Source organism: Liolophura sinensis, unplaced genomic scaffold (assembly GCF_032854445.1).
Source record: "Liolophura sinensis isolate JHLJ2023 unplaced genomic scaffold, CUHK_Ljap_v2 scaffold_18, whole genome shotgun sequence".
Classification (NCBI taxonomy): domain Eukaryota; kingdom Metazoa; phylum Mollusca; class Polyplacophora; order Chitonida; family Chitonidae; genus Liolophura; species Liolophura sinensis.
In genome coordinates, this window is record NW_027017957.1 from 288,863 (window position 1) to 577,220 (window position 288,358).

At 40.1% G+C, this 288,358-nt stretch overlaps 3 protein-coding genes and 2 long non-coding RNA genes across 10 annotated transcripts; 1 reads left to right on the forward strand and 4 right to left on the reverse strand.

The window, feature by feature from the left end:
- Positions 1–13,038: 13,038 nt before the first annotated feature.
- On the reverse strand, positions 13,039–14,066 carry LOC135481310 (uncharacterized). Its single transcript, XR_010445991.1, has 3 exons — positions 13,943–14,066; positions 13,373–13,397; positions 13,039–13,142 (listed from the first exon to the last, which is right to left on the reverse strand). It is a non-coding gene; the product is annotated as an uncharacterized LOC135481310 (long non-coding RNA).
- A 1,349-nt stretch (positions 14,067–15,415) lies between these two features.
- LOC135481311 (synaptogenesis protein syg-2-like) lies at positions 15,416–31,585 on the reverse strand. The gene is made up of 7 exons (XM_064761153.1): positions 31,131–31,585; positions 29,731–30,027; positions 27,572–27,907; positions 21,470–21,739; positions 19,527–19,805; positions 16,224–16,577; positions 15,416–15,741 (listed from the first exon to the last, which is right to left on the reverse strand). Exons 1-7 carry the CDS (start codon positions 31,438–31,440, stop codon positions 15,416–15,418), a joined length of 2,172 nt encoding a protein of 723 aa, XP_064617223.1. The 5' UTR covers positions 31,441–31,585.
- Positions 31,586–57,069: 25,484 nt separating this feature from the next.
- Positions 57,070–177,468, forward strand: LOC135481312 (uncharacterized). Of its 6 annotated transcripts, none has more exons than XR_010445993.1 (8): positions 57,073–57,283; positions 57,467–57,567; positions 58,011–58,307; positions 167,972–168,152; positions 170,470–170,511; positions 172,624–172,638; positions 173,022–173,264; positions 175,109–177,468. XR_010445993.1 is itself a non-coding variant. In XM_064761154.1 (5 exons), exons 2-5 carry the CDS (start codon positions 57,483–57,485, stop codon positions 65,188–65,190), a joined length of 747 nt encoding a protein of 248 aa, XP_064617224.1. In that variant the 5' UTR covers positions 57,070–57,283; positions 57,467–57,482; the 3' UTR covers positions 65,191–65,459. The 6 variants fall into 6 exon arrangements, 1 of the variants encoding a protein (XP_064617224.1); XR_010445992.1 differs by having other exon boundaries at positions 173,199–173,264; XR_010445995.1 differs by lacking the exon at positions 170,470–170,511 and having other exon boundaries at positions 57,072–57,283.
- LOC135481316 (synaptogenesis protein syg-2-like) lies at positions 133,075–143,870 on the reverse strand. The gene is made up of 8 exons (XM_064761158.1): positions 143,381–143,870; positions 141,180–141,458; positions 137,156–137,509; positions 135,881–136,171; positions 134,417–134,542; positions 133,857–133,881; positions 133,567–133,628; positions 133,075–133,103 (listed from the first exon to the last, which is right to left on the reverse strand). Exons 1-8 carry the CDS (start codon positions 143,481–143,483, stop codon positions 133,075–133,077), a joined length of 1,269 nt encoding a protein of 422 aa, XP_064617228.1. The 5' UTR covers positions 143,484–143,870.
- Positions 177,469–211,969: 34,501 nt separating the features above from the next.
- On the reverse strand, positions 211,970–220,798 carry LOC135481309 (uncharacterized). The gene is made up of 3 exons (XR_010445990.1): positions 220,690–220,798; positions 213,332–213,394; positions 211,970–212,030 (listed from the first exon to the last, which is right to left on the reverse strand). It is a non-coding gene; the product is annotated as an uncharacterized LOC135481309 (long non-coding RNA).
- Positions 220,799–288,358: the final 67,560 nt, after the last annotated feature.

Genomic DNA, 288,358 nt, shown 5'->3' on the forward strand with positions numbered 1-288,358 from the left:
GCATTGCTTATGGATTTACAACTTCTTGGTTTATTGTCAGGACGTGTCACTAAAACAAGTCACATATTTTATTGACGACATTTGTTGGTCTGTGTCAAACGTTATTTTGTGAATTGGTATTGCGATTATTAACGCGGTACGTACATACTGGTTAACGGCAGGTATAGTGATATCCATTTTGGACGCATATATTCATGTGGGTGCCATAGAGCTGACGTGTTGCTGAGGTATCAGAAACCGTCTAAATTATGTGAGGCTTTTCGTTGATAAAAAATTGCAAGAATGAGAATTACATATATTTTGCATTAGCATACGCTGTAATAAACGCAGCGGGAGAGCTATATCCTCTTCTAACGGGGTATACTTACCTGAGTTGGGCATGAGATCCACCTTTTCATAGACTCCAATTTTTCTAATAAAAGATGGAAACGTATTGACGATAAACAGCTTGATGAAATAAGCATCTTGTTCAACTGAATCTTAAGCGACGTGGTAACATCAAATCTGCAATACACTACATAAATGTATGATTACCCTTACTAAATGTTTTAACCTGACAAAAACTGGTCTTTCACAAAATGTAAAATATTATCCGAACAGGTGAAAGAAAGGTTAACTATGAGTCTAGTTATGAACATACATAAAACATGGAACCGGTTATTTTATTTTCTGTAACACATAGAGGCGGACTCTTAGTTAATGATATACATGTACATGGTATAATGCTATACAACCTCATTTCGTTGCATCCCAGATAAATGTGCCCCTGTGTTCCTGTCACGTTCATACTTTGCATATAGCCGTAGAGTACTTTTGTCTTGTATAATCAGATGTTATTCTACGTGCGTCTGAATTACAAACGCAAGAAGACAGCAAACATTTACCTGGTTAGGTCTGCGGTTTCCAAGCGGCCACCGTATCCGGAGTTATAATACGTCACTTCATCCCTAGCAAAAGCTGCATTACCAAACGTGTGCACAGAAATTTGGCCTGTGTAAAGACACAGACATACATAAACGCGTGAACTACCTTTACGAAACTGTTTATCTCATATATATATATATATATATATATATATATATATATATATATATATATATATATATATATATATAGTCAGCAATTTACTGTTCAAGAAGATCGTGTGAATGGCTGTAAACTTTCAACTGTTCGCTTACATTGAAATATCATTTTAACATGATTCTAAACTTACATTGCTTGCTTATCCATCAGACAACTGTCTCAAACGTTGTTTCATGTGAGACACATGTATAACACCGTACATTACACTGGACAAAATTTGAAAATGAACCACACAGCGTGCGGTCCTTGATGGCAATAAGCCATCAACGACATTCATGTGGCCGTTGCGTAGTCAAGTATTTGTTGCATACGTTTGTGTCCGTCTCCAATATGGTGTGCATGTCTGAACATTGTATGTGGGAAAGATGTCAGTAACTTGCCATAATATCAGTGTTTTATGCCGAGCATTTCCGTCCCTCCATATGGAGGACAAAATTAACATTAATCAAAAATTATCGATTTCGAAAAATACATTATCGATATTAATAAATCTTTATCGATAAATATCGCTAATTCATTTATCGATATGGCTAATTCATTTATCGATATGGCTAATTCAGTTATTAATGTCTACAATTCTCGATTAATTTAGCCACTCATACCTCCACGCATAAAACAGATCATTGTCGTATGGGTGAAAACTGGAGTTAAACAAAAAGAAAATAAATAGGAAAAATGTGACACATGGTGGAAAAAATTGTGCTAGCTACCTCTTTAGGGAATATAGAAGATTTCATGTGAATAAATCGGATATGGATAAAGGACCCAGTGTGAATTTCGACATCCGTATATCAGTCGCAGACTACGAGACGTTCCTAAGTCGATAACCGCAAGATCCATTCTCAAACCGAAACGTCATTTCCCAAGGAAGCCATATGCAGAAAGCTGATCAGAGCAAACATAAAGCGTTAGAAATGGCAGGACGTCGCGTTGCTCGGTTTGGCTTCATATAGATTGTTTCATGGGCCATTCATGGTGTGCATTTTTTGCACAACTGGTATATCCAGCTTGAGTGGGGAAATGTAACGAGATTACAGTGTTCATGAAAATCCATTATTGCACTTAGTCCTATATGGGGGTAAATCTAAAAACAATTGCCCAATTGCCATTAGTTTTAAACACGCACAAGTTGAGATGATAGGCAAGATGTATGGTAAGTTTCATAAAAATCGGCGCAGTTGTTTTGGGGAAGAGATGCATGGACAAAATCATATCTACAGACGGACGTACGAACAGACAGGATTATATATTACAGTAAGCCTCCTAACGCCTTCGAGCGTAGGGGATGGCGGGGGCGGGGTGGGGTGTATAGTAATGATATATACTTATATACATTAATCATACAAAATCTTCAACTCTAAAAATTCGATTTTTTCAGGGTTTTTTTTACTTCAGTTTGTGCAATTTTGCCTAGTGTAATATGAAAAAGAATATCAGACATGTTTATCCTCACTATTTAATACTTCATATATATTATTGACATTATATCTAGTTATATGTTAGTTTCAGACAAGTAGAGAGGTCATTTTTAGAAAGTGGATTAAGTAACAAGTATTATCGTTAAAAGGTATTACACTTTCTGAATATAGCACAGATCCTAGTGCTGAAATTTAGTTGAAACAACTGCGGGTTTCGAACCAGCGACCTCAGAGCCAGGCACCAAATCACCAGCAATACATGTCAACCACCTAGATCACTCGACCAATAAGTCTTCCACTAAAAAAAAAGGTAGTTGACCGGTAGAGTTTACAGCGAACATGCATTACCCCTCTGATGATCACAAATGACACAATTCCCTTAGACGAATATATTAGACAAGTACAGATGTGGTTCGAACCCGCAGTGGTCTCAGCCAAATTTCAGCACTAGAATCTGTGCTATATTCAGGAAGTGTAATCCCTATTAACGATAATACTGTTAATTAATCCACTTTTCGTTTCCCTGGCTCTGGGGTGAAACCACCCTTAGCTTTACCGACGGCACAATGTAAAAAAGACAAAAATGAAATACAACCTGATTCACAATTCATTAATGTATTGTATAAGAACAAATCAGGTGATAAAAAGAACTACAACCCACAGAGTACATCCAGAGCAGCGACCAGCGTTGTTCCATGAAATGTAAATCTTGCCAATGTACGTCAGTATTACTTTAACTGTTTATGTAGATACTTAAATAGAGGCAAGCCGTAAGCCCCTATGACCAGAGTCTAAGCAAAATTAGATTTAAAAATTCCAGTGATGTCAATTGTGATTTGATAGACGTCTCCGGTCTAAAATTACTTAAAATGCTGTGGTATAATCACATATAACAAATATTTTTTACGTGAAGCCATTGTATACCAATCAGACCTCGGTGGTGCTTAGTCCACCAGAATGTTGGTTTATGCAAAATGCATGTACAATATAAAACAATACATATAGAGTAAGACCAGAATCCTGAAGGAAAACGGTCACATGAAGCCAGTGAAATCCGGTCTGTCGTCAATTTGTACCAGGGTTTTACTCTAACAATTCATTAAATAGGAGCAACTCACGCATCCCCTACCGTCGCGGACTTACAACTGATGCAGTGCTGTCTGAAGTAAGGAATTTAGTACTGTTCTGTCCCCAGCTAAACGGCTAATGATAAATAATGCTGCAGACACGAATCCTTCTCTAACTCTAGTGTGGCCTTGTTTGTCAGATACATGCCGTTGAGCGGTGGTCTCCACATGGCATTGGCACTCTGGTTTCCTCAACTCATAAGCCTGAACGCCTTATACAAGTGATACGTTCTTGTGCACGGCAAGAAACACCAGTCAATTAAAGAAATACCACAAATCCCATTAAAATTATATCTAACTGGTGAACAAACTTCTATTCTTCTAATTCCATTGCTTAATGAATGGATGAAGTCCTCTTGGAATAATAATAAACGCTTGGCAGAAATAATATGTCAACTATGTGTCGTGTAAAGAAATTAAGCCTGTTTTCTTACTGGCTTCAGTTTTGTTGACTTCATCATACACTGGACCATCTGGAGCTGAAAATTATTTGTAATAAAACATTTTTCATGTTGTTCTTGTTATTTTCCATTTCCCATGGCAGGTAAACGAATTTTCTTTCACAACGTATTGCAACATACAATAATCTACTCATGACAAATTTGAAATGTTTAATATGAAAGGAACGTTATACTTTGGCTGTTAAAGCCTTGGAAAATTTCCCCTTTTTGTGAGATTGAAAAAAACAAAACAAAAACACTAATGAGAAAACATAAAGGTTTGCTAGCAGCTATAAAACTGACCTTTTGCAGTTTTGCTGGTTTTCTTTGCTGTATTTAATTCTGCATAGACCCGTGCTGCTTCTTCTGAAATTAAAGATGATACACTGTAATGTTTATGAATAAATATATGGAATTTCACCACAGACGCGAATAAACTGTCCACTAAAATTTCTTTGAATACAGGTGCTTATTTGTACCTCGTTTCACTGACCACTAAGCAGTATTGAAGACAAAATCCACGAATGCTTTATAAATAAGAAACACCAGTAAATTGTATTTGCGGTATACTGGACATATATGAGCATCGAGGGCAACACTGGAGACGAGAACTTGCTGTAACATATTTCGGAGTCTATAAACCATAAGAGCGTTGTTCACCACTTTATTACAAAGTGAAGTGAATCTTGTTGCCCATTAAAGTAGTGGTCTCTGCCGTTTTGAATTACACTATAAGCTATGGCTATTTAAGATCACTTGCAGTGCTAGTCAAATGATTTATAATTTTTATTGGCCTCCGTGGCTCTGTCGGTTAGCGCGCTAGCGCATCCTAATGACCCAGGAGCCTCTCACCAATGCGGTTGCTGTGAGTTCAAGTCCAACTCATGATGGCTTCCTCTCCGACCGTAAGTGGGAAGGTCTGCCAGCAACCTGCGGATGGTCGTGAGTTTCCCCTGGGCTTTGCCCGGTTTCCACCCACCATAATGCTGGCCGCCATCGTATAAGCGAAATATTCTTGAGAACGGCGTAAAACACCAATTAAATAAATAAATATAATTTTTATTAAAATAGGGAAAGGCCCCAACTCTGCGATACAGTAAGGGAGATTGGCTCCATCTTGTTGAGGACCAGTGAGCCTCATTAGATATTTGTTACCTACTTCCTGTATCTTCTAAAGTTCTCACCAACAAAGGTAAGAATTTCACCAATTTCTGATGAAAACTTTACATACGTATTCTCGGAACGGTAAATTCGCTTTGATGACATTTTTAAAGGTTATGTCAAAATTTATCCTAAAAACTGGAGTACCAGACAGGCAATAACATCAAGGTAAAATTTATAGGACATTGGATTTTGTATCGATAGTTGTAAATCCAAAACATCAGCTAAACAGGTTTATGCGTACAGCAAGAGGATTACTCATTATCCACATCATTCGATTTATTCTCGTTTAAATCTAGCTTAACTGCTTACCTCTATTAATCCAACTGATGTATCAGAACCTGTATCTGTCAAATGTTTAGTTACAGCACAATTATCCGCGTCGTACCCGGATATCGTCTGTCCCTAGCAAACGTTTTGTCTTGTTTATCGAAGTTAAAAAAATGACTCGTCTGGAATATTACCCCGGAAAGCATTATAGCATTATACGAAATTCATGGTTTCTGATTTGAAACATGGTCTCCGACTGGAAACATGTTTTCCAACTTGAAACACGGTCTTCTACTGGAAACAGGATATTGCTACATGTCTCGCCTTGAGGCGTTTGGTATATTCTATGTGTTTTGTGACTCTCTTATTCAACGTCACAATTCATTAGTGTAAGAAACTCGTAGGACAAGGTTATTTTATCGAGGGCCTTCACTCTGTTTTTAAACTTTTAGAATGAGTACAATTTTCTCTGGCACTTTGCTTCATAAATGTGTCCTATTTAACGCTGGATATGTAAACTGTTGAAGCCAAAATGCTGCGGAGATACATATTTTATTATCTATTTTTTTTGTGGCTTGTGTGAAACGTCATTTTTGGAATTGGTAATGTGATTATTGACCTGGTACATACATACTGGTAAAACGCTGATATAGGGATGTCCATTTTGACGCATGTGAGTGTCGTTGAACTGACGCGTTGCTGAGATATCAGAGACCGTCTAAATTATGTCAGCTTTTTCGTTTATAAACAAATTTCAAGAATAAGCAGACGCTGTTCTAAACGCAGACGGAGAGCTGTAACCTTTTCTAACGAGGTATACTTACCTGAGTTGGGCATGGGATCCACCTTTTCATAGACTCCAATTTTTCTAGTAAAAAATGGGAATGTATTGACGATAAACATTTTGATGAAATAAGCATCTTGTTCAATGGAATCTTAAGCATTCAATAACTACAACAATACACTACACGAAGTGGATGATTACCGCTGAGTGTAAAAGTTACTAAATGTTTCAACGCGAAAGAAAATATTGCTTTAACATGTGAAAACATGTTAACTTTGAGTCTAGTTATGAACAGATATAATACATGAAACCGGTATTTATATTTTTTGTAACAAATTGTTTTTGCAATTAAACTAAGATTTACGAAAATGTTCATTCTTGGGTTTATTTTGTTCTGTGATTGTTGAAAAATGACCTCTCTTAGATATCCAACGTAAATTTAATGTCAACACTTAAACAAGGATCGGCTCAATGCTAGCAAACTAACTTTGATCGACAGATTTCTGACAAAAGAATTGAGGATCGAAAATTTTGTCGCAGGGAATATCACAAGCGACCAAAGTCATGGGAGTAAAATATTTTGATCAAAGAAAAAAAAATAGTCAGTGGAAAAAATATGGTCAGCAAAAAAACAAAGATTTGGTCGAATCCTCAGAATTTTCCCCCTAATTATGGTAAAGTCTGAAACTGGTACCATTTGGTGTTCTCCACACCAGAGTGATGAAATATTGCCCATTGTTCACATACAGAAGTCTTGAATACTGCGTGAGCTTTGACATTAAGAGACATGACTTTTTTCTGTTGTTTTACCACAACTAATGGGGCGAACAAACACTGAAAGGTCGAAATGACTAGATATGTTTGGACATGAAATCTTGAGCAATATTCAATTTTCTAACACATAAAACAATGACGCCTTTGCAAATCCACACAGTTCATGACATGTCCAGGCAGAATCCCCAGTGATACTGATAGTATTTAGTAGAGGTTTGTAAGTATGTATAAGAAAAAGATCCCTTCTTTAGTCCCGTGCCATTATAATAGTTTTAAAACAAATTTGGTAAAGATTTGTCCTTTTTAATAGTTCTGAAAATGAAGACTTTCTTTGGTCGCCAGAACCGGGTTAAACTGAGCATTAAAAGATTTGTCAAAACATCCACAACCATTATGATTGCATTTTAATGGTTGTCAGTATAGGGCAAAGGTAGCCAGTACTATTGGTCGAAGCAACTCCAAATAAAATTCCCACTGTTTGAGCGGGGCGAATTAAAAGACAAAAAGATATCTTCATGGCACAGAGTAATCAAGTAAGGGAGAAGTTGCGTGTGACCTCATGGGGTGGGGAAAGCTTGGAGTAAAGGTGTGGCACGAGGTTTTTGTGCCGTGTTCTTAGCTTTTGGAAACGCTTTTCTTCGCCGATAGGCATATAAATAGATACACATAATAGAAATGAAGTGTTCAAACCATTTCACAATTGTGCAGTGCGAGGAGTTCGACACTACACGGTACAGCGTATGTCACTCCGGGCCAATCAGGTGATAGTATGCCATGTGGCTTTGTTTTCTCCTTGTTTCCGAAACGTGTTACGGAATCAACGTCAGTAGCTTTCACCTGAATGATTGATACTTTATGGAAAGAAACGACTGCTGCGCATTCTCTTTATTTAAGTGATGGATTTATCAGTGGACGAACCGGACCGTTTTTATCAGATAAACAGGCTACGATTATAAAAGGTAATGACAGTTGTAACTGGTATTGTCGTGAGCAGAAATAAAGACAGAAAACAGCTTCTGTCCATAAGTGAATACATCGTCTTCAAATATTTGTTAGACTGGGAAATGAAGTTGTATACTAAGGACAGTTAAGTAACTGCTTAAGAATCTTCTGGTCAGTTGTAAACAGGTAAAGTTTGAGTTGATATATTGGTCACGTGACAGGGGACTCGTCGTCAGCAGAGTCATTGAAAGAATCTGCTTTTTCCCAGTAACTTTGCCCTTATCCATGTAGAAAAACTACTTCACTGGTATTCAACTCAAATAAATAAGCCTTGATCATCATTCTTTGTTAAATTAACTTTCTTTTTCTTGCATTCTATTACACAAAATGTTCTGTAAATTATGTAAAAGGTTGTTTTCAATACACAGAAGTAAACATTAAGGTGAAGTTAAAGTTGGTTATAAACACATGCATTTTTCTTTTATTTTTTAAACTTAGGGTGGCACAGAAACTGACCTTATATACTGGACATGACAAAATGTCTGCCACATAAATTTGTTGACCTTTTAGAGGCTTAACTTGATTAGCATGAGAAACTGAATGAATGAATGAAAGAATGAATGATTATGGCTCAATGTCACGTCGGCAATATTTTAGCCATATTGTGGCGGGAACAAGGTTACACCATGAGACTGTGAATGGCCTTCGACTTGATGGAGACATTCAAAATAAAATAGAAAAGAATAACATGGTTAAAAGCAGTTAAAAACAACCAAACCTCGACGAGAAATTGAGGTAGGTTAGCTGAAGACAGCGTGACAAGGTCAAAGTAACGATTTTGTTGTATTGGGACACAGAGTGATTGGTGTTACAAGACTGAGTGAAGGACCCATCTTCAATTTTTGTCATTATAACCCGTTGTCATGGATATGAAAAGGATAATAGCAGGAAGATAAAAACAATGGCTAACATCTGGCTCAAATGGAGTTTGAAAGTCAGCTCAATCCACGCATAAATTTCTCATATTTAACGAATCAACTGATTCTTTATCATTGGTTTTTAATGCAATAACAGCTTCGAATAATGTCAGATCATTTTCCAATACCACAAGGATATAAAAAAAAAATTCAGATGTACATAGTTTCTTTTCACTTTTTATTATTATTTGTTGTATCTGTTGTACGATAGCTGAGAAAGTGACAAAAACCATACCTTGTGGGTATCTTTCCATCTGGAACAACATTTCAGGACATAAAAAGGGCGATCTTAGTTATGGCATTTCGACTGGCTTAAGAAAGGCGAAAGGTAACATTGTTTTTAGACAGAACACCAGTCACCTGTTTTTCCTCAATGGGAATGCTTTTTATACAATGATAGTGGTGTGTTTTGTACTGCAGACTTACGGCCAGCGCCCAGGGTTTCGTCCTTCCCATGAAGATATTTCATCCAATAGTTTGCGACTAAGCTGCAGATCTGCATACAGACATTTGACATGGACTAGGGTGAGATGTAGGATTTCTGACTCTTGTCCTTTGATAAAGTGAAGCCGGCAGGCCTATGGAATAATGTCTTTCATTTGATTTCCCGAATTTTTCAAAAACTTATTTTATTTGTTTGTTCAAATTCTTTGTTTTGATAATTGCAAGACAGGCACATTGTATGTGAGGGCGCCTATTATATCCCAGCTTATTTGGGACTAAAAACTACAAAGTCATTACTTGAGTCAACTGTATTTTGTCAATAGGATGTTTTCCTTTTAGTAAGTCAGTTACAAAGACCTGTACCAACTTCATTATTATCTTGTTCGCAATGTTTTTGACATGCTTGAGGATACAGTGATGAGCTTTATGCATTACCCTAAATCCTATGACCACAAGCATTGATATCCATCACTTCCGTGTCTATAATTAGATGGTATATGTTACTAGCTATAAGACACCATTATTCGAGGTATAAAAACAACCAGTATGATTTTGGTAATAATGACACTGCTATGGTGAACAAAGAAAATGCAACCACATTTGCATTGGTTGCTTCGATGCTATTCTGGTAGCCACTTAAATGTAACCATAATGGTTATGGCCGTTTTGACCAGTCTTATATAATGGTAACTTGGAACCTATTTTGGCGGTCATTTGAATGTAATCATAGTGGTTATGGTGGTTTTGGCCATTCTTATATAATGGTAACTTGGAACCTATTCTGGCGGTCATTTGATTGTAATCATAGTGGTTTTGGCCGTTTTGGCCATTCTTATATAATGGTAACTTGGAACCTATTCTGGCGGTCATTTAAATGTAACCACAATGGTTATGGTCGTTTTGGCCATTCTTATATAATGGTTACTTGGACCATATTTTGACGGTTATATAAATGTAACTATAATGGTTATGGTCGGTTTGACCAATCTTATATAATGTTTACTTGAACCCTGTTCTGGCGACCAAAGGAATACTGACTCTAAAATATGTGGTCGTTTAGACATTTTTAAGTACGTACCCAAATTCGTTTGGTCGTGGGCAACCAATTTTTTTGGGGTACAATCCACCAGATCCTTTTAACAGTATATTGTTAATTGTTACGACCAATATATAGCACGCAATATGCCAGTTTCAACTGTTCCTCTAAGGATACAGTGTGTAAAACGTGAGTGACGACTGGTCTCTGAGTGTCTTTAAGCATCTTACTTACTGTTCGTCTGCGCAAAACCCTAAACCTGTGGGGGGAAAAGAGAAAAAAAATCTTCAATTGTTACTTTTTTAAATTAAATATAAGCCTGTCCGTCTATAGTGTTGTCAGAGATTGCGGAAACGTAAGTTCCACTGTACTCTCCGATATCAGCTTGTGTATGTAAGTTCAAGTCCAGCTCATGCTGGCTTCCTCTCCGGCAGTACGTGGGAAGGTCCTTCAGCAACTTGCGGATGGTCGTGGGGTTCCCCCGGGCTCTGCCCGGTTTCCGCCCACCACAATGCTGGCCTCCGTCGTATAAGTGAAATATTCTTGGGTACGGCGTAAAACACCAATGAAATAAATAAAATAAAGTATGTATGTAAGTATAGATTAAGTAAGGTAAAAGGGGTAAGCTCGTATGTAAAAGGTTTTATACTGAGACAAAATAAGTTAAATTGTGTTTTTCTCTCGAACAAAAATTAGACAGACCCCAGAACACGAGGTATCAATGTTCAGTCAGATAACATAGTGTACCAAACGTTCTTGGTTCACGCCAGGCACCCGGTTTCCTCAACCCACAAATCTGAACGCCATTCTTGAACAACAGTCAAATATATAAATAAATAAGTACACAAATATAAATAGTAAATATATCCCAAACCATCGCGTCTGCCGCATAGTCCTCACTTCTCACCTGGAAGGTTTTCGTAATGTCTGGTTGATTGCACACCATTTGATACGTCATCCGGTCTCATCTGCCTGTCAGAAGAAATAATATTCTCAACTTATTATAATAAAATATTTAATATTAAGTATTATCAATTTCAGCTAATAGTTTGCGACCTATCTGCAAATCTGCATACAGTCATTTGACACGGAGTAGGGTGAGATGTAAGATTTCTGACTCTTGTCTTTTGATAAAGTGAAGCTGGAAGGTCTATGGAATAATATTTTCTTATTTGATTTCTTGAATTTTTTAAACACTTATTTTATTTGGTTGTTCTTATTTCCTTTTAAGAAAAAATTGCATGAAGAGTATATTGTATGTAAACGTGCCTATTATATCCCGGCTTATTGGGGAATAAAGAAATCAAAGTCATTACTTGAGTCAACTGTAGTTTGTCAATATGATGTTTTTCTTTAAGCTAGTCAAGTACAAAGATCTGTACCAACTTTATTATTATCTTTTTCGGAATGTTTTTGACATACTTTATTTATTTATTTATTTATTTTTTTTTTTTTAATCGGCGTTTTATGCCGTACTAAAGAATAGTTCACTTATACTACGGCGGTCAGTATTATGTTGGGAGGAAACCGGGCAGAACCCCGGGGAAACCCACGACCATCCGCAGGTTGCTGTCAGACATGCTTGAGGACACAGTGGTGTGGTTTATGCATTACCCTAAATCCCATGACCACAAGCATTGATGTCCATCACTACAGTGTCTATAATTAGATGGTATATATGTTACTAACTATGAGATACCATTATTTGAGATCTCAAAACAAGCAATATAATTTTGGTTATAATGACACTGTTACGGTGAACATAGAAAATGCGACCACATTTGTATTGGCTGCTTCGACCATATTCTGGTGGCTATTTAAATGTAACCATAATGTTATGGTCGTTTTGACCAATCTGATATAATGGTTACTTGGACCCTGTTCTGGGTACCAAAGAAATTCTGACTCTTAGATATGTGGTTGTTTTGACCCTTTGAAGTCTGTACAAAACTTTGTTTTGTTGTAGGCGATCCCATTTTTTTTTGTCCAATCGACCAGATCATTTTAACAGTGAAGTGTTGATTGTTACGGCCCAAATGTTAAAAGAAATATACCAGTCTCAACTGTCGCCCAAATGCCATTGTATGTAAAACGCAAATTACAATTGGTCCCGGAGTGTCTTTATGTATCTTACTTACTGTTCGTTCTCCAAAAACCCAATACCTATGAAAAATAAGAGAAAAAATAAGTTAGTTTCAATATTTACTTTGTTTTTAATTAATTATATGCCGGCCCGTCCGAAGTATTGTGAGAGATTTCGAAAAAGTACGCCCAATGTACTCTCCGATAACAGCTTGTGTATGTATGTATAGATAACAGACGTAAGGTTAAAGAGGGCAAACCCGTATGCAAAAGGATTTTTCTGAGACAAAATGAATCAAATTATGTTTATCGTTTGAACACACTGAACACAATGTTCAGTCAAGTAACATAGCGTACCAAATGTTCTTGATAGACGCCGGGCACTCCGGTTTCCTCAACTCATCAATCTGAACGTCAGTGTTTGAGTGAAAATACTTGTGTACTGCGCTAAACAACAAACACATATATAAACAATAACTGTATAAATAAATACTAAATACATCCCAAACCATCATGTCTTCCGCATAGTGCTCACTTCTCACCTGGAAGGTTTTCATAATGTCTGGTTGATTGCACACCATTTGTGTCATCCGGTCTCATCTGCCTGTCAGAACAAATAAGATTCGCCACTAATTAAACTAAATTATTAACCTGCATAACCTACTCTGGTATGTTGTGATCATACACTTGTTTACCTAAAGCCATGTTTAACTAAAAAATGTCTATTATTAATATAAATATTATTATATTTTGACACCTGCGTGGACAGGTCAGTTTTACTTACATTAAGTCGATATATGTCACACAAATAATTCATATGATGGTCAAACTTACTCTGTTTCTCCTGAAGACCGGCTACCTGAAAGAGTACGCACACAAGCGTTACATTTCTTGACATCCAAGATGTGTATTGATAGTGTATGTATGCTTACTTAAATAGTTTATGTACTTCTTTGTTACCTGTACTCATGTTTCCAAGAAACATGAACGGTACATTACAAAATGCTACAAATGAAAGATTGACATTATTTTGCATTGATGTTTTCAAAATTTTATCAAAAAGATTTAGAACTGGCTTTTAAAACACCAATGCTTATACCTCAATCCCACTGTTGTTCCAACCATACGTTTTAAGTTATACATAAAGAGAACTGATTCGGAAAAAAAACCCGAAGATTCAATTGAAATGCAATAAATTGGGAGTCAGGAAATATATATGTACATGGTAAGAAGAATATGGCTAAAAAGAGATCAGTTAATAAACAAAAAAGAGACAAAATCAACGGTTTCAAATAGATCGTACAGTTTACTGCGGACTTTGCACTACCGTTTGCCCCTCTACGGCTTATATGCCCTTGGCTGTTTAAATTAACAAGGTTTTTTTTTTACAACGTACGTCATTACCTTGCTTTCGCCTACGGAAGATGACCACAACTAGAAGCGCAACTCCTATTAAGACGATAGCTCCAGAGATGCCGCCTGCTAGGGGGCCGGCTAAGGCACTGGTGGTACCGGCAGGTACTTCAGAAACTGTAAAAACGGGTTTATAGTCCTAAAAACCCAGGGGGTAATATATATACACACATATATAGTTCTTTTATTTGAAAGAGCTCTAAATTTTACATGTATATACACTTATATGAACACTTAAATAAAAGAAATGGTAAATGTTGTTCAAAATAAATTTTAAGGCAAGGTAATTCATACATGTTTACCACAATTTTATGTTGTTTTTTTACATCTATAATTTGATTTATTGTTGAGTGTGCAATACCTGTTGTACGGCTAAACGGTTGAGTATATTAGGCTGTGATCAAGGAAAATCACTCGACTGAGTAAGCCGGAATGAAAACAAGGGGCATTACTCATTTGTCTCTAACCACAACTCATGCTCCTTGCGGCGCATGTACCACATCCCAAGTTCGCTTTTCATCAGTATGACCAGTAGAAAGTTATGTACAGAAACATTAAACAACGCCAACGTCATCAAGGACTCGGTGATAAGACACGAAGTGATGTCAGAAAACACAAAATCTCTCTCAACACGTGTTTCTAATAATACCTTATAGACACGCATTCTCTTTGTTTGACGGTCGATGTGATGTCAAGTCCAACTCATGCTGGCTTCCTCTCCGGCCATTCGTGGGAAGGTATGCCAACAACATGCGAATGATCGTGGGTTTCCCCCGGGCACTTCCCGGTTTCCTCCTACCATAATGCTGGCCACCGTGGAATAAGTGAATTATTCTTGAGTACGGCGTAAAACACCAATAAAAGAAATACATAAATACATCTTTATGTGAAGTATGCACAATACCATTCCAGCGAACATCTGAAATCATTTTATAGATAAATGCGGATGAAGTAGTTCCGCACAAGGACACCAGTGATTAGACTAAGCCTAAAAAAGCCAAGGTGTGCTAAAGGTCTAGCTTGTCTCGTGGTGGCAGTGATGTAAAGCGAGCGTAGAGAGCGGCGCATGTGCAGTTATGAGTATACATTTAATACGCTGCTGGTAGATTTCAAGAAAAGCACCACATGCATGATTGTGAGAGCTTGGATGAGGTCACATTTCGACAAAAATGTGGAAATTAGCGAATTTTTTTGTTCTTCCGTTAGAAAGGAGCTATTCTTTACTCTCTTATTTATACCTGTAGCACTAATGTTCCTTGCTTGCTATAACATAATGTTTGTTTTTCAAAACATACTTTTGGAACCAGTTTGTAGAATAAAACTAAAATGTCCACCATTTTCACATATACGTGTACATGTACTTTTAGTCGTCCACGTTCTCTGAAAAATGTGACCGTTGTTTTTACCTGGGTCGGTAACGATTGCAACACGTCGATATGAAGGGTGTAAATTTCTTTTTCTTTTTTATTGTTTGCGTGCCACATGACCTTCACATTTACCTGTAACTGTACAACTCTTCTCTACCATTTCACTTTTATTCCACCTGTTCACACCGTAAACCCCGAAGATGTATTCTCCCCTCTCCTCGAGACCCTCCACCACCTCGCTCACAGCCTTATCCTCTCCCGGGTCTGTTATGTTACCAGGTAATTCAACCCAATCGCCACCCTTCTTTTTGTACTGTAGTTTAAACGTCTGAGTAGAACCGCCATCGAAACAGGAAATCCACGTCACATTGGCCATACGGTTTTCACAAAATGTGGTTGTTAAAGTAGGTGGACAAGGACGATCTGGAACATTAGACAACGAATGAAGATTCTATGTAGAGTCCAACTTTTCTTATGTGGATCAATTCCTTGCCGCAAGTTAATACTTGAAGCTGAAGTTGCCTTATATGATTTTTAAACTACAATTAATAATTGGTCTACATATTGTTTTCAAAAATTCCAAAAAAATTTCCAAAATTTTGTCTGTGATGCTTTTGAATTTCCATTTGGTATGATAAAATAGATCGTTGACGTACAAAATTCCAGTACCGGTATCAGGGGCGCTAAGAGGGACTTATCAGGGTTAACAACACATTCACGATGAATATATATAGATATAGAGAAATGTATATTATTTATTTATTTGGTTATCTACCCATTTATTCATTTATTTGATTGGTTTTTCACGCCATACTCAAGCATATTCACGTGGATGAAAGAAGTGATCAGTCATATAAGCTGGGTAACCCTCAATTTTTACCCGGGCAGCAGGAACAATACATTACCTATTAAGTTAAAAGACATGATGGTCTCAGAAGATCCCACGTCATTTTCAGCAACAAATTTGTATTTCCCGAAATCATCATGTTTAACGTCAGAGATTTCAAGTTCCGCCACGTGACCGGAAAGCAGGACTTTGGTGTCGTAAAAGATAAACTCGTGGTGAGCATCCGTCACGTGACTTCGGTATTTACTCCCGGATGAGTTAGAGACGGTTAGTTTTTCAGCTGTACCATTGATAAGTTTGTACCACTTGAGGTTCACATAGGCTGGATAAGATACAAACTTAAACATCAGTTTGATATTTTCACCAAGGGCTGCTGCTTGTTGGTTGGTCTGTCTGACAAACTGTGGCCGGGCTGGGAAAGAAAATGGAGAAGTATATTATTATTACATTAGTATATTATTACACTGGATCCGTGTCCTAAACGGGTATTTACAGATAAGACGACCGAGTTAGTAAAACAAACGTTGTTGCTGAATACTTCCGGGAGTGTATAAAATTAATTCTGGAGAAAACATTAAAGCCTGTAAAGTGATTAATTAAAACAACAAGTGAAATGGCTTGTCTAAGTTGCAGCATTTTCTCCAATGTCTTCTTTGCTGGCTCCGTTATAGTACAGTATAGGGTGACTGAAAGTAGATTTAAAACAGATAATTTCATTCTGTACAAGAAGGCGACGTTAGGACGTTAGAATGCACTGGTTGCGTGATTTATAAATCAATTTATTGCTTGTCCACAGAAAGTGAGTCGGCCAGAGCTTAAACTGCAACGAATAGCTCGTGATTTTTTATTTCCACGAAAAGCATGCTTCACTGTGAATGGAAACCATTTTAACCACACTATGTGTAAGACAGGTCAGGATCTCCGTGCATACTGCCTATTCCATAAACACAATTCCTGATAAAGCAGTCTCGGGGAAAATAATTACCGCCAGCTAGTGAAATGTTACGAAATTTGAAAATGAGTGAATAAGTGCTTAGGGTTTAACGTCGTACGTGACAATTTTTTAGTCATATGACCACGAAGGAGTGCTCAGAGTGCAAGCAGTGTGCCTCCTTGTAGGGCGGATTCCCACAGCTCTTTGTCTAGTACTGCTTCACTGGGACGACTTACCGAATGCAAGTAAGCTGCCTCACCCAAGCCATTATACTGATTCCGGTCAACCAGACGTTGCACTATTCCCTTAATGCTGAACCGCCAAGCAAGGAAGCTACAGCTTCCTTCTTTAAGGTCTTAGGTGTGGCCTGATCCAAAATTGACCCTGGATCTAACTCCCCAAGCGGACGCTCTACCGTCAGGGCCACTTAATTTGAAAATGAAAACTAAAAGTCACAGAGGTTTGAGGTACGTGTAGTTGCCTAGTACCCTTAAAGCAAACACATCGTTAGAAATTAGGATTTCGAATTCTAAACGTTTCCAACACACAACTAGAAATTACAATTCATTACAGGAAGTCAATGTAGAATATTCCTGAAAAATGATTTGTTTCACAGTTAATTGTGCAGATGGAAAACCTCCCACTCATCAAGGTATTTATATATATGAATGTTACTTATCTCTTTTATCACACCTGCAAATGGGTTGAAAGCGGTTCATGGGTGAGTGGACAAGATGCTGGTCGGTCAATCGCTATGATACACAACATGGGGATTCAAGCTCACCTTGGTTACAATATCAGGTAGCGAAGCTCAGCTGACCATATGTCCAGTCCAATGTTTGTTAAAGATCACTTGTCTTCGGCCAGTATAGTGTGCACGTGTGTACTTCATACGAGAAAATCAGTTTGTGTACTCAGTGATTTGTCAAAGTTCAGTTGTTTGCAACGGGGAATCCTTCTTCCAGCATCTCTATATATAGAGAGACTTAGCTGTCTCTAAGGGCTCTGATGTGATATTCCCGCAATTTTGTGGACACTGATCATTGTGTGGCAACTGTTTAACATGATCCTTACCACAAACATGTATAATATATCTATGTTATTCATGTATGTTATCAGGCCATTTCCCCAGTTTAAGGTTTGTTAAATGTCACTTGTCTTCTGTCAATGTGAAATGAATATATCATCTACCTAAAGTTGTTTCTAAGTCCCGCGCGAGAAGACGAGTGATAAGGCCTAACGTCAAAGAAACCTAGGTGCGCCGCACCGGCCCAAAAGTCAAGCTTGTCTGGTGGTGGCAGTTCATTAGAATACGGTTGTATACACTTTAGATAAAGAGAGTGCATGTGAGTGTTATTAGAAGGAAAGTTTTATGCAGGATTATTGTGTTTTCTGACATTACTTTCTGCCTCATCACCATCACCTGTGTGATATCGGCGTTGTTCAAAATTTCTTAAATGTGTCTAATGCCCAATGACTTTAGCAAGTTATTTTTGATAGATACTTCATCTTACACGTTACGAACTATTGAAGACCTATTGCTAGCTTTAGGTTAAGTTGATTTGACACTAATGTTGACGATGTACAAAGAGATCAGCAACTTTCCATTTAAAAAAGAAACCATTAAACTTTGGCCGTCTGCCTGTCATGACGTGAAAACCTGCCCGTGTTATAAACTGCAAACGCCCTGCAAAGCACTCACAGATCCATGCACCACTCATGGTTTTCCAGAAGCCATGGTATGACTTAATTTATAAGTACCCTTACGTGTACTCATTTTAGCACCTTCAGCAGCCTAAATTTAGCACAGTTTTGCATGGGATTCTTGAAAAGTGTGTACAGATTAGCGACTGGGCGATATGATAACCGCTTTTAGCTCACATAACAACACGAATTGATTCTCCATAGAATGACTGAAGTGCCGTGGAGAATTTGGCACTGTAACGCAGGGTACAGAATATAATTTTTACAGCCCAATCGAGCGACACCGGGTGCAACGGGAGGAATCATGTAGTCGGACCAGCGGATTATGAGTGACACTGACGAGAATAGACTGTCGCTTAACACCGGTATTGGTATCTATCTACAGTTTTGCAGGAACCGGACTGGCGATCTGCGTTAACCGATATTTGTTCTTTTAAGTTGTAGATGAGTTTCTCAAAGAAATAGATTTTTCCTCCCTGTAACGTGAAATAAAAATGCGAAAATATGTAAACAAAGAAACTGTTGACACATCATCTTGCAGAAGAGTATTTGACAGCCAAATTTGGCTATCACAGATGCACACAATAAATTACTCCTGAGATGTCATAGAAACCCGTGAAAAATACAATAAGGTGACATCACGAAATTCGTTAACAAAAGATATAAAACTGGTCACCCGAACATCCATTAGTCTAATAGCCATTGATATTGTCAGCGCCTTACCGCGAACCTTGACCTCCAGTTGTCCCCACTGAACGCCTCCAAACCCGTTACTGGCTCCACACCGGTATACACCCTGATCTCTGAACGTCACCTGACTGATGGACAGGGATTTCCCAGGTCTGTTGTTTATAAGTGGTACAATAAGGTTTCCAATGGTACGATTCCAGACAGAGTAGGTGTAGTTTTGAGGAACAGCTTCAGCACGACACTCCAGCTGTAGAGGGCTTCCTTCCGTGACATCTTCTTCTGACAACAGAACCACAGATATATCCGGGGGATCTTGAAAAATACGAGAAAAACGTTTCAAAATTCTGCTGGCAGAGACGTACAGTGATCATCACAGTATTTGTACAAGAGTATTATTATAAAACTATACAAAAAAGTTTGATGACGTAGGTTAAAGTCCCAGTCCAGCGAAATTATATGTCATCAAAAGGTAAAGGTTTAGTATATGGTTTTTAAAATAAGTAGGTTAAAAGTGTGAGTTTTAAATATTTTATTGTTTTTGGTGGGGTTTTTTGGTCAACTTTATGATTTGCCCCCAAAAAAGGTTTGCCCTCTGTAGCCTTCGTTGCCACAGCCCTTTATAATGCCACAAATCGACATATGAGTCCGTTAGCCACATAGTCAACGCTGGAAAGGTGATAGACGTCGTTCCCGCTCCACCCCCCACCCCGTCCCCCACCACCACCACCCCGCTAGAAAAACACAAAAAGAAAAAGCCTTTAAGAAGCCTTTATTTGAGCCATAGTGTAAATCATATACCAGCCAGCCGGTTGATCGAGTTTTCGTGAGCGCATAAGTCTCTTTCAAACGGCCTGAGGTAACCCAGTGGTGAGAATTAAATTTCTAAAATTATAGTTTCGTAAAAAAAGTTTCAGGTCAAATGTTTTATCTGTTTGTTAGCATTTAAGGACGTACACCATATTGGTTAACGGCTGGTATACAAATGTTTGTTTCGACGCATAGATTCAAGACGGTTTCCCTAACTAGACTTCGTTCAGGTTTGTGTGTGTCCGAAGACCAACATAATCTCCCATTTACGTGGTGAACACCCTGGCATAAACGCACAACATAGCAGCAATAGCTGGAGTTGACGCTGTGACATATTCAATCACATTTGAACCTTTCATCGGCACTGGTCAGCTGTGGAATGATTAATGGGACCACGTGGATAAATGTGTACGTACTTCTCGAACTTACATAATGCTAACGAGATTACGGCATCACTTCAAATTTACCCAGAGAAATGTGGCTGTATTCCTATATCAAGTACAGTGTGTAACACTTAGTGTGACTTGTGACTTTTTGTCGTCTCGGAGATTTTTGACCGTTGATTATTCGTTCAAAAATTCAGGAATTTTAAAATGCCTAAAACATGTTAATTCTCTTCACCGCAGTTGCGTTGTCTAAATGGCCTGTTTTTATTACATACAATGAAATGCCCTGAATGTGGACATTTTAATCGCTTTGTTAAGAAATTTTAAGTTTTGAGAAGCAGTGATGTTATTTTGAGAAGTCACCTGATACGTAACATCAAATGGTCCGCAAGAAGTGATTTACCAAAGATACAATTTCATCATGTGATATTAAAATAACTGGGGCCTCCGTGGCTCAGTTGGTTAGCGCGCTAGCGCAGCGTAATGACCCAAGAGTCTCTCACCAATGCGGTCGCTGTGAGTTTAAGTCCAGCCCATGCTGTCTTCTTCTCAGGCCGTACGTGGGAAGGTCTGCTAGCAACCTGCAGTTGGTCGTGGGTGTCCCCCGGGCTGTGCCCGGTCTCCTCCCACCATAATGCTGGCCGCCGTCGTATAAGTGAAATATTCTTGAGTACGGCATAAAACACCAATCAAATAAATAAATAAATAAATAATAAAATAACTTAAAACAATTGGAAAAGCCAAATCTACGATACTCATCATAAATTAACCAAGTAGACTCACAGTACACAGTGATATTGACTGTCCTCTCTAATAATCTCCCCACGCCATTACTAGCTGTCACAGTGTACACTCCAGAGTCAGTCCTCCTGATCTTGTTGAACATGGCCACAGACGTATAATTATTATTTGTCCCACTCACGCCACTCGTCTGAGCTCCGCGAGTCCAGTTTATCGTTGGCTGAGGCTTAGCCCAGGTTGTACAAGAGAGCTCAGCTGTGGCATTTTCCACGAAAATGTACTTTGATTTACAGCTGGTAAACAACGGCCCGTCTGAAATCAGAACAAATGTACAATAAGTGCTTTGTCGATAAAAAGTTAAGTATGAAAACGAGCATGGAGTTATCTGCAGCGTGTTTCTGTGTTGTAAGTTAAACAATGTAATTATTTTGTTTCACTTTGTCAAAACTGCATCAACATCCGACAAACGCGCAAAAAATGTTAACGCAAATGTGTGTTTTGTCTGCTATACTGTTAAAAAGAACAAAAAAGGAGAATGTCATCCTGTCTTCTGTGGAATACACTAAATAGAGAAAACGGGCGGTTCTTCCGTGGTAACGGCGTCCGTTACATTGTGATGTATAATTAAAGCAGTTGGCCCACGTATCATACTGCTGTTTGTTTTTATGTGGTGCGTGTGCTTGTCGCAATTTCGTTTCTTGTCTTAAAAAAATATACCGCTTGTCGGACAGAATGTTGTCGTTTGTTTGACGACCGTAAGTAAAAATAGAAGACGAACAACGATGGTAGACTTACATATCAGAGAAAGAGAAAGAGAAAGCGGAAATGAAGACAGAAAAGGGCTATTACTCTTCACAACAAATCTTGGAACCTATTAAATAAAATGCCTTACATACCAGATGGAAAGCATTACAAAAGCCAAATGTACAAATATTAGGTTCATAGAAGTAACAAACGATCTGCAGTGCACATATATGTCCAATTCTAAAAACAGTGACAAAATTATGAACAATAACATTTTTAAAAAGCTCGATTGATGTATCGCGAGTAAACTGCTAGTACATGTATACGTAGAAAAAATGAAAACGTATGCTCTGTTCAGATGTTTAGTCAAAATGGACGTAAAATACACCGTACAGGTATGTTACATTTCCACATTTTACACTAAACATTGTCAACATCATGCGAATGCAAACCGGGTTCTTCCTGCTGCTGAACACAAATTGAATGTCGTGCATGTATATAGGCAAAATTGTTCGCTGCGTTTAAGCTGATACTCCTATAAACGTGAAGATAATTTTTTTCTTTGCTAAGTAAAGTAATCAGTAAAATCTCACGTCAGTGTGCAATGGCGACATCATGTGGTTTCCTATTGAAAATAGTCAGATCCCTTAAAATATGACAAACACAAAAATTGTTGTGCCACGCATCATATTTATCCTAAGAAACAGTCTCCAGTGACTATAACCTGTCAATAAGCATGCCATGTGTTCCTGTACAATGACAAAATGGGAAAAAGAACAAAGCGATCATGCGTCTTGGTACTTTGGGAATTCCCTTACGTCCTGTATGATCCAGCAGAAGATTCAGCGTATATGTTGAAGCGCCTCGGGCGAAAATTTCTGATCTCCCACATTTACTCTACTCAAATGAATATCAAAGACCATTGAGAATTGATGAAAATCATCAATTCTTAATCAAACAGATTAAGTACCTACATATATGATTTTTGTTTATCCATACTTGCGTCTGATTAAACACACAATATTTAATAACCATACAATTTAGAACTAATTTATCTTTGGTTTTTACCATAATGTAAAGAAAAATGTATTCAAAATCAAAACAATACTTTTGAAATTCTTTATCTTCTGTCTCTTGACGCCAAAGACGCTTATCTGTTCATGTGATATAAAAGTCGAGATCCGACCCGCTTGGAATCAGGGTACAGGCTTTTAATCTTATAAATGTTTGTCGATTTTACGGCTCTGTATTCTCAACAATGAGGACACCAGACAACTTTGAAATGCTGAAATTTGGTCTATACGAAAAACTAAGGCACGGAGCTTCCAGGGCCTATTCAAGCGTCCCCTGGACGCTTGCCTAAAGGGGATGGGCTAGACTTATAAAACGCCTTTTTTTTATTAAAACTGCAACATTGCAAGTTAGCAGAGCTTCCAAGACATACACCTTCCCTGGACTCTCCCTTTTCATAGAGATTATCAGTACACTGTGCGCATCGGTCTCGTTTTCTGCAGTTGCTTTGCCGTATCGACAGCCGAGGCAGAGGCAGGGTGAGGCAACGCAACCGCGGAGAACGAGAGCTACACGACGATGTAGATCAGTACAGTGTACAGATAATCCATTTATTATACGCCTCCAGGCATTTATCTCTGTTGCTTTGGGTAGTATATGGTAGCGGCAAAGTTGTGTAGAACGATGAAAATATAATTTATAAACATCCTGTACGTGTAACCGTGCTTTTAAAAATATTTTCCTTTTAACATACGGTCAGTTTTTGAAAAACAGAATAGTTGAGCTTTATCTGGATTGGAACTGACCAGTGGCGACAAGTGGTACACCTTGGAACAAAAAAACTGACCTACTGTATAAGTGAACGTGTGACTTCAATAATTTTCAAAAGTAGTGAGTAGCACGCCAGTGTGGATGACAGAAAGTGTTTCAAAACTACTGAAGTTTCTGCATAGGAAAGTTTGTTATCAAAGTTAATGGGTATCGGAACTTTGGTGAAATTCAAGTGGAATGTGCAGTTTGAGAAGGATGCACCCTGGAATACCCTTATGGTTGTACTTGGGCAAGTGTCATGGTTCTAATTGCGTGTGAAATAATGTGAAAAAATAAACATTGTTCTGCAGTGGGGAAGTAGACACATGAGTCCATTTCTTTGGATGTACTGGATTGGCAGGATATGGCTGCGCTTGAAGTTGAAGGCTATTCGATTGGTGCATTTCAAATGCTATGGCTCATTTTTTCCTGCATGCTGTGAGAAACGACAGCGTAATTATTGATGCTTGAAACATTTTTGTGACCAGTTTGTAGAAATGTGGTGGCGACTACAACCAGCACGAAGGTGTACACGTAGTTTTACGAGCGCTGTGGTTTATTAAGGTAAGTTAAGACTTTTTGCAATAGTCTTCATTATGGATTTCAGAGAGTGTTTTCTCATTGGCAGACATTTATACCACACACTACTGGAAGATTTTCTGCGCTAGTTGATGCCGAGGTAAAATGAAAATAGCACTTAATGTGCAGATGGTTTTAAATGAAAATCTGGCCTGAATTGACAGCTGTATGCGCCATGGAATGGAATCTGGTCATATAAAAAAATCGCAAAGCAAACGACACAAGAAGACAACGCAAATAATTACATATATAATTACAATGCAGGGAAAAGACTTTTCCCGAGGTTTTAAAGACAGTAAATCAAATGTTCTTATAAGGAAGTCAGCATTGCATAGAAATTCCCGTTTAGAGGGACCTACGTCAGAGGCCCAGTGCAAAAAGTAGTTCGGCTTGTGCGAATGTTCAGAGTATGGTGATACTTCGCCATGACACACCTTGAACGCGTCTCAGTTGTCGACAGCAAGGTGACGTCACGTTCACTCTAGCTCTTTAACATTGAAGGTATTTCCTGTATAATAGTCTAAGCTGTAGCCCATGGCAGATTAAAGTTAGACTTTGATAATGAAGGGTCAAGTGACAAATAGCTTCCTCGGGAACTGCACATACTGGAAGGATATTTCCTCCTCTCCTTGAAATGTTCATACATTAGGCCTATCATATCAATGACACAGTTTATCGGTACCCTGTAGATGTACGGCCGGGGTATTCCTGGTTCAGGTCGTGGCCTCCAGAGGAGTTGTTCTTGTACCGGTAATTCGGACCACATGTAAATGTTTACAAAATTACAGTATGATTGTTGTACAGCTGGATTCATTCTCAGTTCTGACACAAATGGAAATAAATGTAAACACCAATGAGGCTAATCTAGGCATTCAACTGTAGCTGGATTTTATGCTTCAATTTTGTAGTGGTGGCTTCTAAGATGAGAGCAATGCTGACCTAGTTGTCACAGACGTCAAAGAAAGCAACTCGGCTTAAACACGAATAATCTTACTGTATTTTTGAAAAAGAAAACAGAAAAAACCCATCCTTTGTATTCGAGAAAAACAAAAGGCAAAATTTAAATTCTTCGGTTCTAATAAATTGAGAGAAAAACTTAGATGATAAGATTTAATTAATTTTAAGCATTGTTCGATGGGATGTCTTCTCAGTTCCATAAACTTTCGGCATCCCTACTGAATTTTGCACCGACTGTGATATTTGTTTAATAGCAACTGCATGCTGACTACACACTAACACGAACGTCAAAAATGCATCTGTACAATTTGAACAGCGTGTCTAAGTAGGCCTAAGATGAATGCGGTTTAGGCCGTGACGGTGTGATGCTTTCTGGCAAAATTTGGGATACCGTCGTCCTATATTATATGGTTTGTAAATCAACCGGTTTTACGTCTGTGATGGTCCGTACATAGACCTTCCTCACCCCAGTGTGTGTAATGGCCTTACGTAAATGGCCCCACCGCTATTAAACTAACTAAATCATTGTAAACGACCTCAAAATGTGAGTTCAAGTCCAGCTCATGTACGTGGGAAGGTCTTCCAGCGACCTGCGGATGGTTGTGGGTCTCCCTCGGGCGCTGCATGGTTTCTACACACCATAATGCTGGTCGTCGTCGTATTAGTGAAATATTCTTGAGTTCGGCCAAACAAATAAATAAATAAATGTCACTTCATGGAGTTAATGGGTAAAGGCTACATCACAGCTCTGGTCGCGCAATCTGATAGCAACATGTTTGATTGGATAAAATTCTCAAGATGGCTACCTCGATTCACACCAGACATTTTTGCAGCATTACCATTTTGCTCAACATATTCTTCGGTAAAATATCATTATAATAATAAAGTATAATACTTTTAGAAAGTTTGCTTTCGACTGAAATATGTTTTCGCCAACTGCTGCCTTGTTCTTTAAATGATCACGAATTAGTTCTGTTATGTCTATGCACTATATTTTGCGTTTCACTTGACCCCCCGACAAAATTTGCACCGCAAAAAAAATCGTGCATTGTACATGTACATTATGTTTTTACATTCACCGAATAATTGTGGAATCTGTGAAAACTCAATATGTGTAATGTCATGATTATGGGCGCATTAGTAACCATGTCGAGAACTAGATCGTTTATGGATAATTTTTTTATTCCGAAAGAACAAACAAGGTACTGTGTCGAACAACGCGGAATTTCTTAAAGGTTTGATGAGTTTATGTGTGAATGTATGTTGTCGTATCCTACGTGGATGATGGTAGGATTCTACGCCCATCATACGCGGATGGTACACACACCTTGTCTGTACGATCGGGGTTTGGTGTGAACATCTTGCAGTCATATTACACCCTTTCTACGCGTATGTTCCGACCCACATCTGTGACACATAAATCGTTAGGATCAAGCAATACTGTATCTATCAAGTTTATATCGTTTCCAAATTAAGAACAAATTATCAGCAGGTGTATATTTATAGATTTCTAAAAATCTTTTTGGTTTGCATGTATGTTTATCTTTTTTTATTGATTTATTTGATTTGTGTTTTACGCTGTACTCATTCATTTCTTTCATAAATAAGCATATGTTTTATCTCATTTGGGTCTACTAAGTTGATATATAAAAAGTACTGTAACTATGAAGTGCTGTGAAATATATTTTATGCCATTACATGACAAATGAGCACAAAGTTAATATCACGTCGTATGCGCCACATTTTGTTTCTAGATCAATAGTATAAAATATTCTGAATATTTTTCTCAATTTTTAAAAACACGTCGCTCTCGACTGGGGAGAGAAGCTTTCATCTCTATGTTACATGTACATATATATATAGATGTACCTTGTCATTGGATACTATTTATTTTAATCCAGCCCGATTTCGTCGAACTAGGTCGACGTAATAATGCATATATTTGAAGTGAGCCAACAGAAATAAAAATACGTAGACATGATCACTAAATAAATTTTGAAGAATTTTACCTGAAAGCTGTAAGTGCAATGAAAAGAAACTTACATGTGACATCTAGTGTGAGGTTTGGTGATACACGTTTACTGCCTCCATTACCAGGCCTCTGAGCCTCACATCTGACGACGTCACCATCGTGATATCGATCAACCCTCACTGTATAGTTCCGTGTGGTCAGGTACCCGTGATTTGGCCCTCTCTCTGAGCTTACTTCTGATAGCTCTGCTGCTGCTACAGGACTGCCACTGTTGGACCAGGAATGGACTGCAGCAGGATTGGACTCATTAGCGTTACATGTAAATTTCACGGTGCTGTTTTCTTTGACGTTAACTTTGTTTCCCGATTGTCCGGAATCTGCTCGTAGCTGCACGCTGTCAGGCCCAACTGTATACATAAACAAGCGTGACGTAGGTTACATGTACCTTAAATACAAATACAATACAAATGGCTAACAGCATAGTATTAAAGAATGTTTCACCTATATTACGGTGGTCAGGCTTGTGGTTGGAGGAAACCTCAATGTCCGTAGTAAACGTCAGTCCCGGGAGTAAACCTCAAGGCCCGGGGTAAACCTCAGTGCTTGGAGTAAACCCCAGTGTCCGGAGAAAACCTCAGTGTCCGGAGTAAACCTCAGTGCGCGGAGTAAACCTCAGATCCCGGAGTAAACCTGAGAGCCCGGAGTAAACATCAGTGTTCGGAGTAAACTTCAGTGTCCGGAGTAAACCTCAGTGGGCAGAGTAAACCTCAGTGCACGGAGTAACCCTCACTGCCTGGAGTAAGTCAAAGTGCCGGGAGTAAACCTCAGTAAGCGGAGTAAAGTTCAGTGCCCGGAGTAAACCTCTGTGTCTGGTGTAAACCACAGTGCCCGGAGTGAATCTCTACCCAGAATAAAAAGCACAGTGCCTGGAGTAAACCTCAGTGCCCGGAGTAAACCACCACTTTTCGCCAGGTACCGACTGAGCTAAAGCTGAGGCCGAAACACACACGTATTACAGTCATTAATATCACAAAATATAGTGGCATGGTTATTATGGCAGACGGGATAAATCTCCTTTCTTGACCTGAAATATTGTGGATCACAAATACATGGTTTATTCTTTACTGTAAATTTGCTAACTTGTACTGACATAAAGCCGAATAAAAACATAACCTGTAATTAAACGTGAATTATTAGCTACAAATATTCATACTAAGCTTGGTACGTGCATAGGCAGTCGGCAGAAGCATGTACGGTATTCAATTTTGTTATTACAGATATTCAAGGGGAGGCTGAATAGCTGAAAAGCTCTCGGTCTGAGGTGCTTAAAGTATACATGAAAAGGTACTATCGAACGAAGAGTATGGTTTTAACGAAAACGAGAAAAGATATGCAAAACATTTTTTTTTCACTTTTGTGGCACGTTTGATAGTTCTTCATAATTTTATGCATTTTTCCGTCAATGTCGGGTATACACATATTGACATCATCACAATGGCTACTTAATTTCCAGACTGACCTCTGGAGCCTGAGAAAAATCGTAGTGGAAAGCCATTTTCACGACCCAAGAAGAAAGCTGAGAGGCAATGTTGAATTGGTATATATTTGGTCACATCATATTCTGCATATAGATAAATAAATTCAAAACATTTTATGTGTCCTTTAAAGAAGATTTGTCACACATGGGTTTTTTTTTGTTCAGTTCGGCATACGTGTGCGCTTAAGAACCAACAAAAAATACTGCTGTGTTGTGAGGTTCTACCCAAGTCGATACCTGACGGTCAACTTTACATGTAAAATTGTATGGCCACCAGTTTTCGTGTATACCGAGTTTGTGACGGTATTACTAAATTGTAACTTGCCTTATGTATTGATATGGATGTACTCAAGCAGTAACCTCTTCTCCGGCCATGAGAGGATCGGCCAGCCAGCAACCTGCAGTTGGTCGTGGCTGTGCCCGGTCTCCTCCCACCATAATGCTGGGCCGCCGTCGTATAAGTGAAATATTCTTGAGTACGGCGTAAAACACAATCAAATAAATAAATAAATCAAGAAGTAACCTACATAATGAGCAGGTCGAGAACTTTTCAACTTCCCCTCGTCCAGCGTCTGTGTATTTGACTTTTATCTACCTTAAACTACCCCATTTACATAACTGATAGATATCCATTAAAACTGCCGTGGCAATGTCTGAAAACTAAGGATTATTATACTTAATCAAAACTCTTACACTCTACATTAAATGTTCTGCTCTTCTGCTCCGTCCATCTGGACAACGACCCGTTCTGCCTCCCCTTACACACACACGTCTTCTGGTTCAGGGACGGATTGACGGGTATACCGATACTGATCTGCTGACTTCCAATGTTACGAGGAACTGGGCTTGTCTGACCACACCCCGATGACCAGCTGAGTGCTGGTGGGGGGTTCCCCTTTCCCACTTGACAGGTCAAGGTCAGTGTTTTCCCCGACTCCACGGCTGTGTTGTTAACATAACCTGATAGGAGGACGCCACTCTTTGGGTGATCTGTGTGAGGAACGTTTACTACTGTTTAATGTACAAAAACATGAATATATCTTCTTTTTCAAGTACGCGCAGCTGATAGTCCTATACAAACAATAGGGAAAATTAATATCAGCTTACATCGTCCAAACAATGACGCAATAGAATCGACTGCTAATTTATATTAATCTGTAAGTATCATTTAGTTTTAGTACACCGACGGAGTGTAGCTTGTGCCAAACATTAGTAAACAAAAGCACAAAGCACAGTATTATCCCAGTGAGTACAATGTGTTTACTTATTCACTTCACAAGAATATTTCCCTGAAGCAGCAGCGGCCAGCCTTATGGCGGAAAGAAACCGGGGAATCCATCTGTATGTAGCTGACAGACCTTCCATGTGTGGTCGGAGAGGAAGCCAGCATGACCAGGATTTGAACTCATAGCGACCACATTGACGAAAGGCTCTTGGGACATCGCACCGCAGTGGTACTCTTACACCTCGGGTACGGAAGCCGCAATACATCGTATGTACACTAATAACATTGTACCACAGTCCATTAAAGATTAAGCCTTGATATGTAGATCTCAATGTGTTGATCATTGTCCAGAGCTTGTATTATACGCACAGGGGCAGTTAAATCTCTACATTGTCATGGTTAACCATGGATTTCTTCTAAAATAAGTCTACATGTATATACGACTGGAACAGAACATGGGTATTATTCTTGAGAAAATACTCTTTTCGGAGATACAACACAACGTGTCAAGGGTTGAAATAATTTGTACCTTTTACATATGAGACTACAATTAAGTTTTCGTTAGTGTTCGTTACAATGGTGATAATCACCCATAGATTGGTGATTATATATGACTACATTGTACATACAAACAGGTGTACAGATATCAGCGGGGTTTATACGAACGTAATCAACATCGTTGATGACCAGTAAATTAAAAAAACTCGTCATAAAGTGTAAAGCAAATTCTATATATGAGAGCACGATTTGTCGAGTAAACTACCATTATTTGATACATCTAATTACGATAACCTTTCAGCGCTGGGTTGGCTAGTTTTCTTTATTCTGTGATCTCAATGATGTACGGTATAACAACATGTATACATACATTCCACACTGAGTGTGTAGACTTGTGATTGTACAGGAGGATCCGTCACACTGTTGGAGGCGTTACAGTACAGCTCAGCTTCGTTCTCCTCGGCACTAGCTGTAAACGTCAGTGTCCGGGTTGTGGCTTCTATCGTATTGGAGTTCTGGATACAGTCACCCGCGTCTAGTTCCCAAGTTTTGCTGGAATTCCGTACGTGCACTCTTACACAAGACCGTGGTTTGCTGGCAGAGGTCACACAGGTAATATTGATGGAGTCACCGGCTAACACTGAATGTGGAGGGTTTCTCAGTGTTACCTGAGTGACCATAACTGTAGACAAAAAACACAGAACGTATATTTAAACTAAGCTATAAGGTGTTAAAATGTTCTTGATTAACCCACTCGAGTATTCTTTATGCAAAATGTACCCTTTAACAGTCTTGTCAAAGAGCAAACAATATACTATTCCTAGCAACCAACAACCACAGGGAACCAATTGCTATTAAAATAAACACCTGACAGCAATATGTGCAGCTAATTCCACAAATATTTCATTTGCAACTAACTTAATTTAATGAACGTTTATTGCATTCCGCGTTTGCATTTTGGTTTCGGCAGTCGTGTATTGTAAAAATTGAAAAGATTGCAAACTAAAGCTTTCCCTGTTCACGTGGGCTTTAAATGTATACTCTCCCAACGACCCTTCAACTGTGACCTTTATTACGACAGTAGCAGTTATAGTTATTATCAGGAATAGGCCTTTATAGATCACACATTTCTAACTTTTTCATTGCAATTTTATGTTTGATTACACTGATCTAGCATAACTCATAGTGAAGAACTTGTTGTCATATATAACATGCAGAGACATGATTGTCAGCTTTTTAAGAGCGATTTTTTTGAGAATTTGGCAATGGGATGGGAATGTCACAAATTTTCTTTGCAAGGTCAATGTTGTTTGGATTTATTGGGGAGCTCGTAAAACATAAATGTCGTAACGCCAATATTTTATACATGTTAATATGTAATTACCAGCACCTTACTGTGTTTATTCGGGCATATATATATATATATATATATATATATTCGGGCATATATATATATATATATATATATATATATATATATATATATATATATATATATATATATATATATTATATATATATATATATATATATATATATATATATATATATAATTGTGCCATAAATGCTGTAGATTTTCGGAAGAATTTCACAAAGTGAAACTTCCGTGTCAGAGCCAAACGTTAACGTTATTACCTGATACTAGTATAGTAGTACTAGCACACCCTCAGAAAAATAAACCGCTTTAATGTTTAAATTCCAAGCGCCCTCCACGGGGGAATCTTCTGAACTAACATTGAAATTTGGCTCGGAATAACCCTAACAGCAGCATTAAATGGTGAAAAATCCCTCTTCACAGCTTGGAGGAAATAGTGGATAACGTCAATCTATACTAAAATATGTCAGATTTAGGGTATGGGACATTAACCGCTGTTCACCACTACCCTGGCATTATTGAACCTCAACCGAGTGATCTCTGTAATACACTAACCTATTCTGAGGTGCACCAATCTAAAAAGGTCCATGGCAATCACACTTGTTTAAGAAAACTAAACACATTTTGCGAGCTTATATCATAGCAGTTCGCGAGCTCGTAGCCAGTAGTATTGGGAAGGAGGGTTCTGGCACACCCTCCCCTTGGTAAATAGAGGCTCCCAGCCCCCATTCCCGGCGAGGTCCAGACGTTCTGGCGCACGCCCCCCTTGGGGCCCTCCCCAGAACAAATAGAGGCCCCCCCAGCCCACCAGCGGAGGGTCTGGTGGCTATTGAAATTTCTTATTAGAGAGACACCGCCACTAGGCATACGGTATTATTGCACAACGGCGCGTACAATGACCAATCACCAAAAAAAAAAAGCACCAGCACTACGGGAGGAGTATGAGGCGCTCTTAGGCGTGCGGCCTAGGTACCCACGGTCACGCATTGCCTTGGAAGAATTGCAGGGGTTCCTCGACAGGTATAAAACGGCAGGGAAGTAAGACAACATGCCAAAGAGTCTCAATAATAGCCGGTGGCTTCTCATCGGCTCTACGGAGCTCTGTGGTAAGAGTTGTCTGGTGGAGTACTGCGGCTTCCACCTATACTGTCTGCGGAAGGGTCCTGGCACCCAGCCATGTATTCGCTGTGGTCTGGGCGTTAAAAACCGATTTCAGCTTTGCATGGCCTGCGGATATAATAATGTCCAGACGCGTGAAATGCAGCGGGGGCAAAGGCTTTCTTGGACGAGTTAAAACAGCTGGCGGCTATCGAAATTTCATATTAGAGAGACACCACCACCAGACATGTGATGATATTGCACAACGACGAGTAAAAACGGCTGGCGGCTATTGAAATTTCATATTGGTTACTATATGCACTATGCATACGGCGCATACAATGAGGCACCATCAAAAAGCGCGAGCACTACGGGGGGGGGGGGGTTGAGACGCTCCTAGGCGTGCTGCCCAAGTACCCACAGTCCCACAATGCCTTGAAAGAATTGCAGGGGATCCTCGACAGGTATAAAACGGCTGTGGCTGAGTTGAAGCGGCTGCAAGACAGCAAGAACTCCCGAAGTAACGAGGTGTTGAAGCAAGATGTCAAGAATCCCCTCAGTAACGGGGAGTTGAAGCAAGACGTCAAGAACCTCCTCAGTAACGAGGAGTTGGATAAATTGCTAGGTGAAAAGAAACTAGAATTCATTAACACCGGCCGGGCTATAAGGAATCTCCTCCGGGTCTGGCAGATGGGCGTACCCGAATGCGTTTGCACGGACCCAGTAGCCTTCTTAGAAGAAATTCGAGCCATTATTCGCCAGAAGCTAGAGGAAGAGATCCTAGCACTTAACGGGGTTAAATTCCAACTAGGCCTCAGGGTTAAGTTGCGAAAGGCCCACGCCGATGGCAGTGAAGAGTATACCATCCAAGTACTCCACAACAAACAGGAGGACCTCTTAGAGGCCGGTGACATTGACGGGGCTCTAGATAAAGCCTTCCCCACAATCCAGGAGGTGCTAGAAAAATGGACACAGCGAGGGTCAGGGTGGGTTGTCAACAGCGTGCAAACACTCTGGATTGACATTGCAAGGTATCAGCCACTGAGAGGCGGGTCCTACATTTCCCTACCTGCAGCTGTGAGTGATAAGAAAGCAGTCATCAATGTGAAGAACAAAGACGACGACTGACTCCGATGGGCCCCCACGCCCATCTCTCAGATCCGTAAAGTGGAGGAAAAGAACGACCTCGCCACCAACGTGTTCGGGTGGGACAAGGGTGTGATCGTGCACCGCCTGAGCAAGAAGCCCGGCGACACGCCACGAATCCACCTGCTGCTGACTGAGAAGGCAGGCAAATTCCATTATACGTGGATAAAGGATCTCGATCGTCTCCTGTTCCAAGAAAGTAAGAAACGAAATCGCAAACACCTCTGCGAGCGGTGTCTACAAGGTTACACATGGGAGGATCTGCTCGAGGCGCATAAGCCGGAAAGCCGTGGGATTGGTCAGACGGCGGTGAGGGTGGAGATGCCCAAGGAAAGGGAAAACAAGTTCACCTTTCAGAACCACCACAAACACCTACCGGCTCCGTTCATCATATATGCCGACTTTCAGGCTCTGACCAAAAAGGTTGAAGACCCGCCGCCCAGCCCCACAGAGAGCAGCACTCAAAAAGGACTCAGCACCACGAGCCCTACAGTTACTGCTATGTTGTGGTGCGTTGCGAAGGCCGCACAACCCCCCCCCCCCCCCCCCCACCCACCCCGTGGAATACAGAGGCTCTGACGCGACGGAACACTTCCACAGAGCTCTCCGGCAGAAGGAGCGGGAAATCCAAAATGTTCCTAGCTGACGCTATAGCCATGGGGATGACTCCCCAGGACTGGCAGGCCCACAACAACGCCACAACCTGTCACATGTGTGAGAAGCCCCTGGGCGCCGATTCTGTGCGCGATCACTGCATATAACCGGCAAGTACAGAGGCGCGGCCCATAACGCATGCAACCTAAAGTTGCGGCTGGGTCCCAAGACAGCCATTACGGCAGTAGTCTTCCACAACCTACGGGGCTACGACGGGCACCTCCTGATGGAAGCGGTTAAGTAAGGTGGAGGGCCGCATCTCCTGCATCCCCCAACAACACGGGAAAGTACATCTCCTTCTCCCTGGAGTAGCTCCGCTTCATCGACAGCATTCAATTCTTACCGACTTCCCTTGACAATCTGGTTGAGGCCAACAAACCTAAGGCTTTCCACATCACAGCCCGGTATGAGCCCGCCGAAGAAAAACGAAAGCTACTCATGCGCAAGGGTGTCTACCCCTATGAGAATATGGACTCCTGGGAGCGCTTTGACGAGTCCAGCCTCCCACCCAAAAAGGCTTTCTACACTAAGCCCAAAGTCGGAAGCATTAGCAATGAGGACTACATCCACGCTCAACAGGTATAGAAGGCATTTGACTGCACCAATCTGGGAGACTACACAGACCTTTACTGCCGCACAGACGTGCTCCTGTTGGCCGATGTGTTTGAGGTCTTCCGGAAGGACTTGTTTACGGCAGTATGGGTTGGACCCCTGCTCACTACTTTACGAGGCCCAGGTCTCTCGTGGGATGCACTGCTCAAGAAGACCGGGGGTAGAACTGGAGCTGTTAACGGACTATGACCAACATTTCTTCATTGAGAAGGGGTTGTGAGGAGGAATCTTCATGGTAAGTAAGTGACACGCCAAAGCTAAAAATCCGCAGGTGGAGGGATACAACCCCGAAAGACCAAACAGCTACATCCAATACTTAGGCACCAGTAATCTATATGGCTGGGTTATGAGTCAGTTTCTTCCAACGAGCGGCTTTCAGTGGGTAGGTAACGTGCAGTGTCTCAATGAAACGATTGCTACCAACCCCCACGACAGTCCTTCCGGTTACATCCTCGAGGTCGACCTAGAGTATCCGGCCGGCCTACATAACGCACATAAACGGCTACCCATTAGCCCGGAGCGTCCTGGTGGTCCAGAAGGAGTGGATGTCAGACTATCACCATGGCCTTCTAGGCAAGAAAGCGAATACCGAGGCCGAAAAGCTGGTTCCCAACCTCCGCAACAAGGAACGGTTACGTCTGCACTACCGGAAACCTACAGCTGTATCTATCTCTGGGAATGCGCCTGACAAAGGTTCACCGGGCCCTGAAATTAGCCCACAGCCCTTGAATGGAACCCTATATCAGGATGAACACCGAGCTCCGAAAAACGGCCGCGAGTATATTCGAGAAGGACCTGTACAGCTAATGAACAACTCGGTCTTCGGAAAAACCATGGAGAACCTTCGGAAGCGTGTTGGGACGTCAAGCTGGTACGCTCTGGAGAAGATGACAGTCCTAAACCGATCTATCTACGTGGGCATGAGCATTCTAGATCTCCACAAGCACCTGATGTACGACTTCTACTACAACCACATGAAGGCCCAGTACGGAGAGCGCTGCCAGCTCCTCTACACTGACACGGATAATCTGCTACTCGAGGATTCAGACTGAGGATGTTTATAGGTATATGGCTGAGAATGCAAACCTGTACGACACCTCAGATTACCCACAAGACCACCCCCTGTACAGCGTAGCAAATATGAAAGTCTTGGGGAAAATGAAGGACGAGTGCGCGGGGCGGCCGATCGCCGAATACATTGGTATGCGCCCAAGATGTACTCCATTCTGGAGGCAGGTGGAACCAACATTTAGATGGCCAAGGGCGTGAAAAAGGGAGTTGTGAAAAGTGCATCCGCCATAAGCAGTACAAAAAGGCCCCCTTCGAGAAGAAGATCTTCCGACACGGTATGGGGCGTGCTGCAATCAGAGCGCCACCATATCTATGGGCAGCACCTGAATAAGGTCTCACTGTCCCCCTTCGATAGTAAGCGCTGGATCGCCGAAGATGGTGTCCACACCTTGGCTTACGGCCATAGAGATGCCGCACTCGCAGGATGATGGTCTGGGATGGACACCCTCTTCGAGGAACTACTAGCACCGTAGAACCCCATCCGGGGGAAGCTGAGTATCGGGAGGCACTATAAGCAACTCCTCACGAACGAATCCCCGTCGCGGGCCATCTGACGTATCGTCTAGATAGTACAGCACGGGTTCATTAGGCTTTGTGACGGAGAGCCCAAGCCGATATATCTCTAGAGACCAGACAGGATCAGTCGCGCGACTTCGGCCGCCCTCCAGCTCTCCAGGCTGATGGCAAACGCCAACACTCTCGGGGATCTTCCTCTCATTAAGTCCCAACGGGACGACCTGGAACCGTCGAGGAAGGCTTATGGGGCACCCCCTTTGCCTTGATGGCGTCTTTCGGCTTTTTACCGATCAGTCCTCGTTGTCTTGTTATTCAGAGCGGCCACAACAGAGAGCAGCCGAGCCACCCCCTTCAGTAGACCGGTGTTCGGGAGGGAGGGGCATCTCCTGGGCGTACTGATGTCCAAAGAGCCGCTCAGCCAGAGTACGGTTGAAACGCTCCACTATGCCTTGGTCTCGGTGGATATCCACGCTGCCTCGGCGGACTGTGACATCGTGTTTGGCCAGCAGTTGACTCACTGCACCCATAAACCCGCGCCCAGGGTCAGCTTGGAGAAGCTTCGGCCATCTCAGGGGTCCCCGCTTCTAAATGCGAGAGAGAGCATCAGCGACTTCTTTGGAATCTTTAGTAGCCAGAGGTTCCGCCTCCTTGTAGCGAGAAGCGACATCAACAACAGTCAGCGCGTACTTATACAGCTTCCGGCCTCGCCGATCATGTGGTAGAAACAGAAGATCAGTTTGGTGGATGTCATTCGACGTGGAAACATCGAAAATAGGCCTCGGTATTTTTCGTGGACGAGGCAGGTATATCTGCCAGATAGCCTGCTTTTTCAGGAAGGCCAGGACCACATCTTCGCAGACTTTAGCCGCAGTGGCAAGTTTCTGGATGGCCGCGTGGCCCTTCCAGTACCCCACAAGGGCTGTAGTAGATATTTGCCAGGCGAACAGACACCTTACTAGCCATATCATCAAGGTATTCTAGCAGCCCACTAACAGATTTCCGACGAAAAAGATGTAATCGTCGCGGCGTATTTGCGCGCGCAGAACCACCTCACTACTAAGATCGTGCCAGGAGAGAAGCTCGATAGCGAGTCCGGCACAGTCAGTTCGGATTACTTGGTGAGTTTTGCGATTCCGTAACTTACACCCCCAACTACACACATCCCCAGGATAACGAAGGTCATGTCGCAGTGTTTTTGATCTTCACTAGGCACATAGAAATCGGAGAGCTGTGGCTCTGAGCCCAGCAGCGCCTCGCGTGCATCGCGTGTAAGAGTTTTGCCCGTGACCCTAGAATACACGCCGATTTCAGCGTCGACATCCCGGATCGTTTGGACAGCGTGGCCTTGGCGGCGGAGTTCATCGTCGATCCAGTCCAAGCGCTCAGTGCACATTCGGGCCCATTTACCCTGGGCGGCTCGGAGCTGCTCTACAGCGTGATCATGGCCCTCCGCTCTTCGTCGACACCGGAACTCTTCAGCATCGAAAACATATAGCTGCTCCCGCTGAAGGCCAAAGCGTTTACGAGGGCGCCACCCATCATCATTGCGATGGAGACCATTACTACTGGATTATATTGGGAGGAAGGAGCCCTTGTTTAATTAGCAGGTCCTTCGAAAACATGGCCAGGCCTACATCTGCAATGACCATGACGACGTCACGGGGTGTTAAGTCCAGCTTCGGGAGGGCTCCTTTCAGGAACATCTGGTCGAGACGAGCGTACCCAGTAGCAAGGAGAGAGACCACAGCGGCGTGGTAGGCCGCGTTGACCAGCACTTTTCCGTCACTGGATGGAGTGGACATGCTGCTCTATATAAAAAGGGTCGCAACGTGTATTCAAATGGAGATTCTTTTCTTACGGCGTGATATCTGCATGCGGCGTAATATCTGCACCTCGTGCTGTATAGCGGCTGCGCCACACGCGTAGCAACACTAGCACTGCAAGGCTGCCAGCGCCTAATAACACCAGGGGCGCCCTCCAGTGGGTTATTTGGTGTTCACCCACCGCAAGTGTTGCCAGCCTATCCTGAGCTACCGTGCATCATCTTGTTGGCTAGGGTCGGGCTGTTGGCTGGGGCTGGCCTGTCGGGCTGCGCCCGGGCTCCTTCTCTGCGCCCAGAATCTCGTCTATAAGCTTGTCGGTATCCATGCTTCATGCGTAGGGGCGCCTACGTCTAATATATAAGTTTACATGTGGCGGGCGTGTCGGTCATTAGCAGGAGCTTAGGATGCGGATTGTTCTTGAGCTTCTGTCGAACCTTTGCCTTTTCGGTCTCGGCCTCGATGATGTGGTTCTCCTCCAGGCATTCGTTGAACAAGTGCCGATCTTTGCAGTGGAATAAAGCCAACAACCTTGTCTGCTCGCGAAAATCTTTGAGGACGGTGTTGTATTTCTGAGTGAGGACCCAGACGCTTTGCTTTGCATGACGGCCCGAGAAAGCCATGAATGACAGCATTTTTTGTTTCTTCTTCATGGCCTCCAACGCGCTAAAATAATCGATGATGTATATGGTGGGCTCCCCTACGAACAATCTGTAGAAAGCTCTCAGACAGTCGTTGAGCCGTTCGCCGGGGTCAAAACAATAGTCCTCAGGGTCAGACAGTATCCATCGCCGCCGTACGCCTCACAGGATCACATTGTGATGAAAAAACCGCGGAAAGGGCCCTCAAGCAGGTCCAGCACGAGGACTGCCGCAGTTCGTCTGCCCACAGATAATCGCGCAGTGGGCGTCATCAATAAAGCGCGCTAACGAATCTACCCTTCTGGATGTGCAGCTTTGCGTCCATGATCACAAACAGATATACGTTCAACACGCCGGGATCTTCCTTATCTTTTGTCACCTGTATCCTAATCCCCTCGCTGGGGTTCAGAACGCGCCTCCCACTGCCATGCAGCTCGTCATCGTCGCTTGGCCGAAGGTCAAGCCAGAAGGCGTGCTTGTGCGTCAAGAACTCTTCCAGGGAGTCGTCTCCCAGGCCTATGTCTTCAACGACCCTGGCCACCTCAGGGTCCCGCTTCCGTAGGGGTGAGCTGGCGAAGAACCTCTGGACCTCGCCCCACTGCTGGTACGCCCGCATGCCATGGCTGTACAGCTGATTGGGGACCCCTTCTATTGTGACTTCTACTTTGGTGATCTTCGGGTTGTAGAAGGATTCCGAACTGGGTTCCAATGGGTTTGGAACAGCATGAGGATGCCCTTCATTGCTCTCGCGGGCGTGTTCAGGTTTATGTTCCAGAGAGTATCAGGCTTGTCCCTTCACAAACTTTCGGTGGCGGAGGACGCGATCATACAGAATGGAGACGTCCCTGGCAAACTGGGTGCGGATCTGTCTAGCGAGCTCCTCTTCGGTGGACCATATCGAACTCCAGGCTGATGTTGTCGATGGTGTAAGTCGCGTCGGCATCGTCTGTTGCCTGGATGACCCGGCCATAATCGTTGAACGTCAGTTCGTACTCCAGTCGGTCGGCCAAGGCACTCTGGTAGAATGGCATATGGCTATCTAGAAGCTCAAAGTCTAGCGCGATGTGGAACCGGCTGCCAAAGGCGCGAGCGATGGTCTTTTCTCCAGCATCGTCGTCAATTGCGTCCTCCGCTTCGACTTGGAGTTTAAGCATGTTTTCGCTGCCGATGCCTTGGTAGGCCGCATTCCGCCGTTCGTTTTCGGTCAGCCATAAGTCGCCGTAGCAATGAAACATGTCAGAGTTCTCGATGGACATTTCCTCATTCCTGCTAATTCTGATCGTGGTTTTCTTGACTACTGCGCGTCCGAGATTCCCGACCACTGTGGCGTTCGGGTCGGATGAATTGATCGTGATCGAGAAGGCCAAGTGCACGGTACCGGGCACAATGACGTCACTTGCGCCGAGGTTAGGGAAGCGGGACCAAGAGTTGTTGATTCTGGTCGATCGTCCTCGGGTTGTTGGTGACCACCAAGGAATGCCGTACACCTTGTACCCCCCGAGGCTTACGGAGTGTTCTGAAAGGGTTTAGCTTGCGTCCGTATGCATCCATTGTGTGTGTTGAAGGTATACCTTGCAATGTTCAATACGAGGATTATGGCAGACTTTGACTTTGATAATCCGGCGTTCGACAACGCCGAAGAGGACTACAACATCGACGACGGGCAGACCACTCTCAGTGCAGGTGATGATGTTCCCCGAGAAACAAAGCCGGGGTGCGGCTGCCAAAACCCATTAACAAGAGCTGACGCAGGCCGCCAGGAATGATTATTACGACGCCTTGGCGGGGGCGGATCCCAGCCTTACCCCCCTTTTTTTGCGATTTCACGAAGTTTAAGGTTGTCCAAGGGCCTCTGCGACTTGTGGCCCACCCCAAACTGGACATCATCAACAAACGAACAGGTGAACCGCTAGCCCTCTCAACAGTCGCCAATAAAGGAAGGGTTAATGTTGTTAGGGGGGAAGTGGGGGCTGGGTTTATAGACTGAAAAAGAAGAGAGCAGACATTGTTGCATCCGGCAGCAGTCGTAGCCCTGGAGACAGCGAGTTCAGAACTCGGTGCAGCGGCGGCGGGGCAGATACCATGGAGCTGGAGGATTTAAGCCAACCAGCAAAAAAGGCCGCTGATGCTGTCCACACACTGGAAACAAGCTTGACGGGCGGACTCTTGAAACGATAAACGACCCTCCTCTTCCCATGCGGGAACTTCTGGAGCTTGACAAGGCACTGCAGACCTCGGAAGGCGAACACGGGAATAACCTCGCCAAGCTGTCAAGTCTCGATAAGGACACCGCAAAACAAAAACAGAAGTTGGAGGAGGCCACTGATGAATTCTCCCGGCGCCGGATGGCAGACCGGATAAGGAATCTCGAGGACGAGAGGGTGGCCCGGCTCGAAGCAGCCACTTTAACGGCCGAAGCCCTGCGAACGCAAATACGCCGCATCAAGCAAACGACCGATTGCATCCTACACAAGGATACCACTCTGGCCGAGCTCGTCCGCACCCTCTTCCGGGAGCAGGGAATAACTGTGGTCTCCATTCTCACGGCAATTGGGATGGCGATCTCGACACTGGGGCTAGCGATAAAGTTGGCGCTGACTGGCGGGTCCGGCTGGGGCATCCAGCCAACACCACCTCCATCCGACGGGCGTGGTCTTAAAAAAGGGTGGAAAAGCATCTCCAGTCCGTGGCGCGCGCCCATGGCAAGCCGCTGCGATTCCGGGTATTATTGGCAATATGGTGTCTTGGCTACTGAACCTTGTCGGGAAAGCGGCTGGGTGGCTGGCCGATAATGCCTGGGCTCTAGTCGTCGCAGTAGATGGCCTATTGCTCGTGGCTGTTCGCAAGTATTTAACGCATAGTCCACAGCAGCAGTAAGCCGATACCAACCCCAGCTACGCCGATAGCTGTCTTCTCTGCATCGTGAATCTTTTGCTTTGGAAATAGGGGTTCTTGTTTGCCTCCGGCGGCAGCAACATGCTGAACGCGCGCAGTGGGCGGTGGGACGCTTTCTTGTGGCTCAACGATCCCGTGGTTAGGTGCGCGCTTGTGCAAAGTGGGCGGCACTTTAGCGTTCACACCCTCATTGGCGCCTAGCTTCTGGTCCTCAGTGGCCACGACGATTTTTTTGTTGTAGTTCGCCACATGGCCCATCTGCAGAAGCAAGTCGCTGGGGGCCATATATAGGCCTATGCCATACACAAAGTCTACAGCGCTCCCTGCATACTGTAGTCCTGGTAGCGTTTGATAGCAGACGGAGGGTCGATCGGAGAGGAAATAGCGTCTTCAACGCTCGCGGCAAACTGTTTTTGCGCGTCGAAGGCTGTGCCCGTGCCTAGAATACGCATCCTTGTTTGCGCTTGGGCGCCAAGACTAGCCCACACGTATGTTCGGATGGAATCGTTTAGGCGCTCTATGCCCGGCTGCGTGAATCCTTGGGATGTGTTGACATTGAATGCCGCCCAAGCCTCCTCGGCGTCCTGCTCGATGTAGTCGACGTGGAGCGCTGTAGGCTTTCTAGAGAACGACATCCTGCTCGGATCGAATGTCCTATCGCCAATGGGGATGTAGCCCGTTCTCGTGACATAGTAATATTCCAGTCCGAGGCCGTGATTCACCCCACTGCGCCTCCAGTCTGTGTGCGTATTTACGTGGAACTCCCTACAAATCTTCTCATAGGCCCTCTTGTCGTAGGGGGTTTTCGAATGTCGCCCACACTCTGTCTTGCAGCGGGGGGGGGGGGGGGGGGGGCTGGATCTCTTCCGACCCGCCTAACTTGGTAATACACATGGAACGTGTACAGGGCCCTTATTCGTTGGTCGGGGGCGAGAAGATGGTCTTTTGCAGAGACGCCACAGCCCGTGGTTGCGCACCAGACCGCGAAGTTCACTTGGTTCTGCCAGAATTGCATAGGACTGATGTTCCAGGCCCGAACAATGTCATTGCTGGTTATCTTTGGCAGCCGGTACTTGGCCAACACATCTGTGAACTGGACTGGAAAGGCCTTCTTTTCATCGATGTAGATCTCAAATCGCGTGAGCTGCTCTGCTCTGGATACTATGAAATGCCCCGGCCTTGTACGTGGCCTCTCTATTGAACCTGTAAGCCTCGCTGTTCATTGTGGCTAAGATGTTCATTACATTGACTGACATTCTAAATGGGGCACAGCACACGCTGCCTCATGCCCTTAACAACCTCGTCGGCCGCCTTAAAACCGCCTTTCGCGAGATAACATTTCTACCCGACCCTGGCCGAATATCCCCACCGGAGTGGGCTTCTTGCTTGAGGGCAAACGTGTTGAAGTGCCGACGGGCTACTACAATGTCTGTACGCTGGACAAGGACATGTTCTACCCGCATGGGGTTTCTCTGGGAGTGAATAAAACCACGGGCCGCTTAGTCGTTACCCTCCCTAGAAATGCCTTCATAATACTCCAAGAGGCGTGCCCCCATCTTAGGGTTCTCCGACGGGGTGGCGCTAATAGGGGGGACTATGGAGGGTGAAAAGCTACCTAACTTGGTCTCACACAAAGAAATGTTCGTGCATTTAGATGAACTGAGCAGCTCAGAAAACGTGAGAATAACCTCAGATTTCGGTGGCGGTTCCACACTACTTAAAGCCATCGCCGTGACTGATCAAGGGATAAACTGCGAGAAGACGGTTTCATTTCCCAACCCACAGTACAAAGCCTTGCGTGCCGACTATATAACGCACTTGACCGTGGCACGTTTAGACAAAAACGGCAAGTATATGAATGTAGGCTATCTCAGTGCTACCCTAGGAATACAATGAGTATGGTGGACGCAGCCGGTCCCAGGTCTGCGTGCCTGTCTTTAAGCGACTTGGCTGATGTGTCGAAGTTCGAACTTCAAGGCCAGGAAGGTAAAACCTAGGCCTTCGAGTTTCAAAATGGCAAGCACATCCGCAAAAATATTGCGGGGGGGGGGGGGGGGGGAAGGGCAAGCCACGTTTGCTTCATTTCAAGATGTCTCATGCTCTGTAGAGCAAGAGCGCAGGTCGCCGTCTGAGGTGATTAAAGAACAGAAACTCTCTTTAATTCGCTTTGAAGACCGCTTTGTTCTTACCAGAGCTCGCGATCCCGATTGGTTTGTAGATGTGAAGGTGTTCCCGATGACGGTCCAGACCACCGGGGCCCGGGTGAAAAAAGTTTTCAACTCCGGAGCCTCTTTCGTGTCGTGGGTACCAACCAGAGAAATAGCTTTGGGTGGAAGAGGTTACTTTACACTATCTGCGGCACCGGGTGTAGAGGCCGTGCGTCTTAGCGCGAAATCCATATCTATGGCCATGCTACGAATAAACCCTGGATCTATACTTATCTTCAACATCATATTTGGCGTGGCCTCTCAGCACCGTTCCTCCTTGATTACTGGGGTGAGACTAAAGTGGCCTGCAGAGCACGATGGAAAGGACCTCAGACTTATAATCAAATTACAGGCCCAGGGCGACCCGGTCATCCGGAGCTCTCTCGAGGATATACGGGTCTTTGCAGGGGGCGATGTCAGTCTCAGTGACATCTATTTATAGTCCGGTATAAGACTTCGCAGCTTTCGTGTTAGTATTCCCGATGACGATTTAGAGTTTACCGACGTTGTTGATTCGTAGGACGACAATATGGGACGACTGTATCCAGCGATCAGGGATGAGGACCCGACAATTACTGATGACCACCCCCCTAGCCCCAACAGCGCCGGACGATTTTGGTTGAAAACCCCCCGGAGGGCATGGCGCACGCCATCGCCTGCAGTATATCAGCGAAATACAGAGGCAGCTTGAATCTGAGCGAGATCCTCCGCCGGGCCTTGTACAAAAAGTACCGAGGCCCTTGATTCGGCCATGCTCACGGCCGGTTTTGGGACTAGGGGTTGCAAGCGTGGGACTACTCACAACAATAATTGCAGCCCCTGCTGTCTTGGCCATGGAAGCCATGGAAGGCCCTAGCTTGCGGTGTCTTAAATGTCGCCGGAAAATTCGTTAGCCGCTAACTTCACGCAAAAGCCAAGAAACATAACGATATACGGCTGTTGGCTGAGGCCAAACTTAACAGCATCCGTGCGCATGTATCTACGGCATTATCTCAAGGTGTTATTTCAGACATAGAGTTCAAGCAAATTGTTCAGGAGCTCAAAAACTACTCTGATCTGAAGCAGGAGATACGCGCCAGGTCTAGTAAGGTATTCAACGCCGTAGAGATTGATGAAAGCACGAAAAAACAGCTTATAGATCGCGGTCGAAAACTAGCTCGGCAAGAGCTGAAAAACGCTCTTTCCGAATGATGTTCAGGGGAGGTGCCCAGTGTGGGGCTCGAACCCTGGTCCAAAAACGCCTAGCTCAACCTGTTACCAATTAATCACCATCCTAACCGCGGGCTCCGCTAGCAACCTCCCTTGGTGATACTGCAGCTATCTGCGGTGTCGCCGTCGTCGAGCTCGAAGACGCCGTGGACCGTGATACTGTGGCTGGCGGGCGGCTCCACGATGACCACCTCCATCTCTGAGGAAATGGAGAGACCCATGTTCGAGGCGAGAACGGCGTTCATATTGACGATGCCGCTGAAGACCGAGTGGGAGCGGATCAGGTGGACATTGTGCGTCAAACGTGGTGGTCAAACGTTAAAGGCTCATAGGTGGTCGTCAAACATTAAAGGCTCATAGGTGCGCTTGCCGGTCTTGGCGTCGCGGTGGGCCTTCGTGTAGTCGAAGAATGTGGCCTTTTTGGGGAGGCCCGTGTCCTTGTCGAACTTCATGTTCGTGCGGCAGATCGGATTCGCCAGCTCAGTACCGGGATCCGTCTTTGCCTCCATCGACACGTGGGTCTGGAAGAGCGGGACGATCGTGGTGCTGGGCACGACGACCACGCCGGGTGGGTAGTCCTTACGGCGACCTTGGAGCCGCCTTGGTCGTCTGTCTCGACGCGGTCCTTCCATAGCTGCACTTTGAGGGTGGGGTGGCGTTCGCGGTGGGCTTTCCTGTATTCCAGGGGTGGGATTTGGCCGACGTGCTTCTCCTTGAGAACTCGCACTACCAGCCGCCCCTTCTTGCCTGGGTTGGCGGCGTAGGGCCCCATGTGTACTTCGTACCGTTGGGGCCCGGGCGGGCAGAAGGTTTCAATCGAGAAGACCGTCGAAAGCGGCTTGCCGGAGGCCTTGGCCGCCTCGCAAGCGGCGATGCAGCTCAGCGCAGTCGAAGATGACATTAGAACGCCATGTCTGTTTTGTCGTTCTGGTTGGTGTTCTGGTACGTGTTTCGGCGGGGGATAGACTGAAAGACCGTTGTGTCTTACTGCGACACGAGGAGGGGTTGGGGGCCTCTATTTGTTCTGGGGAGGGCCCCGGGAGTAGGGTTGTTGCCTCATTAGCTCGGGCACCGGATGGGCTCGGGGTGCTCCACCGAAGCGCACACGTCGTTGGTGAAGAGCTTTAGCACGAGCAGCCAGCCCACGTGGACACGGCCGTCTTCAAACATGCTGTGGGTGACTTCTTTGTAGCCTTACATGTCTTGGCACCGTGCTGACTAACTTTGCCCAAAAAGGCCGGCCGTCCGCGGACGGTGGGTTGGTCGTTTCCAGCGCCTGCGCCGCCTGAGTGGGAGATACCATGATGATGATGATTCATTGTATGCGCTGTATACCTAATAAGAAATTTCGATAGCCGCCAGCTGTTTGAACTCGTCCAAAAAATCCTTTTGCCTCCGCTGCATTTCACGCGTCTGGACATTATTATATCCGCAGGCCATGCTAAGCTGAAATCGGTTTTTAACGCCCCGGCCACAGCGAATACATGGCTGGGTGCCAGGACCTTTCGCAGATGGTATAGGTGGAAGCCGCAGTAATCCACCAGACAACTCTTACCACAGAGCTTCCGTAGAGCCGATGAGAAGCCACCGGCAATTATTGAGACTCTTTGGCATTTGTTTTCTTGCTTCCCTGCCGTTTTATACTTGTCGAGGAACCCCGGCAATTCTTCCAAGGCAATGCGTGACCGTGGGTACCTAGGCCGCACGCCTAAGGAGCGCCTCATACTCCTCCCGTAGTGCTGGTGCTTTTTTTTTTTGGTGATTGGTCATTGTACTCGCCGTTGTGCAACATTTACCGTAATGCCTAGTGGTGGTGTTTCTCTAATAAGAAATTTCAATAGCCACCAGACCCTCCGCTGGGGGGCTGGGGGGGGGGGGGGGCTCTATTGTTCTGGGGAGGGCCCCAAGGGGGGCGTGCTCCAAGAACTTCTGGACCTCGCCGGGAATGGGGGCTGGGAGCTTCTATTTACCAAGGGGAGGGTGTGCCAGAAACCCTCCTTCCCTATACTACTTAGCCTTAGCGCTCCTTTAGTGTATTTGGGCTTCAGGTGGCGACCTTTGTCAGCCTAAATTCAAGCAGATGATTCTAGAAATTATCACCGTTGAATGACATTTTAAGTGTCCACATCGATCACGTATTTAAGGCAACCCTATGGATCAAGATGGCGGCCGAAGTTGGATAGGCATTGAATATGTCTTTTGAGTCAATTTGTGGGGTTGTCATGGAGTTTGTATAGGCCTGCCTGAGAACAGGGTAGTTAATTTGTAGGAACATTTGTTTCACGTGGACCAATACTGGTGAAGTTTTAATGCTCGTCTGAACATTCGAACATTGTACATTCGACACATTTTGTGTGCTCTCCCTGTCTTAAACAAGTCACTGACAATATTCATGCTACTACTCAAACGATAGAAGGAGTAAACATTTGACATATTGTCCTATTTCTTGATGTGAACAGGCGTCACGGTAGAACATAATATGGCATTTGCATCGCAAATGTAGTGGTTTGTATGGGTGTCTTATGCAAAGTCGGGATGGTGCAGTGAGACACAGCTTTACAAGATCCAGGCCAAATAATACTGTGCATTATTTCACCATGTAATGCTGATTTTGCGGCCTCTGTACATCAAGTACTCCATCATACTGTAATTTCCAGAACACGAATGTGCACTATATGAAGATTCGTTAAAGAGAAATAACACGGTCACCTCATAACTATCGTTTAGTAATGGTTAAACGACGTGTGAAGGGTAATATCTCAATAAATGTGCACACCGCAAGGCTGTTTCTGTCAACATCATGCATATTATGGCTGCATAAAAGATCTGATTTTAAACTTCCGGACGTTGAAACTTTGCTCCCTTTACCCACCTCAGTGCGTAAACGTTTTGTTAAAATGACCACCGTGTACTAGTTTCAGTTAGTGGGTATATATTAGTTTAAGTAGTTTGTATTTGAAACTAACGGAATAGAAATAAAAAAAAGCATAATCACATTCGAGCTGAATAGACTGTGTTCATTTATGGAAGACCCTTATAGATTTTGCAAGCGCAGATTCGCTGGTTGTGGTACCGACTGACGAGAGGCATTTTGCGTTTAGACCAACTATGTTATTATGGTTGAGTGTTGTGTTCAGTTCTCGTTGATTCAGTCTCACTCTTCGTGGCCGAAAGCAAACAACGCGAGTTGATACACCAACGAGGTTCACACAATGTTATAACAGGTTAAGCTCAATATACCTCCTTTAATGGAATTGAAGAACTACGTGTATGCCTGTTTGCGATGTTTATATCACTATGTAGTTTATTGTGAAACTCATTCCCGTCGCTTAGGTTACCTATTTCAAAATCATGAATTTGTCCTGCCTTTATTTATCTACAAGCGTGGCCGCTTTTCCTCTGTCAAAAGGAAATATCACAAGTTTGGTGTGAAAAAGTATTAAATGCAATTATCTACACATCTTTAAGCATTTTACACGAACAGCCATAGAATAAAATGACAAGAGCTACGCGTCACCATTTGCCAATAATCACACATCCGTCGCTGCTCTGTTTTTACCCTTCATACTTTAACCTTTGGTTTCGTTGTAAATGTAAATTCGTCGGCCGTTGTACAGCCTCTCTTTCAACAACTTAAAAGTCACTTCAAAAATTTCTTCGAATCTTAATCTGTGCAGTATAGTGCACTGCTCATTGTTTTAATTTTGTCCTTTTGAAGTAAAGCATCAGATAGTTTAAACACCATTTTCTCGTCAGGACACTACTTTCTTACAAAATCTTACAAAGTGTACATGTTATCTAAACTACCTGAAGGTACATCTGTCTAATCACAGTTATTTCAACAGGTGGGGTAATCACATTAGTTGATCTTTTCATACTACCATGTAAAACCTTACGGCATTGTTTGCGGACGGGGGAATTGGCCACTGAATGAAATCAGCCCGCACTGTTTCCAGTCTTTATCAAAACATGCGTTTAAGGTGCATCAATATCAGTACAGTAATCAAGCCTTTGGTGACTACATTTTGGTGCGCAATAATTTTACAGTTCAGCGTTAGCTGTATTTGATGTTGGAATGCGGCCTTCTGATGTGTACGAATTATTCGAGAATATTACTAGCCAAGAACCTCTTAACTTGACTTTACTTACAAGTTAATGGTCATCCATTTTTCTTGTTTTGTAGTCATTCCACTATAAATTTGTCCCAAGCTGACCTAACTGTCTCACTCGATGTCTGTCTTGTAGCAGGTTTCTGTCATTTGTTACCTGTTTTTGTTTTTTATTAGGGTCATGAATTTAAAATATAAAAATGGTTTAATGTCGGATTTCCGGCTTAGTTTCTTATCCTTCTCGATTTTAAAAATCAGGTTAGGATTTGGAGGCGCCAAAATTTATTGACATGGCTTGTCTGCTGTACTTATTACCATGGTTAAAACAGATTATTATTCTAAAACATTGTAATATGACTTTTCACTTGTTAATTGTTAAGGAAGGTAATTGCGTTAAACTGATACTTTTCCACGCTGGAGTTCTTCAGGATGCACATCCAGCCATTTGTTTGCTTTATTGCTCTCCCTGATTTTCATGAAAATGACACTTGCCTAAAATTACTAAATATACTCATTAGGGCATGCCGCATATCAACATTTGTCTCTTTATGCAACCATGACAATGATACTTTCAAAATGTATAATAATTTGTTGAGACAAGATTATCACGTATAGAATGCAAAATGTGTGCCACAACATGTCAAACAACAATCGGGGCCAAATGGCCGACGGTAAAATACAAACATTTGGTCCAAAATTAATCACTCTGCAACACCTGAATTTCATCGCGTTTCAAGGTCACACATAAGTTTATGGTGTAAACAACCAATTTTGTTCCTAGTGTTGTAATATGTTATTTAAACATTTTGAAGTGTTAAGTTTTGTAATGTGTATATTAGTTCTAATTACTATTTCCCGAGCAGTTTCGAAGGCCTTAGAGTTTTACTTTGTAATTAAAATTCTTTACAGTGGTGTTTATGTAAAAGTGGCTTAGAGCTGATGTGATTGATTGGTACGAAACAGGCATTTATACGTTTACTGAATAAGATCTTGAAATAGAAATGGATTTCTTAAAACACACACACAAGCGCGCGCACACACGTACGCACATATACACGCACGGGATCAGGAGGAAAGTAACAGTGTCGAAAAAAGAGTGCAAGAGTGCTTGACGTTTAACGTCGTACTTATCAAAAAAAGACCAAAACTTTTAAAGGTAAATATCTCTTTCTTTCTGGGGTAATAGTTGGGATATATATTGCAGCTAGATTTTCAATACCCTGCATTCAGGCAATAACATCAACATACAGGCGTCGATATATGCTCTACATATCATTCTCAAAGCGTAGAAAGTCTCCAGCTGTCTTTAACGATAGAAAAGTAATCGGTTCTGAAATATTCGTCGGTCTATTTTAGATGACGTCAACGAATCAAAAGGAAAGAAAATATACAAATCCAAATTGTCCAGGCCCCGATTTTTAGGATTGTCACCAACATGACGTTAAACGTTTTTCCTTAAGGTTAAACAAAGCAGAACTCACGATGTATTTAGGTGATGTGATAACTGCAGCCTCTATTGCCACTATAACAATCGCCACCGTTAGTTTTCTTGTTGTGGTCTTGGTTATGTTAGTCTTCATGGGCTTCATACTATTCCAGTGGAGTTTGTGATGGGCGTAAGCTGGCACACACTGAGACGTCAGTGACGTTGTTAGTCCCAATTAGTGAGGCTCTTGAGATCAACCATCAACGTATCATTAAGGAACGAGCAAAAGTATCCCCACACCCTATCAGTGCCAACACAACAAGATGGGACACACAATGTCTCTAAACAGGTCTTGGTTTCATCGCACTAAGTACATTTTCAACATATTGGTCAAATATGGGCCCCATAAAATCTAAATTACATGGGTATTTATTCGGTTTAACCATGTGAGTCCAAAAATGGGTGAATGTGGGAAGATATCTTCCTTTTACCCAATTTTGCCAATAAGGAACCCATATGGGACGTTAATGAAAAAAATAACTGGAATTTTCTCGTATTCTACTCATGTGGGCCTCATACCGGATATACTCGAACAAGCCCATGCCCAGATGCCCAGATCACGCCCATATGGAACCCATTTAGGAGTACAATCTGGGACTGGGACAATGTATGTCCATAAAGACTAACATAGCCAACACCATAACAGGAAAACCAGTGGAAGCGATTGTATTCCGGGAGACCAAACCAGGGAACATCAGAGACCAGGGCTTTGTAATCCCCAAAGCTTACGACGACATAATTCTTGATGTACCCCGTTAATCCGTCAAATCTATCCTGTAATAACATTGTGTTTTCCATTTTGTTTGAGATCATACAAGTTTCTTTGTTTGCTTGTTTGTGAAGTTATAATATCAATAACCATACACTAGAGGCATATAGGTTAGGATTTTGATTGTATCTTAACGTGCTTGACTACGATGTTAGTATGTAAATCAACCTTGCAAAGAAATACATCAGAAGTCGTTATCCATATGGACACACGATGATGCCAGTTGCATTTTGCAGGTAATCGCGGATCTGTATTTACAATTTCTCGTCGCGATTTCTTTGTCCAAGAAACTAGTTTATTCTTAACTTTTGTACCTAACGTTGACAAACTGGTATTTAAAACATGACAAATAAGATTCCCAAATGTTTGATGCAACAGGCGGGTACAATGCAATTAATTTTACCTCTGCCTAAGTCGCAACAGCTCTATATGTTTTTCATTCCCCGTTATACTAAAGGACTTAGTTTTGATTTCTGGTTAGTCTTTCCCTCATGTTGCACACCTACATGTAGCATATTCCCTATTAGTATTGTGTGCATGTAAGAAAAACGAGCCCAAAATAGTCAAAGAACAGTACAAATGTAATGCAACTATTCGGAGATCCATTATAACATGATATGAAATTATCCACTCAAAATTATTTTCAAAATATCAGGTTGGGTGGCGACAGATGTATTTCGGTTGTCGGCCTTGAATGATAAAAAAAACATACATGAAAAGATGCGAGAAAGAAGATATTTTAACTGTCTCCATAACCTCTCATCGGTGGTATAAATGCTATTAAACCCTGTACCTTGACCCAAACCTTTACCAGGCTGAAGTAAGTTATTTATCCCCTATTCCGGATCGACTAACTCCCTTGTGCCAAGATAAGCTACAAGTAACACACTATGTACACTAAATCAACTCCTCAAACTCGTTCAATCATTTATATCTACATTGTTGTGGGTTTCCAGGGGTCAATACGCCCCAAACAGGCAATAACGAAATTAGTGAACTAATAAGTTTTACATTTATTTATTGTTTATGTCCCGTTCCACAGTCGTATGACTGGTTCAATCAATTCTTAAGTTAAAGCCATAAGAATATAAATTAATAGGGGGCTTGCGTCACTAAAAACTTTTAAGTGAGTGTGGCTATATTCCTTCTCTATCGCCATATAACCAGGTAAAATTGACTCTGAGATAACTCTTTGTTGAAACACAGCCCTAGGAATTACTGGCTATTCCCATTCCGTCACCAATTCAATCGCCTCTTGGATACGTTTTCGGGTTTGTAGTAGTCACTAGGCCCCAATCATGATAAAATATTTCCTGAACCAGTACGTTTTGAGATGAATTACCCAATCTACCACCATCTACCGTCATCAGTCATAACATACTAGATTAGTCGGGGTCATCAAGGTGCACGAGGCCCCAGAATATCACATATTACATAAAATATAATATACTGAACCATCAGGCTTTAACGGCAATTTATCGATGTACTCTCATCATGACAGCATACAACTAGTAACCAATCAACTCTTTCACTCTTCTTCATACCAAAACATCCGTAAGAAGTTAGTGGGAGCTATACAGTTCTTATCACTCCTGGCTTCAAACAAGTTCACATACCGGTCAGACATGATTTCCGTGCTTTCCGATAAGTAGCACCAAAAAGAAATACCACAGCTAGCGGCAGGGAGAGCTTAAATTATTTGTGTCTTCCACATAACCACAAACATTATTCCTTCTTTACAGAAGAGACAAGCATTTTATAGCATATATTTCGGCGCTTCCCAATGTCACATATCTAAACATTCGTAATCTACCATATCTCCTTGAAAACTCAAAATAATTCTTATGAAAACAACATATACACAAACCACCGAGTATTTAGGATTCAATTATTATGTCCTGAGAAATACAATGGACAACCGTTTCAAATTTCTGTCTATTTCTGATATGCTTAAATTATCAGGTGGCCATCTAGGCCACAACATATGAAGTCTTTGAAAACATCACTGACCTATAAAACATGCCACTGACACGAAAAATAATTAACTGATTTGACAATGACCTTTGTCCGAAAATTCCAAAATGTTCGTCCTGGGATACAAAAGGCTGGGGTTTTCTTTCATAGCCATGGTCGTCAGGTTGATAATTAAATAAATTTCTGAATGTTTTAGCTAATGTCATTATATTACACGGCAATATGTTAGAATTTGTAAGGGTTAAATTAGTTTATAGTATTGCTGCTGTTCTGTTCTGTACATCTCCAGGACATTCAGGTTCATTTTAATGAGTAGGTGGTTGTTGTGTGTAAAATAGGTACAAAGACAGAGCGAAATTTGCACATTTTATGACAAATGTCATATGTGGATAGTCATAATCATAACCTCACTTGTCAACGTTTTGTCAACGTGTTGTCATCGGATTTTACTCGTACTTCTAGTCGACATGAACAATTTCAATTTATATAGACTGAATAAAAGTTTTGAATCTGGTGCCGCGTTACATGCATCCTTACTGTACATGTCTGACGAAGCCAAGCTGCCTTCTGCTAAATAACCGTTCTATTAAAGAAATCGAAAAGAAATGTCTGATGCCTATGTATGTTCTATGAACTGTCCCTCGAAACTGAACAGTGCGCGAAATAAAGACCTCAATATCGTCATTATGTAGAAATTTATTTTCATTCGCTTTAGGTGTTTGACATCGGTTACACACCTGGTAAGCTGTAACATAATAGACCCGAGGGCTAAATCCCCACCCCCCACCCCCGACTGTTGTATAACCGATTACCATGGGTAAAACCGGGACCAAAACACCTCAAGCTTAGGTGATGATCCTTACTTATAGAATAAAAAAAATTGTCCTGGTTTGTAGTGATCGGGAATTAACTCTCATGCCGTTTGCCTTGCATGGTTGTGAAATAGTGATTTATTTATTTATTTGATTGATGTTTTACGCCGTACTCAAGAATATTTCACTCATACGACGGCGGCCAGCATTATGGTGGACGGAAACCGGAAGAAAACCCACGACCATCCGTAGGTTGCAGACAGACCTTCTCACTTACGGCCGTGAAATAGTGAATTGTCAGCCTTGATTTTAGAACGTTAGTGTTGAGATATGCATCTATAAGTATAAATATACACTACACTGGGCCGTTGTTATTTGAGTGCAATGTGTACTATTCTGAACATAATACACATTCATGTTGGCCTACTTTTAGGTACAAACTTATCCCGGCGATGAGGCGAAGGATTAATATTTTTAGTTTACTTCCCAACAACAGAACAACATGTAATATCAGTCAACATTTCAGCATAATGAAGCTTGGCATTAAATAATTATTCAAATATTGAAGATTTTCACACGCATTCATGTAATTATAGTGAATGTACGAGACTCACGTATAACTGATAAACTGATACGACAACTGTACAAGCTTGTAAACATAAACGGTCGATAAAACCTACCTTTAACATCCAGAGTAACGCTGTCTGTCCTGTTTCCATATTGACAAAACCATCTGTACCTGCTCGTGTCTTCTGTGACGTTCTCTATCGTCACTGTGTAAACCTCTTCACCGTTGACGTGTTCACAACCCCCGGATAACCCGGCTGGTGGTGGCTGTAGCGGTACTGAGTCACACTGAACGGAGGTGTATATACGGGATGTTTTCTGACCATCCAAACGTTTCCAGCTGAGAAAAGATGTATCAGTTCTTTGTCTGGTTACCTTACACTCCAGGGTAAATGGACGACCGGCCACGACATCACCTGGTGCTGTGATTAACTGTACTGAGTCAGCTGGCTCAAATCAGAATATAAGAATTTCTCTCATTGAAAGAAAACAAACCATAATAACCCTTACAGAAGAAACTAAACTGAATATCAGATAGGCATAGACGAATAGGCATTTTGCACAGGCTTTGTGTCTTTTCTTGTCTACAATACCTACTTAATTCATAAGACACCTCGTTCCAGTAAACAACGACGGCGAATGATGAGCACTAGCACTGTATGGAATCATGTCAGAACGTTTAATTTAGCACAAGCATTCCAACCTTTAATGTGCAACCTGGGCAGAATGTATTATTTTCATACGACTACAACGTACATATAACGTGTGGTATTAAAACAAATATCGGTGATGTGTATATGCTGGGCTATTAGATATGTAGACTAGAAACACTGGTGATCATTTTGCTAACAATAAGAAATTCAAACTTTCTCCATAGAATATAGCAGTGTGAAGTTGAAGCAATACCATAATTATCAACAAATATACCTGCAAGTATGTATGAAGTGATAAACACGGTCACCACGAATTCTCTGAGCATCTCGTCACAAAGTCGTGTATGTCTCCACTAAATCCTCCAGAAAAGATCCTGTCATACTATGCCTTCAGGGAAAAAGTGTCAGTCCTTCTTAAGGGAAGTAACTCCTGTAACCGTTTACAATTTTCCGAGAATACGTAAATCTTTCATACAAATATATTCCGTAGAGAAGCTTGTATATAAACTCATATCTAAAATTATGACTAGTTGATGTGTTTTACACAACAATAATAACTGTAAACGCTGAATCCCTTTACATAACGAAACATAACATAACTAGTCTCGTCGTCATATGACTGAAAAGTCGTTAAACTCACTAACTCATAACTTGTCTTTGTCCTGGGTTCTACGATTAATCGGAAGTCGAAGTAGAGCGCGCATGCCCTCTCCATCTATTTTCTAGCACACTTGACTGGTTATCATTTCAAAGTTGATTGACTGAACAGACGAGTTTCTCGTGAGAACATAAGGATTGTTTTGTATGAGACAATGGTGACCACTGCTGTGGGTATTACTAAACTTGAAACTGGGCTGAAATGAGGCGGCTGTAAGAGTGAGAACGAAGGCCTATAGCTGTATGACACAGGTATGATATCCACTTATCTGTACACTTGCTGCTTTTTTGCCAGTGTTTATTTCCATTGTGAAGAAGTATCAGACGGACTGTAGATATACTCTCGATGTATTGCATAAAAATCGATAAAACCTTCATTTTACGACCAGCTGGTTGCTTTGTAAAAGAATGATTTGTCTGTGTTTATTGTTCAAGGTATCTAAGACCCGATATGTCTATCCCGAGATCATGGACGAGGTTTCTGTCAGTTTTTCTGACTGAGTTTCTGCTTCTCCTGGTGAAAATAGATGCTCAGTGTAAGTCTCCTATTTTGATTTTCTGGATAAACACTAAATGTATATTGTTAAAGCTTGCTATTCGAACAGACTCTTTATTGGAGAATGTTTTGTTTTAGTCACGAAGGAAGCCTATCCCAGATTACGACGGCAGAGGAAGCCAACATGAGCTAAGTATTGATGAGAAGCCCCTCGGGCGCCATGATCTGTGAATGTTTCTCTTCGCTCATGTGCATTGCTCAGATAATTAACCCAACTGGCCTGTCCCAGATTTAAAGTCATCATTGTTTTTGAGAGAGAGCTGTCAACACCTGTAAAACTCATTAGTATTGATAAGAAACATTTGGCCATGGAGCTCAGATAGGCACTTCATTTTTTTTCTTTTGGATTTTTGACATGAATTTCAGGAAAACAATTCATATCTTTCTGTTGTTTTTTTTTGTTTTAATTTCCATGAATTACAGCCCTTGAAGTAAGGACAGGAGAATGTAGCAGATTTATTGGAAGTCAAATAGAGATGACTGGCAAGTACAATTCACTTCCTGGAGATCCCACGGAATGGCAAAGGCCGGATATTACTGGCATCGGGACATGTCAACCGAATGTTTCCTGTACACCATTTCTGCCAGGATATAAAATATATTACAACAACTCTGGTCTAGACTACACGTTATTAATAACAGCTGCATCTCCTATTGATGAAGGACTGTGGGAACTAATAGATGGGGTAACTCCACTCTCCACTTCCCTCACCTTTACAGGTAAGTAACATGGACACTTGCTGATCTAAGAAAAACAAATCAAATTACTGCCATTGTCAAAATGTTAATTAAGTGATCAGTGCTGTAATCCTGTGCAAACTATTGGTTAAAAATGAGATTGTTCAAAACAATGAATTTTCGACAAAGATAAAGCACAAATTTCTCTCTGCTCTCCGGGGTCAACAAAAGAATTTTACCCGGCATGGATTATGTGGAACTAGATTGGTATATAAGTTTTCTTATGTTTGGTCAGAGCATGACGTTAATAAACAGATACCGTGGCTACTAAAAAGAAATCGATCGTTTATGAGGTAAAGTGGCAGGTGGTACATGTACATGTCCCTACGTAGTGAGTAATTTTCGATTGCCACTGGCCGATCAGACGGGTTAAAATGTTAACATACACTTATGACAGCTGCAGGACACACCCACAAAGGGTATGTGAATCACACTGGGAGGTGGGGGGGGGGGGGGGGTGGTCATATACCCTGCGCAATAAAATTACCGCGCAGGATTATAATAGAAAGGATAACTCAGTTGCCTATTGTCGCCTGCAGGAGCTGTCTGTCGCTAAAAATAGAGGATAACGTCCAAGTGTCTCAAGGCGGCAAGAAGCGATTTGCATCTCATACCAGTGAAGAATTGTTGAAAAAAAAAATGCCAAACTTATTCCATAGTCGATTAAATTGTGTAATTCAACCGCAGCGAGAATATTTCGCGAATACCTCCTCCCCCCCCCCCGCCCCACCCCAAAAAACAAATTGTGGATTTTGAGGCATACGACCCCGTGAGTGTTAATGAGGCTTTACCGCACTGTTACACTCACTGTAGCAAAGAAGGCGGTCTTCACTACGTACAAATTCCCTAAAATGTTTCCGGTGTGGATTAAATCGCTATCTAAAAGCTTCGCCCCATTGTAAGAAATTTGACATCATCAGGGATTTCATTTCAAACATATGTCAGTAAACTGCATCCCGATCTGGACAGGCTCTGGCATCATTTCTAGATGAAGAAAATGTCTGATTTACCAGGAGACCACTTGAAAAGTGCACTATATCACCCTTCATGTCCAAACTAAATGAACATTGCAACCTGTCCCAAATAAATACCAATCACACCATCCGTGCCACAGGGGCCACAATACTTTCAACGGTTCAACTTCAGCTCGTCACAAATTATGGTGGTCACGGGTCACAAAAGTATGTGGAGCCTTGCTGTGTATCAGTGTGTATCCAAAAATGAAACATTAGTAAGTGGGAAGCCATGACTGCTGGTATGTTATCAACAAAACCTAGTGTGCCTATCTCTGGAATTCAACCTCCTTTAAACTTCCCGCTACGGTGACTGCCAGTTTATCATCAACAAAGCCTACACCATCTAGCTCTGTCATGTAACCTCCAGTCATACTTCCCGCTACTGTAACTACCAGTTCATCAATTCATCGATTCATGATTCTTTGGCGCATCATTGTTACGTAATTGAGCCTGAAGAGTTGAACTAAAGTCATTTTTGTTTGTGACGCTGCATTTCATGGCGCGTCATTGTCACGTCACGTCACCATGCAGCGCCGTCTGTATGCGGTATGACTTGAATGATATTTCTTAGCTCAGCTTTACCTATACTCAAGAATGGCTTTCTGTTTGATAAATACTGTATCGTTATCCACGTGTTTAGAAGTGTATATGGGGATTTAAACCCTAGGTGTGAATTTTTAACCCTTCTCCGCCGCATAACTTATAATGTACTATAGACTTTATGGGTAACTTCTTTATAAGAGATTAGGTTTGACAAATTTATCAGTTGAAATTAGATCCACGGTTCAGTTTATTGGCCGCTCTAAACGACGTTTGGTGAAAATGAAGATTTGTTTGAGTCCTATCGGGGCATTTCTGAGGTGGTGAAAATTTCCACCGGTTTACCAAAATAGTTCCAGTTTTAGAGTGTACTGCCGCAGTATGTTTTTGCTTTCTATTTTGGTATGTAAACGCCCAAGGCATCGTTGTTGTGAAGCACAGTGTATAGTTCATAAATTACTGGCCAACTTAGGTTATTTAAATATATAATTGTGAACTGCATTTGTTTCTCTGGCGTAACATTATTGGGTTGTAGCTGAACAGATATCAATAAACAGTTGTTCCTTTCTGTATCGACTATGGCAAACAGCATATTGTGCCCTCAGAAACCCATCTTGATGGATTTGGCAAGTGATAACGGCTCTCCATTGGAAAGTTTTTGAATCCTTTTACCGTTCTGTTTTTCTCGTTTGCGTGAATAATCATGTTCTGATACACTGTATGGTCGAATAATTTTGTTCAATAAGACAAAAAAGATTAAATGTTAGAATTCGGTAAAATTAAAAGCCACAAAGGTGACATAGAATCTGGCAATTCGTCTCGTACTTATCCAATAATCACACTTATGAAACATGTTTGAAGTTATGTGGATCTCTCTATATAAGGGACATTTTTCATAGTTAAATTTTTATATATGTCAACTTCACATGTCGTATTATCAGGTACGACGTTGTCCGTCTCTCTGTCCGTTCGTTGTAACGACGTTATCGCAACATAGGTCAAACGTTTTCAGATAATGTTTTCATATGGTTTGCTGGTTTACCTGGAAATGATTTAGGTGATTGCGCAAACTGGACGTTTTACGATCAACCGACTTGTTTTAACAGCAGTTAAGTTGTCCTGGAAAGCGGTTCGGCAGAAATGGGAAATTTAAACTAGAAAACCATGCATGGGGCTAGCTCAACCTTTTATTGGCTTGTATGAGTGAGAACTAGACAAGTGACAAACCATTAATTATTACTTTTCTCGTCACCACGTCTGCCTTACCAAGTAAGCAAACTGAATATATATCGTGTCATATTTATGGCTAGCGTGTGGGAAATGGCTTAAGCGCCGAAAAACGGTCTAAACGGGACAACATGTACCGGCCGGTTAAGGTAGATTGATATGAGGCCGAATTTTAAACAATCTCATGCCAAATGTCAAAGACTGAAGGTTCTACTTTCTCCCAGTTATACAATTTATTTACAAAATCTTTACGTCTTGAAAGGACTATCTTCTTATTAGTTCTCATATTTATCTTTCTCAGCTCTCTAAAGTTCGGACCTCTCACTAGCAGACTTCTTAGATAATTATTGTTTTAAAATATCAAGGTTACCCGTCATGAGATGTTGATATGGAGAGTGAAGTCTGATGATTCAGTCAAAACTGTATCTACCAGATGTATAAGCAGACATCTCAAAATCTTTAACTGTTTGCGGACATCATAGCAAACCTCTGGATCATTTAAATCAATACCTCTATCTAGGTACTTTGATTCTAGAAATTCTAGGAATTTTTAGCAGTATGAACTGTTCTGACTTGATGGTACAGTCGAAAACAGGACATGTTTCGCCATACACGGATTACAGAAAGTGTATAAGTGGATGCTACTTCCGTAGCTATTTTACCCAGTATTTTAAGAGGAAGTGCATATAGTACTGTGCATAGAGCATGCATGCTATTAGTTGTTGTAGACAAACCTACCAGACAGCTGACTGTTACACGTATGTTACCATGAGCTTCCTCCTGCCATGGCTGCGTTGATTTCTTTGACGGCTCCGGTGTGAACATTTGGTTGTGTTATGTTAGAATCGTGCGGCTGACTGGATGTCATGTTGCCAGTCCTCATAACATTGTCATTTAAGCCATAATGAACCACGCTCCATCATCCAAAATAAATCAGGTTCCCGGATTTTCCGTTCGTCATTGGAAACGGTATCCTTTGGAGAGGGACAAATCGTGTCTATTATTTGAATCCTGAAGTGATTCCATCCATGGTATGAAGGAGAGAAATGTTTGCTCATAAGCAACTGTGTTTTTTTCTGGGCTGATTCTGTGTGGCCATTTACCGTAGATGTAATTTCTGGGTCGTTTTTCCAACATACTGCTGACCGCACCTTTTGCATGAAAACAAATGAATGTAATATTATGACAGATCTACCTCCTTTGTTTTAAACACAATACGTGCGAGATGGCAGCATTCTGCACTTGGTGAACTAGCGGTAGGCGGACACGTGTGACCTGAACTGAAGGTTTACTGGTCAACAACTTTTCATCAGCTAGTCATCGCTGATTTTCCTCGTATCAAGGGTTATATCAGTTCATCTTGAAGACGGATCCACTTTATCACATCATGGAGGTACATATGTGGACCATTGCAAGTCATAAGTTGGATATTACACACACAATAAGGGGGTAACTTAAAGCAAATGTTTGAGCAAATGTCCTGTGGTTTGCACTCTTGCATCAAGGTAAAAGATTATCTGAGTGGATTTGCTGTTATAGTTATATAAGATATGGCAGATTATTTCCAAACTTTCAATAACTATGTTAGGTACACGTTTGTGAAAAAGTACGTTTTTTGAATCCTAGCGACAAGATGAAAAATGTACAGTTATGATAGATGAATATTCGAGTGCACTACGGGTAGTAATTCAATAAATCAACAAGGAGACATGAATGAAAACACAATTCTGAAGTCTCCATTTTCATTCACTTCATTGCAGTAATGTATAAGAAAAAAACAAAAATGTATGAGTGTTGATTGAAACAGGTGTTGTTTTTAGTGCAGTACCATTTTAATATACATGTTCACGATAAATTCTTCAAAAATATGGTTGCGTCGTAGCATGGCAAGTATAAATGAGTGAAATCAAGAAGCTTGCCCTGAGAACGAGCACTTCTGTTGCAGGTCTGGTTCAGCCAGGGTCAGAAGAGAAGCCATTTAATCCACTGCCTTACAGCACATTGATCTTCACACCATGCGTGCGGCGAATAGCTTATAATATTGCAGTTGCACTGCGCAATAACCTTTTGGCTCACGGGTTCTAGTTATCTTTTCATAGTTTTGTATGATGTTGACATCTTGGCAATTGCCTACATTTTTACGTCTGTATAGCATGATTCAAGGATGTTCAGTATATAGCAAAGCTTTCAGACATGAACCCTTCGTGAGCAATTAGAAAAACAACTGGACTTAGCTCTGTAAATTATCTTGTTCGATTGCTTTATGTCAAGGAATTTGAAATTAGGAAATTCTAACAAAAAATTTAAATTTGTGTTAAAGAACTGTTAACCCTTTGAGGTCACATAAAAATTATCAACCAATAATCCTTTCACAAAACTTATAAATATGATTTTTTCTGAAACGATAACGCTAATTGCCTTGATGAAACATAATTTAAATTTTTAGTACTTCCTCACTATAAAATTAGTGGGTAAATATTCATAACTGTTGTTTTGTTTGTTTGACCAGCAAACCTTACAGCAGTAAATGTGAACTGTGCTGCCATCAACACCAGCAGTGGTTACACGGAGTCTGTGACATGCACTACAGAATGTGTAGAAGACGCTATAAGCATCTCCTACAATCTTTCGGTATGGTAAATGACTTTATTTATTTATTTATTTTTTTGATTGGTGTTTTACGCCGTACTCAAGAATATTTCACTAATACGACGGCGGCCAACATTATGGTGGGTGGAAACCGGGCAGGGCCCAGAAGAAACCCACGACCATTCGCAGGCTGCCGCAAGACCTTCCCACATACAGCTGGAAAGGAAGCCAGCATGATAAATGACTTTAAAATAAGGCTCTAACATGTATGTCGATTTCATCATGTGTCACTTTTGTGTTTTTATCTACTTATTTGTGATATTGTTTACGCCTTAAATAACATTTTGCAATAATGCATCCAAGCGTTTTGTTCTAATAATTACAACCCTTTTTCGAACCAGTAAATTCCACAAAATTAAATGTAATTTTTTCTGGACAAAAGTAACACAGATTTAGTGTTCTGTCTCTTCTTTGGTCACTTACTTCATTCTCTACAAGACAAGCTTGATGAGAAAAGGATGTATTTTATCCACAATGTTGACTTATTATTGATCATGCATTTCACTGAATTCCAACCAGTTGGTAATAAATGACACAGTAGATAGGCTTGGTGTCTGACTGGCTCGCAAAAATAAGAAGAGTAAATCATGTGTTACAGTATTATTTTTTATCAATTATTTTTGAAATTTGACGACATCCATCGAATATTATTAGGACAAGTGATACATGCCTTTCGAGACCAGTGACGTAATAAATTGCAAATATATTAAACCCTTTTTTACCTAATTTTACTTAAGTCACGATGCTAGGGTGCGTGAAAGTTGCTTTCCATTTAAACATTTACACTTAGAATAAAAATGTAGCTTTGGTAAGCAAGAGGCCAGCGTTCATGGGCTGTACACATGACTATTCGCCGACTGTCACACTGTCGGAGCTCCTCTTAGTTTTAGTGCGCATAGCCTTCTGTTTGGCGCCTACATGTGCTCTGTGAAAACTGGTGGCCAAAATGCAAATATGCGTCATTTTGTGTACCAGCAGTACACAAATTGTATAATTCAGGTAATACATCCACAGTGACGTGCGCATTTATGTGTGTACCGCTGATATGCATGTCATTTGTGGGTGTGGTACATGAATCACACAATTGTTGTTTGTGAGCACTACAGTATAGTAATACATGATCGCATGCTAGTACTCTATAAACAGGTTTAATTTTGTCTATTTTCTGAACAGTTCCATTTCATTTTAAGGCCAACTTGCCTACTACTCAAACCCACAGCAACAGTACAGGGTGCCCAACTGGGGCTCGGTATTCCTCCACGATCCCTCTCGACAGCAACCTACACAGCGGAATCTCGGAACTGTGTTACATATTGTCCAGCGGAAACTGTAACCATACACAGACCGACCATTGCATATCAGTTGTGATACGTAAGTATGATGGTTTTAGTATGACCTGTCGCGTATTGTACTTTGTGTCTAACCCAGTATAGACATTATCTTTATTTGTTTTGAAACGGAAGTATACCGGAGACAGAATTTCTACTGTCCTAAGTGCCCAATATGTACACAATAGAAAATCAATTATGAAAACATGACTCTCTGGAGCTAATAGATACATGTATCAGTTCTGTTTTTGATATGAACTGACAAATTATTGCCCCCTCATGAAGAGAATGGGTATATAGTCATCGCTGTTTATGTGGACTTAGACATGGGTCAGTGCATTGGCCCAGTTTGCTGCTTTCTTAGAAATACGAGATAATCAACTTGAGAAACTGATTCATGCACCGTTCTGTTTGAGTGATCACAGGTGAAGTGCATAGTTTTGCATATTTAATGAATTTCATGATTTTCATTGGTCATCGAGCTCCTGCTGTGAAAAATCGGATAAACTTGAAGACGAGTTGCATTCGGACAAAAGATGTGCATATGTAATAACATGTTTGATTCTGATGGATGAGCGCCAGGTTTTCTGTAATTTGCCCACATCATGTAAAGTAATATCAGAAGAAACATAAAGCTCAGAGGTTATATTGTGTGTTCAGAGTATGGGATATTTCCGACCATATACGAAACTGTCTTGATCCGTTGCATATGTAATGAATCCTGAGCCTCAAGAGTAAAATGGTTGTGACAATACTAACTGTAAATATTGTGTGCAGGATCTGTTTGAAAACCATACAGTTGGCATATCTAACGAATTCCTGTATTATTATAGGCCGCTGGTCCCTGAACAAAACTTGCTTCTAATATCTATAATTTACTGCTGTAAATATTTTGATACATGTACAGTGTTGAGTTCAGGTTGACAATTTGATCAACAAAGTCCTGATTCATCTCTACGTCTCGAGGTTTTGTTTTTTGAAATGACACAAACATTGTTTTGGCTTGTCCCTTACACCATAACTATCTCGCTGTGCGAGATAAATGCCCGAGTTATTTTTTGTTACAAATGACTAAATATATAGTTTGCATGACTCTATGGTTCCGTACTGCTCCGTACTTACGGTATAAATCCAAAGTGTATTTTATTTATTCCTTTTGGAATGACCAAGAAAGAGTTTTTTGCATGTCCAAATACGGCTCCATATTCTGCTTAGGTTTTATGCATTTTTCATTTTTATTTTCCTTGTAAGTGTTTATAAACAAGTTGATTCGGATGTATATTTGCCATTACATATATGTCATTCAGATCTAACATTATATTTATTACGTGCGACTGACATACATGTAATTACGCGTAAAGCAGCAAGGTGTAGTCGTGAATTGTGTTATAGTAAAAACCTACTTGAAGTGTAAATAAAGTTATAACTTCTAACGTCGGGTTCAATTCTACATAATGTTACTCACCATCTTAAAGAGACACTGGCAGAATCCACATCAACCACAGAGCTAACGACACTAACCAGCTTTACTACTGATGTCACTTTCACTGATTCGGTTCAGAGCACTGCTAATCTAACCCTTGACACTCCTGTTTCTGACAATGTCGTTAATGGTGGCAAGCACGGTCGGTGTAGATTTCTTAAGTGACAGGTACACCTGTTGCCAACCCTAAGTGTTTTTGCTGTGCTCATTTTCGTATTGCATTTGTACGTTGCTTTTTATTTGCCAACCTGTTTATTTGTCATAATTTATTTACTTGTTTTTTTCCACCACAATGCTGGCTGTCGCCGTCATATAACGGAAATATCCTTGAATACGGCGTAATACACCAATGATTCGCCGATAAATGCTCTTGACGGTTACTGGATTATTACATTTTTAAATATTACATGCTGAAAGACGTTCTTCAAAAATCGAGAAAGTAGATGTTATAGTGTGCATAAGCATTTAATGAAATGTTGACTGTTATGTTGTACTGAGGCAATTGTGCTTAACGCAAGCCATTTATTATAAGCTGCTTCAAAACAGATTAGAGCATCATTCATGTACTTTTCGCCATTAATATGTGCTTCAGTGCTTGTAAATCTCTTTTATTTGTTTTATTTTTTTTCATTTAAATTATTTGCCTCAAAAGTATGAACTTATTAATGTTAGTTTCGTTAATTAGAACGTGCTAAAAGGGAATTTTGTCGAACATTAGATGTGCTAGATTCGTGTCTATTAAGTAATAGCCTCAGAATTGTAGGCAGTTGCCCTTGGAAACGATTTGTTGCACATTCTTCAATTTTAATTTCGTCTTTTGTGAATGTGCATATAAAAAGGTTGTAAAGCATAAAGTATAATACATTGGATCGCACTTGCAATAAAAAAGATAATTCCCTTATTCCACGATGCAGAGTCGCCCAGTTTAAACAAGATACTCAAAGTGCAAAACGTGGTCAGTTTTGACTGAAGTTATATGAATGTACCCAAAGCCTCTTAAAGTGTTATTTTTCAACAATCATGAGAGAAAAAGTTTGACAAGGGCTTTTACAACATGGCTACTCGTAAACAATGACCGTCAATGCTATTTCCCTAATGTTGAGGTCCATCGTCTCTGTTTTCCAAATTTTAAAAAATTAATATTTTTCTGTGATACCTGTGCCGTATTTCTTTTTTTTCTGTGTACATGTATATATAGAGGTAGTCGTTATGTTCACTTCAAAGCTGTACAACCTACGTGTACAAATAACTGCTTACAGTAATTTTGGACCAGCTTAAAAATTAGTTGTGTTGTTTGATTAGTAAACATGCATGCCGGGTTTTAACGATCAATGGGCTTTCTTCACAGCCTACGACGAAAAATATCCCTCCTACAACAACAACAACTACTTGTAAGATTTTGTTCTTAGCGGGTAGTGGGTTTATTAATACAGCACAACATTTTACATGAAGATTATATTGAGAAATCAACCCAAAGCAAGGTGGCCACCACAATTCCCATTTGTAATGTCTAGGTCATTCAACATTACTTGTATGTTTGCAGGCTCTACATTTGTGTTAGTATGGTAACACAAGCTCTCACTGGGCCCTTTTATTAGGCTGGTTATAAAGTTCTACACAAACAACCCAGTAGCAAGCCAATGGTCTTCCCGTGAGTTGCTTGTTGTGCGTGTGAGGAATAATCGTCATATGGTGAATGTTTCAGTCTCATGGACAACTTATACAAGGACCAGTGCAAACAATTCTGCCCTCTCGACAGATAGGACTGAAATGCTGGAAACCTGCTAGAGGTGTGCTTCAAATTAGACAATAGCAAACCACTACAGAACTTCACACTCGTTGGTTCTGTATGCGTACCAAAGACTAGACGTTCTAGTCTTTGCAATTTTCATTATGGCCCATCATCCTCACATTCCCTGGACATTTGTTTAATCGATGGCCTGTTGACAAACAAGGGTAACTGACTGTCATTTACCTGTTAAATGTTTGAACCATGCTATTCACTTGAATGCTGAACAAGGCTGTCCTACAACAATTTCCAGAAGCATCTATCCCTTCTTAGCCCGTTACAAGGAAAACTCCATCGATATGTACAAGCAGTAGTGAGGCATGTACTTGGTTTGAATCAGAGGGGCTAAATATCTCATCCACCGTCTTAAAAGTTAACTTCAAGGATGTATATCCTGTGTGTCACTCTGACTCCTTTGCTGGTCATTTGTTCTGTTTGATCACGAGTCTAATGTGAATAGTCTTAATTTCGAAGGTAAGTGTATGTGGTTTGAAACAATATCATTGAAAACGTAACTTTCTGTAGATGTATTCTTACTGGAGAGTGGAATTTTTTGACGGGTAAACTAAAAGACAAATCTTATTGTCAAATCTTTTAAATTATCTTCAGCTCCTGTAAAATTACCTAAAATACGGTTTCTTTGATTCTATATCAGTCACTTAAATATCATAGATATTTCTCAAATCGCAAATAAGAAACGGAGAGCTGTGAAAAGTCCTTTGTGTATTATGCAACTTATTTTTGGACTATTTTGGCATTTCACCCATAGTCCCAAATACAAGTAATAGTTACAGTATCTTTCAAAATGGCTGATACAAAAAACTTTCATGGGAAAACGATAGTTATAATAACAACAATATCATTACCAACAACGATAATACAAAGGCCTTTTTGAGAGGATACAAGAAATAAAAAGATATTACAAGATATCATTTAGAGTCGGGTAACTTGTATGGGGTTTTCTATATGGATTCCGTATGTAAATAATACGTGTCGTATAGAATGGAGGTGGCTAAGGTATTAGCCAAACTACGATAAATATTAGACTGTAGATCCCCTCTCTGTCACTGTGAGTGAGGCCTTGATAACGATAAACTTTCCATCGCGCACGTGTGCCGGTTTATGCAGTCAAAGTTTTCCTCCACTAATATGGTACTTGCCTGCACATACAGTATATACGTCTCTGTTCCTTAGTAATTGTATAAAAGTTCATCAGAAATTCTTTTCTTAAGAATGGCCCTAAACAACTATCAAATAAAGATTAGTTCTTGTATTTGAAGCTTTCTGTGTTGATGTTAGCATGTGTATTGTATTTCCTTTCCTTATCATCTCCTTTGCTATGACACACGCACAAAACTAAATATCTGTGTTGTTGATAAGCTTGTACATATATGTAAGTGTGTGGGGTTGTATTTTTGCCAGCTTCGGTATACGTGGTATGTAAATCCCTATAGTCATGATTTTAAACTGCATAGAAATACATTTCTCAATCCTGTCTTTGTTCTTAAACCTGACGTCATTTTACACTAGTCACCTTTGATTTCTCACATAACACCATGCATAATGAAAATTTTATTCCTAGGTACACGTGCATGTGTTTTACTCCAGGTATTATGCAATTAATTATATGGCGCCTAACCTTGATTAACCGATGACGTTTATTCTCTTTCCCTTTTCAGATCCGATGACGCGTTGTGAGTATGACATGTGTACTTCTAACCAAATCACATTGCACAAGTGTATTACACCATTATGTCAATCAAGACGCCGTTATTTATGATGTGATAACAGTTAACTCTGGATATAATACATTTATACGTCATATTTCAGTAGGATACATGTTATTAGATAGTGATACAGACGTAGTAGTTACTTCCATGGCGTTATATAAATGTATGTTACATACTGGTGCTATTGTTAGTCCACGAGTGTTTATTTTGTGTACTGGGGCAAACAGTCGAGATAAGATGTGTATAAGGGAGTTCCACACAACTTGTCCCTCCTGGTTTTAAATCAGCTGAGAGACGAGACTTGAATTCCACGCTTTCTGATTTGTACTGTTTAATGAAGTCTATTGCATATTGACCTACGGCCTACAGGACACAGAATCAACGTATTAAAGCGTTTACTGATGTCACACATATAAAACAAATTTTTTTCCACCACATCTCTATGAAAAGCCCACAATAATACCTATAAAAACTCAAATATACTTAATCCAAGAGTACTTAAGACTGACCTAATTATATGCTAAGAATGAATAAATGATGATGGTTTTACGCCACGTCGGCAATATTTCAGCCATATTGTGGCGATATGTGCTAAGAAATAACATGGGCAAGCGTGCAAATTCCTTTCTATTTCTGACATGTATAAATTATCCCCTAGAACATTCCCGTGTGCATCTAGGGCACTGCATTTTACTTTTGTGGAAAATATTACTGAGTTTAAAAGATTTAATTGACATCGAAAGTCATTAATTTGATACTGATTTTTCCAGAAAATTCATGGCTGTTCTTCTAGGGACACAGAAGGCTTATGTCGTGTCATTGTCTGGGTCGACAGGTGGACAGTTCCAAACGAGTTTTGTATTTTCTACTCAGTGCCACTGTTTTGCAAGAAAAAAAGATAGAATATCTAGGAATTTGCTAAGTTTGTAGTCTTCATTATGTGTGCTGTGTATCTCACATGTGCTTTGAGTGCCATAATAATGGATAGATTGTTGTCCACAAAGGCACAAAAAGTAAAATCCATATATATTAATCATAATTTCACTTGTCATTGGGAGAGATCTAAACTGATAGCTTTTGAGTCCGCGTTTTAGACTTCTAGTCGACATGAATGGTGCCAATTTATTTCGATCGCATACAGGTTTTGAATTTGGTGTCAATGCATCACTTCTAACGAAAACAAACTACATAGAAATCGAGATGATTTGTGAAGCCATTGTGTGTCCTAAGAACCGTCCATCGAAACTGGACAATATGCAAAATAAACTCTAATGGCATGTGCGACTATTGTTATTGCTTGGTCAAAAGCTTTACAGTATTAATATAGATACCATACCCTCAAACACATTCTGATATTTACTGGTACACGCAAAACAAATATATATCAGATAGATAAGGTGAGTCCTTATTTATGATGTTAGATGCATGATGTTTGACAAGTGCATTAACGCACAACCTGTTTTGATAATTATTCAATTCTTCGACGATTTATATACTATTTTAATGGTACGGTATATTATATAAAACAGTTGTCACTCTTGGTTGACTTACTATAAATATGCAAATATTAATTTATTTTTGGGATTTATGATGTACATGTACAGTCGATATTTACGCATTTCGAATTGTTCCAATTGCACACAAAGACTTGGTGACTTAAATGATGTTCATAAACACTGCACATGAACGTGGAAAAGCTGTGACGTCACGTCAGAGCCAACCTTAATGCCAACATAGTATATATAGCCTCCACTCTGCACCACAATACATCACACAAATTTAATTGATAGAATTTCATCACTAATTGTATCGGTGTTCAATAAAATTGTTCGCCGCTACATTAACGTCAAAGACAACAAAGCCTTCACTTCAACTACAAAGAAGGGTCACCTTTCATGGCATGTTTCTTCGTTCATCGAGTTGTCTATTGTTTAGTTATATATTTGATTGTGTTTACGCCGTACTAAAAATATTTCACTTTTGCGACGGCGACCAACATTATGGTGGGAGGAAACCACTGGAAACCCACGACCATCCGCAGGTTGCTGAGAAACCTTTCCACTTACGGCCGGAGAGGATGCCAGCATGAGCTGGACTTTCGAGTTGCTTGAGTTTCTCATTAATAACATCTCTGTGAAATTCGTGGAAACCATATCCTAAGAGTGACTAATTAACAGTCCGTAGACATGTACAAATATTGCTCTTTTGTGCTCATTATGTTCTACGAGTTTGTTTACACTTGTTTTTTCATTACTCCTAAAAATGTATTTACATTTAAACTTGAATAAACGTGCCCTTTGGTTCAGAATAATCTAATTGTACTGTTATCTCCACGGTTATCCCTGGATGCAGGCATACATGTTGATCTATCTTGCATAACGCAAAAGACTTGCTATAACGTAGATTGATGGTTGTGGTGTGCGTAATTTTTTGGCAGGTGCATATACTCTTTTGGCTTCTATGCAAAACATTTAGTGGCACATATAACTTTTTAATGCATGGGAGAGAAATGTTACCGTATCCAATGGTCTCAAATGATTTAGTGTAAAAGCCTCTCGCAAACACAATTTTAACCTGATATATTCTTTCTTTATCGTTTGATGAGCCAGAATCTGATTTGATTGCTGCCTTAGTGCTAGCCGGCCTCCTGGGGTTGGGCTGTATAACATTTCTGGGAATTCCCATAAAGCGAGAAGCTACAGGTGCAAGTGATGGTCCCAGTTTTATGTTACCAACCTACCATATAAGTTATATACTTTAACTGTTATAGCCCACTCCTTGACACCATATGCGACATTCGGTAAAACTGCCCGACCAGGTTAAAATGTATAATCCGTATATAACTGTACATTGTTCTACACGCTCTCTAGATTTAAGTGTCAATCATGCTCGATATATCAAGGCACAGATAGGAACTATTACCTTCAGGCTGTCTTACGGGGAACATAATGCTTTCGAAGTGTTTTAACAAGTAAATATGAAATAGAAGAATGAATGATTATGGTTTAACGCCATATTAGCAATATTTCAGCCATATCGCGGTGAAGAAATATCAGATGACTGTGTCCATATTCCGTTAAGGATCATGTATGAAAGGTGTAATAGCTATACTTGGTGATACAGCTCTCGTCGCTGTGGTCGTATCTGAGTAGACAGTGGTATTGGACTTGGAAGGCATTTGTCTTAAAATCATGTTTCTCCAAAGATATTCGCAATAATATGCGCTAAAGTTGTAAAAGTTTTTGAACGAAATGATACAAATAAATGTGCCATTTTTTTTTTACTATTTTTATGCTATATGTTACCTAAAAAATCAAACCAAAATTGTTTATCTTAGGGGCCCCGAGTCCTTTGGCAATGTTAATATGTTATTGTTTATCGAATGTAATGACACAACCACATTTTAAGCAATTCTAGAACAGTGACTCCTGATAAATTGCAGTTATATCTTTTTACTTAACTCTTTTTACACCAAGGGTGTTTTAATAACCTCCTTTTTAAGCAGTATTAAGTGAACAATGTACATTTTAATTTAGCTGAATATAAATGAAGCCACTAAAACGAACCACTTCAGTGAATCGTTAGTAGGGATTAGTACTCTCCAATGTTCTTACAGAGTCAGAATCAGCTTCAGGCATTTGAGGACTGAGGATTTCCGGCAGCGTCTTATTTGCATAAGTTGGAGTTGCGTCTGTTGTTGCATTGGTTATTTATTGGTGCAAATGATTGTTTACTTACCTTGGTAAGTTTTCAATAAAGTGATTTCTTAAGTTCTCTTTGCGTCACACATCTTTGGGAAATCAGTTGTTAAATATATTAAATAGGATGATGATGTTACCCAGGAGCAGTCAGTGTGTTTACATGTAGAATTGTTTACAGCTAGGGTATGTACAATAGTAACATTTTAATGATGTCTTTCTCCAGCAACCAAAAGAATTACCCGACATCATCTAATTGATGTTATTTTGACAAATGTATATACTCTACTTAGGCATTGCAGTTGTCATTCTTTATTTATGTTTTCAGTTTCAGTTTCAGACTTCAGTTTTGTAAATTAATTTTACTAAACTAAATTATATCATTATGTATTAACTAAATTCGTTTCCTTATTATTCATTTTTGTGGAAGGGTAAAAACACAGAAAAACCATGAAACGATGTCCACATGAAGCCAACAAACGAAGCACCCTGACCTAGCAAGAAGAAACCTGGAATATTAGAGGACATGGGAGCTGAGTGGACATAAAGACGCAGATCTTCAAATGTAGTACAAAGCTGTAACCTCAGAAATCCCCTCCAAGTTTAACCAAAACTTTTGAGCGGTGAATGTTGTATATATCCTGATGAGTAAACTTTGACAGCAAATTATATAGTGAGATAAAGAGTCTGTTCCATGGTGAGTTTTATCCAGTGATCGTTTGTTTCTGACCACGCGTTAACCAAACTCTAAGATTATATAATTATGTCGTCCATTCTAGCGTCCGCATGTCTCCGGTGGTAAAAAAAAAGGTGTAAAGAAAGAATTTTATCAATTTATGTCTTAGAGGTGTAACCTGGATGCACTATAATGTTGTATTTTTGTTGAGTTTTGACGTCCTGGCATACAGTGTTATCTGCGACTTTTGTGCTGCAGTCTTTGGCATCTGGGATTACATCTGTCCCACTCTTTATCTATGGTAACCTTTACAAAAACACGACGGAAGACATTCAGAAGTGTCAAGGTGCTGTGTAAGTTAAATTAGGTGGAGCGGTGATGTTTACCATACAATGGTGAGACCCTTCCGGTGCTTGCCCGTAATTTTAACAAAATCATCCTTTTGTATGAATTTCTGACGATCAGTTTTCAGCTTTTTTCATGATTATATAGAGCCTTTACGTATACTTTTCTCACGATCAATACCACTTATGATCGGTCATAATAGTTTGTGAACACCCGAATGACATTTTCTCACTGTATAATGTTGATATCGATATGCTGCTGTCTTCTCTACAACATAGGTCGCATACTGTAGGTTATAAGTTCATGTCCCGGTTTGGAAAGCTCTTAGCAGAAGCTTTGGTGCAAATTGTGAGCAAAATATATTCAACAATCAGTAAATCTAATTAGATTATTATTTACATAGATCACTTTTTAGATATATTGTTAATAAAGAAAAAGAAATGAAAACTGGGATAAATATTTTGGTATTTGTTTGAGTTTTTAGAGTGCTATTAACATTACAAATTTTCTCCTCTGTCTGAGTGATTTTTCTGTGCAGTTCAAATATATTATGGCAACAGCTATTTCATGCATGTATTTATATTCAACTGTTTTGGCACCGTTTTACATGTCAAATATTCTTGTAAAGCACGAAAATAATGACACGCAGACTGCAGCAACTATATGTATGTGATCGAGTTTGACTCTTTTCATATAGCACATGTTATCATTAGATTTCAGTGTATAACTTCTGAATAGGTCAGGGGGCCTCTGTGGCTCAGTTGGTTAGGGCGCTAGCGCATCGTAATGACCCAGGGGTCTCTCACCAGTGCGGTCGCTGTGAGTTCAAGTTCAGCTCATGCTGGCTTCCTCTCCGGCCGTATGTGGGAAGGTCTGTCAGCAACCTGCGGATGGTCGTGGGTTTTCCCTGGGCTCTGTCCGGTTTCCTCCCACTGTCCCGCCGTCGTATAAGTGAAATATTCTTGAGTACGGCGTAAAACACCAATCAAATAAATAAATATATAAATGAATAACCCTTGGTGACTATTGTGTGAAAGTTGTTTATTTGCCTTGGATTTGTATATAATAAGTCATATGAAAGAAATAATCATTTTATCAATGTTTATTATTTTCTTGATACCTGTATATGCTTGTTTCGCCAGACAGTACTTCCTGGTGAGCTTCAGGGTTACCATAGAGACATGGAGACACAGGGCTAGTAATTGTTACAAACCATGCGACTACATACAGTGAATGTGTATGAACGAACGCATGCGTCATTCGGGTCACATCAATCCGATGTCCTCCATTCAAACATTTTCTAGAAGCAGTAATGGAGTTCTGTGAAGTAAAGCTATTCGATCTATTTAACTCAGCCCGACCTATTTTGTTCCAGCCTCTTGAAACGTGCAGATGTATGCGTAATATGTACATACGCATTTTTCTATCAAATATACGCGGAGACTTTGCTTTTATGTACAGTGAGGTATGTTCAAATTCAGGGCTATCTCCGGTCGTGCATCGTGACTAAAACTAGGCTGTCCTTTAAAGTAATGGTAACTGTCAATTCGAGTCCAAGTAGAAATAAGAGGCCTTTTTCAGACTACGTGGGCTTTAGCACACAACCCTTTTTTGCGGACCCATAGGCAGGTGCAGGTTTCGTGAGCTTGCGCCTATGCTTTAATCTTAACTCACACCGATGCACAGGTATCTCTACAACCTGTCCTGACCTAGGGCGAAATAAACGGAACAAAGTCCACGCTACTGTGATTTGGTATAGATAACCAGGTAGCTTAGGTATGTCTAAGGTGAACCCTCAACGAAAGAGCTCTTATGACACGCCTATGGTGTACTACAGCTAACACACCATGCATTCCGAAGTTTGATATCTGACTGGATTGCGGTTTACCGTAGATCGGTCTACTTCAATGAATCACAAAGGTATTTACATGGTGTATGAGATTGAATTCCAAAAATAAACGGGTATTAGTACTGTCCGTCTGTCTGAGTGTATGCCCCGCAGTACACAAATGCTGACCGTTGTCGTAGAAGTGAAATATTCTTGAGTACGGCTTAAAACAGAAAGCAAATAAGTAAATAAATTTAAAGAAACAAAAATATTTTTGCAATGAGTTTTAAAACAAGACAAAGATTTTACACAAAATAAGCTACCAAAGAAAACCTCCAGTACATTAGAAACCACCTGGTAATACAAAATGTGCAACATACCTGGAAATCAACAATCAAGGACTTAAATGTATGTTATTTTCTCACGTAAGATTGTCTCTCGGATAATTCTTCTCGGTTATGAGCGTCATATTATGTTTCGTAAATAATAATCACAGTTTAGCATACTTGGCGAGGTGTTTTGGTGTCTCCTTGAGTTGATGTTTGCATTTGTGTTTATTTTTTTTAGATTTTTTACTGGTAAGGTACAAAAAACTCAAGATGGACACATCGTATTTCCGTGGTAACACATGAGGTGGTATATGCATGTTAACTCTGCACAATATTTTAAACCAAGATTATCTGCCAACACATGTCAATGGTTTGCATACCTTCAAGAGTAGTCACACTCTTCCTACATATTGCAATGCCTTTGTTATCTGAATATCTATCGTTGGCTAGCCTTCCTGAGCCACTGAAGGAAACGATTCATAGAAATATAACCAGTACTAAGGGATATTTAGCCTTTAGCTACAAACCAAAGCGTAGGTGATCATAATGAAATGCTCAGACAATATGGATATAACGCTTTCAAATCTCCAGGCTCAAAATTGTATACTTTCGAAATTGCGTTTCTTTGATTGATTTTGACACAGTGTATTACACCGATACATTCCCAGCAATTGTTTGGAACTTAACGCATTCTGCGTTTACTCTCTGTGCTGTAGTTTCTCCCCATCAACCTTGAGTACGTCGTAAAACATCAGTGAAATAAGTAAATAAATATATTGCGATTATCGATTTGGAACTACTCTTCCAAGTAGTTATCTGCTTTGTAATTGAGTCTAGTTCAGCTAAACCCTAAAATCAGGGTTGTACTTGTATGTACGTCATGTTGAATCGGATCCACACGTTGACTGAGATACTGTACATAGTATCATTAACGACAATTTATAAAATAGAATGACACGTGACCTTCTTACTCATAATTCCTGCGCCAGAAACATTCTTTGGGTCATTGTTTAAAACTGATGAGTTATTCTCTGTAAATTCACCCGTCCTAATTTTTTGCTTTACATACTTTCCTAGCTCTTCGGTCGCCAAAATATGACTGAAATATTGTCCACGTGACGTTCAGCCATTATCATCCTCTCGTACTATCATTCATTCTTACTTCTTCAGATGTTTGTGTTGAACATTGACTTGGAAATTTATTTTCTGATTCATGGACGTCCGTTATGGTTGCTGTTGGTACACAAACGAAGGCATGCAGGATTCCACTTATATTTCTGTTGTCCTCAGAACTTTTTTATATTTCTTGTTAATGATACATCTAAAGAGAATATCATTGATGTATATCTATAATCAGTGACAATTGAAGTGCTCTTTCTCAATATGGCTACAACAAATGTAAATCTGTTCAAATGAAATAATAATAATTGTTCTGACCGTTTTTGTTGTACCGTATAGTGTTTAGTAATTTGAAAACAATATTCTCGGTCAATTTATTAACCATCTTTGTAGTGTTCAGAAACAAAATTGTCTGATGGTTCGAACATTGTGATGACACGGGAAACTGCAAATCTGCAATAAATGTTCCCTCAAAAATTGGGACGCTAAGACATTTTTTGAAAAGCTTTAACATCTTGAGTAAAATACATGCACAAATATAGATGTACATACTAGTCAAGAATTCTACCCATTCATATAATGTTCTTGAAATGCAGCTATTTTATTTTGTTACAGCGCCAGTACTAAACATCAGACCACATCTGCGTCTCTCCTTCATACCACAATAGTAAGTGCACACTACACATTAGCAATCTGAAACATATATTATACATAATTTTTGAATAATTATGACCTTTTTAAGCCACTTCAGCAGATATCATACATAGAATGAATGGACATGCCTCTACACCACATCGGTAGATATCACGATGGAACATAGAGACTGGATCATCTCATAAACTTGATTACTATTACTTAATCTTGGAACAATGACTCCAGAAAGTTAGAAGTATTTCCCTTTAGTTTTCAATCGGTATCCAATATCTTGAGACATGTATTGGTGATAAACTTGTAATATTATCTTTGTAGCCAAAGTTACTCTTAAAAAGCATGACTTAAGACCACCTGACGATTAGGTGTGGTTGAATGTTGATATCGCTGTTCACAGAGAAGGGTTAATTGCAACCATGCTTCGTAACATATAAATGAAACTAGGACATATACGCTGGCAAAGTTCAAATGATCGTCCACAATATGAGATTGAAGAGTTGGTTATAGCTAAAAGTGAACTTTTCGAAAACACAAATGAGCATACTTTCTTGGGAATCCGATTGAGACCATATCGTACATATAATAACAATAACCTCATTATCAAAACTCTTTAGTATATAATGAGTTCTTATGGGCATGGCACATTCTCTATGTGGTATGTCGTTTTAAAGGCAGCAGTTTAAGCAAAGAGTCCGCTTTAACTAATCAAAAAGAATGCATGCGTTGACCGTCGGGTTAGTTGACTACAGGTTACCATGTAACTCACTCTGTGACTTGTGATAACCTGTGTTGTGCAAGTATCTTAGGTAGTTGAAACATCAACACGTCCACAGCGCCTGTTTGGGTTTAAGCCTACTTAAGTATAAATGTGGCAATATGGATGACAGAGGGTTTTAGTCGCTACTTAACTTTCTCTTCTATTGTGTAGGCAATCGACACATTGATAGCTTATGGCTGAATGGAGAGTGAATATTTTGAGGAAGGTTACACTGTGTTCATGTGATAATAAATGTCATCTCTATAAGTGTGTGTCCGTGGTTGTATCAACAAAAAATTGACTTCGGACTTCAGCAGAAAAAAGAAATTTTACGCCTGCTTTCATCTTGAGATACAAGCAAGTCTTCAATCTAGCATATTTATGTTTGCGTGGTCCAGAGTGAAATTATTACATTGCCCTAAACTTAAATCCTATCAGCTTAAACAATTCCATAAATAATCGGTTTAAAGTCCAAATACCGAACACGCTTCATTTGACTGATTACGCTATATATAGGTGTATTTTTATAACCTCCATTTATATTCGCCATTTTATACAAATACGACATGTTTGAACAACCCGGCTGTAGGACTTCTGGGATGTAAAAAGACTGAGCAAATGCCGAACTGTAAGGCTGTTTTTGCTCGAACTTCTGAAATGTAGTTCACTGTTTACCTGCCAGTCTGTCAGATGTCACGGCCTCTCACCTATCACCTGATACTACTATGTATTGTCAAATTTAAGTTATCTGTTTTCTACGGTTGGGTACTCTCCTTTGTGAGTTAAACTGATACACAAACATATATATGTTTATACCTTTAAATATGTGTATGTGCTCACCGAATTTAAGGGCAAGGGTGAAGAGGAAATACACCCAAAACGCCCCCAATGGTGTGTGCTACTGCAAACCACCTACAATAACGTCAGTTACAAAGTACTAATACCTGTGTGCACATCTTGCGTTGTTGCAAACACCCGTTTTGGAAATTTCAACAAATGCAGAACACGGAACCATTCAAAGACATCAAAATGATCATTAAGATCAAGAGGTAACAGAAACGTGCATGGCAGTTGTAGCTTGACTTACTTATGGATGTACAAGTCTTAACCTCATGCATTTTAGATGCATCTCATATACTAACAAACAATAACTCTAGAAAATTCTTCCAGAAAATAACTGCACGTATATTTGTTTTATTGGATGTGTGTCATAAAGATCGTTAAAGGTCTGAGTTGTCACAGAAGCTAGGGTGGTAACAGGTTTATACATCAAATGATGCATTCAAGTCCAGAACATTTTCTGTTGACAAAACTGAACGGAGTTTCACATGAATAAGCCACGTGACCTTATCTACAACCAGAAAGGTATCCATGCCAACCACATGACCCTTTAGAATTCCTTTTGGTGACGTCGTATTTACACGCACAATAAATGTCTGGTCATGTACAGCGACGCAGTATTACTTACAAAATGTCTACATTTATAAATCTACCTGTCACAGGACAAAGAATCCTCTTTATTAAGGATAACCTTGCCATATACAACGTTGTCAACACAATGGGGGTTTTCTCAGCCTCGTCCGTTTGGTATACATTCCAGGTAATAAACAGGTGAAGGCTGCAGAAAAAGTTTATACATCTAGTACATGTAATAATGTTCTGAGTTACTCTGATCTATTTCAACAGCAAACTTGTAGATGCTTATGTTCACTAGGGTTGTCGCCCCTGAAACAGCTCTTTCTTTTTCTCATTGTAACGTTGTGGGGTTGCAGAAAGTTTAACGCTGATTTTATAACATTTTCGGCGGTAATATTACAAATAGTTTGGTTGGTATAATTCGTGATAAAGTTATAATGCTGCCTTACTGGATAGGCTAGTAGATATCACGCATTTTACCGGAAACAACATTGGAATGTACTTGGTTTCCCCTGTCTACTCGTTGAAAATTTCAATCCAGGCAGCGTTGTTTTAAAATGTATGAAATGAGCCTATATTGGCCAAGTTTAAGCATAAAAATACTACAACAAAGGGAGTAAAGACAGAACTTTTTGTGATCTGATTACGCTTAAGCCATGGCTCTAGGGGCTTGTAAATTGTTACTATTTATTCATTTACATGAACAGTTAGAACAAAACCCTAATGGAGGTAAACATGGACAAGGGGCCGTATTTCACCCGTTAAGTGTGACCATTAGCTAGCTACCACACCGCCGTCGCTGCTCTGGTATTACTCTCTATGCTGTACGTCTAACTATGTCATAGTATTACCGGTGAAATCTGGCCTCTTGTCACGAGGATTAGGGTTTTAATAATAATAATGCTTTGTTTCAAACACCAAAGTCCGTATGAAAAGGTTTTGGAGGAGAAGTAAGAGAAGCTACAGCAATGTACAACATACAATAATGAACACATAAAGTACAACGCCATTTATCCATAAGAGCTGACCTTAAACTGATAACTTATGCAGTCGGGTTGCACAATATACCATTAGAACTCAGCTCGAGACGTATTTGGAAACCGTACACCCATTGTCGAATAACCTCACCAAATACGGTCATACCATTTATTATAAACATGGCTGAAACTATATAGGTAGTGTAACAACCAGCCGAAATCTTATTTGATTACTCGCATTTGATTAAATGTAGTTTTAGTTGACAATAATATATACTTGAACAATATGCCTGGAATAGGGATTTCTTGGCTATAGTAGAAGATTCAGCGATTTTCTTTAATAACATATTTGCACGTACACACATGTTACGTTTTTGAGGTACAATATCAGGGTTATCAGACAAATCACTAGTAAATATATGACTTAAGTAACGATATGGCTGCACGCAGAGTAATACCATATAGTTAAGCATCACACATGCAGGAGTAAGGTATTTGCAGACAGCAGGTGATATAACCATGCAAACCGACTTCTTAACGTTATAAATTGTATCATGGGTGACAAAGTAATCTGACGAATGCTGTAACAATGTTTGAAATGATTTAGCTGACGGTTACATGAGACACAGATAATCGGCATACAATAAACGATTAACGAACATACCAGCGATATAACATCCGACTCCTGATTCTAATAGCTTAACATCAAGGTCATATAAATGTAAAGCAAATACAGACGGCGAAAGAGTTTCATCTAACCTAACACCATTAGTAACATTAAAGAAAGATAATAAAATAGGTCCCCATTTTGACGGCAAACTGCCGTACATTAGATCAAACGGTAAGCTCCCGTATATAACACATAGAGACATCACGATCAATTATTTCTTTTAACTAAGACCAATGAACAACAAAATCAAATGCTTTGCTGGCAGAGGTGTATACATACAGGGTTATCGTTAGTTTGATCAAATTTGGTGATTTTTACAGGGCATAAATACACTGGTCAAAGTATGCAAAGTGTACAAATACAATTCACACTGTTGAGTAATGAATAACCCTATGACTTCAAAGATTACACATGTTACGGCGAGAGGGGCAGTAGTTGTCTGAAGGTGTAATGTCTCCAGATTTGTTCTTAACTATTGGAGTAATAACAACACGAGTAAGCGGTTTAGGAAGACATCCATGTTTCAACATGGTATTTAAGCTCAGGGACAGATGTACACGTACAGCTGTATCAGCATGTAACAGATGTTCTACAGATAAGCCATCGTATCTAGGAGATTTATTACATCTAATCGAATGACGGGGTAAACTCGTGTGTTTCGAGTTTTCATTATTAACTTCCTTCCAAAACATATTTGGAGAATTAAAAGATGTAGCTTCCGCCATTTTATCAGCTCGCACAGTGCTCTCTTCATTTCTGCATTTACGGATGGCAATCTTAAACCGCCGTCTAGTAAAGTTCATATAGTCAGCAATGGACTTAGTGTGGGGACACATAATCATTCCATCCTAGAACAATGTAGTCCTTATTTTGTCTAATTCTGGCAATGGAAGACTTACATGTACCAGAAAATTATTTTTCACACTTTTTCACCTAAATGTTGCCTTTTTTGAAGTTTTAATGACAGTGTAATGGTTATCACATGGTCAGACCTTTGGTCAAACAGTACAAGCCAAGCCTCCTGTCGGTTCACCTGAGTTAAGGTTTGATTGTAACTACTGTGTTCATGTAAACACTTAAACAGCAGCATAGCAAAATGAAACAGACGGATTATAAGTCATAGTGGAATAAAAAAAAACATCTAACTGAAGTGTAAGTTTCTACTATTTTAGTATTTACATGAACAGTCAGTATATTGACAAGGGGCCGGATTTCACCGGTTATACGTATGACCATTTGTCAGCTATCACACTGACGTCGCTGATCTGATCTCGCTACAAGCATATTCAGGACCATTCGATATACTGCTATCTAAGTAAGGATTACTTACAAAACTCTCAGAATTAAAGTGTCTAGTCGTAAAGTCTGTGAGGATCCGTCGTAGTCTGTGTACAAAGTATAAGTCCAGATAAGATGTGCCATTTGGAGAGTCTGTAGTCTTCACTTAGTTTCTTCGTTTTACAGCGTGGATAATTCTCTTGTAAGTACATACAGACAGAGTGTCTAGAATCTGTGGCACTCTGCTTTATGACTGCGTCCTGGGCACCGGGAAGTATATTCATCGTGTTAAGTTAGATCGCCACGTTCGATATATGAACAGTTGCTAACATACATATATTATTATTGACAATTTGTACACTAGTATGTTAGTTCATGTATGCTGATTGGTTGGTATATCGGATATTGGTGTGTGCCAGTACCCCAATTGGACTGATTTACACAACTAGGCGTCAAGGAAATTCCTAAATGAAATTACAAAAGATATTCTAAAAATTAAAATCTTCCGGAGTGCACAGCAATATTTCCTATTTGTATAATTTCTTACATACCTTTGTCTTTGGGAGCTAGTGTTAAACGTTGTTTTCGAAATGGATCTTGAGATTATCTACTTGGAACGCCCTTTACGGACTACGAATGGTATATCAATGTCGGACATGACGCTTATATCATATGACGACAAAGGAAGCCTTTAGAGTGCATGTGATGAGCCTCCTTGTTGCAGGACGGATTTCTACTGCTCTTTTGTCTAGTGCTGCTTCACTGAGACGCCTTACCGAAGGCAAGTAGCCCGCCCCGCCCGAGCTATCATACTGATACGGGTCTGTGCACTATCCCCTTCATGCTGAACGCCAAGCGAGGAAGTTGCAACTGCCTCTTTCAAGGTCAGGTGGGACTCGACCCAGGATTGACCCTGGTTCCCGAAGCTGGTGCTCTACCTACTGTGCTATGGGGGCCGGTTGCCATGGCTTGAGCAGAATTACGTAAATTATTATTTTACATATCGATCTAGCATGGTGCTTTGACTTCACATTGTATCAGACTGAATTCACCGACACACTGCTTGCGATATAAATGTATATTATTCTAACTTAAAAATACACCAAAGAAGTAAATTGTATGATTTCAGGCGATTTGTTTGAAGAAAAATTGAAAATGAATTAAAGCGAAAATATCCTTGACAGAGCACACATGCAATGCGTATTTACATCACCCAACATGGAAATATTGTAAAACTCTTTAGATTGTGTATGTGATTAACACGTTACTCCGAATTCAAGAATATTTCACATATGACTGGTAATGGTTGTTGATGGATGAAGTCAGACTGTGTGGTAAACCTCTGCAAATCGACAAATCAGATTTAATGCAGTGCGAGAATCATCAATAGCTAGATTCCAACATGGAGTTTATTTGGCCATTGTCCAAAGGGAATGCGACGAAGTTTACTAGCCTAGAGAAAACCCTCAATTGTTACATTGGATGACTATCAAAGAATAAATTACACTGCCAAAGTTATTTTATTAGATTGAGCTAAATTTTCCACTGTACCCAAAAAGGGGCGTGACTAAACGATCTGTTTATAATATGGTGTTTGATGAAAATTTAAAATTAATGCGACAACACTCGATAAACTTACACGGGCAAAGTTAGATTGTTAGGAAATATCGCATGAGATGATGCCGTTACGCAATGGCTATTTTTTTTTTCGCGATGGGTTTTCAAAGAGTAGTGATAATGTGTATAGGCCGAAGTAAAATTTAGTACCGGCGCACTCAGATCTCTGGGACAATAACACAGACTGAAGTTGGCTTGTTACAAGGTACTAGCTGGCTTGTTTTTTTTCGAGCATTTAAATGATAGGTCAATCTTTCATCGTCTTCACATGCCATCCGTTTTCTTTTCGGTGACGTGAGCAATCGAAGTCAGGAAAGGAAAACATCCAGAGGAACACGATGTTTTATAAGAGAGAATTGTACTCATTTCGATATAAGGACTGCGTGCACAATGAAAAGGAGTTGCTGAGATCATTACATTCAGCGTAAAGGTGGTGACCAGTAGTAGTATGCAGAGTATAGGTTCTGGCAGCCCTTGGGGCCCTCCCCATAACAAATAAAGACTCCCAACCCCCATTCCCTGAACACCCTCCTCCTGGCAAATAGGGGCTCCCAGCCCCATCTCGAGGCGTATACACACTACAGGTTCAGGCGCACCCTCCCCTTAGGGCCCTCGCCAGAACAAATAGAGGCCCCCAGCTCCCCAGCGGAGGGTCTGGCGGCTATCGAAATTTCATATTAGAGAGACATCGCAACTAGGCATACGGCGATATTGCACAACGGCGCGTACAATGACCAATCACCAAGAAGCACGAGCACTACGGGAGGAGTATGAGACGCTGATAGGCGTGCTGCCCAAGTACCCACGGTCCTGCATTGCCTTGTAAGAATTGCAGGGGTTCCTCGACAGCTATAAAACGGCTGGGAAGCAAGACAACATGCCAAAGAGTCTCAATAATTGCCAGTGGCTGCTCATCGGCTCCACGGAGCTCTGTGGAAAGAGTTGTCTGGGGGAGTACTGCGGCTTCCACCTATACCATCTGCGGAAAGGTCCAGGCACCCAGCCATGTATTCGCTGTGGTCGGGGCGTTAAAAACCAATTTCGGCTCTGCGGGGCCTGTGGATATCATATTGTCCAGACGCGTGAAAGGCAGCAGAGGCGCTAGGCTTTCTTGGACGAGTTCAAACGGCTGGCGGCTATCGAAATTTCATATTAGAGAGACACCACCACTAGGCATACGACGATATTGCACAAGGACGAGTACAAAAAGCTGGCGGCTATCGAAATTTCATATTAGTGAGGCATCGCCACTAGGCATACGGCGCGTACAAAGACGCACCATCAAAAAGCGCAAGCACTACGGGAGGAGTTTGAGACGCTCCTAGGTGTGCGGCCCAAGTACCCACGGTTCCGCAATGCCTTGGAAGAATTGCAGGGGATCCTCGACAGGCATAAAACGGCTGTGGCTGAGTGGAAGCGGCTGCAAGACATCAAGAACTCCCCAAGTATCGAGGAGTTGAAGCAAGACGTCAAGAACCCCCTCAGTAACGAGGAGTTAGATGTATTGCTAGGCGGAATACAGGGTGAAAAGAAACTAGAATTCATTAACACCGGCCATGCCATAAGGAATCTCCTCCGGGTCTGGCAGATGGGCGTACCAGCAGGCGTTTGGACGGACCCAGTAGCCTTCTTAGAAGAAATTCGAGCCATTATTCGCCAGAAGCTAGAAGAAGAGATCCTGGCACTCAACGGGGTTAAGTTCCATTTAGGCATCGGGGTTCAGCTGCGAAAGGACAACGCCGATGGCAGTGAAGAGTATACCAGCCCAGTACACCGCAGCAAACAAGAGGTGACATTGGTGACATTGACGGGGCTCTACATAAGGTCTTCCCCACCATCCAGGAGGCGCTAGAAAAATGGACGCAGCGAGGGTCAGGGTGGGCTGTAAATAGCGTGCAAACACTCTGGCTTGACATTGCAAGGTATCAGCCGCTGAGAGGCGGGTCCTACATCCCCCTACCTGCAGCCGTGAATAACAAGAAAGCAGTCATCAACGTGAAGAACAAAGACGACGACTGCCTCCGATGGGCACTCCAGTCTACCTTATTTCCAGCTGCCAGAAACCCCCAGAGACCAACAAAGTATCCCCCCAATGATGGTCTTGACTTTGGGGGGGGGGGGGGGGGGGATCGACGCCACCACACCCATCTCCCTAAAGTGGAGGAAAAGAACAACCTCGCCATCAACGTGTTCGGGTGGGAGAAGGGCGTGATCGTCAACCGCCTCAGCAGGCAGCCCGGCGACACGCCCTGGATCAATCTGCTGCTGATTGAGACGGCAGGCAAATTCCATTATACGTAAATAAAAGACCTCAATCGGCTCCTATACCAAGAAAGTAAGGCGCCAAATCGCAAACACTTCTGTGGGCGCTGCCTACTCGGCTACACAAGGGAGAACCTGCTAGAGGCACATAAGCCAGAATGCCGAGGGATTGGCCAGACGGCGGTGAGGGTAGAAATGCCCCAGGAGGTGGAAACCAAGATTACCTTCCAGAACCACCAATAACAGCTACCGGCTCCGTTTATCATATATGCCGACTTCGACGCTCTGACCAAAAGGGTTGAAGGCCCACAGCAAAGCCCTACAGAGAGCAGCATTCAAAAGACTCAGCACAACGAGCCCTGCAGATACTGCTATGTAGTGGTGCGTTGCGACGGCTGCACAAAAAACCTCGTGGAATAGAGGCTCTGACGCGACGGAACACCTCCTCAGAGCTCTCCAGCAGAAGGAGCGGGAAATCCAAAATGTTCTAGCTAACCCTATAGCCATGACGATGACTATCCAGGACTGGCAGGCCCACACCAACGCCGCAACCTGTCACGTGTGTGAGAGGCCTCTAGGCGCCGATTCTGTGCGCGATCACTGCCATATCACCGGCAAGTACAGAGGCGCGGCCCATAACGCATGAGTTGCGGCTGGGTCCCAAGACAGCCATACCAGTAGTCTTCCACAACCTACGGGGCTACGACGGCCACCTCCTGATGCAAGACAAAAGTAAGGTGGAGGGCCGCATCTCCTGCATCCCCAACAACATGGAAAAGTACATCTCCTTCTGGCTGGGGCAGCTCCGCTTCATCGACAGTGTTCAACTGTTACCGACTTCCCTTAACAATCTGGTAGAGGCCAACAAACCTGAGGCTTTCCACATCACACCCCGGAATGAGCCAGCCGAAGAAAAACGTAAGTTACTCATGGGCAAGGGTGTGATTATATGATCTCCTGGGAGCGCTTCGACGAGTCCAGCCTCCCACCTAAAGAGGCTTTCTACAGTAAGCTCAAAGTCGGAGGCATTAGCGATGAGGACTACATCCACGCTCAACAGGTATGGAAGGTATTTGACTGCACCAATCTGGGAAACTACACAGACCTTTACTGCCGCACAGACGTGCTCCTATTGGCTGATGTGTTTGAGGCCTTCCGGAAGACCCCGCTCACTACTTTACGCGCCCAGGTCTCTCGTGGGATGCGCTGTTCAAGAAGACCGGGGTAGAGCTGGAGCTGTTGACGGACTATGACCAACATCTCTTCATTGAGAAGGGGTTGCGAGGAGGTATCTCGCCAAAACCAATAATCCGCAGGTGGAGGGATACAACCCCGAAAGTCCAAACAGCTACATCCAATACCTAGAAGCCAAGAATCTATATGGCTGGGCTATGAGTCAGTGTCTTCCGACGGGCGGCTTCCAATGGGTAGATGACGCGCAGCGTCTCGGTGAAACGATTGCTGCCTACCCCCACAACAGTCCTTCTGGTTACATCCTCGAGGTCGACCTAGAGTATCCGGCCGACCTACATAACGCACATAACGGCTACCCATTAGCTCCGGAGCGTCTGGTGGTCCAGAAGGATTGGATGTCGGACTATCAGTACGGTCTTCTCGGCAAGAAAGCGCCTATCGAGGTCGAAAAGCTGGTCCCCAACCTCCGCAAGAAGGAACGGTACGTCCTGCACTATTGGAACCTACAGCTGTATCTATCTCTGGTAATGCGCCTGACAAAGGTTAACAGGGGCCCTGAGATTCGCCCAGAGCCCTTGGATGGAACCCTATATTAGGATGAACACCGAGCTCCGAAAAACGGCCGCGAGTAAATTCGAGAAGAACCTGTACAATCTATTGAACAATTCGGTCTTCGGAAAAACCATGGAGAACCTCCGGAAGCGTGTGGACGTCAAGCTGGTACGCTCTGGAGAAGACGACAAGCTCCGACGCTTGATAGCCAGCCCGAGCTTCGGACGGGCAAACATATTTGATGATGACCTCGCAGCGATTCAGATGCACAAGACCCGTCTAGTCCTAAACCGACCTATCTACGTGGGCATGAGCATTCTAGATCTCTCAAAACATCTGATGTACGACTTCTACCACAACCACATGAAGGCCCAGTAAGGAGAGCGCTGCCAGCTCCTCTACACTGACACGGATAGTCTGCTACTCGAGATTCAGACTGATGATGTTTATAGGGATATGGCTGAGAATGCAAACCTGTACGACACCTCAGATTACCCACAAGACCACCCCCTGTACAGCGTAGCAAATATGAAGGTGTTGGGGAAAATGAATGACGAGTGCGCGGGGCGTCCAATCGCCGAATACATAAATCTGCGTCCCAAGATGTACTCCATTGTGGAGGCCGGCGGAGCCAACATAAAGAAGGCCAAGGGCGTGAAAAAGGGTGTTGTGGAAAAGCACATCCGCCATAAGCAGTGCAAAGAGGCCCTCTTCGAAAAGAAGATCTTCCATCACGGTATAGATGTGCGGCGATCAGAGCGCCGCCATATCTACAGACAGCACCTGATTAAGGTCTCACTGTCCCCCTTCAATAGTAAGCGCTGGATCGCCGAAGATGGTGTCCACTCCTTGGCTTATGGCCATAGAGATGCGTCCCGTAGGATGGGCTGGAATTACTACTAGCGCCGTAGAACCCCATCCGGGGGAAGCTGAGTATCGGGAGGCACTATAAGCAACTCTTCACGAACGAAACCCCGTCGCGGGCCATCCGACGTATCGTCTAGATAGTAAAGCACGGGTTCATTAGGCTTTGTGACAGAGCGATCAAGCCGATATATATCTAGAGACCACACAGGATCAGTCGCGCGACGGCGACCGCCCTCCAGCTCTCTAGGCTGATAGAGATAACGAACGCCAACACCCTCGGGGATCTTCCGCTCATTAAGTCCAACGGGACGACCTGGAACCGTCGAGGAAGGCTTATGGGCACCCCTTTTGCCTTGATGGCGTCTTTCGGCTTTTTAACGATCAGTCTCGTTGTCTCGTTATTCAGAACGGCCTCAACAGAGGGCAGCTGAGCCACCCATTCAGTAGACCGGTGTTCGGGGGGGGGGGGGGGGGGAGGCGCATCTCCTGGGCGTACTGATGTCCAAAGAGCCGCTCAGCCAGAGTACGGTTGAAGCGCTCCACTGTGCCTTGGTCTCGGTGGATATCCACCAGGACCGGACCACATCTTCCGAGACTTTAGCCGCAGTGGCAATTTTCTGGATGGCCGCGCGGCCCTACCAGTACCCACGAGGGCTGTAGTAGATATTTGCCAGGAGAGCAGACACCTTCTTAGCCATGTCATCAAGGTATTCTAGCATCCCTCTAACAGATTTGAGACGAAAAAGATGTTAATCGTCGCGGCTTATATACGTGCGCAGAACCACCTCACTACTAAGATCGTGCCTGCCAAACGGCGAGGAGCTCGATGGGGAGTCCGGCACAGTCAGTTCGGATTACTTGGTAAGTTTTGCGATTCCGTAACTCACACCCCGAACCACACACATTCCCAGGATGACGAAGGTCATCTCGCGGTGTTTTTGATCTTCACTAGGCACATAGAAATCGGAGAGCTGTGGCTCTGTGCCCAGCAGCGTGTCGCGTGCATCGCATGTAAGAGTTTTGCCGTGACCCTAGAATACTCGCGGAATGCAGCGTCGACTTCCTCGAACGTTTGGACAGCGTGGCCCAGGCGGAGGAGTTCATCGTCAATCCAGTCCAAGCGCTCAGTGCGCTTTCGGGCCCATTTTTCCTGGGCCGCTTGGAGCTGCTCTACAGCGCGGTCATGGCGCCTCCGCTCTTCGTCGACACCGGAACTAATCAGCATCGAAAACATATAGGTGCTCCCGCTGAAGGACAAAGCGTTTACGAGGGCGTCACCCATCATCATTGCGATGGAGGCCATTACTACTGGATTATGTTGGGAGGAAGGAGCCCTTGTTTAATTAGCAGTTCCTTCGAAAACATGGCCAGGCCTACATCTGCAATGACCATGCCGATGTCACGGGGTGTTAAGTCCAGGTTCAGGAGGGCTCCTTTCAGGAACATCTGGCCGAGACGAGCGTACCCAGTAGCCAGGAGAGAGACCACAGCGACGTGGTAGGCCGCGTTGACTAGCACTGTTCCGTCACCGGGTGGAGTAGACATGCTGCTCTATATAGAAAGGGTCGCGACGTGTATTCAAATGGAGATTCTTTTCTTGCGGCGTGATATCTTTTTGCAGCGTAATATCTGCACCTCGTGCATGTGCTGTATAGCAGCTGCGATACACGCGTAGCAACACTAGCACTGCAAGTATGACATCGCCTAATAACGCCAGGGGCGCCCTCCATTGGGTGATTTGGTGTGCCTTAGTAGAATCCGGTTCCTTCGCAAAATCTGTGGCTCCCCCTTCCTTCGTAGAATCCGGTTACTTTGGTTGTTTCTTGGTGGAATCAGCTGCGCCAAGCAAAGCAGCCTTTGCCTCGCGAAGCTCGTCCTTGAGCTTTTCAGCCTTGGCCTTTCTCGCTGCAGCACCCGCTCGACCCGCAGCGACTTTTTTGGGATTCTTCGCAGGGCCGTCATTCGTAGAATCCGCTGTCACCCCCTCGGCTTCCTTCGGGCCTTCCGGATTCGTTGTACTCACGTTCCTCTGGATCATACGGCTCATTTCTAGGACGGTAGTGGTGTTCAAATGAGCAGTGCTCAGCAGTGGTTAGCCATGGTTAACGGTGCTAAGTACTTACCATAGCAGTAGTATAGCCAGCAGCTAGCACTGCGAAGCGCCTGTTCAACAAATGGGTCGGTGGCGAGCTGTGCCATGAGCATTGGTCGATTCTCGGGTGAGATTGGTAGGAGCCAGCTGGCCTCCCTTACATATGATCTCAAGAACATACCTTCGAGACCGTTAACCATCCGCGCACCGAGCTTAGCCTCGTACCGGGAGTACAACCTTTCAACGTGTTCCTCGCTCATGGCGTCGATCTCAGCGGCTGTTACGTCTTTTTCCAGATATCGCTTGGCCTGCCCATCCACCGCAAGTGCCGCCAGCCTATCCCTGAGCTGCCGTGCATCATCTTGTTGGCTGGGGTCGGGCTGATGGCTTCGGCCGGGCTCCTCCTCTGCGCCCAGAATGTCATCTATTATAAGCTCGTCGGTATCCATGCTTCATTGGAAAAGAGGCGCCTACGTCTAATATATAATCTTAGATGTCCCGGGCCTATCAGTCATTAGCAGGAGCTTAGAATGCGGATTGTTCTTGAGCTTCTGTCGAACCTCTGCCTTTTCGCTCTCGGCCTCGATGATGTGGTTCTCCTCCAGGCATTCGTTCAACGAGTGCCGATCTTTGCAGTGGAATAAAGCCACCCACCTTGTCTGCTCGCGAAAGTCTTTGAGGACGGCGTTGTATTTCTGAGGTGCTTTGCTTTGCATGACGGCCCGAAAAAGCCATGAATGACAACATTTTTTGATTCTTCTTCATCGCCTCCAACGCGCTACAATCATCGATGATGTATAGGGTGGGCTCCCCCTCGAACAATCTGTAGAAAGCTCTCAGACAGTCGTTGAGCTGCTCGCTGGGGTCAAAACAATAGACGGGTCGCATGAATTAATCGTAATCGAGAAGGCCAAGCGCACGGTATCGGGCACAATGACGTCCTTTGTGCCGAAGTTGGGGAAGCGGACCAAGAATTGTTGATTCTGGTCGATCGTTCTCGGGTTATTGGTGACGACCACGGACTGCCGTTTACCTTGTACCTCGAGAGGCTTACGGAGTGTTCTGAAGGGTTTAGCCTGCGTCCGCATGCATACGTTGTGTATTAAAGACATACCTTGTGTATTCAAGTTATACCTTGAATGTTCAGTACGAGGATTATGGCAGACTTTGACTTTGATAATCCGGCGTTCGACGACGCCCAAGAGGACTACAACAATGCCCAAGACGACGACGTCGAACAGACCTCTCTCTTTACAGGTGATGTTGTTCCCAAGACACCAATATTGGGTACGATCTACGAAGACCAAAAACCAAGGGTGATACAGAACGCCGTGAAGACTTATTACAAAATCATGGCGAAGGATGATTGGTATCCCAACCTTACCCCACTCCGTTTAAACGAAGAAAATAAGTTTATGCTTGTCGATGGGCGTCTGCGACTCGTGAACTACCCAAAACTGGAACTCACCAACGAACAAGCTGGCGAACCGCTATCCCTAACAACAATCGCCAAGAATGGAGGGAGAAGGGCTGTTAAGGATGCAACGGGTCTGGGCTTTGTAGACTGGAAAGGAGAAGACAGAACGAAAAACAGAAAACAGAAACACTGTCTCCGGCAAAAGTCTCAATCCTGGAGACAAAACTCGATGCCGCGGCCGCCGAGGCAGACAACATGGAGCTGAAGGATTTAAGCCAACCAGCGAGAAAGGCCGCTGATGCTGTCCACATAATGGAAACAAGCTTGACGGAGAGTGAGGTCGAGCGGGCTCTTGAAACGATAAACGACCCTCCTCTTCCCATGCGAGAACTTCTGGGGCGTGACAAGGTACTGCAGACCTCGGAAGGCGAACACGCGAATAACCTCGCCAAGCTGTCAAGTCTCGATAAGGACATCGCAAAACAAAAACAGACGTTGGAGGAGGCCCTTGATGAATACTCCCGGCGTCGTATCGCAAACCGGATAAGGAATCTCGAGGGCGAGAGGGTGGCCCGGCTCGAAGCAGCCTCTTTAACGGCCGAAGGCCTGCGCACGCAAATACGCCGCATCAAGCAGACGGTCGATCGCATCCTACACAAGGATACCACTCTAACCGAGCTCGTCCGCACCCTCTTCCGGGAGCAGGGAATATCCGTGGTCTCCATTCTCACGGCAATTGGGATGGCGATCTCGACACTGGGGCTGACGATAAAGTTGGCGCTGACTGGCGGGTCCGGCGGGGGTATCCAACCAACGCCACCTCCACCCGACGGGCGTGGTCTTAAAAGATGGGTAAAAAAGCATCTCCAGTCCCTGGCGCACGCCCTTGGCAGGCTGGCTGGGAAGGCTGCCGCTGCGTTTCCCAGTTTTATTGGCAGTATCGCGTTCTGGCTACTCGGGAAAGCGGCTGGGTGGCTGGCCGATAATGTCTGGGCTCTAGTCGTCGCAGTAGGTGGCCTAATGCTCGTGGTTGTTCGCAATCATTTAACGAATAGTCCACAGCAGCAGTAAGCCGATACCAACCCCAGCGACGACGATGGCTGTCTTCTCCGCATCGTGATTCCTTTGCTTTGGAAATAGGGGTTCTTCACCCGCTTTGCCGCGCGCAGCAACATGCTGAACGCGCGCGGTGGGTGGTGGGACGCTTTCTTGTGGCTCAACGATCCGGCGGGAAGGTGCGCCCTTGTGCAAAGTGGGGTTCACTTTAGCGTTCACACCCTCATTGGCGCCTAGCTTCTGGTCCTCTGTGGCCACGAGGATTTTCTTGTTGTATTTCGCCACATGGCCGATCTGCAGAAGCATGTTCCTGGGGGCCATATATAGGCCTATGCCATAGACAAAGTCTACAGCGCTCCCCGCATACTGTACCATGTCCTGTTAGAGTTTAATTGCAGACGGAAGGTCGATCGGAGAGGAAATGGCGCCTTTAACGTTCGCGGCAAACTGTTTTTTCGCGTCGAAGGCTGTGCCCGTGCCTAGAATACGCGCCCTTGTGTCCGCTTGGGCGCCTAAAACAGCCCACACGTATGTCCGGATGGAATCGTTTAAGCGCTCTACGCCCGGCTGCGTGAATCCTTGGGATTTGTCGACAATGAACAACGCCCAACCCTCCTCGGCGTCCTGATGCATGTAGTCGACGTGGAGCGCTGTAGGCTTTCTAGAGAGCGACATCCTGCTCGGTTCGAAGGTCCATCGCCAATGGGGCTGTAGCCCGTTCACGTGACACAGTAATATGCTAATCCGAGGCGGTGATTCACCCCCCTGCGCCTCTAGTCTGTGTGCGCATCTACGCGGAATTCCCTACAAATTGTCTCATAGGCCCTCTCGTCGTAGAGGTTTTTGAATGTCGCCCACGCTCTGTCTTGCGGCAGGGTGGCCTGGATCTCTTCCAAGATCCGCCTAACTTGGTAATACACATGGAACCTGTACAGGGCCCTTATTCGTTAGTCAGGGGCGAAAAGATGGTCTTTTGCAGACACGCCACAGCCCGTGGTTGCGCACCAGACCGCGAAGTTCACTTGGTTCTGCCAGAATTGCATAGGATTAGTGTTCCAGGCCCGAACAATTTCATTGTCGGTTATCTTTGGTAGCCGGTACTTGGCCAACACATCTGTGAACTGGACTGGAAAGGCCTTCTCATCGATGTAGATGTCAAATCACGTGAGCTGCTCTGCGTGGGTTTGGATACTATGAAATGCCCCGGTCTTGTAAGTGGCCTCTCTGTTCATTGTGGCTAAGATGTTCATCACATTGACTGACATTCTAAATGGGGCACAGCACACGCTGCCTCATGCCCTTAACGACCTCGACGGCCGCCTTAAAACCGCCCTTCGCGAGATAACATTCAACCCAGCCTGGGTGAATATCCCCTCCGGAGTGGGCTTCTTGCTTGAGGACAAACGTGTTGAAGTGCCGACGGGCTACTACAATGTCTGTACGCTGGACAGGGACATATTCCAGAACCTGCCACGTTTGCTTCCCTTGAAGATGTCTCATCCACTGCAGAGCAAGAGCGCAGGTCGCCGTCTGAGGTGATTGAAGAACAAAAACTCTCATTAATTCGCTTTGAAGACCGCTTTGTTCTTACCAGAGCTCGCGACCCCGATTGGTTGATAGATGTGAAGGTGACCCCGATGTCGGTCCAGACCGCCGGGGTAAATGTGAAAAAAGTGTTCAACTCCGGAGCCTCTTTTGTGTCGTACGTATCAACCAGCGCCTGTCATATAGCTATGGAAGGAGGAGGTTACTTCACTAACTGCGGCGCCGGGTGTAGAGACCGTGCGTCTTGACGCGCAAACCGTGTCTATGCCCATACTAGGAATAAACCTATGCCCATTCTAGGAATAAACTCTTCAACATCATACTTGGCACGGCCTCTCAGCACCGTTCCTCCATGATTACCGGGTTGAAACTAAAGTGGCCTGCAGAGCACTATGGAAAGGACTTATGATCAAATTACCGGCACAGGGCGACCCAGTCATCCGGAGCTCTCTCGCGGATATACGAATCTTTGCAGGGGGCGTTTTCAATCTAAATGAAATCTATTTAGAGTCCGGTATAAGACTTCGCCGCTTTCGTGTGTTGTAGTCCCGATAACAATTTAGAGCTAACCGACGTTATTGATTCGTAGGACGGACAATATGGGGTGACTGTACCCGACGATCACGGATGAAGACTCCTTGCCGACGATTACGGTTGACCACCCTTTGGCCCCGACCGCGCCGACGATTATGGTTGAAAACCCCTTGGCCCCGACCGCGCCGCCGGAGGGCGTGGTGCACGTCCATCGCCTGCAGTATATCAGCAAAATACAGAGGCAACTTGAATCTGAGCGAGATCTTGGCCGGGCCTTGTACAAAAAGTACCGGCGTGATGTCTTGGCCACCGAGGCCCTTGATTCGACCATGCTCACGGCCGGTTTGGGCCTAGGGGTTGCAGGCGTGGGGCTACTCACAACGATAATTGCAAACCCTTCTCTCTTGGCCATGGAAGCTGTGGCCCTAGCTTGCGGTGTCTTAAATGTCGCCGGAAAATTCGTTAGCCGCCGACTTCACGCCTTCAAGGCCAAGAAACATAACGATATACGGCTGTTGGCCGAGGCCAAACTTAACAGTATCCGTGCGCAGGTATCTACGGCATTATCTGATGGTGTTATTTCACACGTAGAGTTCAAGCAAATCGTTCAGGAGCTCAAGAACTACTCTGATCTAAAGCAGGAGATACGCGGCAAGCCTCGTAAGGTATTCAACTCCGTAGAGATCGATGAAAGCACGAAAAAACAGCTTATAGATCGCGGCCGAAAACTAGCACGGCAACAGCTAAAAAACGCTCTTTCCGAATGATGCTCTGGGGAGGTGCCCAGGGGGAACTTGTTTGGAACCAGGGCAAACCCCATGCTATGTCTCGAGAGCCCTGGGGGTTAAAAAAAATCTGCCCAGTGTGGGGCTCGAACCCATAGTCCAAAAAAGCAAAAGGCCTGGTTTATAGCTCAACCTGTTACCAATTAATCACCACCCTAACGGCGGGCTACGGATTTTTGGCCCTAGCGACCCGCCGTTAGGGGGGTTAATTGGCTATACGCCTTATTGACTAAATGCCAACTCATATCAATGTGTGTATGTAGGCTAGACTTGTAAATAAGCGTGTACGCCTTGGCTGGGAAGGCGCCCAAGGTGGGGGGGCGGGCTCTATTTGTTCTGGGGAGGGCCCCAACGGGAGGGTGCGCCAGAACCTATAGTGTGTATACGCCTCGAGATGGGGTTGGGAGCCCCTATTTGCCAGGGGAAGGGTGTTCAGGGAATGGGGGTTGGGAGCCTCTATTTGTTATGGGGGGGTGGGCTCCGTGGCTCAGTTGGTTAGCGCGCTAGCGTAGCGTAATGACCCAGGAGTCTCTCATCAATGCGGTCGGTGTGAGTTCAAGTCCAGCTCATGCTGGCTTCCTCTCCGGCCGTACGTGGGAAGGTCTGCCAGCAACCTACAGATGGTCGTGGTTTTCCCCCGGGCTGTGCCCGGTTTCCCACCCACCATAATGCTGGCCGCCGTCGTATAAGTGAAATATTCTTGAGTACGGCGTAAAACACCAATCAAAAAAAAAAAATTTTTTTTATTGGGAGGACCCCAAGAGGGGGGGGGGTGCCAGAACCTATACTCTGCATACTACTCCTGTCGCCATTGGTCACTACTCCATGGAGGCGACCAATCACTATTTTCAAATATTGACAGCATTAGCTAAGTTAGAAAATTACTCCGCCACTAGCATTCATTAGCCAGTGGAAGTCTGGAACGATAATTTCACTAGTTGATCATGACAGCAAAGGTGTATACCCCTTGAGTGGTAGTTCGAAAGAATAACCGACAGGACTGATTCACAGATATTAAAGTTGAATAAAACGTAAAGCTGATCCTGTCAGACAATACCTCTAAAAGATTTACTGAAAGAAAATCTTAATTAGCCTAAAGGTCCTTGTATAATTTAGAAACAAAATAAAATTATAACGTACACCACAGAGAGGTAATACCATTTTGTAACAAAACCTTCCTTATATATGGGACCATAACGCCAAACAAAACAAACTTAAACACATACGTTATGTGTTATCTAATTTGATAGTAACTTTTATATATTCTTTAATTTAAAAACTATCAGTCTCGCGTGGAAGATGCCTCGTATAATTTCTGGGGCTGGTTTTACACTTTCGGTGATTAGCATATGCATTTAATTTTCATCATTAACGTGATATATCTATATAATCAGTTTGTAAAACCCCTCATTCATGCACATGTAATCCTCACCAGCCCCGAAAATTTCTATTCACTAAACGCTATGTCGATGATCCGCCAGTTGTAAACAATCCATATATAGCAAGGGACATTTACCCACTTTTCTGGAATAAAAGAAAACCACACACTCTTCGGATGGTACATCCTATCTGGATCTATATTTGCACAAGTCTACACATCGAAACGGGTATTCCTATACCAGCCGCCAACGAATAAGGCAGTTCCGCGTCAATAACAACTTATATACTTATATATAAGTATATAAAGTGCGAAGATACGACGAAATCATACAAAGCGAAGCGTTCATCACTTTTCAGTGATGTAGACAAGGCGCAAGATATGTTCTAGGTAACTGAGATAAATCAATATTCAAATCGTGTACTATGTTAGAACATCAGTTGTCGATAACAAATTATGTATCTCAGTTGTGCTTTGATTGTGAGTGTTCATATATCCAACCTGGCCATGTAATTCAACACGATGAAGCGGAATTATACACAATCATGAAGCAGAGCTCCAGATATTTAGAACACTCTGTTTATATTTACTTTACTTTAAGAGAAATTTACTCATTGTAAAATGTTAGAAACTTTGAGTGAAGGCGTTTGATGGAATAACCTTGACACACCAGTTCTTGAAGTAATAATGATATTGATTGAAATTGTCACTCACCACGCAAGATCTAACAAATGCTACAAGGCGAGATATGTACACGCCATATGCAGGACCCTTTGGTATATTGCTGTCCAAGTAAGGATAATTTACAATGTCAAAACTGAAACTATCCCTCATGTCACGAAGTATGCGAGAGAGGAAACCGTTTTGGTCCATATACAAATATACGTCTAGATAAGATTTGCCATTTGTTGGGTCTGAAGTTTTGTTTAAATCCGGTGAAGGTGGGGAAATATCTTTCACAACCTTTGCTTTAAATGTATATGGATTTTTTAAAGCAAATAGACAACTAATTTGCCGTTTAGTGAATGAGAAAGATCGGGACTGGAGAGGATTACTCCTTAATTGTTTCTGTATATGGTCGTATTCATATGATAATAGGTATAGTACGGCCACTGGGGGGGGGGGGGCGGATACCCTATACATTGTTGCTATATGTTTTCCCCGAATTTTACACAGATGTTATGAATGAGAAATTCAAGGAACTCAAGAAACATGGAAACATCTCATGAATGGTAACCCTTGTATGTAGTTCAACTAAAGAAGGCTTTGATGCTTTTGACGTTAATGTAACAGTGACCAGTTTTATTAAACACCGATACAATTAATGATGAAATTCTATCAATTAAATCTGTGCGATGAACTGTAGTATAGAGAGTAGGCAGTCTAATCCACGGTGGAGCAAGCGGTGATACCGTTGTCTCATCATTGGTACATCTGAAATTTTTGCGGTGGGAGTTTTCCCAACAAAATCAGAATTCAGTAGCAGAACTGTTAACCACTGCAATGTGGCTTTAGAAGTCTGCTACTTGCGTTAAGCGCAGCGCACACGGGGAAATATCCTGTGAAATGTGGATTTTTTAATCACGGCCAAACTAAATTGAAGTGTTCAACTTGCTTCATTTTCTTCCAAAACATATCAAGAAACAAACCAGCTATGCGCTTTCTCCCGTGTCATGGTTATCCGGATCTTGTGAAAATGTCGTCTATACGTCAGTCTATTAGTGCCGATGGTAATGCCATGTGGCAGTGTTTTGAGCGTGTCATGTAGCTATTGTTTGCCGTTGGAATATTAAATATCGATTTCGATTAAAATCTAATTGTTACAATATAAAATATAGACTTAAAGCACAGAGGTTTACACCAGAGGAGCAACTACAGTGAAATACGCTCTCTTTCACTCATTCGCCTAGAACACACCTTGGGTCTTAACTGTTGACTGCATCTCTTTCCACGATTCCGTCGTATATTCGTACTTAATATATTTTCTTAGTTCTTTGCCTGTTTCTGTTAAACGTGGTTTGGGAATTGGACTTGAGATTATCGACCTGGAACGTCCATCTTGACTGACGACTGGTATTCGAATGTCTGTTTCGACGGATAGATTCTTGTCGATTTGTATTTACTTCGGCTAGTTTTATTTAACTCTACACGCATATGCCTAACACAGCAACGCACACCTCCTGTAGCACCAAGACCAAATACGGATTTAGGTAGGAAACATTTTAGTGGGGATAGTTTTTGTTAGACATCACAAGTCTAGATATACTTAAAATAATGTTATGTCAATACATTTAACATACAATCAAAATAAATAATGGGAAGGGACCTGGTCTCGGAGATCCATAGACCATCAGCAGATTCCTAGTTTATGCAAGAATGCAAGAATTCCCACACACAGCCCAATATCCTATTGTGGGAGCCTATAGGAGAAAGGGGGCCTGGCGAGGCGTTAGCAAGTCAGTGCAGCGTAATGGCCCATGAGCATCTCGGCAATGCGATCGCTGTGAGTTCAAGTCCAGCTCAAGCTGGCTTCCTCTCAAGCCGTACGTGGGAAGGTCTTTCTGCAACCGGCTGGTGGTCGTGGGTTTCCCCAGGCTCTGCCACTCTGCTACTCCCACTATAATACTGGCCGCCGTCGTACAACTGAGATATTCTTGAGTGCGGCGTCAAACACCAATCGTATAAATAAATATAGGATAAAGGTGTAAAAAGGTTAAAAAAAACGATGTTGGAATACGTCCAACACGGTACCTATAGTTATCATAATCACCACCACCATTTAAAGAGCTTTTGATATTTTAGGATACTTTTCATCTATAACATGTACCATATCAACAGTTATTTGATCAACCTTTGGTGAGCTCACGTCATATTTTGACCATATGTGTACAGTTTACGTCAAATGGATGGATGTCTAGTTCCCACTAGCACTGAAATATCTGTGAAAACTGCCATTATAGCTCAAGCACTGGCCGACTCATCACTGGTAAATCTTACAAACGGCCACAAAGTATGTACAGGTATATATCATATTAAACAACAGGCAAATCCTTGAATATTCCCATAATGTTTTAAGAAACAATGAAGAAACCTATAACTATGTCCAGTATAACACAGGTATGCCTGGATGTTCTAACGAATGACAGCCGTCCTTGGCTACACACGAACTGGTTTGTAAAGAGCTAACTGTCACCATCAACAGAGAATACATGAACACATATACTTGAGTACGGACACTGGAAGTACATGTGTATCTCACCCTAAGGAATTCACTACTTTTCAGGTACACAGCTGTGACAACCAGTAGATTTTGAGTCTCACTTCACCTAGTATTTTATCAGTTTCGATGTACTTATTGCAAGCGTCCGAAATTCCCAATCTAATGAGACACAATTCTGCATGTTGTCTGAGGGAATAAAAACTACTGATGTAGCAATATTATAATTTTTCCTTTTTCTCTGCCTCCGATCCATAGGCCATAGCTCAATATTATTTTTGTATATAAGTAATATTTTTGAGTTATCTTCCCTTAGCCAACACAAAACCAGTGCGTCGTCTTTCTTCTTCAATAAGCCAAAGCTTTGCACCTTTTTCATTCAGGGACGTTCCTGCAGTGGTGCAAGGGCACTGTGCCCTACCATTACAAAGAGTTCACGTTACACGTGGGTATATTTCTTTGTGGAATTAGTTGCATACATGGGGTGTTCATGTAAAACCGAAACAATCAATATCAGTCCATCGACTGTACCATTGATGGAGAACACCGGGGAGCCTCGAGTAAACCACCGACCTTCGACAGCTACCTGGTCAGCCTCCTGATTGAAGGTAGTAGACAAAACAGCGAGAGATGGAATATATTTGTAGACCTACACCCAAAGAATAGCATATAGAAATCAAAAAAGGAAACATAACTGTATTAAAAATAATAGATTAATTATTCCTTGCGTTCTTAAACATAAAATGTAAATATATGACACGATTAAATCTGGTTGACTACATAGGCACAAGGTCACTCATTGGTGTGCTTAGAAAAATACAACTGATATATGCCGGTATTTTTTTTTCTGATTCTTTACGTTATAATTAATATTTACATTTTAATACTTAATCAAACATTTGTGTTCTCAACATTTCACTTTTATAACACTAAGTCGCTCACTTGAAATGCACTTAGGTGTGGTCTTCATTCAGTTGCAAATTAATGCTAACAATTCAGTCACTCATACAGCACATGGCTATACGCCAAAAAAAAGACATGTACTCGCCCTTAAGCACCATGGACTAAGCAGAATAAGGTAAAAACAATTATGACACGTCATTAGTCTACATTTACTCAAACTGCTGTGATGTCATCACATTTAACATACAATCATAATAAACAATGTAAAAGGGCCAAGTTTTGTGGATGCTTAGTCCACCAGCAGAATCCTAGTTTAAGCAGGAATACAAAAAGTCCGTTATAGTGTGCTATCATGGTAAGTTATAGGGATGAGTCTGACACCTATAGTTATTGTGATCATAATCAGCGCTTAAATGACAAAGTATATGTTAGGACATGTTTTGGTCATTCACAACATGTTTTGGTCATTTTACGATTTACGTCACATTTTAACCAGAGGTGTACATGTTATGTGAAAAGTTTAGTGGCGCTGGAATGTCTAACAACTTTTGAGTACATCGCAAATTAAAGACTAGCAAACTGATCACTGGTAAATCCTAGAAACGGCAAAAATTATACACTGGCATACATCACATTAAATCTCTGACTATTCCAAGAATATCGGTGAAGAACCATTGGACAAATCAGTGATTACGTTGAATACAACAAAGGTATGTCCAGATGTTCTGTTGAATCACAGTGGTCCTTGGCGCCACACTGACTGGGATAATCAGTGACCGGGGTGAAATTGTGGTGTTGACAAGATGAATGCTAAAATTAAAGACTTATTTCACAAAGAAGGAAAGAACAAGTGACATCATTAGCAGAGAATACATCAATATAAATACTGAAATCTGCACGCTGAAGAACTACATGTGTATTTTGAGCTTAAGAACTCCCGACTTATGGACCAACACAACTGGAACAACCAGTAAGTTTCGAGCCCCACTCGACCCAGTATTTCCACTGGTCTCGAGCGTTTGTAGTTGTTTGAAGTGTCCGAAATTCAAAATATTCTGGATGTTCAGAAAGTTAAATCAGTGATATAGCAAGTGGCTCAGGGTTTTTCCAATAGCTACATTGGCCATATCCCATTATTTAGGCCAAAAAATCTCAGGAAAACTTTCTATCATTTCTTATTCAGAGACGTTTTCCGCAGTAGTGCATGGTACTGAACGAAAGATAATAATTAGGTTTACACACCTAAATGTTGGAAATAGTAACAGGGAGGCAAGTGTTAACTACATACATGGATCTTTCATGTAATTCCGGAACAAGAAATTTCAGTAACCCATTGTATTGTAGATGCAGGTTTGATGAACACTGGCAAGCCTCCTGATTCAACAACGTAGATGAAAAAGCGATAGATGGAATACACTAGTCTGGTAAATGGCGACGAATGGTCTATGAAAATGTAAAAAAAACACATAATTAAGCTAAAAGTATAGGCTTTCTGCGATCTTCAAATATAAATTTGGCTGACTACAGAGGCATACGCTCACTTACTCGTAGAAAAATACAATTGCTACAAACCTTTTTCTGATTATACACGTTATAATAAATATGTACATTTTAACATTTTTTTTGTGTACAGAACACTGACATAGTGGTCGTGCTGTAAATTACTCTGAATCAAGTATTTCGGAAATCCAGCAATACTGCATAGCGCAAATAAGACCATTGAGGTTGGGTTGACCACGACGTCTTGGCACAGAGACAGGTTTATGTCGCATTTGTTTGACTTATGCTTGTAAGGCCCAGTTACATGTATTCCTAAATCACGAGTGGCCAAAATTAAAGGAAAGAGAAAATGACACAGAAGACGCCAAAAGGAAGACAGACGCAGACCATCAATTTAGGCTGAACGGCTTTAGCAAACCTTGTGTCATATAAATTTGTAGTTCTTGTTTCGTTTGGCTTTTTGTTATGGTATTTGACAATGTGTACAGAATGATTAAATGAATAAACGGGGCTTAACGCTCGTCCGCAATACATCAATTATATAGATCTAATGACGACAAATGGCGTTTCAAAGTGTGGATGAAAGTACAAATAGAATGAATTACTGATTTTATTTTCACCAATGGTCTTCATTTACTGGAACTGTTGACAAAGGTGTTAATATTGAGAGAATTGTGAAAGCACACTATTTAAAAAAATTCGCTTTCTCAGCTTTAAAGACATCACTGTTCAGTTTAGTGAGATTTATTCCACTAATAATCTTTGATTGCAGACAACACTTTAAGAAAGGTGCCATGGTTATTAACATATTTTTATTTATATATATATAACTACAACTTCAAATGCACAGTTCATATACATCATTTTCTGGGGTAGTTCAATGACAAAAGTGTTATTCTATTTGGAAGCTAATTATTATTTCAAAATATCAAGACACCATAATTAAAGAACATGTAAAACCTCAATAGAAAAACTATATTTTAATTCAAAACATTATGGGCCGTAATTGCTGGAAATAATGAGTATCTCATAATATTATAAAACTGCATATGTAATATACATGCAAATATGTGCAAATATCAGCACATCAAAGCTTGTCTCCAAATATAAAGCTTTTATATATTTTTAAAAGGTTAAAAATATCACTTACAAAAGATACATAACATGGTATTATAAATCTAGTTAGTACATTTGCCTTAAAGTTTTCGTTTGTTAGAGCTACATTCGGGGTGCAATTAAAATACCCAACTGTAACCTCTTTATTATGACATACATGTGTGCATGTGCTAACATAACTTCAAAAACATGTCATATTCTGTATACACAAAAATAAACACATTTATCAATTAAAAATAATCAGTGAATAACTACAAAGGCAAAACAGCTGCAATTCAAGATACAGTACACAACATATTGCAGTTTACAGTGAAATATGTTAGATAAATATTGCAGTTTACAAACAGACTTAGTAGGAATACAAGCTTATAAGGTTTTGTGCACGTCTGCGTAATTTTGTTCAAAATTCTGAAATACATCTAAGAGAGATCAATTGCGAATGGCATGAGTCGGCTACGCTAGACTCTCACACTCAGCAAACACCTAAACGACCAAGTTATTTTCAAAGTAGCCGGAGTTAAACTATATTTTCATTTTAAGAAGCTAAAACCCTGTCGTCCTTGAGGGAGACGTCTCTGTTAAACTCGAGTGCAGGTATGACGATATATACGCTCTCACAAAACCTTCTGATCAAACTATCTGATCACGCATTGGATCTCCACACTAAATTTACGAGTTATCAAGGAATGACCGCTTTGACACAGTTTTTCTTTCATTCATTTTCTTGGCAATGGAAAAAGACAATGAAAAACTGTATACTGTTAACGCGTGGCGACTGGGCAATACAGTAAGCCGTTCTATGGAATAATGCATGTTAATTGGTTCTCTAAGTCAGAGTATAAGATCACTAGCACCTGTTCTCATATGAATACGACTATATGTAGGAACTATAAAGGAGTAATTCTAACCAGGATCCATCTTTCTCATTCATTAAACGGTATATTGATGATCTGCTAGCTTTAAAGAATCGATTTATAGCAAAGGTAAAAGATACAGACTCTCCAGACGGTACATCTTCTCTCGACCTACGACAAGACGGATACCTTCAAGTTTGACAATGTGAATTACTCTTACCAGGAAAATACCAACGGGTCTTTTACATGGTTTATAACGATTTCAATCAACGCCAAGGTTATTCCATAAAATGCCTTCAATCTAAGTTTCTTAAGTTTTACAATGAGTATAATTCCCGCTCTGTTTCAAGATTACGTCTAATTCCGCTTAACCGGGGACTCAGCGCTGTATATTCATCGTGTTGAATTAGATCGCCACGATGGATATATGAACAGTTGCAATCAAAGTGCAACTGAGACACTTGCTATAAACAACTTCTGTTATGTTATAGCATTCAAACTGATTTCACTCAGTCGCCTAGCACATATTTATTCAACTGCCAGATTCCGCTAACACAGGGGGAGAATCAAGAATCAAAATTTCACTGTTTGACCTTGGTTGGGGCCTGCGCTTGAAGAATTCACTTTTTTCTTCTTTTTTTTGTTCAATGACCAACACAAATAGTTTAAGATTACATGCCCACTTCGCGGTTCCGAATGTTGGTTGTATTAAGATGGCTATTGTATAAGCATTTACCTGAACAGTTAGAATAAAACACTAACTGAAGTAAATTGACAACATTTGCCAGGTATCACACTGTCATTGCTGTTCTGTTTTTTCTCCGGTACATCTGTTATGCTGTACGTCCTAATTATATTTTCTTCCTGCTTAAAGCAGGATTCTGCTAGTGGACTAAGCATCCCCGAGGCCTCGTCCCTTTGCACTGTTTTAATGTTATTTTATGTTAAATGTGATGACAATACAACATTTTCAGTAATTTTAGACCAGTGACGTTAAATAAAATACAATTAACATTACTTCATATTTTTTGTGATAGGGGGCGTGTAATTCGCTACTGTTTACGCATGTACACGAACAGTTAGAATAAAACCCTAACTTAGGTAAGTTGACAAAAGCCGTTTTAATTATAATGTATATAATTTCAATTATAATGGAGAATAAGTTACGTACAATACCAGGAAATTTTGGGCGCCTGTGTTACAGCTTAGGGCTTCGAAAAGTAATGGCCCATATATATATATATATATATATATATATATATATATATATATATATATATATATATTATTTATCATTTATTTATTTATATTATTTCATTGGCGATTTACGGTGTACTCAAGAATATTTCATTTATACGACGTTGGCCCTCATACTTTATGTGATGTCCTATTCGTTCAATCACTGTTATGTACGTAGTGAAAACAGATGACGCCATGTTTTTGATGTAAGGGTGATATAAACAAAATCTAGAGTTACATCGTCAATGAAATCTGTCCATTGTTTTCATCTTGTTGTGTGAAAACAAGTATCAAACATACTATTTTATACAAAACAAATTTTCGCAAAACACTAGGTAACGTCATATCCAGAACCCACTCCCTATATTGACAAGGCTTACTTCAGAGTAATTTACAGGCAAAAATCAATATAGGGATAAGCTACTATATTGCGAATCTAATTACATCGCTGTCAGTAGTACTTACTTTGTTATGTCAACTTACTATATGGCCTTAAGTCGTCTAGTTAACTTATTTTGTCCTAACAATTAATGATTCGCAAGGTGGCAGGGAAAGGAGAGAAAATAACCCAAAGATACCTATATCGGCATAAAGCCGTGTTCACAGGGCGCGATTTGCCATACTGACTCGCAGAATTCGATAAACGCATTTGTATACCAGCCATCAACCAATAAGAACGTTCCTTGTCAATAATTACAAGGTTAATTCGCAAAACGACGCTTAACACAAACGACCAAAGAACTAAGAAAGTATAACACAAACTATCAAAGAACTAAGATAGTATACACTCACACCAGCAAAGTTGTCAACAATAAAATATGTATCTCTGTTGTCGCTTGATTGCAACTGTTCATATATCCAAAGTCATCCATATCAATACGATGAATACATAAACTCAGCAGTGGACAAAGCGGAACTGGACACTACCATGAGCAGAGCTCTGTCCACATCTACTTACACGAGTATTATACCGACTTCAGAACCTGGAGAGAAAGCGTCCGATGGAACAACCTTGACACACCATCTTTCTCAGCATCAACCTGTGACGTTAATTGAGATCGTCGAACAACACGCAGGATCTAACAAATGGTTCCAGGCAAGGTATGTACACGCCATATATAGGCCCCTTCGGTACAATATTGTCTAAGTAAGGACAACCTAAAGCCAAAAACTGAAGTTATCTCTCCTGCCGCACAGTCCGCGAGAGAGGAAACCTTTAGGTTTGTGCAGAACCTGTGGTTTCCTTCAAATCCAGTAAATATGTTCCACAGCATTTGCTATACATCGATTGTTTAAAGCCAGCAGATTAAGAAAAAAAAACGTTTAGTGACTGAGAAGGATCGGACACGGTGAGGACCACTCCCAAGTAATTTCTGCACATAGTGGTCTTCATACGAGAACAAGTGTAGGTCAGCCAAAAGGGGGCACAATTTGTTGTCCAAACCACAGGCGTTCCGCTCGTTGATTGAGGACGAATGGGGTTGTGCTTTGATTATAAGGATATTTAACTTTAGGAACTATTGACCGTACTCTTCATCAGCGCCATATACGACTGACGGTCCCCACTCCTCAAAGGCAATGCTGGCGTAGATCGTCATGTTCTCAGAAGGGTGTGTGATGGGTTTGTTGCCCACGAGTTTCGCATCCGCGTCCACCAGTACGCGAGGACCTTTCATCTGGAAGAGTTGATATTTAACAGATAATAACGATTAAAATATCGGCAGATCAATCTTGTACAACAAACCCTTAACCAATTAGTGAACCTGTTCAAACTGTACTGTCTTGAAACTGTGCGTTCTATCATGGAAGGTTATTTCATCTTTTCTATTACCGAAGACATATTTGAGCATAGTGAACCTATTTTAACGTTTGTATCGTAGTACCTGAAAGCTGTATCGTAATGTCATACTAGGTTTTATCCCGTTTACTCCACAGTTGCTCCGATTCGTCACACTTAGCAATTTCTCAGAAAATGAGTACGCTATTAGCACCGGCGTTTCTTGGGAATGTAACCCTCTGTGTTTTGGGGTATCAAGTCCTTTTTCGCTGCCATCAGGAGCAGGTTTGAGTTTTAAGGATGAATTTAAAATTCTTGGCAAGAGGACACAAGACAAGTAGTGATCAGGCTGTGAGTGACGTCCCCTTGGCGTTTCTAGGCACAGCTTCCAGCTGCTAACGTAAAAAGATCCAGATTTCGACGGTCAACCTTTGTCAAGGTTTTCATGGTTGCTTTCTCACAGGAAGGGCCAGGTATTCACCTAATCTTATCGGCCATGAAATGTTTTATGAATTATAGCACTAAAAGTTAACATGGTGACTTGTGAAAATTTAATATGTTCCTGAGTAATATAACGATGATGATTCATTAGGTGTGTGTACATATACTGTATCTTCTTGTGGCAGGGCGAGTCCATGCCGCCAAAGTACAGCCGTCACTGCCGCCGCTGAACCATCATGCGCAGGATGATATGACACCCCACTGAGTCAACCCACCGTGTCACAACCTGGCCAACCAATCATGTTTCCTTGCTCTAGCCTCTAAATGTTAAGCGCCAAGCAAGACAGCAGCAAGTGCCATTTTTAAAGCTTTTGGTATGACCCGACTTGGGTTTGATCCTCGGGCCTCCCGGCTTCAAGGCGGACTCTTAGGTAATGATATACATGTACATGCTATAGTGTTATACCACCTCACTTCTTGGCATCTCTAATAAATGTGCCCTTGTGCCCCTGTCACGTGCATATCTTGCAGATAGCCGTAGGGTACTTTTGTCATGCATAATCAGATGTTTATCTGCGTGTGTCTGAATTACAAACGAGAGAAAACAGCAAACGTGTACCTGGTCAGGTCTGCGGTTCCCAAGCGGTCATCGTATCCGGAGTTATAATACATCATTTCATCCCCAGCAGAAGCCGCATTAGCTAAGGTGTCCACAGAAATTTGGCCTGTGTAAAGACAAAGAGACACATGAACGTGTAAACTAGCTGCATGAAACTGTTTATCTCAGAATGTTTTTTATCTGCATTATTGTAAATAGAATATCAATTTACTATTCAAGGAAATGGCATGGATAGCTGTGGATTTTCCAAATGTTTGCTTTCACTGAAATCTCAATTTAACGTCATTCTAAGGTTACATTACTTGCTTATCCATCAGACAACTTCTGTCTCAAACCTTGTTTTATGTGAGGTACATGTATAACACCATACAAACAGGAAAATAAGCCACACAGCTTGTGGGACTTGGCGGCAATAAGCGAACAACGATACTCGTGTGGCGAATGCATAGTCCGACATTCGTTGCACACAATTAGTAGTAGGGAGAGGGAGGGTTCTGGCGCATGCCCCCCTTGGTAAATAGAGGCCCCCAGCCCCTATTCCCGGCGAGGTCCAGAAGTTCTAGTAGACACACTATAGGTTCTGGTTCACGCCCCCCTTGGGGCCCTCCCCATAACAAATAGAGGCCCCACCCCCCTTTCCCTGCTTCCCCATACCCCCCCCCCCCCCCCACTCTTAGGCGCCTCCCCAGCCAAGGCATACACGCTTATTTACAAGTATCGCCTACACACACACATTGATAAGGCGACCTAGTTGGCATTTAATACATAAGGATTATAGTCTATATATATATAGGCTGGCTGTATTGCACAACAGGGTGATTCAGCTGATTTTCTCCCCACTATAGGGCTTAAACCACGGATTTTCATATAAAATAAACGTGACAGCCTTTTTCAGCGTGTCTTGTTTAATAAGATCCAGTATTTTTCGGAGGATTGGAAATATTTTGTTTATGCGAAATAGTCTTTCCAATTTAGCCTATGTTTCGTGGGTCGTGGGATATAGCTCAGTCGGCTGACAGAGGTGGGAAAGGCGCTGTGTGTAAGGGGTGTATTCATATACTACATGTATAAGGGGATGTTTGCTAGCTCAGATCCGGATTTGGTCTCCTGTATATGTAGTATATGAATACATTACCTGCATATGGCGCCGGGCTCTACGCACTTCTAAGGAATCTCTGCAACTTTCGACAGTTTCGGGGGCAGAGAGACCTTACCAAGGGGTGGTGTAGATGGCCCAAAGGTAGTGGGATGTGTCAGCCATAATTAACCCCCCTAACGGTGGGTCGCTAGCGCAAAAAATCCGGAGCCCGCCGTTAGGGTGGTGATTAATTGGTAACAGGCTGAGCTATAAAACCAGGCCTTTCGCTTTTTTGGACCATGGGTTCGAACCCCACACTGGGCAGAATATTTTTTTACCCCCGGGCACCAGGCTAGCCAGACACCCGTCCACCCGTCCAACTGGACGGGCAATCCAGCCAAAGGGGGTATTTTTGACGGGCAAAAATTTGAACCAACATTTTTACGGCGAATCCCAGCCCACAGACCAGTACACTGTTTCAAAGTGTATTAATATATGTATGTATACTAGATTGTGAATATTTTTCTACCAAGTAAGTTTACAAAGTGTATTCATATATGTATTCAGATGACAGAAATGATGTTTTACATGCACTACTGTGTTCAGAGTTAATTTCTCGACATAGATAGTACATGTATTTGAATTGTTTCTTGTTTTTTGTATTTTAAAAAAAATTTCTATTTCTACCTATTTCTACCTATTGTGACTTAGGTGCTCAAAACGTATTGTGCCACTACTCTTTAGTGAGTGACAGTCACAGACTCAGTGGTGATACTTTTGCCTGTTCTCAGTCTCAGAGCTATGTATACTGTATTCTGATTTGGCTCCATTGCATGTGAAGTAGTGTAACTGTGAGTGACATGCACCTGCTGTGCCAAATTACCATGCATTTTGATTGTTTTCCTTCTTTGTGTATTTTATTGTTTATTTACTTCTACCTCTTGATTCACAGCATTCACACTTGAACTGCTGCGCCAAATTGCCAATGTTTTCCTTACATCTGTATTGAATTGTGTATTTTACGGTTTCTACCTCCTATTTCACACTTGGTTGTCCAAAGCATAACAGATTGTAACCACACATAGTTTAATATAAAATTTATGTACTCTTTTAGTGATTCGCACTCAGTGTCAGTCATTGGTGGGAAATGTGTGATATATTTGGTGCCCCCCAAAACAGTCAATTTCTGGGGTCCAATAGTAATACATTATTTCCAGTGATATAATGGCAAATAAAAGGTCTTGTTTTTCAGTGATACAGTGGCGATAAAATGTCTCCGGCGGCAGACCCCCTGCTTATTTACCCCCAAACCCCCTGGACGCCTTATTGTCAGATCCTGGCTAATGCCCTGCCCCAAAGGCTCTCGAGACATAGCATTGGGGGTTGCCCTGGGCACCTCCCCAGAACATCATTCGGAAAGAGCGTTTTTCAGCTCTTGCCGAGCTAGTTTTCGGCCGCGATCTATAAGCTGTTTTTTCGTGCTTTCATCGATCTGTACGGCGTTGAATGTCTTACGAGACTTAGCGCGTATCTCCTGCTTCAGATCAGAGTAGTTATTGAGCTCCTGAACGACTTGCCTGTACTCCACGTCCGAAATAACACCAGCAGATAAGGCCGTAGATACCTGGGCACGGATGCTGTTAAGTTTAGCCTCAGCCAACAGCCGTATATCGTTATGTTTCTTGGCCTTTGCGTGAAGTCGGCGGCTAACGAATTTTCCGGCCGCATTTAAGACACCGCAAGCTAGGGCCGCAGCTTCCATGGCGAAGACAGCAGGGGCTGCAATTATTGTTGTGAGTAGTCCCACACCTGCAACCCCTAGTCCCAAACCGGCCGTGAGCATGGCCGAATCAAGGGCCTCGGCGGCTAAGACACCGCGCCGGTACTTTTTGTACAGGGCCCGGCGGAGATCTCGCTCAGATTCAAGCTGCCTCCGTATTTCGCTGATATACTGCAGGCGATGGGCGTGCGCGCCAAGTATGATGTTAAAGATAAGTATAGATCTAGGGTTTATTTCTAGCATGGACAAAGATATACTTGTTCGCCCTATAAGAAGTTCGGAATCTACACCTTCGCCCGCAGATAGTGCTAAGCCACCTCTTACACCCTTAGCTAGATAACACTTGCTGACTGGTACCCACGACATGAAAGAGGTTCCTGAGTTGAAAACTTTTTTCACCTTGGTTATATCGGCCTGGACCGTCATCAGGGTTAACCTCACATCTATAAACCAATCGGGGTCGCCAGCTCTGGCAAGAGCAAAGCGGTCTTCAAAGCGAATTAATGAGAGTTTTCGTTCTTCAATCACCTCAGAAGGCGACCTGCGCTCTTGCTCTACAGAGGATGAGACATCTTGAAGGGAAGTAAACGTGGCAGGTTCTGCTTGCCCCCCGGTAATCTTTTTGCGGCTGTACTTGCCACTTTGAAACTGGATTGCGTAGATTTTACCTTCCTGGCCTTGAAGTTCGAACTCCGACACATCTGCCAAGTCGCTTAAAGACAGCTACGCAGACCTGGGACCGACTGCGTCCACCATACTCATTGTATTTCCAGGGTAGCACTGAGGTACTCTACATTAATATACTTGCCGTTTTTGTCTAAAAGTGCCACGGTCAAGTGCGTTATATAGTCGGCGCGCAAGGCTTTGTACTGTGGGTTGAAAAATGAAACCGTCTTCCTGCAGTTTATCCCTTCACCAGTCACGGCGATGGCCTGAAGTAGTGTTAAACCGCTACCAAAATCTGAGGTTATTCTCACGTTTTCTGAGGTGCTCAGTTCATCTAAATGCACGAAGATTTCTTTGTGTGTGACCAAGTTAGGTAGATTTTCACCCTCCATAGTCCCCCCTATGGGCGCAATCCCGTCGGAGAACCCTAAGATGGGGGCAAGCTCTTGGAGTATCATAAAGACATTTCTAGGGAGGGTAAGGACTGAGCGGCCCGTGGCTTCATTCAATCCCAGAGAAATCCCATGCGGGCGGAATATGTCCTTGTCCAGCGTACAGACATTGTAGTAGCCCGTCGGCACTTCAACACGTTTGCCCTCAAGCAAGAAGCCCACTCCGGTGGGTATATTCACTCAGGCTGGGTAGAATGTTATCTCGCGAAGGGCGGTTTTAAGGCGGCGTCGAGGTTGTTAAGGGCATGAGGCAGCGTGTGCTGTGTCCCATTTAGAATGTCAGTCAATGTGATGAACATTTTAGTCACGATGAACAGCGAGGCTTACAGGTTCAATAGAGAGGCCACTTACAAGGCCGGGGCATTTCATAGTATCCAAACCCACGCAGAGCAGCTCACGCGATTTGACATCTACATCGATGAAAAGAAGGCCTTTCCAGTCCAGTTCACAGATGTGTTGGTCAAGTACCGGCTGCCAAAGATAACCAACAATGACATTGTTTGGGCCTGGAACACCAATGCTATGCAATTCTGGCAGAACCAAGTGAACTTCGCGGTCTGATGCGCAATCACGGGCTGTGGCGTCTCTGCAAAAGACTATCTTCTCGCCCCCGACCAACGAATAGGGGCCCTGTACACGTTCCATGTGTATTACCAAGTTAGGCGGGTCTTGGAAGAGATCCAGGCCCCCCTGCCGCAAGACAGAGCGTGGGCGACATTCGAAAACCCCTACGACAAGAGGGCCTATGAGAGGATTTGTAGGGAGTTCCGCGTAGATGTGCACACAGACTGGAGGCGCAGTGGGGTGAATATTACTATGTCACGAGAACGGCTACAGCCCCATTGGCGATGGGACCTTCGATCCGAGCAGGATGTCGTTCTCTAGAAAGCCTACAGCGCTCCGCGTCGACTACATCGAGCAGGACGCCGAGGAGTCTTGGACGGCGTTCATTGTCGACAAATCCCAAGGATTCACGCAGCCGGGCGTAGAGCGCCGAAACGATTCCATCCGGACATACGTGCGGGCTATTTTAGGCGTCCAAGCGCAAACAAGGGCGCGTATTCTAGGCACGGGCACAGCCTTCGACGCGCAAAAACAGTTTGCCGCGAACGTTAAAGACGCTATTTCCTCTCCGATCCACCTTCCGTCTGCTATCAAACGCTACCAGGACTTGCTACAGTACGCCGGGAGCGCTGTGGACTTTGTGTATGGCATAGGCCTATATATGGCTCCCGGCGACATGCTTCTGCAGATCGGCCATGTGGCGAACTACAACAACAAAATCGTCGTGGCCACAGAGGACCAGAAGCTAGGCGCCAATGACGGTGTCAACGCTAAAGTGCCGCCCACTTTGCACAAGCGCGCACCTTCCCACGGGATCGTTGAGCCACAAGAAAGCGTCCTACCACCTACCGCGCGCGTTCAGCATGTTGCCGCCGCCGGAGGCAAACAAGAACCCCTATTTCCAAAGCAAAAGAATCACGATGCGGAGAAGACAGCCATCGTCGTCGCTGGGGTTGGTATCGGCTTACTGCTGCTGTGGACTATGCGTTAAATACTTGCGAACAGCCATGAGCATTAGGCCACCTACTGCGACGACTAGAGCCCAGACATTATCGGCCAGCCACCCAGCCGCTATCCCGAGAAGGTTCAGTAGCCAGGACACGACACTGCCAATAATACCCGGAATCGCAGCGGCAGGCTTCCCAGCCAGCTTGCCAAGGGCGCGCGCCAGGGACTGGAGATGCTTTTTCAGGTATTCTTTAAGACCTCGCCCGTCGGATGGTGGTGTTGGCTGGATGCCCCCGCCGGAAACGCCAGTCAGCGCCAACTTTATGTCGATGTTGTTCTCCTCTTGGGCGTCGTCGAACGCCGGATTATCAAAGCCAAAGTCTGCCATAATCCTCGTATTGAACATTGCAAGGTATACCTTAAATACACACAATAGATGCATACGGACGCAGGCTAAACCCTTTCAGAACACTCCGTAAGCCTCCGGGATACAAGGTGTACGGCAGTCCTTGGTCGTCACCAACAGCCCGAGTACGATCGACCAGAATCAACAACTCTTGGTCCGCTTCCCCAACCTCGGCGCAAATGACGTCACTGTGCCCGGTACCGTGCGCTTGGCCTTCTCGATCACGATCAATTCATCCGACACGAACGCCACAGTGGCCGGGAATCTCGGACGCGCAGTATTCAAGAAAACCACGATCAGAATCAGGTCATGTCCATCGACGACTCTGATGTGTTTCATGCTACGGCGACTTATTTCTGACCAAAAACAAACGGCGGAGTGCGGCCTACCAAGGCATCGGCAGCGAAAACATGCTTAAACTTCGAGTCGAAGCGGAGGACGCAAGTGACGACAATACTGGGGAAAAAGCCATCGCTCGCGCCTTGGCAGCCGGTTCCACATCCCGCTAGACTTTGAGCTTCTAGATAGCCACATGACATTCTACCAGAGTGCCTTGGCCGACCGACTGGAGTACGAACTGACGTTCAACAATTACAGTCGTGTCATCCAGGCAACAGACGATGCCGACGCGACTTACACCATCGACAACATCAGCCTGGAGTTCGATATGATCACCGAAGAGGAGCTCGCTAGGCAGATCCGCACCCAGTTTGCCGGGGGCGTCTCCATTCTGTATGATCGTGTCCTCCTCCACCGAAAGTTTGTGAAGGACAAGTCTGATTCTCTCTGGAACATAAACCTGAACACGCCCGCAAGAGAAATGACGGGGCATCCTCATGCTGTTCGAGACTAAAGAAACCCCGTGGAATAGGAGGTCGGAATCCTTCTACAACCCGAAGATCACCAAAGTAGAAGTCACAATAGAAAGGGTCCCCAATCAGCTGTACAGCCAGGGCATGCGGGCTTACCAGCAGTGGGGCGAGGTCCAGAGGTTCTTCGCCAGCTCACCCCTACGAAAGCGGGACCCTGAGGTGGCCAGGGTCGTTAAAGACGTCTCCCTGGAAGAGTTCTTGACGCACAAGCACGCCTTATAGCTTGACCTTCGGCCAAGCCACGATGACGAGCTGCATGGCAGTGGGAGGCGCGTTCTGAACGCCAGCGAGGGGATTACGATACAGGTGACAAAAGAGACAGAGGAGCCCGGCGTGTTAAACGTATATCTCTATGTGATCATGGACGCAAAGCTGCACATCGAGAATGGTAGATTCGCTAGCGCGCTTTATTGATGACGCCCACTGCGCGATTATCTGTGGGCAGACGAACTGCGGCAAAACAGTCTTCGTGCTGGGCCTGCTTGAGGGGCCTTTCCGCGGTTTTTTTCATCACATTGTGATCCTGTGCCCCACTCTTAAGCATAACGAGGCGTACCGGCGGCGATGGACACTGTCTGACCCTGAGGTCTATTGTTTTGATCCTGGCAAGCGGCTCAACGACTGCCTGAGAGCTTTCTACAGATTGTTCGAGGGGGAGCCCAACCTATACATCATCGATGATTGTAGCGCGTTAGAGGCGATGAAGAAGAAACAAAAAATGCTGTGATTCATGCCTTTTTCGGGCCGTCATGCAAAGCAAACCGTCTGGGTCCTCACTCAGAAATACAACGCCGTCCTCAAAGACTTTCGCGAGCAGACATGGTGGGTGGCTTCATTCCACTGCAAAGATCGGCAGTCGTTCAACGAAGGCCTGGAGGAGAACCACATCATCGAGGCCGAGAGCGAAAAGGCAGATGTTCGACAGAAGTTCAAGAACAATCCGCATTCTAAGCTCCTGCTAATGACTGATACGCCCTCCACATCTAAGATTATATATTAGACGTAGTCGCCCCTACATATTAATAATGGATACCGACGAGCTTATAGACGAGATTCTGGGCGCAGAGGAGGAGGAGGAGGAGAAGCCCGGCCAACAGCCCAGCAAACATGCACAGCAGCTTAGGGATAGGCTGGCGGCACTTGCGGTGGGTGGGCAGGTCAAACGATATCTGGGAAAAGACGTAACAGCCGCTGAGATCGACGCCATGAGCGACGAAGACGTTAAAAGGCTGCACTCCAGGTACGAAGCTAAGCTCGGTGCGCAGATGGTTGACGGTCTCGGAGGTATATTCTTGAGATCATATGTAAGGGCAACCAGCTGGCTCCTACCAATCCCACCCGAGAATCGACCAAAGCTCATGTCACAGCTCGCCACCGACCCATTTGTTGAACAGGCGCTTAGCAGTGCTAGCTGCTGGCTATACTACTGCTATGGTAAGTACATGGCACCGTTAACCATGGCGATGGCCACTGCTGAGCACTGCTCATTTCAACACCACTGCTGTCCTAGAAATGAGCCGTATGATCCAGAGGAACATGAGTACAACGAATCCGGAAGGCCCGAAGGAAGCGGAGGGGGTGACAGTGGATTCTACGAATGACGGCCCTGCGAAGAATCCCAAAAGAGTCGCTGCGGGTCGAGCGGGTGCTGCAGCGAGAAAGGCCAAGACTAAAAAGCTCAAGGACGAGCTTCGCGAGGCAAAGGCTGCTTTGCTTGGTATAGCTGATTCTTCTAACAAACAGCCGAAGGAACCGGATTCTACGAAGGAGGGGGGAGCCACAGATTTTGCGAAGGAACCGGATTCTACGAATGCACATCAAATCACCCGCTGGAGGGCGCCCCTACCGTTATTAGGCGTTGGCAGCCTTGCAGTGGTAGTGTTGCTACGCGCGTGGCGCAGCCGCTAGAATCTGCCAGCACATGCTCAAGGTGCAGATATTACGCCTCATGCACGAGGTGCAGATATTACGCCGCATGCAGATATCACGCCGCAAGAAAAGAATCTCCATTTGAATACACGTCGCGACCCTTTCTATATAGATCAGCATGTCTACTCCACCCGGTGACGGAAAAGTGCTAGTCAACGCGGCCTACCACGCCGCTGTGGTCTCTCTCCTGGCTACTGGGTACGCTCATCTCGGCCAGATGATCCTCAAAGGAGCCCTCCCGAAGCCGGACCTAATAACCCGTGACGTCGGCATGGTCATTGCAGATGTAGGCCTGGCCATGTTTTCTAAGGACCTGCTAATTAAACAAGGGCTTCTTTATCCCAATATAATCAAGTAGTAATGGCCTCCATCGCAACGATGATGGGCGGCGCCCTCGTAAACGCTTTGGCCTTCAGCGGGAGCAACTATATGTTTTCGATGCTGAGGAGTTCCGGTGTCGACCAAGAGCGGAGGCGCCATGACCGCGCTGTAGAGCAGCGCCAAGCCGCCCAGGAAAAATGGGCCAGAAAGCGCACTGAGTGCTTGGACTGGATCAACGATGAACTCCGCCTCCAGGGCCACGCTGTTCAAACGTTCCAGGATGTCGACGCTGCAATCCGCGGGTATCCTAGGGTCACAGGCAAAACTCTTGCACGCGATGCACGCGAGGCGCTGTTGGGCTCAGAACCACAGCTCTCCGATTTGTATGTGCCTAGTGAAGATCAAAAACACCGCGAGATGACCTTCGTCATCCTGGGGATGTGTGTCGTTGGGGGTGTGAGTTACGGAATCGCAAAACTCACCAAGTAATCCGAACTGACTGTGCCGGACTCGCCATCGAGCTCCTCGCCGTATGGGAGACACGATCTTAGTAGTGAGGTGGTTCTGCGCCGCGACGATTACATCTTTTTCGTCGCAAATCTGTTAGAGGTCTGCTAGAATACCTTGATGACATGGCTAGTAAGGTGTCTGCTCGCCTGGCAAATATCTACTACAGCCCTCGTGGGTACTGGAAGGGCCGCGCGGCCATCCAGAAACTTGCCACTGCGGCTAAAGTCTCCGAAGATGTGGTCCGGGCCTGGCTGAAAAAGCAGGCTATCTGGCAGATATACCTGCCTCGTCCCCGAAAAAATACCGAAGCCTATGTTCGATGTTTCCACGCCGAATGACATCCACCAAGCCGATCTTCTATTTCTACCACATGATCGGCGAGGCCGGAAGTTGTATTAGTACGTGCTGACAGTTGTTGATGTCGCTTCTCGCTACAAGGGGGCGGAACCTCTGGCTACTAAAGATTCCAAAGAAGTCGCTGATGCTCTCTCTCGCATTTACAAGCGGGACCCCTGAGATGGCCGAAGCTTATCCAAGTTGATTCTTCCTCGCAACCCCTTCTCAATAAAGAGATATTGGTCGTAGTCGGTCAACAGCTCCAGCTCTACCCCAGTCTTCTTGAACAGCGCATCCCACGAAAGACCTGGGCTCGTAAAGTAGTGAGCAGGGTCCAATCCATACTGCCGTAAACAAGTCTTCCGGAAGGCCTCAAACACATCGGCCAACAGGAGCACGTCTGTGCGGCAGTAAAGGTCTATGTACTCTCCCAGATTTGTGCAGTCAAATACCTTCCATACCTGTTGATCGTGGATGTTGTCCTCATCGCTAATGCCTCCGACTTTGAGCTTACTGAAGAATGCCTCTTTGGGTGGGAGGCTGGACTCGTCGAAGCGCTCCCAGAAGTCCATATACTCATAGGGGTAGACCCCTTTGCGCATGAGTAGCTTTCGTTTTTCTTCGGCGGGCTCATACCGGGCTGTGATGTGGAAAGCCACAGGTTTGTTGGCCTCAACCAGATTGTCAAGGGAAGTTGGTAAGAATTGAACGGTTTCGATGAAGCGGAGCTGCCCCAGCGAGAAGGACATGTACTTTTCGGTGTTGTTGGGGATACAGGAGATGCGGCCCTCTACCTTACTTATGCATCAGGAGGTGGCCGTCGTAGCCCCGTAGGTTGTGGAAGACTACTGGTATGGCTGTCTTGGGACCCAGCCGCAACTTTAGGTTGCATGCGTAATGTGCCGCGCCTCTGTAATTGCCGGTGATATGGCAGTGATCGCGCACAGAATCGGCGCCCAGAGGCTTCTCACACACGTGACAGGTTGTGGCGTTGTTGTGGGCCTGCCAGTCTTGGGAAGTCATATTCATGGCTATAGGGTTGGCCAGAACATTTTTGATTTCGTGCTCCTCCTGTTGGAGAGCTCTGAGGAAGTGTTCCGTCACGTTAGGGCCTCTGTATTCCACGGGGCGTTTTCTGTGGCCGTCGCAAAGCACCACAACATAGCAGTAACTGCAGGGCTCGTGGTGCTGAGTCTTTTGAGTGCTGCTTTCTGTAGGTGACGGCGGCGGGCCTTCAACCTTTCTGGTCAGAGCCTCGAAGTCGGCATATATGATGAACGGAGCCGGTAGCTGTTTGTGGTGGTTCTGAAAGGCGAACTTGTTTTCCCCCTCCTGGGGCATTTTTACCCTCACCGCCGTCTGGCCAATCCCTCGGCATTCCGGCTTCTGCGCCTCGAGCAGATACTCTCTTGTGTAACCGTGTAGGCAGCGCTCGCAGAGGTGTTTGCGATTTCGTTTCTTACTTTCTTGGAACAGGAGACGATCGAGATCTTTTATCCACGTATAATGGAATTTGCCTGCCTTCCCAATCAGCAGCAGATTGATTCGGGTCGTGTCGCCGGGCTGTTTGCTGAGGCGGTGCACGATCACACCCTTGTCCCACCCGAACACGTTGATGGCGAGGTTGTTCTTTTCCTCCACTTTAGGGATTTGTGAGATGGGCGTGGGAGCGTCGATCCCACTAAAGTCAAGACCATCATTGGTGGGATACTTTGTTGGTCTCTGAGGGTCCCGGGCGGCTGGAAATAAGGCAGAGCGGAGTGACCATCGGAGGCAGTCGTCGTCTTTGTTCTTCACATTGATGACTGCTTTCTTGTTACTCACAGCTGCAGGTAGGGGGATGTAGGACCCCCGTCTCAGTGGCTGATACCTTGCAATGTCAAGCCAGAGTGTTTGCACGCTATTGACAACCCACCCTGACCCTCGCTGTGTCCATTTTTCCAGCACCTCCTGGATGGTGGGGAAGGCCTTATCTAGAGCCACGTCAATGTCACCAGCCTCTAAGAGCCTCTAAGAGCCTCTGTTTGCTGTGGAGTACTGGGCTGGTATACTCTTCACTGCCATCGGCGTTGCCCTTTCGCAGCTGAACCCTGAGGACTAGTTGGAACTTAACCCCGTTGAGTGCCAGGATCTTTTCTTCTAGCTTCTGGCGAATAATGGCATGAATTTCTTCTATGAAGGCTATCGGGTCTGTCCAAACGCCTTCGGGTACGCCCATGTGCCAGGCCCGGAGGAGATTCCTTATAGCCCGGCCGGTGTTAGTGAATTTTAGTTTCTTTTCACCCTGAATTACGCCTAGCAATTCATCTAACTCCTCGTTACTGAGGAGGTTCTTGGCGTCTTGCTTCAACCCCTCGTTTCTTTGGGAGTCCTTGCTGTCTTGCAGCCGCTTCAACTCAGCCACAGCCGTTTTATGCCTGTCGAGGATCCCCACCAATTCTTCCAAGGCATTGCGGGACCGTGGGTACTTAGGCCGCACACCTAGAAGTGTCTCAAACTCCCCCCGTAGTGCTCGCGCTTTTTGATGGTGGTTCATTGTACGCGTCGGTGTAACTATGCACACGACTCTCTAATTGTAAATTTCTATAGCCGCCAGTCGTTTGAACTCGTTCAAGAAAGCCTTGTGCCTCCACTTCCTTTCACGCGTCGGGACACTATTACATCCGCAGGCCATGCAAAGCCGAAACCGGTTTTTAATGCCCCGACCACAGTTAATACATGGCTGGGTGCCAGGACCCTGCCGCAGACGGTATAGGTGACCCCGCAGCACTCCCCCAGACAACTCTTACCACAGAGCTCCGTGGAGCCGATGAAAAGCCACCGGCAATTATTGTAACCCTTTCGCATGTTGTATAGACGCATTGTGTAGAAGCATACCAGATGCGATGGGTATGTCTAATACAACCTCAGATGAGGCTGGGGGCCTCTATTTGTTATAAGGAGGGCCCCAGGGGAAGGGTGCGCCAGAACCTATAGTGTGTATACTAGAACTTCTGGACCTCGCCGGGAATAGGGGCTGGGGGCCTCTATTTACCAAGGGGGGTGTGCGCCAGAACCCTCCCTCCCCCTACTACTCAATTGTACCTGCCTGCGATAGAGTGTGCATGTCTGAACATCGTATGTAGGAAAGGTGTCAATAACTTGCCATGATATTAGCGTTTTATGCCGAACACTCCCGTCCCTCCATATAGAGGAACAAATTAACATTAATCGAAAATTATCGATTTCGATAAATAAATAATTGATATCAAAAAATCTTTATCGATAAATATCGTTAATTCATTTATCGATATCGCTACTTTATTGATCGATATGGCTAATTCATTTATTGATGTATACAATTCTCGATTAAATGTTAATCTGGTCGCTCATACCTCCACGCCGTAAGTGGGAAGGTCTGCCAGCAATCTGCGAATGGTTGTGGGTTTCTCCCTGGCTATGCCCGGTTTCCACCCACCATAATGCTGGCGGCCGTCGTATAAGTGAAATATTCTAGAGCACGGTTTAAAACACCAATCAAATAAATAAATAAATAAATACCTCCCCGCATAAGACAGAGTTGTATGGGTGAACATTGCAGTTAAACAATAAGAAAAAAAATAGGAAAAATGTGACACATGGTGGAACAAATTGTGCTGGCCACGACTTTAGGGGGCAAAAAAGATTTCATGTCAATAAATCGGATATGGATGTAGCAATAAAGGATCCAAGACCTATTTTCAAAACAAAACGTCATTTCCAAAGGAAGCCATGTGCAGATAGCTGATTAGAGCAAACATAAAGCATTAGAAATGGCAGGACGTCATGATCCTTACTTTTGCTTCATTTAGATTTTTTCATGGGCCATTCATGGTGTGCATGCAGAAGTTGAGATGAAAGGCAAGATGTATGGTAAGTTTCATCAAAATTGGCGTAGTAGTATTTGGGAAGTGATGCATGGACAAAATCGTGCCTACAGACGAACAAACTTCGTCGAGCGGGGTATAATAATGAAATATACTCATATCCAATAATCACAACAACTTTAACTGTAACAATTCGATTTATTAAGTATTTTTACTTCAATTTGTACAATTTTGCCTAGTGTAATGTGAAAAAAAAAATTAGACATGTTTTTATCTCTTTATTATCACTAATATTTCATTGATATTATTGACGTTATATCTAGTTATATATTAGTTTGTGCCCTTAAATTATTGACACCAATATCTCTAATATTCATTACATTAACGTAAAATGTAAGTGGTAAAACAGAAGATTGTGCTTGTAACGCAGATGTAAAGTGTCTAGTGTACAGGGGGATCAAACAGACTTAGAAAACTTTTAATTTCCACGAAGTGTAATAAAATAAAGTAGGTTGGTGATGGCTGCAAACTGAACAAAAACATGGTCACATCTAAACGACTGAACTCTGTACCGACCTCTGGTGGTCCATTGTTGGCTGCGGTAGAGCATAAGACAGTAAGTATATCTACATTGTACATACATATGTAACTACTTTAAAAGCACATCTGTTTTCTAATAGCAGAAATAATTGGTCTTCTACAAACTATATTCTTATTTCCAAGACGGTGGCTCAAAGGTTAGTCTTATTTATTTTAACTTTACATTTGTCAGCTTTCATAATACAAATCTACAAGTAATTTGTCTCAGAGTTTCTTTTTTTTTTCGCCCAAATTAATAACTACATTGAGGGATACAAATACTAGATCTGATAACATGAATACAAAGGTGTAATATCTTGTACTTGAAAAATTCCAATGCCTTCCAATAGCTTCCTACATCTTGGCAATTTACGTCAGTTGCGATTCTTATTTTCATTGTTTATGTAAGTGCGTAAATAGAGGCAAGTCCTACAGCCCCTATCACCGCAGCTTGAGCAGAATTAGTTTTAAAATCGCAAGTGACGCTAATTGTGATTTGATAGACGTCGACGGTCTAAAAGTACTTAGAATGCTGTGGTATATTCACATTTAATAAATATTTACGTGACACCAATGAAAACCGACTAGACCTCGATGGTGTTTGGTCCACATGAATGGTAGAGTAAAACCAGAATCATGACGGTAAACGGTCACATGAAGCCAGTCAATTCATCGTCAAATCATACCATGGTTTTGCTCTAACAATTCATTAAATAGTATCAACTTACACATCCCCTAGCGCCACGGTCTCGATATAACAAATGCAGTGATGTGTTAAGTAAGGGACTTGATGTATTGTTCTATCCCCAGCTTAACGGCTAATGATAAATAAGGCAGCAGGCTCGAATCTAGGTCTAGTTCTGCAGTGGCATTGAGCGAGAAGGTTCTGGTCCACGGCAAGAAACATAAGTCAAATAAAAATACACACAAATCCGATTTAAATTATATCAAACTGATTAGCAATATGCTATCCTTCTAATTCCATTGCTTAATGATTGGATGAGGTCCTCTTGGAATAATAATAAACGCTTGGTATAAATAAAATGTCAACCATGTACCGTGTAAGGAAATCGAACCTGTTTTCTCACTGTCTTTCAGTTTTGTTGACTTCATCATACGTTGGACCCTCTGGAGCTAAACATTAATTGTAATAAAAATTGTCCATGTTCCTATTGTTATTTCCCTTTTTCCGCTGGCAGGTAAGCGGCTTTTCACGCACAACGTATTGCAATGCACAATAATCTACTTATGACACATTTGTGATGATTTATATGAAAGGAACGTTATACTTTTACGGTGAAAATCTTGGAAAATCTCCACTTTTTGTGAGATTGTAAAAAAAAAGTAACAACAAAAACGTAAAGAGAACACATAAAGGTTTGCTAGCAAATATAAAACTGACCTTTTGCAGTTTTGCTGGTTTTCTTTGCTGTATTTAATTCCTCATAGATCGGCGGTGACTCTTCTGAAATTAAAGGTGATACACTGTAATGTTTATGAATAAATATATGGAATTTCGCCATAGACGCGATTTAACTGTGGACGAAAATTCCTGTGAATACAAGTGCTTGTTTGTACCTTGTTGTCACCCGTCTGTACCACTAAGCAATATTGAAAACAGAACCCACAATTGCTTTATAAATAAAAAACACACCAGTGAATTGTATTTGGGGTATACTGGACATATGTGAGCATCGAGGGCAACACTGGAGACGAGAACTTGCTGTAACATATTTAGGAGTCTATAAACCATAAGAATCTCGTTGCCCATTAAAGTAGTGGCCTCGGCCTTTTTGAATTACACTATAAGCTATGGCTATTTATGATGACTTGTATTGCTAATGAAATAATTTATATTTTTATTAAAATATGTAAAGGGCCCAACTGTGCGATACACTAAGGGAGATTTGTACGCTTTGTAGTGGACTAATGAGCCTCATTAGACATTTGTTACCTACTTCCTGTATGTTCTAAAGTTCTCGCCAATCAAACTCAGAATTTATCCAATTTCTGATGACAACATTACATACGTATTTTGGGAATGCTAAATTCGCTTGGATGACATTATTTCAAGGTTATGTCGAATTTTATCATAAAAACTGGAGTGTCAGGCAGTCAATAACATCAAGGTAAAATTTATGGGAAATTGGTTTTTGTACCAGTAGTTGAAAAACAGAATAGAACCTAACTGATATATCAGCACCAGTATCTATCAAATGTTTAGTTTGAGCACAATTATCCGCGTCGTACCCGGATGTCATCTGGTCCATAGCAAACGTTTTATCCTGTTTTAATTTCATTTTATTCACACATAGACAAATACAAATATTTACCCAAGTTAAAAAAAAACTCGTCTGGTATATTACCCCAGAGAGCATCATGGCCTTCTACAGAAATCATGGTTTCTGAGTTGAAACATGGTCTCCGGCTGGAAGCATGGTCTCGAACTGGAAAAGCCGCTTTCTACTGGAAACATGATACTGATAATATCTTGCCTTGTGGCATTTGGTGTACCCTTTGTGCTTTGCGACTCTCTTAATCAACGTCACAATTCATTACTGCAAGATGCTAGTGTGTCAAGGTTATTCCATCAAAGGGTTTTACTCTGTTTTAGAATTTTTACAATGAGTAGAATTCTCTTGAAAATGTGTATGGGAAAAGCGATCAGAATCTCTGTGACTCTACTTCATGACTGTGTCCAATTTCGCTTAACGCATGACATGGGCCTGTATATTCCTCGTGTTGAATTAGGTCGCCCCGCTGGATATGTAAACTGTTGCAGCCAAAATGCTGCGGAGATAAATGTTTCATTATGGGCTTTTGTTGTTTCGATTTAAACGTCATTTTGGGAATTGGTGTTGCAATTATTGAACTGATACGTACATACTACTTCACGGCTAGTATTTGAATGTTCGTTTCGACGCATAGATTCCTGTGGGAGCCACTGAGCTGACGTGTTGCTGAGATATCAGAGAGACCGTCTAAATTATGTGAGCTTTTTCGTTCATACAAAAAAATTGCAAGAATGATAATTACAGATATTTTGCATTCGCATACGCTGTTATAAACTCAGCGGGAGAGATCTACCCCTTTTAATGGGACGTACTTACCTGAGTTGGGCATGAGATCCAACTTTTCATAGACTCCGGTATTTCTAATAAAAGATGGGAATGCATTGACGATAAACAGCTTGATGAAAGATGTATCTTGTTCAGTTGATTTTTAAGCGACGTGGTAACATCAAATCTGCAATACACTACACAAAATGTGTGATTACCGCTGAGTGCAAAAGTTATTTAATGTTTTAACCGGAAGAAACTGGTCGGTCAATAGACGTAAAACATTACCCTAACATGTGAAACGAAGGTTAACTTTGAGCCTAGTCATAAACAAACATGAAACCGCAATTTATATTTTCTGTTACAAATTGTTTTTGCAAGTTTTCATTTTGGCACTTATCTATGTTCTATGAACGACTTCGATATTTAAAATAGCTTCTTTTGATTATCAAACGTAAATTTAATGTCAACACTGTTACAAGGATCGGCTCATTGCAAACAAACTAACTTTGGTCGACAGATTTCTGACCAAAAAGTAACCAAACCGAGGAACGAAAATTTTGGTCGAAGAGAATATCACAGGCTACCAAAATCATTGGAGTAAATTATTTGGATAAAAAAATTGATCAGCGGGAAAAATATGATCAGCTTTATGGAACGAATCGACGGCAATATTTAAGCCATATTGTGGCAAGAACGTGTTTACACCACGAGACAGTGAATGGGTATCGACTTGATGGAAGCATTCCAAATAAAACAGAAAAGACCAACATGGTTAAAAGCAGTTAAAAAGAACCAAACCTCGACGATAAATTGAGGTAGGTTAGCTGGAGACATTGTGACAAGGTAAAAGTTATGACAAGGTAAAAGTTACGATTTTGTTCTATTGGGACACAGAGTGATTGGCGTTACAAGACAGAGTGAAGGTCCCATCTTCATATTTTGTCATTATAACATGTTGCCATGGATATGAAAAGGATAAAAGTAGAAAGATAAACGCAAGGTGTAACATCTGAAAGCTCAATGTACGCATAAATTTCTCATATTTAACGAATCAACTGATTCTTTATCGTTGGCTTTTATCCAATACCTGCTTCAAATATTGTCAGATCATTTTTTAATACCAGCTTACTCCAGACATGAACTTTGTGCACATTCCCTGAAATATACATATTATCTCAACTGACTTGTTTGTTTTTCTTTTATTTGACTTACTATATTTTATTACTGTCTGGTTGTATTATCATCCTGCTCACTGAAAAGGTAAGCGTCAGTGTAAGACTTCATGTGTGATTGAACTTCAGTGAAGATGTATTCATTACTTCAGAAGGAAATAAAATAATTCAGCTGTATATTGTTCTTTCCACTTTTTATTATTATTAGTTGTATGAGTTGTAGATTGTTCGAGTCGTTTGTCAACTTTTACACCTATTGTGTACAATAGCTGAGCTATGTGACCAAAGCCCAAGACTACTTTGTGGGTGTCTTTCCATCTGGAACAACATTTCAGGACACAAAACGTACGACCATGGTAAAAGCATTTCGACTGGCATAAGAAAGGAGAAAGCCAACACTGTTTTTAGACAGAACACCAGTCCCCTTTTTTCCTCAATGGGAATGCTTTTTATACAATGATGGTGTATCTTGTACTGCAGACTTACGGCCAGCGCCCAGGGCTTCGTCCTTCCCATGAAGATATTTCATTCAATAGTTTGCGACTTAGTTGCAAATCTGTATACAGACATTTGACATGGACTAGGGTGATATGTAGGATTTCTGGCTCTTGTCTTTTGATAAAGTGAAGCTGGCAGGCCTATGGAATAATGTCTTTTATTTGATTTCCTGAATTTTTTAAAAACTTATTTTGTTTGGTTGTTCATATTCGTTTTATATTGGAAAATTGCATGAAGAGTACATTGTACATAAGAGTGCCTATTATATCCCAGCTTATTTGGGAATAAAGAGTACAAAGTTATTACTTGAGTCAACTGTAGTTTGTCAATAGGATCATTTTCTTTCAGTTAGTCTGTTACAGAGAACTGTACCAACTTCATAATTATTTTGTTTAGAATTGTTTTGACATGTTTGAGGACACAGTGATCAGCTTTGTGCATTACCCTAAATCCCATGACCACAAGCATTGATATCCATCACTTCCGTGTCTATAATTAGATGGTATATGTTACTAGCTATGAGACACCATTATGTGAGGTATCAAACCAACCAATATGATTTTGGTAATAATGACACTGTTATGGTGAACAAAGAAAATGCGACCACATTCTTATCGGTTGCTTCGATCATATTCTGGTGGCTATTTAAATGTAACCATAATGGTTAGGGCCGTTTGTCCATTCTTATATAACGATTGCTTCGAATCTATTCTGGTGGTCATTTAAATTTAGTTATAATTTTTTTGGTCATTTTGACCATTCTTATACAACGATTACTTTGACCCTATTCTGGCGACCATTTAAATGTAACCCTGATGGTTATGGTCATTTTGACAATTCTAATAATGGTTACTTGGACCCTATTCTGGCGACCATTTAAATGTAACCATAATGGTTAGGGTCGGATGTCCATTCTTATATAACGATTACTTCGATCTTATTCTGGCGACCATTTAAATGTAACCATAATGGTTATGGCCGGTTTGACCAATCTTATATAATATTTACTTGGACTCCGTTCTGGGGACCAAAGAAATTCTGACTCGTTTTGTGGTCGTTTTGACCCTTTGGAGTCTGTACCAAACTTTGTTTGGCTATAGGCGACCAATTTCTGTTGGGTCCAATCGACCAGATCCTTTAAACAGTGAAGTGATGATTGTTACAGCCCAAATATTACAAGCAATATGTCAGTTTCAACTGTTACTCTAAGGATACAGTGTGTAAAACGCAAATGACGATTTGTTCCGGAGTGTCCTTTTTCCTCTTACTTACTGTTCGTTTGCCGAAAACCCAGTACCTGTGAGAAATAAGAGAAAAAAATTCTTACTTTGTTTTAAGTTAAATGCAAAAATGCGTTACTTATAGATTACGGAAACGTACGTTCCACTGTACTCTCTGATAAGAGCTTATGCATGCAAGTATAGATAACAGACGTGAGGTAAAAAAAGCGTGAGCACCTATGTAAAAGGATTTTTTTCTGAGGCAAAATGAATCAAATTATATGTTTTTCTCCCGAACACAAATTAGTGAGGCCCAGGAACACAAGGTGTCAATGTTCAGTCAGATAACATAGCGTGCCAAATGTTCTTAATTGACGCCGGGCACTCCGGTTTCCTCAACCCATAAATATGAACGTCAGTGTTTGAGTGAAAATACTCGAGTATTGCGCTAAGCAAGAACCAAATATATAAAGAAATAACTACATCAATAAATAGTAAATACATCCCAAACCATCGCGTCTTCCGCATAGTGCTCACTTCTCACCTGGAAGGTTTTCATAATGTCTGGTTGATTGCACACCATTTGATACGTCATCCGGTGTCATCTGCCTGTGAGAAGAAATAATATTCTCCACTTATTATAATAAAATATTTAATATTAAGTATTAATAATTTTAGTTAATAGTTTGTGACTTATCTGTAAATCTGCATACAGACATTTGACACGGACTAGTGTGAGATGTAAGATTTCTGACTCTTGTCTTTTGATAAAATGAAGCTGGAAGGTGTATGGAATAATATTTTCTTATTTCCTGAATTGTTTAAAAAAATTATTTTATTTGGTTGTTCTTATTCCCTTTTCAGATTTTTTTTTTTTTTTTTTTTTTTTTTTTGATTGGTGTTTTACGCCGTACTCAAGAATATTTCACTTATACGACGGCGGCCAGCATTATGGTGGGTGGAAACCGGGCAGAGCCCGGGGGAAACCCACGACCATCCGCAGGTTGCTGGCAGACCTTCTCACGTACGGCCGCCAGCATGAGCTGGACTTGAACTCACAGCGACTGCATTGGCGAGAGACTCCTGGGTCATTACGCTGCGCTAGCGCTTTAACCGACTGAGTCACGGAGGCCCCTCCCTTTTCAGAGAAAATTGCATGAAGAGTACATTGTATGTAAACGTGCCTATTATATCCTGGCTTATTGGGGAATAAAGAAATCAAAGTCATTACTTGAGTCAACTTTAGTTTGTCAATAGGATGTTTTTCTTTAAGCTAGTCAGTTACAAAGACCTGTACCAACTTCATTATTATCTTGTTCGGAATGTTTTTGACATACTTGATTTATTAATTTTTTTTTTTTGATTGGCGTTTTATGCCATACTAAAGAATAGTTCACTTATACGACGGCGGTCAATATTATGTTGGGAGGAAACATGGCAGAACCCCGGGGAAACCCACGACCATCCGCAGGTTGCTGATAGACATGATTGAAGACACAATGATGAGCTTTATGCATTACCCTAAATCCCATGACCACAAGCATGGAAATCTATCACTCCAATGTCTTTAATTAGATGGTATATATGTTACTAGCTATGAGATACCATTATTTGAGATATCAAAACAACCAATATAAGTTTGGTGATAATGACACTGTTATGGTGGACAAAGAAAATGCGACCACATTTGTATTGGTTGCTTCGACCATATTATGGAAGCTATTTAAATGTAACCATAATGTTATGGTCGTTTTGACCAATCTGATATAATGGTTACTTGGACCCTGTTTTGGGTACCAAAGAAATTCTGACTCATAGATATGTGGTTGTTTTGACCCTTTGAAGTCTGTCCCAAACTTTGTTTTGTTGTAGGCGTTCACATTTTTTTTGGTCCAATCGACCAGATCATTTTAACAGTGAAGTGCTGATTGTTACGACCCAAATGTTAAAAGAAATATGCCAGTCTCAACTGTTACCCAAATGCCATTGTGTGTAAAACGCAAATGACAGTTAGTCCCGGAGTGTCTTTATGTATCTTACTTACTGTTCGTTTTCCAAAAACCCAATACCTATGAAAAATAAGAGAAAAAATTAGTTAGTTTCAATATTTACTTTGTTTTTAATTAATTATATGCCGCCCCGTTCGAAGTATTGCGAGAGATATCGAAAAAGTACGCCCACTGTACTCTCCGACAAGAGCTTGTGTATGTATGTATAGATAACAGACGTAAGGTTAAAGAGGGCAAACCCGTATGCAAATATATTTTTCTGAGACAAAATGAATCAATTTATGTTTGTCGCCCGAACACACCGAACACGAGATGCCAAGTCAAGTAACATGGCGTACCAAATGTTCTTGATTGACGCCGGGCACTCCGGTTTCCTTAACTCATCAATCTAAACGTCATTGTTTGAGTGAAAATACTTGTGTACTTCGCTAAACAACAAACATATATATAAAAAATACTTGCATCAATAAACACTAAATACATCCCAAACCATCATGTCTTCCGCATAGTGCTCACTTCTCACCTGGAAGGTTTTCATAATGTCTGGTTGATTGCACACCGTTTGTGTCATCCGGTCTCATCTGCCTGTCAGAACAAATAAAATTCGCCACTAAATGAACTAAAATATTAACCTGCATAACCTACTCGGGTATGTTGTGATCATACACTTGTTTATCTAAAGCCATGTATAACTCAAACGTATATTATTAATATAAATATTTTTATATTTTGACACCTGCGTGGAGAGGTCAGTTATACTTACAATAAGTCGTTATATGTCACACAAATAATTCATATAATTGTCAAACTTACTCTGTTTCTCCTGAAGACCGGCTACCTGAAAGAGTACGCACACAAGCGTTACATTACTTGACATCCAAGATGTGTATTGACAGTGTATGTATGCTTACTTAAATACTTTATGTACTTCTTTGTTACCTGTACTCATGTTTCTTGGAAACATGAACGGTACATTACAAAATGCTACAAAAGAAAGATTGACATTTGCATTGATATTTTCAAAATTTTATCTAAAAGATTTAGCACTGGCTTTTAAAAGACCAATGCTTATACCTCAATCCCACTGTTGTTCCTACCATACGTTTTAAGTTATACATAAAGAGAACTGATTCGAAGAAAACCCTGAAGATTTAATTGAAATGCAATAAATTGGGAGTCAGGAAATATATATGTACATGGTAAGAAGAATATGGCCAAAAAGAGATCAGTTAATCTAAGAAAAGACAAAAACAACGGTTTCAAATAAATCGTACAGTTTACTGCGGACTTTGTACTGTCGTTTGCCCATTTACGGCTTATATGCCCTTGGCTGTTTAAATTAACAAGGTTTTTCTTACAACGTACGTCATTACCTTGCTTTCGCCTACGGAAGATGACCACAACTAGAAGCGCAACTCCCATTAAAACGATAGCTCCAGATATGCCGCCTGCCATGGGGCCGGCAAGGGCACTAGTGGTACCGGGAGGTACATCAGAAACTGTAAAAACGGGTTTATAGTCCTAAAAACCCAGGAGGTAATATATATATACACACATATATAGTTCTTTTATTTGGAGGAGCTCTAAATTTTACATGTATATACACTTTTATGAACACGTAAATAAAAGAAATTGTAAATGTTGTTCAAAATAAATTTTAAGGCAAGGTAATTCATACATGTTTTCCACAATTTTATGTTGTTTTTTTACATCTATAATTTGATTTATTGTTGAGTGTGCAATACCTGTTGCACGGCATAACGGTTGAGTATATTAGGCTGTGATCGAGGAAAATCACTCGACTGAGTAAGCCGGAATGAAAACAAGGGGCATTACTCATTTGTCTCTAACCACAACTCATATTCCTTGCGGCGCATGTACCACACCCCAAGTTCGCTTTTCATCGATGGACTCGGTGATAAGACAAGAAGTGATGTCAGAAAACACAAAATCTCTCTCAACCCGTGTTTCTAATAATACCTTATAGACACGCATTTTCTTTATTTGACGGTCGATGTGAGTTCAAGTCCAATTCATGCTGGCTTCCTCTCCGGGCATACAAGGGAAGGTCTGCCAACAACATGCGAATGATTGTGGGTTTCCCCTGGGCTCTTCCCGGTTTCCTCCTACCATAATGCTGGCCGCCGTCAAATAAGTGAATTATTCTTGAGTACGGCGTAAAACACCAATAAAAGAAATACATAAATAAATCTTTAATTGAAGTATGCACAAAACCATTCCAGCGAACATCTGAAATTATTTTATAGATAAATGCTGATGAAGTAGTTCCGCAGAAGGACACCAGTGATTAGACTAAGCCTAAAAAGCCAACGAGTGCTAAAGGTCTAGCTTGTCTCGTGGTGGCAGTGATGTAAAGCGAGCGTAGAGAGCGGGTCATGTGCAGTTATGATTATACATTTAATACGCTGCTGGTAGAATGCAAGAAAAGCACCACATGCAAAATTGTGATGGCTTGAATGAGGTCACATTTCGACAAAAATGTGGGAATTAGCGAATTTTTTGGCTCTTTTGTATTCCCGTTAGTAATGAGCTATTCTTTACTCTCTTATTTATACCTCTAGCACTAATGTTCCTCGCCTGCTATAACATAATGTTTGTTTTTGAAAACATACTTTTGGAACCAGTTTGTAGAATAAAACTAAAATGTTTGTCATTTTCACATATACATGTACATGTACTTTTAGTCGTCCACCTTCTCTCAAAAATGTGACGTTTGTTTTTACCTGGGTCGGTAACGATTGCACCACGTCGATATGAAGTGTGTAAATTTCTTTTTCTTTTTTATTGTTTGCGTGCCACATGACCTTCACATTTACCTGTAACTGTACAACTCGTCTGTACCGTGTCACTTTTATTCCACCTGTTCACACCATACACCCCGAAGATGTATTCTCCCCTCTCCTCGAGACCCTCCACCACCTCGCTCACAGCCATATCCTCTCCCGGGTCTGTTATGTTACCAGGTAATTCAACCCAATCGCCACCCTTCTTTTTGTACTGGAGTTTAAACGTCTGAGTAGAACCGCCATCGAAACAGGTAATCCACGTCACATTGGCTATACGGTTTTCACAAAATGTGGTTGATAGAGTAGGTGGACAAGGACGATCTGGAACATTAGACAACGAATGAAGATTTCATGTAGATTCCAACTTTTGTTATGTGGATCAATTCCTTGCCGCAAGGTAATACTTGAAGCTGAAGTTGCCTTATATGATTTTTAAACTACAATTAATAATTGGTCTACATATTCTTTTCAAAAATTCCAAAAAAAATTCCAAAATTTTGTCTGTGATGCGTTTGAATTTCCATTTGGTAAGATAAAATAGATCGTTGACGTACAAAATTCCAGTACTGGTGCCAGGGACGCTAAGAGGGATGTATCAGAGTCAACAACACATTCACGATGAATATATATAGATATAGAGAAATGTATGTTATTTATTTTTTTATCTATTTATTTATTCATGTATTTGATTGGTGTTTCACGCCATACTCAAGCATATTTCACTTATAGGACGGCGACCAGCATTATGGTGGGAAGGAACCGGGCAAAGCCTAGGGGAAATCCACAACCAGCTGCAGATTGCTGACCTTCCCATGTTCGGCCTGAGGGGAAACCAGCGTCATCTGCACTTGAACCCACAGCCACCGCATTGGTGGGAGGCACGGGGTCACTGACCCGTGCTGGCATGCTAACCCCTCGGCCACGGAGGAGCCGAGAAATGTGTAAGGCAGGCTTATAGCTACTGCATGTTAGTGTTGAGTGTATGGTGTATTTGAGGAAGAAAATGTAGCTTTTTACTTTCTGTTTTTATACATGTAACATTTTTCAAGTAATTAGGTTTATGCTCTTAACGTTTATGTGACCTAACGATTTCAAAAAGGTGGGAATTTTTCCAGCTAAAAGTAATTGTACATTTGAGATACATCTACTTCAATTTATTTGACCGATGGCTATTGCCGAATTCAAAACTGGTTTACCTATATGAAGGAGGTCTGTGAAGTGTGCGCACTTGGGTGAAAGAAGTGATCAGTCATATAAGCTAGATAACCTTCAATTTTTACCCGGGCAGCAAGAACAATACAATACCTATTAAGTTAAAAGACATGATGGTCTCAGAAGATCCCTCGTCATTTTTAGCAACAAATTTGTATTTCCCGAAATCATCACGTTTAACGTCAGAGATTTCAAGTTCCGCCACGTGACCAGAAAGCAGGACTCTGGTGTTGTAAAACATAAACTCGTGGTAAGCATCCGTCACGCGACTTCGGTATTTACTCTCGGTTGAGTTAGAGACGGTTAGTTTTTCAGCTGTACCATTGATAAGTTTGTACCACCTGAGGTTCACATAGGCTGGATAAGACACAAACTTAAACATCAGTTTGCTATTTTCACCGAGGGCTGCTGCTTGTTGGTTGATCTGTCTGACAAACTGTGGCCGGGCTGGGGAAGAAAATGAAGTATATTATTATTACATTAGTATATTATTACACTGGATCCTGTCATAAACGGGTATTTACAGATAAGACGGGCCGACTTAGTAAAACAAATGTTGTTGCTGAATTCTTCCGGGAGTGTATACAAGTAATTCTGGAGAAAATATTATAGCCTGTAAAGTGATTAATTAAAACAACAAGTGAAATGGCTTGTCTGAGTTGGAGTTACAGTAAAGGGTGACTGAAAGTAGATTTAAAACAGATAATGTACAAAACTGTTTTAATCACGTTCAGTCTTCGTTAAAAACAATACTAATCACCCTTTGCTATATATATATATATATATATATATATATATATATATATATATATATATATATATATATATATATAATCAATCAAACATCATTAACTGTCGTGTCATTTCATGATCACTGAAGTATAGGGCGATGTGAACTTTTGTAGATAACATGCACATGTGTGTGGAGATTCCGCCTTGTATCCACATGGAATTGTGTAATATTTCATCTGTAAATGTATCTCATTCTGTACAAGAAGGCGATGTTAGAATACACTGGTTGCGTGATTTATAAATCAATTTTTTGCTTGTCCACAGAAAGTGAGTCGGCCAGAGGGTAAACTGCAACGAATAGCTCGTGCTTTTCCATTTACACGAAAACCATGCTTTACTGTGAATGGAAACCATTTTAAGCACACTGTGTGTATACTATGTGTAAGACAGATCAGGACCTCCGTGCATACTTCCTATTCCATGAACACAATTCCTGATAAAGCAGTCTCGGGGAAAATAAATAAGAGCCAGCTAATGAAATGTTACGAAATTTGAAAATGAGTGAATAAGTGCTAAGGGTTTAATGTCGTACATGACAATTTTTCAGTCATATGACCACGAAGGAGTCTTCAGAGTGCATGCAGTGTGCCTCCTTGTTGTAGGACGGATTCCCACAGCTCTTTTATCTAGTGCTGCTTCACTGGGACGACTTACCGAATGCAAGTAAGCGGCCTCACTCGAGCCATTATACTGATTCCGGTCAACCAGACGTTGCACTATTCCCTAAATGCTGAACCGCCAACCAAGGAAGCTACACCTTCCTTCTTTAAGGTCTTAGGTGTGGCCTGATCCAAAATTGACCCTGGATCTAACTCCCCAAGCGGACGCTCTACCATCAGGGCCACTTAATTTGAAAATGAAAACCGAAAATCAAGGAGGTTTGAGGTACGTGTAGTTGCCTAGTAACCCTAAAGCACAGCTAGAGACTACAATTCATTACAGGAAGTCAATGTAGAATATTCTTGAAAAATGATTTGTTTCACAGTTGATTCTGCAGATGGAAAACCTCCCACTCATCAAGGTATTTATATATCTGAATGTTACTTATCTCTGTTATCACACCAGCAAATGGGTTGAAAGCCGTTCATGGGTGAATGGACAAGGTGCTGGTCTATCAATCGCTATGATACACAACATGGGGATTCAAGCGCACCTTGGTTACAATATCAGGTAGCGAAGATCAGCTGACCATATGTCCAGTCCAATGTTTGTTAAAGATCACTTGTCTTCGGGAAGTATAGTGTGCACGTGTGTACTTCATATGAGAAAATCAGTTTGTCTACTCAGTGATTTGTCAAAGTTCAGTTGTTTGCAACGGGGACTCCTACTTCCAGCACCTATATAGAGAGAGACTTAGCTGTCTCTGAGGGCTCCGATGTGTTATTCCCGCAATTTTGTGGACACTGATCATTGTGTGGCAACTGCTTAACATGATCCTTACCACAAACATGTATGATATATCTTAGTTATTCATGTATGTTATCAGGCCATTTCCCCAGTTTACGGTTTGTTAAATATCACTTGTCTTCTGTCAATGTGAAATGGATATATCATCTACCTAAAGTTGTTTTTGAGGGCCTTTTGATGTGATATTTACACACATTTGTACTCAGCTGTGTCTTGTTTATACTAAACATTTTATGACAAACAATGGATGAAAATATCAAATCCTCCGTGAAGGGTAGATTATCTTCGCTTACATATATTTATGATTTACCAGTTCTTGATATATAGATTACGACATTTTGCTACAAGTTCTTAACACCGCTCTCTACGTTTGCTTTACAGTACAGCCACCTAGACTCCCTAGGTTTCACTCGATCCACAATTGGCGATGTGTCGCTCTCTACGTTTGTTTCACATCGCTGACACTTCCAGTAAATTTCGTAGAATTCGTGACCAACGGCGAGGTCGATGAGATCAGTGTGTGAGGCAATGATATCAAAAAACACCAAACTCAGTCTCAACATTTTTTCTAATAATACCTAATACAAATGCAGTTATCTTATCTAAAGAGTCCACAACATTATTGTTACAAGCATTTTTGTTGCTAAATGCTGATTTAACAGTCCGGCACGAGAAGACAAGTGATAAGGCCGGTCAAAGAACGGTAGGTGCGTCGCACCGGCCCAAAAGTCAAGATTGTCTGGTGGTGGCAGTTAATTAGAATATGGTACACTTTAGATAAAGAGAATGGATATGAGTGTTATTAGAAGGAAAGTTTTATACAGAATTATTGTGTTTTCTGACTTCTTTTAAAATTTATTAATTTCTGCCTCATCACCATCACCTGTGTAAAATCGGCGTTGTTCAAAATTTCTTAAATGTGTTTAATGCCCAATGACTTTAGCAAGTTATTTTTGATAGATACTTCATCTTACACGTTACGAACTATTGAAGACATGTTGCTAGCTTTAGGTTAAGTTGATTTGACACCAATGTTGACGATGTACAAAGAGATCAGCAACTCTCCATTAAAAAAAAAACCTTTAAACTTTGGCCGTCTGCCTGTCTTGTCGGCCGCGGAACCCTCGCTGGGTGACGTCATGAAGTGAAAACCTGCCGGTGTTATAAACTGCAAACGCCCTGCAAAGCATTGACGGATCCATGCACCACTCATGGTTTTCCAGAAGCCATGGTATGACCTAATTTATAAGTACCCTTACGTGTACTCCTTTTAGCACCTTCAGCACCCTGAATTGAGCACAGTTCCTTGGGATTCTTGAAAAATGTTTACAGATTAGCGACTGGGCGATATGATAACCGCTTTTGGCTCACATAACAACACGAATTGATTATCCATAGAATGACTGAAGTACCCATGGAGAATTTGGCACTGTAACACAGGGTACAGAATATAATTTTTACAGCCCAATCGAGCGACACCGGATGCAACGGGAGGAACCATGTAGTCGGACTAGCGGATTATGAGTGACATTGACGAGAATAGACTGTCACTTAACACAGGTATTGGTATCTATCTGCAGTTCTGCAGGAACCGGGCTGGCGATCTGCGTTAACCGTTATTTGTTCTTTTAAGTTGTAGATGGGTTTCTCAAAGAAACAGATTTTTCTTCCCTGTAACGTGAAATAAAAATGCGCAAATATGTAAATAAAGAAACTGTGGACACATCCTCTTGTAGAAGAGTAGTTGACAGCCAAATTTGGCTATCACAGATGCACACAATAAATTACTCCTAAGAAGTCATAGAAACCCGTGAAAAATACAAAAAAGGTGACATCACAAAATTCGTTAACAAAAGATATAAAACTGGTCACCGAACATCAATTAGTCTAATAGCCATTGATATTGTCAGCGCCTTACCGCGAACCTTGACCTCCAGTTGTCCCCACTGAAAGCCTCCAAACCCGTTACTGGCTCCACACCGGTATACACCCTGATCTCTGAACGTCACCTGACTGATGGACAGGGATTTCCCAGGACTGTTATTTACCAGTGGTACATGGCGGCCTTCAATGGTACGACTCCAGACAGAGTAGGTGTAGTTTTGAGGAACAGCTTCAGCACGACATTCCAGCTGTAGAGGGTTTCCTTCCGTGACATCTTCTCCTGACACCAGAACCACAGATATATCCGGGGGATCTTGAAAAATACGAGAAAAACGTTTCAAAATTCTGTTGGCAAAGATGTCCGCTTTACAGTGATCATCGCAGCATGGGTACAATAGTATTATAATAAAACTATACAAAAAAGTTTGATGACGTAGGTTAAAGTCCCAGTCCAGCGAAATTACATGTCATCAAAAGGTAAAAGTTTAGTACATGGTTTTTAAAATAGGTAGATTAAAAGTGTGAGTTTAAAATATTTAAATGTTTTTGGTGTTTTTTTTTTTTTTTTTTTGTTTCTTTTGTCAACTTTATGATTTGCCCCAAAACCCGTTTGCACTCTGTAAACTCCGTTGCCATGTCCCTTTATAACGCCACAAGTCGACATATGAGTCCGTTAGCCACATAGTCAACGCTGGATACGTAATAGACGTCGTTCCCGCTCCACCCCCCGCCACCCACCCCCCCCCCCCCACCCCCCACCCCACTACCACCAAGCTAAAAAAAAAAAAAGAAAAGCATAAGAATAATATGACTGACTTATGCGAATACCGGTAGCATTCTTTCTCACCTGACGATTGTGGATCCTATAGTCTGTCTAAGACCACTGCATTTTATTAAAAAAAAAATACCAGTATATAAAATAAAACTTGAGCATGCAGGAAAGAGACTTGAACTAAATTAAATTTATGTCTTTGAAAACAGTCTTTCAAACGATCAGCCCCGTGTCATCAGCTCATTTGCCAAGCTAACAGGCCTATCTTGTTGTGTCAAACACAACATCGTCACACATATGTGCTCCAAAAATGCATATTATCTCGTTTAAACATATCCTATAATGCTAAAATGCTTCATAAAAATTAAACATTGTCAATATCGTGTACGCATTCAGCAGGGATGGACACAAACATGCCAGGTAGACCTAAGGCTTCTCAGTGCCCTGCCTTTCCAAATACTGATGAAATAATGACCAAGACAAGGTGTACGTTTCAATAAAGTCCTTTTTTCTTGTTACATATAATAGACTGTATAAACCGTATAAGTACTTAAAGCCTTTATTTGAGCCATACTGTAAATCATATACCAGCCAGCCTCTTGATCGAGTTTTCGTCTTTTTCAAACTCCCTGAGGTAGCTCAGTGGTAAGAATTAAATTTCTAAAATTATAGTTTCGTAAAAAAAGTTTCAGGTCAAGTGTTTTATCTGTTTGTTAGCATTTAAGGACGTACACCATATTGGTTAACGGCTGGTATACGAATGTTTGTTTCGACGCATAGATTCAAGACGGTTTCCCTAACTAGACTTCGTTCAGGTTTGTTTCCGAAAACCAACATAATCTCCCATTTACGTGGTGAACACCCTGGCATAAACGCACAACATAGCAGCAATAGCTGGAGTTCACGCTGTGACATATTCAGTCACATTTGAACCTTTCGTCGGCACTGGTTAGCTGTGGAATGATTAATGGGACCTCGTTGATCAATGTTTGCGTACTTACATATTGCTAAACGGGATTATGGCATCACTTCAAATTTACCCAGAGAAATGTGGCTGTATTCCTATATCAAATACAATGTGTACCACTTAGTGTGACTTGTAACTTGTGACTTGTCGTCTCGGAGATTTTTGACCGTTGATTATTCGTTCAAAAATTCAGGAATTTTCTAATGTCTAAAACATGTTAATTCTCTTAACCGCAGTTGCGTTGTCTGAATGGCCAGTACTTATTACATACATTGAAATGCCCTGAATGTGGACATTTTAATCGCTTTGTTAAGAAATCTTAAGTTTTGAGAAGTAGTGATGTTATTTTGAGAAGTCACCTGATACGTAACATCAACTGGTCCGCAAGAATTGATTTACCAAAGATACAATTTCACGATGTGATATTAAAATAGCTTAAAACAACTGGAAAAGCCGAATCCACGATAATCATCATAAATTAACCAAGTACACTCACAGTACACAGTGACATTGACTGTCCTCTGTACAAATCTCCCAACGCCATTACCAGCTGTCACAGTGTAGACTCCAGAGTCAATCCTTCTGATCTTGTTGAACATGGCCACAGACGTATAATTATTATTTGTCCCACTCACGCCACTTGTCTGAGCTCCGCGAGTCCAGTTTATCGTTGGCTGAGGCTTAGCCCAGGTTGTACAAGAGAGCTCAGCTGTGGCATTTTCTACGAAAATGTACTTTGATTTACAGCTGCTAAACAACGGCCCGTCTGAAATCAAAACAAATGTACAATAAGTGCTATGTCGATAAAAAGTTAAGTATGAAAACGAGCATGGAGTTATCTGCAGCGTGTTTCTGTGTTGTAAGTTAAACAAAGTAATTATTTTGTTTCACTGTGTCAAAACTGCATCAACATCCGACAAACGTGCAAAAAATGTTAACGTAAATGTGTGTTTTGTCTGCTATACTGTTAAATAGAACAAAAAAGGAGAATGTCATCCTGTCTTCTGTGGAATACACAAAATAGAGAAAACGGGCGGTTCTTCCGTGGTAACGGCGTCCGTTACATTGTGATGTATAGTTAAAGCAGTTGGCCTACGTATCATACTGGTGTTTGTTTTTATGTGGTGCGTGTGCATGTCGCAATTTCGTTTCTTGTCTTAAAAAATATACCGCTTGTCGGACAGAATGTTGTCGTCTGTTTGACGACCGTAAGTAAAAATAGAAGACGAACAACGATGGTAGACTTACATATCATACAGAGAGAAAAAGAGAAAGTGCAAATAGAGACAGAAAAAGGCTATTACTCTTCACAACAAATCTTGAAACCTATTAAAATGCATTAAATACCAGATGGAAAGGACTGCAAAAGACAAATGTACAAATATTAGGTTCATAGAAGTACCAAACGATCTGCAGTGCACATATATGTCCAATTCTAAAAACAGTGACAAAATGATGAACAATAACATTTTTAAAAAGCTCGATTGATGTATCGCGAGTAAACGGTTAGTACATGTACATGTAGAAAAAATGAAAACGTATGCTCTCCTCAGGTGTTTAGTCAAAATGGACGTAAAATACACAATACACACCGTACAGGTATGTTACATTTCCACATTTTACACTAGACATTGTCAACATCATACGAATACAAACCTGGTCCTTCCTGCTGCTGGACACAAACTAAATGTCGTACATGTATATAGGCAAAATTGTTCGCTGCGTTTAAGCTGATACTCCTATAAACATGAAGATAATATTTCCTTTGCTAAGTAAAGTAATCAGTAAAATCTCACGTCAGTGTGCAATGGCGATATCATATGGTTTCCTACTGTCAGATCCCTTAAAATATGGCACACACAAAAACTGTTGTGCCACGCATCATATTTATCCTCAGAAACAGTCTCCAGTGACTATAACCTGTCAATAAGGATGTACATGTGTTCCTGTACAATGCCAAAGTGGGGAAAAGAACAAAACGATCATGCGTCTTGGTACTTTGAGAATTCCGTTATGTCCAGTATGATCCAGCAGAAGATTCAGCGTATATGTTGAAGGGCCTAGGGCAAAAATTTCTAATCTCCCACATTTACTCTACCCAAATCAATATCAAAGACCATTGAGAATTGATGAAAATCATCAATTCTTAATCAAACAGATTAAGTACCTACATATATGATTTTTGTTTATCCATACCTGCGTCTGATTAAACACACAATATTTAATAACCATACAATTTAGAACTAATTTATCTTTGGTTTTTACCATGAGGTAAAGAAGAATGTATTCAAAATCATATCAATACTTTTGAAATTCTTTATCTTCTGTCTCTTGACGCCAAAGACGCTTATCTGTTCATGTGATATAAAAGTCGGATACCGACCGGCTTGGAATCAGGGCACTGGCTTTTAATCTTATAAATGTTGGTCAATTTTACGGCTCTGTATTCTCAACAATGAGGGCACCAGTTTACTTTGGAATGCTGAAAACTGGTCTATACGAAAAACTAAGGCGCAGAGCTTCCGGGGCATATTGAAGCGTCCCCTGGACGCTTGCCTACAGGGGTTGGGCTAGACTTATAAAACTCCTTTGTTTATTAAAACTGCGGCAATGCAAGTTAGCAGAGCTTCCACGACATACACTTTCCCTGGACTCTCCCCTTTCATAGAGATTATCAGTACACTGTGTGTATCGGTCTCGTTTTCTGCAGTTGCTTTGCCGTATCGACGGGCGAGGCAGAGGCAGCGCGAGGCAACGCAAGCGCAGAGAACGAGAGCGACACGACGATGTAGATCAGCACAGCGTACTGATAATCTCGTACTCTGTTGCTTTGTGTAGTATATTGTAGCAGCAAATTCGTGTAGAATGATGAAAATATAATTTATAAACATCCTGTACGTGTAACCGTGCTTTTAAAAATATTTTCCTTTTAACATACAGTCAATTTTTAAAAAACAAAAAAGTTGAGCTTCATCTGGAATGGAACTGACCAGTGGCGACAAGTGGTAAACCTTGGAACAAAGAACTTGACCTACTGTATAAGTGAACGTGTGACATTAATAAGTTTCAAAAGTAGTGAGCAGCACGCCAGTGTGGGTGGCAGAAAGTGTTTTAAAACTACTGAAGTTTCTACATAGGAAAGTTTGTTATCAAAGTTAATGGCTATCGGAACTTTGCCGAAATTCAAGTGGAATGTGCAGCTTGAGAAGGATGCACCCTGGAATACCCTTATGGTTGTACTTGTGCAAGTGTCATGGTTCTAGTTGCGTGTGAAATACTGTGAAAAAAGCATTGTTCTGCAATGGGGAAGTAGACACATGAGTCCATGAGTCTGGAAGATTTTCTGCGGTATTTGATGCCGAAATAAATGACAATAACACTTAATGTGCAGATGGTTTTAAATGTAAATCTGACCTGAACTGACAGCTGTAAGCGCCATTGAATGGAATCTGGTCATCTCAAATCTCAAAGCAAACGACACAAGAAGACAACACAAGTTATTACATATATAATTAAAATGTAGGGAAAAGACTTTTCCCGAGGGTTTAAAAACAGTAAATGGCATGTTTTTATAAAGCAGTCAGCATTGCATAGAAATTCCCGTTTAGAGGGACCTACGTCAGAGACCCGGTGCAAAAAGTAGTTCGGCCCGTGCGAATGTTCAGAGTATGGTGATACTTCGTCATACTGCACACACTGGAAGGATATTTCCTCCTTCTTTACAAAATTACAGTATGATTGTTGTACAGCTGGATTCATGCTCAGTTCCGACACAAACGGAAATAAATCTAAACACCAATGAGGTTAATCTAGGCATTCAACTGTCGCTGGATTTTATGCCTCAATTTTGTAGTGGTGGCTTCTAAGATGAGAGCAGTGCTGACCTAGTTGTCACAGACGTCAAAGAAAGCAACTCGGCTTAAACACGAATAATCTTACTGTATTTTTAAAAAGAAAACAGAAAAAAACCATCCTTTGTATGCGAGAAAAGCAAACGGCAAAATTTAAATTCTTCGGTTCTAATAAATTGAGAGAAAAAATTATATGATAAGATTTAATTAATTTTACAGCATTGTCCCATGGTATGTCTTCTCAATTCCATAAACTTTCGGCATTCCGACTGAATTTTGCACCGACTCTGATATTTGTTATTTAGCAACTGCATGCTGACTACACACTATTATGAATGACAAAAATGTATTTGTATAATTTGAACAGTGTGTCTAAGTAGGCCTAAGATGAATGCCGTTTAGGCCGAGAAGGTGTGCTGCTCTCTGACAAAATTTGGAATACCGTCGTTGGATATTAAACGGTTTGTAAATCAACCGGTTTTACGTCTGTGATGGTCCGCACATAGACCTGCCCCACATCAGTGTGTGAAATGGCCTTACGTAAATGGCCTCACGGCTACACGTAACTAAATCTAGATGGTTGTGGGTTTCCCTCGGGCGCTGCCCGGTTGGCACTCATCATAATTCTGGCCGCCGTCGTATTAGTGAAATATTCTTGAGTACAGCGTAAAACACCAAACAAAAAAAATAAATAAATGTCACTTCATGGAGTTAATGGGTAAAGGCTACATCACAGCTGTGGTAGCGCAATCTGATAGCAACATGTTTGATTGGATAAAATTCTCAAGATGGCTACCTGGATTCACACCAGACATTTTTGCAGTATTGCCATTTTGTTCAACATATTCTTCGGTGAAATATCACTATAATAATAAAGTATAATACTTTTAGAAAGCTTGCTTTCGACTGAAATATGTTTTAGCCAGCTGCTGTCTTGTCCTTTAAATGATCACGAATTAGTTCTGTTATGTCTATGCATTATATTTTGCGCTTCACTTGACTTCCTGACAAAATTTGCACCGCAAAAAAAAATCGTGCATTGTACATGTACATTATGTTTTTACATTCACCGAATAATTGTGGAATCTGTGAAAACCCGATTTGTGTAATGTCATGATTATGTGCGAATTAGTAACCATGTCGAGAACTAGATCGTTTGTGAATATTTTATTTATTCCGAAAGAACAAACAAGGTACTGTGTCGAACAACACGGATTTTCTTAAAAGTTTGATGAGTTTATGTTTGAACGTATGTTGTCATATTCTACGTGGATGATGGTAGGATCCTACGCCCATCATACGCGGATGATACACCCACCTTGTCTGCACGATCGGTGTTTAGTGTGAACGTCTTGCAGTCATATTACACCCTTCCTACGCTTATATTCTGACCCACATCTGTGCCACATATATCGTTAGGATCAAGCAATACTGTATCTATCAAGTTTATATCGGTTCCGAATTAAGAACAAATTATCTGCAGGTGTATATTTATAGATTTTTAAAAATCTGTTTTGTTTGCGTGTATGTTTCTCTTTTTTATTGATTTATTTGATTTGTGTTTTACACCGTACTCATTCGTTTTTTTTTCAGAAATAAGCCTATATTTTATGTCAATTGCGTCTTTTAACTTGATATATAAAAAGTACTGTGACTATGAAGTGCCGTGAAATATATTTTATGCCATTACATGACAAATGAGCACAAAGTTAATATCACGTCGTATGCGTCACATTTTGTTTCTACATCAATAATATAAAATATTCTGAATATTTTTCTCAATTTTTAAAAACATGTCGCTCTCGACTGGGGAGAGAAGCTTTCATCTCTATGTTACATGTACAAATATATAGATGTACCTTGTAATTGGATACTATTTATTTTAATCCAGCCCGATTTCGTCGAACTAGGTCGACGTAATAATGCATATATTTAAATTGAGCCAACAGAAATAAAAATACGTAGACATGATCACTGAATAAATTTTAAAGAATTTTACCTGAAAGCTGTAAGTTTAATGAAGAGAAACTTACATGTGACATCTAGTGTGAGGTTTGGTGATACACGTTTACTGCCTCCATTACCAGGTCTCTGAGCCTCACATCTGACGACGTCACCATCGTGATATCGATCAACCCTCACTGTATAGTTCCGTGTGGTCAAGTACCCGTGATTTGGCCCTCGCTGTGAGCTTACTTCTGATAGCTCTGCTGCTGCTACAGGACTGCCGCTGTTGTACCAGGAGTGGACTGCAGCATGATTGGACTCATTAGCGTTACACGTAAACGTCACGGTGCTGTTTTCTTTGACGTTAACTTTGTTTCCCGATTGTCCGGAATGTGCTCGGAGCTGCACGCTGTCAGGCCCAACTGTATACATAAACAAGCGTGACGTAGGTTACATGTACCTTAAATACAAATACAATACAAAGGGCTGACAGCATAGTATTAAAAGAATGTTTCACATATTTTACGGTGGTCAGGCTTGTGGGTGGAGAAAACATCAGTGCCCAGAGTAAACCTCAGTGTCCGTAGTAAACCTCAGTGCCCGGAGTAAACCTCACTTCCCGGAGTAAATCTCATTTCCTGGAGTAAACCTCAGTGCCCGGAGTAACCCTCAGTGACTGGAGTAAGCCAAAGTACTGGGAGTAAGCCGGGTACCGACTGAGTGACATTCCGAGGCCGAAACACACAAGTATTACAGTCATTAATATCACATAAATATAGTGTCATGGTTGTTATGGCAGACGTGATAAATCTCCTTGCTTGCCCTGAAGTATTGTGGAACACAAATACATGGTTTATTTGTCACTGTAAATTTGCTAACTTGTACTGACATAAAGCCGAGTAAAAACATAACCTGTACTTAAACGTGAATTATTAGCTACAAATATTTATACGAAGCTTGGTACGTGCATAGGCAGTCGGCAGAAGTTTTAGCAGATATTACTGAGTGGCGTATTACCAGGCCAAACAATAGAGAATAACTTGAAGGAAAGGTGAACAGCATAGATTTCGAGCACCGCTTCATGACTTTCTGTTTATTAATAATGCAACGGTTTGTTTCCTGCAGACAATGTCTCTGACATTTTACCTTGATTATTTCAGATTCCAAGTACATATGCAAGTCCAGCACGTACAATATTCAATTTTGTTATTACAGATATTCAAGGAGAGGATGGAAAGCTGAAAAGTTCTCGGTCTGAGGTGCTTAAAGTATACATGAAAAGGTACTGTCAAACGAAGAGTGTAGTTTTAACAAAAATGAGGAAAGATATGCAAAACATTTTTTTCATTTTTGAGGCACGTTTGATAGTTCTTCATAATTTTATGCATTTTTCCGTCAATGTCGGATATACACATATTTTGATATGACGTCATTGATGAACATACTAAAAACGCGCGACCAGCTTTGAAATGAATTTGAAATCTTCCTCCAACAGCTTTTGACAGCTACCCCTGGTGACATCATCACAATGGCTACTTAATTTCCGGACTGATCGCTGGAGCCTGAGAAAAATCGTAGTGGAAAGTCATTTTCACGACCCAAGAAGAAAGCTGAGAGGCAATGTTGTACTGGTATATATTTGGTCACATCATATTCTCCATATAAATAAATCAAAAACATTTTATGTGTCCTTTAAAGAAGATTTGTCACACATGGGGATGTTTTTTATTCAGCCCGGCATACATGTGCGCTTAAGAACCAACAAAAAATACTGTTGTGTTGTGAGGTTCTACCCAAGTCGATACCTGACGGTCAACTTTACATGTAAAATTGTATGGCCACCAGTTTTCGTGTATAGCGAGTTTGTGACGGTATTAGTAAATTGTAACTTGCCTTATGCATTGATATGGATATACTCAAGCAGTAACCTCTTCTCCGGCCATAAGAGGGCCGGCCAGGCAGCAACCTGCAGTTGGTCGTGGGTGTCCCCCGGGCTGTGCCCCGTCTCCTCCCACCATAATGCTGGTCGCCGTCGTATAAGTGAAATATTCTTGAATACTGCGTAAAATACCAATCAAATAAATAAATAAATCAAGTTGTAACCTACATAATGAGCAGGTCGAGAACTTTTCTACTTCCCCTCGTCCAGCGTCTGTGTATTTGACTTTTATCTACCTTAAACTTCCCCATTTACATAACTGATATCCACAAAAACTGCTGTTGTAATGTCTGAAAACTAAGACATATTATATTTAATCAAAACTCTTACACTGTACATTAAATGTTCTGCTCTTCTGCTCCGTCCATCTTGACAACGACCCGTCCTGACTCCCCTTACACACACACGTCTTCTGGTTCAGGGACGGATTGACGGGTATACCGATACTGATCTGCTGACTTCCAATGTTACGAGGAACTGGGCTTATCTGAACACACCCCGATGACCAGCTGAGTGCTGGTGAGGGGTTCCCCTTTCCCACTTGACAGGTCAAGGTCAGTGTTTTCCCCGACTCCACGGCTGTGTTATTAACATAACCTGATAGGAGGACGCCACTCTTTGGGTGATCTGTGTGAGGAACGTTTACTACTGTATAATATACAAAAACATGAATATATCTTCTTTTTCAAGTACGCGCAGCTGATAGTCCTATAAAAACAATAGGATAATTAATATTAGCTTACATCGTACAAACAATGACGCAATAGAATCGACTGCTAATTTATATTAATCTGTAAGTACCATTCAGTTTTAGTACACCGACGGAGTGTAGGTTGTGCCGATCATTAGTAAACAAAAGCACAAAGCACAGTATATCCCAGTGAGTACACTGTGTTTACTTATTCACTTCACAAGAATATTTCCCTAAAGCAGCAGCGGCCAGCCTTATGGCGGAAAGAAACCGGGGAAACCATCTGTATGTAGCTGACAGACCTTCCCATGTGTGGTCGGAGAGGAAGCCAGCATGACCAGGATTAGAACTCATGCCGACCACATTGACGAGAGGCTCTTGGGACATTGCGCCACAGTGGTATTCTAACACCTCGGGTATGGAAGCCGCAATACACCGTATGCACACAAATAACATTGAACAAAAGTCCATTAAAGATTAAGCCTTGATATATAGATCTTAATGTGTTGATCATTGTTCAGAGCTTGTATTATACGCACAGGGTCCAGGTAAATCTCTACATTGTCATGGTTAACCGTGGATTTCTTCTAAAATAAGTCTACATGTATATACGACTGAACAGAACATGGGTATTATTCTTGAGAAAATACTCTTTTCGGAGATACAACAAACGTGTGAAGGGTTGAAATAATTGTACCTTTTACATATGAGACTATAATTAAGTTTTCGTTAGTCTTCGTTACAATGGTGATAATCACCCATAGATTGGTGATTATATATGACTACATGTACATACAAAGAGATGTATGGATATCAGCGGGGTTTATACGAACGTAAGCAACATCGTCGATGACCAGTAAATTATAAACTTGTCATAAAGTGTAAAGCAAATTGTATGTATGAGAGCACGATTTGTCGAGTACACTACCATTATTTGATACCTGTAATTACGATAATAACTTTTCAGCGCTGGGTTGGCTAGTTTCTTTATTCTGTGATCTCAATGATGTACGGTATAACAACATGTATACATACATTCCACATTGAGTGTGTAGACTTGTGATTGTACAGGAGTATCCGTTACACTGTTGGAGGCGTTACAGTACAGCTCAGCTTCGTTCACCTCGGCACTAGCTGTAAACGTCAGTGTGCGGGTTGTGGCTTCTATCGTATTGGAGTTCTGGATACAGTCACCCGCGTCTAGTTCCCAAGTTTTGCTGGAATTCCGTAGGTACGCTCTTACACAACCCCGTGGTTTACTGGCAGAGGACACACAGGTAATATTGATGGAGTCGCCGGCTAACACTAAATGTGGAGGGTTTCTCAGTGTTACCCGAGTGACCATAACTGTAGACAAAAAACACAGAACGTATATTTAAACCAAGCTATAAGGTGTTAAAATGTTCTTGATAAACCCACTCGAATATTCTTTATGCAAAATGTACCCTTTAACAGTCTTGTCAAAGAGCAAACAATATACTATTCCTAGCAACCAACAACCACAGGGAACCAATTGCTATTAAAATAAACACCTGAGAGCGATATGTGCAACTAATTCCACAAACATTTAATTTGCAACTAACTTAATATAATGAACGTTATTGCATTCCGCGTTTGCATTTTGGTTTCGGCAGTCGTGTATTGTAAAAATTGAAAAGATTGCAAACTAAAGCTTTCCCTGTTCACGTTGACTTTAAATATACACTCTCCCATCGATCCTTCAACTGTGATCTTTGTAACAGTAGCAGTTATTGTTATTATTAGCAATAGGCCTTTATACATCACAAATTTCTAACTTTTTAATTGCAATTTTATGTTTGAGTACACTGATCTAGCATTACTCATAGTGATGAACTTTTCATATATAACATGCAACAACGTGATTATTAGCCTTTTTAGAGCGATTTTTTTTGAGAATTTGGCAATGGGATGGGAATGTCACAAATTTTCTTTGCAAGGTCAATGTTGTTTGGTTTTATTGGGGAGCTCGTAAAACATAAATGTCGTAACGCCAATATTTCATACATGTTAATATGTAATTACCATTGTGTTTATTCGCATATATATATATATATATATATATATATATATATATATATATATATATATATATATATATATATATATATATATATATATATATATATATATATATATATATAAACTGTGCCATAAGTGCCGTAGATTTTCGGAAGATTGAGTCTTCCGTGTCAGAGCCAAACGTTAACGTTATTACCTGATACTAGTATAATACTACTAGCACACCCTAGCAACTAGCAAAATAAACCGCTTTCAATGTTTAAATTCCAAGCGCCCTCCATGGGGGGATCTTCTGAAGTAACATTGAAATTTTGCGCGGAATAACCCTAACAGCAGCATTAAGTGGTGAAAAATCCCTCTCCATAGCTTGGAGGAAATAGTGGATAACCTCAATCTATATTAAAATATGTCGGATTTAGGGTATGGAACATTAACCGCTGTTCAGAACTACCCTGGCATTATTGAACCTCAACCGGGTGATCTCTGTAATAAACTAACCTATTCTGAGGTGCACCAAACTAAAAAGGTCCATGGCAATCACACTTGTTCAAGAAAACTAAACACATTTTGCGAGCTTATACCATAGCAGTTCGCGAGCTCGTAGCCTTAACGCTCCTTTAGTGTATTTGGCCTTCAGATGGCAACCTTTGTCAGCCTAAATTCAAGCAGATGATTCTAAAAATTATCACCCTTGAATGACATTTTGAGTGTCCACATCGACCACTTATTTAAGGCAACCCAATGGATCAAGATGACGGCCGAAGTTGGATAGGCATTGAATATGTCTTTTGAGTCAATTTGTGTGGTTGTCATGGTGTTTGTATAGGCCTGCCTAAGAACAGGGTAGTTAATTTGTAGGAAAATTTGTTTCACGTGGACCAATACTAGTTTTAATGCTCGTTTGAACATTCGAACATTGTACATTCGATACATTTTGTGTGCTCTCCCTGTCTTAAACAAGTCACTGACAATATTCATGCTACTACTCAAACGATAGAAGGAGTAAACATTTGACATATTGTCCTATTCCATGATATGAACAGGCGTCACGGTAGAATATAATATGGCATTTGCATCGCAAATGTAGTGTTTTGTATGGGTGTCTTATGCAAAGTCGGGATGGTGCAGAAAGACACAGCTTTACAAGATCCAGGCCAAATAATACTGTGCACTATTTCACCATGTAATGCTGATTTTGCAGCCTCTGTACACCAAGTTCTCCGTCATACTGTAATTTCCAGAATACGACTGTGCACAATATGAAGATTCGTTAAAGAGAAATAACAGGGTCACCTCATAACTGTCGTTTAGTAATGGTTAAACGACGTGTCAAGGGTAATATCTCAATAAATGTGCACACCGCAAAGCTGTTGTAGAATCAGAGTCTGTCAACATCATGCATGCCATGGCTGCATAAAAGATCTGATTTTAAACTTCCGCACGTTGAATCTTTGCTCCTTTTACCCACCTCAGTGCGTAAACGTTTTGTAAAATTGACCACTGTGAACTAGTTTCAGTTCGTGGGTATATATTAGTTTAAGTAGTTTGTATTTGAAACTAACGGAATAGAAATAAAAGAGCATAATCATATTCGAGCTGAATAGACTGTGTTCATTTATGGAAGACCCTTATAGATTTTGCAAGCGCAGATTCGCTGGTTGTGGTACCGCCTTGTTCGTTTAGACCAACTATGTTATTATATGAGTGTTGTGTTCAGTTTTCGTTGCTTCAGCCTTACTCTACGAGGCCGAGGGCAAATAACTCGCTTTGATACACCAACGAGGTTCACACAATGTTATAACAGGTTAAGCTCAATATACTTCCTTTAATGGAATTGAAGAACTACATGTATGCCTGTTTGCGATGTTTATATAACTATGTTGTTTATTGTGAAACTCATTCACGTCGCTTAGGTTACCTATTTCAAAAGCCTGAGTTTGGCCTGCATATATGATTGAATTTAGTATAGTAAAGCTCAGCTAAAATCAACCCGTTTTCCCTGAATGTAGTATTTCGGCACGATTACCCTGAACATTGTGGTAAATTGACCGGCATTAAAACAGACCAATATAACAGCAAACTGCATGGTTCGGAGAGCTTCTAAAACATGTATATATAAGATGAATCTGCCTTTATTTATCTACAACCGTCGCCGCTTTTCCTCTGTCAAAAGGAAATATCATAACCTTGGGGTGAAAAAGTATTACTTTAATGCAATTATCTACACATCTTTAAGCATTTTACACGAACGGCCATAAAATAAAATGACAAGAATTACGCGTCACCATTTGCCAATCATCACACATCCGTCGCTGCTCTGGTTTTTACCCTTTATACTTTAACCTTTGGTTTCGTTGTAAATGTAAAATCGCCGGCCGTTGTACAGCCTCTCTTTCAACAACTTAAAAGTCACTTCAAAAATTTCTTCGAATCTTAATCTGTGCAGTATAGTGCACTGCTCATTGTTTTAATTTTTCCCTTTTGAATTAAAGCATCAGATAGTCTAAACACAATCTTCTCGTCAGGACACAACTTTCCTACAAAATCTTACAAAGTGTACATGTTATCTAAACTACCTGAAGGTACAGCTGTCTAATCACAGTTATTGCAAACGGTGGGGTAATCACATTAGGTGATTTTTTAATACTACTATGTAAAACCTAGCGGCATTGTTTGCGAACGGGGAACTGGCCACTCAATGAATCAGCCCGCACAGTTCCCAGTCTTTATCAAAACATGTGTTTAAGGTGCATCAATATCACTACAGTAATCAAGCCTCTGGTGACTACATTTTGGTGCACATTAGCTTAACATTTCAGCGTTAGCTGTATTTGATGTTGGAATGCAGCCTTCTGATGTGTACGAATTATTCGGGGATATTACTAGCTAAGAACCTCTTAACTTGACTTTAGTCACAAGTTAATAGTCATCCATTTTTCCAGTTTTGTAGTCATTCAGCAATAAATTTGTCAAAAGCTGACCTAACCGTCTTGCTCGATGTCTGTCTTGTAGCATGTTTCTGTCATGAGTTACCTGTTTTGTTTTTTTATTAGGGTCATGAATATCAAAGACATTCAAATTTATCTGAAATGAGAAGTACATTATCTGGTTTAATGTCGGATTTCCGGCTTAGTTTCTTATCCATCTCGATTTTAAAAATCAGGTCGGAATTTGGAGACGCCAAAATTAAATGACATAGTTTGTCTGCTCTACTCATTACCAAACTTAAAACAGATTATTATTGTAAAACATTTGGATGTGACTTTTCAATTGTTACAGGAGGTAATTGCGTTAAAAATATACTTTTCCACACCGAAGTTCTTCAGGATGCACATCCAGCCATTTGCTTGTTTTATTTTCTGGCAGATGTTTTGAAAATAACAGTTGCCTAACATTACTAAATATACACATTAGGGCATGCCGCAAATTAACATTTGTCTCTTGATACAACCATGGCAATGATACTTTCAAAATGTATAACAACTTGGTAAGACGAGGTAACCAGGTATAGAATGCAACAATGTGTGCCACAACATGTCGAACAACAATCGGGGCCAAATGGCCGTTGTAAAATAAAAATATTTTGTCCAAAAGTAATCACTCTGCAACAGTTAAATTTCATCACGTTTCAAGGTCACACATAATTTTATGGTGTAAACCACCAATGTATTTTCCCAATATTGTAACATTTTGAAGTGCTAAGTTTTTTAATGTGTTTATTAGTTCTAATTACTATTTCCCGTGCAATTTCAAAGGTCATAGTTTTACCTGGTAATTAAAGCTTTTCACAGTAGTGTTTATGTGGCATTAAGCTGATGTGATTGATTGGTACGAAACAGGCATTATACATGTATTGAATAGTATCTTGAAAGAGAAACGGATTTGTTAAAACACATACACACGCACACACACACTCACAATCACGCAAACACAGGATCAGGAGGAAGGTAATAGTGTCGACAAAAGACCAAAACTTTTAAAGGTAAATATCTCTTTATTAATTGGGTAAAATTTGGGGTATATATTGTACCTAGTTTTTCAATACTCTGCATTCAAGCAATAGCATCGACACACAGGCATCGATATATGCTCTACATATCCTTCTCAAAGCGTAGAAAGTCTCCAGTTGTCTTTATTTGAGGCTTGTCAGCAACATGACGTTCAACGTTTTTAGCTTAGACAAAAACAAAAACAAAAAACAAAGCAGAAATCACGATACATGTAGGTAATGTGATAACTGCAGTAACTGTTGCCACAATCACAATCGCCACCATTAGATTTCTTGTTGTGGTCTTGGTTATGTTAGTCTTCATGGGTTTCATATTATTCCAGTGGAGTTTGTGATGGGCGTAAGCTAGCACACACTGAGACGTCAGTGACGTTGTTGGTCCCAATCAAGGAGGTTCTTGAGATCAAACATCAACGTGTCATTAAGGAACGAGCAAAAGTATTCCCACACCCTATCAGTGTCAACACAACAAGATGGGACAGGTCTTGGCTTCATCGCACAAAGTACAGTTTTAACATTCTGGCCAGATGTTGGCCCCATATACTTTAAATTAAATGGACATTAAATAGGTTTAACCATGTGAGTCCTAAAATGAGTGAATGTGGGAAGACATCTTCTTTTTACACAAATTTTACCCTAAGGAACCCATATGGGACTTTAATGGAAAAATAACTGGAATTTTCCCGTATTCTCCTCATGTGAGCCTCATACGGGATATATCTGGACAAACCCATGCCCAGGTGCCCAGATCACGCCCATATGGAACCCAGATAAGAGTACAATCTGGGACTGGGACAATGTAAAATCCATCAAGACTAACATAGCCAACACCACAACAGTAAAACCAACGGAAGCGATTGTATTCCGGGAGACCAAACCAGGTATCAACAGAGACCAAGGGTTTCTAATCCCCAAAGCTTACGACGACGTAATTCTTGATGTACACCGTTAATCCGTCAAATCAACCCTGTAATAATATTGTGTTTCCCATTTTGTTTGAGATCATACATGTTTCTTTGTTTGCATGTTTGTCCAGCTATCATATAAGGAAAACAGTGAGTCAATAAGTTTTACATTCATTTACTGTTTATGTCCCGTTCCACTGTCGTATGACCAGGTTTAATCAATTCTTCAGTTATAGTCATAAGAAAATAGATTAATAGGGGGCTTGCGTCACGAAAAACCTTCAAGTGAGTGTGGCTATATTCCTTCTATATCGTCGTATAACCAGGTAAAATTGATTCTGAGACAACTCTTTGTTGAAACACAGCCCTAGGAATTAATGACTATTCCCATTCCGTCACCAATTCAATCACCTCTTAGATGCGTTTTCGTAGTAAAACATTCCTACCCAAGGATATTAATACGGGTTTGTAGTATTCACTAGGCCCCAAACATGATAAAACATTTCCTGAACCAGTACGTTTTAAGGTGAATTACTCACTATGGTCCCAATCTACCACCATCCACCGCCACCTACCGCCATCAGACATAACATACTAGATTAGCCGGAGTCATTAAGGTTCATGAGGCCCCAGGATATCACATATTACATAAAATATGATATACTGAACCATCAGGTTTTAAAGGCAATTTATCGATGTACTCCCATCATGACAGCACATAACCAGTTACCAATCATCTCTTTTATTATTCTTCATACTAAAGCATCCGTAAGAAGTTAGTGGGAGCTATACAGTTCTTATCACTCCTGGCTTCAAACAAGTTCACATACCGGTCAGACATGATTTCCGTGCTTTCCGATAAGTAGCGCCAAAAGAAATACCACAGCTACAGACCGAGAGAGCTTAAATTATTTGTGTCCTCCACACAACGACAAACATTATTCCTTCTTTACAGAAGAGACGAGCACTTTGCCGCCTCATAGCATATTAGTAAGCATATATTTTAGCGTTTCCCCATGTCACATACCTAAACATTTGCAATCTACCATATCTACTTGAAAACTCAAAATAATCCTTATAAAAAGCAAATGTACACAACATATACATAAATCCACGAGTATTAAGGATTGGACTAATTATTTGCTGAGAAATAGCATGGACAAGCATTTCCCATTTTTATCAGGTGTCCATCTAGGCCACCGCATGTGAAGTTTTTGAAAACATCACTGACCTATTAAACATGCCCTTCTGCTAAATGACCGTTCTATTAAAGAAATCGAAAAGAAATGTCTGATGCCTATGCATGTTCTATGAACTGTCCCTAGAAATTAAACAGTACGCGAAATTAAGACCTCAATAGCGTCATTATGTGAGTAATTTATCACCATTCGATTGAGGTCTTTGACCTCGGTTACACGCCTGGTAAGCGGTAACATAATAGACCTTAGGGCTAAAGCCCCTCCGACTGTTGTGTAACCGATTACGACTGTGTAAAACTGCTATCAGAACACCTCAAGCTTAGACGATGATCCTTACGTATAAAAAAAAAAATTGCCCTGGTTTTTGATGAAGGGGGGTTAACTCATGCCGTTTGCCTTGCATGGGTGTGAAATAGTGGTTTATTTATTTATTTGATTGGTGTTTTACGCAGTACTCAAGAATATTTCACTTATACAACGGCGGTCAGGATTATGGTGGGCGGAAACCGGGCAGTGCCCGAATGTAAGCCACGACCATCCGCCGGTTGCTGCAGACCCTCTCACTTACGACCGTGAAATAGTGAATTTTCAGCCTTAATTTTAGTTCGTTTGAGTGCAATGTGTATTATTCTTTACATAATACACACACATGTAGGCCCAATTTTAGGTACAAACTAGTTATCTCGGCAATGAGGCGAAGGATTAATATTTGTTTAGCTTACTTCTCAGCACCAGAACAACATATAATATCAGTCAACATTTCAGTATAATGAAACTTGGCAATGAATACTTATTCAAATACCGAAGATTTTCACACGCATTTACATTTCCAAAATGTTCGAAATTTACAGCTCCTACACATCCAGGTTACTCTTGCATCTACATGTACATAACCAAATATATTTTTTTTATTATTTAGAATACATTTAGGTTCTTGTAGTTATAGTTATAGTTAATATATGAGACTCACGTATAACTAATAAACTGATACGACACAAACTTGTAAACATAAATATGCGCTAAAACCAACCTTTAACATCTAGAATAACCTGGTCGACCTGTTGTTTATACAGACATATCCATCTGCCCCTGCTCGTGTCTTCTGTAACGTTCTGTATCGTCACTGTGTAAACCTCTTTACCGTTGACGTGTTGACATCCCCCGGACAAACCGGCTGGTGATAGTGGCGCTAGCTGAATTGACAAGCTACACTCACGGGTGGCGTATATACGGGATGCGTTGTGACTTGGTGGATCATCATATTTCCAGCTGAGAAAAGATTTATTCCCTGTTTGTCTTGTTATCGTACACTCCAGGGTAAATGGACGACCGGCCACGACATCACCTGGTGCTGTGATTAACTGAATGGAGTCAGCTGGATCAAATCAGAATATAACAATCTCTCTCAATAAAAGAAATCAAGCCATAGTAACCCTTACAGAAGAAAGTAAACTGAATATCAGATAGGCATAGACGAATAGGCATTTTGCACAGGATTTGTGTCTCTTTCTGTCTACGATACCTACTTCAGTCATAAGACATCTCGTTCCAGTAAACATGGACGGCAAATGATGGGCACCGGCGTTCAGGGAATCATATCAAAGCGTTTAATTTATCACAAGCATTCCAGCGTTAATGTGCAACCTGGGCAGAATGTACTATTTTCATACGACTACAACGTACATATAACGTATGATATTAAAAGAAATATCGGTGATGTGTATATGCTGGGCTATTAGATATGTAGACTAGAAACACTGGTGATCATTTCGCTAACAATAAGAAATTCAAACTTTCTCCATAGAATATAGCAGTGTGCAGTTGAAGCAATAATATAATCATCAACAAATATACCTGCAAGTATGTATGAAGTGATAAACACGGTCACCACCAATTCTCTTATCATCTCGTCCCTCATTCGTGTATGTCTCCACTAAATCCTCCAGAAAAGATCTTGTCATACTATGCCTTCAGGGAAAAAGTGGCAGTCCCTCTTAAGGTAAGTAACTCCTGTAACCGTTTACAATTTTCCGAGAATACGTAAATCTTATATACAAATATATTCTGTAGAGAACCTTGTATAAACTCAAATCCAAAATAATGACTAGTTGGTGTGTTTTACACAACGCTGATTACATGTAAACGCTGAATCCCTTTACACAGCGAAACATAACATAACTTGTCTGAGTCCTGGCTTCTACTGTCAAGCGGAAGTCAAAGTGGAGTGCGCATGCCCTCTCCATCTAGTTTCTAGCACACTTGACTGGTTATCATGTCAAGGTTGATGAACTGAACACACGAGTTTCTCGGCAGAACATGAGGATAGTTTTTTATCAGATAATGTTGACCACTGCTGTGGGTATTACTTATGTTGAAACTGAGCTGAAATGAGGCAGCTGTAAGAGTGAGAACGAAGGCCTATAGCTGTGTGACACAGGTATGACTCTGAAGCCTATCTCAGAGTACGACGTAAGAGGAAGGTAGCATGAGCTAAGTATTGGTGAGAAGCCCCTCGGGCGCCCTGATCTGTGAATGTTTCCCTTCGCTGATATGCATTGCTCAGATAATTAACCCAACTGGCCTGTCCCAGATTTGAAGTCATCATTGCTTTTGAGAGAGAGCCGTCAACACTTGTAAAACTCATCAGCCTAAAGTATTTATGAGAGACGTTTGCCTTGCAGCTCAGATAGGCACATCATTTTTTTTACATTTGGATTTTTGATATAAATTTCAGGAAAACAATTCATATCTTTCTGTTTTTATTTTTTAACTTCCATGAAGTACAGCCCTTTAAATAAGGACAGGAGAACGTAGCAGATTTATTGGAAATCAAATAGAGATCACTGGCCAGTACAATTCACTTCCTGAAGATCCGATGGAATGGCAAAGACCGGATATTACTGGCATCGGGGGGTGTCAACTGAATGTTTCCTGTACACATATTCAGATGGGGTAACCACTCTCCACTCCCCTTACCTTTACAGGTAAGTAACATGGACACTTGCTGATCTAAGAAAAACAAATCAAATTACTGCCATTGTCAATATGTTAATTAAGTGATCAATGCTGTAATCCTGTGCAAAGTATTGGTTAAAACTAAGTTTGTTTAAAACAATGATTTATCGACAAAGATAAAGCACGAATTCCCTGCTGCTCGCTGGGGCAATCTAACGAATTTTACCCTGCATGGATTATGTGAAATTAGATTGGTATATAAGTTTTCTTATGTTTGGTCAGAGCATGACGTTAATAAACAGATAACGTAGCTACTAAAAAGAGGTATGAATTTTATGAGGTGGAATGACAAGAAGTACATGCACATTGTCCCTACATCATGCGTGATTTTCGAATGCCACTGGCCGATCAGACAGGTTAATATGATAACATACACTTGTCACAGATGCCGAACACACCCACAAAGGGTATATGAATCAACTTGGGGGGGGGGGGGAGGGCATATACCCTGCGCAATAAATCTACCGCGCAGGATTATAATAAGAGGTATAACTCACTTGCCCATTGTCGTCAGCGGAAGCTGTCTGTCGCTAAAAATAGAGGATAACGTTGATGTGTCTCCAGGCGGCAAGAAGCGAGTTGCATCTCATACCAGCGAAGACCTGTTAGAAAAAATGCCAAACTTATTCCATAGTCGATTAAAAGTGTAATTAAATCGCGGCGAATTATATTTCGCGAATACCTTCTCGAAAAAAAAAAAAAACAAGATGTGGATTTTGAGGCCTATGACCCCGTGAGTTTTAATGAGGCTTTATCGCACTGTTACACTTACTGTCGCAAAGAAGACGGTCCTCACTAGAAAACAAATTACCTAGAAAGTTTCCGGTATGGATTAAATCGCTATCTGAAAGCCCCGCCCCACTGTAAGAAATCTGACATCATCAGAGACTTGATTTCAAACATATATCAGTAAATTGCATACTGATCTGGAAGGCTCTGGCAACACCCAAAGAAATCATTTCTAGATGAAGAAAGTGTCTGGTTACTAGGAAAGCACTTGGGAAGGACACTATGTTACCCGTCATGTCCAAACTGAGTGAGCATTGCAATCTGTCCCAAATATATACATATCACACAATGGTGCCACATGAGCCATAATACTTTCACAGTTCAACTTCAGCGCGTCACAAATTATGGCGGTCACGGGTCACAAAAGTGTGTCGAGCCTTGCTGTGTATCAGTGTGTATCCAAGAATGAAACATTAGTAACGGGGAAGTCATGACTGTTGGTATGTTATCAACAAAACCTAGTGTGCCTGTCTCTGGAATACAACCACCTGCAATACTTCCCGCTCCGGTAACTGCCAGTTTATCATCAACAAAGCCTAGACCATCTAGCTCTGTCATGTCACCTCCAGTCCTCCTTCCCGCTAATGTAACTACTAATTCATCGATTCATGATTCTATGGCGCGTCATGGTGACGTAAATGAACTTGACGAGTTCAACTGAAATCATTTTTCCTTGTGACGCTGCATTCCAAGGCGCGTCATTGTCACGTCATGTCACCATACAGCGCTGTTTGCATACGATATGACTTGCATGATATTTCTTAGCTCAGCTTTACATATGCTCAAGAATGGCTTTCTATTTGATAAATATTGTATCGTTATCCACGTGTTTAGAAGTGTAAAATTGGTTGTGAAATTATAACCCTGAGCCTCCGGATAACTTATGATGCAATATAGACTTTATGGATAACTTCTTTGTAAGAGATTGGGTTTGACAACTTTGTCTGTAGAAATTAGATCCACGGTTCAGTTTATTGGCCGCTCTGGACAACGTTTGGTGAAAATAAAGATTTGTCTTCTGGGGGGGATCCGGAAGCATTTCTGAGGTGGTGAAAATTGCCACCAGTTTTCCGAAATAGTTCCAGTTTTAAAGTGTACTGTCGCGGTGTGTTTTAGTATCTCTTTAAGGTTTTCTGCTATTTTGGTATCTAAAATTGACTGTTGGCACCTTTTAGCTGAATAATACAAAAGGGCACCGTTTCAAGTTGTTCAGCCAGTCTATGATTTAAAGAATGTTTGTTGCGGATAACGTAATCGAGTGGCTAAATTCGGACCGACTCAATTTTTATTTTTTTGGCAAGAATTTCTTTTTTCGGGATTCTAAAATTTCTGACCACAAACCACTGCACTCCTCCGATTTACCGAAATTGAAATACGTATTCGTTGGTGTCATTTATCTTTTGTCCGCTAGTCAAATGCAAATGAAATCGGCGTTGAACAAGTGAATCACGTTTTTTGACTTGCCTGCAAGAGCAAGTGACCTGCGCGAACATAAAAATAATCTATACTCCCAAGATGTTTTAATACTTGTGAAAAAAACGTAATAAATAAGTGCAAGCAAGAAGTTTGGAATAAATTTCGCTCTATCGAACTTAAACTTGCACTAAATGCAGCCATCAGCTTTCCGCTCTGACCAATCGGGTCAATAATTTATTAATCGGGTCAATGCAACTGCGATGTCTTCGGTGAGGTCTAGTCTATCCAGGAAACCACCTGTCAATTTCGATATTTGCGACGTTGTACATAGTTAACACCAGAGAAGCATTCCGTGTTAAAACAAAACATTTATAAACAACCCCACACACGGAGAGGCCAAATCAGCAGCTAAAACTTTCGGCTACTATACTCGACTTTCAAAGGGACACTTTCCCGCCGTGCGCACTACATACCACACCGCTCGATCCTAATAGCGTAGGATCAGCGTATGATGGGCGTAGGATCCAACACTATCAGCGTAGTGTTTCACAATATACACTAACATTCACTCATAAACTGTAACTTGCAACAAATGAAACCAAATGAATGCAATATGACGACAGGCCTACTTCCTTTGTTTTAAACACAATTCGTGCTAGATGGCAGCATTCTGCACTTGGTGAACTAGCGGTAGGCGGACTCATGTGACTTGAACTGAAGGTTTGCTGGTCAACAACTTTTCATCAACTAGTCATCGCTGATTTTTCCTCGTGTCAAGGGTTATATTAGTTCATCTTGAAGACGAATCCGTTTTATCACATCATGGAGGTACAAATTAGGACCTTCACAAGTCATCAGTTGGGTATTACACACACAATAAGGGGGTAACCTTAAGCAAATGTTTGAGCAAATGTCCTTTGGTTTGCACTCTTGCACCAAGGTGAAAGATTATCTGAGTGGATTTGCTGTTATAGTTATATAAAATCTGGCAGATTATTTCCAAGCTTCTTTCAATAAATATGTTAGGTGCACGTTTGTGAAAAGTACGTTTTTTTGAAATTCTTGCGACAAGATGAAAGATCTGCACTTATTATAGACGAATATTCGAGTGCACTACGGGTAGTAATTCAATAAATCAACAAGGAGACATGAATGAAAACACAATTCTGAAGTCACCATTTTCATTCACTTCATTGCAGTAATGTATAAGAAAAAAATAAAAATGTATGAGTGTTGATTGAAACAGGTGTTGTTTTTAGTGCAGTACCATTTCAATATACATGTTTACGATAAATTCTTCAAAAATATGGTTGTGTCGTGGCATGGCAAGTGAAAATGAGTGTAAGCAATCAGTTTTCATAGCCATCTTGTCCGGAGAGCGAGCACTTCTGTCGCAGGTCTGGTTCAGCCAGGGTCAGAACAGAAACCATTTCATCCACTGCCTTACAGCACATTGATCTTCACATCATGCGTGCAGCGAATAGCTTATAATATAGCAGTTGCGCTACACAATAACCTTTTAACTCACGGGTTCTAATTATCATTTTATTATTTTGTATGATGTTGACATCTTGGCAATTGCCTGCATTTTTACGTCTGTATAGCATGATTCAAGACTGTTCAGTAAATAGCAAAGCTTTCAGACATGAACCCTTCGTGAGCATTTAGAAAAACAAAAGGACTTAGCTCTGTAAATTATCTTGTTTGATTGCTTTATGTCAAGGAATATGAAATTAGGAAATTCTAACAAAAAATTTGTGTATAAACACGAAGTGTTAAAGAACTGTTAACCCTCTGTGGTCACATAAAAATTATCAACCAATAATCCTTTCACAAAACTTATAAATATGAATTTTTTCCAAAACGATAACGCTAAATGCCTTGATGAAACAAAATTTAAAGTTTTAGAATTTCCTCACTATGAAATTAGTGGATGCATTCATAGCTGTTGTTTTGTTTGTTTGACCAGCAAATCTTACAGCAGTAAATGTGAACTGTGCTGCCATCAACACAAGCAGTGGTTACACGGAGTCAGTGACGTGCACTACAGATTGTGTAGAGGACGCATTGGACATCTCCTACAATCTTTCGGTATGGTAAATGACTTTATTTATTTATTTATTTATTTATTTCCTTGATGTTTTACGCCTTCCTCAAGAATATTTTACTAATACGGCGGCGGCTAACATTATTGTGGGTGGAAACCGGGAAGGGCCCAGAGGAAACCACAACCATCGGCAGGCTGCTGGCAGACCTTCCCACATACGGCTGGAGAGGAAGCCACCATGATAAATAACTTTAAAATAAGGCTCTAACATGTATGTCGATTTCATCAGGTGTCACTTTTGTGTTTTTATCTACTTATGTGTGATATTGTTTACGCGTTGAATGAGATTTTGCAATAATGCATCCAAGCGTTTTGTTCTAATAATTACAACCCTTTTTCGAACCAGTGAATTCCACAAAATTAAATGTAATTTTCTTGGACAAAAGCAACACAGATTTAGTGTTCTGTCCCTTCTTTGGTCACTTACTTCATTCTCTACGAGAAAAGCTTGATGAGAAAAGGATGTATTTTAACCACAATGTTGACTTATTATTCATCAATGCATTTCACTGAATTCCAATCAGTTAGTAATAAATGACACAGTAGATGGCCTTGGTGTCTGACTAACTCGCAAAAATAAGAAGAGTAAATCATGTGTTACAGTATACGTCAATTATTTTTGAAATTTGACGGCATCCATCGAATATTATTAGGATATTTCGAGACTAGTGACGTAATAAATTGCAAATATATTAAACTCTTTTTTTGCCTAATTTTACTTAAGTCACGATGCTAGAGTGAGTGCAAGTTGCTTTCCATTTAAACATTTATACTTAGAATAAAAATGTAGCTGTGGTAAATGCCAAGGGGACAGCGTTCATCGGCGGTACAGGTGACCATACCCCAACTGTCACACTGTCGGAGCTGCTCTTAGTTTTACTGCGCATAGCCTTCTGTTTGGCGCCTACATGTACTCTGTAAAACCGGTGGCCAAAATGCAAATATGCTTCATTTTGTGTACCAGCAGTACACAAACTGTATAATTCAGGTAACACATCCACAGTGACGTGCGCATTTATGTGTGTACCGCTAATATACATGTTATTTGTGGGTGTGGTACATGAATCACACAATTGTTGTTTGTGAGTACTACAGTATAGTAATACATAATCGCATGCTAGTACTCTATAAATAGGTTTAATTTTGTCTATTTTCTGAACAGTTCCATTTCATTTTTAGGCCAACTTGCCTACTCCTCAAACCAACAGCAACACTACAGGGTGCCCAACTGGGGCTCGGTATTCCTCCACGATCCCTCTCGACAGCAACCTACATAGCGGGATCTCGGAACTGTGTTACATATTGTTTAGCGGAAACTGTAACCATACACAGACCGACCATTGCATATCAGTTGTGATACGTAAGTATGATCGTTTTAGTATAACCTGTCACGTATTGTACTTTGTGTCTAACCCAGTATAGACATTATCTTTAGTTGTTTTGAAACGGAATGATACCAGAGACAGAATTGCTACTGTCCTAAGTGCCCAATATGTACACAATAGAAAATCACTTATGAAAGCATGACTCCCTGGAGCTAATAGATACATGTATCAGTTCTATTTTTGATATACACTGACAAATCAATGCCAGTTCAATGTTGAGTTCAGGTTGAGAATGTGATCAACAAAGTTCTGATTCATCTCTACGTCTCGAGTTTTTTTTTTTTTTTTTTTTTGGAAATGACACAAACATTGTATTGGATTGTCTCTTACATCATAACTATCTCGCTGTGCGAGATAAATCACCGAGTTATTTTTTGTTTAAAATGACTAAATATATAGTCTGCATGACTCTATGGTTCCGTACTGCTCCGTAGTTACAGTATAAATCCAAAGTGTATTTTATTCATTCCTTTTGGAATGACCAAAAAAGAGTTTTTTGCATGTCCAAATACGACTCCCTATTCTGCTTAGGTTTTATGCATTTTTTATTTTTATTTTCCTGATAAGTGTTTATAAACAAGTTGATTCGGATGTATATTTGCCATTACATGTATGTCATTCAGATCTAACATTATATGTATCAAGTGCGATTGACATACATGTAATTACGCGTAATACAGCAAGGTGTAAAAACAGCAAAAAAGGTGTAAAATGCAGTAAAAACCTATCTCAAGTGTAAATAAAGTTATAACTTCTAACGTCGGGTCCAACTCTCCATAATGTTACCCACAATCTTACAGAGACACTCGTATAATCCACATCAACCACAGAGCTAACGACACTAACCAGCTTGACTACTGATGTCACTTTCACTGATTCGGTTCAGAGCACTGCTAATCTAACCCTTGACACTCCTGTTTCTGACAATGTCGTTAATAGTGGTAAGCATGATCGTTGTAGATTTCTTAATGTGACAGGTACACCTGTTGCCAACCCTAAGTGTTTTTGCTGTGCTCATTTTCTTGTTGCATTTGTACATTGTTACTTATTTGCCAACCTGCTTATTTGCCATAATTTATTTACTTGTTTCCTTCCACCACAATGCTGGCTGTCGCCGTCGTATAACGGAAATATCTTTGAATACGGCGTAAAACACAAATGAAATAAATAAAGTAAAAGATACACTCTAAACGTTAGCTCCAATAATCGATTCGCCGATCAATGCACTTGACGGTTACTGGATTATTACATTCTTAAATATTACATGCTGAAAGACGTCATTCAAACATGCTAAAGTTGAAGAAAGTCGATCTTACAGTGTGCAAAAAGAGACCGTTTATAAACCGTAAGCATTTTATGAATTGTTGACTGTTATGTTGTACTGAGGCAATTGTGCATAACGCAAGCCATTTATTATAAGCTGCTTCAAAACAGATTAGAGCATCATTCATGTACTTTTCCCCATTAATATGTGCTTCAGTGCTTGTAAATCTCTTTTATTTGTTTTTTTTTTCATTTAACTTATTATGCCTCAAAATTTGTTGAGTTGATTTTCCAGCAAAATGATACGATTAAACCAAAGCATCGCGTTAAGTATGAAATTATTAATGTTAGTTTCGTTAATTAGAACGTGCTAAAAGGGAATTTTGTCGAATATTAGATGTGATAGAGTCGTTTCTATTAAATAACAGCCTCAAAAATGTAGGCAGTTGCCCTTGGAAACGATTTGTTGCACATTCTTCAACTTTAATTTCGTATCTTTTAAATGCGCATATAAAAAGGATGTAAAGCATAAAGTATAATACATTGGATCGCACTTGGAATAAAAAAGATAGTTCCCTTATTCCACGATGCAGAGTCGCCCAGTTTAAACAAGACACTCAAAGTGCAACACGTGGTCAGTTTTGACTGAAGTTGTATGAATGTACCCAAAGCCTCTTAAAGTGTTATTTTTCAACAATCATGAGAGAAAATGTTTGACAAGGGCTTTTACAACATGGCTACTCGTAAACAATGACCGTCAATGCTATTTCCCTAATGTTGAGGTCCATCGTCCCTGTTTTCCAAACTTTAAAAAATAAATATTTTTCGGTGATACCTGTGCCGTATTTCTTTCTTTTTCTGTGTACATGTATATATAGAGGTAGTCGTTATGTTCACTTCAAAGCTGTACAACCTACATGTAGAAATAACTGCTTACAGTAATTTTGAACCAGATTAAAAAAATTAGTTGTGTTGTTTGATCAGTAAACATGCATGCCGGGTTTTAACAGTAAATGAACTTTCTTTCAGGGCCTACGACAACAACTATCCCTCCCACACCAACAACAACTGGTAAGATTTTGTTCTTAGCAGGTGGTGGGCTTGTTAATACAGCACAACATTATACATGAAGATTATATTGAGAAATCAACCCAAAGCAATGTGGCCACCACAATTTCTGTTTGTAATGTCTAGGTCATTCGACATTATTTGTATGTTTGCAAGCTCTACATTTGTGTTAGTATGGTAACACAAGCTCTCACTGGGCACTTTCACAAGGCTGGCTATAAAGTTCTACACAGGCAACCCAGTGGGGAGCAAGTAGTCGCCCCGTGGTTTGTTTGTTGTGCGTGTAAGGAATAATCATATTATGAATGTTCCAGTCTTATGGTCAACTTAGACAAAGACCGGTGCAAATAATTCTGCCCTCTCGACAGACAGGACTGAAATGCTGGAAACCTTCTAAGATTGTGCTTGTAATTATACAACAGCAAGCCACTACAAAACTTAAACCGCGTTGGTCCTGTGTCAAACAAGGGTCACTGTCTGTCATTTGCATGTACAATGTTCCAACAATGCTATTCACTTGAATGGTGAACAATGTTGTTCTAAAACAATTTTCAGAAGCATCTAGTCTTTCTTCGGCCGTAACGAGCAAAACTCCATCGATAGGTACAAGCCGTGGTAAGACTGCCCTTACATTTACTTGGTTTTGACACGCTCGTTTTTTCATTATTTACTTGTCTTTAATCGTGTTGTTTCCTCGCCTCGTGCCAGATACAGGGTCTTGTTGCAAACTTTGTTCTGCGTTTTGTTCCAAAAACAATGTCGTTCGAATTGTCTAAAAACGGATGCAGAGAGTCTCAATATCTCATCCACCATGTTAAAGATGAATTTCAAGGATGTATATCTTGTGTGTCACTTTGCCTCCTTTCTGGTCATTTGTTCTGTTTGTGCACATGTCTAATTTGAATAGTCTTAATTTCGAATGTAAGTGTATGTGCAATATCATTGACAAGGTAAATATTTTTTCGATGTATTCCCGCTGAATAGTTGAATTTTTGATGGGTAAATGAAAAGATAAATCTATTTCTCAAGTCTTTAAAATTATCTTCAGCTTCAGTAAAATTACCTAAATTACGGTTTCCGTATTTCTACATCATTCACTGAAATATCGTAGATGGTATTTCTCAAATACCGAATAAGGAAACGGAGATTTGTGAGAAGTCATTTGTGTATTATGAAACTTATTTTTGATCTATCAGGTACTTCACCCACAGCCTCAGTATTGTTCAGATGGCTGATAGAAAAAACTATTATAGGAAAACAATAATTACAATAACAACAATATGATTACCAACAACGATAATAAAAAGGCCCTTTTGAGACGGTACATTTTTGAGAACTTTTGAGAACAATTTCACAGGTTTTCTTTAATTTATATTTACAGAAGATGTAAATATTTATGTATGTGTACGTCTGAATCTGCATTTGGAACATAATTTACAGAAAGAGACGGTTAACTTGTATAGGGTTTTCTACATGGATTCCATACGTAAATAATACGTGATACATAGAATGGTGGTGGCTAAGGTGTTAGCCAAACTACGATAAATATTAGACTGTAGATCCCCTCTCTGCCACTGTGTGGGAGGCCTTGGTGACGATAAACGTTAGGCTGCGCTCGTGTGCCGGTTTATGCACTCTACGTTTTTCTCCACTAATATGGTACATGTCTGCACATGCATTATACACGTCTCTGTTCCTTAGTAATTGTGAAAAGTTAGAAAATATTTCCATAAGAATGGCGCTAAACAACGATCAAATAAATATTATTTGTGTCTGAAGCTTTGTGTGTTGGTGTTAGCAGGTCTATTTTGTTTCCTTTCCTTACCATCTCCCTTGACAAAAAATGTTTACAAAAGTTAATATCTGTGTCGTTTATAAGGTAACATTTCTCACCACTGTCCCTGTTTGTTGCTAAGACGTCGCTTAACAGTAACCACCTTGGACTTCTCTCATCATTTTCATTATTTTTACTTCCTGATACAAGTCACATAAAACCATGCATAATATTTTATCCCTAGGTACAAGTATATGTATTTTACTCTAAGTATTTTGGAATTAACTATATGTCGCCTAACCTTGATTAACCGATGACATTTACTCTGTTTTCTTTTTCAGTACATTCGAACAATTGTAAGTATGACAGAGTCGTGATAATAACATTTACAGCTTGTCACATAAATGTCACATATTGCTTTTAAAATACATTACTCCTTTGGGTCAGACAAAAGAGAGATATTTATGATATGATAATATTTAAATCTAGATATAAAAAATTTTGTAGTCATATTTCAGTAGGACACACGTCATTAGATACCGACATAGAAAATGCATCTTTACTCAGAAAAGAGCGAGTCGACATATATTACAAAACATGTGCTTAGATTAGATTAGTAGTTGCGGCCAAAAAATTATGTAGGCAATTTGCACATATGATGTTACGTCAGCCTATACTGCATGTACATATACATTGGCCATATTGATGCCGGCGACTGTTTTGTTTTGCATATTGCCAGTTTCTGGAAACAACAGCAACGGTAATCGGTGTACAAGGGAGTTTATATGTTCCAGTGGTGGTTTACATAAGTTGAGACCATACCGATAAGATAGAATTCCACGCTATCTGATATGTGCTGTCAGAGGGAAGACAACAATTGGATAATAAACTAATAGACCTGTGTCTCGCTTCACAGCCTCTGGAAATTTCCATATTACCCTAAAGCGTACAGGACATGGAATTGTCCACCGAAAAATGCAAGGTTAGTTTTTAAAGCTGTGGGGAATTATTTATGTAGGATCCACAGATTTTAGGCTACAAGCTTGTGGAAATAGCTCTCTGTGGATTGACTACGGTTAATTAAAGCAGCCTGAATCCTTGAAACACATCTTATTACCTTGGCGCAAATCATTCCATGGTATGGAGTCGCCATGTGAACTAATATGTGTATGTATGTACAGGACATTGAATCGACATATGAAAGCTTTGACTAATGTCATATATACAAAAATTCTATTCTACCACATCTCTATGAAAACCCCACAATAACATTGAATAAAAACCAAATATTCACAACGTAAAAGTATTTAAGATTGACCTTGTTATGTGCTAAGAATGATTGCATGACTATGGCTTACAAATAACACGGACAAGCGTGCAAATTTCTTTCTGTTCTTGACATGTATAAATTATCATATAGAATAGTTCCGTGTACATCTAGGGCACCACATTTTACTTTTTGGGAAATCACTACGCTTACAAGATGTAACAGACATCAAAAGTAATTAATTTGACTGAATACTTTCCAGACAGTTCCTAACTGTTCTTCTGGGGATACAGAAGGGTTATTGTCTGGGCCGATACGTGAACAGTTCAAAAAAGTTCTGTATTTTCTACCCATGCCATTGTTTTACAAGAAAATAAGATAGAATGTCTAGGTATTTGCTAAGTTTGTAGTCTTGATTATGTGTGCTGTGTATCTCACATGTGCATTGAGGGTTTTATTACTGGGTTGGTTGTTGTCCTGTGTAAAACAGGCACAAAAAGTAAAATCCAGATATATTAATCATTATTTCACTTGTCATCGGGACCAACCTAAACTGATAGCTTTGGTCCGTGTTTTTCTCCTAGACTTCTAGTCGACATGAACAGCGCCAATTTATTTAGATAGCATAAAGGTCGAATAATGGCGTCATTATGTAAGAAGGTTATCGCCATTCGCTCGAGGTGTTTGATCTCGGTTTATACGCCTCGTAAGCAGTAACATAATAAACCTCCGGCTGAAGCCCTCGCTCTATGATGTAACTGCTTACCAGGTATATAACCGCGATCAAATACCTCAAACTCAGGTGAAAACCAATACGTAGTGTCTGTCAGTACCCAAGCCTACTTTTTTATGAATGGTATCCAGTATTGTGGCAACACTGCATGTCCACATAATTATGTGTTCCAGCAGTACCCAAATTGTATATCAGCTTTACAGTTGATACATATGCCATTGTCGATGTGCACAATTGTACACAGTCACTGTTAAAGTTAGATTTAGAGTACGTAGTGTATTTTAATAAAATCTAATGGTATGTGCAGCTATTGTTATTGCTCTGTCAAAAGCCTTCCAGCTGTAACACTATGTAATAATATAGATACCATAAATCCAAGCATATTCTGTCATTTACTGCTACACACGACAAATATGTGTCAGACAGACAAGGACACGTCCAAACTGGTGATTTCTAATGGTTTACATTATTTTTGAAATGTACATTTACACGTAATTTGTTTTGATATTTGTGTAATTATTTGCCGGATTATACACTATTTTCAAAGGTAAGGCATATTATTTAAAACAGCTGAAAAGCTGTCACTCTTGGTAGATTCAGTTGTTAAATATATTAAATAGAATGATGATGTTACCCAATTGCTTACAGCTAGGGTATGTACAACAGTCACATTTTAATGATGTCTGTCTCCAGCAACCAAAAGAATTAACCGTCATGATCTAATTGATGTTGTTTTTGACAAGTGTATGTACTATACATGGCCATTGCAGTCGTCATTCATTACATGTATTAACTCAATTTGTTTCCTTATTATTCATTTTTGTAGGAGAGTAAAACACAGCAAAACCAAGTAATGATGTCCACATGAAGCCAACGAACGGATCACCCTTATCGAGCAAGAAGAAACCTGGAATATAAGAGGACATGGGAGCTGAGTCGACATAAACACGCAGGTCTTCAAATGTAGTTCAAAGCTATGATCCCTCCAAGTTCAAGCAAAAACGTTTCAGCGGTGAATGTTGACAGCAAATTATATATTGAAATAAAAAACGTGTTAATTGGAGAGTTTTATACAGTGATCGTTTGTTTCTAACCACGCGGTAACCAAACTTTAAGATAATATAATGCTGTCGTCCATTCTAGTGTCCGCATATTTGCGGTGGTTAAAACATATGTGAAAAAGGTGTAAAGAAGCAATTTTATCAATTTATTTCTCAGAAGTGTATCCTGGATGCACCATAATGTTGTATTTTTGTTGTGTTTTGGCGTCCTGACATACACAGTGTTATCTGCGCCTTTTGTGCTGCAGCCTTTGGCATCTGGGATTACATCTGCCCCACTTTTTATCTGTGATAACTTTTACAACTGTGCGTGTAGGATACAGCCAACAGTAAAGTTGAGCAGAATTGCCTTTTATATGATCATGAATATTTAGGTTTCAGAGAAAAAAAACATGGCAAAACATTCAAAAATATCAAGGTGCTGTGTTGGTTAAATTAGGTGAAGCAGTGATGTTTGCCATGCAAGGGTGAGACCCTTCCGGTGCTTGCCTGTAATTTAAGCAAAATCATCCTTTTATGTGATTTTTTATCGATCAGTTATCAGCTTTTTCCATCATTATACAAAGCCTTTACGTATGCTTTTACACGATTAATAACACTTATGATCGGTCGTAATAGTGTGTGACCACCTGAATGACATTTTCACACTGTAAAGATATAGGATTGATACTGATATGCTGCTGTCTTCTCAACACCATGAATCGCATATTGCGGGGGACCGGTTTCCACCCACCGTAATGCTGGCCGTCGTCGTATAAGTGAAATATTCCTGTGTACGGCGTTAAACACCAATCAAATAAATAAATAAATAAATCGCATACTGTAGGTTATAAATGCATTTCCCGGTTTCATGAAGCGCATTACTAGCGGAGTAAGCTCTTAACTACGATGACAACGTATGTCATAGAGATAAGAAGTGCACTTATTTCCATGGGCTCCTTACCACTAAGTATACTTCTAGAACTTGGCATATCAACTGGGCATATCAACTGAATAGTATGTGAACATCTCTCTATAATCAAACACGTCATTCTCGGAAACAGAGTAGAGAGTCTGATGTATGCATAGATATTGTCCAAATTATTTCCTCTTCATATTCAGAATTTGCAATAGGCTTTATATTACCCACGATCATGAAAATAAGAAATTTTTGGAAAGCTAGTAGAAGAAACTTTGGTGCAAATTGTGAAGAAAATATATTCATCAACAATCAGTAAATACAATTAGAATATTATTTACAAAGTGTGTTCTTTCAGACACATAGTTAATGGAGAAAAAGACATGAAAACAGCAGATAAATGTTTGGGTGTTTTTTTTTTTTTGGATTTGTAAGGTACTGTCAACATTACAAATTTTCTCTTGTGTCGGAGTGATTTTTCTGTGCAGTTCAAATATATCATGGCAACAGATATTTCATGCATGTATTTATATTCAACTGTTTTGGCACTGTTTTACATGTCAAATATTCTTGTAAAGCACGAAATAATGACACGTTTATTGCAGCTTATTGACATGCTTTTTTATCAATGTTTATCATTTTGTTCATACCTATGTATGCTTGTTTCGCCATGTACCACTTCGTGGTGATCTTCAGGGTCACCATAGAAACAGGAAGATACACGGATAGTTTTTGTAACACCTGAACGAACCTCTGCGTCAATTGGGTCACATCAGTCCGATGTCTTCCATTTACACATTTCGTAGATAGCTATAATGGAGTTCTGTGAAGTAAAGCTATTTCTGTCTGTGCTTCGATAGGCGTATGACTCAGACCGACCTATTTTGTTTCGGCCTCTTTTGAAATGTACGGAAGTTTGCGTAATATATACATACGCATCTTTCTGTCAAATATACCTTGGCCTCTTTTTGAAATGTGCGGATGTATGCGAAGTACGTACATACGCATTTTTCTGTCAAATATACTGGTAGAGTTTGCTTTCATGTACAGTGAGGTATGTTAAAATCCACGGCTAACCCTGACCACACGTCGCGACTAAAACTAGGCTGTCGTTTAAAGCAGGTGTGGTCATGGTAACTGTCAATTCGAGTCCAGATAGAAATAAGAGGCCTTTTCCAGATTATATGGGTTTTAGCACACAACGCTTTTTTGTCGATCAAAAAGCCGCCCCAGGTTTTGTACGCTTACGTCTATGCTTTAATCTTAACTCACATCAAAACACAGGTATCTCTACAACCTGTCCTGACCTAGCACGAAGTAAATGGAACAAAGTCTACGCTACGGTGATTCGGTATAGATCTCCGAGTAGCTCTAAGGTGAACCCTCAACTGAAGAGTTCTTATGACACGCCTATGATGTACTACAGCTAAAATACCATGCTTTGTGTAGACTATTCTGCATTCCAAAGTTTGATATACTCACACTTTTTTGCGTTTTGCCCTGGATTGTTCTAATTCAGTGAATCGGGTATTGGTGCTGTCCGTCTGTATGAGTGTCTGCCCTTCAATACGCAAATGCTGGCCGTTGTCGTAGAAGTGTAATACTCTTGAGTACGGCTTAAAAAAAAATAAAAAAATATATCTAAAGACACAAAAATATTTTTTCAATGAGTATCAAAAAAAGACTACAAAGATTTTACATAGAATAAACTACCCCCCCCCCCCCCCCACCCCCCACCCACCCACCCCCGCAAAAACCCCAGTAAATGGGAAACCACCTGATAATACAAAATGTGCAATGGAAATATACCTGCTGGAAATCAACAGTCTACGGTTGGAGGAAATATGGTTTACAGCACTCATGTGTAAACCACTGCTCTTTGGCAGCTACATGTTTATTTGACATGGATTTAAATGTGTAGCGAATCCATGACACATAACTACAAAATGAACACATCGGATTGCCGTGGTAACACAGGAAGCGATATATGCATGTTAAATCTTCACAATTTTTTAAACCAAGACTATCTGCTAACAGATGTCGATGGTTTGCACACTTTCAAAAGTGGTTAAACTCGTCCATTGGAATGCAATGCGTTTGAATATCTTTCGTTGGCTGGTCTTCCAGAGCCACTGAAGGAAGCGATTCATATATAGCCAGCAGTATGGGATATCTAGCCTGTAAGTACAAACCGAAGCGTCGGGGACCGTAATGATATGCTCATACAATATCGACTTCACGCTTCCAAGTCTCATGGCTCAAAAATGTATTTTTTCAAAATTACGTTTCCTTTGATTGTCTTTGACACAGTGTAACACAATGGCACAATTCCTAGCAATTCCTTATCAAATTAACGACATGAGGACAAAGTTTGATGTTGTTCCTACTTCGATAGCACTAAATGAACGTGTATATTTCGCATACTGGCATTTGTTGGATCATGTATATTGAATTTTTTTTAAATTTTTTATCATAAGTCATTTCCTCTCCGGGAAGAATATGGGAAGATAAAATCATTGCTACGAAAACTATAGTGTGTGAAACATATTCCTTTAAACACCTTCAGGGTGTCATGGAGCGACCCTTACATATCACCACAATATTTTCCTTACATATCACCACCTTTATTTTGTAACTATCTGCTATTTCTTACAAACGGCCTGATTTTGTATGTTAGGCTATTTTGGACATGTATCTTGAATGTTTATTTAATGTGATGACAACATAGCATTTTGAGTAATCACAGACCATTGACTTCTAATAAATCGCAGACAACGTCAATGCTTTTTTGTTACCTTTGTACATGTATGGTTCGGCCAAGGTTTTAGCAATTGTGTAGTTGCTAGTATTTCAGCTTTTTGTGAACAGCAAGAATATAACCCTGAGGTAAGTTGACAAGAAGCCGGATTTCATCGGTTGACCATTTGCAAAGTATCACATCGTCGTTCCTGTTCTGGATTTACTCTCTATGCTGTAGCCACCTTGAGTACGGCATAAAACATCATTTAAATAAGTACATAATTATATTGCGATTATCGACTTGGAACACCCCATCCAAATAGTAATCTGCTTTGTAATTGAGTCTAATTCCGATAAACCCTAAAATTGGGATTGTGCTTGTACATGCATCGTGTTGAATCAGATCAACACGTTGGATAGGGCGATGTAAACAATTACAATCAAAGCTTAACTGAAATACTGCATATAATATTATTAACAATAATTTATAAATTAGCCTGATACGTGATCTTCATACTCATAATTCCTGCGCCAGAAACATTCTTTGCGTCATTATTTAAAACTGTTGCGTTATTCTCTGTAAATGTATCAGTCCTAACTTTTTGCTTTAAATACTTTCGTAGTTCTCCGGTCGCCAAAATATGGCTGAAATATTGTCCACGTGATGTTCAGCCATTATCATGCTCTCATACTATCAAAGAGAATGTTATTAACGTATATCTATACTCAGTGACAATACAAATGCTCTTTCCCAATCTGGCTGCAACAAATGTAAATCAAGTGAAATGAAATAATAATTGTTTTTGTTGCATGGTAAAGTGTTCAGTAATTTCCAAACAATGTTCTCGGTCAAATTATTAACCAACTTTGTAGTTTTCAGAAAAGAAATTGTTGAATGGTTCGAGCATTGTGATAACATCGGAAACTGCAAATCTGCAATGAATGTCCCTTCGAATATTGGGACACTTAGAGTATTTTATGAAAAATGTTCACATCTGGAGTAAAATACATGTACAAATATAGATGTGCATACGAGTCAAAAATTCTACCCATTCATATAATGATCTTGCCATGCAGTTATTTTGTTTTTGACCACATCTGTGTCACCCCTTTATACCACAACAGGAAGTGCAAAATACACATTAACAACCTGAAACATATATTATACATAGAGTGAATTAATAATTATGGCCTCTCTAAGCCACTTCAGCGGATATCATACGTGGAAAGAATGGATATAGCTTTACACCACAGTAGATATCACGATGACACATAGAGACCGGACCATCTCATAAACTTGATTACTATTACTTAACCTTGGAAACAATGACTCCAGAAAGTTAAAAGTATATTCCCTTAGTTTTCCATCGGTATCCAATGTCTTGAGACATGTATCAGTGTCAAACTTGTAATGTTATCTTTGTAGCCAAAGTTATACCTAGAATGCATGGAGGGAAGGAGTTAAGACCAGATCACAATTAAGTGTGGTTTAATGTTGATATCGTTGTTCACAGAGAAGGGTTAATTACAATCATGCTTCATAATAGACAAACTAGGAGGGTACACGCTGGCAAAGTTCAAATGATTGTCAACACTATGAGATTGCAGAGTTGGTTATAGCTGGAAGTGAATTTTTCGAAAACAGAAATGAGCGTGCTTTCTTGGGAATTTCATTGAGACAATATGGTACATATAATAACAATAACCTCATTATGAATGATCTTTAGTATATAATGAGTACATATCGGCGTGACACATTCTCTATGTGCTATGTCGTTTTAGAGGCAGCAGTTTAAGCATGGAATCCCCTTTAACTGATGAAAAACAATTTCATACTATTGGGTTACCTGACCACACCGCCGTCGTATAAGTAAATACATAAATAAATACTTGACCACCGGTTACCTTGTAACAGAATTTGAAATTCGCTCTGTGGCCTGGGATACCTTGTGTTGTGAAAGTATCTAGATAGTTGAAACATCAATATATATCCACAACGCACAGTTTAGCGCCTCGCCTTTAGGGTTTAAGCCTACTTAAGTATAGAAATGGCAATATGAATGGCAGAGGCTTTCAGATGCTACTTAACTTTCTCTTGTATTGTGTAGGCAATGGACAGGTCTAGCTTATGGGGAGTGAATATTTTTAGGAAGGTTTCACTTTCTTCATGTGATAATAAATGTCGTCTCTATAGGTGTATATCCGGACAAATTTATATATCTCGGAGCAGATAATCTACAAGAACTGACACATAGTAAACTCTCCAGTGTACCATTGCGTGCTGTACTCTCGAGTGACCTACATTCAGAATGAACTGAATTTTAGCAATGTGTTCTGGGGACAGACTGTTTGACAAGTTACGTACCTACAGACACAGTAAATCACAACATAGAACGTGAGGGAGAGTCACCTGGAATTTTCATGGCCTCAGAATGTCAAAACGCAGAATGCTATTGGTAATTCCAGTACGTGTCAACACTCATATCAGTAATGGCTGGCTAAACAACAAAGTTAAAAAACCCTACAGTTGTCAAGTTTTAGTTTGGTTTTATGGTTTTGGTGATTGATCTTCGTTCAGGAAATAGCCTTTACCCATGTCTGGAATCGTGACAGCACAATTTTGTATAGTTAATACGACCACCCAAACAAAGCGTTACACAACCTCTCTGCGAGCACATATTTATTTACTTAATACCAATTTGTATTTTACGATGTTTGAGCAGCCTAGCTATAGGCCTAAGAAAGTAAAAACCCCACGCAAAGGACAGTTGGGCTATTTTTCCTCGAACTTCTAAAATGTAGTTCACTGTTTACCTACCAGTCTGTCAGATGTCACGGCCTCTAACCTATCACCAGGTACTACTATGTACTGTCAAATGTAACTTAGTGGGTTTTCTACGATTGGTTACTCCCCTTTGTGAGTTAAACCAATACACAAATATGTATATTGTCTGCTTTGAAAAACATATGTGTGCTCGCCGAATTAAAGGGCAGCGGTGAAGAATGAATACACCTAAAACTACCCTCAATAGCGTGTTTAGATCTATGCAGGTTATTGCAAACCACCTAGTATTACCTCAGTTATAAAGGACCAATACGTGTATGCGCATCTGGTCTGGCTGCAAACACCAGGTTTGGAAACAAATGCAGAATACGCAACAATTTGAAGACATCAAAATGATCAGAAAGTCAAGAGGCAGCAGACGTGCTGGAGTTTCCCATGAAAAAGGTGCGTGACCTTGTCTACAACCAGGAAAGTATCCATGACAACCACATGACCCTTTAAAATTCCTTTTGATGACGTCGTATTTACACGCACAATAAATGCCATGCTCAGCGACGCAGTGTTATTTACAAAATGTGCACGTGTACAAATCTACCTGCCACAGGACAAAGAATCTTCTTTATTAATTTTTTCTCCATTTGTAGCGTAATTCGGTTCTCGGACCAGAGCATACATGTCCATCCCGCCATGGGAATACCGTCGTTTTTGTCCTGTTTAAATGATTATCAGCTTGTCCCTTAACACATATAACATTGTCAACACAGTGGTATATTCCTCAACCCCGTTTGCTTGGTATACATTCCAAAATGGCTGCCATGTACATGGGATTTTAACTTAATCACAAAGTAACTGGGACACGAGTTTAAAAAATAGCCAGACCAGAGACCAGACTTTAAAACTCATGTGTGTCAGTGTATGGTAGTGATTATAATTCATTTTATTTACAGACAACTATATCCAATAACAGTTTTCCTTTCTACACTTTAGTCAAATAAGTTTATACAGCTAGTACATGTAATAATGCTGTGAAGGACTTAGATCAATTTCAACAGCAAAATCACAAATGCATATGCTCACTAGGGTTGTCTCCCCTGAAACAACTCTCTTTTTCTCATTGTAACTTCGCGGGGTTACAGAAATTTTAATGCTAATTTTACAAGAATTTCGGAGGTAACATGACAAATAGTTTTTTTCAACAGGTTGATATCATTCGTGATAAATTTATACTGCTGCCTTACTGGATAGGATAGTAAATATCACGACTTTTTCCGGAAACAACATCGGAATGTACTTGGTTTCCTCTGTCTACCCCTTGAAAAGTTAAGCCCAGGCAATGTTATTTGAAAATGTAAAAATTAAGCCTATATTGGCAATTTTGTAACATAAATATACTACAACAGAAACAGTAGGGACAGAACAGTTTTTTCTTACCTAATTCCGCTGAAGCCATAGTTCTAGGGACTTGTAAGTTGCTACTATTTTATCATTCACATCGACAGTTAGAACAGAACTATGGCTGAGGAAAACGTTGACCGTATTTTACCGGTTACATGTGACCATTAGCTAGCTCCTGGGTCATTACGCTGCGCTAGCGTGCTAACCGACTGAGCCACAGAGACCCCAACCTCCCCCCTCCCCCTCCAAGTGGTAACAATGAAGATGTAAAGTTCTATATCGGTAGTTTAGCGGAAGGTCTTATTATACGTACTCGGTTTTGATTAAATGCAGTTTTAGTTGAAAACTATATGTACTTCAACAATATGCCTGGAATAGTGACTTCTTAACTGTAGTAAAACATTTAACGAATTTCTTTAGAAACATATTTGCACGTACACACAAGTTACGTTTTTGACGAAGAATGAAGCAAACAAAAAATGGCGAATGAATTCCATACTACCTAACACCATTAGTAACATTAAAGAAAGATGATCCCCATTTTGACGGCAAACTGTTGTACATGAGACCAAGCGGTAATCACGATCAATTATCTTTTTTAAGCCCAGTTAACAACACTATCAAATGCTTTGCTGGCATCAAGAAATGCATTTATTTATTTATTTGACTGTTGTTTTGCGCCGTACTTAATAATATTTCACTTATACGACGGCGGCTAACATTATGGTGGGAGGAAACCGTTCAGAGCCCCGGAGAAACCCACGACCATCCTCATGCTGAGAAATATATGCATACGGGGCTACCGTTAATGCAATCAAAATTGGGGATTTTCTTTTTTTTTTTTTTTTGAGGACGTAAATACACCTTTACTCTTAGTTTCTCTGTTTTACAGCAAGAGTAATTATCTTGTAAGTAAATACGGACAGAGCGTTCAGAATCTATGGCGCCCTGTTGCCTGTAGTAAGAAAACGGTGCACTGGAAGGTGCTTACCCTTAAATGGGGTTACCGACTGTTGTAGCTTGAAACGAAACTGCCTGAAATTATTGCATGTAAGTAAAAAGTGGTTCAAAGAGTCTTCCACTGGGCAATGGTCAAATAGTCCAGTGGCGTGTAAAATTAATCAGTGCAGATGTGCATGTAATGGACATACTCCGGAGACAACCCTATAGATAAATATATCAGCCTTGCGACTTCTCAGCTGAATTAAAGCATAAAACACAGACGGTTCCCAATCATGATAAAATTAACAATCACTTGTTGCATCCCGGCTTCATATATGGACACAGACCCCCATTACAACTTCCGTTTTTGGGTAGGGACGATTGTAGTTCTGTGAATTTTAGGGTATAAAGTCTTTTTTTGCTCCCAGGCGTCCATTTTTGGTGCACAGGTGCATGCTTGGTATTAAAATGCTGAAAACTGTCTAAACTTTGAGGAGGTATGAGCTTTATTGATGAAAGTTTGAAATTCTGGGCGAGAGGACACAAGGTGTGAGGTAGTGATGAGGCTGCGAGTGACGTCCCCTTGGCGTTGCTAGGCACGCCTCCCAGCTGCCGGCATGGAAAGGTCCAGATTTTGACGGTCAACCTATGTCAAGATTTTTATGGCTTCTTTCTCACAGGCTGGGCCAGGTATGCACCAAAGCTTAATGGCCACGGAATGTTTGGGACTGAGCTACAGCGCTAGACGTTAACATTGTCGCTTATGGAAAATTAATGGGGGTCCGAGGCCTGTACTGACGAAGTCACCAAAATGTGAAAAATGTCACTATGCGCTTAGATTTCGCAGCAGCCTGATAATTTTTGGTGGGTATGTCTGTGATGTGTTTTGCATTGATTGGGCCGTTTCATAGCTTCTTGGGGCTATTTACATTTTGAAAATATCCATTTTGATGAAAAATCGGTAAAATGCTGTTCAGCGTAGGGTAGCATGTGTATAGGCATCCTGAAATGAACAACATGCAACGTTCTAGTATTCCTACGCTTGAAAATGGAGACGTTCAGAGCAGAAATTGCTGCAAAAATTGAAAGTTTCAGTGTTTATAGTGAAAACGGAGCCTGTCGAGTGTGGACTGGACCATTGACGAGGGATGGTCGATATGGTCTTGCCTCCTACAAAGACCCCGTCACACATCGATGGAAGAAGAAACACATCAGTAGACTTGTTTATATGGCCAGACAGGGGCTGTCACATTTAGATCCCAAGCTTGATTGTTCACACGTGTGCCACAACACACGCTGTGTAAATGTGGACCACATAAGCTTGGAACCACATTGTGTTAACAATAACAGGCAGCACTGCTGTCTCGGCCATGGGCAGTATGCAAGTTGCATGTTGCATTTAAGACTGAGCAGGTTGGTTTCCCCTCATTAAAAATAATAAATAACAGATTGTTTTAGATTTTGCTCAATTTCTGTTATCATTTTTTAATTTCTTTCATAAGCAACAACAGCAGTGACAAATTATATACAAAATTGGCGGTTACAAATATCTAGTGTATGTGTGATCTGTTTGGGTGTTGTCCAGTTGTCCCTTGGCATAGTCAGTTTTTTTTCTTCTGGATTTGAAAGCCTGTACTCAATGTGCTCTCGAAGTTTTCTGGCTGTATTGCGGAGTGATCTCCCCTTAACTGTCTGTCGCTTCTTATAAACCTTGTGGTACTGGTTCACCCTTTCAATCTGTTGTACTGTTCTCTCGCTCCTAGGTGAAATACTGGCGCCGACAGCTTGAAGTTTGGCAGCCGTGGACTTGTCCTGGCCATTGTTAAGTCTGTGGATTGTGGACGCCGCCCTCCCCTCCATATTTCTGCTGTAGTTTACATTCTTGGGCAAGGAGACGCTGAGTGATCTGTTGACAGCTTCGCACTTTTGAGTGCTGGTGTTCATCCGGAGACTGGTGACGGCTGTCTCGCTCAACCTCATGTGCAGTACTTCGGTCAATAGTTTCCTGTCGTTGTCATCCATGTTAAAAGGGCAGAGTTTACTGGTGGATAAAAACAGGGACCTCTCCCACCAGCTGCTGGTTTCCCCTCCGGAGCAAACCACACTGTTCCTGCGGCATTTGGAACAGTCCCCACCGTAACACCTGACCGTTGCATCCACAACCCTGGGTAGGCAAGTTTTTATTTTCCTCATGTCACCAATGTGCTCAGACATAAGTTGAGAAAATATCAAGCTACACCTGGTCTTAACATCCTGACTCAACACCTTCTGTGCTTTCTTCCTGGCTTCCCTCGTTCGGCCCTGTCCTTCGAACATGGCATCGCTGAAGTTAGCCTGGTTACATTTCTTGAACTGGGATCTACCAAGGTGCGTGGGGTCTGCTAACCGTTCGACCTCCCACAGTGGCTCGACCAGTCGGATGCCGTCCTCCACTCCCTTGGCTGACCTGGAGTCGCCGTCTGTGGTTACATGTTTGGCTAAAACACCTTGTCTCGCCAATCCCTCGCCAATCTCGTTCCCCATATTATACTCGGACCAGGGGGCATGTGGGTTTGTGTTCGCTGTGCACTCCTCGTTTCCTCCAGGGCACTTTACTTGGAAGCCTTTTCCTCTTAGCCAGGACCCAGTCCAACACAATTTATTCTTCAGTGCTGCGGAGACAATGTATTGCTTGTCTGTTGATGTCTCCACAGCCAGGGAAATTGCTTGTGAAGCATTCTGGCCCGGTTTCTTGGGACTGGTTATGGTAATGCTGTTGTAGCGAGTGTCTGTGGCCAGATCTATTGTGCTGTCATCCTCTCCTCTTTGCCTTTTGTATGCCTTTACCTCTTCCACCTTATTTGCCATATCCTCTCTGTTCAGCTTTGCGATTGCAGATGCGACATGGTTTGCAGTGCGATGCATGTTCCTACGAGTGGCAGGCGGCACGTCCATCGCTGCAAATAGGAGTCTGGCTCGGGTGTTCCCCATTGGTGTGTCCTGGAGGCCTACTTGAAGAGCTCGGTTCACCGCCGCAGCTTTTTGGCCAGGTCTGTTGCATTCTACCTCTTTGTAGAATTTGTGGAAGCCAGATACATAGTCACAGTCACAGCACTTAAAACTGAACGCCCAGGCTAAACCCCACTTTTTCTCTGCAGCTATCTCTAACCTGGGCAGTGGACAGTGGTCCTTGGTCTCACTGTGCTCAAGCATAACTTTGTTCCATATACACACCATTTTCTGTATATCTATGAGTCGCATTCCTTCAGCAGCCCATTCCCGCTCATGTGTATCTCTGTCTGATCCAGCCGTGGAATCTACCTTGCACCGTCTTGGCCGCTGTATTCTCTTTGTGTCAGGCTGGTGTGTTCTTACAGCCTCCTGATTGGGCTGGAAATCTGTGTCCATCAAGGAACACCCATGCACAGGATTCAGCATGTCTGTAACTGCTGACAGGTTATTTGAGCCATTCTGGGCCTTTCCAGCTTGAAATCTAGACTGTTTCCTCTTTCTGTCTCCCTTCATGGTATTTTGGGGTAGATTGTTTGCCTTGTTAACTGTCAGACTGACCAATATAGGTGTACTTGGTGGCTGCCTGATTGGAAATGTTAAATTCATATTTTTCCTTTCTGTTTATATATTGTAGATGCCAATGTGACACCCTTTGATGTTACTGTGCAGAGTAATAACCTGCTGTGAGACAACAGCAATGGTGCAGGGAGGTTTTTGCATGGTGAGCTGGTCAGCCAATCAGCAGTCATGGGGGAGGAGGGCAGGGGGGGGGGTGCCTGGCTGGGTGGTCTTTTAAAGGGTTTCATCATGTTATTCAGTGGGGAACTGGGATACTAGTCTTTTCTTAAGTCCTGTCCACTAAAAAAGTGCCTGTGAGTAGGTCTTCATCACCTTGAGGCATTATTCTTGCTTTGATTTTGGTCACAAGTGATTGTTCCGAAATCGTGACAATCCGCTTTGATACCCCCTACCACACTGTCAGTCAATTTTTTTCACATAGTTGCTGAAGCAAATGTCTTATATTTTGACATTTAATTGTGAGATAAATTACCTATATTTTGATGTATGCTTTGACACTTTTGATATTTAACTTTGATATTTAAAGCTGCTCTGAGTAGAAAAGTCTTCTTAAAAATGTATATTTCTCTAAATGGTTGCTTTTGAAAAGTCTAAAGTGCTCTGTCAATGTGATTTTTTTAACTTTTCTTGCAGATAAATATCTTGTCTTTCCAAAACAGTTGACCTGATGGAGATATCTCGAACGGTATATGCACTGCAAGGCTTCAAAGTTTACCCCTCAGAGTTTTTTCACCCTGGAAAAAAGACACATGTTCAAGATGGGGGTACCCCAACTTGAACTCATTCAACTCCAAAGTTTCTGCATGTATCAAGCCCTAATTTTGCCTGTGAGGTTCAGAAGTGTCAGGAATTGTGTGGTGCAAAAATTATTGATTTCGAAAAAAGGTGGCTGGTGTGATAGGACACAGACCCCCATTACAACTTCCGTTTTTCGGTAGGGACGATTGTAGTTCTGTGAATTTTAGGGTATAAAGTCTTTTTTTGCTCCCAGGCGTCCATTTTTGGTGCACAGGTGCATGCTTGGTATTAAAATGCTGGAAACTGTCTAAACTTTGAGGAGGTATGAGCTTTATTGATGAAAGTTTGAAATTCTGGGCGAGAGGACACAAGGTATGAGGTAGTGATGAGGCTGCGAGTGACGTCCCCTTGGCGTTGCTAGGCACGCCTCCCAGCTGCCGGCATGGAAAGGTCCAGATTTTGACGGTCAACCTATGTCAAGATTTTTATGGCTTCTTTCTCACAGGCTGGGCCAGGTATGCACCAAAGCTTAATGGCCACGGAATGTTTGGGACTGAGCTACAGCGCTAGACGTTAACATTGTCGCTTATGGAAAATTAATGGGGGTCCGAGGCCATATGGTACTGTATAAAAGAAAACGAATCTCCGCTGGGCAGTAAGCGCAGAAGCCTATTAGAGTACTCTCCCTTGAAAGTGAGCTAAAACGTTGTAGCATTTATTGGTGCTGAAATGCTTAAAACTGAAGTATATCACCCCCCTCCCCCCTCTCCTCCAGCACATCTGGACGTGTCAATAATAATTTAATATTCACAAGAGTTAGCTCTGTTTCTTTAGTAAGCTCTCACAAAGGGCCTGTAAAAGTTATTGTCAACGAGATCCCAGCAAAACACCTTTGCTCGCTACCAAAATTGCCTTTAGTCAGTGTCATGTAACAATCAAAGCTCTACACATTGATACGTAGGAAGTCATATTATTGCCAAAAGTTGCAGTTAGAATGCTTTTGTATACATAATGTTACACTCCATCTTACACGTGTTACACTTACAGCTTAAACACCAAGAACTCATTCTTTCGGGTGACGTAATAATTAATCAAAAGCAAGTTGCATGCTGGACAATGGGCGTGAAGAGCATTTTGCTTTACAATGCCATACAACAACACAGCCTATACTACTCTCTTCGAATAACTAATAACAAAATGACTAAATGTTTATTATCCTTCTCTAACACTATTAAAGACGTACACGTGGACTAAACCCAAAGCTGCAAATTCAGTATGGTAATGGGCAAATGGTCACACATAACCGGTGAAATACGGACTCTTGTCAGATTTAACTCAGTCGATAGGGATTAATTTAACTGTTCTTGTGAACGCATAGATAGTAGCAAATTACAGGCCTCTGGCACCATGGCTAAAGCAGAATTTGGCAAAAAGGATGCAGTGATGATAACTGCGATTTGCTAGAAATCATTGGTCTAGAATACTCAAAATGCTGTATTGTCATTACATTTAGCATACAATCACATTAAAATAATGCAAGGGAACCAGGCTTCGGGACGCTTAGTCCACCAGCAGAATCGTGGTTTATGCAGGAATACCATATAATTAAAGAAGACAGGACTCACTAAACGAATGCAGCGACAACAGTTTGATAGCTGACACGTAGCCGGAGCAATTCGGCCTCAAGAGTGAGTGAGTGAGTGCTTCGGGTTTAACGTCGTACTTAATCAATTTTTCAGTCATGTGACGACGAAGGAATCCTTTAGAGTGCATGTGATGTGCCTCCTGGTTGCAGGGCGGATTTCTGTCACTCTTTTACCTAGTGCTGTATCACTGAGACGCCTTAATCGAAGGCAAGTATGCCGCCCCCGCCCGAGCCATTGTACTGATACGAGACAACCAGTCGTTGTGCTACCCTCTTTATGCTGAACGCCAAGCGAGGAAGTTACAACTTTCTCTTTTAAAGTCTTAGGTGTGACTCCACCCAGGATTTAACCTAGATCCGGAAGAGGACGCTCTACAGCTGTGCTATCGGGGCCGGTTACCATGGCTTGAGCATTACGTAAATAAAGAAAATGCAGTTAAGTTAACTGCTATTTCTTAGTCGTCACAGTCCTTGAATACAAAACATTCGGTGTTGTCATCACCTTTAACATACAATAATATTAAAAAGTGCAAACGGACCAGCCTCATTATTGTTGTACTGTTTCCACGGTTAAATCAGATCATGTTGACAGTTCACATCAGTAAAGCTTTTATGTCCAGTGTACATGTAAATGCTATATAATAGCAACACCCTCTAGCTCCATGGTTTATGCACAGTAATAGAATCACTGAAGAAATACAAAAATAAAGTCATGTGTCCTCAAGCGCTTTTACTCAACTATTATTTTAAATATCGAGGTTATCTAGCATGGGTGCTTTGACTTCACATTGTATCAGACTGAATTCACCGACACACTGCTTGCGATATTCTTGTAGATTACTCTATCTTAAAAATACTCCAACGAAGTAAATTGCATGATTCCAAGCGATTATTTGAGAAAAATTAAAAATGAATTAAAGCAAAAAGACTTAAAGTATTCTTGACAGACCATACGGCAATGGATATTTGCATCACCAACAAGGAAACATTGTAAAGCTGTTTAGATATGTATGTGATTAACATTTTACGCCGAATTCAAGAATATTTTACATATGACTGGTAATGGTTGTTGATGGAGGAGACTATGTGGTAAACCTCTGCAATTCGACAAATTCGATTTAATGGGGTCAAAGAATCATCAAGAACCAGATTCCAACATGCGGTTTATTTGGCCATTGAACAACGGGATGCGACGAATCAGAGGCTTGAGTTTACTGGCCTAGAGAAAACATTTGATGACTATCAAAGAATAAATTACACTGCCAAATTATTTTATTAGATTGAGCTAAATGTTACACTACATCCAAAGAGGGGCGTTTCTAAACGATCTGTTTATAATATGGTGTTTGATGAAAATTTAGAATCAATGCGACAACACTCGATAAACTTACACGGCCAAAGTTAGGTTGTAAGAAAACATCGCATGAGACGATACCGTTGCTATTTATTACCCAAAGGCTACTTTTTTTCCAGATGGGTTTTCAAAGCGTTTTCAAATTACACAGACTGAAGTTAGCTTGTTACAAGGTGCTAACTGTTTGGTTTTCCTCGCATTTAAATGATAGGTCACTATTTCATCGTCTTCTGAAGTCATCCAGTTTCAGGTGACGTGAGCAATCGAAGTTAGGAGAGGGAAAACATGCAGAGGAACACAATGTTTCACAGGAGAGAATTGTACTTATTTCCGTAAAAGGACTGCGTGTACAATGCGATAGGTGCACAATGAAAGGAGTTCCTGAGATCATTACATTCAAGGTCGTCACCTGTCGCCATTGGTTGCTACTCTGTGGAGTTGACCAATCACTGTGGTTTTCAAATACTGAGAGCATAAGCTAGGTTAGAGTATTACTCGACCACTAGCACTGATTAGCCAGTGGTAGTCTGGCACGATAATTTCACTAGTTGATCGTGACAACAATGGTGTATTGCCCTTGAGTGGTAGCTCGAAACAATGACCGGCAGGACTGATTCACAGAAATTAAGGTTGAATAAAACGCGAAGGTGATCCTGTCAGACAATACCTCTATAAAGATTATTTGAAAGAAAAGCTTAATTAGCACAAAACACCCTGTATAACTTAGAAAGAAAATAAAATTAGAACATACACCACAGGGAGGTAATACCATTTTTGTAACAAAATTTTCTTTGTATATCTGATCATAACGCCAAACAAAACAAACTAAAGCACAGACGACGTTAGGTGCTGTCTAATTTAGTAATAACTTTCATATATTCGTTGATTCAATAATTATCAGCTTTGCGTGGAAGAGGCCTCGTATAATTTCCTGGGGCTGGTTTTTCACTCTCGGTTGTCAGCATATGCATTTAATTTTCATCATTAACGAGATATACCCCTCGACGCGAAAAGTTTTCACCTATTTTTCTTTTATTCGCGCTCATTATTATAATCAGTAATCAGTTTGCAATCCCTCATTCATGCACATGTAATCCTCACCAGCCCGAAATTTTCCATTTACTAAACGTTATATCGATCATCTGCCAGTTTTAAACAACCCACATGTTGTAAAGGATGTAAAAGACATTTACCCATTTTTGCTGGAATAAAAGAAAACCACACACTCTCTAGATGGTACATTCTCTCTGGATCTACCAATAAAGCAGTTCCGGGTCAATAATCCAAAGGCCAATTCCCAAAACGACGTTTAACACAAATTATCAAAGAACTAAGAAAGTTTATAAAGTACGAAAATAGGAGGTAACCATACAAAGAGAAATTGTCGTCAATTTTTAAAGATGTAGGAAAGACACAAGGTATGTTCTAGGCGACTGAGTGAAATCAGCCTTAACTTTTTTCCAGGAGTTACACTTACATTTTATAACTTGCTCTGTAGACTAAATATATACACACATCACTGACATAAAACACCACTGGGTATTGTAATCAGCCATAAGATATTCGTCCAAGCTTTTCACTTCTGACAGGTAGTGTTAGGGGTCTGTATAAGTATCATCACACACACACATGCACCACACACACCACACACACACACACACACACAACACACACACACAGTTAGGGACTCTATAAGTATCATCACACACACAGAGTTAGGGGACTGTATAAGTATCATCACACACATAAGTATATCTCTGTATCTGAATTGCGTGATAGCAAAAACAAATAGGGCCGAATTCATAAAAGTCGTTTAAGGTGTGTGCAGTTAAAACGCACTTATCTTTTTACACGGAGGATAAAACACTATTGTCCGCGGACAGCTAAACGACTGTCTAAACGATAAGTCAGAGCTTCGATGATCGTCCGTTTAGCTGTCCGCGATTACTTGTGAATGAATGCCTGTCGTCTCATTGTTCGGTACGGTATGCGTGGTGTAAGACGTCATAAAAGTAAGTATAATACAAATAGACAGCGGGAGTGAAACATACTCAAACAGCGCCAACAGTGTGATGTTTGAAATATGGTCACACTAAACCGACGATACCACGCTGAATGTACTGTGCATTTCAATTCATCCAAAATGTCAGGAAAGAAGAGAGGGGAAATTTTTTCCTATGAGCAGCGAATGGGTCCTCATTGAGATAATTAAGGTCGACCACACTGTCGTAGAAGATAAGAGTTGTGACACATCGGCCAACAGAAAGAAGCAGGCAGCATGGGAGAAAATCTCCAAAGAAATGTCTGCTAATTATCCCGAACTACCAAAATCGTCTGCGAAGGATCTACGAGAGTTGTGGAGGAGGATGAAAACAAAGGCAAAGCGATGGTTGAGCGAAAAAAATCGATCTGCACAAAACTGGTGGTGGAGCGGCTGATGTTGGTGAACTTGGCCCTGAAATCATGGCTATCTTGGCAATCATTTGCTGCGGATCTGGAGCAAATACGATGTAGATGATGATGCAATGCCAATGTTTGAAGGATTGGCACAAACACAAACAGACATCGATAATGTTACAGCATCGACTAGCACGGCGGACTTACAAGAAAGGTATTTCAAAACTTTTCATCGCAATGTGGTATCTTGATAGTACAGTAATTATTACAGCTTTTATTTTCTGACTTATCCAGCACCGGTTGTGTGCCTCATAGAACTGTCTGCAGTATAATTTTCACTGTAAACCGGACCTTATGTGCAGATTGTATGGTGAATCAGGAAGGAAAGAATATTCCAAAGTGTTTAATACCGAACAATAAATGGGCACCATAGCAGGTTTTTCTTCTTAAAACATTGTTATTTATTCTTTAAATAATCAAAGTGCATATATCATTGTTCTATTACAGGGCAAATCGAGAATATTCCGAGAACATTTCTTCTGCCGAAGAACACGAGGAACTAGAAGGTCGTGGCGCCCTTGATATAACGCAGAATACCCAACCATCCAAGCCTACCCTCATATCAACTGGGTAAGATGTGTTTCTTAAAGGGTTGCACTTCGCACTTGAGCTGCTGTCATCTACATTGTCCATATGTATTCCTTACTGCACTTTTCAGGGAAAAAAGACATCCTCAACAGCTACACGTCATGAGTCGGGACCGGTACTGCAGAAGACGACTGAAGTATTTTCTTACCTAAAAGAGGAACATGAAGCAAAGATGGCGTTGATTGAACTTCAAAAAGAGGCAGCAATATGCAAACGAAAAGCCTACGAAGCGAAATCTGATTACTACAAAGAAAAACTTAGACGCAAGCGTATTGAATTGTAAAATGATTTCTATCTTTGAATTAAATAAGACATTGTCCAGAAACTGTTTGCTTTGTTTTGCTCACTGATGGAAATGTTGCACAACGAATATCTGTCGAAATAGGTTGCCTCGTAAGTCCGCTTCAACCGCGTTCAGTGGTCGAATTGGTTCCTCAAGGCTTTGTCTCGGCAGGTCCGGCTCAGGCTCGGGCTCAGGCAGAGGATCATGTCGTCGTCTTGCCAGGTTATGTAAGCAGGCAGTTGCAACTATAATAGCCATGTTGTGGTCCAGCTGAAATTGAAGCGGCGATTAATGTACACGTATTGAAATCTAAGTACCGTATATGAAATAAAGCTGAAATAAAAGTGACTTATGTGAGGGAACGTTATTATTTTAGTGTCGTCAGAAAATGTTCTACGTCACACCCGACTAAACCACCGTATTATAATGGATTATACTTTGAAACAATTTCAGAACTCCTCTCATTCAGGAAAATATTAAGCAAAAACGGATAGTATTGTTTCAATAATTTCCAAACAGTTTCTGCGGACAAATTGTTTATTGTGGTTTTGTGAAATAAACTGACATTGCATTTACTTACTGAACACCTCAGATGCATTCCCTTGGAAATGCATGGAAATCTTTTCTTCCAAATCCCAAATGCTCTTTCAATCACTCCCCTTGTTCTTCTCTGAGCAGTATTGTAACGAATCTCTGCTGGTGTCATCGGATTGCGAATAGGAGTGAGCAAAATACCTTGGCATTCTCCTGTCTGGAATTTACGGAATAGTTCCGACTCCTCAAATACCCGAGAGTCATGTGCTGAACCATACCATCTGGCAACAACGTTCGTGAAGATAAGTTGATGGTCACACATAAGCTGACAGTTGAGGCTGTGATATCCGTTCCTGTTTATAAACCGTAAAGCATCCCTGCCACCAGGATTTACAATTGCTACATGGGAGCCATCGATAGCTGCAACTACTCGTCTTTCTTGCAGTGTGTCGGGGAAATGAATAAACTGCCTTTTCCTGGCACAAATCGCGGCAGTGACACGATGAATAGCCCTGCAACACGAAGCTTGTGACACTCCACACGTCCCCAACATCCATCTGAAACGATGCTCTCGCATAGAATCGTACTGCAACTGTTAACTGTTGAAGAGGAGTTAGTGCATGATTCCTCCTGGTTGCGGGCAGAAGGTCATCTTGTAATAAATTCAGCAGCCAACGAAACGATTCTTTCGAGATCCTGCAACGTCTTATGAATTTTGTATCATCGTATTTCTCTAAGGGATTTATTCTAGTCTCAAAAACCCTGACGGCATGCCCATGATCACGGCGCATCTGTACCTCTTCCCCTGCCTCGTCCTGAGCAAACTCTAACACTGCTAGGGCATCCATGTCAGCACCGTTGTGCACTAAACTTAGAGCGATTCCCTATGTAAAGTACTTAGTCGGAGCAGTTAAACATACCCCTCACTGACAATTAAACATTCCTTTGTTGTTTAGACGCGTGTGGTTAAATTTTGATCGGGTGTCATTTAATCACATCTTGTGAATCGGCGACTAAGATTAAATAGCTTGCTTAAGTGGCATTTAGAAGTCGGTGAGGAGTACACTGGACAAGGCATTCTTATGGATGTACAACTTCTTGTTTTATTAACACAACGTTTCGATGCAGATACTAGCATCGTTATCAAGTGAATGACATCAAAATTACTACTGCGCTTATATATAGCAAGAGATGCAAATGTCAACAGATAAAACAAAAGAGGGTAAACAGTGCTCAGGGGATTAAGGTGTCCTGGGGTGGTGTTGGCGTACTGACTAGGCTCGGTGGGGTTCCTGAGCGGTTTGGAGGATTAGCAGATCATAAAGCTGAGGGAGGTAGATGCCGTGATCTCTGTTCAGGCTGGGCTTTAATCTCTTAATCTGGATGGCTTCCTGTAGTTTTCGTTTCTTCCAATGGGGCTGATTCATGTTCAGTGTCCTGACTGTATTCCAGTTGATGTTGTGGGATGGGTTTTCATGGATGTGGTCGGATATGCAGATTTGGAGTCAAGTTTCTGTACTGATGATTGGTGTTCTTTAATTCTGGTTTGAAGCGGTCTGCCTGTTTCACCTATGTAGGAGTTGTTGCAACTGCATTTTAATTGGTAGACAACTCTTTGGGTGGCTGGGGTTTTGGTTGGTGTCTTCTTTCCTGTGGCATGTAGGTGGGTCTTTAGTGAGGTCAGGCTTCTGAAGACTGTTTCTATTCCAGTTGGCTGTTTTATTAGGCGGGCTATTTTGTGGCTGGTTGGACCAATGTAGGGGAGGTTGATTCGTATACCGGGGCCTTCCACGTGGACTCTAGGCTGTTGATTGAGTTGGAGTTGCGAGGACTTCTGGATGGTTTTTTTACTTGGTCTTAATTAATTAATTTTTGTTTTATCTGTTGACATTTGCATCTCTTGCTATATATAAGCGCAGTAGTAATTTTGATGTCATTCACTTGATAACGATGCTAGTATCTGCATCGAAACGTTGTGTTAAATAAACCAAGAAGTTGTACATCCATAAGAATGCCTTGTCCAGTGTAAGATTAAATAGGCGATAATCGCATGATTAGTGCTTTTACACGCGTGTGCACTTTAAAACACCTTTATGAATTCGGCCCATATTGTTTTGACCATTCGGATGATGGAAAATGGTTTGATAATTGTTGCACATCTCGGATTAACAGAGGCTCACCTGATACATGTACAAGGGCTAAGCAATTGTAAAGAAAGAATGGTTCTCGTGTTTGCGCTTAGCTGAAAATCAAGGGAGAGTAAGAAGAATACAATCATGTCTATAAATGGATGGATTCTATATAAAGAGTAAATATGTTTCATATCGGAACATTCCTCATTATTATATATATATATATATATATATATATATATATATATATATATATATATATATATATATATATATATATATTATATTGTTAGACAAATCAAGTCTATATATACATATATATAATTAACTTTGTGTAGCTATTAAAAATAATGAGAAATGTTCCGATACACACACACATATATATATATATATTATGTTGTTAGACAAATCAAGTGTCTCAAACTGCACAGGTATATTTGCATGTAAATCAGTCAGTTTCACCTTGTTGCCTGGGTTCGACTGGTCGCCGAATCGGTAGACACACTTATGCAATTTCTAGTAGACAGTCTAGTCCATAGTGAAACCGGCACTCCTGCAGTTGTGTCTTTATGGTTACAATTGAATTATTTGTAAAGAAAGTTTTTCCAATGACATCAAAATTTAGCCGCAGAACTGTTAACCTCTGCAATATGGCTTAAGAAGTCTGTGCTCTGCGCTAAGCCCAGTAAACACGGAAAACATTTCCTATCGTATACAGGATTTTCTAATCACAGCAATATACTGGACATCACTAGTCTAGATTTACATAAATCTAACTGACCAGGTTTCGAAGATCCTTAGTCCACCACGAGAGTTCTAGCTTTAATATGCAGAAATACAGGTAATCAGACACTTAGCCCAATGTACTAACGTGATAAGTTGTAGGGGAGTGTTCTTCAAAGTATTAGAAAACAATGTTGGAATATGTCAAACACGGTACCTAAAGTTATTGTAATCTTAATAGCCGTTTAAAGGACTCAACTATAACATGTACCCGAGGAATAATTATCCGAACTTCAATGCCCTCATCTCTCATTTTAAACAGATGTGTACAGTGTATGCCAGATGGGCTGAGGTTTAGTGCCGGTAACCACTCCCACTGGCACATCTGTGAAAACTGCGAGTATAGCACAAGAACTGGCTAGCTGATCAGGGAAATAACTTAGAAATGTCCCAAAATCATGTAGGGTTATGTATCTTTTTAGACATTCCAGGTCAATAATCGTTCAAAATGTATCTCTGTTGTGCTTTGATTGTGAGTGTTTATATATCGAACGTGGCGATGTAATTCAACACGATGAATACATTCCCCCTACCCCCGGATCACACGGAGTTATACACAATCATGAGGCAGAGCTACAGAGATTGTGAACCCTCGGCTTAGGCGGAATTATACACAGTCAAGAGGCACAGCTCCAGCGACTCTTAACGCTCTGTCCACATTTACTTTAGATTAAGAGAAACGTACCCATTATAAATTTTTTTTAAAATTGGATTGAGGGTGTTTTATGGAGTAACCTTGACACACTAGTTCTTGCAGTAATTACTTGTGATGTTGATTGAACTTGTCACTCAACACGCAGTGTCCAACAAATGCTACAAGGCGAGATATGTTCACGCTATATGCAGGACCCTACGGTATATTTCTGTTTATTAAATACCGATACAAGTAGTGCTGAAATTCTATCAAGTAAATTTGTGAGGAATTGTACTATAGAGGCAGTCTAGTCCATGGTAGAGCAAGCGTTGGTACTGTTGTGTCATCATTAGTACATCTGGCATTTTTGCAATGAGACTTTCCCCAATAAAATCAGAATTCAGCAGAAGAAGCGTTAACCGCTGCAGTGTGACTTTAGAAGTGCACACGGGAAATCACGACCAAACTGGATTGAAAGATTCAAGTTGCTTTATTTTCTTCAAAAACATGTCAAGATACAAATGAGCTATGCACTTTATCCCCTGTCATGGAGATTTAGATCTTCTGAGAATGTCGTCGATACGTCAATCTATTAGCGTCGATGGAAATGAGCGTGACATGTAGCCATTGTATACCCCTGCAATATTAAAAATCGAATTCGATGAAAATCAAATTGTTACAATATAAAGTATAGATTTAAAGCACAGAGATTTAAACCAGGGAAGTAACAACAGTGAAATACGGTCTCTTTCACCCATTCACCTAGAACACACTTTGGGTCTTTTCAACATCATTGAAATCTGTTGACGACTTCTTTTTGCATGATTCCGTCGTATTTTCGTACTTTATATATTTTCTAAGTTCTTTTCCAGTTTCCGTTAAACGTGGTTTTGGGAATTGGACTTGCGGTTATCCACCTAGAATGTCCGTCTTGGTTGACAGCAAAGTACTCGTCCTGTAGCACCAAGGCCACAGCGGATTTAGGTAGAACACATTTTAGTGGAGACAGAATTTATTAGACATCATCAGATTTACTTAAAATATATTATGTCATCACATTTAACATACAATCAAAATAAATAATGCAAAGGGACCAGGCCTCGGAGATCCTTAGTCCACCAGCAGAATCCTAATTTATGCGACAATACAAGAGGTCCGACACCCAGCCCAATGTCCTGTTGTGGCAGGTTATAGGAGAAAAGGAGGTCTCCTTGGCCGAGGTGTTAGCAAGCCAGTGCAGCGTTATAACCTGCCACCAATGTGATCGCTGTGAGTTCAAGTCCAGCTCAAGTTAGCTTCCTCTCCGGCCGAATGTGGGAAGGTTGCTGGCAGCCTGCGGATGGTCAAGATTTCCCCGGTTTTCTCCCACCGTAATGCTGGCCGCCGTCGTACAAGTGAAATATTCTTGAGTGCAGCGTAAAACACTAATCAATTATTTAAATAAATATAGGAGAAAGGTGTTAAAGGTTACAAAACGATGCTGGAATTCGTCAAACACGGCACCTGTAATTACTGTAATAATCACCACCGTTTAAAGAACTTTTGATATTTGAGAATGTTTTATCTATATCTATAAAATGTACCCGATGAATAGTTATCTGATCGAACTCTGGTGTGCTCACGTGACATTTTGACTAGATGTGTACATTTTAGGTCAAATAGATGGATGTCTAATTTCCACTGGCACTGAAACATCTGTGAAAACTGCAAGCATATCCCAAGCACTGAAGGACTGATCACTGGTAAATCTTAAAAATGTCCACAAAGTATGCACGAATATAGATCATATTAAACAATAGGCAAATCCTTGCATTTTCCAATAATGTTTTAAGGAACCAATGAAGAATTCTGTAACTATGTCGAGTATATAACACAGGTATGCCCAGAAGTTCTAATGAATGACAGCCGTCCTTCGTTACAAACGGACTGGTTTGTAAAGAGCAAACTGCCACCATCAACAGAGAATACATTAACACAAATACTGAATTCTGGGCACTGGAAGTACATGTGTATCTCAAACTGAGGAACTCACGACTTTTCAGCTACACCGCTGTGACAACCAGTAGATTTTGAGTCTCACTTCACCCAGTATTTTCATCTGTTTCCAAATCTAATGAGACACAATTCTGGATGTTGTCTGAGAGAATATAAATTAGTAATATAGCAATATCATAACAATGTTTGCTTTGTCCGGCTCCTCTCCATGGGCGATAACTCAGTATTATTTTTGTATCACTGAGTGATCTTCCCTTAGACAACAAGGTGCTTTTCCTCTTCAATAAGCCAAAGCTTTGCATCCTTTTTCATTCAGAGACGTTCCAGCAGTGGTGCAAGGGCACTGTGCCTTACAAAGAGTCCCCTCTAGGCGTGGGTATATTTCTCTGTGGTATTAGTTGCATACATGTAGTGTTTATGTAAAACCGAAACAATCAATCTCAGTCAAACCACTGTACCAATGGTGGAGAGCACGAGGGAGAGTGGAGTAAACCACCGACCTTCGACGGCTAACTGGTCAGCCCCTTGATTCAAGGTAGTAGACAAAACAGCGAGAGATGGAATACATTTACAGGCCTACGCTCAAAGAATAGCCTATGGAAATTAAAAAGGGAAAGAAAACTGTAATAAAATAATAGCTTTATTATTTCTTGTATTGGCAAAGACAAAGTGTAAATGCCTGAGCAGAGAGACATAAGCTTACTCATTGGTGTGCATAGAAAAACACAACTGATACATGACGGTATCTTTTTTTCTGATTATATACGTTATCATGAATATTTACATTTTAAAATTTATTCAAACACTTGTTTTCTCAACATTCCACTTCTACCGCACTTGGTTAACCAAATCGCTCACTTGAAATGTACTTAGGTGTGATCTCCCCTTGGTTACAAATTAATGCGATCAATTCAGTAACTCATACAGCACACGCCTATACGCCTAAAAGTAGTCATGTACTCGTCGTTTAGCACCATGGACCAAGCAGAATTAGGTATCAAAAATTATGACACGTCATTACTCTAGAATTAATCAAACTGCTGCGTTATCATCACATTTGACATACAGTCATAATAAAAGATGTAAGAGGACCAGATTACGGGTACGCTCATCCAACCAGCAGATTCCTAGTTTATACAAGAAGTCCGACATAGTGAGCTATGGTGGCAAGTTATAGGGATCAGTCCGACAGAGTATCTATAGTTATTGTGACCGTAATCAGCGCTTAAATGACAAAGTATATGTTAGGACATATTTTGTTCATTCATAACATGTTTTGTCACATTTTAACCAGAGGTGTACATGCTATGTGAAATGTTAAGTGGCGCTAGAATGTCTGTGAAAACTTTAAAGTATATCGCCAATTAAACACTAGCAAACTGATCACTGGTAAATCCTAGAAACGTCAAACATTATATACAGGTATACATTATATTAAACAATAGCGACATCTGTGGATAGTCCAAGAATGTCAATAAAGAACCATTGGAGAAATATGTAATTTTGTTGAATAAAACACAGGTATGCCCAGATGTTCTGTTAAATCACAGTAGTCCTTGGCGCCACTCTGACTGCCATGATCAGTGACCGGGGTGAGGTGGTGGTGCTGACCAGATGAATCCTAGACGTGCACTAAAAGACTTATTTCACAAACAAGGAAAGAACAAGTGATATCATCAGCAGAGAATACATCAACATAAATACTGAAATCTGGACGCTGAAAGAACAACACGTGTATTTTGAGCCCAAGAACTCCAGACTTATGGACCTACATAGCTATAACAACCAGTGAGTTGTCTACCCACTCGACCTCACTCGACCCAGTATTTTCACTGGTCTCGAGTGCATGTAATTGTTTCAAATGTGAGAAACTTAAAATATTCTGGATGTTCGAGAATGTAATCTGAAATAGAGCAATTAGCTAAGTCTTTTTCCTAAAGATCTATTGGCCAAAACTCAATATTATTTAGATAACAAATCTCTAGAGCACACCTTTCTATACTTTCCTATTCAGAGGCGTTCCGGAAGTAGTGCATGGCACTGAACAAAATCCAATAATTCGGTTTACATACGTAAATGTTGCAAATAGTAACAGCGAGGCGAGTGTATATTTCTTTGTGCAGTTAACTACCTACATGAGTCTTTCATATAATTCCGGAACAAGAAATCTCAATAACCCATTGTATTACAGATGCAGGTTTGATGTTTATGGGTGGGGAACACCCAGGTGCGTGGGGTAAAGTACCTGACAAGCCTCCTGATTTAACAACGTAATTAAAACACCGATAGATGGGATACACTAGTTTGGTAACACGCGACGAATAGTCTATGAAAATTAAAAAAGGACATATAATTAAACTGAAAATTAAGGCTTTCTAAGCTCTTCAAAAATGTCCAAGTACCACACCCTTAAATTTGGCTGACTACCGAGGCATACACTCACTCATTTGTAGAAAAATACTATTGCCACAAATCTTTTTTCTGATTATACACGTTATAAATAATATGTATATATTAATACTTAAACATTTTTTTTCTGTACTGAACAATGACATTGCGCCGTAAATTACTCTGAATCAAATATTCCGGAAATCCAACAATACTGCATCGCCCAAATAAGACCAGTGAGGTTGAGTTTTGTTTATTTGATTTATTCATTGATTGGTGCTTTACGTCGTACTCAAGAATATTTCACTTATACGACGGCGGCTAGCATTATGGTGGGAGGAAACCGGGCATAGCCTGGGAGAAACCTACGACCACCCGCAGGTTGCTAAGAGACCTTTCTACTTACGGCCGGAGAGTAAGCCAGCATGAGCTGGACTTGAACTCACAGCGACCGCATTGGTGGGAGACTCCTGGTTCATTACGCTGCGCTAGCGCGCTAACCAACTGAGCCACGGAGGCCCCACGCGTTTTGTTTAAGACCACGACGTCTTCCTTTTCGCACCTCGCACAGAGGCAGGTTTATGCAATGAGGATTTGTTGAACTTAGGCTTGTAAAGGCCCAGTTACATGTATTCCTAAATCACGATTGGCAAAAATTAAAGAAAAAGGAAAATGATACAGCAGACCCCAAAAGGAAGACAGGCTTTCCGTTATCAAAATGATTGAATGAATAACTGGGGCTTTACATTCGTCCGCAATACTTCAATCATATAGATCTAATGATGAAAAATGGCGATTCAAAGTGTTGATGAAAGTGCAAATAGAATATATTGATGATTGTATTTTCCCCTCTGGTCTTCATTTACTGGAACAGGTGACAAAGGTATTGATATTGAGAGAACTGTGAAAGCAAACATTTTTCCAAAATTGTTTTCTGAGCTTTAATGGCATCACTGTTCAGTTTAGTAAGATTTATTCCACCAATAATCTTTGACTGCAGACAACACCTTACGAAATGTGCCATTGTTATCTACATATATTTATTTATATATATAACTAACACCTTAAATGCACCGTTCATATAGACCATTTTCTGAGACAGTCCAATGAATACAGTGTTATTCTGTTTGAAAGCTAATTATTATTTAAAAATATCAAGACACCATAATTAAAGAACATATAAAACCTAAATAGAAAAAATATAGTGTATATCAAAACATTAAGGGTGATAAGTGCGGAAAATAAAAAGTATCTTATACTATTATAAAGTACATATTTATTGTACATGTAAATGTGTGCAAATATCAGCACAACATAGCTTGTCTCCAAATAGATTATACATTATTACTTTTAAAAGTTTAAAATTGTCATTTATAAAAAGAATATAACATGGTACAATAAATCTAGTAAGTACTTGTGCTTTAAGGTTTGAGTTTGTTAGAACTACATTCGGGGTGCAATTAAAATACCCGATTGTAACCTGTTTAGTATGATATACGTGTATGCATGTGTTAACATAACTTCTCAAACATCTCATGTTGTGTATACACACAAAATAAACACATTTTAAAAATAATCAGTGAATAACTGCAAAGGTAAAACAGCTGCAATTCAAGGAAGAATACACAATACATTGCAATTTACAGTGAAATATGTTAGAGTAATAGACACAGACTTAGTAGGAATACAAACTTATAACGTTTTGTGCACGTCTCAAGTGTAATTTTGTTCAAAATTCTGAAATACATCTAAGAGAGATCAATTTCGAATGGCATGCGACCGCTACGCTAGACTCTCGCGCTCAGCAAGACGTAAACGACCAAGTTATTTTGAAAGTATTGGGGGTTAAACTATATTTTCATTTTAGGAAGCTAAAACCCTGTCGTCCTTGAAGGAGACGGCTATGTTAAACTCGAGTGCTGGTATGACGATATATACGCTCTCACAAAACCTTCTGGAACAAACTATCCGATCACGTATTCAATCTCCACACAAACTTTACATGTTATCAAGGAATGACCGCATTGACACAGTTTTTTATTTTTCATTCATTTTCTTGGCAATGGTAAAAGACAATGAAAAAACTATATACTGTTAACTCGTGGGAACTGAGCTATCCAATCAGGAATACCGTTGCCTGGAATACAACAAGTCGCTCAGTGGAATACCGCATGTTCATTAGTTCCCTAAGTCAGGGTATAAGATCACTAGCACCTGTTCTCATATGAATACGACTATATGTAGGAACTATCAAGGAGTAATTCTCACCAGGCCCGATTATTCTCATTCATTAAACGGCATATTGATGATCTGCTAGCTTTAAAGACTCGATATATAGCAAAGAGGAAAGATGCAGATTCCCCAGATGGTACATCTTATTCCGACCTACGACAAGAGGGATAGTTTCAAGTTTGACAATGTAAATTACCTTTACCAGCAATATACCGACGGGTCTTTCATATGGCGTGTACATATCTCGCCTATTATCATTTATTAGATGCTGTTAGTTGTGTGATGATTTCAATCAACGTAACAAGTTATTACAGTAAAAACTTGTGTGTCAAGGTTATTCCGTAAAATGCCTTCACCCTAAGTTTTTTCCTGTCTTGTGTATAGGTATATGGCTGCATTATATACTTTCTTACTTCTTTGGTGATTTGTGTTAAACGTCGTTTTGGGAATTGGCCTTGCTTGTATTGACATGGAAAGTCCTTATTGGTTGGCGGTTGTTATACGAATGCTTGTTTGGACGCATGGGTTATATTGTTTAAATGTTTAGTTAAATCTTTTCTTTTTTATGACAAAAAAGAAAATAGAAAACAAGTTCCGCTAACACGGGGGAAGTACCCATTTAGAAAATACAAATATGATTTCAAGCATCAACATTTTATTGTTTGACCTTGGTTGGGGCCTGCACTTGAAGAATTCACTTTTTTCTTCCTTTTTTTTTGTTCAAAGGCCACCAAAAATAGTTTTAAGTTACATGCCCACTTTGCGGTGCCGAAAGTTGGTTGTATTAAGATTACTACTGTATAAGCATTTACCTAAACAGTTAGAATAAAACACTAACTGAAGTAAATTGACAACAGATCGTGATCATCTATTACGTGTGACCATTTGCCAGGTATCACACTGTCATCGCTGCTCTGGTTTTTCTCCGGTACGTCTTTTGTGATGTACGTCTCAATTATGTTTTCTTCCTGTTTAAAGCAGGATTCTGCTAGTGGACTAAGCATCCCCGAGGCCTGGTCCCTTTGCACTGTTTTAGTGTTAGTTTATGTTTAATGTGATGACAATACAACATTTTGAGTAATTTTAGACCAGTGACGTTTAATAAATTGCAATTAACATGACTCCATATTTTTTTGTGCTAAAGGGCCTGTAATTCGCTACTGTTTACGCATGTACATGAACAGTTGGAATAAAACCCTAACCTAGGTCAGTTGACAAGAGGCCGCTTTAATTATAATACCGAACACAGACGTATATAATTTCAATGTTAATGGACAATAAGGGAATTTTGGGCGCTTGTATTACAGCTTAAAGCTTCGAAAAGTAATGTCTCATATATAAGTTTTATTTTTTATTTATTTATTTATATTATTTCATTGGCGTTTTACGGCGTACTCAAGAATATTTCATTTATACGACAGAACTTATACTCTGTGTGATGTCCTATTCGTTCAATCACTGTTATTTACGTAGTGCAAACAGATGATGCAACGTTTTTGATGTAAGGGTGATATTAAGAAAATCTGGAGTTACATCGTCAATGAAATCTGTGCATTGTTTTCATCTTGTTGTGTAAAAACAAGTATCAAACATACTATATTGTACAAAAGAAATTTTGGGAAAACACCAGGTAAAGTCATATCCAAAACCCACAACCTATATTGACAAGTCTTACATCAGAGTAATTTACAGGCAAAAGTCAATATAGGGATAGGTTACTACATTCCGGCTCTAATTACATAGCTGTCAGTAGTACTTACTTTGTTATGTCAACTTACTATATGGCCTTAAATCGTCTAGTTAACTTATTTTATGCTAACAATTAATGATTCGCAAGGTGGCAGGGAAAGAAGACAAAATAACCCAAAGATACCTATATCGGCATAAAGCCGTGTTCACAGCGGGCGATTTGCCATACTGACTCGCAGAATTCGATAAACGCATTCGTATACCAGCCATCAACCAATAAGAACGTTCCTTGTCAATAATCCCACGGTTAATTCGCAAAACGACGCTTAACACAAACGACCAAAGAACTAAGAAAGTATAACACAAACTACCAAAGAACTAAGATAGTATACACTCACACCAGCAAGTTGTCAACAATAAAATATGTATCTCCGTTGTCGCTTGATTGCAACATATATCCAAAGCCATCCAATTCAGTACGATAAATACATACACCCAGCACTGGACAAAGCGGAACTGAACAGTACCATGAGCAGAGCTCTGTCCACATCTACTTACACGAGTATTATACCGACTTCAGAACCTGGAGTGAAGGCGTCCGATGGAACAACCGTGACACACCATCTTTCTCAGTATCAACCTGTGGCGTTAATTGAGATCGTCGAACAACACGCAGGATTTAACAAATGGTTCCAGGCAAGAGATGTACACGCCATATATAGGCCCCTTCGGTACAATATTGTCTATGTAAGGACAACCTAAAGCCAAAACTGAAGGTATCTCTCCTGCCCCACAGTCCGCGAGAGAGGAAACCTTTAGGTTTGTGTACAAACATAGGCTCAGACAAGATATACCATCTGCAGAACCTGTGGTTTCCTTTAAATCCAGTAAATATGTTCCACAGCATTTGCTATACATGGATTGTTTAAAGCCAGCAGATTATAAATATACCGTTTAGTGACTGAGAAAGATCGGACACGATGAGGACCACTCCCAAATAATTTCTGCACATAGTCGTCTTCATACCAGAACAGGTGTAGGTCAGCCAAAAGGGGGCACAATTTGTTGTCCAAACCACAGGCGTTCCGCTCGTTGATTGAGGAGGAATGGGGTTGTGCTTTGATTATAAGGCTATTTAGCTTTAGGAACTCTGATAACCGTCCTCTTCATCAGCGCCATATACGACTGACGGTCCCCACTCCTCAAAGGCAATGCTGGTGTAGGTCGTCATGTTCTCAGAAGGGTGTGTGATGGGTTTGTTGCCCACGAGTTTCGCATCCGCGTCCACCAGTACGTGAGGACCTTTCATCTGGAAGAGTTGATATTTAACAGATAATAACGATTAAAATATCGGCAGATCAGTCTTGTACCACAAACCCTTAATCAATTAGTGAACTTGATCACACTGTACTGTCTTGAAACTGTGCGTTCTATCATCGAAGGTTAATTCATCTTTTCTATTACCGAAGACATATTTGAGCACAGTGAACCTATTTTAACGTTTGTATCGTAGTACCTGAAAGTTGTATTATAATGTCATACTAGGTTTTATCCCGTTTACTCCACAGTTGCTCCGATTCGTCACACTTAGCAATTTCTCAGAAATGAGTACGCTATTGGCACCGACGTTTCTTGGGAATGTAACTCTCTGTGTTTTGGGGTATCAAGTCCTTTTTCGCTGCCATCAGGAGCAGGTTTGAGTTTTAAAGATGAATTTAAAATTCTTGGCAAGAGGACACAAGACAGGTGGTGATCAGGCTGTGAGTGACGTCCCCATGGCGTTTCTAGGCACAGCTGCCAGCTGCTAACGTAGAAAGATCCAGATTTCGGCGGTCAACATTTGTCAAGATTTTCATGGTTGCTTTCTCACAGGAAGGGCCAGGTATTCACCTAGTCTTATCGGCCACGAAATGTTTGTGACTGAATTATAGCACTAAAAGTTAACATGGTGACTTGGGGAAATTTAATATGTTTCTGAGTAATATAACGATGAGGATTCATTAGGTGTGTGTACATATACTGGATCTTCTCGTGGCAGGGCGAATCCATGCCACCAAAGTACAGGCGCCACTGCCGCCACTGAACCATCATGCCGAGGATGATATGACACCCCACTGAGTCAACCCACCGTGTCACAACCGGGCCAACCAATCATGTTTCCTTGCTTTAACCTCTCAATGCTGAGCGCCAAGCAAGCAGCAGCAAGTACCATTTTTAAAGCCTTTGGTATGACCCGACTTGGGTTTGATCCTCGGGTCTCCCGGATTCAAGGCGGACTCTTAGGTAATGATATACATGTACATGCTATAGTGTTATACCACCTCACTTCTTGGCATCTCAAAAAAATGTGCCCTTGTGCCCCTGTCACGTGCATACCTTGCAGATAACCGTAGGGTACTTTTGTCATGCATAGTCAGATGTTTATCTACGTGTGTCTGAATTACAAACGCGAGAAAACAGCAAACGTGTACCTGGTCAGGTCTGCGGTTTCCAAGCGGTCATCGTATCCGGAATTATAATACATAACTTCATCCCCAGCAGAAGCCGCATTAGCAAAGGTGTCCACAGAAATTTGGCCTGTGTAAAAACAAAGAGACACATAAACGTGTAAACTAGCTGCACGAAACTGTTTATCTCAGAAAGCTTTTTATCTGCATTATTGTGTATAGAATATCAATTTACTATTCAAGGAGATGGTCTGGATAGCTGTGGATTTTCCAGATGTTCGCTTTTACTGAAATCTCATTTTAACGTCATTCTAAGCTTACATTACTTGCTTATCCATCAGGCAACTTCTGTCTCAAACGTTGTTTTATGTGAGGAACAAAAGAATGAGCCACACAGCTTGTGGTACTTGACGGCGATAAGCGAACAACGATACTCGTGTGGCGGTTGCGTAGTCCGATTTTCGTTGCACACAATTATACCTGCCTCCGATATGGTGTGCATGTCTGAACATCGTATGTAGGAAAGGTGTCAATAACTTGCCATGATATCAGTGTTTTATGCCGAACACTCCCGTCGCTCCATATAGAGGAACAAATTAACATTAATCGAAACTTATCTATTTCGATAAATAAATAATGGATATCAATAAATCTTTATTGATAAATATCGTTAATTCATTTATCGACAACGCTACTTTATTTATCGATATGGCTAATTCATTTATTGATGAATACAATTCTCGATTAAATGTTAATTTGGCCACTCATACCTCCACGCCGTAAGTGGGAAGGTCTGCCAGCGGATGGTCGTGGGTTTCCCCCGGGCTATGCCCGGATTCCACCCACCATAATGCTGGCCGCCGTCGTATAAGTGAAATATTCTTGAGAGCGGCGTAAAGCATCAATCAAATAAATAAATAAATAAATACCCCCACGCAAAAGACAGAGCGTTGTTGTATGGGTGAACATTGTAGTTAAACAATAAGAAGAAAAAAATAGGAAAAATGTGACGCATGGTGGAACAAATTGTGCTGGCCACGACTTTAGGGGGTCAAAAAGATTTCATGTTAATAAATGGGATATGGATGAAGCAATAAAGGTTCCGAGACCTATTTTCAAAACAAAACGTCATTTTCAAAGGAAGCCATGTGCAGAGAGCTGATCAGAGCAAACATAAAGCATTAGAAATGGCAGGACGTCATTTTGCTCAGTTTGGCTTCGTATAGATTGTTTCATGGGCCATTCATGGTATGAACGCACAAGGCAAGATGGTAGGCAAGATGTGTGGTAAGTTTCATCAAAATTGGCGCAGTAGTATTTGGGAGGTGATGCATGGACAAAATCGTGTCCACAGACGAACAAACTTCGTCGAGCGGGGTATAATAATGAAATATACTCATATCCAATAATCACACAATAGTTTTAACTGTAACAATTCGATTTATTAAGTTTTTTACTTCAATTTGTACAATTTTTCCCTAGTGTAATGTGAAAAAAATATCAGATATGTGTCTGTCTCTTTATCATCACTATTATTTCATTGATATTATTGACATTATATCTAGTTATATATTAGTTTGTCAAAGGTGCCCTTAAATTATTGACACCAATATCTCTAATATTCTTTGCATTAACGTAAAATGTATGTGGTAAAACAGAAGATTGTGCTTGTAACGCAGATGTAAAGTGTCCAGTGTAAATGATTTGTCTTCTAATAAGCTATATTCTTATTTCCAAGCCGGTGGCTCAAAAGTTAGCCTTATTTATTTTATATTTTACACTTGTCAGTTTTCATAATACACATGTACAAGTAATTTGTCTCATAGTTTCTATTTTCTCCCCGATTAATTAAACTACAGGGCACAATTACTACATCTGTTAACCTAAATACACAGATATAATATCTAGTAAACATTCCAAACCCTTTCAAATGTGGAAAAAGCTATAATCAATCGTTTTTAATTCTAAACAGGGTTATAATTTATGCACACGTTTAATTCGAATACGAAAATAATGCCAAACATACAACAATGTGGTTTAAAATAAGAAAATACCCAAAAGTGTTCTTTTCTTGTGCATGTTGCTCATACCCGACTGTGGGGAAATACATCACATTAACATTACTTCGAAAGCTATCAAACTATTGCTCGTTAACAACAAGGCTTGGGAAGTCTTGTAAATATATGGACGGTGATTCTAAAGCCTGGAGTTGTATTAGGACATAATGCCAAAATACTCTACAACTATTTACAGTTCAAAGTCACGTCTGCAACTGCGATTTTTTGGCAAGCTTTGAGTGTATATATACTGTTAATTTGTCCGCACTGCTGCATATTATTTTCAGATTCGATTCAGTGTTTCTTGCAGTAAAGAAAAAATATTTAAAAAGTAATTCTCACCTTTTCCATCCTTTGCTTTGCCTTTGGTAAGACCAGTTTTGTCACCTTGCATAGATTTCCCTGTCAAATAATCCCAAAATGTAATTAGACTAAAAAATTAAATAGAACACCTTTAGCATATATAGACACCTAGCCTCAAGTATAATTACAGCAATTACAGAGCATGTCTGTTTTGCTCAGCAAAACATTTCTCATCTGGTATTGATTAAGACTTAATGGAAAGTACAAATGGTGAAAAAGTATGGAGACAAGCACATAATGGTTCGGATTTTACTTTACATAATAACTATGCTATACTTCCAAAAAGTGCATATAGTTGTGGTGATATTTCGTCTGTGACTTGTGCCATCGTTTACCTGGCTCTAGCTTGAAAATCCTCTTAGCTTTACCGAAGGCACGTTGAAAAAAGGCAAAAATGGAACACAACCTGATTCACCATACATTCATGCATTGTATGAGAAGAAATCAGATGATAAAAAGAACTACAACTCACAGAGAACATCCAGAGCAGAGATGAGTGCGGTCCGATGAAAACCTACATCTTGGCAATTTACGTCAGTTACTATTATTATTTTAACTGCTTGTGTGAATGCTTTAATAGAGGCAAGTCTTACAGCTCTTATCACCGTAGTTTAAAAAGAAATACTTTTTAAAAATTCAGTTATGATAATACCGATTTGACAGACGTCTCAAGTACTGTTCTATCCCCAGCTAAACGGCTATTGATAAGGCAGCTGATTCGAAACCAGTTCTAGCTCTAGTGCGGCCTTGAGCGAGAAGGTTTGTGAGGCACATGCCGTTTAGCAGTGGTCTACATGTGGCACTGGCACTCTGGTTTCCTCAACTTATCAGTCTTAGCCTCATAATACCAGTCAAATACAAATGTACAACAAATCCGACTAAAATTATGTCAAACTGATTAACAAAATATTATCTTTCAAATTTCATTGCATGATGATTGGATGAAGTTGGCTTGGAATAATAATAAACGCTTGGCAGAAATAAAATATCAAACATGTAGCGTTTAAGGAAATAAAACTTGTTTCCTCATTGGCTTTCAGTTTTGTTGACTTCATCATACACTGGGCCCTCTGGAGCTAAACATTATTTGTAATGAAATATGTTTCATGTTCTTTTCTCTTTTGTTTATTCCCTTTTCCGATGTCAGGTAAGCGGCTTTTCATGCACAACCTATTGCAATGCACATTAATCTACTTACGACAAATTTGTGATGTTTTATATGAAAGGAACGTTATACTTTGGCTGTTAAAACCTTGGAAAATATCCCCTTTTTGTGAGATTGAAAAAATAGCCACAAAAATTAGAAAACATAAAGGTTTGCTAGCAGCTATAAAACTGACCTTTTGCAGTTTTGCTGGTTTTCCTTGCTGTATTTAATTCTGCATAGACCCGTGCTGCTTCTTCTGAAATTAAAGGTGATACACTGTAATGTATATGAATCAATATATGGAATTTCACCATAGACTCGATTAAACTGTGAACTAAAATTCCTGTGAACACAAGTGCTTTTATGTACCTCGTTTCACTGATCACTAAGCACTATTGAAAACAAAATCCACGATTGCTCTATAAATAAAAAACACCAGTAAATTGTATTTCAAGTATACTGGACATATATGAGAATCGAGGGCAACACTGGAGACGAGAGCTTGCTGTGACATATTCAGGAGTCTATAAACCATAAGAGTGTTGTTCACCAGTTCATTACAAAGTGAAGTGAATCTTGTTGCCCATTAAAGTAGTGGTCTCTGCCGTTTTGAATTACACTATAAGCTATGGCTATTTAGGATCACTTGCATTGCTATTAAAATGATTTCTATTTTTATTAAAATAGGTAAAGGGCCCAACTGTACAATATAGTAGGGAAGATTTTCTCCACCTTGCAGAAGACCGGTAAGCCTCATTAGACAATTGTTACCTACTTCCTGTATCTTTTAAATTTTTCGCCCACCAAACTAAGAATTTGTCCGATCGCTGATGACAACCTTACATACGTATTTTTGGAACGGTAAATTCGCTTTGATGACATTTTTTTCAAGGTTATGTGGAATTTTATCATGAAAACTGAGTACCAGACACGCAATAACATCAAGGTAGAATTAATAGGCAACTGGTTTTAGTATCAATAGTTGTAAGTCCAAAGCATCAGCTAAACAGGTTTATGCGTATACTAAGAGGATGATTCATTACCCGTTCTATTAGCGTTTGAGATAGATTATCATTCAAGTAATCCTGGTTTATATATAGCTGAACTGCTTACCTTTATTCTTGTCAACAACAGCATACAACCAAAACTGATATCTATCTCTCAAATGTTTAGTTAGAGCACAATTATACGCGTCGTACCCGGATGTCATCTGGTCCATAGCAAACATTTTGTCCTGTTTTCATTTCATTTTATTCACATATAGACAAATACACATATTTTTCCAACTTATAAAAATTACTCGTCTGGAATACCAGCCCAGAGAGCATCATGGTCTCCAACAGAAAAAACGGTTTCCGACAGGAAACATCGTCTCCAACTTCAAACACTATCTTCTGATAGGAAAATGATTTTGCTGCATTTCTCGCTTTGTGGCGTTTAGTATGCTCTATGTGGTTTGTGACTCTCTTGTGACTTACAATTCTTTTGTAAGTGAATATGGAAAAAGCGTTTAGAATCTCTGGCATTCTGGTTTATGAATGTGTCCAATTTGGCTTAACCCATGACATGAGCCCGTATATTCACCGTGTTGAATGAGGGCGCCACGTTGGATATGTAAACTATTGCACCAAAATGCTGCGGAAATACATATTTTATACTGGAAAAGGCATTGCGTAAGGATTTACAACTTCTTGGTTTATTGTCAGGACGTTTCGATACAGACACTAGCATCGTTATGAAGTCACTTGAGATACTATTATAGTTATCAAGTCACTTGATAACGATGCTAGTACCTGCATCGAAACGTCATGGCAATAAACCAAAACGTTGTAAATCCATGAGCAATGCCTTGTCCAGTGTACTTCCGTGCCCACTTCTAAATGCCACTAAAACAAGTTACATATTTTATTAACGACTTTTGTTGGTTTGTGTCAAACGTCATTTTGTGAACTGGTATTGCGATTATTGACGTCGTACGTACATAAATGTTAACGGCTGGTATAGGATGTCCATTTTGACACATAGATTCATGTGGGTGTCATTGAGCTGACGTGTTGCGGAGATATCAGAGAGACCTTCTAAATTATGTGAGGCTTTTCGCTAATAAAAAAAATTTGCAAGAATGAGAATTAAATATACTTTGCATTAGCATACGCTGTTATAAACGCAGACAGAGAGCTATATCCTCTTCTAACGGGGTATGCTTACCTGAGTTGGGTATCAGATCCACCTTCTCATAGACTCCAATTTTTCTAATAAGAGATGGGAATGTATTGACGATAAACAGCTTGAAGAAATAAACATCTTGCTCAATTGATTCTTAAGCGACGTGGTAACATCAAATCTGCAATACACTACACAAAATGTATGATTACCCTTACTAAATGTTTCAACCTGCAAAAAAACTGCTCTTTCAAAAGATGTATTATCCAAACATGCGAAAGAAAGGTTAACTTTGAGTCTAGTTATGAACATACATAAAACATGGAACCGGTATTTTATTTTCTGTAACAAAAAGAGGCGGATTCTTAGGTAATGCTATCCATGTACATGGTATAATGTTATACCACCTCATTTCGCTGCATCTCAAATAAATGTGCCCCTGTGTTCCTGTCACGCCCATACTTTGCAGATAGCCGTAGAGTACTTTTGTCGTGTATAATCAGATGTCTTTCTACGTGCGTCTGAATTACAAACGCAAGAAAACAGCAAACAATTACCTGGTTAGGTCTGCGGTTTCCAAGCGGTCATCGTATCCGGAGTTATTATACGTCACTTCATCCCTAGCAAAAGCCTTATTACCAAACGTGTCCACAGAAATTTGGTCTGTTTAAAGACAAAGACATACATAAACGTGTGAACAACCTGTATGAAACTGTTTATCTTATATATGTATATATACATGCAATGAGCAATTTACTGTTCAAGAAGATCGTGTGGATGGCTGTGAATTTCCAAGTGTTCGCTTACATTGAAATATCATTTTAACATCATTTTAAACTTACATTGTTTACTTATCCATCAAACAACTTCTGTCTCAAACATTGTTTTATGTGAGGCGCATGTACAACAGTAGCCCAGTATTTGTTGCATACGATTGTGTCTGTCTCCAATATGGTGTACATGTCTGAACATTGTATGTGGGAAGGGTGTCAAAAACTTGCCATAATATAAGCGTTTTATGCCGAGCATTTCCGACCCTTCATATGGAGGACCAAATGAACATTAATCGAAAATTATCCATTTCGAAAAATAAATTATCGATATCAATAAATCTCTATCGATAAATATCGTTAATCCATTTATCAACATCTCTCATTCATTTATCGATATGGCTAATTCATTTATTGATGTGTACAATTCTCGATTAAATGTTAATTTAGCCACTCATACCTCCACGCATAAAACACCCCATTGTCGTATGGGTGAAAACTGCAGTTAAACAATAAGAAAATAAATAGGAAAAATGTGACACGTGGTAGAAAAAATATGTGGTAGCTACTCCTTTAGGGAATATAGAAGATTTCATGTGAATAAATCGGATATGTATAAAGGACCCAGTGTGAATTTCGACATCCGTATATCAGTCGCAGACTACAAGACGTTCCTAAGTCGATATCTAAAAAATCTAAGAACAATTGCCCAATTGCCAATAGTTTTAAACATGCACAAGTTGAGATGATAGGCAAGATGTATGGTAAGTTTGATGAAAATCGGCGCAGTTGTTTTGGGGAGGAGATGCATGGACAAAATCGTGTCTACAGACGGACGTACGAACAGACAGGATTATATATTACAGTAATCTTCCTAACGCCTTCGAGCGTAGGGGATGGCGGGGGGCGGGGTGGGGCGTATGGTAATGATATATACTTATATCAATTAATAATACAAAATCTGTAAAAATTCGATTTTTTCAGTTTTTTTTTACTTCAATTTGTGCAATTTTGCCTAGTGTAATATGAAAAAGAATATCAGACATGTTTATCCTCACTATTTAATACTTCATATATATTATTGACATTATATCTAGTTATATGTTAGTTTTAGACAAGTAGAGATGTCATTTTGGTGTCTGGCTCTGAGGTCGCTGGTTCGAAACCCGCAGTGGTCTCAGCCAAATTTCAGCACGAGACTCTGTGCTATATTCAGGAAGTGTAATCCCTATTAACAATAATACTGTTACTTAATCCACTTTTCGTTTTCGTTTCTCTGGTTCTGGCATGAAAACACCCTTAGCTTTACCGACGGCACAATGAAAAAAAGGCAAAAATGGAACACAACCTGATTCACCATTCATTAATGCCTTGTATAAAAACAAATCAAGTGATAAAAAGAACTACAACTCACAGAGTACATCCAGAGCAGCGACCAGCGTTGTTCCATGAAACGTACGTCTTGCCAATGTACGTCAGTATTATTTTAACTGTTTAGGTAAATGCTTAAACAGAGGCAAGTCGTAAGCCCCTATGACCGGAGTCTAAGCAAAATTAGATTTAAAAAATCCAGTTATGTCAATTGTGATTTGATAGAAGTCTCCGGTCTAAAGTTACTTAAAATGCTGTGGTATAATCACATATAACAAATATTTTTTACGTGAAACCATTGTAAACCGACCAGACCTTGATGGGGGTGCTTAGTCCACCAGAATGTTGGTTTATGCAAAATGCATGTACAGTATAAAACAATACATATAGAGTAAGACCAGAATCCTGACGGTAAACGGTCACATGAAGCCAGTGAAATCCGGTCTGTCGTCAATTTGTACCAGGGTTTTACTCTAACAATTCAATTAATAGGAGCAACGTACGCATCCCCTACCGTCGCGGACTTGTTACAACAAATGCAGTGATGTGTGAAGTAAGGAACTAAGTACTGTTCTGTCCCCAGCTAAACCGCTAATGATAGATAATGCTGCAGACACGAATCCTTCTCTAACTCTAGTGCGGCCTTGTTTGTCAGATACGTGCCGTTGACCGGTGGTTTCAACATGGCACTGGCACTCTGGTTTCCTCAACTCATAAGCCTGAACGCCTTATACAAGTGATATGTTCTTGTGCACGGCAAGAAACACCAGTCAATTAAAGATATACCACAAATCCCATCAAAATTATATATAACTGGTGAACAAAGTTCTATTCTTCTAATTTCATTGCTTAATGAATGGAGGAAGTCCTCTTGGAATAATAATGAACGCTTGGCAGAAATAAAATGTCAACCATGTGTCGTGTAAGGAAATCAAGCCTGTTTTCTTACTGGCTTTCAGTTTTGTTGACTTCATCATACACTGGACCATCTGGAGCTGAAAATTAATTGTAATAAAACATTTTTCACGTTCCTATTGTTACTTCCCTTTTCCGCTGGGAGGTAGGCGGCCTTTCACGCACAACGTATCGCAATGCACAATAATCTACTCATGACAAATTTGAAATGTTTAATATGAAAGGAACGTTATACTTTGGCTGTTAAAACCTTGGAAAATATCCCCTTTTTGTGAGATTGAAAATAAAACAAAACAAAAACACTAATGAGAAAACATGAAGGTTTGCTAGCAGCTATGAAACTGACCTTTTGCAGTTTTGCTGGTTTTCTTTGCTGTATTTAATTCTGCATAGACCCGTGCTGCTTCTTCTGAAATTAAAGGTGATACACTGTAATGTATATCAATCAATATATGGAATTTCACTATAGAAGCAATTGAAGTGTGGACTAAAATGTCTTTGAATACAAGTGCTTATTTGTACCTCGTTTCACTGACCACTAAGCACTGTTGAAGAAAAAATCCACGATTGCTTTTAAATAAAAAACACCAGTAAATAATATTTGGGGTATACTGGACATATATGAGCATCGAGGGCAACACTGGAGACGAGAACTTCCTGTAACATATTCAGGAGTCTGTAAACCATAAGAGTGTTGTTCACCAGATCATTACAAAGTGAGGTGAATCTTGTTGCCCATTAAAGTGGTGGTCTCTGCCGTTTTGAATTACACTATAAGCTATGGCTATTTAAGATCATTTGCAATGCTAGTCAAATGATTTATAATTTTTATTGGCCTCCGTGGCTCTGTCGGTTAGCGCGCTAGCGCATTGTAATGACCCAGGCGCCTCTCACCAATGCGGTTTCTGTGAGTTCAAGTCCAACTCTTGATGGCTTCCTCTCCGGCCGTAGGTGGGAAGGTCTGCCAGCAACCTGCGGATGGTCGTGAGTTTCCCCCGGGCTTTGCCCGGTTTCCACCCACCATAATGCTGGCCGCCATCGTATAAGCGAAATATTCTTGAGAACGGCGTAAAACACCAATTAAACAAATAAATAAATAAATATAATTTTTATTAAAATAGAGAAAGGACCCAACTCTGCGATACAGTAAGGGAGATTTGCTCCATCTTGTTGAGGACCAGTGAGCCTTATTAGATATTTGTTACCTACTTCTTGTATCTTCTAAAGTTCTCACCAACCAAAGTAAGAATTTCACCAATTTCTGATGAATACTTTACATACGTATTTTGGGAAAGGTAAATTCGCTTTGATGACATTTTTTAAAGGTTATGTCGAAATTTATCATAGAAACTGGAGTACCAGACAGGCAATAACATCAAGGTAGAATTTATAGGACATTGGATTTTGTATTGATAGTTGTAAATTCAAAACATTAGCTATACAGGTTTATGCGTACACCAAGAGGATTACTCATTATCCACATTATTCTCGTTTATGTCCAGCTTAACTGCTTACCTTTATTAATCCAACTGATGTATCAGAACCTGTATCTGTCAAATGTTTAGTTACAGCACAATTATCCGCGTCGTACCCGGATATCGTCTGTCCTTAGCAAACGTTTTGTCTTGTTTATCGAAGTTAAAAAATGACTCGTCTGAAATACTACCCCGGAAAGCATTATAGCATTATACGAAATTCATGGTTTCTGATTTGAAACATGGTCTCCGACTGGAAACATGTTTTCCAACTTGAAACACGGTCTTCTACTGGAAACAGGATATTGGTACATGTCTTGCCTTGAGGCGTTTGGTATACCCTATGTGTTTTGTGACTCTCTTAATCAACGTCACAATTCATTACTGCAAGAAACTCGTAGGAGAAGGTTATTTTATCGAAGGCCTTTACTCTGTTTTTGAACTTTTACAATGGGTACAATTTTCTTGCAAGTGAATACATAGAAAGCATTTAGGATCTCTGGCACTTTGCTTTATAAATGTGTCCTATTTAACGATGGATATGTAAACTGTTGAAGCCAAAATGCTGCTGAGATACATATTTTATTATCTATTTTTTTTTTTTGGGCTTGTGTGAAACGTCATTTTTGGAATTGGTAATGTGATTATTGACCTGGTACATACATACTGGTAAAACGCTGATATAGGGATGTCCATTTTGACGCATGTGAGTGTCGTTGAACTGACGTGTCGCTGAGATATCAGAGACCGTCTAAATTATGTCAGCTTTTTCGTTTATAAACAAATTTCAAGAATAAGCATACGCTGTTCTAAACGCAGACGGAGAGCTGTAACCTTTTCTAACGGGGTATACTTACCTGAGTTGGGCATGGGATCCACCTTTTCATAGACTCCAATTTTTCTAATAAAAGATGGGAATGTATTGACGATAAACATTTTGATGAAATAAGCATCTTGTTCAATGGAATCTTAAGCATTCAACAACTACAGCAATACACTACACGAAGTGGATGATTACCACTGAGTGTAAAAGTTACTAAATGTTTCAATGCGAAAGAAAATATCGCTTTAACATGTGAAAGGAAGGTTAACTTTGAGTCTAGTCATGAACACATATAATACATAAAACCGGTATTTATATTTTTTGTAACAAATTCTTTTTGCAATTAAACTCAGATTCACGAAAATTTTCATTCTTGGGTTTATTTTATTCTGTGATTGTTGAGAAATGACCTCTCCTAGGTAACGTAAATTTAATGTCAACACTGAAACAAGAATCGGCTCAATGCAAGCAAACTAACTTTGATCGACAGATTTCTGACAAAAGAATTGAGGATCGAAAATTTTGGTCGCAGGGAATATCACAGGCGACCAAAATCATGAGAGTAAAATATTTTGATCAAAGAAAATAAATAGTCCGTAAAAAAAATATGGTCAGCAAAAAAACAAAGATTTGGTCGAATCCTCAGAATTTTCCCCCTGATTATGGTAAAGTCTTAAACTGGTAGCATTTGGTGTTCTGCACACCAGAGTGATGAAATATTGCCCATTGTTCACATACAGAAGTCTTGTATATTGCCTGAGCTTTGGCAATAAGAGACATGACTTTTTTCTGTTGTTTTACCACAACTAATGGGGCGAACAAACACTGAAAGGTCAAAATGACTAGATATGTTTGGACATGAAATCTGGATCAATATTCAATTTCCTAACATAAAACAATGACGCCTTTGCAAATCCACAAAGTTCATGACATTTCCAGGCAGAATCCCCAGTGATACTGATAGTATTTAGTAGAGGTTTGTAAGTATGTATAAGAAAAAGATCCCTTCTTTAGTCCCGTGCCATTATAATAATTTTAAAACAAATTTGGTAAAGACTTGTCCTTTTTAATAGTTCTGAAAATGAAGACTTTCTTTGGTTAAACTAAGCATTAAAAGATTTGTCAAAACCACCACAACCATTATGATTGCATTTTAATGGTCGTCAGTTTTGGGTCAAGGTAGCCAGTGCTATTGGTCGAAGCAACTCCAAATAAAATTTCCACTGTTTGAGCGGGGCGAATTAAAAGACAAATAGAATTCTTCATGGCACAGAGTAATCAAGTAAGGGGGAAGTTGCGTGTGACCTCATGGGGTGGGGAAAGCTTGGGGTGAAGCTGAGGCACGAGGTTTTTGTGACGTGTTCTTAGCCTTTGGAAACGCTTTTCTTCGCCGATAGCCATATAAATAGATACACATAATAGAAATGAAGCTAAATAAAGCGTGCGGGTGACGGAGGGAGTAATAAAGTGTGTGAAAGCTGGCACAATATGTCGATGAGCCATATAAAGGGTGGGCGGCTGACGAGCCAATATAATACGTCGATGAGCCATTGAACGGCTGAAGAGCCGATATAATACGTTCATGATAATTGTGGGTAAGCTGTCGGCACAAACAGCTTGCAGAAAGAATTCATCCTGATCAGTGGATCTTCAGAAAGTACGGAATACGGGCTATAGAGCATACTGCCATGTGGTTAAAGAACAATTACAATAATTATAAAATAAGCCTGAACCGGTTGAGAGAAATGCTTACACATGACTGGTACAAACATCATGTAATAAACCTGGCCTAGTGACACACAGCTCGTGACACGGCGCAAAGCAACTAATGTTTTGTCTTAGCTGATGTACGGAGTGCTCTTGTATTCACATATGATGGAGAACTAATGAGGTCGCTTTTTCTCTAGCCGCATATTCTTTGGTCACCAAAGGGTTGTGGAAAACATTGTAAACAAAACTGTATTGGTGTATTTTACCAATCTTTTAATGGCAAATTTTACCCTGTTCTGGCGGCTAAGGAAAATCTGAAGGTTTGGTCGCCCCATTATTTGGTCGGACACGCCTGTACCAAAATTTGTTGGGTTAAATTGACCAGATCCTTCTACCAGAATCTAAGACAGAAAGCATGATTCACTTTTTAAAAAAAACTAGGGTTAGGCTACAGAGTGTGATAGCTTTACTACTAGGTCTAATCATGATCCAACCAGGGCATTACATGTACTATTTTAACAGCGATTCAATAAATATGGAAGCCGGATAAGGCCATCACAAGATCCGGCGATAACCCGAAGCGATGGCACAATGATGTTAAGCTATGACACGATGGCAGAAAGGGATGGCACGATGGTACGAAGCGATGGTTCAGTGGCATGAAGCGATGGTACGATGGCACGAAGCTGAGACGATGCTACATGTAATGAAATGATAGATGATTTCACAATTGTGCACTGAGAGGAGTTTGTCACTACACGGTACAGCGTATGTCACTCCGGGCCAATCAGGTGATTGTATCCCATGTGGCTTTGTTTTCTCCTTGTTTCCGAAACGTGTTACGGAATCGACGTCAGTAATTTTCACTTGAATGATTGATACTTTATGGAAAGAAACGACTGCTGCGTATTCTCTTTTTTTAAGTGATGGATTTATCAGTGGACGAATTAGCCCCTCTTTATCAGATAAACAGGCTACGATTATGAAAGGTAAGGTCAGTTGTTGCTGTTATTGTCGTGAGCAGAAAAAAAAACAGAAAACAGTTTCTGTCCATAAGTGAATACATCGTCTTCAATTATTTGTTAGACTGGGAAATGAAGTTGTATACTAATGACAGTTAAGTAACTGCTCGAGAATCTTCTGGTCAACTGTAAACAGGTAAAGCTTAGGTTAATATATTGGTCACGTGGTACAGGACTTGTCGTCGGCAGAATCATTGAACGAATCAGCTTTTTCCCAGTAACTTTGCCCTGATTCATGTATAAAAGCCACTTCCCTTGTATTCAACTCAAATAAATAAGCCTTGATCATCATTCTTTGTTAAATTAATTTTTTTTTCTTGCATTCTATTATACAAAATGTTCTGTAAATTATGGAAAAGGTTGCTTTCATTACACAGAAGTAAACATTAAGGTGACGTTAAAGTTGGTTATTTACATATGCGTTTTCCTTTTATTTTTTAAACTTAGGCTGGCACACAAACTGACCTTATATACTGGACCTGATAAATGTCTGCCACATAAAGTTGTTGACCTTTTAGAGGCTTAACTTGACGAGCATGAGAAATTGAATGAATGAATGAAAGAATGAATGATTATGGCTCAATGCCACGTCGGCAATATTTTAGCCATATTGTGGCGGGAACAAGGTTACACAATGAGACTGTGAATGGCTTTCGTCTTGATGGAGACATTTAAAATAAAATAGAAAAGAACAACATGGTTAAAAGCAGTTAAAAACAACCAAACCTCGACGAGAAATTGAGGTAGGTTAGCTGAAGACAGCGTGACAAGGTAAAAGTAACGATTTTGTTGTATTGGGACACATAGTGATTGGTGTTACAAGACTAAGTGAAGGACCCATCTTCAGTTTTTGCCATTATAACCCATTGTCATGGATATGAAAATGATAATAGCAGGAAGATAAATACAATGGCTAACATCTGGCTCAAATGGAGTTTGAAAGTCAGCTCAATCCACGTATAAATTTCTCATATTTAACGAATCAACTGATTTTTTATCATTGGTTTTCATGCAATAACTGCTTCAAATATTGTCAGATCATTTTCCAATACCACAAGGATATAAAAAAAATTCAGATGTACATAGTTTCTTTTCACTTTTTATTATTGTTTGTTGTATCTGTTGTACGATAGCTGAGAAAGTGACAAAAACCTTACCTTGTGGGTATCTTTCCATCTGGAACAACATTTCAGGCATTTCGACTGGCTTAAGAAAGGCGAAAGGTAACATTGTTTTTAAACAGAACACCAGTCACCTGTTTTTCCTCAATGGGAATGCTTTTTATACAATGATAGTGGTGTGTTTTGTACTGCAGACTTACGGCCAGCGCCCAGGGCTTCGTCCTTCCCATGAAGATATTTCATCCAATAGTTTGCGACTAAGCTGCAAATCTGCATACAGACATTTGACATGGACTAGGGTGAGATGTAGGATTTCTGACTCTTGCACTTTGATAAAGTGAAGCCGGCAGGCCTATGGAATAATGTCTTTCATTTGATTTCCCGAATTTTTCAAAAACTTATTTTATTTGTTTGTTCAAATTCTTTGTTTTGATAATTGCAAGACAGGTACATTGTATGTAAGGGCATCTATTATATCCCAGCTTATTTGGGACTAAAGACTACAAAGTCATTACTTGAATCAAATGTAATTTGTCAATAGGATGTTTTCCTTTTAGTTAGTCAGTTACAAAGACCTGTACCAAACATCATTATTATCTTGTTCGAAATGTTTTGACATGCTTGAGGATACAGTGATGAGCTTTATGCATTACCCTAAATCCTATGACCACAAGCATTGATATCCATCACTTCCGTGTCTATAATTAGATGGTATATATGTTACTAGCTATGAGACACCATTATTTGAGGTATCAAAACAACCAGTATGATTTTGGTAATAATGACACTGCTATAGTGAACAAAGAAAATGTAACCACATTCGCATTGGTTGCTTCGACGCTATTCTGGTAGCCACTTAAATGTAACCATAATGGTTATGGTCGTTTTGACCAGTCTTATATAATGGTAACTTAGAACCTATTTTGGCGGTCATTTAAATGTTACCATAATAGTTCTGGTGGTTTTGGCCATTGTTATATAATGGTAACTTGGAACCTATTTTGGCGGACATTTGAATGTAATCATAGTGGTTATGGCCGTTTTGGCCATTCTTATATAATGGTAACTTGGAACCTACTCTGGCGGTCATTTGAATGTAATCATAGTGGTTATGACCGTTTTGGCCATTCTTATATAATGGTAACTTGGAACCTATTCTGGGGGTCATTTAAATGTAACCACAATGGTTATGGTCTTTTTGGCCATTCTTATATAATGGTTACTTGGACCATATTTTGGCGGTCATATAAATGTAACCATAATGGTTATGGTCGGTTTGACTAATCTTATATAATGTTTACTTGAACTCTGTTCTGGCGACCAAAGGAATTCTGACTCTAAAATATGTGGTCGTTTAGACATTTTTAAGATTGTACCCAAATTCGTTTGGTCGTGGACAACCAATTTTTGGGGGGGTACAATCCACCATATCTTTTTAACAGTAAAGTATTAATTGTTACGACCAATATATAGCACGCAATATGCCAGTTTCAACTGTTTCTCTAAGGATACAATGTGTAAAACGTAAGTGACGACTGGTCTCGCAGTGTCTTTAAGCATCTTACTTACTGTTCGTCTGAGGAAAACCCTAAACCTGTGGGGGGAAAAGAGAAAAAAAATCTTCAATTGTTACTTTTTTAAAATTAAATATAAGCCTGCCCGTCTATAGTGTTGTCAGAGATTGCGGAAACGTACGTTCCACTGTACTCTCCGATATCAGATTGTGTATGTAAGTTCAAGTCCAGCTCATGCTGGCTTCCTCTCCGGCCGTACGTGGGAAGGTCTCTCAGCAACTTGCGGATGGTCGGGGGTTTCCCCCGGGCTCTGCCCGGTTTCCGCCCACCATAATGCTGGCCGCCGTCGTATAAGTGAAATATTCTTGGATAGGGCGTAAGACACCAATCAAATACATAAAATAAAGTATGTATGTAAGTATAGATTAAGTAAGATAAAAGGGGTAAGCTCGTATGTAAAAGGTTTTTACTGAGACAAAACGAATTAAATTGTGTTTTTCTCTCGAACAAAAATTATACAGCTCCAGAACACGAGGTACCAATGATCAGTCAGATAACATAGTGTACAAAACATTCTTGGTTCACGCCAGGCACCCGGTTTCCTCAACCCACAAATCTGAACGCCATTGTTGAACAACAGTCAAATATATAAATAAATAAGTACACAAATGTAAATAGTAAATATATCCCAAAACATCGTGTCTTCGGCATAGTGCTCATTTCTCACCTGAAACGTTTTCGTATTGTCTGGTTGATTGCACACCATTTGATACGCCATCAGGTCTCATCTGCCTGTCAGAAAAAAATAACAGTCTCCAGTCATTATACCAAAAATGAATCTTCAGAACTCTAGCGTGTTATGATCACACGCTTGTTTATTTAAAGGCAAGTATAACTGAAACGTCTATTGTTAATATTAATATTATTTTGTTTTGACACTTATGTTGACAGCTCAGTTATACTTACAATAAGTCGTTATATGCCACACAAATAATTCATATGATTGTCAGACTTACTCAGTTTCTCCTGAAGACCGGCTACCTGAAAGAGTACGCACACAAGCGTTACATTTCTTGACATCCAATATGTGTATAGACAATGTACATATGCGTACTTAAATAATTTCCACATTCATTTTGTTACCGGTACTTTTTGGAAGCTTGTTTGTTGGAAACATGAACGGTACATCACAAAGACTACATCATGGAAAGAGTGACATTGGCATTGATGTTTTTAAAATTTTATCAAAAAGACTTAGCACTGGCTTTCAAAACATCAATGCCCATGCCGCAATCTCACTGTTGTTCCTACCACAAGCTTTAAGTAATACATAAGAAGAATTAATTTGATACCCCCCCCCCCCTCCTCCACTATCCCAAAGATTCACTAGGAATACAATAAATTGGGAGTCAGGAAATATACATTACATGGTGAGACGTATATGGATAAAAATAACTCAGTTAATAAACAAAGAAGAGAAAAAAGCAAACCTACTGTTTCAAATAATTTGTACAGTTTATTGCGGAATGTGAAAAATAATCCAATGATTTTACAGGTCAATTGACATCCGTTAGTTCTACACAAAACAAAAATAATAAAAACAGTAGCAAGAATATAGATAGCAAAGGTATGATGCCGCCAAAAATGCATTTTTTTTATTTTAAAATAATTTTTGCTTCTCCATGTAGTACTGTTTGTCCATCTACGGCTTATATGCTCTTTGCTATCTGGATTAATAAGATTTTTTTCAAAGTTCGTTATAACTTTGCTTTCGCCCTCTGAAATTGACCACAACTAGAAGACAAATCATTGTCTTTCACATAATGCACACTTCTCACCTGGAACGTTTTCGTAATGTCTGGTTGATTGCACACCATTTGATACCTCATCCGGTCCCATCTTCCTGTTAGATAAAATAAGACTGATAATACTAAACCATTAATCTACAGAACTCTGGTGTGTTACGATTATTTACTTGTTTATTTAAAGGCGTGTATAACTGAATCGTCTATCATTAATATTAATATTATTATATTTTGACACCTACGTTGAGAGCTCAGTTATACTTACAATAAGTCGTTATATGTCATACAAATAATTCAACTGATTGTCAAACTTACTCTGTTTCTCCTGAGGAACGGCTACCTGAAAGAGTACGAACAGAAGCGTTACATTTCTTGATAGCCAAGATGTGCATTGACAATGTATGTATGTTTACTTGAATAATTTCCACATTTATTTGTTACCCATGCTGGTTTTTCTTGGAAACATGAATGGTACATTACAAAGACTACATCGTTAAAAGAGTGACATTTGCGTTGATGTTTTCAACATTTTATCTCAAGATTTAGCACTGGCTTTCAAAACATCAATGCTCATACCGTAATCTCACTGTTGTTCCTACCACAACTTTTAAGAAATACATATGAAGATTTAATTCGACCCCATTACCCCAAACAATCACTAGGAATACAATGAATTGGGAGTCAGAAAATATACATTTACATGGTAAGAAGAATATGGCGCCAGTGCTCATGTCGCAATCCCACTGTTGTTCCTAATATAAGTTTTAAGTTATACATAAACAGAACTGATTCGAAAAAAACAACCAAAGATTCACTAGGAAATACAATAAATTAGGAGTATACATGTACATGCTAAGAAGAATATGGCTAAAAATACACCAGTTAATAAACAAACAAGAGAGTTATTATTGGTTTCAAACACAGTCTACTGAAAATAGTCCAATGATTCAACAGGTCATCTGATATCCGTTAGTACTCTACATCACAACAATAAAGCAACAGTAGCGAGAATATAGATTACAAAGATGTAGTACTGCAACAATGCAATTTTTATTTAAAGGCAATTTTGCTTCTCTTTGTACTACCGTTTGTCCATCTACGGCTTATATGCCCTTGCCTATTTAAATTAATAAGGGTTTTTTTTAGCGTACGTCATTACCTTGCTTTCGCCTACGGAAGATGACCACAACTAGAAGCACAACTCCCATTAAAACGATAGCTCCAGAGATGCTGCCTGCCAGTGGGCCAGTTAAGGGATCGGGGGCACCAGAGGAACCGGAAGCTACAACAGAAACTGTAAAATACGAGTTTAAAGTCTTAAAAACCCAGGGAGTATATATAAACATTTATACTTCTTCTGTTTGAAGGAGCTCTACATTGTACATGTATATACACTTTTATGAACACGTAAATAAAAGAAATGGTAAATGTTGTTCAAAATAAATTTTAAGGCAAGCTAATTCATACATGTTTACCACAAATTTATTTTTTTTTTACATCTATAATTTGCTTTATTGTTGAATGAGTAATACCTGTTGCACGACATAACGGTTGAGTATATTAGACAGTGAGCGGGGAAAATCACCCCACTGAGTAAACCGGAAGAAAAACAAGAGGCATTACTCATGCTCCTTACGGCGCACACACCACACCCTTTTCATCACTGTCACCACTAGAAAAGTTTGTGCAGAAATAATAAACAGCGCCAAAGTCATCAGGGACTCGGTGATAAGGCAAGAAGTGATTTCAGAAAATACAAAATCTCTCTCAACCTGTGTTTGTAATAACAACTTATAGGCACGCATTCTCTATATTTGACGGTCGCTGTTAGTTGAGCTCATACTGACTTTCTCTCCGGCCGTAAGCGGGAAGGTCGTGGGTTTCTCCCACGCTGGCTGCCGTTGTATGAAATGTGAAATATTCTTGAGTACGGCGTAAAATACCAATCAAATAAATAAATAAATCTTTATTTGAAGTATGCACAATACCATTCCAGTTATCATCTAAAACTATTGAATGAATGCTGTTCAAGTAGTTCCGCACATTGATGAAGCTGAACATAAAACAGCCTACTTGCGCTAAAGGTCTAGTTTGTCTCGTGGTGGCAGTGATGTAAAGTGAGTGTAGAGAGCGAGTATACATGTAACACTCATCTGGTAGAACACAAACAACACTCAGCTGGCGAGAAACACATGTGAGGTTATGGTTGCTTGAATGAGGTCGTATTTCGAAAAATGTCGTAATTATCGAATCTTCTTGTCGTTTGGATTCCATGTATTCCCGTTAGTAATGAGCTATTCTTTATTCTCCTATTGATACTTCTAGCACAAATGCTCCTCTCTTGTTATACCATAATCTTTGTTTTTCAAAACATTCTTTTAGAACCGGTTTGTAGAATGTTTAGTACTAAAATGTTTATCGTTTTCAGATATACATGTACACGTACTTTTAATCGTTCACGCTCTCCATGTCACCTTTGTTTTTACCTGACTCGGTACCGATTGAACCATGTCTATATGAAGTGTGTAAATTTGTGTTTCTGTTTTATTGCTTTTATTGCCCTTTACATTTACCTGTAACTATACAACTCGTCTCTACCGTGTCAATTTTATTCCACCTGTTGAAACCGTACACCCTGAAGCTGTATTCAGCAATTAATAATTGTTGTACAAATTCTTTTCGAAAATTCAAAAAAAAGTGTCCAACATTTTGTTTATGACGCTTTTGAATTTTCATTTCGTATGATTAAATCGATCGTAGACATAGAGAAGTTCAGTATCGGTGCCAAGAACGCTTAATGGGTTTTATCAGACATTCATAATGAAACAATGTGGGGACATGTATATTTATGTGCTTGATTGGTGTTTGACGCCATATTCAAGCATATTTAACTTATACGACGGTGACCATCATTATTGGGAAGAAGCCGAGCAGGCCTCGGGGAAACCCACAGGTTGCTGCAAGACCTTTTCACGTATAGCCGAAGAGGAAGCCAGCGTGAGCTGGACAGCGAGCGCATAGGTTGGAGGCAGTGGCATTATTGCCCAGCGCTGGCGTTCTAAACCCCTCGACCATGTAGACGCTGAGAAATGTATAAGACAGGCTTATACCTTCTGGATTATGTATTTGAAGAAGAAATTTTTTTCTTTTTATACTATATATGCATCTTTTATTTTTTCATATAGCGTGTTTCTAGTAATTAGCTGTGTGCCCTTTGTGACCTAACGACTTCACAAAAGTGAATTTTTTCCAGCTAAAAGTCGTTGTACATTTGTCTTGCAATACACCTACTTCAGTTTGAGTTACAGTGTGCATTTATATGTAACTTACTTCATACTATTGAAAAACAATGACCTGAGCATGCATCTAAATGCGGTGATTAGTAATTTGTTTATATACCATGTATGTTTATTTATTTGACTGGTGTTTATTGTCGTATTCAGAACTGTTTCACGTACATGAAGGAGGTCTGTTAAATGTGTGCACGTGGGTGAAAGAAGTGATCAGTCATATGAAGTGACTAACCTTCAAGTTTTACCCGGCCAGCAAGAACAATACATTACCTATTAAGTTAAAAGACATGATGGTCTCAGAAGATCCCACGTCATTTTCAGCAACAAATTTGTATTTCCCGAAATCATGACGTTGAACGTCAGAGATTTCAAGTTCTGCCACGTGACCGGAAAGCAGGACTTTGGCCTTGTCAAACAGAAACGTGTGGTAAGCAACCGTCACGCGACTTCGGTATTTACTCTCGGTTGAGTTAGAGATGGTTAATTTTTCAGCTGTACCATTGATAAGTTTATACCACGTGAGGTTCACATAGGCTGGATTAGACACAAACTTAAACATCAGTTTGACATTTTCACCGAGGGCTGCTGCTTGTTGGCTGCTTTGTCTGGGAAACAGTGGTCGAACTGGGAAAGAAAATGGAGAGGTATAAGGTACACATCTGCGTTAACCCCGCCTGCATACTTGCAGCTTTGATGGCCGTATCAGTTTATTGTGCACAATTTATTTATTTATTTAGTTTTCTTAAAGGTGAAAAGATAAAAACAAAACAGAGGCCCAATACTTGATCAACATAGCACATAAATCTATGCTAAATCTAAGAGACATTTATATAAGGGTCGTCAATTCAAATGTATATTTCGGGTCAATAATCGCAATCATTTCCCTTACTGAGTTTTAACACAAACTAACAAAGAACTAACTATAACCGTGGAAACATTAAAGCCACTAAAATCTAAATGCATGTGTATAACCAAATCTTATACAAGTACAAGTTAATCATAGACTTGAATGTTTCAGGTATCTACAGCTCACATATCTATACAAGTAAATAAAAAAAACTTTATTAGCCTGGATCCCTGTCAAAAACGGGTATTTACAAATAAGACGGGACCGAGTTAGTAAAACAAATGTTGCTGCTGAATACTTCCGGGAGTGTATAAAATCAGTTCTGGACAAAACATTATAGCCTGTAAAGTGATTAATTAAAACAACAAGTGAAATTGTTTATCTCAGTTGCATCATTTTCTCCAATGTCTTTCTAGCAGCCTCCGTTATAGTATAGTATAGAGCAGAGTCATAGTATAGATTTATAGCAGATAATAACCAAAACTCTTTTAAACACCTTCAGTCTTTGTTAAAATTTATTTATTTATTTGATTGATGTTTTACGCCGTGCTCAGGAATATTTCACTTATGCGACGGTGGCCAACATTATGGCGGGAGGAAACCCACGATCATCCGCACGGTGCGGCCAGACCTTCCCACGTACGACCGGAGAGGAAGCCAGCATGAACTGGATATGAACTCACAGCGACCGCATTGGAAAGAGGCTTCTGGGTATTTACGCTACGCTAGCACCCTAACCAACTGAGCCACGGAGGCCCCCTCTTCGTTAAAACAATACTAACCTCTCATTACTATATATACGGCTAAGCATATGCTCAAGTGTGTTTGGAATTCTATGACAAGAGCTGTGTCTTTTAACGGGTCCTTGTTGAAATTTTATATTCGAGAAGACACCGTTTAGGATCCATTACTGTACACAGTTAAGTTCAACATGGCAAATTAACAGCCACCCCTTAATGGTAATAAATCAACAGTTTCTTCGCTCTATGTCAATGAAGTACACTTTCTAATTCACCATTCATAAAAGACATAGCAGTTAATCAACCAAACATCTTTAACTTAATAATATAATTAATGTCTCCCTAGTAAAATAATACTTTCTGATACTTTCTGCAAACATTGGCTTTGCATTTTTGGTTGTTCTCTACTACTGATTTTTTTAAATCTCCCAAATATGTACAAAAAAGTACACAAAAAGCATGCCTTTTATTCTGAATGGAAACCATTTTGAACACACCATATATATACTATATGTAATAAAGGTCAGAATCTCTGTGCATACTGCCTATTCCATAAACACAATTCCTTATAGAGCAGCCTCAGGGAAAATGAATAATGAAATGGTACGAAAGTTGAAAATTAGTTAGGGTGTGGGTTCTTAAAGTTTAAGGTCGTACATAACAAGTTTTCAGTCATATGTCGACAAAGGAGTCCTTATAATGTTTGTAATGCGCCTGCGTCTTGTAGGACAGATTCCCACAGCTCTTTTGTCTAGCACTGCTTCACTGGGACGACTTACCGAAGTTAAGTAAGCCGCGCCAACCGAGCCATCATACTGATTAGGGCCAGCCAGTCGTTGCACGCCAAGCGACTAGGCTACAACATCCCTTTTTTAAAGTGTTTGGTGTGACCCGATCCAGAACTGACCCTGGATATAACTCTCGAACGGGACGCTCTGTACCAGCTGAGTCATCGTGGCAGGTTAATTTTAAAATGAAAAAAAAAAAAATACCACTGAGCTTTGAGGTATGTATAACTGCTTAGTACCCATAAGGCAAATACATCCTTAGAAATTAGAATTCTAACCAGTTCCAACACACAGGTAGAAATTACAATTCATTACAGGAAGTCAGTGTAGAATATTCCTGAAAACTGATTTGGTTTACAATTAATTCTGCAGATGGAAAATCTCCCACTCATCAAGGTATTTATGTATATGTATGTTACTGATCTCTGTTAAAGGGCAAATGGGTTCAAAAGGGTTCACGGGTGAGAGCACAAGGTGCTGGCCTATCAATCCAAATGATACACAACATGGGGATTCAAGGGCACCTTGGTTACAATATTAGGTAATCTCAGTGATTTGCTAAAATTGGGGTGATTGATACGGGGACTACTGTTTCCTCAACCTGTAGATAGACCTAACTGTCTCTAAGGGTCTTTTGATGTGATATTCCCGCCATTTTGTTCACAATGAACATTGTATGGCGAACAATTACTTAACATGGTCCTTCACAAAGATGTATAATATATCTATATTATTCATGTATGTTGTCAGGCCATTTGCCCAGTTTAAGGTTTGTTAAATATGACCTGTCTTCTGTCAATGTTGGATGGATATATGTACAGCACAGCAGAGAATTAAAGTTTGTCAGTAACTTGCTCACAGAGGGTGGTTTACTGAGGTGACTGTTCATTCAGCCACGTATAAATCGGGCATACATGGCACAGGTGCTTCTAAGGGCCTTTTGATGTGATATTTACACAAAATTATACTGAATTGTGTCTTGTTTATACTGAACATTTTATGACAAACAGTGAATTAAAATATCTAATGCTTCGTCAAGGGTAGTATATCTTGGCCTACATATATTAATGATTTACAGGTCTTGATATATAGGATACGACATTTTGCTACAAACTCTTTACAGGGCTCTCTACGCTTTCTTTACACCACAGCCACCCATACTCCTTACACCTGATGTGCCGCTCTCTACATTCGTTTTACATAACTGACACTTCTAGCAGATTTTGTACTGTAGAATATTTGAACAACGCCGAGGTCATTGAGATCACGGTGATGAGGCAGTGATGTCAGGAAACGCCAAACAGTCTCAACATTTGTTTCTAATAATCCTTAATACACATCCATTTGATTTTTCTAAAGTATCCACAACATTATTGTAAGAAACATTTTTATTGCCAACACAAGTGATAAGGCTTAGCCTAAAGAAGTCTAGGTGCGTCGCACCGGCCCAAAGGTCAAGCTTGTGACAGTGATATAAAGCGTTGATACAGGCACTCAGAACAACACTGACCTTGCATGTGAGATGTACATAGGTTTGTTTAGAATTAACGTCATCACTGGTGATTTATTCCTAACGTTTTGTTTAATTGCCTTGGTTCGAGTGTTGACGATGTTTAAAGAGATTTACAAGGCTTTATTTTCACACATAATGTTCCCTAGCCACAATATTAATGCTATTTTTGTCAGTAATTTGCATTTTAAAGACAATATGTTACATTTAAAAAAAAAAAACATTTCACTTTAGCCGTCTGCCTATCTTGTCGGCCGCGGAACCGTCGCTGGGTGTCTTCATGTCATGAACACCTACCGGTATTATGAACTGAAAACCCCTCCAAAGCACTGACAAATCCATCCATCTCCAGAAGCGACGAGAATAGTCTGTCGCTCAACACCGGTGTTGATATCTATCTACAGTTTTGCTGGCCCAGCGCTGGCGATCTACTTCAATTGTAACTTTTTGTTTTATGTTGTAGACGAGTTCCTCGAAGAAACAGATTTTTCTTTCAGGTATAGTGAAATGAAAAGTGTGCAGATATGAATAAATAAAGAAACTGTTGATACAAAAGTGTTTGTGAGGGGCAAGTTTGGCTATTATCACAGATGCCCACAACATTGATTGTGTCTTAACATAAATATGTGTACGGCGGTTTTCAAGTTAATGAGTGGATGGAAATCAGAATAAAATAGTTCTTTGCTCTTAAGTGTACTCCAACAAACTCAGCAGCGGAACAAGTGAAAAAACTGGATTCATGTAACACGTGTTTATTGTATTGGGGTCAATCGTCTACTGTGAGAGCAACGCTTTCCACGAATGAGCCAGCGCACAGTAGGGTTATATCTTCTCTCGTGAACACAATGGATTTCTTCGAATCACTAATGTAAAATAAAATCGCAAGTTATTCTTTTTCAAACATTTACCGACTTATGAACAATACTAGTACATATCTGTCGAGGACAGCAGCTCCGGGGATCATCTGTGTATGATTGTTATAAATTATATTGTTAATAGTAATGATACATTGTAGCTACACAAAAAAGAGAAGAAACGAAACAAAAATGAAAAAAATAGACTCCTTTACTTGAACCCGAGACTGTCAGGTATCACGTACATGTACAATATGACTAAAACTATAGGCCAGTATAGAGATTATGCGTGTTTGATCCCTTGCTCATAGATGACAACAAGACAGACAGAATACACTGTTGCACGCTTGAAGCCGTTTCCACCTCAAACTGCAGTGACATGTTTTTGCAATCTTACCAGGAGTAGGGCCTCATGTTAAATTTTTAAGAAAATTTGAGTGATTTCAGAAAAAAATTTGACGATTACGTGACAAACACAATTTGAACCCGGATAATTCATAATCCACAGGACAATAATGTTTTTGTTTGATCAAATTGTGCGGTGTGTACAGCTTATCCACTTTTGTACTACTTTCATTAATCAGACAGAGAATAATTGACCTATTGAAAGGATTCACATTCAAAAAGGTTTAATTGCTGCGTAACTACAATCTTTATAGTTAAAACTGGTAAAATATTGTCAGTCGAAGTTCCAGGTGAAATATAGGAAAAAAAGACTATGTTAAAGTTTTTCATGTACGACATGTGGCCAAGTATTGCGTTTGTGAGTGCATGTAGTACAACCGTATCTACATACTATGGAATACGACTGAGGATTCCAAAGACGCCAGTTTGAGGTGACAACACGAGAAGTCGAGGCGACAACACCTATCCGCTTCCATAGTTTTTCGTCTCTACTAGTCCACTTCTCCTTGTGTAAATACCGGGCAACAAGTCCAGTGGCTGCACTCGTATTCTATATACATGCACATAGAGCATATGTTACGGTTGTAGCCAATTCAGTGACATCAGCTACCTGTACATATGGCGTTACCTAGCACATGTAAACATTCGCCGTATAACTAAGTAACAAGGTCACAATGTTTAGGTACAGAATGTTTTCAATAGGTAGTCTATACATTTTTGACGCGTTTGCCAAATCTTTATCTTGTTTGTACTTTTGGGTTCACGGAAAAATGGGTAACGTTTATAGCTGCAGTGGACTAAACACCAGGTGTGCATACCCTATGGATGAAAATCTGCCTTATCATGAGTCATATGCAACCACATAACAAGAACAACTTATCCGCTTGTGTATATTTACTGATTTTTCTTGTTCTGTCTTTTTGGTGTATGTGGTTTATTTTGATAAACATGCCTATGTTTGAAATCATTTGATCGACTAATTTCACAAATATTACAGTGTTCAAGCTACGAAGTGTTGGACGCGATAATGTGGCAAATAAGAAAAAAAACAACATCACGTCTTCTGCGCCCAGTCTGTTTCTAGATCAATAATACAATATCAGAATACTGTCTTTATGTGATAGACATATCAGATATGTTGTTTTGGAGTGAAACACTGTCACATCTTTGGCCTGGGCTCGTCCGTCGTCGTTTTCCCGTCCGTCATTGTCCAAACTTTTGCAATAGGAGAACCTTTACTGTAGTTTCATCTAATGGCATAAGACTATACTATAATATGTATACTGAAACTACAGAAATTAAACAGAAAAACATACATGTACATTATGATCGATGAACGAATTATAAAGATGCTAACATTAAAGCTGTATTGATAAAGAAGGGAGACTTACACGTTACATTCAGTGTGAGGTTGGGTCATACACGTTTTCTGTTACACATTAAAACTACACAGTCATACTGGTGCAAGCCTACATATGACTGTCGTGAGAACATTGGCATTACGCTTTACAAGATCCTCTTTCCACAGCCACACAACGCAATTTTAACATGCATAAGCGTATGTAACATGGCCCTGTGCAGTGTACGGATTCTACAGCATTAACTGGGCGAGCCAGGCTATACAGAAATATCATATCATGGGGACTGGTTCTGTACCACCTAGCACAGGGTAATGACATTACCAAAAAGCTTCCAATTTGGATGGAACGCTCTCTTAAATTCGACACTCTAAATTTCTACTCTCCGTGGCGTCGTTTGTGTTTATGTTTCAACGTGGCATTCCTATTCACATTAAACCATATTAAAAATCGGAGGTACAACAGAAGGCGTTATGTTAACATAAGGATGTCGTCATTTTTTGAACTTGAGATTTCAGCGTGCATTGCAATATATATTAACCCTGCTCCGCAACTATAAATTACTACATCGCCGAATATGTCGTAATTAAGATATACATGTTCATCGAGTGAACACCTGCGTAATGAAATATTCATGTCTGGTGATTGTGGCGAAATGAATATATTGCAAGTGGCGTCAGTCCAACCTGTCTTGGGTGAAAAAAAAATTTCGAGACGACAGATATTTAAATGTCCAACACCTAAGTTAGTTTTCTTCGTTTTGGTTTCGTTTTCTTTAAGCGGATACACACAGCACATTTTTAGAAATTTAAGAAATATGTCTGTACGAGCGAATAAATCCATCCAGTATGTCCCTGACTTTCCCGGTTTTATCGGCCATTGTGTAAGCTGTATTTACAGATCACATGGAAGTATCCAATGGCTTTTCCAATATGATTGTGAGCATTCTGGTCATAAAGGTAACTACGCATTAATCTCAGAAATTGTGTTCCAACGACGTGAGCCTGCATGATAATTGAAATATCATGACTGCAGGTTGACAGATAAAGCGGTGATAACCTCCAATACAATGGTGATATCACCGATACGATGGTGATGGCATGTGACTACATGTATGTACAAAGAGCTATGTGGATGCCAGGAGGAGCTACGGGAACGTAATCGAGATAAAGTACATTATGGTTGACCAATAATTTAAAAACTCTTTGTAAGAAAGGGCAATGCTAGTTATATGAGACCACATTTTGTGGACTGCTCTTCTATTAGTTGTTAGGTAATATAATAACCTTTCAGCGCTGGCTTGGTTAGTTTCTTTATGTTATGATCTCAATGATTTCCTGTATGATAACATATACTCACATTGTACATTGAGTGTGTAGACTTGTGATTGTACAGCATGATCGGTCACACTGCTGGAGGCGTTACAGTACAGCTCAGCCCCGTTCTCCTCGGCACTAGCTGTAAACGTGAATGTCCGGGTTGTAGTCTGTACCGAGCTGGAGTCCTGGTTACAGTGTCCTGGGTCTAGCTCCCGGATATTAGCGGACTTCCTTATGTATGCCCTTATACAGGCCTGTGGTTTACTGGCCGATGACACACAGGTTAAGGTAGTGAGGTTACCGGCTAACACTGCATCTGGAGGGTTCGCCATAGTTACCAGGGTAATCATAACTGCAGAACACACAGAACATTAATTTGAAACCAAAGTATGATGCTTCAATGATCTTGATCTTCCCATGCAGCAAATATAAAAAATGGCCAGTGACACTCATGTTGCCTCATTTTACATAATCGTCTAACAAAAACTCAGAAACAATACGTGTGTACAGGTAAACTCTACATTAAAGAAGACTTCCGCTCCACTGTACAACTTGTTTATTTATTTGATTGTTGTTTTACGCTGTACTCAAGAATATTTCACTTATACGAAAGCGGCCAGCATTTTGGTGGGAGGAAACCGGACAGAGCCCGAGGAAACCCACCACCATCCGCAAGTGGTTGTAGACCTTGTCACGTTCGGCCGGAGAGGAAGCCAGCATGAACTGGACTTAAACTCACAGCGACTGCATCGGTGAGAGGCCCCTGAGTCATTGCACCGAGCTGGGATGCTAAGCACCTCGACCACGGACGCCACTCCATTGTTTGAAGTGCTAGTATCCGTGTGCAAAACCCTGGTTGTATGTAAAAGAAAATACCACATGGGTGAATCATTTATAATAGATTGTGCAGTAAAGCAGGGTCGTAGTCCAATACCCTACGCCCATTGTGGCCGGGCCAAACATGGGCTGTCCGGCCGTCATACGCGCAACCGGATTCTATCCCTAGTGCCATCCTGACCCGATCGTATGCCCATGGTGGGCCCATCATGGTACCATCATGGGCGTACCATCCTGCCGTCTTGATCAGAATTCACCAGTGTTCATGCAGTGTTATTTACGAACTTATTTACGGCAAATCCGTCCTATCTTTATATATTAACGAGTATTTCTTCCTGCTGCACAATTTTCCGCAAGTCCTGATCGGATTTTACGCCCATCATAAACGTATAATGCAACGTGATCCGACCATGGTGGACCCACCATACACCGACCGTGAAGCCATGCTTGACGCAGGGTATTCGACTGGAAGGCGGCTGTAGTGTACATGAGATGTATATATCTATATGGTACTAACACAATTATCCAACCTAAAACCAAACGTTACTGTCTTGTTCAACTGACATAACAGATGACAACCCACTCTAAGTATACCACGATTTTAATTTATTTATAAATAATCTTCTTAATGATACGTCAGTGCGTGATACATCAAGTAAACTGATTTGGGAACCTAGAATTAGCGTACTGATAGTTCAGTGCGGGATATGAAAAGATTGTTCACATTTCAGCTACGGTTTGGACTCAGTGTCAAAAGCAAGAGGAGTAGAAATGTTTCAATCTTTTTTTCTTTTACATTCGTCTGTTGGGATTAGGGACAAGTTCTTGCAACTTACAAGCCCTTCTCCCTACAGGGAATATTCAGAAATTTTATACACGTCTGGATACTAAGTATTTACAGGCGCAAACAAAAGAATATTAACGGCAAAAGTAACAAACGTAAATAATGAGTTGCGTTATATACACAAACACATACGGAACCTTGGTCATGAAAGAAGAAAAAATCTGGCACCAGAAAGCGAAAAATCATTTTGATCTAACATTGCAAGTCATCTTCGGGTCGCTAAAGAATAAATCTTTTTCTTTTTTCTATAAATCTACTCACAGCTGTGAAAATATTGTATATAAAATGGGGTCATTGTCTTTTTCCCAAAGCAGACCTTGGCATGTTTAATCAGTAGGAAGTGTTTTCATCACCCTTGCCCTAGTTGTACTATACAACGGACAATTTGAGATTGTCTACATCTTCAGACGGATGTCCGCACAGACAACTTGGGTGAGTGGTGAGATGTCTCTGGACTATGTGAACACACAGAAGACAATATTTATGTTTCATGCGGGTAATAATTATGCTTAATTTTTCATTTCCTTTAAATGGCTTTGGGTTAGTTATTCGCCTTGATATTGAGTGAATAAAACTTTCGATAGTTATCTTGTTCCTAACCTCTAATTTAACGTTGTTCGATTCTTGTATTACTGAGGAAAAATGAATTATATACGAAATATATTTAATCGTGTCCTATGTACAACATACTTCACACTGTTCCCTAAGTTATTGGGTGTCGTATCATAAACTGGTAGTGTCAAGAGATTGTAAACAGAACGGAGCTTCACCGTTAGTTATTCGGTACGTAAATTTCATCTTTACTATTTTCCTTCTGTTTTCTAAAGTCTCCCACCCTGTCTCAAAATATAATAAAAATTGCTGCAGTTGAATGGAAGACTTTTAACAATGCGTGTTGCAGTGAGTTACAACTGTTTCAGATTTTCCGACTTCATAGCAGCATAGCCATCCCAAACACATGATCCATACTTAGTATGAATCTAATACAAGATAAATATGTCTGTTTAAGAGTTTTTCTGCCAAGTTGGTATTTCAATTTCCTGAAAATGCCTAATCTCTGAATTATGGCTTTACCTAATTTTCCAGCAACCTTTCACAGGGTTTGTACGTAGCGCGTGGACTGTAGTTGGAATTATGTACGACATGTTGAGAAGAATTTCTTAAAACCCTATCTTTATCTTAATCCACAATGTTTTCAAATTACATACATCTGATTCCAATTCCCCGTAGAGGGCACAATGAATATTACCAGAATACCTTGACCAGGGTTTACGCGAGCTGAGTCTCTATCTTTCTTGAAAGATGGATGATAACCATCAATTCTAAGAGTATCAGCATCAATATTTACATCGAGATTTGTTTCTGTCATAGAAATGACATAAAAATCTTCAGAGATCTGTATGGTATAAGATAACTTATAACGAAGGCTTCATATACTGAAATGAAGTACAGTTAATATACTATTTGCGACAGATGAATCTGTACCAGGATTAGATTCCGCATTTCCACAAATAGATAAGAGAAATCAACAACAAAATTAAAATGCCTGGCTGAGGCTATATGATTTAGAGGGTAAAACTGATAATAAAATAACAGATGATTTTAAATTTATTGCTTCAACAACTGAGCGGTATATACTTTAGACTCTACATTACCGATGATTTATGAATGATATCCTGCTGGACATAATATCATTACGCACCGTCAAAGTAGTACCTACAGGAACAAAATAGATATGACGTCGCCATATATAGATATAAAGTCGCTGTGATAAATTGCACACAATACGTATACATTATAATAAAATCAAGGATAACGAACCTAAGTATAAAAATTACTATCACTGTTTTGGCTTCATGTGCTACTGTAATTGTAATGCAAGGTGTACTCCGACCTTTGAATATTACAATATCTGTACAATTTGAAACAACGTTTACTGAAAGTACAATCACAAACTGCTCTGCCATGCTGTTACGAGCCCCGTCTTTAAATATTTTATCATACTTTTTTATTTTTATATTCTGACCTACATTTTCCATTTTGAGCACGATATAGTCTGCACTGTAATTGAAATAACACATTACATAATAGTAGAATGATTTGGATGACATTAGAGGAGATGACTGTATTTTTCAGCTGAAACTGTTTTGGTGAACAATGACTGCTTTACATGTAACCTGGGAATAATATAAGTAAGATTTTAATATATTTTATATTATATATAAACTAATGTTGGTATACATCCACAATATTTATCCAGTAATTGTATGCTCAGTACATGTTACAAACCCCGTCATTGTATTATATTTTTTATTATTTTGTTTCATTTGTCAGTGTCCGACCTACATTTTCCCCTCTGTGTATGTTATAGCCGGCACTGTAATTCAGTCGGGCGTTAGCAAGGCTTCAGTGTTATGAGTTTCGTGTCATTGTAAATAGAGTATACCTTCTGGAAACATGTATCGGTGTGGTAAACATGTTTACGATCAAACCATCCTGAATTTTCTTTACGTTAGTCTATAAGTATCAGTGACGGAGTTGTAAAGCTCGCAGTCATTTACTTAAGTCCACTTGAGAGCAGTCATATTACTGTCATTCTTCGTGAAGGATTTTACCAAGCTTTGAGATATCAGCTTTCACGCCATTCAACATTCGTCATTTGTACTCCATTTTCTGTACGTAGCTTGTGAGCTTGTGATTCACCACTCGCTAATTTTTGAAACGTTATTTTGGAGTTTGTATCGCTTATTGTCTCTTTGTGCTATTCATACATTTCATACCAATTTACCCTGAAAGTGACTTTGTGTATATTTCCCAAGAGTGAAACATACATCGCCAGCACGGCATCACGGACGCTACTGTAAATCCGCCTGCCCTGAGAGGCTACACCTTCACAGGCAGCTGGGGATCAACCATCGTCGGCGTGACGTGTCCATTACAGCTTGTCACTTATCGGACTGTCATACTTTGACTGGGAAATTCCTCTTAACTGTAGATTCTATATTTACGTGGACTGTCTCGCCTGTGTAAACTGGAATATTCCATCCGGATTTGGACGCTGTCATCAGTAAGATATTATGTATATTTTTGTAATTGTTTGTATAGTTTTGTATATTGTTGTTATTTGTATTATTTGTCTATTTTGTTAAACGTATGTATTGAACTCATTCAAGCGTGTTCGTGTTTCTTTTTTTGATCTTGTGTAAGGCCTATTGCTGATCTAGGAGTTTAAACAAGCCAGTTGTTGCTCATCTTTACTCCATACCCTGATACCTGCTTAACACTTCTGAGCATGACGAAGAGACAGGTATCTAATTCAAAATATCATAATGGATTTTAAACAACACTAATGATTTTTTTTTATATAAAGTGGGTATAACTTTGCATACATACTCATATACACATATATGTATATATATTACACTATCCACATTCAAACATTTAACAAATTTAATTTCATGCTAGCAAAACTATTCTTAGATACTGAAATATAACCAGACATAAAAAGCTGGTTGTTAAAGGATATTTTTTCAGGATAACATTTCATAATTGATCATATACACATGACTGCTACATACTCATATCCTTGGCATTTATTCTCCTCAATGTATGAATCGGGGAGGAGGGGGGGGAGTCCCCACAGGTTACGAAAACAAAATTTAAGCTTGAAGCTATCAGGTAACGAATGATTGTACCGGTTACTTATGAACAAAATATACTATTTACTCAATTAAAAGCCTTGCACCTAAATTTGGGATGCGTAGTTCTTCATTTAAGATGACAGAGTTTAGATATAAGCACCAAGTTAATCACATACAGGATTTTCGATACTCAGCCTATGATTCCAACAAGTAGGCAGAAAAAAAAATACGCCAGGCGAATAACTAAACCAAAACAATTTGTAGGAAATAGAAAATTAAGCATAAATATTACTCAAATGAGGCATAAATTTAGTCTTATGTGTGTTGACCTAGTTCAAAGACAACTCTCCAGTCGGCGTGGACAGCCATCTGAGGATATGGCAATTTTTTTATTATATTGCCCATTGTATAATACAACTATGGCAAGAACGATGAAAACACTTCCTACTGATTTGACATCCCAAGATTTGCTGTGGGGAAAACGTAATGATCCCACCTTATCAAACGATATTTTCGCACCTCTGAGTAGGTATGTTATGGAAACAAAAATATTTTTTGTCTAGTGACCTGAAGATGACCAACTATGTTAGATCAAAATGCATTGTTGCTTTCTATAGTGTCACGCTTCGTTATACTTTTGTATTACAACCAAGATTCTGTAAGTCTTTTGTATACTTAACACTTAAACTCACTGTTTATGTATGTGTCTTTTGTTATTTTCTTTACGCCTGTACCCTTTGTAACCTGACATGAATAAAATTTATGTACATTCTTTGTAGGGAGTAGTAAGTTGCAAGAAATTGTCCCTCATCCCAGTAGACGAACGTCAATAAAAATAAGTTTAAAAGATCGAGTCGCATCCCAGCCAGGGCTAGAGCACATCGGTGGGGTGTCTATAAATAATATTAAACAGTGCTCATTGAGAAAGTTTACTCACTTCACGGCAAAGGGGGGATAACTCTCATGTACTTGCCTGCGTAGTTGTGAACTAGTCAATTATCAGCCTTGATTGTATATATGTATACGCCGAACGCAGGAACATTTCACTTATACGACGGCGGTGAGAGTTATGAAGGGAAGAAACCGGGGGAAACCCACAACCACCTGCAGGTTGCTGGCAGAGCTTCCCACGTATGGCCGGGGCCTTGGTTTTAAAACGTTCATATCGATACACACATGTATATTTCACACGTTGCAATCGGTGGTTGTCGATTCGTTTCAGTGGAATGTATACATAAACTCGTAATACCCCGGTAATGAAGCAAGGGGTTGCATCTTTTCTCCTAGGGTTCAAATCACTTCTTGGTAAAGTATTACTGAAAGAGTAAAGATTTTTACAAGGCAGAAACTCATAGGGACACTGGATGTTATCTACATAATTATATTATTCAAGTTTACTGGTCTGTTGCGGCTGGGATAATGTTACATGTTTTCCTGTTACATGGTGTTCACGAAAAGTGTGCACAAGGGCTCCTATGCGTTTTACCACTCAGTGTCACCTCAGGATGCGTGTTATTACGGTTAAACTGCATGTGTGAGAGACGTGTATCGAGATACATGCATACTGTATGTGACGCAGGTTCAGTTGAGTATTTGTACGTACCTTTAATATCCAGTGTAACGTTGTCTTTCCCGCCTGCATACTCACATATCCATGTCCCCTGGCCCGTGTCTTCTGTGACGTTCTGTATCGTCACTGTGTAAACCTCTTCACCATTCTCGTGTTGACATCGCCCTGATAACCCGGCTGGTGATTCTGGTGATACCTCTATTGACGATGCACACTCAATGGAGAAGTATATACGGGTTGAGGTCTTACCAACATAACGGGTCCAGATTAGAGGAAATTTGTTGCCTGGCTGTCTGGTTAGCTTACACTTCAGGGTAAATGGACGACCAGCCACGACATCACCTGGTGCTGTGATTGACTGACTGGATACGGGATGTCGATCTAATGAGAATTAAAAAACAAATTTCATTTAAAGTTAATAAACCAAGATGGTGTGCCACCCTTTACAGAAAGAAACACGATTCGTTATCAGAAGGGAACAATAAAGTAAACATCAAACACACACATTACGTTTCCTGATCTCGACAGATAGCCATAGCATATCTTAGCCATAACAATGCTCTCAGTTACCAAAATCGTGTCGATAACCATGTCTTAACGATTAATTTATTAAGAAATCGAATGCACATGCACTTGTACGAAATGTGCAGGATGCAGTGTTAATTGTGCATGTGTTAATCTATTCATAGTATACTATTAATACTGCCCAAGTGATTTGCACCGGTATACTATGGTATTTAGACCTGCACACTAGCCAGTTAAAATGCAATATTTGACACCCGAAGAAATAATATTGTCTAAAACTGTACCTGTAAATATGCATGAAGTGATAAACACAGACAACAGGACCTCTCTGATGAACGTGCCGCTCATTCTTGTAAGTCAACGTCAACACCTCAGGAAAAGAACTACACACATCGTCCTACGATATGCCTCCAGGAGAGACAGTCATTTTTAAGGGAAGTAACTCCCTAAACCTTTGCGTATTTTCAAATTTCCCCACAGTTCGTAGATTTTTCATGTAACATTATTTTGTAGAAAAGCGTGTCTGGCATTTATGACCAGTTGCTGTATTCTACTGTAAACTACTTTCATTTAAACATTCAATCCTTACGTGACAAAATATAACACAACGGTCCTCTATATCGAAGTACGATGTTAAACCCCAAGCACTCACTCACTCCTCCATATCGAGCGGAAGAATATATGGCACGCGCATGTCCTTTTTATTTACCTTCTCGTACACTCGTCTGATTATCAGTTTCAGGTTGATGGACTAAGCAAAGGAGTTTCTCAAGTGTACATTATATCGTCTTGGATAACACAAGGACTGTTTTGTATCAGTCAGTGGTGAACACTGATGTGAGTATCGCATCTGTAGAATGTGAAGAGAAGCGAGGCAGCAGTAAGGGTAGGAACAAAAACCTGACAAACTTACATGGATAACGGTATTTATCACATTGTCGTCATGTATTTCTTTTGCTACTGTTTATTTCCACTAAATAATAAGGCAATATGAAGAAGTTTTAGACTGTTTTTAGACAAAACAGGTAAAAACTTATTTTGATGACAGAGTTGGTCTCCTTGTTAAAGGCGGAAACTACTTAAAGATCAGAAAAAATAATGCGAAAAGTCGGTTGTAAATGTAACATCCAAAATTTTTTTTCCATTTTTTTTAAAGAGGAAGAAATACTTGAAAATGTGTTTGTATGGTGGGTATTTCGGAACACCTCTTGGTGCATATTGTATTTGCGTAATAACGTTATCAATGATGCAACACATGTTTACTAAGTATGTGTGCACTAGAATTTGGCCTGTTAACAGTTATATTCAAGCTTAATTTGATCACATTTATAATTTAATATATTCATGAATATTACAATAATTCCGGTTAAATGCATGTATTTAGATACATACAAGACAGTTATAATCAAATAAGTTAATTACACATGCATCAGATCCTTATTTGGAACACTGTCATGTAAAGACCATACATACCAAGAAATAGTCTCAAATAGCCATCGTACAAAAGTATTTTCAAATAACCTTTTCTCTTAAAAGAAATATTAAAAAGACCATATTTGCCAGTAAGTTTTCATGTTCTTTCATCTGGTTTGTCATCATTTTTGTTTTCCCTTTTAAAACCAGTTTCCTCTGTTTTTATTGTTGAAGGGTTTTTAAGACCAGATAGCATGGCGAGCATGGGGTCGATGTCTGTCGGTAGTTTTAACAGATTACGTGCTTCTCCTGGTGAAAACAGAAGCTCAGTGTAAGTGTTCATTTGTACCTCGTGCTTAGCTCTAACTGTTTATAGCTAAATGTTGGGTTTTGAAAATGTTGTTTCTTTGGCCAATTCCATTTTTGAAAGCGAGGTTGTGGGTTGAGGAAAATTCCCTGACACAGTGTTGAGTCTTTCTACTTCTTTGTACATAGCTGTGAGAACATATTATTGTACTGAAATCAGTACACAGTATAACGTCACCCTGAAAAGAAGCCAGAGATTTATTTATCAATTGCAGCCTCCGTGGCCGAGGAGGTTAGCACACCAGCGAGGCAAAATGATCTGGGAACCTCTCACTAATGCGGTCGCTGCGAGCTAAAGTCCAGCTCATGCTGGTTTCCTCTGTACGGTTGTGCGTGGGAAGATGTGGCAGCATGCTGATGGTCGTGGGTTTACCCGGGACTGCGCCCGGTTTCCTCCCACCATAATCCTATCTGACGTTCTGTAAGTGCAATGTTCTTGAGTACGACATAAAATACCGATCAAATACATCAAAAATTTTATTTACCTACATAGTAGTAGTATGTTTATCGCATATTACTTAAAGGAGAAGAAAACATGAAAATCATGCCAAATTAAGGTAAATGAGGGTCAAAACTTATTTACAGATATGGCCTTTGAATATTTTTTTCAATTTTTTTTTCAGGAAATGGCATGTGAAAATATTTTGTATGGTGGATATTTGGGACCACATTTAAACATATCTCTTCGTTGCATAATAATCTTCTAAATAAGGAACACCGGCCCTGATAGCACAGTTAGTAGAGCGTCCGCTTCGGGACCGGTAGATCCAGGATCAATCCTTGGTCGAGTCACACCTAAGACTTTAAAAGAGGAAGTTTTAACTTCCTCGCTTGGCGTTCAGCATGAAGGGGATAGTGCAACGACTGGTTGACCCGTATCAGTATAATGGCTCGGGCGGGGCGGCTTACTTGCCTTCGGTAAGTCGTCTCAGTGATGCAGCACTAAATAAAAGAGCGGTGGAAATCCGTCCTGCAACAAGGAGGCACATTACACGTGCATGCACCCTAATGATTCCTTCGTCGTCATATGATTGAAAAATTGTTGAGTACGACGTTAAACCCCAAGCACTCACTCACTCACTCTAAATAAGGATGTGATGCACCTCCGATAAATTTATTTAAATGTAAATGTGTTGTTTGCATCCAGATATATGCATTTAATCCAAATCATGATAATATTTATGAATATATTAAAAATATATCTGTTAGTTGTAAAGACTGAATTCAAGTGCAATTATTATTATTAAACATGTGCTACATCCTCGTTATAACATTATTACACAACGGTTGTATGTACCAAAAGGTAGTCACAATTACCCACCATCTAAGGGTCTTTTTCTGTTTAAAAAGTCGAAAAAAAAAAAGACCATATTTACGACTAACTTTTAGCACTCTTTTATCTGAACAGTGTTTAATTTTTATGTTGTCGCCACCTCTAGGGCAGCGTAGGCCATTCAGTAGGCCTCATGTTGATGATCTGCTGGCTTTAAACAACTCTTGTAAGGCTGTTTAAGATATATATAAGTCTTTGCAGAATTTATAGGAAACAACAGACTCTCCAGATGGTACATCTAACCTGAACCTGCCTTTGTATAAAGCCAACAAATGTTTCGTGTCACGCCGAATTTACGACAAAAAGGGATAGTTTTCTTAATAGGTTAACAATATACCAAATGGGCTTCTATTGTATGTTCTATTTACATATCTCAGGCTGTATGGTTTCAATGTTTCTTATGTGTGTTGTTGACCATTTCAGTCAGCGTCACAAGGTCTTAGGGCAAAAATTACTCTTTTATGTGTGTGCTGTGATTATAGGCCTCTTGTAAGGAAATATGGGTGGTGTGCTTAGAATCTCTGTCATTCTGCGTCATAATCGTGCATAATGCCACTTATTCTTAAAAAGCAAAAGTGTACCGTTTCGACGAATGTGTTTGTGTGGCTCGCGATAAAGTGTGTATCACTGGCACACGATTTGGTACCCATTAAAAGTATAGGTGTATCAAACTGAAGTATGCAAGGCACACATTAATGTCCCTGTGCAAATGTGTTGCAACTAATGTGTGCTTATCTGTATTTTTTGCATGCAATTGCTATTTTTAGTGTAACCCGGGAATAAAAAATATAAATGAAATAAAAGGAATTATACGCCTTGTTTAGAATAACCCGGGAATTAAAACTATAAAATGAATTATACGCCTCTAATTGCTGTATAAATATCTAAATGTCTAAATGGTTTCACAAATTCGTAGATGATTACCACTTGGTGCATGATTTTGTTATGTGTAACATACTAATGGGTGACGGTGTAAACTGGACAAAGACGTGGAGACAGATCGCACGTATTCGACGTTCGCTGAACGTACATAGTCTCCTAAAACTAAGATTCACAATGGCCCGGGACGGACTACGAAGATACTACATCTCTCCCTTTATTTTAGATGTCAGCGTTACATTAACACTGATGTGCACATATACAATACTATGCTTGGGATTCTATACCAAAAAATGTTGTCGGACTTACGTATCTGTCCGATACTACAAACTCACAAATGTTCAACTCTGGTTCTATTAGAACAACAGTTCATAATTAAAGTTATAGGGAAAACGCACATGATATGTCAGTAAAAGACAGTAAAATACAAAACAGTTTAAATTACATATATGAGAAATCGGCTTAGTTTTCTGTCTCCTTGTGGATACCGTGATCGAGTTTGAGATTGTTCGGTATTTCTGCGATCAATCGGAAAGTCCGTGACGTCATCTTCCTCATCATACATCGTTTCTGGAATATGCTGTCGTACTGGGGCTCACACGCTTGAAGATAGAACTGTTGAGTGTTATGGCGGACAGATATCAAGACGCTTTGACCTTTTTAACAACAAATGGTGTAGGTTTGAAACGACTTATAAACTTGTTCATCTCGTTTTGCTAATCTAGCACATAGTCACCAAGCTGAATGCGGGACGATCTGGCTGAACTACGCTGATCAGCAGATTCTTTCATTCGGTGTTTTGCGGTTTTGTCTTAAATTGGAACGTCAGTGTCCGGGGCAGGTTTTGGTAGGTCTTGTAGTTTGGTGTGGACTGATTGATGTCAGCCGAACCTAAGATGTGAAGGAGACTGTCCACTTGTGATGTGAGTAGTTGCTCGATAGTTCCCTAGGAATGAGAACAGTTGGAGCTTCCAGTTTTTCCATAGCTCGTTTTGAGAAACAAAGGGAAAGTCATTCATGTAGCCATGTTGTTTGTGTATTACGGGCGTTAGTATTGTAACGTCACAAAGTTAGCTTGTGAGAACGGCTGTTATTCACCAGAAATTTATTGCAATGTGTCTTAGGTTAGTTCCTCGATCGCCAATGTAACATTCTTGAGGATGCCGGTTTGCTCTATCCAATGGTGAGTACAGTGTAGCCTAACAGCATATAGGGAATGTTTACATGCTGCTGATAATATAACATTGTGTCATAACATAAATGGCGACAAAACCACACGTAGGTAACACAAATCATGAAAAGATCTAAAGGAAAAGCCTTCATAGACAGACAGATTTGGTTTATCGTTTTTAGTTTAAACCATTTAGCGAACAACATCGCGGCCATAGAATAACCTATTCAAGGAGATGTAATGTAATACAAGATTTGGGTAGAAATGTAGAATTTATACTACGGGGAGTGATACGTAGGTTATTCTGTTCTCGAAAGCAAAATACTCTTAACGGAAAATACGACGGGTTATAGTCTAATGCTGTTGGGGTTTTTTGTGTCTATATATTCCTACATTCAACTAGCTCTAAGAACGGTTGGCCTTCTTCCCAACTTACCTTCCACATTAACCACTCTGAACTGTGACATTCACTAAACTGGAACTGAGCCCTGTCGTCTTCGCTGTCGCCAAAGTGCCAACGCTAAACACCACAAAAAGAGATGTCCCATGACCTTAAAGTAATTCTGAAATACAAATACAGGTCATAACATCGCAAATAACACAAAGGTAACCGACGAATCCACTCTGACAGCATCAGGACTTCGCAAGCTGCCATTTTCAAATCACATAACTTGGTTTCTAGGGTGGATTCGGCTGTTCTTCCCAAAGTGAAGGCCTTGTTTTTCATAATGTAATTGATTGTGGATCATTTCTGTTCATTATTAACACACAAATTAAAGTTAAGACTCCCTTTGGTGTACAATTCATCGGTTTCAGTAAAATCATTCTACGAGTTTTTTTCGGAAAATGCGGCCGACTCAAATTCAAGATGGCGGTTAGCGAAGTTTGGCTTGCCGCCGATGTAACAGATACATTTGTGGGAAGAATGAGACAACTATCTGTAAAATGGTCCATACTTCCTACTGTGTTTACGTCAAGTGACGTCATAATCAGTGGAAGCAATTGGCATGCTGGCCAGTGGACGAGGAGAGTAAATTGTTTGACACTAACAGCACCCCGTGCGATTACATGTAGAACAAACCCCACGAAGATATAAAGCGTATATTACTGATTAAGCCTAAGGGAATAGACAGAATCATGTCTGAGGTTTTCCAAGTTGACTAGATATAATACCATAGATTTATTTGTTTGGTTGGTGTTTTATGCCGTACTCAAGAACTTTTCACTTATAATACGGCGGCATTATGGTGGGAGGAAACCGGCCAGAGCCCTCGGGAAATCCACGACCATCCGCAGGTTGCTGCGAAACCTTCCCACGTACGGCCGGAGAGGAAGCCAGCATGAGCGGACTTGAACTCACAGCGACCGCAGAGGCTCCCAGGTCATTAAGCTGCGCTGGCGCGCTAACCAACTGAGCCACGGAGGCCCCATAATACCATAGAGACCATTTGTATTTCGAATAAAGTTAACATTCTAATTCTGTCCATAGAGGAAGAAGATATCCAGAATAGCAAAATAGATAAGCATAGACAAAAAAAATACAGACAAGAGGTGACAAATACGAATGAAATTTTAACATGCTTTCAACAAATAAATGTCATTATTGTGCTTCTCCATGAATGGCTTTGTATGGTTGATTCTGATCTGAAGGTAAACTATTCGTTTAGAATAGAAATTAGTGGCAGCCACACCATACAGGTACATTAGAACATGTACAAGTTGTGCTGCAGATAGTTAGATAGCAGCAGTTTAGCTGTTCAGTAAGCCCGTCCATACTGTTATAACATGATGGGATTGAGATGTTTTGTATGTTTGGACATGTATCATGGTGAACATGACATCGTTTACTTAAAAGTAAACACAATACTGGTTACGTACCGTAGTTGTAACATCTGGGGGCCTCCGTGGCTCAGTTGGTTAGCGCGCAGGAGTCTCTCGCCAATGCGGTTGCTCTGAATTCAAGTCCAGCTCATACTGGCTTCCTCTCCGGCCTTACGTGAGAAGGTCTGCCAGCAGATAGTCGTGGGTTTCCCCCGGGCTCTGTAGGGTTTTCACCCACCATTGAGTACGGCGTAAAGCACTAATCAAATAAATAAATAATTGTAGCATCTAAGTTGTATTATAACAATATGTCACATCGCAGGGCCTACTTCAGTTGCAGGATTAGAATAAATACACTGTAAAAATCTCCCACGTGCAGTTATATTTCTTTTTGGAAAAGGAAAAAAAAATACTCAAAAGTCTGGGCCTGAGTTTAAAATTTTACGCTACTTCAGTCTATCTATGGGGTTACTGCTATGTCGTCATTGACATTACGCCACGTGGGTTAAACTGGGAGTCATATTGGCAACACCTACATGTCAGTTGCCTCAGCAGCTATAACCAGCTTGTTGTTCACAAGTTCTACAACATCCTGTCAACAGTCCGCTACACCATAGTTCCACAAATGTGAAGGCTATCTAATCTTGTGTATTGTTCTATAAAATTATATACATACGTTTATTAAGGACGATAAAACTTAGACGGGTTAGATTTGAATAGTTTAATTTATTCGCCTAGATCATTCCTCGCAACTTTCTATGGTCACTATACTATGGGTGGAAATAGTTATTTCATATAGGACGGTGCTATGGGCGCAAATAAACGTTCATGAAATACGATAGCTTTACTGTGGACGAAAACAGTTCTAGATGATAACAACAGCTGTTGATGAATGACGATAGCCGCTGTGGGTGGGGATCGTTGTGGACGGAGATATCCACGTAGTTGTTTGTGGATGGTGATAGCTACTAAGGGAAAAAATATTTGCTTGTGGATGGCGATAGCCTCTATCGAAAGGTAATTGTTTGTGGATGCAATGGATGATTTGGAAAAAACGTAGTTGTTTGTCGTTGAGTGTAGCTGATATAAAAGGAAATAGTTAAATGTTGAGAATTGCTGTGGAAAATTACATTTGGTAACGAATGACAAGTGACACATTGGGAGAAATGAAGTTTTAATTTTAACAGAAAGTCTGTTGTCTGAGTGATGCTAGAATGTATTCTGCTATTGGAACAGATTAATCTGTTAAATATAACACATATATTCTACTAATTCAACATAAGGATTCTATCAGACTAACGGCATATTGTACTGAATTTGACACAGGATTATGTAACACCAGTCACACAACAAACTTTCTGTTAAATTAAAACTTTTGAGTGTAGATATTGTGTTGACGGAGATGCGTGTAGTTGTTGGATTTCAAGTGTTAGTGAACTCCAGGCAGCCCGCATTAAGATGAACGACACACTTGAGTTATCATACAGGGGTGCCTTTACCTATCAGCTGCATGTAAAACAAATAGGTCTAGGCCTATGTATACACGTACCCCGGTAAAGAAAATCCAGTAAAGTGAGAAAGCATAAACAAATAAACTATTCCTTGATAATATGAGGATAAGAAGTCTAAAGTCAACTAGATAATTATAAATTGGCTGTGAAAAATAGCGTAAACACAGAACAATTTGCTCGAAGGAACGAGAGTTTAGTATTACAGGTAACTGGTGTCACCCTCCTTCAAAACTCCGCCAAATACCTAGCATGCCACAGGTTTGGGTATAATTATGACGTCACCCGAGGCAATTGGTACTTGCCGTCAAACCGAGCTGAAAGACTTCAATGTTATAAATTCGAAAATTTGTTCTAAGTTCCTTTTTCTAGCAAGAACATGAACTTAAAACATACCAATGTGTAGAGCTTGTGCTGTTGCGTGTCATTGACTGAAGGCAATTTTGGTAGCGAGTATGACTGATTTTGCAGACAGCTGAGTATAGGTGACTCTCTAGACGAAATTTGGACGTTAAATTCATGGAAAATTGTGGGTCACACAGAGAGAGTCGACATAGAAATTTGGCCATGTGGGCCTGTCTGTCTTTGCGATATGGCACGTTGCCTTTTTGAGAGCTGGTATTACCATATATGGTTGTCACAGAAAGTATCTTATTACATACAATGTTGTTAAACTTCATGTACTTGTATCCACTTGCTTCTATATTATACATAATAGTTCCTTGTCTGACTTAACATCGACATTCAGAGATTCCTTTTGTTAGATACTGGACAGCCTTATGTCATGCTACTCAGATGCAGGCAGGCAAAGATGTCAATATAATACAAAGCGATAGAAGATAAAAATGATAAAACTATGTGCAGAAATGATGGGAGTTGGATGTTTTGAGTTGTGACAAGATGCCGTTTTTCACCGGTTACTGTAAGTTTTTTGTGTCCTTATAAGTTTTTATTCATTTATTCATTTCAATTATTATTCCTTAGAGTCAAAATGTTGAGGAGATCGTTAGGTTTGTATTTCTTCCATTATCACATGCATCATGTTTATGACTATTCTCTACATATTCCACGTCCACCCACTATTTTCTTGGTCTCTCAACGATACGCAGTGCAGATTTAAGTACCAATATCCTGAGTATACGTACACTGAGACATTGCTGTTAAACATCAAATATTACTAATACTCAGCAAATGCAAACATGTGCAAGATGTAACGAATCTAACTGTGTCTCCTACAAGACGGTCTTCTCCACATTTTCAGTCTCAAACATGACAACTAAAATAAGTAATTTTCTTAAAAAATGAATTCAGATCTCATTATGCCTACAAGAAGTAATAGTACTATTTTTATGGGTCTATTGGTGGGAATCGCCAGAGGCCCATTTTAGATGAATAAAAAACTGTGAAGAAATTGCCGGAAGTAGTTTCACCCAAGTACGCCGTGTCAGTGGGTTTAACGAAATAGACCGTGTGTTATGGCCAAATATTAGCTTCCCTTTGTGATGTTTTCTTCATTGTTTTGTTGGGATTTATATATTATGATTATGCATAGAATAAAAAAATTAATTATGTTTTAGTCGTGTCCGCATCTATTATTCGTTTAGTTTCTTGTCACAAAAGGTTATCGAATGCGCTTGCGCTATTTTGAGGATCTTGAGGGTAAATGTCACATACTAGTCGGAACCCTGATTGCCTGTTATAGCGTATGTAGCTAAAAGATTTACACCATGTAAGGTGGCCTACGTTTATGTATCTAACAGCTTCTAATAATATTTAGGCCTACCTTACGGCAATCGAGCGCTTTCAAAATGGTGAAAGGCAAGAATTGGAAGTTATCAGAAGGCGGGTATGCCATTTGACCTTGACCCCAGTGCTGCAGATAAGGGGTGTGCAGGCGTAAATGCGCTGACAAATTAGGTGATACGCTTCTAAAATTAAAACAGAGCTTATTGAATACGCCTTACTTATACGCCTTAATTCCTCAAAGCTATAGCGTACATGCGAAATTTAAAGCAAGCAGTCCTGTCAAAATGGAAAGTAAATCTCCATATTAGTTTACGTGCGCGAAGCTCTCCACGACAGGTTACAGCAAAAGCTCATGCACCACTACCTTCAGTCGTGGGTAATGACTACTGTGATATTTGTATTTGTGACATTCTTTGGTGTTTGCCATAAGGAAGAGATAGCAAGGCCAAAAAAATGGTCATTTGGGTTACTATACAGCAAGTTCTGCTACCGCACTGGCTTAAATCATCCTAATATATGTATAAGTATGGTTTTATTTCTACACCGATCGTCAGTTATTTGTGCTGTGTTTAAGTGTCATCGAGCGTTTCCAACGTGTATATGTATCGGGGATTTCTGAGGAGAGAAGCTAACGTAATGAAATACAACGATCACGAAAACAGATAATGCTCAGAAACACTGCAGATTTATACTATACTGCTATAGTTCATACTATATTATGAACAAAAGGGCTGTTGTGCATGTATACAGAAATATTTCGTCAGGTAAAATTAGGCGTAAGGCAAGTTTTCATAGAATGAAATAATATGCCAACCCCTGCTAACTAAACAAAATGAAAAGGTGAAGTTGTAAGTGAGTGAGTTATTGGAATAAACCAAGTAGGCCTACAACTTGAGGTGTAATAAATACATGTAGGCCTATGACCGTCATTTAGATTAATTTCTCGTGAGGAAGAGCTGAAATAATTAATTTATTTTAAATAACTCTAATTTAGTCTAGAAAGTCGTAATTCTGGGTATTCAACATGTACATGCATATACTTGTAGTCTTATATGTAACTACAAGAATCTCTGTACCTGTAGGTCTATATAGGCCCATACATGTATGCACATGCGTGTCTCCGATTTTCGGGGACTCCAAATAGCGAAGTGTGTACTGCGGTAGACTCTCTTGGGAAAGTACGGAGTACCGCACTACCTGTATCTGTAGCACTGCTTCACCCCTTGAGTTACTGCCAATGGGGTGGGACCGGGTCCTCCATTACAGACAGAATAACTGATAGGCCCTTTGGGGGTGAAGAAGACCAATGCATTGTACCAGGAGACAACTGGTCATCAGTTACAAGAAAAATAGAAGAAGAGCAATAGACCTATTTCACAATCTTTGGGCTCTAGTTGTCTTCTATTGTTTTGTGTTATATTAACATCTAATCGCGCTCGCGCCCACGTAGCATGATTAACGGCTGTCCAGTATATAACAAAGTTTTCAGACATGAACCCTGCGTGAACCTTTACAACAACTGGACTTCTTATTCTGTCGACTTTGCTGTTTAATGGCTCTTTGTCAAGGAATGTGAAATTGGAAGAATTCACTGTGTGAACACTGTTATCGAACTATGTACCCTTTGCGGTCTCGTAAAAAAGTTGTCAAGCAATAATCCTTTTCTTTCACATATGAATTTTTGGGAAATGATGACGCCAGTTGCCTTCAGATTTGCTACGCTATGATATTCGTGCTGCACGTGTATACACATAATTTTAACTCTTAACATTCACCTTATCAGTGTGCATTCATAATTTGGTTTCGTTTGTTTGACCAGTAAACCTTACAGCGGTAAATGTGAACTGTCTTCAACACAAGCAGTGGTTACACGGGGAGTGTGACATGCAGTACAGTGTGTGTAGAAGACGCTCTGGACATCTCGTACAATATTTTGGTATAGTGAATACATTTTAATGAAGGCCTCTAAATGTATATTGATTTTAGTATTTGTTATTTTTAATAATGTTTATGTCTGCCACATTGTTCACACGTGGAAAAGGTTTTTGCAACAATGTTTTAACTTTTCTCTCCTTTTGAACCAGCAGATCCCACACGATTAATATTCTATGTATTGTCCACGCGTGCGTTAGAAACAAACGGCTTTGTGGCCGTTTTATTCATTTCCTACGAGAAAGGTCTTAAGAGAAAATAATACATTTTATTCACACAGCTTGCTCATTGTTGTGCTTAACTCCGGTCAATCGGTGGTAAGAAAGACGGTACATGTACGTCGTGTTTAGCTGATTCAACAAATCCTTGGTTAACAGAAACGTATATTATGGGTTAGGTCATTTTTTTTAATTTGACAGCACCCATCTATTCTTATTGTTAGGACACATGCTTTTCGGTTCTATGGTTTATGGTTAAAATTCACGCCTTGTACGATTAGGCATTCCTAAGGCATGATCTTTGGTAATGTGTTCATGTTACTGTTTATTGGGTATAGTGACATACCGTTTTGAGTAACTCGTGGACAGTGACCAGCTATTACTCACATTTCAGCGTTGTTTTACCATGACCTAAGTTTACTTAGGCCATGGCGCTAGGGTGCGTTAAAGCTGCTATCCACCTAATAATTTATATAAACACTTAGAATAAAACTCTACCTGTAAATAACAAGATGTCGGCTTTCACCGGCTATACATATGCCCATCTGTCAACTACCACACAGTCGGACCTGCTCTATATTTTTGTTTCCCATGCTGTAGTATTCTGATTAATGCCTAACCCAATATAACAATACATGGCAGCGCTATAGTACCCAACACGGGTCTAATTATCTCTTTTATTAGCAATCCCATTTCATTTTTAGGCCAACTTGCCCACTCCTCAAACCAAAAGCATCTGTACAGGGTGAGCGGTATTCCTCGACGATGCCTCTCGACAACAACCATCAAAACGGGATCGCGGAATTGTGTTACATATTGTCCAGACTGACCACTGGAGATCAGTTGTGACACGTAAGTACGTTTTCGAATACCATGTTACGTATTTTGCTTTGTTCCTAAACCAAGATGAGCGTAAACATCATCTTTGCACTGTACTAACAGTTATGAAAACATCACATTTTGGCAACACTGCGTGGGTGACATGTATCGTTTTCATTTTCGATATGTACTGACAAATTATTGCTGGAAAGATTAGGTACGTGTACGTGTATATAGCGATCGGTGTTTATGTGTGCTCATTTCTTAAAAACTACGAGGGGAACTTGAGAAAGTGATGCATGCACCTTACTATATGAGAGACGTGGATAGTTTTACATATTTAATGAGTACCGCGAGTTTTGTTCATTCGGATTGGATGAGCTAGGGCCAGGTTTTCAGTAATTTGCTCATATCATGAAAAGTAATATGAGAAGAATCATGAAGCTCACAGGTTAATATGTGCATACAATAATTCAGACCAAACCAACTTGATAGGTTGAATGTGTGATGAATTCTGTAAACCTCATCGGTGGTTTGGTTGAGTGAAATAACTGGTCTAAATATTGTGGAATTTTCTAAAATTTTGTGTACAGTTTGAAAGCCAGTTGTATTCGTGCCTAAAGTTCCTGTGTTTTTTTGGTTAATGTCGATGTCTTGTGTAAAAAAACTGCGTCTGCTATTGTTCGATTTTGATACATGTACAACGTTGAGTTGAGGTTCAGTATCTGGCCAACGCAAGTCAAGATTTATCTCTCACCATGCCTCGGCATTTTCTTTTTTACATGAACGAAACTATTTTTGCTTGACCCCTTTAAGGCTTGGTACTGCTCCGCAATTTACGGCATAAATCTCTAGTTTATTTAATTCTTCTTTTTGGAATAACTAAAGAAGCATTTTAGTATGTCTGTCTTTACGGCTCCGTATATACATGACTTTAAAATCCAATAGTATGTGTATTACCTGTTTTTGTTTAATCTAAAGTTAAAGTTATTCGACCTTATAGTGTGCATAAAGAGACTGCTTTTATTAACCGCAAGCATTTAATGAAATGTTGACTGTTACGTGGTACTGAGGTAATTGGCCCTAACACAAGTCATTTATTATAGGCTGCATCAAAACAGATTAGAACAACACTTATGTAATTTACCCCATTATTATGTGCTTCAGTGCTTGTAAATCTCTTAGTTTTTTCATTTAACTTATTTTGCCCGAAAATTTGATGAGTTCATTTTCCGGCAAAATGGTATGATTAAAAAAAGACACCGCGTGGAGCATCATCTGATTAATGTTTTGTTAATTGGAGCGTGCTAAAAAGGAATTTGTTTCAACATGTGATGTGTTAGGGTTATGTCTATTAAGTAATAGGCAATTGTCCTCGGAAACATTTTTCTGCACATTTTTCAGCTTTTTTTTCGTCTTTCCTGAGTGTGCCTATAAAAGGATATTAAGCACAAATTATATTGCACTGGATGGCACTCGCATTAAAAAAAACAATTCCTTTATCCCAGGATGCAGAGTTACCCATTTTAAACAAGATACTCAAAGTGCAACACGTCCTCCGTTTTGATCACACTTCTTTATTTTCCGAATTTTATTAAGCCTTGTCCTTTGATAACTGCTGGGAACACTCCCCCCCCCCCCCCCACCCCATGTCCTTCCTCCGGCAGGGATTCAGGGCCCACCTATCCAACAGAATGGTACCATCTTGCCCGCAGTCGTAGTATGTTCTGCCGATCAGTCTTTGTAAAGTCATTAGAGTACCATAAGTGTCATCGCAGTAAGATAGCTTCTGAGAGGAGAGCCTCCCAGAATAATGCTTGCCAGCTTCTTAACAAACGCTATAGCAAAGTAATAAACATGGGTTTGACGTGTCGCAAAAATGCAACATATCTCAATTGTTGCATACACTTGCTGTTTTAGAGATTTTAATCATATATATAATGTATATTAAATGTGAAACATAAGATGATCACCATTTTGTTGACTGAAATTTCCCATATTCCGTTCAGGATGGGAGGAAATAGCGATACTTAGTACTACAGCTCTCGTCGTTGCGGTCGTATCTGTGTAGACAGTGGTACTGGAGCTGGAAGACATACAAATAAAACGATACAAATAAAAGTGCCAATCAATGATGATTTTTATGCTATATGTTACCTACAAAATCTAACCAAAATTGTTTATCTTGGAGTCCTTTGGGAATGTTAATATGTTATTGTATATCGAATGTAATGAAAATTTTAAGTAATTTTAGAACAGTGACTCTTGATAAATTCCAGTTATATATTTTTACTTCATTATTTTTACACCAAGGTGTTTTAATACGATTCTTATATTTAATCAACATTACGTGAACAATGAACATTTTAATTTAGCTGAATATATATGAAGCCACTAAAACGAACCACTTCAGTGAATCGTTAGTAGGGATTAGTACTCTCCAATGTTCTTACAGAGTCAGAATCAGCTTCAGACATTTGAGGATTGGAGATTTCCGGCAGGGTCTTGTTTGCACTAGTTCAGGTTGTTGGATTGGTTACTTATTGCAAGGTGAGTAAACAATCATATGCGCATTACGTTTTCAATAAAGTCAGTCTTGGCGATTTCCCAGTTAGCTTTGTGTCACACATCTTTGGGAAATCAGCTGTTAAATATATTAACTAGGATGATGATGATGTTACGCAGGAGCTGTCAATGTATTTACATGTACAATTGTTTACAGCTAGGGTATGTACATTTGTCACATTTTAATGATGCCTTTCTCCAGCAACCAAAAGAATTACCCGCCATCATTTAGCTGATGTTATTTTGATAAGTGCATGTACTATACGTCTGTATTGCAGTGGTCATTCTTTATTTATGTTGCGCATCATCTGACGACTTACAGTTTTGTAAATCATTTTTACATTTACTAACTAAACTGGTTCCCTTTTTTTCGTTTTTGTAGGAGGGTAAAAACACAGAAAAACCAGGGAATGATGTCCACATGAAGCCAACGAATGGAACACCCTGGCCGAGCTAGATGAAACCATGGGAGTTGAGTGGACATACAGACGTAGATCGTCAAGTATAGTACAAAGCTAGGACCAAAAAACTCCTCCAAGGTCAAACAAAACGTTTGAGGGGTGAATGTTATATAGTAAGATAAAGAGCCTGTTCCTTGGAGAGTTTTAGCCAATCATCGTTTGTGTCTAACCACGCGGTAACCAGACTTTAAGATAATATAATGCTGTCGTCCATTCCGGTGTCTGCATATCTGCAGTGGTAAAGGAATATGCGAAAAAAAGAAGGAATTTTTTCAGTTTACAGTGATACCTGCGCCTTTTGTGCTGCTGTCTTTGGCATCTGGGATTACATCTGTCTCCCACTTTATCTGTGATAATCTCTACAACTGTCCATGTAGGATACAGCTAACAGTAGGGTTGAGCTGAACTGGATGTTGTGTATTTAATATGGACATGCATATTCAGAAATGTCAAGATGCTGTGTAGGTTAAATTCGGTGGAGCGGTGATGTTTACCATACAATGGTGAGACTCCTCCGGTGCTTGCCTGTAATTTAAACAAAATGATCTTCTTGGGTGAATTTCTATCGATCAGTTGTCAACTTTTTTCATCATTAAACAAAGCTTTTACGTATGCTTATACAAGCTTAATAACACTCATGATCGGTTGTAAAAGTATGTGAACACCCGAATGACATTTTCTCACTGAATAGATATAAGGTTGATATCGAGATGCTGTTGTCTTCTCTACAGCATAGGTCGCATACTGTAGGTTATAAGTGCAGGTCCCGGTTTCAAAAAGCGCATTAATAGCTAAGTAAGCCCTTAACTACGATGACAACGTATGTCATAGAGATGAGAAGTGCACTTATTGCCATGCGCTTCTTACCACTAAGTATACTTCTAGAACTTGGCATATCAACTGGGCATATCAACTGAATAGTATGTGAACATCTCTCTATAATCAAACACGTCATTCTCGGAAACAGAGTAGAGAGTCTGATGTCTGCATAGATATTGTCCACATTATTTCTTGTTCATATTCGGTATTTGCAGTAGGCTTTATATTATCCACGAATATGAAAATAACAAATGTTTGGAAAGCTCGTCGTAGAAGCTTTGGTGCAAACTGTGGAGACAATCAACAATCAGTAAATGCAATCAGATTATCATTTACATCGCTCGCGTTTTAGATATATAGTCACTGAAGAAAAAAGAAATGAAAACAGGAGATAAATGTTTTGGTGTTTGTTTGGATTTTTAGAGTACTATCAACATCACAAATTTTCTCTTTTGTCTGAGTGATTTTTCTGTGCTGTTCAAATATCTCATGGCAACAGCTAGTTCATGCATGTATTTATATTCAACTGTTTTGGCACCGCTTTACATGTCAGATATTCTTGTAAAGCACGAAAAATGTACATGCAGATTGCAGCAACTATATGTATATGATCGAGTTTGACTCTTTTTATATAGCACATGTCATCATCAGTTTTTGGTGTATAAATTCTAAATAGTTTAACCCTTGGTGACTATTGTGTGAAAGTTGTTTATTTGCCTTAGATTTGTAGATAATAAATCATATAAAAGAAATAATCATTTTATCAATGTCTATCATTTTGTTCATACATATATATGCTTGTTTCGACAGGCACTACTTTTGGGTGAGCTTCAGGGTTAACATAAAGACATGGAGGCACAGGGCTTAGTATTTGTTACAAACCATGCGACTACATACTGGTAATATGCATGAACGAACACCTGCTTCAATCAGGTCACATCAATCCGAGGTCCTCCATTCACACATTTCGTAGAAAGCAATAATGGAGTTCTGCGAAGTAAAGCTATTTCTGTCTGTGCTTCGATCAGCATATAACACAGTCCGACCTATTTTGTTTCGGCCTATTTGGAAACGTGCGGATGTATGCGTAATATGTACATACACATTTTCCTGTCAGATATACTGGGAGAGTTTGCTTTCATGTACAGTGAGGTATGTTCAAATCCACGGCTAACTCTGACCGTACGTCGTGACTAAAAGTAGGCTGTCGGTGGTGTGGTCATGGTAACTGTCAGTTTGAGTCCAGATAGAAATAAGAGGCCTTTTGCATACTAGGTGGTTTTTAACACACAACCCTTTATGGTGGATCAATAGGCAGTCTCAGGTTTTGTAAACTTGCGCCTATGCTTTAATCTGAACTCATACCAAAGCACATGTATCTCTACAGCCTGCCCTGACCTATCACGAAGTAAATGGAATAAAGACCACGCTACGGTGATTCGCTTTAGGTATCCAGGTGGCTTGAGTATGTCTAGGGTGAACCCTCAAATGAAGAGTTTTTATGACACGCCTGTGCTTAACTAGAGTTAAAATACCATGGTTTATGTGGATTATTCTGCTTTGCGAAGTTTGATGTTCTCAGACTGGATTGCGGTTAGAAGTGGATCGGTCTACTTCACTGAATCACAAAGGTATTCACATGGTGTATGAGATTGAATTCCAAAAATAAACGGGTATTAGTGCTGTGCGTCTGTCTGTGCGTCTATCCTACAGTATGCGAATGCTGGCCGTCGTCGTAGAGGTGAAATATTCTTGAGTGCGGCTTAAAGCAGAAATCAAATAAAGAAATAATTTTAAAAAAAACAAAGATATTTTTGCAATGACTATCAAAACATGACAACAAAAAGTTTTAGATGAATTAAACTAACAAAAAAAAACCAGTAAATTAGAAACCCCTTCATAATACAAACTATGCAATGGAAATATATCTGGTGGAAATCAACAATTAAGGACTTAAATATGCATGTATTTTATGGTTTTCACCTACGATTGTCCCTCGTGCTATTCTTCCCGGTGAGCGTCATATTATGTTTCGTATATAACAATCACAGTGTGGCATATTTGGGGAGGTACTTTGGTGTCTCTTGGACTTGATGTTTGCATGTGTGTACTGGCAGGTTTATGGTTAGAGGAAATATGGTTTAAACCACTCGGAAATAAACTAATCCGAGACAGCTACATGTTTATTTGACACACGCTAGGCCATGCCAGTGGCCATGTCAGTTAATACTTCAGGAATCTGAACTTAACACACAGCTACAAAATGGACCCATCGGATTTCCGTGGAAACACAGGAAGTGATATATGCATGTTAACTCTGCACAATAGTTTAAGCCAAGACTATTTGCCAACACATGTCAATGGTTTGCACACTTTCAAAAGTCGTTAAACTCTTCCCTTGGATTGCAATGCGTTTGTTATCTGAATATCTATCGTTGGCTTGTTTTCCTAAGACACTGAAGGAAATGATTCATAGAAATACAGTGTAGTGTGTGAATATTAAATTAAACCCAAACCCTTGAAAACTGATGACTGCTTCTCCCTTACATATCACCACCTTTATTTTGTAACTATCTGATATTTCTGATTAACGCTCTTAGAATTTTGTATGCTAGGCTATTTTGGACATGTTTTTGGAATGTTTATTTTAATGTGATGACAACATAGCATTTTGAGTAATCAGAGACCAGTGACTTCTAATAAATCGCAGACGTCATTGCGTTTTTTCTTACCTTTGTACATGTATGTTTCGGCCAAGGTGTTAGCAATTGTGTAGTTGCTACTATTTAAGCTTTTTTGTGAACAGTTAGAATAAAATCCTAACTGAGGTAAGTTGACAAGAGGCCGGATTTCACAGGTTCACCATCTGCAAAGAATCACATCGTCGTTCCTGTTCTCAATTTATGCTGTAGTCATCTTAAATACGGCGTAAAAGATCATTTAAATAAGTAAATAAATATATTGCTATTATCGACTTGGAACAGCCCTTCCAGATAGCAATCTTCTTTTTAACTGAGACATATTCGCTAAACCCTATTATACTTGTATATGGAACGTGTTGAATCAGATCCAAACGTTGAATAGGCCGATATGAACAATTACATTCAAAGCTCAACTGAGATACTGTACATAGCATCATTAACGATAATTTATAAAGTAGAATGATACGTGATCTTCATACTCATAATTCCTGCGCCAGAAACATTCTTTGCGTCATTATTTAAAACTGCTGAGCTATTCTCTGTAAATGCATCCGTCCTAATTTTTTGCTTTATATATGTTCGTAGCTCTTCGGTCGCAAAAATACAGAGTTTTTGTTCAAAATCTCTGTTGTTCTCAAAGAAGGGTTAATCACAATCATACTTCGTAACTGACAAACTACGCGATACACGCTGGTAAAGTCCACACAATGAGATTGCAGAGTTGGTTATAGCTGGAAACGAATTTTTTGAAACCAGGAATGAGCATACTTTCTTGGGAATCTGATTGAGGCCATATAGTACATATAATAACAATAATTTCATTACCAATGATCTTTAGTATATAATGAGTTCATATGAGCGTGGTCCATTCTCTCACAGAAAGGCACGTCGTTTTAGAGCCAGTAGTTTAAGCATGGAATCCCCTATAACTGATGAAAAGCAATGCATTCGTTTACTTGGGTTACTTGACCACAGGTTACCTTGTACTATAATTTGGAACTCACTCTGTGACTTGTGATAACCTGTGTTGTGAAAGTATCTATTGTGTAGGCAATCGACACAGTAATAGCTAATGGAGTGTGAATATTTTGAGGAACGTTTCACTTTGTTCATGTGATAATAAATCAGTGTATATGCGAGCAGATTTATATATCTCGCAGCAGATCATCTACAAGTACTAACATATGATAAGCTCTCCAGTGTACCATTGCGCGCTATACTCTTGAGTGACCTACATTCAGAATGTGCTGAATTTAAGCGATGTGTTCTGAGGACAGACGGTATGACGAGTTACGTGCATACAGACACAGTAAATCACAACTTAGAACGTGAGGGAGAGTCACCTAGTATTTTCTCTCGGCCTCAGAATGTCAAAACGCAGAATGCTATTGGGAATTTCAGTACCTGTCAACACTCGTATCAGCAATGGCTGGCTAGACAACAAAGTTAACGAACCCTACAGTTGTCAATTTTTAGTTTGGCTTCATGGTTTTGGCGATTGATCTCCGTTTAGGAAATAGCCTATACCCATGTATGGAGCCGTGACAGCACAGTTTTCCATAGTTAATACAACCACCCAGACAAAGCGTTACACAATCTCTCTGCGAACACATGTTTATTCAACAATGAAATAACTAAAGGCAACATCCTAACACACAGGGGTTATGCTCATGCTGTCTTTCTCCCCGATCGTAAGTGGGAAGGTCTTCCAGCAACCTGCGTATGATCGCGGGTTTCCCGTGTTCTGTCCAATTCCTCCCCCCCCCCCCCCCCCCAACACACACACAATGTTAGTCGCTGTAAGGGTAAGTCAATTATTCTTGAGTATAACGTAAAACACCAGTAAAATAAATAAATAGCTGATCATTGTTGCTCTTTAAATATAAGCGTCAAGTCCGACATTCCTATACCATTCTTAGTCCGTAAAGGGCGTTAAAAGTCGATAATCGCAAGATCCATTTCCACAACAAGGTTTAACACTGACTCCCGAAGACAAAGGTATGTAAGAAATTATACAAATAAGAAATAAAGCCGGTAACACACAAGAGAGAAGCGGTCATCAGTTTTCAATGATGCCGGGCAGACAATGAATATTCCAGGCATGAACTTTTCTCGCTATTCCATGTGAAACACATCGCATTAGACATGCACTGCTTAGGCAGGGCCTTTGAAACATACTTTCAATTCACACTAATCATGTAGATTTATATTATTTATTTTGCGTAAAGAATTTAAACGTGGTTTACATATCAAAAACAACTCTGAACGTTACGGTAGAACTAAACAACTTTACTGCTACACTTGATATGATATTAGATTTATTTATTTATGTGATTGGTGTGTTACGCCGTACTCAAGAATATTTCACTTATGTGATATTAGATAAAGCCGTCCACAGCACACTTTTTTGTTTGGCGTAACTTCCAACGCCTTGATACTGAACAGTTGATCATACTTACAAAATTCTTTTGATTACAGGTATGTAACTTAATGAAATCTAAATTCGACATTAGATCAATATGATGATTTGGATCAAATTACAACTACATTGGCGGTTCTGTGTTGTTGCCAACTGACGGTATGTCCCAAGATGACAATCGATTTGTTGCTTTCTTTCAAAGCGTCTGGTTCAACGTTTGACCAACATATCTGTGCAGGTAGACAGCCTTGCCCCAAGTACTAATAATCTGTTGAGTTATCCGTATCAGCCTATGACAAAACAGCCACAACCAGCGGAATTTAAGAAATAAAGCTAGGTCACCTTCAACTGAATATTTGGAGCCTTCACCAGTCCTGACAAGTGACCTTCCCATTATTCAGGGTCAAGCAGATAATGTGACATACAAGGTTAAACGATGTCTGGAAAAACCTGTCCCACTCTGCCTAATCCACCATGTTTTTCTGTGGTAATACACCACACTCAAGGCTAAGTCAGGCTCTTTTTATTTATTTATAAATGCGTGTATGGAGCTTTTCGGGTTTGTACTTTCCAACTAACCTGTAACTTTTATATTTGCTCGCTGGGGATTACACTTTACAATGTATCTGTTGACACTATTTAAACAAGTATATATTGTAACGGTCTATGTATTAAGTCGTGATACTCCAGTAAAAGCAATGAACATTTGTCATGGGATATCCCAATATTCATTTATGTCCATAATACTGATGTGCAAGTTATTCGTCATATCGACGGGTTTATCATTTGTGTTTGGTGTTTTAACAGAATAAATAGCTATTGTTTTAACCTAGTTGAGACACATTCCAACTGCTAGTTGTAATTAAGCATCGAATCCCGCATTCATATACAATGTATCATTCATCTATCAACAAAGGACATACCAGATATATAATGATAAGTAATTTTAATGATAAGAGGGAACCGACACCAAATAAAACTAAATACATGATAAAGAGAGGGAGTAAACTGTCCGTCACAAGGAATATTATCCAACCACGGTATCTTTATCATATAATTCGAAAGTCCTTCAGTATTATCTACTGTAAATACATTTAAATCGTACCTTCATTGACAAAATTGGAATAAATATCACCAGAGCTTTCGACTATAAACACTGAAAGGTTAACTGGGAAAGATAACATAAAATCCGCTATAACAAAACAACGCAACTGAAAACCAGCAGGTAACTTTCGAAAGCACATTTTGTAGACATTTGGACATTAAGTCTGTCACTTTATTTACATTCAAAAAATGATATAGGGTACAGCTATCGCACAAAAAATTGAAAAAAATTCTATAAAGTTTTGAAAGCCGGGAGATGAAGTTCAGCATTGGGGATATGGCACTGACTTTACTCCGAAGAGCCATGTTGTATAAGCCCTTATTAACTTGGTCAATCACTAGCGCTAAAATTGTCACGTGGTAATTGTCTATCACGTCATAAAAAAACAATTAGATCTCGATTGTAGTGTGTTTTTTTTTTATAGTGGATAGACAAATATCGATGCAATAAATTCGATTTTGCGTTTAGTTTATGTGTTAAACCGAAGTATTTTGGGCCACACATTTCTGAACTATGAATATTCTTGAGTACGGCGTAAAACACAAATCAAATATATAAATAAATACATTTTTGAACAATGAACTGATAACGGCTGCCCGTGTCACAAGTACATGTTAGTCAGGATAGTGGAGTAACTTGTTAGGGTGGGCTGGCAAGAAAACCTCCTCGGGAGAGTAATAGCTTGAAGAAAATTATTGAGACTTGCATTATTTTTCCTTATCAAAGCCAGATTTATTTCGAAAAGATCTTCCCAAAATTTGAATGAAAGAGTCTGTTATCAATCAGAAGGTCCTGCTTTTCGGTAAATTCCCTGAAGTTGGTACAGTCAGCTTGGCCATACACGATGAGGACGAACAGGACCGCTATAACACTACGCTTGTGTCCACGAACTTCATCCTGTCCGAGCGCCAAACTAATCCGAAACATCGGCCCTTTGAACATAGAACAGAGATACACTTTGGTTGGGTATGAGCCGTTTGTGTTTGTATTTTCTCATTGTCACATTGTTTAATACCGATGGTACCAAAGAATAAAAGGTTTTGTGACGTCACTCTGGATTGCTATAACATAGTAAAATGGCGTCACCAAATGTGTGGCCCGGTACTGGCGATTGTTTGCTATTTATTTTGTTGATAAGCGGAGTAAAAAATTTTAAAAATATTTTAAGAAAATTTTAGGAATAATACTTTACTAATTAATTCAGCTTTAGTTGCAAACTTTATGTTTACTTTCAAGCCGAAAATCTTGCACCAGTTTCTAAGTCTTGAATCCCTGCTTTCGTCATGACCATTTTTAGTACAAATCTTCAGAACACCAGTAATTATACATATATTTAGTCCATGTGCGATTTAAGTAATTTCCTAAAGTCGGTTTTGTTCGCTTTACGGCTGTAATTTGTCCTGAATAACGCGGAAATGTCTATTGGATGGTCGACGATATGGAGTGTTTCATGTAATATTCCAAATAGCTTAGAGGCGTGCTTCGTTAAACTGGGAAGAATGGAAAAGAAAGATATGAAATTAAATTTCCGGGAAAAGCCCTTTGTTCTTCCTGCTGTTCATTAGTACATATCTACAGTCAATTGTCTCCAATCAAAGAATTGCGTCAGACACCAGATCTTTCACGGAATGGCCAATATGACTGTCAATTTTCAACAATTCCACTTAAATGGTACTACATTTTGTTGTAAATCTTTTGGGAAAATGTCATGCAATTTAATACATTTTATATACCCTCTGGAATCAGAGAGTACTTTGATAATATCGTATTCATGTACACAGGTATCAGGACCAAAGGGCGTGGTTCAGCATGAAATTGTTACATTGCCCTAAACTTAAATAATATCAGTTTAAACAATTCCATAAATAATCATTTTAAAGTCCCATTACCGTAAACACTTTATATGACTGATTCCACTATATAGGTGAATTTTTATAACCTTTATTTATAGCATTACATTAATGCCGTATCATTCGCCAGTTTGTATTTTACGATGTTTGAACAGCCTAGCTGTGGGCCTAAGACACTAAAAAAAATACACGCAAATGCCTAACAGTAGGCCTATTTTTGCTCGAACTTCTAAAATGTAGGTCACTGTTTACCTGCCAGTCTGTTTGATGTCACGGATTTTAACCTATCACTCGGTACTACTATGTACTGTCAAATGTAACTTAGTGGTTTTTTTACGGTTGGGTACTCTCCTTTGTGAGTTAAACCGATACACAAATATGTATATTCTCTGTCTTAAAATAAATATATTTGCTAGCCGAATCAAAGGGCAACGGTGATGACAGAATACACCTAACACTACCCTCAGTAGCATGTTTAGAGCTATGCAGGTTATTGCAAACCACCTAGTATTACCTCAGTTATAAAGGACCAATACGTGTATGCACATCTGGTCTGGTTGTAAACACCAATTTTGGAAACAAATGCAGAATATGCATCAATTCGAAGACATCAAAAAGTCAAGAGGCAGCAGACGTGCATAGAAGTTGCAGCTTGTCTTACTTATGATAGCCAGAGCAATTAATTAATCTATCAATATTACCTCGCTTCAAAATATTTTGTGTCGACAAAACTGTATGGAGTTTCCCATGAATAAGGCGCGTGACCTTATCTACAGCCTTGAAAGTATCCATGACAACCAGATGACCCTTTAAAATTCCTTTTGATGACGTCGTATTTACTCGCACAGTAAATGTCCGGTCATGTTCAGCGACGCAGTATTATTTACTAAATGTGCACATTTACAAATCTACCTACCACAGGACAAATAATCTTCTTTATTAAGGATAACCTTTTCTCCATTTGTAGCGTAATTCGGTTCTCCGCTTAGCGCATACATGTCCATCCCGCCATCGGAATACCGTCGTTTATGTCCTGTTTAAATGATTATCAGCTTGTCCCTTAGCACATATAACATTGTCAACACAGTGATAGTTTTCTCAACCCCGTTTGCTTGGTATACATTCCAAAATGGCCGCCATGTACATCGGATTTTCACTTAATCACAAAGTTACTGGGACACTAGTTTAAAAAATAGCCAGACCAGAGACCAGACTTAAATAATCCTGTGTGTCAGTGTATGGTAGTGATTATCATTCATTTTATAACTTACCATTAACAGACAACAATATCCAATAACAGTTTTCCTTTCTACACTTTAGTCAAACAAGTTTATACAGCTAGTACATGGTATTATGCTGTGAACTACTTAGATCAATTTCAACAGCAAAATCACAAATGCATATGCTCACTAGGGTTGTCTCCCCTAAAACAACTCTTTCTTTTTCTCATTGTAACTTCGTGGGGTTACAGAAATTTTAATGCTGATTTTACAAGAATTTCGGCGGTAACATGACAAATAGTTTTTTTTTAACAGGTTGGTATCATTCGTGATAAAGTTACACTGCTGCCTTACTGGATAGGATAGTATATGTCACGACTTTTTTCGGGAAACAGCATCGGAATGTACTTGGTTTCCTCTGTCTCCCGCTTGAAAAGTTAAGCCCAGGCAATGTTATTTGAAAATGTAAAAATTAAGCCTATATTGGCAATGTTGTAACATAAATATACTACAACAGAAAGAGTAAGGACAGAACAGCTTTTTCTTACCTAATTCCGCTAAAGCCATAGTTCTAGGGACTTGTAAGTTGCTACTATTTTATCATTCACATCGACAGTTAGACAGAACTGAGGTAAACGTTGACCGTATTTTACCGGTTACATGTGACCATTAGCTAGCTACTACACCGCCGTCGCTGCTCTGGTATTACTCTGTATGCTGTACGTCTGACTGTGTCATAGTATTACCAGTGAAATCTGCCCTTTTGTCACAAGGATTAGGGTTTTAATAATAATAATGCTTTGTTTCAGACACCAAGGTACATATGAAAATGTTTTGGAACAGAAGTAAGAGAAACGCCAAAATGTTAAAAGCACATGACCTCTTGGCTACATTAATGTACAACAGGCAATATTTATTTATTTATTTATTTATTTGACTGGTGTTTTACGCCGTGCTCAAGAACGTTTCACTTAGACGGCAGCGGCTAGCATTATGGTGGGAGAAAACCGGGCAGAGCCCGGTGGAAACACACAACTATCCGTAGGTTGTTGGTGGACCTTCTCACGTACACCAGAATAGGAAGCCAGCATGTGATGGGCTTGAATTCACAGCTACCGCACTATGAGAGGCTCTTGCGTCATTACGCTGCGCTAGCGTGCTAACCAACTGAGCCACGGAGCCTCCAACCTCCCCCCTCCCCCCCCCCCCCTCCAACAGGTAACAATGAAGATGTAAAGTTCTATATCGGTAGATTAGCGGAGGATCTTATTATACGTACTCGGTTTTGATTAAATGCAGTTTTAGTTGAAAACTGTACAAATGTACTTGAACAATATGCCTGGAATAGTGACTTCTTAACTATAGTAAAACATTTAACGAATATCTTTAGAAACATATTTGCACGTACACACAAGTTACGTTTTTGACGAAGAATGAAGCAAACAAGAAATGGCGAAAGAATTCCATACTACCTAACACCATTGGTAATATTAAAGAAAGATGATCCCCATTTTGACTGCAAACTTTTGTACATGAGACCAAACGGTAATCGCGATCAATTATCTTTTTTAAGCCCAGTTAACAACACAATCAAATGCTTTGCTGGCATCAAGAAATGTGTTTATTTATTTATTTGACTGGTGTTTTAGCCGTACTCAAGAATATTTCACTTATAAGACGGCGGCTAACATTATGGTGGGAGGAAACCGTTTAGAGCCCCGGAGAAACCCACGACCATCCTCAGGCTGAGAAATATATGCATACGGGGCTACCGTTAATGTAATCAAAATTGGGGATTTTGTTTTTTTGAGGATGTAAATAGGCCTTGACTCTTAGTTTCTCTGTTTTACAGCAATAGTAATTATCTTGTAAGTAAATACGGACAGAGCGTTCAGAATCGATGGCGCCCTGTTGCCTGTAGTAAGAAAAGGGTGCACTGGAAGGTGCTTACCCTTAAATGGGGTTACCGACTGTTGTAGCTTGAAACGAAACTGCCTGAAATAATTACAACTAAGTAAAAAGTGGTTCAAAGATTCTTCCACTGAGCAATGGTCAAATAGTCCAGTGGCGTGTAAAATTAATCAGTGCAGATGTGCAAGTAATGGACATATTCCGGAAACAATCCTAAATGAGGAATAAATCAGCCTTGCGACTTCTTAACTGAATTAAAGCATAAAACACAGACGGTTCACAATCATGATAAAATTAACAATCACTTGTTGCATCCCGGCTCTCATATATGGTACTGTATAAAAGAAAACGAATCGCCGCTGGGCAGTAAGCGCAGAAGCCTATTAGAGTACACTCCCTTGGAAGTGAGCTGAAACATTGTTAGCATTTATTGGTGCTGAAATGCTTAAAACTGTAGTATATCACCCCCTCCCCCTTAAAACAATGCAAGGGAACCAGGCTTCAGGACGCTTAGTCCACCAGCAGAATCGTGGTTTATGCAGGAATACCATATAATTAAAGAAGTACAGGACTTTCTAAACGAAAGCAGCGACAACAGTTTGATAGCTGACACGTAGCCGGAGCAATTCAGCCTGAAGAGTGAGTGAGTGCTTCGGGTTTAACGTCGTACTTAACAATTTTTAAGTCATATGACGACGAAGGAATCCTTTAGAGTGCATGTGATGTGCCTCCTGGTGGCAGGGCGGATTTGTGCCACTCTTTTGTCTACTGCTGCTTCACTGTGACGCCTTACCGAAGGCAAGTAAGCCGACCCGCCCGAACCATTGTACTGATACGGGTCAACCAGTCGTTGCACTACCCTCTTTATGCTGAACGCCAAGCGAGGAAATTACAACTTTTTCTTTTAAGGTCTTAGGTGTGACTCCACCCAGGGTTGACCCTAGATCCGGAAGCGGAAGCTTTATCAACTGTGCTATCGGGCCCGGTTACCATGGCTTGAGCATTACGTAAATAAAGAAAATGCAGTTAAGTTAACTGCAATTTCTTAGTCGTCACAGTCCTTGAATTACAAAACATTCGGTGTTGTCATCACCTTTAACATACAATAACATTAAAAAGTGCAAATGGACCAAGCCTCCTTATTCTTGCACTGTTTCCACGGGTTAAATCAGATCTGTTGACAGTTCACATCAGTAAAGCTTTCATGTCAAGTGTGCATGTAAATGCTTATATAATAGCAACACCCTCTAGCTCCATGGTTTATGCACAGTAAATAGAATTAATGAAGAAATGCAAAAATTAAGTCGTGTGTCTCAAGCGCTTTTACTCAACTATTATTTCAAATATCGAGGTTATCTAGCATGGTGCTTTGACTTCACATCGTATCAGGCTGAATTCACAGACACACTGCTTGCGATATTCTTGTAGATTACTCTATCTTAAAAATACTCTAACGAAGTAAATTGCATGATTCCAAGCGATTTGTTTGAAGAAAAATTAAAAATGAATTAAAGCGAAAAGACTTGACATATTCTTGACAGACCATACGTGCAATGGATATTTACATCACCCAACAAGGAAACATTGTAAAGCTGTTTAGATTATGTTTGTGATTAACATTTTACGCCGAATTCAAGAATATTTCACATATGACTGGTAATGGTTGTTGATGGAGGAGACTGTGTGGTAAACCTCTGCAATTCGACAAATTCGATTTAATGCGGTCAAAGAATCATCCAGACCAGATTCCAACATGCGGTTTATTTGGCCGTTGAACAACGGGATGCGACGAATCAGAGGCTTGAGTTTACTGGTCTAGAGAAAACCCTCCGTTGTTATATTTGATGACTATCAGAGAATAAATTACACTGCCAAAGTTATTTTATTAGATTGAGCTAAATTTTACAGTGCATCCAAAGAGGGGCGTTTCTAAACGATCTGTTTATAATATGGTGTTTGATGAAAATTTAGAATCAATGCGACAACTCTTGATAAACTTACACGACCAAAGTTAGGTTGTTAGGAAACATCGCATGAGATGATACCGTTGCCATTCATTACCCAATGGCTATTTTTTTCCAGATGGGTTTTTAAAGCGTTTTCAAATTACACAGACTGAAGTTAGCTTGTTACAAGGTACTAACTATTTGGTTTTCCCCGCATTTAAATGATAGGTCACTCTTTCATCGTCTTCTCAAGTCATCCAGTTTCTTTTGGCGTAAGCAATCGAAGTCAGGAAAGGAAAACATACAGAGGAAGACAATGTTTCACAAGAGAGAATTGTACTTATTCCCGTGTAAGGACTGCGTGTAGAATGCGGTAGGTGCACAATGAAAGGAGTTGCTGAGATCATTACATTCAAGGTCTTGACCTGTCGCCACTGGTTGCTACTCTGTGGAGTTGACCAATCAGTGTGGTTTTCAAATACTGAGAGCATAAGCTAGGTTAGAGTATTACTCGACCATTAGCACTGATTAGCCAGTGGTAGTCTGCCAGGATAATTTCACTAGCTGATCATGACAACACTGGTGTATTGCCCCTGATTGGTAGCTCGAAAGAAATTCACAGAAATTAAGGTTGAATAAAACGCGAAGCTGATCCTGTCAGACAATACCTCTGAAAAGATTTATTGAAAGAAAACCTTAATTAGCACAAAACACCCTGTATAATTTTAAAAGAAAAATAAAATTATAACATACACCACAGGGAGGTAATACCATTTTGTAACAAAACTTTCTTTGTATATCTGATCTTAACGCCAAACAAAACAAACTGAAGCACAGACAACGTTAGGTGTTGTCTAATTTCGTAATAACTTTTATATATTCGTTGATTCAACAACTATCGGTTTCGCGTGGAAGAGGCCTCGTATAATTTCTGGGGCTGGTTTTTCACTCTCGGTTGTCTGCATATGCATTTAATTTTTATCATTAACGAGATATATCCCTCGACGCGGACAATTTTCACCTATTTTTCTTTCATTCGCGCTCATCATTATAATCAGCAATCAGTGTGCAATCCCTCATTCATGCACATGTAATCCTCACCAGCAACGAATTTTTCCATTCACTAAACGTTATATCGATGATCTGCCAGTTTTAAACGACCCATATGTAGCAAAGGATGTGAAAGACATGTACCCACTTTCGCTGGAATAAAAGAAAACCACACACTCTCCGGATGGTACATTCTATCTGGATCTATATTTGTACAAGTCTATGCATCGAAACAGACATTCATATACCAGCCGTCAACCAATAAAGCAGTTCCGGGTCAATAATCCCAAGGCCAATTCCCAAAACGACGTTTAACACAAATTATCAAAGAACTAAGAAAGTATGTAAAGTACGAAAATAGGAAGTAATCATACAAAGAGAAGTGGTCAGCAGTTTTCAAAGATGTAGGAAAGACACAAGGTATGTTCTAGGCGACTGAGTGAAATCAGCTTTAACTTTTTTTCAGGAGTTACACCTACATTCTGTATCTTGCTCTGTACACTAAATATATACACATAACACTGACATAAAACTCCACTAGGTATTGTAATTCTTTGCCAATTAGCCGTAAGATATTCGTCTGCATCCAAGCTTTTCACTCTGACAAGTACTGTTAGGGACTGTATAAGTATCATCACACACATTTGTATATCTCCTGTATCTGATAGCAAACACATATTGTTTTGACCGTTCGGATGGCGGAAAATGGTTTAATAATTGTTGCACATCTCGGATTAACAGATACATTACAGAGGCTCACCTGATACATGTACAAGGGCTAGGCCATTGTAAAGAGAGAATGGTTCGTGTTTGCGCTTAGTTGAAAATACAAAGAGAGTAAGAAGAATAAAATTATGTCTATAAATGGATGGATTCTATAGAAGGAGTAAAAAGGTTCTACATCGGAACATTCCTCATTATTTTTAATAGCTACACAAAGTTAATTATATGTATATTATGTTGTTAGATAAATCAAGTGCCTCAAACAGCACAGGTATTTACATGTGAATCAGTTAGTTTCACCTTGTTGCCTGGGTCTGACGGATCGCCGAATCGGTAGACACAGTTGTGCAAGCTCTAGTAGTCCATAGTGAAACCGGCACTCCTGCAGTTGTGTCTTCATGGTTACAATTGAAACATTTGTAAAGAAAGTTTTTCCAATGACATCAAAATTTAGCCGCAGAACTGCCACTGCAATATGGCTTAAGACGTCTGTGCCCTACGTCAAGCCCAGTAAACACGGAAAACATTTCCTGTCGTATACAAGATTTTCTAATCACAACAATATACTGGACATCACTAGTCTAGATTTACATAAAATCTAACTGACCAGGTTTCGAAGATCCTTAGTCCACCATGAGAGTTCTAGCTTTAATATGCAGAAATACAGGTAATCAGACACTTAGCCCAATTTGCTAACGTGGTAAGTTGTAGGGGAGTGTTCTTCAAAGTATTAGAAAACAATGTTGGAATATGTCAAACACGGTACCTAAAGTTATTGTAATCTTAATAGCCGTTTAAAGGACTCAACTATAACTTGTACCCGATGAATAATTATTCGAACGAACTTCAATGCGTTCATCTCTCATTTTAACCAGATGTGTACAGTGTATGCCAGATGGGTTGAGGTTTAGTACCGGTAACCACTCCCACTGGTATAGCTGTGAGAACTGCGAGTATAGCGCAAGAACTGGCTGGCTCATTAGGGATATAACTTAGAAGTGTCTCAAAATCATGTAGGGTTATGTACCTTATTAGACGTTCCAGGTCAATAATCGCAAGGCCAATTCCCCAAACGACGTTTAACAAACAGTACTAAAGAACTAAGAATGTATATAAATTACGAAAATAGGAAGAAAGCAGGACGAAATCATAAAAAAAGATAAGCGTTCAACAGTTTCCATTGAAGCAGAAAAGACGCAAGATATTTTCTGGGCAACTGAGTTAAATCAGTCTTCTATCAGTCTTCAAATGGTGTACTAAGCTACAATATCAGTTGTCGATAACAAAATATGTATCTCTGTTGTACTTTGATTGTGAGTGTTTATATATCCAACGTGGCGATGTAATTCAACACGATAAATACTTTTCCCCTACCCCCTGCTTAGGCGGAGTTATACAGAATCATGAGGCAGAGCTACAGAGATTCTGAACCCTCGGCTGAGGCGGAATTATACACAATAATGAGGCAGAGCTCCAGAGATTCTGAACCCTCGCCTTACGCGGAGTTATACACAATCATGAGGCAGAGCTCCAGAGATTCTGAACCCTAGGCTTATGCGGAATTATACACAATCATGAGGCAGAGCTCCAGAGATTCTGAACCCTCGCCTTACGCGGAGTTATACACAATCATGAGGCAGAGCTCCAGAGATTCTGAACCCTCGACTTACGCGGAGTTATACACAATCATGAGGCAGAGCTCCAGAGATTCTGAACCCTCGGCTTACGCGGAATTATACACAATCATGATTCAGAGCTCTAGAGATTCTGAACCCTCGGCTTACGCGGAGTTATACACAATCATGAGGCAGAGCTACAGAGATTCTGAACCATCGGCTTACGCGGAGTTATACACAGTAATAAAGCACAGCTCCAGCGACTCTCAACGCTCTGTCCACATTTACTTGACTTTAAGAGAAATGTACTGATTATAAAATTTTTAAAAAATTGGATTCAAGGTGTTTGATGGAATAACCTTGACACACTAGTTCTTGCAGCAATTACCTGTGATGTTGACTGAACTTGTCACTCAACATTCAGGTTCTAACAAATGCTACAAGGCGAGATATGTTCACGCTATATGCAAGACCCTTCGGTATATTTCTGTCCAGGTAAGTATAATTTACAGTGTCAAAATTGACTCTATCCCTCATGTCACAAAGTATGCGAGAGAAAAAAACGTTTTGATCTTTCTACACGTTTAGATAAGGTGTGCCATTTGGTGAGTCTGAAGATTTTTTTAAATCCAGTGAAGGTGGGGAAATATCTTAATATACCGATTAGAGAATGAGAAAGATCGGGTCTGGTGAGGATTTCATATGTATTCGTATTCATATGACAACAGGTATAGATCGGCCAAAGGGGTGGGGTCGGGGTGGGAGACACAGTTTGTAGCCATTGGAATGCCTGTACATTGTTGGTATATGGTTTCCCCGAATTTTAGATAAATGTTATCAATGAGAAATTCAAGGAACAAGGAAACATCCCATGAATGGTAACCCTTGTGTGTAGTTGAACTGAATAAGGCTTTGTTGCTTTCGATGTTAATGTAACAGTGACCAGTTTTATTAAATTCCGATAAAATTAGTGCTGTAATTCTATCAACTAAATTTGTGTGAGGAATTGTAGTATAGAGAGTAGGCAGCCTAGTCCACGGTGTTGCAAGCGGTGGTACCGTTATCTCATCATTAGTACATCTAGCATTTTTGCAATGAGAGTTACCCCAATAAAATCAGAATTCAGCAGCAGAACCGTTAACCGCTACAATGTGGCTTTAGAAGTGCACATGGGAAAGCACGACCAAACTGGATTGAAAGATTCAAGTTGCTTTATTTTCTTGTTTTCTCTTGAAAACATGTCAAGAGACAAATGAGTTCTGCACTTTCTCCCCCTGTCATGATGATTCAGATCTTCTGAGAATGTCGTCGATACGTCAATCTATTAGCGTCGATGGAAATGTCATGTGGCAATGTTCTGAGCGTGTCATGTAGCCATTGTTTACCGATGGAATATCAAAAATCAAATTCGATTGAAATCAAATTGTTACAATATAAATGTAGTCTTAAAGCACAGAGATTTTAACCAGAGAAGCAACAACAGTGAAATACGGTCTCTTTCACTCATTCGCCTAGAACACACTTTGGGTCTTTTCAACATCATTGAAATCTGTTGACTGCTTCTTTTTGCATGATTCCGTCGTATTTTCGTACTTTATATATTTTCTTAGTTCTTTTCCAGTTTTTGTTAAACGTGGTTTTGGAAATTGGACTTGCGATTATCCACCTAGAATGTCCGTCTTGGTTGACGACTGGTATACGAATGTCTATTTCGACGAATAGACTCTTGTTAGTTTGTATTTTCTTCAGCTAGTTTTATTCTAACTCTTCGCGTATATACCTAACACAGCACATTACTCGTCCTGTAGCACCAAGGCCACAACGGATTTAGGTAGAACATATTTTAGTGGAGATAGAATTTATTAGACATCACAAGTCTAGATTTACTTAAAATAATGTTATGTCATCACATTTAACATACAATGAAAATAAATAATGCAAAGGGGCCAGGCCTCGGAGATCCTTAGTCCACCAGCAGAATCCTAATTTATGCGACAATACAAGAGGTCCTACACTCAGCCCAGTGTCCTATTGTGGCAGGTTATAGGAGAAAATAAGGTCTCCTTGGCCGAGGGGTTAGCAAGCCAGTGCAGAGTAATGACCAAGGAGCATGTCACTATGCTATGTCGAGTATATAACACAGGTATGTCCAGAAGTTCTAATGAATGACAGCCGTCCTTCGTTACAAACGGACTGGTTTGTAAAGAGCAAACTGCCATTATCAACAGATGTATTTATTGCAAGTGTCCGAAATTCCCAATCTAATGAGACACAATTCTGGATGTTGTCTGAGAGAGTATAAAATAGTAATATAGCAATGTCATAACAATATTTGCTTTGTCCAGCTCCGCTCCGTGGGCTATAGCTCAGTATTATTTTTGTAGCACTGAGTTATCTTCCCGTAGACAACACAAAACTGGTGCTTCGTCTTTCTTCTTCAATAAGCCAAAGCTTTGCATCCTTTTTCATTCAGAGACGTTCCAGCAGTGGTGCAAGGGCACTGTGCCTTACAAAGAGTCCCCTCTAGGCGTGGGTATATTTCTCTGTGGTATTAGTTGCATACATGGAGTGCTTATGTAAGACCGAAACAATCAATCTCAGTCAAACCACTGTACCAATGGTGAAGAACACCGGAGTGACTGGAGTAAACCACCGACCTTCGATAGCTACCTGGTCAGTCTCCTGATTCAAGATAGAAGACAAATCAGCGAGAGATGGAATACATTTGCAGGCCTACGCTCAAAGAATAGCCTATGGAAATTAAAAGGGACGCATCACTGTAATAAAATAATATCTTTATTATTTCTTGTGTTGGCAAAGAGAAAATGTAAATATTTCATACGATTAAATCTGGCTGAGTACAGAGACATAAGCTCACTCATTGGTGTGCATAGAAAAACACAACTGATACATGCCAGTACCTTTTTTTCTGATTATATACGTTATCAAGAATATTTACATTTTAAATTTATTCAAACACTTGTTTTCTCAACATTCCACTTTTACCACACTTGGTTAACCAAATCGCTCACTTGAAATGTACTTAGGAGTGATGTCCCCTTTGTTACAAATTAATGCGATCAATTCAGTAACTCATACAGCACACATCTATACGCCTAAAAGTAGCCATGTACTCGCCTTTTAGCTCCATGGACCAAGCAGAAGTAGGTATCAAAAATTATGACACGTCATTAGTCTAGAATTTCTCATACTGCTGTGTTATCATCACATTTGACATACAGTCATAATAAAAGATGTAAAAGGACCAGGTTCCGGGTACGCTCATCCAACCAGCAGATTCCAAGTTTATACAAAAAGTCCGACATAGTGAGCTATCGTGGCAAGTTATAGGGATGAGTTTAACAGAGTATCTATAGTTATTGTGATCATATTCAAGGCTTAAATGACAAGGTATATTTTAGGACATATTTTGTTAATTCATAGCATGTTTCGTCACATTTTAACCAGAGGTGTACATGCTATGTGAAATGTTTAGTGGCGCTAGAATGTCTCTGAAAACTTTGAGTATATCGCCATTTAAACACCATCAAACTGATCACTGGTAAATCCTAGAAAAGTCAAAAATTATATACAGGTATAGATTATATTAAACAATAGCGACATCTGTGAATATTCCAAGAATGTCAATAGAGAACCATTGGAGAAATATGTAATTTTGTTGAATAAAACACAGGTATGCCCAGGTGTTCTGTTAAATCACTGTGGTCCTTGCCGCCACTCTGACTGCCATGATCAGTGACCCGGGTGAGGTGGTGGTCTTGACCAGATGAATCCTAGACGTGGACTAAACGACTTATTTCACAAAAAAGAAAAGAACAAGTAATATCATCAGCAGAGAAAACATCAACATAAATACTGAAATCTGGACGCTGAAAGAACAACACGTGTATTTTGAGCCCAAGAACTCCCGGTTTATGGACCTACATAGCTATAACAACCAGTAAGTTGTCGACCCACTCGACCCAGTATTTTCACTGGTCTTGAGTGCATGTAATTGTTTCAAATGTGAGAAATTTAAAATATTCTGGATGTTCGAGAATGTAATCTAAAACAGAGCAATTGGCTCAGTCTTTTTCCTAAAGATCTATTGGCCATAACTCAATATTATTTAGAAAACAAATCTCTAGAGCACACCTTTCTATCCTTTCCTATTCAGAGACGTTCTGGAAGTAGTGCATGGCACTGAACAAAATCCAATAATTCGGTTTACATACGTAAATATTGCAAATAGTAACAGCGAGGCGAGTGTATATTTCTTTGTGCAGTTAAATACCTACATGGGTCTTTCATATAATTCCGCAACAAGAAATCTCAATAACCCATTGTGTTACAGATGCAGGTTTGATGTTTATGGGTGGGGAACACCCAGGTGCGTGGGTTAAAGTACCTGACAAGCCTCCTGATTTAACAACGTAATTAAAACACCTATAGATGGGATACACTAGTCTGGTAAAATGCGACGAATAGTCTATAAAAATTTAAAAAAGGACATATCATTAAGCTGAAAATAAAGACTTTCTACGCTCTTCAAAAATGTCCAAGTACCACACCCTTAAAGTTGGCTGACTACCGAGGCATATGCTCACTCATTTGTAGAAAAATACTATTGCCACAAATCTTTTTTCTGATTATACACGTTATAAATAATATGTATATATTTATACTTAAAATTTTTTTCTGTACTGAACAATGACATTGTGCCGTAAATTACTCTGAATCAAATATTGCGGAAATCCAACAATACTGCATAGCGCAAATAAGACCAGTGAGGTTGAGTTTTGTTTATTTGATTTATTTGTTTGATTGGTGCTTTACGGCGTACTCAAGAATATTTCACTTATACGACGGCGGCTAGCATTATGGTGGGTGGAAACCGGGCATAGCCTGGGGGAAACCCACGACCATCCGCAGGTTGCTAGCAGACCTTTCCACTTACGGCCGGAGAGGAAGCCAGCATGAGCTGGACTTGAACTCACAGCGATAGCATTGGTGGGAGACTCCTGGGTCATTACGCTGAGCTAGCGCGCTAACCAACTGAGCCACGGAGGCCCCACGAGTTTTGTTTAAGACCACGACGTCTTCCTTTTCGCACCTCGCACAGAGGCAGGTTTATACAATGAGGATTTGTTGAACTTAGGCTTGTAAAGGCCCAGTTACATGTATTCCTAAATCACGAGTGGCAAAAATTAAAGGAGAAGGAAAATGATACAGCAGACCCCAAAAGGAAGACAGGCTTTCCGTTATCACCGGGTATTTGATAATGTGTACAAAATGAATGAATAACCGGGCTTTACGCTCACCCGCAATACTTTAATCATATAGATCTATTGACGAAAAATGGCGATTTAAAGTGTTGATGAAAGTGCAAATAGAATATATTGATGATTGTATTTTCCCCTCTGGTCTTCATTTACAGGAACAGGTGACAAAGGTATTGATATTGAGAGAATTGTGAAAGCACACATTTTTCCAAAATTGTTTTCTGAGCTCTAAAGGCATCACTGTTCAGTTTAGTAAGATTTATTCCACCAATAATCTTTGACTGCAGACAACACCTTACGAAATGTGCCATTGTTATCTTCATATATTTATTGATATATATATATAAACTAACACCTTAAATGCACCGTTCGTATAGACCATTTTCTGAGACAGTCCAATGAATACAGTGTTATTCTGTTTGAAAGCTAATTATTATTTAAAAATATCAAGACACCATAATTAAAGAACATATAAAACCTAAATAGAAAAAATATAGTGTATATCAAAAAATTAAGGGTGATAACTGCGGAAAATAAAAAGTATCTTATACTATTGTAAAGTACATATTTAATGTACATGTAAATGTGTGCAAATATCAGCACAACATAGCTTGTCTCCAAATAGATTATACATTATTAGTTTTAAAAGTTTAAAATTGTCATTTATAAAAAGTATATAACATGGTACAATAAATCTAGTAAGTACATGTGCTTTAAGGTTTGAGCTTGTTAGAACTACATTTGGGGTGCAATTAAAATACCCGATTGTAACCTGTTTAGTATGATACACGTGTATGCATGTGTTAACATAACTTCTCAAACATCTCATGTTGTGTATACACACAAAATAAACACATTTTAAAAATAATCAATGAATAACTGCAAAGGTAAAACAGCTGCAATTCAAGGAAGAATACACAATACATTGCAATTTACAGTGAAATATGTTAGAGTAATAGACACAGACTTAGTAGAAATACAAACTTATAAGGCTTTGTGCACGTCTCATGTGTAATTTTATTCAAAATTCTGAAATACGTCTCAGAGAGATCAATTTCGAATGGCATGCGACAGCTACCCTAGACTCTCACACTCAGCAAGACGTAAACGACCAAGTTATTTTGAAAGTAATAAGGGTTAAACTATATTTTCATTTTAGGAAGCTAAAACCCTGTCGTCCTTGAAGGAGACGGCTATGTTAAACTATGTTAAGCTATGTTAAAGCCCTGTACATCGTGTTGAATTAGATCGCCATGTTGGATATATGAACAGTTGCAATCAAAGCGCAAATCAAACACTTGCTATGAACAACTTCTATTAGGTTATAGCTTTCAATACTGATTTTACTCAGTCACCTAGCACATAACTGGCGTCTTTCCAACATAACTGAAAACTGTTGACTGCTTCTCTTTGCATGATTCCTGTCCTGTGTATAGGTATATGGCTACATTATATACTTTCTTAGTTGTTTGGTGATTTGTGTTAAACGTCGTTTTGGGAATTGGCCTTGCTTGTATTGGTTGGCGGTTATTATACGAATGCTTGTTCGGACGCATGGGTTATATTGTTTAAATGTTTAGTTAAAAGTTTTTTTATGACAAAAAAGAGAATAGAAAACAAGTTCTGCTAACGCGGGGGAAGTACCCATTTAGGAAATACAAATATGATTTCCAGCATCAAAATTGCATTGTTTGACCTTGGTTGGGGCTGCGCTTGAAGAATTCACTTTTTTCTTCTTTTATTTTTTTGTTCAAAGGCCACCAAAAATTGTTTCAAGTTACATGCCCACTTCGCGGTACCGAAAGTTGGTTGTATTAAGATTGCTACTGTATAAGCATTTACCTGAACAGTTAGAATAAAACACTAACTGAAGTAAATTGACAACAGGTCGTGGTCACCTGTTACGTGTCACCATTTACCAGGTATCACACTGTCATCGCTGCTCTGGTTTTTCTGCAGTACGTCTTTTATGCTGTACGTCTTAATTATATTTTATTCCTGTTTAAAGCACGATTCTGCTAGTGGATTAAGCATCCCCGAGGCCTGCTCCCTTTGCACTGTTTTAATGTTAGTTTATGTTAAATGTGATGACAATACAACATTTTCAGTAATTTTAGACCAAAGACGTTTAATAAATTGCAATTAACATCACTACATATTTTTTGTGCTAAGGGGCTTGTAATTCTCTACTGTTTACGCATGTACATGAACAGTTGGAATAAAACCCTAACTTAGGTTAGTTGACAAGAGTCCGAATTAATTTTAATACGTAACACAGACGTATATAATTTCAATGTTAATGGACAATAAGGGACTTTTGGGCGCTTGTGTTACAGCTTAAGGCTTCGAAAAGTAATGTCTCATATATATGTTTTATTTTTTACTTATTTATTAATATTATTTCATTGGCGTTTTTCGGCGTACTCAAGAATATTTCATTTATACGACGGCAGCCTTCATATTTTATGTGATGTCCTATTCGTTCAATCACTGTTAATTACGTAGTGCAAACAGATGATGCAACGTTTTTGATGTAAGGGTGATATTAACAAAATCTAGAGTTACATCGTCAATAAAATCTTGTTTTCATCTTGTTGTGTGAAAACAAGTATCAAAAATACTATTTTGTACAAAACAAATTTTGGGAAAACACCAGGTAAAGTCATATCCAGAACCCACTCCCTATATTGACAAGTCTTACTTCAGAGTAATTTACAGGCAAAAGTCAATATAGGGATAGGTTACTACATTCCGGCTCTAATTACATCCCTGTCAGTAGTACTTACTTTGTTATGTCAACTTACTATATGGCCTTAAATCGTCTAGTTAACTTATTTTGTCATAACAATAATGATTCGCAAGGTGGCTGGGAAAGAAGAGAAAATAACCCAAAGATACCTATATCGGCATAAAGCCGTGTTCACAGGGCGCGATTTGCCATACTGACTCGCAGAATTCGATAAACGCATTCTTATACCAGCCATCAACCAATAAGAACGTTCCTTGTCAATAATCCCAAGGTTAATTTGCAAAATGACGCTTAACACAAACGACCAAAGAACTAAGAAAGTATAACACAAGCTACCAAAGAACTAAGATAGTATATACTCACACCAGCAAAGTTG

Bases quoted from the DNA above. Each gene is read 5' to 3' on its own strand.
- LOC135481311 (XM_064761153.1), bottom strand. From the start codon at position 31,440: ATGGTCACTCAGGTAACACTGAGAAACCCTCCACATTCAGTGTTAGCC. The intron at 30,028-31,130 runs GTATGTATACAT...TTCCTCACACAG, and splicing joins CTACACACTCAGTGTGGAAT to ATCACCCAAAGAGTGGCGTC. The intron at 19,806-21,469 runs GTGAGTCTACTT...GTATTTTTCAAG, and splicing joins AGTCAATATCACTGTGTACT to ATCCCCCGGATATATCTGTG.
- LOC135481312 (XM_064761154.1), top strand. From the start codon at position 57,483: ATGTCTATCCCGAGATCATGGACGAGGTTTCTGTCAGTTTTTCTGACT. The intron at 57,568-58,010 runs GTAAGTCTCCTA...CATGAATTACAG, and splicing joins GGTGAAAATAGATGCTCAGT to CCCTTGAAGTAAGGACAGGA. The intron at 63,740-64,947 runs GTATGGTAAATG...TTTCATTTTAAG, and splicing joins GCATCTCCTACAATCTTTCG to GCCAACTTGCCTACTACTCA.
- LOC135481316 (XM_064761158.1), bottom strand. From the start codon at position 143,483: ATGTTCAACAAGATCAGAAGGATTGACTCTGGAGTCTACACTGTGACA. The intron at 141,459-143,380 runs GTGAGTGTACTT...GTATTTTTCAAG, and splicing joins AGTCAATGTCACTGTGTACT to ATCCCCCGGATATATCTGTG. The intron at 133,882-134,416 runs GTAATGACGTAC...GTACTCTTTCAG, and splicing joins CTTCCGTAGGCGAAAGCAAG to GTAGCCGGTCTTCAGGAGAA.